The following is a 288,358-nucleotide window of genomic DNA, read 5'->3' on the forward strand; positions in this document are numbered from 1 at the left end:
CTGGAGTAAAAGGCACAAACCTTAGACTCTGATGCCAGTGAGACTGAAAATTTTAAACTTTGGAGAATAATGGAGGTTATTTGTTTTACCAGGACTAGCACAGTAGGTCTGGCAGGATTTGTGGAAAATTCAAGGCGGTGCCTGTGGAGTGTTCACTTTTGAGTAGGACTGTGGTGGTCACCCCCAAGAAGTCACACCAGCATCGGTGCCACCGTCCTGGGCCCTGGAGCACAGTCAGGACGGAGATGCAGGCTCCCCCTTGCCGTGTCAGGGTTCCTACCAATGAGTCACACTGTTCTCAGTTTCTTAGGTTGTACAGAGTTTAAACAAATTTTCTATTTGGTCACTTTAATTATTGTCCTTAGCACCTTAATTGTGTCTTCCCACAAAACGTAAATTGGTGTAAAAGCATTTTGTTTCCTTAAACACACACACTTCGCTTTGTGCAGGGTTTTCCCATCCCCCATTTCCTGCAGGTTCAGTTGGCTGGTTCTCTGAGGCTCGGTGACAGCGCTGGGCAGCCCAACGAGAGCGGTTCTCTGACAGGGACTGATGAGGCCCAGAGCAGCGGGATGTGCAAAGACTAACAATATTCTTTTCTTTTTTGGTGTTCAAAAAGCATCAGCTTACACTGTGAATGAATACACATTGGAAGGTTATCGAAGGAAGTGAGCACAGCTTTGCCCACCATGTAAGTTCATAGGCTTCCTAGAGGAAGGCAGGCTGAAGGGTGTTCTGGGACGCTGGGACTTGCATCTTAAGAGTCAGGCCATTCTCTGTCCTGCTGCCTCTCATAGAACCGAGAGGAGGAACTAGGGCGAGCCAAGGTGAGACTTTCACAGGCTTCCCTGCCCTCTTCTGCCTTGTCCTCAGCACTATCTTGTCAAAAAAGGCAAGTTAGGAGATGGATAAATGAATAAACAGAACACAGCGGAATATTACTCAACTGTGAAAAAGAATAAAATTGTGACACACATTAAAAATGGATGGACCTTTTTTTTTTAAAAAAAAAAAAAGGATGGACCCTAAAACATTATGCTAAGTGAAATAAACCAGACACAAAAGGACAAATATGATATGGTTCCATTTACATGAAATAACCTGGAAGAGGCAAATACATAGACATGGAAAGTAGGCTAGAGGTGACCAGAGTTTAGGGGAAGGAGAGAATAAAGAATTATTGTTTAATGGGTACAGAGGTTCTCTTTGGAGTGTGAAAAAATTTTGGTGATGGTTGCACAATTTTGTGAAAGTAATTAATGTCCCTGAACCTTGCACATAAAAATGGTTAACACAGCAAACGTTAAGTTATATGTATTTTAATATATATACACACAAAGGCAAGTTAAGGAGACCATCATTTCTGGAAAGATGTAGTAGGTATGTTTTTCTCTGTTTCTCTAAGTACAGCTATATGTGGTTATATAAGCTGTAAGGACAGGATATATAAAACATAAGCCTATGAAAGGTAGAAAGAAACAGGCAATTCACCAGGAGCCTTAGCTCCAAGGACTGACACAACTGCGAGTTCTGTGGATTTTCTTTTTGCCTCATGTGTCCCAGACTGAGTGTGGGAGAAGTCAGAAGCCTGCAGTTGCTGGCAAAAAAAAAAAAAAAAAAAAAAAATCCCTAGAAAAGTCAGCTTGTCCTTGAAGATGCTAGTGCCAAATTTCATGTGGAAGGGGGTGGGGCTGGAGCTGACAAAGGGCGACTCTGTCCCTGGGCTGAGAGAAGAGCCCCTGGTATTATTGTGGCTACAAAACCTGCTGAAAGTCTGTCAAAGGCAGAATCAACTCCCCTAAACTCCTCCCTCCTTGAGACAGTACGAAGCCTCTGCTTTAATCTGAATGTATTCAAAATGTTACCTCCTCACTCATTTCTAACTTTCCCAGAAAATTCTCAAAGACTGGTTTATTCTGTTATTATATTATTATTCTATTATATATATATTATTATTCTGTTATATATATAATTATATATATATATATTATTCTGTTATTATATATTCTGTTATTATATGTAGTGAGGGACTCCTTGATTATGGTAGCTCAATGCAATGCATTGAGACACCTGGCAACCCAAGTAATTATATCCAAAGTAAAAGGGGTTACTGTGGAGAATTTATACCCAGAACTAATAGTATGCCAGTACTTTCAGTTACTCAGTTGTGTCTGACTCTTTGCGACTCCATGAACTGTAACCCATCACGCTTCTCTGTCCATGGGACTCTCCAGGCAAGAATACTGGAGTGGGTTGCCATTTCCTTCCGCAGGGGATCTTCCTGACCCAGGGATCGAGCCTGTGTCTCTTGCATTGCAGGCAGATTCTTTACCACTGAGCCACTAGGGAAACCCTAGTATGCCTGTACTTTTATACAAAGCCTTAGGAATTCCTAAAATGTGAACTGTCATCCTTGATGAAGATTTACCAACTTTGGATCCTATGAGAAGAACAAAGTTCAACACAAATGAAGATTCCAGACACCTTCTCTTTGCTTCTTCAACGGTAGGGCACAGAGCGAGCTCAAGCTGAACCTCGTTTGTGTCCCTCCCTATCTTTGTTGTCCTGGACGGACCACTGAACTCTTCTCTGTGTGTTTCTTTTCTCATCTGTAAAATGGGAATGATATTAACAATAATGATTCTTCTAAAGAATGAAAGTCAAGTTAGTTGCTTATAGCTCCCATTATAAAAAACACTTGGAAAGCAGAATCCTCTTCATCTTAAGAATATTCCAGAAAAACCTGTTCAGCTATCTGTAGACACTAGAAGGACTTCACGGATGAAAGCAGTGTCCAGTACGAGCACCAGCAGTGGGTACTCTCTGAGCTACAGAGTACCCAGAAGTGCTTATGTTCGCATCCCTGAAGGCTAGGGATCCACACTGCCTAGTCTCACATACTACTTTTGACAGTTTACAAATGTAGCCACTCTCATCCCAGGCTGGAATATCCCAGTGGCAGAACCTCTTCATTAAAGGCTCTGAACATTGCATCATCCCTTATTTATATATATCTCTGGGAGGATATGAGGATTATCTTGGCTTCCTCAAATCTAATTAAGCCATGAAACCACCTTATAGAGTGGACTATTTATCCTTACCTTGCAAGTTATGACTGGTTCCAAATAGGAAAAGGAGTTCGTCAAGGCTGTATATTGTCACCCTGTTTATTTAACTTATATGCAGAGTACATCATGAGAAACGCTAGACTGGAAGAAACACAAGCTGGAATCAAGATTACTGGGAGAAATATCAATAACCTCAGATATGCAGATGACACCACCCTTATGGCAGAAAGTGAAGAGGAACTCAAAAGCCTCTTGATGAAAGTGAAAGTGGAGAGTGAAAAAGTTGGCTTAAAGCTCAACATTCAGATAACGAAGATCATGGCATCCGGTCCCATCACTTCATGGGAAATAGATGGGGAAACAGTGGAAACAGTGTCAGACTTTATTTTTCTGGGCTCCAAAATCACTACAGATGGTGACTGCAGCCATGACATTAAAAGAGGCTTACTCCTTGGAAGGAAAGTTATGACCAACCTAGATAGCATATTCAAAAGCAGAGACAGTACTTTGCGAACAAAGGTCCGTCTAGTCAAGGCTATGGTTTTTCCTGTGGTCATGTATGGATGTGAGAGTTGGACTGTGAAGAAGGCTGAGCGCTGAAGAATTGATGCTTTTGAACTGTGGTGTTGGAGAAGACTCTTGAGAGTCCCTTGGACTGCAAGGAGATTCAACCAGTCCATTCTGAAGGAGATCAGCCCTGGGATTTCTTTGGAAGGAATGATGCTACAGCTGAAACTCCAGTACTTTGGCCACCTCATGCTAAGAGTTGACTCATTGGAAAAGACTCTGATGCTGGGAGGGATTGGAGGCAGGAGGAGAAGGGGAAGACAGAGGATGAGATGGCTGGATGGCATCACTGACTCAATGGACGTGAGTCTCAGTGAACTCTGGGAGTTGGTGATGGACAGGGAAGCCTGGCGTGCTGTGATTCATGGGGTCGCAAGGAGTCGGACACGACTCAGCAACTGATCTGATCTGATCTGCAAGTTATGAAACCTTAGGGGTTAAGTGATTATTTTCAGCTTACCAATTTAAACATGGGCAAACACAAACAAAATTCAACACTCATTCCACATTTTATTCACCATGTTCTACTCTCCTGGAACCAACAAAGAGGAATTTAGCTCTCCTGTTCTTTATACTTGCTTTTTCCCCCTTTTTCCCTCCAATCGTTATCTGAGGTACTTAATTACCTACATCATAAGGTGGTAGAATTCAGAGTGAGCTCAGAGGTAAAGAATCCACCTGCCATGCAGGAGATGCAGGTTCGATCCCTGGGTCAGAAAGATCCCCTGGAGGAGGGAATGGCAACCCACTCCAGTATTCTTGCCTGGGAAATCCCACGGGCAGAGGAGACTGGTGGGCTATAGTCCATAGGGTTGCAAAAGAGTCAGACATGACTTAGCAGCTAAACAACAACAAGAAAGATGTAGGCTAAAAGAGTACTTTTGGAGGGGTCTAGACCTTCAATTCGGAGAAGGCAATGGCACCCCACTCTAGTACTCTTGCCTGGATCAGATCAGATCAGATCAGTCGCTCAGTCGTGTCCGACTCTTTGCGACCCCATGAATCGCAGCACGCCAAGCCTTCCTGTCCATCACCAACTCCCAGAGTTCACTGAGACTCACGTCCAGTGGAGGAGCCTGGTGGGCTGCAGTCCATGGGGTCGCTAAGAGTTGGACACGACTGAGCGACTTCACTTTCACTTTTCACTTTCCCGCATTGGAGAAGGAAATGGCAACCCACTCCAGTGTTCTTGCCTGGAGAATCCCAGGGATGGGGAAGCCTGGTGGGGTGCCTTCTATGGGGTCACACAGAGTCGGACACGACTGAAGTGACTTAGCAGCAGCAGCAGCAGCAGACGTTCAATTAAGAAAGCCTTTAAATAAGGACAGATCACAGAATTTCCTTAATCTATACACGGTTTCAATTAGGTGGTGGTTAGTTAAAATACACTTATAGGAGAACCTAAGTCAAAAGTTAATGAACTTTGTCATTAAATTTGTCATTTATTTTGCCTGCTGTGAAAGGAGAACCATACAATTTCATTCTTGGGTATCTTCTCTTGGTTATTTACGTGAATTATTTATCTTATGTCTGGAAATTTAATACATGTCATAGAGCTGCAAATTACACAATCCATCTTGGGTTTTGTAGTTTGCTATCTAAATGGGTAATCAATCTCAGCTATTAGTTTTATTTATTGAACCCGGCTCAGGAAGTAGCAGCTTGACCCCATTTTACGCTGTGTTAAAAACACAGATATGGTCAGTCCAAGATGTTGGATGCGGTGAAGGTAAAAAGAAAACCAATGTAAGTGAAAGATCAATTAATAAATGCTGTGCCAATCCTATATGTCAGGATTGTGGGTGGAGAGTAATGTATTGCCCCTAACAAGGCAGAAATCAGAACACTCTGGCCAGTAGGTAAAAACACTGAATATGGCTTCAAGAGTCATTCTGAATCAGTGAAACAAACTTTGGAAATTTTAAGAAATGAGCTCTATAGATGCACAAAACCAATCAGCTTCCTCTTATCTGATAATTTAAAAAATAATAATAATGTTGGTTTCTATCCCAGGAGCCTTAAACAAAGTGCAATGGAGTTGTGCAGTTAGCTTAGTAAGTCCAGTGACTGCCCAGGAAAGGATAATGAAATCCTTTCTGAGTTGGTTTTTGTAGGACTGTCTTTCATTTGAAGGGGAAAATGCAGAATAACGGAAGGGAAAACATAGACCCTGTGACGGTCATCTGAGCTCAGAGAGGAAGCGGAAGGAGGATGGGTCACAAAAATAAAAAAGAAACAATTCAGAAGTCTCTGGGCACACTCAGGTATTCACATCCCCCTCCCCCACATGATGACATGCTTTTCACTCAACTCTTTAAAACAGCCTGCAATTTTAAGTTTCCAAATTGCTACACAGTTAACTTTTATTAAATAGAACTTTAAATATTAAATAGAACTATTAAATAGAACTGTAGAATCTATTAAATAGATTAATCTATTATTATTATCAATCTATTATTAATCTATTAAGTAGAACTGTAGAATCCAATGAACTTGGGCAGTAGGTAGTATGGCAGACAGAAAGAATGATGTGATGTAGTCACCACGTTAGCTTTAAAGCTATTTTTTAAAAATAATTTATTTATTTTTCTAATTTTTGGCGGTGCTGGGTCCTTGTTGCTGCATGCAGGCTTTGCCTGGCTGCGGGGAGCGTGGGCTGCTCTCTGGCTGCGGTACACAGCACAGGCTCCCACTGCAGTGGTTTCTCTTGCAGAGTGCGGGCTTCGTAGTTGCGTTGTACGGGTTAGTGACCTTGTGGCTTGTGAGACCATCTCAGATCAGGGATCGAACCTGTGTCTCCTGCACTGGCAGGCAGGTTCTTTACCACTGAGGCACCAGGGAAGCTCCCTTTAAAGTTATTTTTATCTCAGTGTTCACAAATGTCTTTTCTCAGGTGGAAGGACTTTGTATACCCTGCTTCACTCTGCCGAGAATATTCTCTTTTCTCCTCCTCCCTGTACTCTTCCTATTAAACTCCTACTCAACCTTCAAATTTCAGTGTAAAACCCCTTTCCAGAGAAACTGTAATTCTGCAGAGTAACTCAGATTCCTTTGTCTCATAAACATATCACAAGGCCTTCTTTCACAGCAGTAATTTCATGGAAATTATTTTATTGCTCTCTCTCTCCTCTAAGGGAAAGTAAGTTCCGTGAGGCCAGGGGTCATGCTTGCTATTTCCCATGGCTTTGCCACTAGCTTTTAGCACGGTGCTTAGAACATAGCAAGAACTTGATTAATGATTTGAATAAATGACTGAAAAGCAAGAGCAATTGTGCTTTTGGATTTGGTGAGAAGAGGAACCCAAAGCACAGCTTCTATGCCTTTCAAAACCATTATGGGTTTTGAAGTCCTTACGACCAATACAAAGAGACAAGTTCTCCATAGCCCTCTAGCTCCAGGACGACGGCAAACTTCACAATTAAAGTGTCTGGCTAATCTGGACATAACTATGAAAGATGTTTGGATGGTTGATTCATTATTGTGTGAGAAATACCTAACTGGCTTTAAAACGAGCAATGGCTATATATTTGTCATTTGTTTGGAAGAAGGGAAGAAGAGAAATTGATATGGACCTACTGAACATCTCGGCTACTCATTATCACATCATCCCTGCTTTTCCCATTATTGTAACATCTTCAGGTCTTCCATGACATATTCTATTCTCTAGTGAGACAGGAGAGATCAGCAAGCCCACCATCTTACGGAGATTAGAAAACAGGACTTCCTATTGTTCCATGACCCCAAACCCCCTTGTGACCTTTAGTTCTGCTTTCCTTTGTCAGGGAAGGTATCACCTTTGGGTTTCCTCTTTAAAACTGCAGAGGAAATTCAAGATTTAGTTCCTTTTCAGCTGGCTGCCTGGCTTCATGACAAATCTCAGCTATTGTTTTAAAGATCAATACAAAGTTGAGTAGTAAAAGTTGAGACTTGAGTGAGAAGCTCTTTGTGAAATTTCATTTCATCTTGTCTTCAGTTAATTCAATACATGTTTGCTGCAAAGCTATGATACAGAAGACACTGTGATATGTGTTAGCTGATTAAAAAAGATTCACAGTCCAATGGGAGAAGCAAAATTGAGCTAGCTGTATAAGGCAGACAGTGATAAGTATAATAAGAGTACAAGGAAAGTTCTATGGGAACATAGGGGAGGGTGAGATTAATTCCAGTTTAGGGATTTGGGGAAGGCTTTGTGAAGAAATTTGCACCTTGAAGATGGATTTTTAATAATGAGACAATTTCAGTGAGCTTAAAGAGAAAAAGAGGCTCTTTTAGGCAGAAAAAAAAGGGGAATCTAGACAGGAAGGTGGGAGAGCACTGGAAATGTTTTGGAAATCTTTGATAATACTGGAGCTGGAGTTCTCAATGTTTAGAAGTAATATAAGGGGTAAGATGATAAATGTAGATTGAATCTGTAGAGTAGGCTTTAAATGTTGAGCAAGACAGTTAGAACTTTATGGATAGTGTCTGTTCAGGTAAGATTACCTTTTCAGAGTTTCCAGAAGTTTTAGTTTAGAATGATTTCAGATAGCTGGAATTCTATTCTGATGAGATAGTGAGAGATAAGCCAGGGGTGGGGAAATCAGCCCAATTTCTTAGGTCTTACATTTAGTCTCTAGGGGTTTCTGACTCTAACATAACTGAGATGGGTACATGGGCTTTGTTGGTTGGAAGAGGGTGTGGATAAACAATACTCAGGTTGCATCAAAATGTATTATCTACAAAAGAGGCTGGTTGCCTGGTGTCCTGGTTGAGAGTGACTTTGGATCCTCCAGCCCCAAGAGAGCCAATGGAGAGGAACAATGCCTTTTTCCTCTGCCTTGCAAGTCTGCGTGACCTCTTTTTCAGGACTCAAAGCATGACTCAGGGTCACCCATGGATTTTGAAGTTCATTTCAGCTTTGCAGATTTCGTTGTTGTCATTTCCTCCCAGAGGAAATGTGACATATCACATTTCACATATCAATATGTGATTTCACATATCACTGTCACATATCAATAGGATATGTGACAGTCTTTGTCCCCTCCCTGCCCTGAGTGTCCTTTATATATTTAATATTACTGTAAAGTTGAGAAAAGCTGACTCTTAGGCTGCGATCCAGCTTTCACCTCAGACCGGAAATGAGCACACAATATTTTGAAGTTCTTTTTGGTGATTTCATGGTTCAACAATAAGAGAAATAAAAATAAAGTCTTGATATATTTCTTGTATGGGATCATTTAAAAAAATCTGACAGGACCAAAGTAGAGTTGGAAGATCACCTGGACCACTATTGTAGCATCCCAGAGGGAGTGATCAGGGAATGAACTCAGGAGAAATGGAGAAGAGAGGGATGGACATGAGATTTGTCAGAGGGGCAGAATATGCAGAGGTTCTTGTTGACCGGGCTTCCTAAATGGCTCAGTGGGTAAAGAATCTGCCACAATGCAGGAGACCCAGCAGATGAGGATTTGATCCCTGGGTCAGGAAGATCCTCTGAGAAGGAAATGGCAACCCACTCCAGTGTTCTTGCCTGGGAAATTCCGTGGACAGAGGAGCCTGGTGAGCTACAATCCAGGGTGCAAAGAGTCAGACATGACTAAGCAACTAGGCATGCATGCATTGTTGATTGGATGTAAGAGCTGAGATAGCAGGCAGATTTGCAATATTACCCCGGTTTCTGGCTTCAATGCCTGAGCAGAAAGAGGAAAGTGCCACTCAAAAGAATGGGGAATCTGTGACAACCTAGAGGGGTAGGATGGGGTGGGAGGGAGATTCAAGAGGGAGAGGACGTATGTATACCTATAGCTGATTCATGTTGATGTATGGCAGAAACCAATGCAATATTGTAAAGCAATTATCCTTCAGTTTAAAGTAAAAAAAAATTAAAATGCTAAAAAACAAAAAGAATGGGGAATGTGAAAGAAAACAGACTTTTATGAGGCCAGTCATGAGCTCATTTGGATAGGCTGAGGTTGAAGTATCATGAAATTTTTAGGTGCATACACAAGCACTGGGAGGAAAGCACATGGGATTCGAGCTTAGAAGATGTATCTGGCCTAGATTTGACGGTCATTAGTATATTACAGGAGAAGGCAATGGCGACCCACTCCAGTACTCTTGCCTGGAAAATCCCATGGACGGAGGAGCCTGGTGGGCTGCAGTTCATGGGGTCGATAAGAGTCAGATACGACTGAGCGACTTCACTTTCACTTTTCACTTTCATGCATTGGAGAAGGAAATGGCAACCCACTCCAGTGTTCTTGCCTGGAGAATCCCAGGGATGGGGAAGCCTTGGTGGGCTACCATCTATGGGGTCACACAGAGTCAGACACGACTAAAGCGACTTAGCAGCAGCAGCAGCAGCATATTACAGTTTATAACAAGGAACTGAATGGATTTACCAAAGGTCAGCATATAGAGTATGAAAACAAGAAAGCCAAGGACAGAAGCTTCAAGACCATGGAATGAAAGACCATGAGCATTCCCACTTAGGAATGTTTAAAATGTTCAAAGGGATACAAGAAAGAGTAGAGTTCCCACTTCAAGAACTGGATATTTTGTGGGGAGAAAGAGCATCCAGATTTGAAAAAAGGAGCATGCAGACATTTTAAGCAGTGAAAGACAATGCTGTTAAAAGTCAACAGGTTAAACAACTGAGTAGATGCAGATGAAGAGAAAATTGATGAATTGTTAAATATTCCTGAAGAAACCACACAGAATGCAGAACAGAGAAACAGATAGGAAATGTGGAGGATGAAATGAAGAGACACGGAAGATGAAATGAGAAGCTTCAGTTTAAAGCTAGTAGAAATTCCAGAAGGAGGAATATAAGAGCATGGTGGAAAAGCAATATTAAAAAGAATTTTTAAAGACATTTTAAAGTTCAAAAAGAACCCAAAGTTTGAAAGGACACGCAGAAATTCAACTAAGACAAATGGAACAAATCTGCATCTAGAAACATTATATTAAAAGTACAGGACATCAAAGGTAAACAGGAAAATATATAAAGCCACAAGAGGTAAGACAGACTACGCATAGAGGAGCAATTCAAAGGGATAGTTGTAGAATCTTTGTTATCATACAGAAGAGAAGACAATGGGATATTTTCAAAATGTTTGGGGCAATTACATTGTATATTCACTTAAATGTCATTCGGGAAAAGGCAAATAGTTTTATGCATTTCTAAGGAAGATAACCACCTACCAACTCTTCCAACAGAAACTTCTAAGGGATTCACTTTAACTGAAAAGAACTGAGCACAGAAGGAAGAAGCAGGGACACACACATGTAGAAACTTAGCCTAGGTCTGAGTTGGCACTGCACGCCGATGGGGAAAGTGCACTTGACTCAATAAACGGGGCTAGGGCCTTCCATTCTCCTCAAGGGAAAACATATGAAACTGGGTCTCTGTATACAAAAATCAATTCTCACCAGAGGAATTTGAAAGGCAAAATTATTATAGAAGAAAATACACAAAAATATCTTTATGACCTCAGGGTAAGGACAAATGATTAAACCACTAAGAAAAGGCCTTAATAAATTTGACTGTGTTAAAAATTTAAAAAACCTCCCACTCAATAAGATGGGTATGTAGAACAATTTTCAGAAAATTAAAGTGGCAAGAAACTTACAAGAAAGAGACTTCACCGTACTGCCAGTACCAATCAGAGAAATGCAAATTAAATCACAAAGGGATGGCAGACTGGCAGAAAAATGTAAATTGACATTACCAAAAGTTACGAGGATGTGACAAATAGAAATGAAGACAACTAATGTCCATTTGCAGCAGTAAATGAATAGAGCTGGTATTTACTAAATCAAGGGGGCTTCCCAGGTGGTGCTAGTGGTAAAGAACATGCCTGCCAATGCAGGAGATGTGAGAGACTCAAGTTTGATCCCTGGGTTGGGAAGAGTCCCTGGAGTAGGAAATGGCAACCCACTCCAGTATTCTTGCCTGGAGAATCCATGGACAGAGGAACCTGGCAGGCTACAGTCCATGAAGCCACAGAGTCGGACACAACTGGGTGTGCACACATACACACTAAATCAGAACATAAACTGTGGTGTATTTATACAGTGGAAACATCATATAGCAGTGAAAATGAGTGAACATAAACTATGTGTGTGCATCGTTAATTCTCACACATAATGCTGAATGAATAAAGCCAGTTGCATAATACATACTCTATCACACTATTTACATTAAAAGACGCTTACTCCTTGGAAGGAAAGTTATGACCAACCTAGATAGCATATTCAAAAGCAGAGACATTACCAACAAAGTTCTGTCTAGTCAAGGCTATGTTTTTTCCAGTGGTCATGTATGGATGTGAGAGTTGGACTGTGAAGAAGGCTGAGCGCTGAAGAATTGATGCTTTTGAACTGTGGTGTTGGAGAAGACTCTTGAGAGTCCCTTGGACTGCAAGGAGATCCAACCAGTCCATCCTAAAGGAGATCAGTCCTGGGTGTTGGAAGGACTGATGCTGAAGCTGAAACTCCAATACTTTGGCCACCTCATGTGAAGAGTTGACTCATTGGGAAAGACCCTGATGCTGGGAGGTATTGGGGACAGGAGGAGAAGGGGACGACAGAGGATGAGATGGCTGGATGGCATCACTGACTCGATGGACATGAGTTTGATTGAACTCCAGGAGTTGGTGATGGACAGGTAGGCCTGGTGTGCTGTGATTCATGGGGTCGCAAAGAGTCGGACTGAACTGAAAAAACTCAAAAAATATTCCATATGGTTTAAGGATAACATACATGATAAAATTGTGGAGAATGGCATAGTTCACGTTCAGGAGGGAGACTTACGTGATGTAGCAGCATTCACCTGTGTTGTCAATAAGGTAGGTATTGGGTTGGCCAAAAAGTTTGTTTGGATTTTGCCTTTGTGTCTTGCAGAAAATCCAAATAAATTTTTTGGCCAACTCAGTTGGACATGACTGAGTGACTTCATTTTCACTTTTCACTTTCATGCATTGGAGAAGGAAATGGCAAACCACTCCAGTGTTCTTGCCTGGAGAATCCCAGGGACAGGGAAACCTGGTGGGCTGCCGTCTATGGGGTCATACAGAGTCGGACACAACTGAATCGACTTAGCAGCAGCAGCAGCAGCAGCAGCACCTGGTCATCGGTTGTTTTGTTCCATATGCCTTTTTATGGCCTAAATTTTGCATAATGCTTTTCTACAATGAAAAGAGTAAATCAGATATGAGGAACTGGAGATTACAAGTGAAGGGTATTCTTTTCCACTTTTTTTTTTTAACTGGAAGGGAAGAATGTTTTCTTCTTTTTTTTGAATAATTTTAAAATTGTTTGTTTAACTTTTGGCTGTGCTGGGTCTTTGTTGCTGCCTGGGCTTTTCTCTAGCTGCAGAGAGCAGGTGCTGCTGTAGTTGTGCGGTGCAGGCTTCTCATTGTGGTGGCTTCTCTTGTTGGGGAGCACAGACTCTAGGGGACACGGGCTTTCGGTAGTCACAGCATGTGAGCTCAGAAGTGGCGGCTTCCAGGCTTTAGGGCTCAGGCTCAGTAGTTGCTGCACTTGGGCTTAGTTGCTCCTCAGCCCGTGGAATCCTCCCGAATCAGGGATCAAATCTGTGTCTCCTGCATTAGCAGACAGATTCTTTACAACTGAGCCACCAGGGAACCCGCCTGTTTTCTGCTTATACCAAGTGATTTGGAGGCATTCAAAAATACATGTGATTTTCTAGATAAACTGACATGGGGGACTGTAGAATTCTGGGCTCAAACTCTATATATTCAACTCTGTGAAGTACTTTCTAGTATTTGGACAGCACCGGGTATATGGTCTGAATCCTACACAATTTGGAATTGTATTGAGTTCAATCATTAAGAAGCAAAAAGCTCAAAATGATTTTTGCTTTATATTCTTCCTTATTCTCCAACTAATATAGCTTTTTGAGAAGAACTGATGGTATACATATAGAAAAATGCTCAAAATTGAAAATACTGAATCCCTGAAAATATTTCTAAAGATCATTCTTCCAAAGAAGCTGGAATGTGATGATATGAAGGACTCTTAAAACTTGTGCTCCAAGTGTAGATTGTGGTCAAATTTCTTTTCTTACTGTTACAATTCCAGACACGAAACTAGGCATCTCTGTATGTTTTATTTCATTTATTTATCATAAAATTTTCAAAAATGAAAGAACTCACCAACAGCGTCCATATCTCTTTAGTGAGATGGGATAGATATTTTTAAATGTGTAAATGTGTGTAATAAAAAATTATATGCTTTCACAGTCTCCCCTTGAGAACTAAATCAGACATTTTCTGAGTAGGGTACAGCATGTTCTGTACTAAAGGAAAACCCCTGCTTGGAACAAAAGTGTTACTGACTAGCTCTGCCTGCCAGAGACCTTTATTTCACAGGAAATGTGAATATGAAAGTATTTTACTAGTAATTAGCTTTTTAAAATAGCAGCGACTTCATTTTCTTCATTTATGCCTGGAAGCTAGACATGGAATTTGTGGGGGGTTTTGTGGTTTGCATGAAATGGTTAGAAACATGCTGCGTTCTAGCTGAGAAATATGAGGATTTACCAAACTTGGTCTCCACCTGAGACCGCACCAAGAACAGTCTTGAGGAGACAGTAAACCTCGAAGATGAGTAACCGGTGTTTTCAGCAGGTGCTGCCCCAGTCTGGGCCACCAGCCCCATCCTCTTCCACATCCATCCTTGTATCCAGGGGAACAGCTAAAGGACTTAGTAATTACAATAGCATTCACTGACTCTTCAGGCTTATTGTCCATGGAAGGAATGATGCTAAAGCTGAAACTCCAGTACTTTGGCTACCTCATGCGAAGAGTTGACTCATTGGAAAAGACGCTGATGCTGGGAGGGATTGGGGGCAGGAGGAGAAGGGGACGACAGAGGATGAGATGGCTGGATGGCATCACTGACTCGATGGACGTGAGTCTCAGTGAACTCCGGGAGTTGGTGATGGACAGGGAGGCCTGGCGTGCTGCGATTCATGGGGTCATGAGGAGTCGGACACGACTGAGCGACTGATCTGATCTGATCTGATCTGATAGATGGTAAAACTGAGGCACAGAGAGGTTAAGGGTCTTAACTAAGGTCACAGTTAATATGTGGCCAGAGTCAAGCTTTAAACCCAGGCAATCTGATTTCAAAGCTACTCATTTAACCGCCATGCTACATCTCATACCATACTTGAAGACATTAAACTTCAACACTAGTGGGATTAATTAATATCTCATACCAGGAAAATTCTGTCAGTTTCTATTATCATTCCTGGTAGCTGTTATCACTGGTAAGTTGGGGCTTAGACCTTTGTGGTCAGGCCTTTACCAACTGCTAGGAATACCAAATAATTTTTAAAATGATGATGATACCAGTTTAAATTTTCAACACTTTATGAGAGTCTGTCTTGTTCTATTTTAAATTTTTTACTGACGTGATAGGTGTGAAATGATATCTTGTGTTTTTAGATTGCATTTCTCCAAATTATTGATGCAGTGGAAATTTTTTCACATGTATTTGGGCCATTTATATTTCTTCTTCTGTTCATGTCTGTTCATGTCTTTTGCTCATTTTTGTAGTGAGTTGTCTTTGTTTCATATTGAATTATAGGAATCCTTTACATATTCTTGCTATTAATTTTGTCTCTTATAATATGTATATTGGATAACTTACTTGTATATTTCTTATTGATCCACTTGATAAATAGAAGTTCTTAATTTTAAAGAGTTAAATTTATTGATCTTTTTCCTTTATGATTTTGAGCTTTAAAATATTTAAGGCTGCTAAGTCGCTTCAGTCGTGTCCGACTCTGTGCGACCCCAGAGACAGCAGCCCACCAGGCTCCCCCGTCCCTGGGATTCTCCAGGCAAGAACACTGGAGTGGGTTGCCATTTCCTTCTCCAATGCAGGAAAGTGAAAATGAAAGTGAAGTCGCTCAGTCGTGCCTGACCCTCAGCGACCCCACGGACTGCAGCCTTGCAGGCTCCTCCACGGGATTTTCCAGACAAGAATACTGGAGTGGGGTGCCATTGCCTTCTGCCTTCTCCGAAAATATTTAATATATCTAGTAAATATATTCTTATGCATTGTCTTCTTAAAAATTTATAGATTTCCCCTTTACATTAAGTCTTGAATTGGGATTAGTAACTTTCATGTATGGTGGGAGGTAGGGATCCAATTAAAAAAAAATTTCAATCCATCGGATAACCAGGTGTTCAAGAACCATTTATTGCATAGTTTCCCTTCTCACATTGATTTTCCAAGTCCTCTGTCGTTGTCATCAGTCAGACCTTCTTCTGCGTGTGGACTGTTGCTGGGCTTTCTGTTGTGTTCCATTGGTCTGCCTTGTTTGACACTTCATCAGTTCCTATCTTAGTTGCTGCAGTTTTATAACTAGTTCTGATGTGGATTCTAAAAGTCCTTTCTCGTATTTCCTTATTCTCCTTTGGGAATGTTTTGCCGTTTTAATCCTTTGCTTTTCAATATACATTTTAAAATCAGTCTGTCAGTTACCATAAACAATGTTAGTATTTTGATTGGATGGTTTTACAGTTGTAGATTACTATAGGAAGAAGTGACAACTTATTTGTGTACATGAAATATCCCTGTTTATTAAAGTCTTTCAAAAAAAGTTGAAAATTTTTCTCAGAAAGTCTTTATCCATCTTTTATAACTGGCATCTTGATTAAAAATGTATGTTTGAATTGCTGTTCTGCACAGTAATACAATTTTTATTTATTGTGCAGCAGAGACCACTTTTGTTATCATTAAAGGTGTTTCCCTTTCTCCCTAGACCCACATCTTCTTGGCCTCCCTTCCATGTAGGTGTGACCATGTGACTGATCTCTGAAAGATGGAATGGAGGTAACCATGCTGTATGGCACATTGAGGTCTGGCCCATAGAAACTTCCTCTGTGGCCCCCTATCCCTTCCTTCTAAGGTGCTGGATGTGGATGCCAGAAAAACTTGGGAAACCACATGTTGAATAGGGTGGCATCTCTACTGGCTGGGTCCCCAGGTGACTAGGTAGCATGGAGCCCCATCTCTCACCTGCTCCAGTTAAATTAGCTTTACATGATGAGACACAGTTTTTATTTTATTAAGCCACTGAGTTGTATCTCAGTTGTATTACAATGAATATGATTATCTTGATGAATGCATGGTAATTCTAATTCCAGCAAGTTGATAAGTACATCTATTAATCTAAATATTTATCTGTTGATTCTTTAGTGTTTTCCACATAAAAATTGGGGCTTCCCTGGTGGCTCAGTGGTAAAAAAAAATCTGCCTGCCGATGCAGGAGATATAGGTTCAATCCCTGGGTAGGGAAGATCTCCTGGAGAAAGGAATGGCAACCCACTCCAGCATTCTTGCCTGGAAAATTCCATGGACATAGGACCTGGTGGGGTACAGTCCATGGGGTTTCAAAGAATCAGACATGACTTAGCACCTGGGCATGCACACACGCATGCATGCTAAAATTAACATCATTTGTTAATTAAAATTATATAATGAATAATGAGCTTTGCTTGATTTCTTTCCTGTTTTTTTAACAGGTTTTCTTCTTTTTTGTATTATAGTACTAAGATCTGTACAATTCTGAATCAAAGTAGAAAAGGTTTGCAAGTTGCCTTGCTCCTGATATTCAGGGGTGTTTTTTTAATATTTTGCCATTAATTGCATGCTTGGTATAATTTTGTATGTATATCCTTTTTCAGGATATGGAAATTCCCTATTATTACTAATGTGTCAAGAGATTTTTTAAAAATCATAAATGGAAGTTATTTAATGATATATTTATGTCTTTGGGAAAATGTGTTTCTTCATTAGCCTGATAATGTGCAAATACATCTGTTTTGTGAGTGATATTCACCATAATTTTAGCTGAGGCTCAAAATGAATAAATCAACTTTAAGAAGTAGATTCTCAATATTGTCTATTTAGTTTCTATTTTGAGGAAAATTTCTCTTACATTCATTATTCTCTTCTTTATACTTTCTTGGGACTTAGTCTGCTTTTTAAAACTAACTTCTTAATGCAGATGTTAATTTATTAGTTTTGAGCCTTTCTTTCCTAATATAAATATTTAAGCTGTACATTTTAATTCATCATTTTATTTGCATCTTTAAAATTTGTATATATTTCATTATTGTTCAGTTCAATATTTTAAATTTCCATTGTTCTTTCATTCAGAGCACTTCTTTAAAATTACTAAACAAGTAGAGTTTCCAGTTACTTTATATTAATTTCTAACAACTGAATTTTTTAAACCAGGAAAGTGTGATTGGATATGCATTATTTGTGATTTATTATTGAGGTGATGGAATTCCAGTTGAGCTATTTCAAATCCTGAAAGATGATACTGTGAAAGTGCTGCACTCAATATGCCAGCAAATTTGGAAAACTCAGCAATGGCCACAGGACTGGAAAAGGTCAGTTTTCATTCCAATCCCAAAGAAAGGCAATGCCAAAGAATGCTCAAGCAGCAGCAGCAGCAGCAGCAACCAAGTCGCTTCAGTTGTGTCCGACTCTGTGCGACCCCGAAGACGGCAGCCCACCAGGCTCCCCCGTCTCTGGGATTCTCCAGGCAAGAACACTGGAGTGGGTTGCCATTTCCTTCTCCAATGCATGAAGGTGAAAAGTGAAAGTGAAGTCGCTCAGTTATGTCCGACTCTTCGAGACCCCATGGACTGCAGCCCACCAGGCTGTCCATCCATGGGATTTTGCAGTCAAGAGTACTGGAGTGGGGTGCCATCGCCTTCTCCAAACTACTGCACAATTGCACTCATCTCACATGCTAGTAAAGTAATGCTCAAAATTCTGCAAGCCAGGCTTCAGCAATACATGAACTGTGAACTTCCAGATGTTCAACCTGGCTTTAGAAAAGGCAGAGGAACCAGAGATCAAGTTGCCAACATCCGCTGGATCATCGAAAAAGCAAGAGAGTTCTAGAAAAACATCTATTTCTGCTTTATTGACTATGCCAAAGCCGTTGACTGTGTGGATCACAATAAACTGTGGAAAATTCTGAAAGAGATGGGAATACCAGACCACCTGACCTGCCTCTTGAGAAACCTATATGCAGGTCAGGAAGCAACAGTTAGAACTGGACATGGAACAACAGACTGGTTCCAAACAGGAAAAGGAGTACGTTAAGGCTGTATATTGTCACCCTACTTATTTAATTTCTATGCAGAGTACATCATGAGACACGCTGGGCTGGAAGAAGCACAAGCTGGAATCAAGATTGTCGGGAGAAATATCAATAACTTCAGATATGCAGATGAGACCACCCTTATGGCAGAAAGTGAAGAGGAACTAAAAAGCCTCTTGACAAAAGTGAAAGAGGAGAGTGAAAAAGTTGGTTTAAAGCTCAACATTCAGAAAACCAAGATTGTGGCATCTGGTTGGTCCCATCACTTCATGGCAAAAAGTGGGGAAACAGTGTCAGACTTTATTTTTTTGGGTTCCAAAATCACTGCAGATGGTGATTGCAGCCATGAAATTAAAAGACGCTTACTCCTTGGAAGGAAAGTTATGACCAACCTAGATCGCATATTCAAAAGCAGAGACATTACTTTGCCAACAAAGGTCCTTCTAGTCAAGGCTATGGTTTTTCCAGTGGTCATGTATGGATGTGAGAGTTGCACTGTGAAGAAAGCTGAGTGCAGAAGAATTGATGCTTTTGAACTGTGGTGTTGGAGAAGACTCTTGAGAGTCCCTTGGACTGCAAGGCAATCCAACCAGTCCATCCTAAAGGAGATCAGTCCTGGGTGTTCATTGGAAGGACTGATGCTAAGGCTGAAACTCCAATACTTTGGCCGCCTCATGTGAAGAGTTGACTCATTGAAAAAGACCCTGATGCTGGGAGGGATTGGGGGCAGGAGGAGAAGGGGATGACAGAGGATGAGATAGCTGGATGGCATCACTGCCTCGATGGACATAAGTTTGAGTGAACTCTGGGAGTTGGTGACGGACAGGGAGGCCTGGTGTGCTGCAATTCATGGGGTCGCAGAGTCGGATAGGCCTGAGTGACTGAACTGAACTGAACTGAACTGAACTGATTGAGGTTTGCATTAATGGCCTGGCACAGAGTGAATTTTAAAAAATGTTTCCTATGTGCAAGAAAGTAATGCATATTCATTTTTTTTGAGTTCAATGCTTAGTAGGTCAAGCATATTGATATGATCTTTAAATATTTCAATTGTTTCCTCATGTACTTGATCTTACTTGGTCAGTCAATCACTACGCAGATGTATAAATTTTCTATGATGAGGATCTCTGGGAGTTCTATTAATTTTTCTTATATTCAATTTTTGTTTGATGTTTTGCATTTATGTTTAATGCGTATACCCATATAGAATTGATTTTCTTTATGATCTGATCATTTGATGTAGCCTTTTAAATTCTCTAGTATTGGCTCTTGGCTTTGAAGTTTACTTTGTCTGGTATTAATGTGGTTATACCTGGTTTCTTTTGGTTAGTTTTTTCTAGTTTCTCCTCTTTCATACTCTGACTTTCCAACTTTCTGTGTACTTATATTTTAGAAATGCTTGTTGTAAACATCACATACCCAGGGTTCTTTAAAAAAAAATCCAACCTGGCAGATACAGCAGAAGGTTCAGTCTATTTATATTTATTACCAACAATGATATTTGCATTTGTTTTACTATCTGATTTTGTGATTTCTATATACTTTCTTCTTTTCCAGCTTCTTTTGATTTCCCTTCCCCCACCTTCTTTTGGATTGGTGGTTGTTTTTTTCTGTTTCCTCCATTTGATAGTTGTACTCATTGTGGTTACCCTTACTGCTTTACCAGGAACAGTGTCTTTGAAACTGTGAGTTGTGAAAATAATTTCATGATTATTAACTTAAAAAAAAGTATATAGAATAGGATGGTAAATGGAGTGGTAAATGTATAATTAGGGAAAATATTGTTTTCATGACCATGATTTTATAGATATATGTATATTTCAGATGTATGTGTATTTCAGGTATATCTGAAATATACATATATATACACACACACATGCATATATAGCTTGGAACATGGCTTGTTATTATTATTGCCTCCATTAGCCCCACTGGTCCGCTGGTTTTATTTTCAATCATTCTAACATAGCCAAATAGCAATACCCTGTAGAGCCATTTTGGAGGCTGAAGCAAAATGAAAAATGTGTACTTTTCAGAATTTGTCCTCATATATAAAATATATACACCTTTCACAGTATTTTCTTCTGTTGTGGACTAAGTGAAAAAAGTTAATGAAAGATCAACAGTTGAAACACCAGAATATATAGAAAGCCCACGTGGCCCAGTCTGACGTCAGGCTGGTGTCTCACCCAGAGGCCACGTGCAAGCCGATGGGAAAGGTCAGCTTCCTTTGCAAAGAGTGGCAGGTCAAGCAAACAAGGACACGCAGCCTTGTTCACAATCTTGATACTTTGTTATCGTGGACTTTTCCCCCATTAGTTTTGATTTTTAAAATGTTACACTAACAGTATTCGTTATATGGATTACAGATGTTTTTTATCAGTCATCCTAGGTGGGCAAGCAAACAGGATTCAGCCCTGCTGACCATGTAGGCCTTGGGGCCCCTGCTGCAGGCCCATACTTCCTGGGATGGGTCCAGTCTAGCTTTTGATCTCCCGTGCGGCTTAGAGCTGGGCACGTGCCACCAGGCAAAGAATGGATTTGGTGCTTGCTCACATTAAAATATTCCCATTAAAAAAAAAAAAAAAACTCTGAGCATTTTTTACTTTCTTGATAGCTCCTCAGTGCATATGAAAAGAAGTTTTTAATATTTTATCCAGCTGTCTGTTTTTCCCCAGAGCCTCATTCTTTGTGTTTATTCTATTTATTGCCCCCAGAGATGGAAGTCTGGGAGGTTCTTTACCACAAGATGTAAAAAATATGACTTATCTGCTGAGTTCAGCCAGTGTCTGATGACTAGCCACTGCTTTACCTAATTCCACTGAGAGGCAACCAGTTCAGCAGTTCAGTCATTCAGTCATGTCTGACTCTTTGCCACCCCATGGACTGCAGTGCGCCAGGCTTCCCTGTCCATTACCAACTCCAGGAGCTTGTTCAAACTCTTGTGCATCGAGTCGGTGATGCCATCCAACCACCTCATCCTCTGTCATCCCCTTCTCTTCCTGCCTTCAATTTTTCCCAGCATCAGGGTCTTTTCCAATGAGTCAGTTCTTCACATCAGGTATTGGAGTTTCAGCTTCAGCATCAGTTCTTCCAATGAATATTCAGGACTGATTTCCTTTAGGATGGACTGGTCTGATCTCCGTGCAGTTCAAGGGACTCTCAAGAGTCCTTTCCAACACCACAGTTCAAAAGCATCAGTTCTTCATCTCTCAGCAACCCCGATTAACCTTTCCAGGAGCAGGGCTGACAGATGGTCCTCCTGGAAAAATGATTCATACAGAGTAATTCCTTTTAAATGGCAAACTTTTCAAAGTTTGATTTATTTTTTCAAAGATAGTTAATGCTTTTATGTTCTAGGCACAGTTTTTTTTTTTTAATTTTATTTTATTTTTAAACTTTACAATATTGTATTAGTTTTGCCAAATATCGAAATGAATCCACCACAGGTATACCTGTGTTCCCCATCCTGAACCCTCCTCCCTCCTCCCTCCCTATACCCTCCCTCTGGGTCGTCCCAGTGCACCAGGCCCAAGCATCCAGTATCGTGCATCGAACCTGGACTGGCAACTCGTTTCATACATGATATTATACATGTTTCAATGCCATTCTCCCAAATCTCCCCACCCTCTCCCTCTCCCACAGAGTCCATAAGACTGTTCTATACATCAGTGTCTCTTTTGTTGTCTCGTACACAGGGTTATTGTTACCATCTTTCTAAATTCCATATATATGCGTTAGTATACTGTATTGGTGTTTTTCTTTCTGGCTTACTTCACTCTGTATAATAGGTTCCAGTTTCATCCATCTCATTAGAACTGATTCAAATGTATTCTTTTTAATGGCTGAGTAATACTCCATTATGTATATGTACCACAGCTTTCTTATTCATTCATCTGCTGATGGGCATCTAGGTTGCTTCCATGTCCTGGCTATTATAAACAGTGCTGCGATGAACATTGGGGTACACGTGTCCCCTTCCCTTCTGGTTTCCTCAGTGTGTATGCCCAGCAGTGGGATTGCTGGGTCATAAGGCAGTTCTATTTCCAGTTTTTTAAGGAATCTCCACACTGTTCTCCATAGTGGCTGTACTAGTTTGCATTCCCACCAACAGTGTAAGAGAGTTCCCTTTTCTCCACAGCCTCTCCAGCATTTATTGCTTGTAGACTTTTGAATCGCACAGTTCTAAGAGTTTGGTGTATGTTAACTAATTCTCACAACTACCTTATGTGGTAAACACTATTATTAACCAGCTCTTTTTCACAGAGAAGGAAGACAGAACTAGAGGTTCACTCTCCTGCCTGTGATCACACAGAGAGTGATGAGTCAGGATTTGAACTGGGCTTCCCAGGTGGCGCAGTGGTAAAGAATCCACCTGCCAATGCAGGAGATACAAGAGATGAGGTTCAATCCCTGGGTCGGGAAGATCCCCTGGAGTAGGCAAGAGTGACTCACTCCAGTATTCTTGCCTGGGAAATTCCGTGGACAGAGGAGCCTGACGGGCTACAGTCCACAGGGTCACAAAGAGTGGGATACAACTGAGCACACACAGGCAATGCAATGTCAGCTTGGCTACTAGTGTTGCACTCTTAACTGCTATGCTGTAGGGCCTTCACACGTCACAGGGCATGATGTGGTTAGCCCAAACCAAGGAGCAAAGGGCTCCCAGACCCATTTTCCTGGCTCCTGCAGTGGCGCATGTGGGTAGAATATACGAAAATGAGTCCCAGTGTCCACCGCTAGTCATCAACTCATGCACTAAATATGTCCATTGATTTCTGCAAAGATTTCCACCAGAGCAAAACCACCAAATATGTGGCTTTTATTCAAAACATATTGATGACTCTTGGAGTTGAGATCATCTCAACATTGATTATGTGTGTGTGTTTCTTAATTACTCCCTGCTGTCTTAATGGGCACCTTGGTCAATAGTGCAGATCAATTGTATTAATTCCCGAGTGTGACCCCCTTCAACTTGTAAATGTCATGATTGATGGAGAGGAATCACTTTGGTTATTTTGAAATGACCCTGACAGGTGGTGCGGGTCACTTTCTGGAGTTTTATACTCTTGTGCTTTATAGCCAAATCTGGCTCCAGAATTGTATTTACTGAATGCACACTGAATATGCTTTGTTTCAACCTAATATAAAGGTCTTTGGCTTCCATAAGAACCACTTTTTTTTTTTTTTTTCCTGGCTTCTTTTCAAAGAAATACTGACAAAGAGCTCAGGAATACAAAAGACCAAGAGTAAAAATTTAGATCAAGTGAAACATGAGTTTCTCTGGTGCCTTAAAAAATAAAAGCTATGTTTCCTCTGAAAGTATGTGAAAATTTGCCATTTTGGGAATCCACAATAAAAAATACTTCAATGTTGACTTTTTTTCTTCTTTTTCCTAGATGATTAATTCAGTACTCTCTCAGGCAAGACACTTTCGTAGGCAAATAATTTTCTTTATCTAAAAGAATCAAATTATGACACAGAATACAGTTCTTGCTTAAAAGGAACTCCAACACTTGAATAATGGAATTAGTAAACGATAGAGGTGCCTTTCTGTCAGAGTCTGGATTTTCTGAGAAGCAGAAGGAGGTGGGGATTCCTACCCATGTGGAAGGGAAGGGGGCACTACTGGGTGAGGGGAGAGGTTGGGCTGTGACACGGTCTCAACAGAGGCCTCAGCCCCCACCCCGGGGGGCTTTGGATCCGGTTGCAGTATTTGCCTTGAGTTGGGCAAAGCTGGGGGCCTTTACACTCCTGTCTCAATCCACTGGTCAAGGGCCCTGCTCAGGAGGGGGCGAAACTTCAGACAAAGCAGTTCTCTTTAGTCAGTGCAATTCCAGAAGAAGGCTGACAGCTGTGGCCTGAAAATAGGGTCTTTGCCAGTGGCATCAAGTCAAGATGTGGTCACCGGGGTGGTGCCCTAATCCAAGATGATTGGTGACTTTATAAGAGGAAAACATGAAGACAGACACCCAAGGCAAAGGCCCTGGGATGATGGAGACAGCAACTGGAGTTATGTAGCTGTGAGCCAAGGGACACCAAGGAGTGAGGGCCACCACTGGAAGCTGGGGGCTTCCCTGCTGGCTCAGTGGTAAAGAATCTGCTTGCAGTGCAGGAGATGCTGTTTCGATCCCTGGGTTGGGAAGATCCCTAGGAGGAGGGCATGGCAACCCACTCCAGTATTCTTGCCTGGAGAACCCCATAGACAGAGGAGCCTGACGGGCTACAGTCCATAGTGTCGCAAAGAGTTGGACACGACTGAACTCTCATGTATGTTGCACCGAAAGCTGGGAGAGGCAGGGATCGAATCTCTCCAGAGCCGCAAAGGGATCTCAGCCCTGCCAACTCCGTGATTTCAGACTTCAGCCTGGAGAACTGGAGAGAATTCATCTCTGCTATTGTAAGTCAGTCTCTGTGGAGGGCTTTCTTAAAGCAGACTTAGGAAAACTATAGTACTCTCTAGCCTTTCTCCATTTTTCACAGGTTGATTTTTCCTCTTTTGTTCCACAGAAAGCTTCTTGAGGGTAGAAACTGCCTTCCTCCTGTTCATGTTCCTTGAACAGCTTAGCAGGACTTAGTCGGGGCATGGTGAGCATTCACTGAACTGAAATAATTGTAGGCTTCCCCAGAGATAGTGCAGCTCATTATTAGTTATTATAAACCCCCTATAATTTGCCTGTCAGCTTTTGACATTAATTGTCATCGAGGACATAGAAGAGGTGCCTCTTAGTTGCCGAGAGGTGTTCGGATAAAACGAGGAAATAAATACTGATAGGGAAACCCGGGAGCTTACTTTAATATTATTTTAAGAACGGTTACTAACATTCACTGAGATCTTGCCGTGTGTCAGACTCTGTTCTCCATGGTCAGTGCACATCCTTTCATTGAGTTGTCATAATGCCTGGTTGAGGGAGATCCTGTTAGACCCAGATTACTGATGAAAAACATTAACGCTTAGAAGCTGTAAAATGCAGAATTGAGAGTCAAACTTGGGCAGTTTAACACTGTAAAATTTGCTCTCAACCACTAGACTACTGGGAAATGCAGACACTAATCACTCCTTTCTGCAGAACTGAAAAATCCTCAACCTTGTGTTTATGGATGTGAAAGTGTTAGTCACTCAGTCCTGTCTGAGACCCCATGGATTGTAGCCCAAGCTCCTCTGTCCATGGGATTCTCCAGGCAAGAATACTGGAGTGGGTTGCCATTCCTTTCCCCACAGGATCTTCTCGACTCAGGAATTGAACCCAGGCGTCCTGCCCTGCAAGCAGATTCTTTACTGTCTGAGCCACCAGGGAAGTGTTTATGGATAATAATGTGTTTAGGTTGCTCTCCATAGAAATGTGTTGTGAGACTATTGAATATATACTTCTTCTGTGGTATGCTTGTTACCTCCAAATATAGCCCATCAATTTACTCAATGTATTTAGCTCAGTTAGTAAAGAATCGCCTGCAATACAGGAGACCCCAGTTCAATCCCTGGGTTGGGAAGATCTACTGGAGAAGGGATAGGCTACGCACTCCAGTATTCTGGCCTGGAGAATTCCATGGATTGTATAGTCTATGGGGTCAAAAAGCATCTACAGCTGAGCAATTTTCACTACATTACCATTTAGAGAATATGACCCAGGTTCCCAACCTGCCATGCTACTTGGAGTATGCTTTTCTTCCTTCCTCTGTAAAGCCACAGGTTTTATATTTAAGTGAGTGAGTTTCCACCTGTGTGTGCACTGCAGCGCTTCTTAGAGGTAGAGCCCGGCAATGAGGACACTTCATTGCTATTCTGCTTTTTTCTTTCTTTTCAAAGAAAGTTGCTCCCAGTGGCTCAGATGCTAAAGAATCTGCCTGCAATGTAGGAGACCCGGGTTTGGATCCCTGGTTCTGGAAGATCCCCTGGAGAAAGGGAATAGCTAGCCACTTCAGTCTTCTTGCTTGGAGAATTCTATGGACAGAGTCCATGGGGTCGCATAGAGTTGGACATGACTGAGCGACTAACATTTTCACTTTTTTCTTTAGCAAAAGAAAAATTAGATTTCCCTAATTCAGATCATTTATGTTTTCCCATGAGGGTTGATAAGCAAGCATCTCCCTTTGTTTATTAATCCAAACTCCTGAAAAAAATCCATCAGAGCAAAGACATCAGAGAAAGGAGCGACTCTGTGGACACAATTGGATTTTAGGGACATGTGATCCATATGTGGTTTTTATCCAGAAAGTCATGCTACATCTTTTTAGGGACTGCTTCATCAGGAATTAATGGGACATTAATGGGACATACCCTTATTGGGAAAAATCGAGGAAAATTCAATGGCTTTCAATATTTTTATTTCAATTTCATATTGAAGTTTGATTTAAAAAACTGGGTAACACTGGAGAGATGGGGCAATGTCACATTCCCTTCAGTGGCTTCTGGTCCTAATAAAGAATTAAGCTCTGTCCTAAACTTAGAATAGCACTGTGCAGCTCAGAGCTACAGAATATTTCATAAATAGTATTGTCGTGATAGGGAAGAAAACCTGTTTATAAATCCTATTAAAGGATTCTTATGATGGCTTCACCTTGAACCTGGATGAATGCTTTACTCTGAGTTCTTTTCTGAATTTTGGGCCTGAACATTTGCCACAAATAAAGTTCATGTCGACATGACTGTAGAGTTAGGGCAAGCCAGGGCTTGAAAGTTCTGCTGCTCTGTGTGATCTCAAGAGTCACTTAATTTTTATGTCTCGATTTCTCATGTACATTACAGATGTAATAGTTCCTTCATAATGCTAAGGATTATGTCAAGTATATTTGAACACAACAAAGTTACTTTCTGATTATACCCGATTTCATGAGAATAACTATATGGTTTTCACCAAATTTGGAGGTCTGAAATGGTTTTATTAAAATATATGCCAAGTAACACATAAGACATAAGGGCTTCCCAGGTGATGCTAGTGGTAAAGAATCCGCCTGCAATGCAGGAGCCGCAAGAGACACAGGTTTGATCCCTGGTTTGGGAAGATCCCTTGGAGGAGGAAATGGCAACCCAGTCCAGTATTCTTGCCTGGGAAATCTCGTGGACAGAGGAGCCTGGTGGGCTAGAGTCCATGGGGTCGCAAAGAGTCAGACGTGACTGAGCGTCTGAGCACACATCATGGTCAACTAGCATATAAGACACTTACACCGAGCACTTAAAACTACCCCAGATGGGTGAGCCATCGTTTTTTTCAAAATAGCGGAAGCAGTGGGAGATAGTGAGGTCACATGACTGCTGGTCATGCAATTTAAATCACCTGGACAGAGGTTTACAACTAAGCTGCGGATCTAGTCATCCTGAGGGCAGACACGGAAAGGGAGTGTTGTCTAGAGTCAGGTTACTTGTCACAGCAGAACCTCTATGTGTATTGAAAAGAATCTCTGCAGTCGTTAGAAACTTAGTGATTCTCCTCAATGACCAGGGTGGGTCTCTATACGTTTAATAGAAATCTATGTGGACTTTTTTCCAAAGCCCTTGACGCATAAGCTAGTCCCTGGGGAATATTCTCAGTTCCACCCCTTCCCCACCCTGCCAACCTATCTCCCACCAAAAGCATGGAGGGAAGTTATTACTGCGTCCATTCATACTGCGTATGAATCATTCTGATTCACAATAACTCAGTCATTTCAACGGCGATAACCCAGTCCAACAGCAATGGCAGTCTAATATTTCTGAGACTCTATTTGGGTGGAGGGGAGAAGAACTCATTCTTTAAGTGAGCCAGAATTTCCTTCTCACGGATTTCAGAATGTTGAACTGTATCTTGGTTTGCCTGACTGCCCCTAAAAGCTTTAAAGTGTTGCAAAAGATCTGTGACTAATAATAAACAAGAGTATATTTGTGAGTGTGAAACATTTCTTAGTTGGGGGCTGCCCCAAATTAAGATACCTTCCTATTGCCAGATAATTATAGAATAATTTTATATTTTAACATTTTCTATGCTGAAGAGAGAAATTAGTTTCATCCTCTCAGGTTTAAATTTCTCTTTTTTGATGTAGTACCAGAGAAAGTCAGTCTACTCATGAAAATTATACTTCATCAACCAGGTGTGAACAATTTTGAGTAGTTTGTCTTACATTTTTCACTTAAAATAACTTGTTCTTGATGTCTGGCACCTCGAACTTACTATTAACAGAGAATGTTTTCTTGTCAGGAGGGATTGATATGATAGCAGCTTTTTTAAGGTTTTTTTTTTTGATGTGGGCCATTTTTAAAGTTTTCACTGAATTTGCTACAATATTGCTTCTGTTTTATGTTTTGATTTTTTGGCCATGCTGCTGCTGCTGCTGCTAAGTCGCTTCAGTCGTGTCCGACTGTGAGACCCCACAGACGGCAGCCCACCAGCTTCCCCGTCCCTGGGATTCTCCAGGCAAGAACACTGGAGTGGGTTGCCATTTCCTTCTCCAGTGCATGAAAATGAAAAGTGAAAGTGAAGTCGCACAGTCATGTCTGACTCTTAGCGACCCCATGGACTGCAGCCCACCAGGCTCCTCTGTCCATGGGATTTTCCAGGCAAGAGTACTGGAGTAGGGTGCCATTGCCTTCTCCGTTTTGGCCATGAGGCATGTGAAATCTTACCTCCCTGACCAGGGATCGAACCTGTGCTCCCTGCATTGGAAGGCAAAGTCTCAGCCACTGGACTGACGGGGAAGTCCCTAACTTTTAAGTCATTGCTCATCCAAACATAGAGCTGGTTTTTCAAATATCTGCAAAAGTATGCAAGTATTTTTACCCTTGGAATTCCTGATGACACTGTTTAAAAATACAAGTGCCTTTATTTGTAATATGCCTGGTCTGTTGAATGTTTGTGTTTTCTACTCATAAGGGGTCTCATAACCACTCAGAAGGCCTGAAGCTTTAAACCTGCCCTGAAGAAAGTCTTGTCTCCCCATTCCTGCCTTGGCTTATTGAGGGAGTGACTTCTGCCAACCCCTGCATGACAAGGACCCCTCCCACCTTCCTTAAGAAGTATCATGGGCCTCAAAGGACAAAGGAGGAGACTGAGAAGGCGCCCAGCACCTCTCGGGAGGCGTGGCTTTGCTGAACACCTGTCCACAGGTGTGCTGCTCAGCTCTAGTGCTCTCCTTGGCCTACCTGGGGCCAGGACAGCCCCGCAGACCAGGACTCATCATTCTGCCCCTCTCTGCAGCCTAAGGTCTAAGACACGTCGCTCACCTGGGCTCTCACCTGAAGCCTGTCTCATGGATTAATGGGCACTTTCTTGTCTGTTAATTAACTGATGTTTTGTTCCCCATTTGGTTACTGATGTTCACATCTCTTCATATTCAGGCAGAATTCTAAAGTAGAGGGCAGAGTGGTGGGATTTATTTTTATTTCTAATTTCAAAGACTACTAGAACTACTTCCCAAATGATCCTTGCAAGTTGTGTTTCCTACTATTAAAAAGCCAGAAAAAAAAAAAAAAACCCAAAACCCAAATCAAAAGCCTGCTCTTCTTTGAAGTTACCAAACATTATCTGTGCGAATGTGAAAACCATTTTGTTTGGCTAATTATCAATCTGTCTCAACAACAAAAAAATGGAGGAAGACCAGAAATCCTTTTAAATGCTTCTTTTATTTCATTGGTTGTATATTGGGTGAGTGAACTGAATATTACAACCAAAACATAGAATTGATACAAATTAGACTCCTGTTTACACTGTAAGGTAATGAATGAGGGAATTCTTTAAGTGTTACGGAGAGGTTTAGTAGAAATGTTACCAGTGATATGGCTCAAAGAATATTTAGGTGAAGTGCTGTTACATCCTGAAAACAAAGAGTGAAATGTGGTTCCCATACAAGTGACGAGTTCATCTCTTAACTACAGTATTTGTTGAGTTGCTATCTTCATGTCTTGGTATTGGTGATTTTGTTTTTGTAATTAAACAAAGCATTTAAGATTTATTCATCATAGTCAGACTTCTGAATATAAACAAACTTTTGGCAAATAATATTTATACAGAAAAATAGTTTTAGATCCTCTCAAATCCCAGAATTATTCTATAAAATTACATTATAAATAAATAAAAAGCAAAATCTGTTGTACATATATTTGTACATCTATGCATTTGCCTCGCCTCCTCCTTATTGTAAATGGCATATTTATGACTCTTTGCATATTATAATCACAATTCTGGAAAAGTGGATATCATAGTAAAAATACAGTCTTCTATATTTGCTTAGGGATATAGGTGATATTTTTGATGTTCCATTGTTAAAGGGCTGGAAATAGATGTGTGCTAATAATTTTGAAAATCAAAACCATGAAACAAAAGAAAAAAAAGAAAGACAATGTAACAACAATTAGTCTACTACAAAAATATTTCGGTGATTCCCATAATTTATGTTTTAGTAATGTATACTACGTTTTCAATGAGTTTAAGTGAATTAACAAAGAAAAAAAGAAAAAAGAAAATAAGTTTGAATGTTTTAGGCAAGTTGTAGCATAACTACATTGTTATAGTTGAGAAAATTACAAATATCACTAATACATAAAGATGAAACTACCAAAGAAATACAAGTTAGATACAATACTTTTCCACAAGTTAAAACAAATGCAACAATACAAGCACTATGTAAGATTACACTTAGAATGTAATTTTTTTTGATAGGGTTATCAAATCTACGATATAAGATAAATAGTCATTAGACTCTGATCAATATTAATTAAAATGGCAGATTTCTTTTTTTCTCAAACAAAAATGATATGGTTGGTGCATCTAGTTTTCAGAACAGGCGGTGATGCCAAAATTTAAAATATTTTACATTCAATCTCAAAAGTCAAAATACTTCAATCACTAATATGTTCACAAAGAAAATGGATGTTTTAAACAGTTACACGTAATAGTCATTTATAACAGCTGTTTTGTTTTTTAAACAATAATTTAAAAACTATGTAGGTACTGTATAGGCTATGTGCAACATATAAAATGTGAAATATGAAATATTTGGTACGATAGTGCTTAAAATAAACTTTAAAACAAACTTTCTGAACAAAATTTAATTGTATCGCTATTACCTTGAAGATCAACCAAGTATTTAAAAAAGTAAACAACATTAAAATATGTTTCATCCATATATAGTATATATATGTATGTGTATATATAATATGTATGTACTTGTATTAAAGTTTTTTATACTTTTGAGACATAAAATATGCTTTAAGGTGAAAGAATTAAAAGAACTTATTTTTTTTTCCATGCTGTAGTCAGTTACAACCCTTTAATCCAACTTTTGAAATGCAAAACAGTAATGGATTTTTTAAAAAGTGAAACTATCTACTTGCTGTTTACGTAGTAATTTAGATTAAAGTCACAGTCAAATTTTCAGTGACTAAACTCAAACTTACTTAAATTAGAATATTATACAGATCTCCCCACCTACAGCTTCCTTGTTTGTCTAGGTTTTTAGTTTAGAAGAGTTATTCGGTAACAGGCAACCGGACGGTGAGTTGCAAAGACTGATCCCTTCGGTTAGACTGTTGGCATGGGCCTCTCATGCTTGTCAAGCTGGATGAAGTCTGGCAAAATCTAGGCACTTCTACAAAGTCTCTCTTATAAAACAACTTTAAAAATATACTTGTAAAATAATACCTTCAAGACTTTGTTTGGTTAGGTATGAAACTCACACCGTACAAAGTTTCTTTTTCAATCTATTAATGTTATTCTAGAATCACATGATTCAATGCGGCGTCTCCAGGCAAACCAAATACCACGCTTCGATGTGTCCCCAGAACTTGTGCTTGAATTTCCATTCAAATTTTAGACCTGCAGGACAGGTCACGGTTTTACTTCACTTCTCATCTCTGCTGCAGCATTCGTGTTGTCAAGAAGTGAAACACAGCTCTGATCCAGTGGGTAAAATGAAATGACAGTAATTGAAGTTAGAATTGAACCTGCCCCTGGAATAGGTTTTTTTTCTTTCTTTCTTTTTCTTTTTTTTTTTTAACTAATGCTAATTGTTTATTGCTAACTTTGAAATATTCTGAGTCGAAATGAATAAATTGGTTGGACTTTCTGCATCAGCTATAGTTATGGAGAGAAGACAATATTCCTAGGACAGAAACTATGTTTAGAAACCCTTTAAAAGTAAACTTTATCCTTTATGTCCTTTAACATCACAGCTGGTCTCAGGTAGTTAACTATCTTAGGTTGGAATATACTAAGCATACCATATTTAATACTCATATATGATATAGCAGCACTAGCTTCTTAGAGTTGTGGTCTGTCCAGAAGAACTAAATCTTTATTTAGCATGCAGTTTGTGGCAATTCTATTGAGGAGGGAACAGGATAGTATGTACAGTAACAATGTTTAGTTATTCTCAATGCAGATTCTTGGCATTCCATTCCGTTCCTGCTGATTATTTCAGAATTATCTGTTAAAGAAAAAGACAAATGTGATTCAGACCTCCTCCTTGAGAGAAGAGAGCTAGTTTAAGTCTTACTCATTGAAAACAGACATTTAAAAATAGGAATTTTCTGCCATTTCTCATAATTCTGATGCAATTATAATTTTGCATAATCCCCACCCTTCATGCTGAAAATATTTAGACTTAAGCACTGATACTGTGCAGCCACTGTCAAGAAAGGTGATTCAAATGCACAGCATTTTCTGTAAAACTGACTGCATACATGTTGGCATGCAGTGTGTTTAGATCCTAATTTCCTTTTTTAGTTTTGTCTTTGTATCTCCTAATTATATATTCAATTATCATTCAATTAATATTCGTTAATGTGATCAGGAAGTCTAATCAATGAATTAGTTTGTACACAAAATGTTATCTGTAAAGATTAAGTATAAATATTTAAAAATGTGTAATAAATTAAGTAATATCTATTAACTTGCATTTATCACTCAAACATATATTCCCATTAAAAGTAATTTTATTCCCAAGATACAATCACAACAAGTTTCAAGTTCAGGAGCTGTTTAAATGCCCCATATTAAAGAAACAAGAGATAACATTCAAATAAAGCAATTAGAACAGTCAATAATTCCTAAAGCACAGATGCAAACCATGGTTCTTGGAGTTTGATCTAAGTCCATTTCTAACTCTATAACTTCGCAAAGGACAGGGAGCTTGTCCTGTGTGACCCACTCAACTAAGTGTCAAGCTTAAAAGCCAGGCTTTTGACACATTTTAATAAAAATATTTATTTTTTTGTACAATGCTTTGACCAAACTTTGTGCAATTGATAAACAAAATGTTTATTTATTAAAAAGCCAAGAGTCTCTGTTTATGACCTAACCAGTAAAAATTCTTCATGGTCAAGGTCAGTCACTGTTCCTACACACTGGATCCAATCCCCAATAAAAGCCTTATTTCTATACTTTCTTACCCCATTATGTTAGAATTTATAACACGGATTTTTTCACTTTAAGTGGGTATTTCTGCAGTTAATATAAACAGTTTTAGTGCATACATTTAAATAATTTCTCCCATGAAATAAGTATCAGATTTATTTTATGAGACTATAAGATATGTATAGAACTGATAAAAATAGAGGAAGAATTTGTGTATGTTAAATACTTATACTAAATGAAAACTTAAAACTTTGGATAAGACCATTTTTTTGTTTTTCAAAAAGTTCTAGGAATTTAAAATTGTGAAAAAATATCTCACGTACTCATACATGAATAAAAATAATATGATTTATATGTAAATATTATCATAATATCTTTGAATAGTCATTGCCTATAGCCAATATTCAAATTCTTCAGATGGTTATAACTTCATTTTTAGATTTAGATATTTGAGTATTAGATAGGAATTAGTCTATTTTATCCCTTAGCTTCCATCCTGTCTGTAAGGTTTCCAAATAAGAACGTGCCCTAGGACATGAGATCATGTCCTGTTTTTTTCTCTTTCATTTTACTTTAGCAAAGTCTCTCTAAAATATTCATGGAAAACAAATGTTCAGTTTCTTACATTAAAATAGAATAATATATGTTTTAGAATGTATTCACATCCTTGCTTATTAACTGAAATGAAAATGCCATATAGAATGGAAATTCCTAACCACCTGGAAAGAAAAAGTATCTAACAGAGAGCCCAGGAATGGGCAAATCTATAATTATAGAAGATGTGTCAAACCACCCAGGTCTAACTGAACCAGAAGGCAACCTTGAAACTGGGCTCACCCAGACTGCTGTTCCCCTCTGCCCCAGCCTATACACGATCCATTATGTGGATAAAGACACATAAATTAAGTGTCTTTATCAGGCACTACTGACCTCTAAGCTGTGCTTCCTGGCATCTTGGCCAGAAAACTCTGACCATAGCCTGGTCTAAGTCTTGGGCTAGTTTGAGGACCGTATGTGTGGTATTAAAAAATGAATTATGCCCCTAGCAGCTGTGAGTTTCAAGAAGCTTAAGAGATTTGATCTTGGAAGGAAGGAAAGCTTTGAGTGTTTCATTTTTTTGGTGGTAGCCTTTTTCTAAAAAAATACCATTGGATTATTAAATTTCTTTTCTGAGAAATATAGCTTGGTACAGTTGGGGTGAAATACATTCAGGAATCCAGATGAGGGCCAGTTGCCAGCTGAGAGCCTCTTATGAACTCCTGAATGTCTGATCACTGCTTCTGATATTAGAAGGCGCATGACATTAGAGGTCTCAGGACCCACAGGGAGGGGAGGACAGTCTCCACCAGGAAGAGACCTCTGGTGGGAAGCGGAGGGCCAAGTAGGAAGGGTGTGGAGGAGCTGTTTTGAGGGCAAGAGGCCTCTTCTGTCTAGTTTTTCATATGGCTTTTCCTTAGATTGTATTTAAAATTCACACCAAAAAACCCGTTAATTTAAAAATAGGATCAATAGGGAATTTTGTGTGTTTTTTCTGCTGTCTCTCCTTGGAGCGTCTTCACACCAATTCTATACGAACATATAAACTATGTTCGATACATGAAAACTTGAGCCTCCATTGTCATTTCAATAGCCAAGAGGACTGAAAGCTTCTGGAGGTGCCTGAGTATTTCAATATATCTAGGTACAAAGCATATATTCCTAAAAGAGCAGGCCTTTATGTGGTCCTGGGAACATTGGTTCTGAATCCCATATTGACAAGCCCTAATCCTAATCCATTAAAAAAAAAAAAAAGGTTAATTAAACCACAGTTCTTGAAAGTGACCTGCACAGACCGGCTGTCAGTGGCGTCCTTCCTGCCCTGCACTTGTCAAACCCGAGGCTGATACCCAAAGTTCCTTCCTCAACCTCCAGGCACCAAGGCTCAGACTTTTTTTGGAAAAGGCAGTCGCAAACTCCCCTGGGGTCTGCCAACATTTGTGTAAGTCAGAGAAATAGCTACCATGCTGGGTCTCCTAAAAGTCCCCTCCCTGAAGCATCCTTGTTGTCTTGGTTTTCATTTTAACAGGTACTCCCCTGATTTTCCAGGAGGTCCTGAGAAACTCCTATCAGAGTCTGAAGAGTTAGGTCACTGTTCGGCAGACACAGGAGAGGCAGCATGAGCGTGTTAGCTGGCTTGGTGATGCACCACCTTCTTGTGCAAACCAGCACGAGCTTAGACATGTTAGCTCACCCTGCTCCCTGGCATGGGAGTCCCCTCCAGGGTAGAGTGACAGTCTGCAGTGGGACCAGGAGAAGCAGTAATTCCAAGGAGCAGGTCTTATCCCTGATGGTGCCAGAGGAGATGCTCAGAACCCGCTGGGAGTTTGGGAACCAGGGAGAGGTGAGACCAAGGGGTGGGGTCTGGAGTGGACAGAGCCTGGAATGCTGGATGGGAGGCAGGAGTGACTAGTCTACAGGAACCAGATGCATAGAAGTTGCTGATGGACTTGTGAGCTGCTGGACGTCCCTAACCCCACCAGGTCTTCCTCGTCTGGGTGGTCAACCACATCCTACCCTAGGCCTCCTCTGGACAGATGCTGCAAACATGTCTGCTTATGTAATTGGAGCCCCTACCCTATCAGAGTCCCACTGCTCCAGCTTCCAAGGATCCCTGGCAAGCTACATGATAGGAAAAAGGAATCAAATCAGATGGTAAAAGCGTCTGCCTACAATGCGGGAGACCTGGGTTCGATCCCTGGGTCGGGAAGATCCCTGGAGAAAGAAATAACAACCTTCTTGGTACTTGCCTTTCCAGGTACTATTTCCAAGTACTCTTGCCTGGAGAATCCCATGGACGGAGGAGCCTGATAGGCTACAGTCCATGGGGTCGCAAAGAGTCGGACAAGACTGAGCGACTTCACTTCATATTGAACAAATCTCTCCATCTCTCTGACAGACTAGACCCTCAAATAAGTATTATTTTCTATAACAGAATCATGATGAAGAAGGGGATTAGATTATTAAAATAAGATTTTAGCTAATCTTTCATGGTCAAAGTCTTGAACTGAAAGTATTATTTTCAATTTCTTTTTTCCACTAAAAGGAGGACACACAAGAATGAGAATAGCTGATGTTCACAAAATCAGTGATTCTATTTTTTAATACAAAGACACATGATCTCAAATCATGACTGCATTCCTAAATCTTCAGTGGAACCCCTAGTTGTAACAAGACTGTCTGCAAGGCAAAGCTATCAGTTGGCTGCAGCAATGAGCATCTCCTCTGGTCAGATTTAAGAACATCATGATTTGGCTTAATCCACATCCTTAAATTATTCCTATATGAGCCCAGTACACAATTAGTCTCATTTTTATTTATTGAGGACAAAATATGAATGGATCCAAAGAACATCAGATGGGTTGTTTTCCCACCAAATGTGTTATGAGGAGCCATTTAATAACTCTGCATCCCCAGTGAAGTGCCTACCATTGACTTGTAGTGTAATGGCTCCTCCGTCCATTGGATTCTCCAAGCAAGAATACTGGAGTGGGTTGCCATTCCCTTCTCCAGGAGATTCTCCGGACCCAGGGATTGAACCCAGGCCTCCTGCACTGCAGGTGGGTTCTTTACCATCTGAGCCATCTGGGAAGCCCCAGTGTAACGGCAATCAAGCTCATTGCAAAGAGGACTGGGTTGGGCACTGCCTGAAGACTCAGCCTACGGGGGCCAGGCAGGAAGTGTGCATAAGTGGGCAGGTCAGGTGGGAAGTGTAGCAGATGGAAGGGCGCCTGCCTAGAAGGAATGGAGCGGCAGCTACTCAGCTCCAGCCAACTGTCACTTGCAGAAACCTGAACTCTAGATGGCCTGACCTTTCCATTTGCCAGAAGCAGCTAGAAATTCAGCCACTGGTCCACACTAGAAAACAACTCTGTGTGGGTTAGCTGTATCTTTGGGCTGAATTCAGCTATGAGCTGCCAGTCTGTGTTTTCCTTGAGCCTTCCTTACTTTCTTTTAATAATTTTTGGCCCCACGGGGTCTTCGTTGCTGCATGTGGGCTTTCTCTAGCTTGGGTGAGTGGGGGCTACTTTCTGATTGTGGTACTTGGGCTTCTTATCGCAGCAGCTTCTCTTGTTGAGGAGCACAGGCTCTAGGGCAGGAGGGCTTAGTTGCCCCGAGGCATGTGGGATCCTCCCGGACCAGGGATCGAACCTGTGTCCCCTGCATCGGAAGGCAGATTCCCAACCACTGGGCCACGAGGAAAGCCTGAGCCTTCCTTTTTCGCAAGAGATATCTGCTAATCCTGGATTGCTAGCTTCCTGAGCTGGACAGCAGCCAAGGCTGCAGGCAACATGCAGGGAGGTGGCAGTGGTGATGGTCAGCGGGATCCAGACAGCAGGTCTGACAGGGAGTTAATCTTGCAACTTTCAGACAGTTTTCTTTCACCCAAAGGAGCTGGGTAATTGACCAACTGGCACCCTCTACCTAAGAAGAAATGACTGCCTCTCCCTTGACTGATTCACCAGACATCAAGTATACACGTTGCCTCTTCTTTCCCAAGATGATGCTGGATTCAGACTGAGTCCCTCTTGGGCCCCTACCTTTGGTGTGCGCTTGAAAAAGAGCTGACCAGAGTGAGAAATGCACTCAGTGGAAAGCAAAACAGTCTGTGCAGAGGCTGAAACACTGACCCTGAATGCAGGGCCAGCACGATTGCAACAGCTGAACCAACTAGCACTTACGCAAGAGGGTTCAACATATACTCTCCTCAGTGCTTCCGAGGCGTCCAGTATTAATACATTCTGAGTTTTCTACCTTGTGGTTGATCTCCAGGAAATGTACATATAAATAATTTTGGAAATGTACATATAAATAATTTTGGAAACTGTAGGCTTCCAGAAGACTTCTAGACGTGTTCACACTTCTTATGTAAATGAGTTCATGGCAGACATTCAGAGATGTCAGATGAGTTATCCTTTAAAATGTTAGCTCAATATTAAGTTCAGTAATAACTTACTGAGCTCTTACTGCTTGGCTTAAATGATAGGAATAAACATTTCAGTGAAAAGACCAACTGTTTCAAGGGACCCAAACCATGAGAAACAATTAGAAAAGAGGACTAATGAATGTTTTAATTAAACATTCAATATGATCTTTGTAATGTTGAGTCTGGAGAGGCAGATAACATATACCTTATCGAATATTTGTGTGGCCTTACTGAAATCTAAAGGGATCCCAATGGATCTGGATACCACAAGCATAAGAGCTCAAGTGGACACTCCTAACCAGGGGTGTTGCACAAACTAGGTCCACAATCAGGTTTCATAAGGTCAGGGTCAGGGGCTCATTCCTCTCCAGATTCCTAGTGGGGCTGGCTGCAAAGCATGTACTTCTTAACTCCCAGTTGCATAGATGGCTGAACAAATAAGAATTTACCGAGGACATAATGCCACAATGTTGGCATCGACGGAAGACCAACAGACCCCTCACTAGTGATAGGTAACAATGGATGTAGGAAAAGAACCCCTTGGACAATCTATACCTCTTACTCTTTCAGAGAAGCTAAGAATTTAAGAATGTCCAAGAAAAGGAAACATCCATCCCCATCCACTCAAGCTGTGTTCTCTCTAGATAAAAGGACAGATATTCCAAGCTGGGGCAGAATCACTCAGAGGACGGAAATACAGCAGCTAAACAAAAATGCCTCCTGAGGACAAAATTCTAGACCTGGGAGAGTTCTTAGAAGTCTTTTCCAGGCATGGCATTGTTTAGTGGCTAAGTTGTGTCTGACTCTTTAGTGACCCCATGGACGGCAGCCCACCAGCCTCCTCTGTCCATTGAATTTCCTGGCAAGAATACTGGAGTGGGCTGCCATGTCCTTCTCCAGGCGATCTTCCTGACCCAAGGACTGAACCCACGTCTCTGGCCTTGGCAGCCAGATTCTTTACCATTGAGCCACCAGGGAAGCCCTTTCCCATGGTTACAAGGCCCTGCTTTCCTCAGAAAGTAATTAAAGAAAGGGATGTTTCACTGTCTCCTTAAACAAAACTTATTATTAAGCTAAAGACAGAAAACTGAATGGAATTTCCTAAAAATCTTGCCAAGCTAAGGAGGCCTGCCTGTTGTTCACCATCCAGTATCTTTGTCTTTATTCTCGGTTTTGCTGTTCGGTCACTCCTGCTCCTCCTTGCTGCTCTGCCCGGGCCTCCCCCACCGCAGGCCCTGCACTGTCTAATATGCTCTCCAGCTTCCCCCTAGCCCTCCACACGTCTTCTTCATGGCATTCTCCACTGCCTGAAATTTCCCTGGTTTTGTCTGAGAGGTGAAACTTTTGTGTTTTGGTTGAAGCAAACTGTACAAAAGCAGACAGACATCTGTACATTTTTGGTGGCCAAAGAACTCTGTATCTAATCGTAGAGTGGGTTATGATGGATGACCGAACTATGAATTACTGAAGCCAAAAGCAAATGCCTTTGGTCTCTTGATGGGCCTATGTCATCAGAGTAATTCTCATGATACATGTTCGTGAATGAACACTTTCAAGAATGCTGACCTATTTCATGACTATTTGTAAACTTTAAGTGTATACAATGTTCAAAGAGAATGAGTGGTATATGAAAAGACACTTTGAAAACCTGACAAGTTCATTATTTGAGGGGAATGTTGTCCTGGGTTGGTGGGGGACAGTGTTTCCTGCGATACTGTCTTCCAAATAGATCTTTATTTATACAGAAAAGGCATAGACTGGGCTTGTGGGAGAAAACTCTCAAACATGACAACCAGTTTCACTCTTGAGACGAGCAACCTGAGGTTGGTTGAAAGCCCCACAATATTTAGCAGAACTTAAAGAACAGTTTAGTCAGGATTCTTGCTTTGTCCTCTGTCATTAATATAAAGTTTACATCACAAACTCTAATTCCTCTCTTTTCAACGACGTATCATTTTGTTGATGACTCACGACTGTCTGGTATTTTCTACTCTATGATATTTGAACAAAAAGATTTTTCAGCTATACTTTCTAACAATCATTTAAAATATTACTATTTGAGTTTCTCCATAAAAGGTAGTAACACTGGCCTTATGAAGACGACTGACCAGGGTCCACACTGACAACTGGTATTATCTAGATACAGTACATATATGGAAATTCTTGACTTGAGTAAGATTCTACTCCTTGCATGAGTCCATGTTGCCTGGAAAAACCCAGGCTCTTGTAATTCAGTGATGACTGAAATACAGGATCCCCTCCTCCACCCCAGACCCAGCTGAGGGAATTCTGAGGACCACTTCTGTCGCTTTCATGGGGGGATGGGAATCTACACCTCAGATCATCTGGAAATCCATATGTTACCCAAAGGTGACTTTTTTCTCCAGAGTGATATATAGGAGTAAGAAGGGGAAAGCGCCCGAGAGGAGGCTTTTTACTCCATGCGCTTCCCCTGATGCTACAGAAGTGCTGAAAAGAAGATCACATCCAAGAATGGTCTGTGCTCGTTCAGGAAGAGAGGGGCTGTAAGACCGTGTCTGCCAGAGAAGGTCAAAATAAAACAAAATGCTAGACTGGAAGGGCCACACGAAAGCCAGGAAAAAAGTAATCATCAAACCAAATATAGCACCCAGGTCAAATAAAGAGGGTGCTCTGAATGCTTCTGGGGCCTCCCAGGACCAGGTTCCAGCTTTCATCTTCCTATTGGTCTCCTGGAAATCTTGGCTCCATGTGGTATATCCCATTCCTACTCCAGACGCCTTCCCCAGTGAACATTCCAATCACCCAACAGTTGAACCATGGATTATGGTTCTCCTATCCTCAGCTGGTGAAGGTGAAGGATTTTACTATCACACACTGTCTGGAAGTTTTGGCTAAGCATATGCTTTTGGCATCTTTCCTGAATCCTGAAGACGTGGAAACATCCATAACATGGTATTTGGCCTCTTCCATGCTGTTAGCACAGTATTATCCTTGAGAAATGTCATGAGTGAGATAAACTACTGTCAGCCAGCCTGGAGACTTAACCATCGAGTCCTTCCCTGTCTCTACAGGAAAATTACTTGAGTTCCAAACCAGGTGGCAAAAGAAATTCTGAACAAACATTTTAAAGATTAAGGGCTGTCTGCATATTAAGGAAGGCTAAATTCCTCTACTATATCAAGAAATAATATATAGTAGTTATGTTGCACTTTTAAAAAATATTCTAAAATATTATAGAAAATATTATGAGATAAATTTACTATAAAATATTTATGATATAAAATATTTTTCTAAGAATATTATATTTAGAATATGTGCTTTGAGATGTGGAGGAAACAAGGCTATCTGAGATTAGTCAGGCTGCCCACATCTGAGGCTATTTCAGTGAAGGTGACCTCTGGACATGAAGGTAGAATCCAAGAAAACTTTTTTTATATCTTTAAAAACCAGTTTATGCAGCAACTGAAAAGAAATTTCAAAAGCATTCATTTAAACCTGTTCTTTTCAATATGGGGTTTTGCTCCCAGTAATACACCAAAGAATCGGGCCAAGAAAAATCACAAACAAGATCCCATTGGATTCAACATCGAATCCCCAGTCCTGCTCAATGCCCTGCTTTTGTATCCACTACATTATGTTGGACTTAGAATCCTGGGCACATTTTGGCCGAAGTATTCATCTTAAGAGTGTAGCAGAATGTATAATTCAGCCTGCTAAGAACTGGCTTTTAAGACATGAAAGGCAGAAAAAGAAACCAAACGCTGGGATTCAGTAAAAAAGAAGGCTGAGACGAATGTTAGGTCCAGGACACAGTCTGTCTTCGTCTACTGTAATCATCTCACACATTTCTTGAACTGGTCGGATGACACCGCCATCCAACAAAATTTCCAGAAAAATCAGCCTCGTTTCGCTTTCTTCCTTTTTAGTTCTTGGCCTGTGTGTTTGAGTATGTGTGTCAGAGAGAGAGAGAGAGAGAGAGAGAGAGAGGAACAAAACCACCCAATGGGTGTAAAACAATGATGCAAAGGAAAAGTCAAAGAGGGTCCAGGAGTGGAAATTGAGGAGGCTTGTTTGTGCCATCAACCAGCTCTGTGGCCCTTCTGGGCCTGTTTCTCACTCTGCTTATACCACAGTGGCACCTCTGAAGCGTGGTGTGAGGTTAACCAGGTGGCCATCTGTCCTCTCTAATAACTCCTCAGATAGTGTCCCAAATATCCTCGTATAAACGATGGCAAAATGGAAGCCAAAGAAAGAAAAGGTAGCAAGCCAGCAAGTTACATTCGCTCTCATTTTTTTACTACTAACCATCTTCCCTCAAAGCTCAGTGGTTAGGCCCATCCTTTCAGCATCTCTACTTTTGGGGATGATTCTTATGATATGATAATTACTTCGATCGTCACTGTGTACTTAACAGTGCTAAAAGCCATGAGAACAGAGACTTGTTTATTGCTATGTTCCCAGAGTTCTGAATTTCACACGACACAGACTGGGCTCTTTATAAACATCTGTTGAGGAAAACATGAGGATGCGTGGCACTGAGTTAACAGTGGGCTCTGTTACAGCCTCAGAGCAGACCCAGCTTCTAACATGGGTGGTTCACTGAGGAAGAGCCGAGTGCATTTGCACTCAGTTACCTGTTTCATGGAAACAGAACTCTTACAGGAAAACTCAGCAACGAGAACGAAGTTTTCATATGCAAAGAGTAAGGATTTAATAAAACAAAAACCTAAGTATAATTAGGTATCTCTCTTTCCAATCCTAATTCTTTCTTCTTTGGAGAAATGTCTATTCAGATCCTTTGTCCAATTAAAAATACTATGGTAAAACAGGCAGAGTGTAAAATGTGCCGTTTTAACCATTTTAAAGTATATAGTTCAGTGGCATTAAGTACACTCACACTATTGAGCATCTCACCACCATCTATCTCCAGAACTTCCCATCACTCCAAACTGAAACTCGGTACCCATCAAACACTAACTCCCCGTTCCCCTTTCTTGCCAATACTTAACCCCTTCTTCCTTCCTTCCCTCCCACCTTTCTTTTTATTCTCCCCATTTTGGGTTTCAAAAATGAAATTTGAATCATCATAAATTCCTTGGCTCACTTTGAAATTTAGCTCTATGACTTTTACCTACAACTAAATTAACCTCTGGGCTTCCTTGGTGGCTCAGTGGTAAAGCATCTGCCTGCCAATGCAGGTTCGACCCCTGAGTCAGGAACACTCCCTGGAGGAAACGACAACCCACCCCAGTATTCCCGCGTGGGAAATCCCATGACAGAGCGGCCTGGCGGGCTACAGTCCATGGGGTTGGGAAGAGTCGGACACGGCTTAGTGACTAAACAACAAACAACAACAAATTAACCTCGAGTCACTCCTTCAATAGTTGCCCCTCCAGGCTGCCCAAAACCCATTCTTAGGTTTTTTTAATCTGAGATTTATGCGAAGGTAAGGCTTCGTGGAAACAGTGGAGAAAAGAAGTATCTCTCTTTTAAAATTATTGCTGTTTAAAAAAAAGATGTTTGTTTAATCTGAGATTTATGCGAAGGTAAGGCTTCGTGGAAACAGTGGAGAAAAGCAGTATCTCTCTTTTAAAATTATTGCTGTTTAAAAAAAAGAGAGAGAAAGCCTTGGATGAAAGGACTCCTCCTGGTTGACTCTTTTTACAGAAGTTTCTTGCCAGTTCACCACATTGAGAACAGTGAGTTGTCTTCATTCATCTGCTTGCTAAGTTGTGTTTACTGGACTGAAATTTGAATTTCCTTGTCGATCTCATCAACTCACATTTTCAAACCATATCTTGAACTGAGATTTAAAAGGCTTGCTTCTACGGGAACTTTCCTCTTAAACGGTTAAAACTTTGTAAACCGATAGTTAAACTAAGCATAGATAGTGCATGCTCGGTTGTGCCTGGCTGTTTGCGACACTATGGACTGTAGCCCGTCAGGCTCCTCTGTCCACGGGATTTCCCAGGCAAGAATACTGGAGTGGGCTGCCATTTCCTCCTCCAGGGGATCTTCCTGACTCAGGGATTGAACCCGCGTCTCCTGCATTGGCAGGTGGATTCTTTAGTTAGCAGTTTTTAAGGAAACCATGTAAAGAACTTCATCCCAATTCTACATCGACCATAAGCTCTCATCTAAAGCAAATAAAATGCAGACACAAGAGAACAGGATATGGAGGTTGGCTAACCTGAGTTCTCAAATTGTTCAGCCATTTTCAACCTGCTTGAATGTTAAGCAAATTATTCTTTTAAGTTTTCTCCCCTCTGAGAAACGGATAAGACACTTCACAGAGCTCTATTGAGTATTAAAGTAAATAATGTATATAAAGTGTCTGATTCGTAACACTGGTTGTTGATACACCTTGGCTTTCTTCCGTTGTCTATTTAAGATTCATAATCCTAAATAAAATTTGGTTTCAGCTTCTATTTAAATAGGCCTTCAAATAATAATTTTGTGCATTTAAACATTACATGGTCTGTATGACACTCCATACGTGTTGATAATAAACTTGATTTTGATGAGATTAAGGTTTTCTAAATGTCAAATACACTTCCCTTATTGTGTATGTATATCTCGACTTGTCACTGACAACTAAATAGAGGCTGAATTTCTTTGTTGTTCATGGAAGTCTTGACTGTCATTCATATTAATCATTTTTCAAACTAAAATATTTTATTATAAAAGCATCAATATCCAGTGCATACAATGATCAGTGTCTACTGCAACAGAAAGTTACATCCCATGACAGGCACTCTTTAAACTCTCTAAATTTAAATCCAGTTCAAACCCCGTTCCTGGACCTGACAGGTGTATGACCATGGGTAAGTGCTTCCACATATTTTATTCTCAGCACGCCTCATCTCTGTAATGGGAATCAAGCGTTGTCCCTAACAGAAATCGCTGTGAGCCTCGTGTAATTAACAAGTGCTTGGTGGTAGCCAGCACATAATGCTCTGTTATCATTTGGTAATATTTGACCTATTGTAGTTTCTTAATAATAAATAATGCAGCCACTCAGTCGCGTCTGACTCTTTGTGACCCCGTGGACTGTCACAGCCCGCCAGGCCCCTCTGTCCATGGGATTCTCCAGGCAAGAAGACTGGAGTGGATTGCCACTTTCTTCTCCAGGGGATCTTCCCGACCCAGGGATCGGGCCCAGGGATTGAGCCCAGGTCTCCGGCATTGCAGGCAGACTCTTTACCCTCTGAGCCATCAGGTCGTTTCTTAGGCTAAGCCAAAAAGCCTGAATATAACCCTTTAGACAAGGTAGAGCATGTACTTACATTTCTTAGATTACTGTGCTCAGAACAGACTACTCTTTATGGACAATTCTCCACACCCAGTCTTGTCTAATAAACATCATTCTTCAACTTTTAAACCTTCACCTGTTCTGATACAGGTCCCCATACATAGTAGTAAAAATAAGAGAACTCAGATTATGAACTTGTGTGAAATAAAAAAAGAAAGCAATTCTTAAACACAGTTTTCCAAGGCAAAGGAGTACAATGGAGTATTCTTCTCATTCTTCACAAACTACTTGGACTACCCTATTTTAACTTCTTTCCTTGTTCAAGAACAACCTTCACATTACAGGGGTCAGAGAAGAGCAAAGAAAAGAAAAGAAGATGAACAATTGGAACTGACTCAAGCAATTCCTTTCCTCTCGAATCTTCATAATTAAAGTGGTTCTCTGGTCCTTTCAAATATTTTGGGATAACAATGACAAATACTGAAAGAACGACTAATGGAAAAGTTATGAAATTACTACTGGAGATGATATTTGGAGAAATAGAAGGAATCGACTTTAATGTTTTTAATTCCTCCAAAACCTTTCTAAATTTTAAGGAGGAAGCAAATCTATTGATTGTTCAAAAAAAGGTACAGGTAGCATATTTATGCTGGATTGTGGTTTGAGGGACAGAGAGAGGACTAAGTCCGGGGTTCTCAGTTTGCAATCCCTTATGTAACCTTGAATGAGTCACTTCACCATTCCGGGTCCTTTTCCTCATTTTAAAATGGAAGCTTAGGAGCTTACGGAAGGTTGTATATCTGGTTTTGCCACTTAAGAGATGATCCTGAATACGCTTTTCAGCTTCTCAAAACTGCAGTTTCTTTATCTATATACTGGGGATAAGAATACTCCCTTCCAGAGCCATTTGGGGGTTTTAATGAGAATACTTCATACAAAAGCTTAGCACAATGGAGATGCCTGGGTCATCTCTGCGCTGTCTGCATGCTCTGTAGTACTTGGGGGCCCTTTTGTGTGTGCTTAGTCCCTCAGTTGTGTCCAATCCTTTGCGACCCCATGGACTAGAGCCTGCTAGGCCCCTCTGTGCGAGGAATTTTTCAGGCAAGAACACCAGAGTGAGTTGCCATTTCCTTCTCCAGGGATCTTCCTGACGCAGGTATCGAACTCGTCTCCTGTGTCTACTGCATTGCAGGCAGATTCTTTTTACCCACTGAGCCATCAGGGAAACCCACTGGGGGCCCTTTAATGATCATTTAAAGCACGTTCTCAGGAAGACAGTGTGGTGAATGGGAAAAAATACTACCCTAAGCAGGACAGGGACAATCGAGTTCCAGTCATGGTTCTCTTATTATTTATGGGACTTGGATAAGCCACCTTGCTGAACTGGGGACTTGCTCCAAATTACAATGTAACTTGCACCATCATTCCCTTTTTCTGTTATTGTAGAAGGATGGCCTGGTTGTGGTCAGTTTGCTCACAGGACTTAAAGCCTTTCGTAGCTTCGATGAAGTTGATGCAGATCTTAGGTCAGATCTGCAATGCCTGAGGTGACAGTGACTTTGGGAAAATGGGTGACATTTTACAATGTTCAGCTTAATGATGCTGCTTCCAGAAATGTATTGCATCAAATAGTGAAGAGCCTCTGTGCTTGATTACAGGAAGCTCATTGACACAAACTCTGAGCAAGGGGAGGGTGATGATAATAATATAACTTCATCACCTAGAGTTAAAACAGACCAAAAGTTCCAGCATGTTATACACAACGCTGAGGCATGATGGAGACTAAATGTTAGATGAGCTATAGTTTCTCATAAACCAATGTCAGAAAATACCAGTTAGCACATTTGTTCTTTATGGTACAAATCAACCCTGGAGGAGGGCATGGCAACCCACTCCAGTATTCTTGCCTGGAGAATCCCACGGACAGAGGAGCCTGGCGGGCTACAGTCCCTGGGGTCGCAAAGAGTTGGGCACAACTGTGCAACCAACACTTCTACACTAATACAAATAAAAGTGAGCAAGTGTCAACAGGAACCACTCTTTTTATGTAAGTCTTGGGGAGAGATGCCTTTTAGAAGGCTGATGTGGCAGGGACCAGAAAGCTGGTGAATCCACAGATACTCAGAAGCTGGAAAGAGCCACTGGCAGAAGAAAGGATCGAAATGTCTCCCTGAATTTTCCTGACTTTCTTAGTTACGGCCTGTCCTCCTTCCTGGGCTTCCCAGTGGTGTAGTGGTAAAGAATCCACCTGTGATGCAGGAGAGCAGGAGACCTGGGCTCGATCCCTGGGTCGGGAAGATCCCAGGAGGAGGGCATGGCAACCCACTCCAGTCTTCTTGCCTGGAGAATCCCCTGGACAGAGGAGCCTGGTGGGCTCCAGTCCGCAGGGTTGCGAAGAGTGGGACACAGCTGGGCACTGAGCGCATGTACTCCTTCGTATCCACAGGCTCTGTGCCCACAGATTCAACCAACCACAAGTAGAAAATATTTGGAAAAAAAATCAGAAAGTTCCAAAAGGCAAAACTTGAATTTGTTGTGCACTGGCATCTACTTACATAGCATTTATGATGCATTAGGTAATGCATAGATGATTTAATGTCTAAGACAGGATGTGCATAGGTTATGTGCAAATGCACCATTTTATGAGACTTGGGCAGCCGTGGATTTTGGTATCATTTGGGGTCCTGGAACCAATGCCCCGCAGATACAGAGGGATGACTGTATTCAGCCTCCCCCACACATGAGAAAAGGATCTTTCTCTCCATCCCAGTTCATCACTTTATCAATGAAGCAGCTTTCTCACCAGTTAACCTGTACTCAGTTTACCCCAGCTCACACCTTCCCACTCACGTCCAGTAGATGGGGGTTTGCAAAGCCCCCCTTTAGCGTCTTGCTGCTCTGCTCTCGGCCTGCCATTCAAGGCCCTCAGTCCCCTAACCCCTCCTCATTGCTCCACAGGATTTTCCAGTCCTGCCCATGTGTTACTGCTCCACCCCCTCATTCACTGCATGCAGTGCATGAGCCATCCCATCCCCCGCTTTAGACCTGACACAGTAAGAACTGCTCTGTCTGCATCTATCGTGGGGTAAAGACTGAGACTGCTTCTGAAACTCCAGGCTTGGGGAAGAAAACAGCATGAGGGGAAGCACTGACCTCGGGGTTAGAGAGTCTTGAGGGCAAAGGGAGGCCCTTCTGATTATAGAGTCACAGCAAAATCTGAGCCTTGATGTCTTCCCATGCTAAAGAGGAAGAACAGAACCCATCTGATAGGGCTAACTATAAGGACACACGCAAAGCATGATGCCGGTGCGTTTATAACGCTAGCCCTCCTTGCCCCTCCCCCACTCCCTGCTCTCCCCCTTACGTTTCACTCTGGCAGGGACAGCTCACCTGCTCCTTATCTAATTCTGACACATCCTTCAAGACCCCCTCCCCACTTTAGGAGTAAAGTTCTGCCATGCAGCTTATTGTTTTCAATCTGAGGACTTGATGATCTCCCTCTATGACACTGTCTGACTGCTTCGCATCTGACTGGGCAGTAAACTCCTAGGTGCCATCAGCACTGTGCCACACTGTGTCTCCAGCGTGTTCAGCAGACTCAGACAGGTTTGACCTTGGGAGCCACTGCCTCCAGCGATGTGCCCAGAGGGAACGTAGGAGGGTCTAAGAGGCCGCACCTAATGCCAGTTTGTCCCTGACTCATGGAGGCGAGATACCCAGGAAGGGTAGTGGCACTCAGGCTGGCTCTGTATCGGGAGACTGAAAGCATCTCTCCTCTCCATCCACCAACACAGCAAGGCTGACGACTTCCCCAGACATGCAGGTAGAAGTGTGGGCAGGCAGGCAGCAGCGGCAGAACTTGGGAAGAGAAATACCTATAAATCAAAAACTGACTCTGTCCATAGCAACCTGTATTACAGATGAGACCCCATTCATCTTTCAACCCTTGGCAATGGATCCAAATTCCTGCACTGCACCTCCCCTCTCTTTCCTTACACAGCTACAGCTGGAAGGAAACACACCTCTAGGATGAACTGTATATTTATCTCAAAAGAGAAAACCTACAGTTAGAAAAATGAGCATACTTTTAGGATGGTCAACAAAAGCCGAAGTACTACTGGGAATATGACTTTTCAATCTGAAAAGATTCCCCCCCACCCAATTCCATCAAAATGCAAAAGAGGATGGGATTTGAGGTAGAATAAAAGCAGGACGATCCACCATGCAGCCAAGTTCCACATAAGAACCCTTGACATTTTTCTCTTCAGCTGCACGAAATTGGAACTGATATGATGTCTTTAGGTGCTATATACAAAAGAATCCTGCCCAAGTTTCTCACCATGAGGTGTAAATTATTCATGAAAAATGAAAATGTACTAGATCACAACACTTATATAACTTAGCCTTTCCTTGGAGAATCTGCAAATACATATATTAATTAAATCTCATGGTAGTTTTGCAAATCGGCTGCTTCTGAGGCAGGAAAATAAAAGGTCTTTTTTCCTTCTTCTTCTTATTTTCTGACTTCTTACACAGAATCTGCCTCTATATGGCTCTCATAGACCCAGTTCCTCCTAAGACATACGGAGCAGCCCTCCCACCTCTCCTTCCCTGCACCTCAAGCATTTTTTTTTTTTTTTTTGACCAGACTGGCTGCCATCTCTGGGGTGGCACAAAGTCGGACACGACTGACGTGACTTAGCTGCAGCAGCAAGTTTGGAGAGCTTTCCAGGTGGTGTTAGTGTAAAGAATCTGCCTGCCAATGCAGGGTTCGATCCCTGGGTCGGAAAGTTCCCCTGGAGAAGGGAATGGCAACCTACTCCAGAATTCTTGCCTGGAGAATCCCATGACAGAGGAGCCTGATGGGCTACAGTCCATGGGGTGGCAATGAGTCTGTCACAACTGGGCAACTTGGCACGCACACACAGCAAGTCTGGATTCCAGTGCACCAGCCACACTGCAGCATAGAATTCAGACTCTAATGATCAAGCAGCTTTAACTAGTGGCGTTAAATGAACGCAAAAATGCCATTCTTATTGTTTTGCTCTTTGACTTTAAAAGATATACAGCAATCAGTCTCCCTCTCTCTCCTCCTCTCTCCCCCTACCCTGTTGTCTACACACGCACACACGCACACACAAGCGCACACATACACACACACACGCAGTCACTCCCTCTCTCTGCAAAGTATCTGATATGGCAATTCTCCTTCGTTTGAGGCATCCCAATCCATTACTGAAACTGAGCCCTCCTCCATAGTTAGAACATCAGCACAAAGTTAGAGAAGCTGCGACACACACCTTTAGCGGCACCGTGATGCTGAGAAGGGTGTCGCGGCCCCAGCATTAATTCCCAAGGGCTGGATCTAGATAGTTGCTGTCCAGGCCTTTTGGGGGCGCAACATACTCGGGGCCCAGGGGCTTTCTGTCGTCTGTTCCTGGGACCCAGCAAACTGTGAGAAAGGAGTGAGTCACAGTTGGATCATCCGGACAGGGAGGCTAGTGACTCTGCTGTGGTTCAGGGGAAGGAGCTGATGGGGGTCTGCTTCACCCACACTGGGGCCTTGCAGAACCCAGATTTTCCTTGCGAAAAAAACACAGGCTCCAAATAGGTCAAGTGGGGAACAGTGGGGAATGTTTGATGCCTCCTACATTTGTCTGAATATAGTCCTAACAGATGGCTTTGAATAATAGATGTTTTATAAAACTTTCTGAGACGAGAGATTTAAGTAAAACATGACCTGACCTTTCTAGATTTCTTAGTTAGGATAGGGTGATTTACTATAACTCTGTATATAGATATTCAAGACTCTGTACACAAATAGCTTTGAAGTTGTGTTCACATTTATATGTGAGAAGTAAGTAAACTCTGATGCTCTTAAACTTTTCTCATCTCTCTTTAGTACTTTGTAACAAGCCTGATAAAGCATAATATATGTATCTGGTTGCATGTAATTATTTTGTCTGGTAAGATATGATTGAAATTGATGATTATATATACTAAACATTACCAGACATGTTTGCAAAATGGGGATTTTCTGACATATGAGATATCCTAACAAATGAAGGGCTAGGAATATATGTATTATTTTATTATTTTTAATTGGAGTATAATTGCTTTACAATATTATACTAGTTTCTGCTGTAGGAATGCATAATATGTTATTAACTAATTTTCAACAAACTCTTCCTAAGGCCAGTTTCCAGCTGAATGGATTTAATCTTTGGAGGAGAATTCAAAAGATGTGACGAGACCTCAAGGTCCTAATTTTAAATGCCAACCAGCACTTTTTGGAGATTTGATTAGTATTATTAACATCTTGCCAGAAATATAATTTGATTTCACCAGCTTTAAAAGCAGTGCATGGGGTGCTCCATTAAAATATTCCTAATATCCAATATGTAAGAATTTGTCTTCCTAGCATGGACCCATGACCAAGAATGAATTAGATGTATCATTTCGCTACATGTCTGTACAGCTCTAACTGTGGACATACAGACAACACGTATTCACTCCAGATCTGAAGGGACACTTTCTTTTGAATAAAGACCCGGGAGGGCTCACTCAGGTCAGGGTTGGGGAGCCACAGGTTAGGAGCCAGCACCCTGGAGGCATTTGACCAGGGAGTCCACCCAACTGGTATCCCTTAATTCAGGTCCTACAGAAGATCAACTTCCTGCAGGCAACCTTTCATGTTGGCCCCAATCTCTTTTTCTGCTGTGTGACATTTACTTGACCAGGTTTTGCCATAGCATGAGATCGTTCTTACATTTCTCTTTGGGCAACTCTTTGTGACCCTGTGGACTGTAGCCCACCAGGCTCCCCTGTCCATGGGATTCTCCAGGCAAGAATACCGGAGTGGGTTGCCATTTCCCTCTCCAGAGGATCTTCCCAACCCAAGGATCGAACCCGCATCTCCTGCAAGTCTCCTGCATTGCAAGCAGATTCTTTACTACTGAGTCACTGGGTTTCCATGTAACAGGCAGAAGCAGGACAAAGTCAGTCCCTTGCCAGCTGCCACTGTCCCAACTGAAGGCTCTCCCTGGGCTCCACAGACTCTCCTGCCTCGAATCCATCTGCTTGCTCTTCTTAGAGTTGCGTCCTCTCACTTTTCTGCTTAAAAACTTTCAATGGCCAAGTAAAGGCCGAGCCCTTAACCCTGGCGTTTAAAGTCTTGCAGACTCCACGTCAAAGTCTTGCACACTCCACAACACTCCTCTGCTGTCACTGCTCCCAGACACCAGTGCTCTAACCAACTGGATTGTTAGTTTTTCTCAACTAAGCTTTATACTTCCCCATCTTTGCACATCTGTGCTGTCATTCCGTCTGTCTAATGATGACGCTTTAAGGGACGTGCCGATCAAGTCCTTGTGGAATTCAGAGGGTAGGAAAAGAAATTCTAGCTGCAGGGGTTCAGGGAAAGACTCCGAATATAATTGGGCCTTCAAGGATGTCATTAGGTAAGCTGAATAATCTCTGTATATAAATGAAGAAACTAAGATTTAAAATATATTCACTTGGAAATTATTTTCTCCTCCTTTGAAACAGAATGTATTTTTGAAGCAGAAAAATACTACCAATAAAGCAATAACAGCATGATGTTGTTGTTCAGCCACTCAGTCGTGTCTGACTCTTTGCAACCTGGTGGACTGCAGCATGCCAGGCTCCTCTGTCCTCCACTCTCTGCCAGAGTTTGCTCAAACTCACGTTCATTGAGTCGGTGATGCTATCTCACCATCTCATCCTCTGCCGCTCCCTTCTACTTTTGCCTTCAGTCTTTGGCAGCATCAAGGTCTTTTGTTATGACACAGTAGAATACCACAATAATTCCAGTTGGAGGGATATCAGTCTCTACTCTCATTTTATTAATAAAATGTCTTATAATATGAAAAAAATGAGATAATCCACCTACTATGCTGTGAACCTCACCTCTTTTATTGGACACTCTGAGATTAAATTGACGTCAAGATAGGCATCTAGAGATTTATACATTCTGACCTTCTGTTAGTGGACTGAAACTGAATGGCTTATATAGTACCTGCATTTTCATTTCTGATTTCCCTTGTCATCATACTACTTACAAGATGAACGGCAGAGGCTGGGGTTAAAGTCCAGGGCCGTGATTCACATAAAAGCAGCCCCCGAATCTGCTTCACTAGGACTAATGACTAATTTCTTTCCACTTCTCATTTTAGTTCTCATCTTACTTGCATAGAAATTACTCATAATTTTCAGTCTACTCACTGGGTATAATACTACATAGTCTATTAATAAATAGTTCTATATCATAATTAATATACATCAACTTGTATATAGTTTCTAAACATGACTTGGCTATTACATAATTAGCTTGAAGCTCTGCTCAGATTCAGGCCATCTCCCCAGCTTGGAATTCACCTCAGTTCGAGCTGCATTAGCAGAACTCCTTCATTTTTCCCTAAAGCAACAGAGCTTGCTGTTATTGAGTTTCACTTTAGAGATAGTTTTATCTGTGGAATAAGTGACTTTCATTCATTTGTAATTATAGAGAGAGGCAGTACAGCAAGGTGGTTAAGAGCATATTCTAGCAAGACAATTTATTAGATGTTTAACTTTGACTAAGGTAGTTAACCTTGGTTTCAGGTCCACCATCTATAAAATGAGGACAACAATAATCGTTAACACTATAGTAAGACTGTGTGTATCCTATACATATGTATTCTTTCTCATATGATATCAAATATATGATATAATATTAAATGTATTATATGAGAGAGAAATCATTTAGAATAGTATCTTATACATCTACATAATTTATAAATAATATTATTTGTATAACTTGTATATTAAGGCCCAAAGAACTTAACTGAAACAGAAGATAGCTATTGGTAGGTTTGCTTATTGTACTTTTGTTCTTATATCTACTCCCAGAGCTAAATAACCAAAACATTATTCTCTATTTCCCCAAAGTATTTCGGTTTTCTTGTCATTTAATTTGAAACTGCAAGTCTAAGTTCAGTTAAAACTTTCACTGCTGGCATCTTGATTCAGCCCTGAGGGTAGAGTTTATAAATCTGTTGGTTCATCTTGACTCACCATGGGGTGGATATAAAGGAAGCCTGGGCTGGAGGAGCCGTCACGGGGTGTTCTGGTCTCTCTTCTTCTTCTATGAATGACTTGTATCTAATTACAAATACCTATGAGAGTTGAACTATTTGAACTGACAGTTGGTCCAATGAATTAAAATACTGTGAAACCCCTACCGCATGTTTACATTGCTCAGTTGTGTCTGAGTCTTTGCAACCCCCTGGACTGCAGCCCACCAGGGTTCTCTGTCCATGGGATTCTCCAGGCAAGAATACTGGAGGGGGTTGCCATTTCCTTCTCCAGGGGATCTTTCCAACCCAAGGATGGAACCTGGGTCTCCTGCATTGCAGGCAGATTCTTTACTGTCTGAGCCACCAGGGAAGCCCACATGTTTTGTGTTAAGAACAGATGGCTCAGTGAAGAGAAGGAAGGGATGTCTATCATGCACTGAACTCTGAAATCAACAGCACCCCTTTCTTCTCTGTGTGTTTAGGGCTTTCCCAGTGGCTCAGATGGTAAAGAATCTGCCTGCAATGCAGAGACCCAGGTTCGATCTCTGGGTCAGGGAAGATCCCCTGCAGAAGTGAATGGTTACCTCTATCATCTCATGCTTTGGGCCTAGCATGGCAGCTAAGGAACCACAGGCTTGTTGACTCTCAAGAGCTGGAAGGGAACTTAGCGGCCATCCAGTTCTCATCTTATTTTCACAAGCAAGCAAACAAGATTCATTTTGCTTAAACAACACATAATTCACATCCATATGATTCAATGTAAGTTTAATGTGTGAAATCTTAATAAGATGAAAACTTGCCATTTCATTGTCATTAGAAATCTCTCTGAATTCTGAATTCCTGGGCACTAAAAGAATTTTCACATTCTTTTGTAGTGGCTCCGCTCCTTGAAACATGTTGAAAATACATTAAGAGTATCATATCTGAGAATGTATGCTTACTATTAGTTCTTTTTCTGTTATGTTCTTGTGAAAGAAGAATTTCATCAAGAGCCACTAAAGGATTTCTCTTTGCCATCACTGAAGTCCGGCAACGATTTTATCTGATAAACTGCAAAGCACAGAATCTAGGATTCTTGAAGCTACTGTCAGGTGTGTAATTTTAGTTTTTTGGACTTAACTGAAGTTAACTTATTAGTTCCTTTACCAGTCACACCGTGCTGAAAAGTGATATATTTTAGTTTATGAATAGCTTAGGCCTCTTCCCTACACAAATACATGAGCTTACACATAGGCATGTGATCTCTCAGTATTTTTCTACCAAATGGGGCCAAAAAAATCACTAGGTTGCAAAAATATTTATGATACAGGATCAAGAATTTATCATAATAAAGGGACATAACCTAAAACTCCAAAGTATTTATCTTGACTTCCTTTTTATTCCCAAGAAAGAGCTCTCTGTATTAAAAGTGCTTAACTTGCCATAAAATATAATGTTAAATTCCACTGTAACCAAAACTATATTCCACTTGAAACTTGTTTTCTTATGAACGGACCTTACAGCAAAACTTCTGTCAAAAATCACAAAAACATAGCTCAAGAAGGCTAGACTTAGACATAAAAGAAACATTTCCAGTTCCCCTACTATGAAGGACCAAGTAAAAAGAGGAGCGTTGAATCTAACAATGGAAGGACGCACACTGTCTCTCCCTTCTCCTAGCCTATCGTTTGAAAAAAAAAAAAACTCTCCAGCTAAGAACTGATGTGATGTTCTTTGTTACATCTGTTTGGAGGCCGAGTTGGCTCTCCTGAGAGGGAAGCTGGCTTGTTGAGGTGGTGAGTGATGAGCTGAGGCGCCGTCACTAGCTGGCATTGCTTGAGTGCCCACCTGGCCTCTGTTCCCTCCCGCCTTTGTTCCTTTCTGCTCTATCACCGTTCAGAAGACACGGGGGGAGCTCACAGACTTTGCCTTCGTTTCTTCATTCAAGGGCACTCACACCTGTTTTTTCAGTGATGAGACCTACAGCTCTGGCAACGCTTATTAACTTAAACAAGGAAGGAAGTGTAAATCGGCCCTTCCCGCCTGCAGAATAGAGTTTGAAATCTGCCATTTATACCCAGACATTTCCCCCAATTTCTTCCATTCCCTGGGACCTTCCCCTGTCCCTTCCTCCTATAATTCTTGTCATCTTTTATCAGTACAGTCGATTTTGTTAAAGAACAAAACAAAACAAAAAAAAACAAAACGCTACACTAAGAACAAAACCAAAATGGCGCTTCTGTGAAGGGAGCACATGCGCAATCAAGTGTTGACTTTTTTTTTTTTTTTCCGGGCAAGCGAGAGCCGACGCTCATACTCCTCTCCTGGGACCCTGAGCGCACACATTTGCAAGTTGGTTGGCTGGGGTTAGGGTTACAGTCAGCCCGTGGCGACAGGAAACAGCCAACTGGCCCTCACTGAGAAACAGTCCATCCATGGTCTTATTGGCACATGCATTAAACCAAAAGAATTAAACACCCCTTTATCGGTTATATCCAGCCTTTGTGAACTCGGTGGGCCGGTACTCTGCTTCCAGTACCGTCTGGCTCTCACTTGGGAACCAAGTGAGTTTGAGGAGCACACAAGACCAAGGTGAAATGTTAACCAGAATCATTCAGACCTCAGATTTGACACTAAGGGAAAAAGGGAGGCTTTCCTCAGAGGAGAATGTTTCTTTTCCCCTACAACGGATAACAGGGTCTGAATGAACTGAATCCAAATACAGCCAGTTTTGAAGCACCCCCGGGCATGCTTTTCTCTTTTTTTTTTTTTTTTCCTGTGACAATTCACAAACCACTGGATACATAATGCTGTACTAAAAGGAATGTAAGCCTGTCAGGTTAATTACACAATATTAGGTACGAAAACAAACAGTGCAACACAAAACATAGCTACATCATTATTTGCAGTAAATGTTAACTCTAAATAAGTGCAACCTGTCCATAAATGCTTGCTATAAACTAATCAAAAAAATAAAATTTGATGGATAAACATGAAAAAAAAATTCTCACCGAGAATTTTTTTTTTAAATATCAGCACTCATTTAGAGTTTGGGATTTGTGAAAGAAAGCTTTAAAAGGAGCAAACCTGATTGGCTGTGGCTGTTGCTGCGAAGGGGACACTTGTTGCAGGAGTTGTTGCTGCAGAGACAGTGGCTGACGTAGCGCTGTGCATCATGGGTACTTTCAGGAGGGGAACCATGGGAGCAATGAACAGGAGGGTGTAGCATTATGGTAATAGAAGTGGTATTTTGGCATGGTGAATATCAGAGCAGCAAGCCATCATGGGTTAAACCAGCAGATGGCATGCAATCACAATGCAAAGCAAGGAAGCATGGGAGAGAAATAAAAAAGGGAAAATAGCTTATTACAAGTACAATTAAAGGAAGTTTTAAAACATAATCAGTGATTCCCAGAAAGGCCAAAGCAGATTACTTTGGTTGATGTATTTATAAACATTTTTACTTCTAGCAATAGATCATTCCCAATTCAGTGCCTGTGGTGCCTATAATAAAGGGTGCTTCTAAAAATGCAAAATGTAATATCCAAATGAAGTAAGAATATATGATATTCATTTTTTAATCATCATTCTAAAACATCAGAACCTCAATATGTAGGCCTAATTTGGCAAGTCAGAATTTTCTTGGAATGAATTGCAGTTAAATTGAAATTTGGGGGTCAATTTGGGGCTGCCTGTTTGAACTGGAATTACTGGGGTTGTGGTTTATTTGGGTCCATAAACAGTGAAGCAAAAATTATGGCCTTGATGTAATTTCTAACACACTGTGAAACAGATATATATTTCACACTGTGAAATAGACAGGCAGATTTTACCAATGGGGTTTATTTTTCTTTACTGTAAATGGAACTCATCCACATGTCCTTAAGACAGATTTTTGTACCAAGGCTTTGGGAAGTGTGGGGATAACTTATGTATGTATTATTAAAAGTTAACATCTATGGGAATAGTAAGGTACAAATACTCATTACAAATAAATCAACACAAAATCAAAAAGTATAGTAAAGCAAGGCAGTTGTGACATTTGTTTTCAAAATACATCCATGTATAATCTTTTAAAATAAGTACTTCTGGGAAACTCTGATAACTCTAACACACAGCAAAGAGGAGATAAAGGCACACCACATGAAACTTTAAAACATTGATGAAATTAGCCTGCCTCTCTGATAAAGTAAGCTTTTTCTCCCCCTTACACTAAACCGTATAAACTCTAAATAGAAACAAAATACAGATCATTAAAAAGCAGACTCGCACTTGTGGTCTCATGTCTTGTAGTGGTTGTTCTAGTCACATTAAAACGGTCTTTTTCTTAAGTACATGAGTACATTTTAAAACCTCAACGTTAACTCTAAAGCCAAATAAGCCTTCAGATCTACCAGTTCCTACAGCATTATCTACCATCTCTGAAATAAATCTCAGTCAAGTGAAGGTACTGTACATACTATAAAAGACAAATAAAAAAGGTTGGAACCTACCAATACTGGTAGCGGGTGTCATGCACAAAACTGACCCTGCGTGTCATGCAATGGTAGGTGGAAAAAAGTGAATAAAGGGAAAGAAACAGGTTAGCGGTTTAGAGTTAACATTCAAAGTGAGATTGAAGCACAACCAGAAATAAGTAGGGTTAGTTAACACAGTCTTTAGAGTCATTCACATTTTCAGTGTGGACACAGATATATCTGACTTATTTGAAGCCAATATTCTTCGCTGCCTTTCATACTATGGATTCATCTCCATCAACATGACTCAAATAAGAATGACATGTGATCATGCGGCGGTCTCCTTTCTCTAAGACCTCACAGTATCTTAACAGACATTCTCCAGTTCCTCCTCCAAGGCAGGAAGTGGGTATTTTACAGATGAAAAATCTGAGGCATAGTAACTACTCCAAGGTCATGCATCGTGGGAGTCAAGGGTAAGGCTAGAAATAGAAATCTATTCCTAAAATCCAGGTCAGGTTTGGTATTCACTAGATCACGCTGACCTTATTGCATCAAGAGTTTGCTTATGTGATTGTAGAATGTTTTGTGTCGATGACAATATGAAAATAAAAACAGTAATTAAGATTCTGTACCCTCCAAATCAAAGGGTTGCGGGTCGGGTGAATTTTAGATTGCTGCTTGAAAGCCCTCAATGTAGGAAGAGGTTCCCCTGACAGGCTGACCAGGATATGTGTGATCTATTTTCTGTTATGAGATTCATTATGATAAAGAAGCGGTGACTTCCCGTAAAACTAAGCACTGCTTAGGCAGAGGCTCTGCAAAACTGCAGAACTGGGGCTGGGACAGGACTGGGGTTGGGGGGTTGTTATGGTTGCTACTAGGTGACCCCTGAGGGGTACCTTTGGCGAAACTCCTAGGAAACCTCAAGTAGGTGTCTCGGTGGGTAGAAGGGAGCGAGGAGGGGGCTAGATCTCAGTCCTTCCCTGGGAATAGCTGTCTTATCTGTGGATGGTCTTATTAATATACTTGAATCAGAAAACTGACCATGAATATAAAGCATGTTGTGGAATACCAAAAAAAAAAAAGAAAGGTATTAAAAGGAATTATCTACTTCTGGTTCAGCTCCTTGAAAATCAAGGTAATGGAAGGATTTAGATAACTGAAGATTGGGTGTCATGTGGCTGCCAGAGAAGCAGTTTTTAATCAAAGTAGGTATATCCACTTAGGGTTCTACAACTGCCTTCTGAGACACTAGATAAAGACTCTGAGATGTGTAGGTCTTTATTCTCTCTGCTGAACTGATCACACCTGAGGGAGACTTTTGGCTTGATCTGTATTTTGATCAGATCAGATCAGATCAGTCACTCAGTCATATTTTGATCAGGCCAATATTAATAACTAGTCAGAAAAAGAGGCTATTTAACTGGGCTCCTCCTGGATTCTTCAGCAAACATGTGCTAATATATCCAGCTGGAAACACATACAAGCACCTCCAAATCCTGTTCATGACACCGTACCTTTCTAACCTTCTTCACAATGAAACTTCTGGAAAGTTACCTACACATACACTTTCACTTCCTTGACCCCATCTGTTCTTCAGTCCTCTCCAATCTGACTTTCATTTTCACCTCTCCACTCAAACTGCGAAGTCATTTCTGCAGTCAGTTGGAGCACTTCCATCTTCATCTAACTTCCTGAGTCATGGTAACATTTAGCACTTGGCTTCTCTGTAATAAACCACTCTTTTCTCTTTCTCTTGGATTTTCTGATAACAGAGACTCACACACAAACACATACACTCTATATCTCTATACACTAGAGTTTTTCGGGCTCAGACTGATTCCTTTTCAGCTACTCTACACTTTTCTTCTAGTATACCATTCATTCCACGGTATCATTCAATGTAGGATTTAAATATAATCTACAAGCTCAAGGTTTCCAAACTTATGTATCCCTCCCAGATTGCTCCCCTGAGCTCTAGGTCATTCCATCTAACTGCTTATCCAGACTTTTTACTTGGGAGACCTCACAAGCATCTCAAATTTAATACATCCAGGCATTTCCCACAGCACCCATTTCTGCACCTCCAGACACGCTAGATGGGACACATCACCGTCCATGTAGCAGCTGTAGCCTAAACTGAAAGCTCTTCTGGGTATCACTTTCCCTTGTGAAATTCCCTGGTCCAACTCACCAATCAGACACAGCAATTCTGCTTCTAAAATGCACCTTCTGTTTGTCTCTTGGTCTATCTCCACTGCCACTTCTCACCATGACACATGGGCTCGGATATGCAGTAACATCCTAACTGGGCCTCCTGCCTCCATTCTCATCCCCATTTAGTCCAGGCTCCATTCTGCTGGTGGAGTAAACCTTCCCCATAGAGGTCTGTTCACTTCTCTGCTGCAAATGATTCACTGCCTTCTCACTGCTTTTAGGATAAAGGTTCCCATGGTCTAGTCTCTGTCTGTTTGCCCAGCTCATCTTATACCCCTTTCCCCCTGGCACCAAGCTCCAGACAGATTAGCCTCTCATTTCTCTGAACCAAATTCATCACGTTTGGCCTGCCTTTGGGCTTCTCCCAAGCCCTCTGCCTAAAAATCATCTTTATCCCATTTTCAAGTCTTAAAGTATATGTTGCCTCTTCCAAAAGCTGTTCACTTGTTTTTTTACCTATCTTCACATGCCACTGAAATCAGTTTCCATTTTAAACCTTATTCAACTCTTTACTTTCTCATTCATTATACTCATAAAAATTTTGATTATACATTTATATGGCTGCTCATTGAAACCCACCCCTCCTCTTCTGCTGTAAACTCTGGAGGGCAGGGTTCATGTCTGTCTACATCTATGGGGTACACAGTAGGCAGTCAGTTAATTGAGTGAATGTTCTCATCTGCCAGTGAGAGTGTGTTGGGAGCAACTTGTTCCTAAAATTCATTAAAGTACCCAGTTTGTGAATGATTTCAAAGTCAACTAAGTCAACTATGGCTGGAGTCAAAGTTACTCCTTTAGAAATTTCACGTTATTCTTTTACATTCCAACATGGATGGGCTTTCCTGGAACACACACAAATGTCACGGGATTGCAAACCATCAACAGCGGCTCCTGCAGCCATACTGGGCTAGGGGGTGCCTATCCTTTGGCCTCAGTTCAGGACGTGGCTGAAACACTCAACCAAATTAATGTGATGAGCATCTCTATGGGGCCAAAAGTGATACAAACATTGTGAAAGTCGCTCAGTCGTGTCCAACTCTTTGCGACCCCATGGACTACACAGTCCATGGAATTCTCCAGGCCAGAATACTGGAGTGGGTAGCTGTTCCCTTCTCCAGGGGACCTTCCCAACCCAGGGATTGAACCCAGGTCTCCCACAATGCAGGTGGATTCTTTACCAGCTGAGCCACCAGGTAAGCCTGATATGAGTATTTGAAACACATGATTTTTGCAGTGTGTGGCTATCTTACTCAATGTCAGATTCTTCTCCTGATTTCTTTCTAAGCCCCATCTCTGCCTTTTCACCCCACTGTCACCCTCCCCCCACCAACACAGCCTCTCCAGTATGTCACACTAGAGATACAACGGACAATTTGTTATTCCTCAAACACACTCTTCCCAATCCATGCTCTTCCCCCTGCCTGGGATGCTCTTCCCCCACTGGTAGAATTTTCCTCTCCAAGTCCTAAGGGCATTTCTCCTCCTTTGCAAAGTCTTTCTTTCCAAAGTTAGTCTTTCTTGCTGCATGTCGTTTGTCACCACCACCTACTGTAGATCTGATGGCCAAATACACTGTCTCTTTCTTCTTCACTCTCCAATTCCCTACGGTGCTCTGCATGAGATTTGACTTTTGCCTTGTTCTGAACTCCTTTGGGTACTCCTACTCCTTTGGAACCCAGAACAGACCATGTGTTCAAGAACAGCTTGCTGAATTAAACAGGATAAATACATTCTGCTGTGGTTATATACATAGCGTTTCCACTAAACACTGACCAGTCTTTCATCAAGATATGTGAGAAGCTTATGTAAGAGCATGGTTTCTGATCATCAGGGAAGGTCTGCGCTAGCACCTCCCTGTTCTACTTACTCTCTATTTCCAACTTAATGAACTAAGTCAATGAGAGAGTCAGTGGGTCATCTCTGTTCCGACTGGTAGAAGCATTTCACTAAGGCATTAATTCTATCAACAAAGACTTTTCAAACGTCTTCTGCTTCACCTGTACAAATATTTCAAGTCTACAATCTCTGAGTAGGATTATCGGGACACGTCCATGAATCATATATTCCACTTTGCAGCATAAGCACAGCCTCAGTTTTCCCATCTGCAAAATGCAAATAATTATGCCTTCCACTGGCAGAACTATCCTGAAGAGTAATGTGATAAGAACACTTACAGGAACTCAGAATAAACCTGTCAGAGAAATGTCAAGAATTATTATGCTGCTATTTTTGTGTGTGGTTTTTGTCACTTTCTTAACAGAGCAAAGGAAAAGTATAACCACTAGGTTAAAATAATTCCTATCAAAAAAGGAAAAATCCCACTCACTGCCAATGTGCTAGGGCATCAACCAGGGTGATAATTATATTACCATGGGTTTGGGGAAGAATCCCATATTTTGCATAATATTTTATATTAGTATCTCTCCAGCCTGGAGGCAGAGTTCCTAAAATTCAAAGTCGCATTGTATCAATGGGAGAATTTTAGCAGTATATTAAAAACTTCATTGCGAATGACCTTTCTTTGTGTAACTTCCAGGAGAACATAAACACTTTTTGTTTCATCCTTATAATAATTGTTAATGTATTAATAGAAAAATCAGTTAATTTAAAAGTAATGAGCCCTTCATTTACCAATTTAAAAAAAATTTTTTGAGCATCATCAAAAAAAGTTTTGAGCATCATCATTTAATTTGCAGGATTTAAAACAACAATGATTAACAAAGACTGATTATCATCATTATCATCTTAAATTAGGCTAAAAATGTGGCCTATGAGAAAGAAAGCTGAAATAAAAACTACAGGAAAATAAACACTGAATTTTCTGTTATGGAATTAACTAAGGGATGGACTATGCTGTGTGTGTGTGTGTGTGTGTGTGTGTTTGCAAGTGCACTCAGTCACATCTGACTCTTTGAGACCCCATGGACTATAGCCCGCCAGGCTCCTCTGTCCATGGAATTTTCCATGCAAGAATATCGGAGTGGGTTGCCATTTCCTCCTCCAGAGGATCTTCCCGACCCAGAGCTCGAACCCGAGTTTCCTGCCTCTCTTGCATTGGGAGGCGTATTCTTTACCACTGAGCCATCTGGGAAGCCCAGGACTTATGCTAAAATCCTTTTAATAAAATTATTCTTTCATCATTTAAAAGAAACATGTGAAAACTTCACAGAAGTTGAAATACATTTCAGAGCATGGGATCCACATGTCTGTTCACTATATTTATATCATGTTACAGATGTAAATACTTCTAAAGCACAGAATTAAGTGGACTAGGACCCACTGTTCGGCTCCCAAAGCTCACTCAACAGAGGGTTGCTGGACACATTTGAACAGTTCTTAAAGAGTCCAGCAGAGGGCGGAAGTGCACAACCACAGCACCCAGCATAGCCTTTGGGCCCTCTACACGTGTCTTACCAACTCTAATCAGGTCATGGCAAAACAGGGATGTTATTTGTTCCTGCTTTGGCAGTCTTTAAGTGGTTTCCAGGTGAAATATTTTTAAATGAGAATTCTTCCAGTGATTTGACAAAAAGAGGAAGAGTTAAGTACGGGTTAGAGGCCTTCAGTCTTTTGCATGGCTTAGCTCCAGGCTTTCAGAGGCATTCCCAGGAAATGGTGGTGGCATTACCACCCAGTCTTCAGAAACAGACTTGCCTTTTTCTGTTTTCCCCTCAGTACATTCTTCCATATTTTTTTCTCCCTTAAAACATCTAGTGATGAGGTCTATAAAATAAGACACTTGGAGAAACCACACAGAACCTCAAGAAAAGTTTACCTTCTAGTAATTATTTTATAAACATGTGACATCAAGTGGATTACAAGTACTATTACTGCTGTGCTACAACTGCAACCAATTAAGGCTGTACTCGGACAAGAGTGAAGCCCTGATAATTACTGATTTAGAGACTCACTCTATAGGTCTGTGAGTCTATTTATGTTAAGAGAACTAAACTAAGAAAACTGTTCGCTAAGAACCACTTTACTCACACAGTTGATATTTTTACTACAATCTAAATATTCTTAATAATAATTCATTTCAAAGTATAGATTTTATATGAAGAATAGGATAGAAATATTTATTCAACTCCCTCCTATGTTAATTCCAGATATGCTACAGTATTTAAGAAAATGGGTAAGAAACCTGAAAAGTCCGCCCAAGTGGATTGGGATCAGAATGCTTCTTTAGGATAAAATTGTTATTCATCTATATTGACCTTTAAGTCACTATTACAGGATGAAAATTTTGACTTCAAACTAAGAATTCAATGGACAGTCTTCTCACTAAAGCTTAAATCACTCCTGGTTCTTTTTAAAAAAATTTTTTTGGATCCTCTAGCAAAGTTTAATTTGCAAATATTATCCCTGCGTTTAGTTCAGATTAAAAGGTCAAAACCCCAGCCATTTATGGTGAATCTTTGTGTTTGTACGTGTATATAGGTCTGTGGTCAGGCAAATGGGTAAAAACATGGAGGAGGGTTGGCATGTATTGTATTTTTGCTTCTTCACTTTTATCTGATGTTTTACATCAGACTCCAAAAGAGGACTCTGGCCTCCACATATGGAGGCCGGCTGGTGTCATGTCATGTAAATCAAACTGGTCTCAGGGTAACTGGGTTCTAGGTCTTTTTCTCATTAGTCCTGCCACCTTGGGAAGTCACTTCACATTTGGGGGGCCTCAGCTTTCTCATCTGTAAAACAATCAACTGGATGCGGAGATCACTAAGACTCCTTTAACCTTCAAGATTCTATGATTAATAGAATTCATTTCTTAGTAGAACGACAGAGTTAAGCACCTTAGCACCTACTATTATCAGGCATTGGCTTAGAAATTGAGGATAAGAGGTTTCTATATTTGTGAACTTGGTGGAAATTGAGAAGGATGGCAAAAGAGAGAGAATGGATGTAAAAATATGAGTAGAGGATTGCTTTAATTTGAATAGCCTCATTTTGTTTTTTTGTTTTTGTTTTTTTAGTGCTCTGAATAGGAATAGAAAAAAAAAGGTTAGTATTTACTGGAATTGCTATTTTTAGGTCATTCAGGGTTAATGACAAGTTTCAAATGTCACACATAAGAGGTCTTCTTTACATAAACAATTTTACACAGTTTGTGTAAATACGAGAAACCCAAAGCCCTAACTGCTATTTGCTTCTCATAGGTTCAGTCGGTCACTTAACTCTACAGAATATTTGGCTTTAGAATCCTAACCGTCTTTAGCTATCTTCCCAAGCAAGGTAAATTATCTAGATAGCTAGGACAATGACAAGTTTCAGGCTGTATTTATCGTACCTTTGAAAAAGCAAACTAGATGCCACCAAACAGCTTAAAGGAATGAGAAAGAAAGCACATGACCGGAGGGCACACGGACACAGGACTTGGAGCTGTCAGGGCACGCACCTGTCGGAATGAACGCGGTGTGCTGCTGCAGCTGTGCACTGGTGAGAGCCTGCTGGTACTGCAAGACGCTGGGGTTAAACACGGTGCTCGCACCGTTGCTTTTTTCAAGTGCTTGTCTCTTTGGTAAAGGATGAAGAGCACCAGGAGGGAAGGCCTAGAAGTGAAGAATCGGATAAGACATGTATAACTCAAAGTAAACACACCTTCAGTGTCCACAGAGATCATCAATCGCAACAGACTTTTAAAAAATGACAGCTAAGGAGATGCCTCTGCCATGCACCTTAATTTAAACAGCGGCAATGTCGAATGAGTGAGAACTTGTTATTGCGAGCGAAAGCATGACTTCGGTAACCCCAAAACGGTAGCATCTTAACTAAGGAAAAGAAAAACTATCAAGCAACAACAGCGAAAAATGACTTCAGCTTTTAAAATGAGTTAAACTATTCTAAGGGGGGGAGGGGGAGGAAGCATTTGTGTTATGAATATTAATACCTATTCTTTTCTTTAACTAAAAATGGCAATTTCTTGAATTTAAAGGTTAATTAGGATTATCATGAGCATTTTTTACGAGCCAAGTAATTTAAATTTGCTTCACTCTTTTGGAAAAGGTATTAAAATTTGTTAGGATTAATTTATTCCACATATTACATATGAAAATGAGATGGCTAAACACCTTATTGAATTTTTCTCATTAAACATAATGATTGTTTGCAACCGATATTTTACAAGTAATACAAATCTCGATGGTTCTCTGAAAAGCTACATGCAAAGCGAAAGGTGAAAGGTCAAAGTACCAGGTCTACAGATGCTTCGAGAGGTCGCTTCATTGCTTTGGCAGTCGACTGAGTCTTTTAATAACAGGCAGCGAGCACATGATGGCAGTGGGCCAATGGGATTCAAGCGAATTAACATACAGGTAAACAGCAAGCAGAGGTGCATCATGGGAACGGCATTGCATTGTGGATAGGTGAGAAGGAAAAAAATATTCTGAATGCAATATACAACGTACAAAACACTAGGCATGCACAACAACAAAAATGTTCTCTAAAGAAATGAATATTACACCTTAAATTAGTATTGAAGCAAAAATGCATCTACTATACCTTAGTTAAAAGCATATAAGAGAGTAAAATATAGATGTTTGAAATTCAGGAAAGTTAATTAAAACAGCAGCTTGCATACACACCATAAGCATTTTTATATTGCTTCAGAAAAAAATGCAAAACTTTCAAGGGCCACAGGATTGAAGAACTTCTGATAAGTTAGTTTTCAAATATAAAATAATGAATGCACTATGTATAAGATCCAAGTTGAAAAAAAAATACGTCTTTAACTTTCATAAACGTAAGTTTTAATGACGATCTAGCCTAACAAAATGAAGTGGCAAACTGAGACAAACAATTCAGGCAAAAAAATATTCAAACACAAGATTATCTAGGCAAAACGGTTTGGGTTTGGATCTTAATTTTTTGTCTGAATTATGTGGATAATTGTCTCAATTTTTCTCTTCACTCTGCTAGTGTGGATCTGGCAATATGCAGTAAGCTTCCAAACTTAACAAGTTTTGAATTTGAAGAGTAGGTTTCTCAAATTTCCATTTCATTCCACCGTATGGTTTCTAATGACTAACTTATCTTCCATTCTGTTTTCCACCACATTTGAAATTTCTTTTCAATTTATGGCAAACAACTTACCGGGATTACACTGAGAAAATACCCTTTAAAGGGTATTGGGTGTCCTTGGGTATCAAAATAATTTTATCTAATAATTCTATTCGTACTTTTAACTACAATCAGTGACCAACCCACTTAATGAGAGGTGGAACTCGTGGCTAGAACAGTACAATAGCTAAAAATAGCAAAAACAGCTAAAAAATAGCAATGAACTGCTTGGAATGTAAGAAGTAAGATCATATCTTTAACTTATAACCATCCTTTGGGCAGATAGTTTCATTTAAACAGCTGAAATAATAATAAATAGTGATTGATTTAGACCACGATGAGAAAATCTTCCTGTTCCTTGATAACTGTTGTAAGAAATCTAAAAATTTTATGATGGAATTCTATGAAAATAAAGTCAAAGGAATAGCTCCAATGCAAAAAAAAAAAAAAAAAAGAAAAGAAATACCCCTTTTCTATGTTTAGCACAATAGGTAAATCCCCAAGGCTTGTGTAACAAATACAAAACGTTTTATTCTAAAGCTCTGAGTTACAAGTATGGCATTTGGAAGAAAATGGGATAGTATTTAACCCTTAAAATAGGAACAATGAATGACATTTTCCTTGGCCAATAAAGAGCTGTTCTTCATCATTTTATGTTTCAGGATTAAAAGTATGAAAGTGACAGGGGATAAAGGGCTAATGGTGAGTTGGTGGCGGGGGACTAGAAATAACGTGGAAAGGACTGTAGGGAGAGAAGAGGTTTAGAATGGCCAATGGAAAAGATGTTTTGGAAGGCAGTCTGGATAGAGGCCATCACAGAGAAAATCACTGTTCTACAGGCAGAACTGTGAACATCTGAAAAAACCAACAAGATTCAGAACAAGAAAGCTTTGCATATTCTTTCCTCCAATGTCAGTCTGCCATGATGTAATTTTCATGATACCACTTTTATTTTTTTATTCCAATATATTTTTACATTGCTAGATAATAAAGTTTTTTTTTTTGCTTACAGTAGCCTATACTAACTACATAAGGCTCCATAGCCTGTTCTCATAGAGTGCACTAACATTAACTGGATCAAACAAAGGGAACGCGTCAGTCACTCAGTCGTGTTCGACTCTGCGACCCCACGGACTGTAGCCCACCAGGCTCCTCTGTCCATGGGGTTCTCCAGGCAAGAATATTGGAGTGGGTTGCCATTCCCTTCTCCAGGGGGGTCTTCCCAATTCAGGGATCAAACCTGGGTCTCCCACATTGCAGGCAGATTCTTTACTGTCTGAGCCACAGGAAAGCTTATTAACTGGATGGTTAAACTCAAAATCATTTTGGCCTGGACTTTCTGGATTCCATTCTTCCCTTCACTTTTTCAGTCCTTGGGAGATAAAGAACACACCTACTCTTGGGTTGATCTTTTCTGATATGCTAACTAGGAGAGTGATTATGTCTCTAAAGCCTGGTGCTCGTGAACAAAATTTTGAACAAAAGATCATTTAACGAAGTCTCCGAGTAGAAAAAGAGATATTAAGTATTTCTCCCTAGGATAATCACCTGAAAGGCTAATGTTCTCTTTTTTCCAATCCAAATTATATAATCCAAATTATAATAAACTAGGAATTTAAAGAAGCTGAGAGCTCTAAAGTGAGCTGGACACGGAGAGCATCTCTCTTTCTACCACTCACTTGGGTTTCTTTACTAGATGCAAATATCTTGTCTTTTCAAGGAAACACACAGCTCCTGGAGTGGACATATAAATATCTTGCATGTCTCATGCTCTGAGGGATATGTGTGGAATGTATTTTAAAAACTGTATGGGTGAATAATCACGTTATAATGTGCCTTTGTAGTACACAGATGTTCTGTTTTAGAGGATATTATGTGACTGCAGCCATATGTTTACCTATATTGAAAAATCTTCAGGCTTAGAGCAGACCTCAGAGATCCCCAAGGCCAGTGAACCTTGGGAGCATCCTTAGGCACCTACGCAGAGAACCAGATTCTCTTTAATTGAGCCCCTACTATGTGCCAGATACTGAGCATCCATTCTAGCTGGCTTCACCACCATTTCTGATCCTCTGTCCCCTCTCCGAGCCTTCTCTATAGCGTGTGTGCATGTAGCCAGGCATTTCATCTTCTGGATCAAGGAGCAAGCCAATTTCAAGGCAAGCGAACCAACTGCCCGGCCTTAGAGGTAAAGACCAAATCTGAGGAGTCAAGAATCGTGGACGACAGTAACCAGAGCCGCCACTTCAATGCAGAAGAAAGGGATATGGACAAGTAGGATGGAATTCAAAGTTCCTGAACATGTTTTCGTGACTAGCTGATGGCAGCTGGTCTTGTTTCCTTTTACAAAATAAGTATCTTCTGGTGCAGCCCCATTTTGGTGTGTGTGTGTGTGTCTGTGTGTGAAGAAAGACTGTTGTCTTGAAGACCAGATATCCTTTGTGTTAAAATTACCAAAGAGAAGCTCTGACTTATTTTCACATTTGAAAAATTCTGGTGAGAATGATGCCCATGTTTTAAGAGGTACTGTTCAAATATAAGGCTCTAAAGGAAAGAGATGCCTCTCTTTCTGGACTCAAAGCTTTGAATTCATTTTCAGGGTCCAATTAATCAAAAAAGCAGAAATTCCTGGACAACAGTAAAAACTACACTACAGAAATTCTTGGAGCTCAGGCATGGAACCCAGGTGAATGGAATACTAATATCTTCTGGCTGCAATCATCACACCCATTCATTCTCTTAAATAAAATAATCATTTTTCCTTCATGGTGCTGAGTAATCTTGTTACTAGAATAAGAAGACTTTGACTTCATCCAACTGTAACTGGTTTCAAATGAGCCTCTCACTTTCAAAATACACTGCAGATTCAGTAACTTTCATGTCATTGTCAGAAAGAACCTGATGCGTTTGTTCTGAAACTACATTCCTTCGGGTTGTCTTTGTTGATGCTGCAAGCCCACCTGAAGTATCAGAACTCCAAGCCCAGCACAGTGTAACAATCGAGGCAACTACAGCAACTAAACATACTGACATCCACTCTAACAGCCTTTGTGCATTCTGATGAGAAGGGTGTGCAACTGCACGGAAAAGGGCACGTAGATCGGCAATTTAAAGAAATCAGGTGGTGTGTATAAATGTAATGGCATTTCTTCTCTTATCTCCATCAACCCAGGTCATCTACCATTGACTTATTCCAGGTACACTGCTCCTTCAATGATTGAAGAACATATTGATTATGTAGATGTTAGGACTGCCAGTTCTCTCCTTCAATGATTCAAGAACATGTTGATTATGCAGATGTTAGGACTGCAGGTAGTGTGTGTTGTGTTAGTCGCTCACTTGTATCTGACTCTTTGCAACCCCACAGACTGTAGCCAGCCAGGCTCCTGTGTCCACGGAATTCTTCAGGCAAGAATACTGGGATGGCTTACCATTCCCTTCCTTCTCCAGGGGATCTTCGCCACCCAGGGATCGAACCCAGGTCTCCTGCTTGCAGGCAGATTCTTTACCCTCTGAGCCACCAGGGAAACCCACTTCCAGGTAACAGGCAGATAAATCAAGGCTCAGATAACTCAGATAAATTCAGAGCTCAGCGCTAAAGGTTAGTACCCGTGGTTTGTTGTATTTAACAGGTATCTAAGGAATAAGGACTGATTTTTTCATAGTTCCAGAAGCTGGACCCCATGATGCATTTCTATCACGTCATGGAGGACAGTTATCCCTGTCATTTACTGAACTCCAAGCTCCCCGAGGGCAAGGAAAACTGCCTAATTTATTTATTCCATCCACCAAGTGCCCGATGAGCGCCAGGTCTCATGGATTATCCAGTGTCTATCACACATTAAAACACACCGAACGTCAAGCCAGAGATCTCACACCACAACAGATTAATTCTACAACCCTGTGCGGGTGGTGCTCAAACTTTGCGGCACAACGGACTCCCCGGGAGCTGGAAAAGAAAAGACGCATGCCCGGGCCACACCCAAACCAATTAAATAAGAAAGGGGGAAGTGGCTGTCCTCAAAAACTTTCACGTGCCCTCAGGTAATCCCAGACTACAGAAGCCTGGCTAGTGCAGTCCACGGAGTTGCAAAGAGTCGGACTTGATTTAGCGACCGAACAACAACAACGTGTTCTAGGCAGGTGCTTCTCAAACGTATATAATCCACCTGGGGATGTTTGGAAATTTAAATCCTGATCCCAAAGGTCTGGGGCGGGGGCCTGAGTCGAGCTTTAACAGGCTCCCAGAGGTGCTGGGGAGGCCTGTGTCTGTAACTCAGGGGACTTGGGGCTAGCTTCCAGGCTATTATTTTTTTTTTTTTTCAAAGCACCATCCATACAGCTCCATCTTCATCTGTTTCATGACTTGATGTTCTGCATAAATTTTCTTTTAGGGAGAGAGCGAGTTTGCAGCATGGCCTTTGTAATAAGTAACAAGAAGTGGGGAGCAAAAAAATGGGGGCAGTGGCTCCCGGCCCGGGGCCATCCTCCGCCCGGTTCTTCTCTCTCCCCGGCTCCGGGCCGCCTCCCTGGTCCTTCTAGCCCGGTCCCGCCCGCGTCCGCGCTCCGAGAGGCGCGCTGGGCTTGGGGAGGGGCCCTTGCACCCACCCCCGGCTTCCCTGCGCCCGCCTGAGGGATTTACTTATTGTGCTGCGAAGGGAAGGAGGGAGGAACGGAACAAAACGAAAACGAAACGGGCGGGGCGGGGAAACCACAACAGGACGGAGGCAGCGGAGCAGCGGGAGCGCCAGCCGGCCCCGCTCCCGGCGGCGAGGCGCGCGTGCGCGTGCCCGCGCGGAAGGCGCGGCTCCGGGCGCGCGGGCTTCGGGGAAGGTGCGCGGCGCGCGCGCCCCACTTACCATGACTGTGGCCGCGGCCGCGGCTGCCTGGGCGGCCACCGCGGCCTGGTTGGCTTGGTGCTGCGCAGCTTTGATTTTGGCCTGCAAGTGTGCAGGAGGGTGAAAATATTTGCATTTCTCCCTCATGCAACGCCCCTTTATGTAATCCATACAAACGGTTACGCTGTTGTCGTTTGTGTCGACCATGGTGCTGTCGGCGGGGTGTGCAAAGCGGCAGTCGGTCTCTCCCCGGGCACAGTTTCCTCGCTGGAACTCCCTGCAGACCTAGGACACGGGGGGAGAAGAGCATGTGATGCAGTTTAAAAAAAAAAAAAAGAAGAAGAAGAAGAAGAAGAAGATGCTTTCCCGTTCTTTGAATGCTGGCTTTTGTGCCATTTACAATCAACATTCGATTATCCAGAACCCAAGTCACTGGAATCCCGGGCAAACTATGATCACTTGAATTTTGCTTCGCCCTGTTTGCTGAGGTGAGAATCTGTATTGAGCAAGGAAGTAAAAATCTACACTTTAGCTAAGATAACAGAAAAATCAACAAGGCTCCCATTGTTCTTGGGTTTTATTTATATTTATTTACTTTTATAGAGAAGGGAAGGAAGGAAATAAAATATATATATACTAATTCAGAGATTATATACACACACATATATATATGTATAAAATCTGGTCTTCTGTATATAACTACATCTCCTACCATGACAACTCTGGGAAGTTGTGGGGTTTTTTGCATGCAGGGATTATTTCACCAAGGATCCAGCCACAACATCATAGCTGCACAATTCCAAAAAGAATTAAGGAGAAGTGACAAACTTGTTTCTCCTCCCTGAGGACGGGAAGTGGGGGGCAGGGTGAATGTGAATACTCCCGTTTTCCCCTATATCTCTCCTGCTGTACAAGATAAGGTGGGCTTCTAATCATGGATTAGAAGAACTATGATACCCAAGACACCAAAACTTTCATTTCAGTCACAATATTATTATTTTTGACAATAAAGAAAAGATAAAAAGGAGAGAAATATGGGAAGAGATAAAGCAGGGCCTGGGAGAAGGAAATAGGATAGATTTTGAAGTGTTGATGTTTCTTTTTCTTATTCTTCAGTCCTTAATTATCCTGAAATCTCTAGTAACTAAAATGCTCCATCCTCTGAGAATTCCCATGGATCAAGAGTTAACGGTATAAAGAAAATTTTCCTTGGAATTTAAAGAGTATTCTTAATCTTGCCCTAAATATCAATAACATGAAATAACACAAATAAGAAACAAGTTATAAATATCTGTATCAGAGAAAAATTATTAGTGAAATGGTAATTTCTTCTCAGGCTCTACATCCAGTGTTGATGTGCTTAAGTGGTGGTTCACATCTTGATCACTAGTGACTTATAGGAAGGGTCACTGAAATGACACTGGAAGCCTTGTGAGAGTCAAAGATACTTGGGAAATACAGTTTCACTGATCAGTGGCCAGGCAAGTTTGAAGGCCAAGCAGATAAATCACAAAATTATTAATTGTTTCCTTCTACTTTGGATATTATCCAACATTCCATCTTTAGCTCATAAAATGTACAAAAGAAAAATTACTAAGCCGTTCCCACAGACTGTGAGTAAGCCTCCCCTTGTAAGTGGAATGACTCGTGGCTGAGACTGCATTGGGTGTAGAGCATTTACCTAGGGGCTCTGTGTGCAACCGACTTCATTCCTGCTTTGAAATAAATTGCAAGCTGCTTTGCTAAAGTCCTCGTGAATCACTTTTATATATGTCTTTGTCTGCCAATCCTGTTGGGAAGGACAACTTGTTCCCAACTCGACTGATTTAATTTGTTTTCTAAACCACACAGTCACGTACTGAACACGAAAGCTTCACAGGTCCACCAGGTGGCGCCCCAAACACTTTTCCAGTCCCGTGAAAGGTCTGTTCAATAATCACAGGGGTAGGCTGGATCAAAACAGTAGCGATGGGAGTTTATAGTCTTTTCATTTGGGGATCCATATACTTCAGAAGGAAGCTGGTATTAGGCAACATTTTATCACTTTCAAGATTTATAGAGTAAATATTTAAACAAATGCACATTGAAAAAATCATTCTCGAATGATCCCAAGATAAAGCACAGTATATATCGTAATCTTACATATGTATCACCTAACTATAATTGGTGATCAAATTTAAGGAGCCCTTTGAAAAATCTATCAGATTCTTTATACTCCATATAAAATGCTCTATTAAATATCAGAGGATGGAGTAGTTAAGATAAATGGATGCCCTGATTAAAAAGAAATTAAACCCAGTAAAGTTAAACCCAGGTGAGCTGGTTTGACTCCTGATTTAAGAATTACATTTTACAAATATATGAATTTGTTTTCTTGACTTTTCTAGAAGACTTGAATGTCAGTTAAAGAAAATATCTCAAATCAATAATTAGACTCTCCCAGGCTCTAGTTCCCCGTGTTTACCTACATACAACCGGGGCTGGAGCGTGCTGGAGCAGCCATACTAGCTCTTAAAGTACTGAAACATGATCACACCAGTTGGTCTGTAGTCATTGTCCTACTTCCTCCCACCTCTGACCTGAGTGTCCCCTTCATCCTGGCTGCTGGCTTCCTAAACTGTTCATTCACAGACCTTTCCAAGATCCAGCAAAGGTTCATGCCTGACACAGCTGGAACCCTTGGGAGCCACTTCCATGACCCACATAGTGATTGGTTGTTGCATATTTTGCCTCTGAATACACATTCCACATGATCGATTTTTATTTGTATTGAACTTATTCTTTTCCCACAGACTAATTTCCTTTATACTTGGCCTTCAATTCAAACAGGAGAATTATGAAATACGCGACTTTTAGGTGAATCTGTGTGCGTGGCTGTTTTGCAAGACTGAATTGGTATCTCACAAGCATTCACTTCCATAGAAGTACACTGCTACCCCCAAAGGCATCTCAAAACACAAACATAATTGAAGTACCTCCAGTTTGTCCGTCCTGAGAAGTTTCTGAGTTGCAGTTGAGCCCGGGACAGTGACAGGTGGACTTCCGGGAACAATAACAGGTGTGGTGGGTAGAATTTCCGTTGGGACTAACCCAACTCCAGGGGTTACAGGTGCTAAGTAAGGAGCAAAGCTAATCGCCGTATTTGTCCCTATTGCGGGACCTACAGGAAAAGTGGGCTGTTAAAGGAAGATAACACAGGACAAAGACTTCTTTAGAATAAAACTTTAAAAAATCACCAGCAACATTTACTCACTGCATATAAGACTCTCTGTGTTAGTTGCAAAAATCAGTGCTGAACTGTGAAAATTCTTTAAGCCTCTCTGTTTGTGCTTAATAAAAATGAAATCCATATAGACCCTCTCTTTTCCAAACCAATGTAAACACAAAGGAGAATGTCATAGAAACCTAACTACAGGAACTGGCTTAAACTTTTATCCCCATGAAAGTGTTCTCAAGAAAATGGTTATTCCATTCCAGCGGCTCATCATTCCACACTAGTGAGTGTTACAACATGAAGACGGTAAAATTTATGGAACACTGACTCATGATCTTTGATGTGTTCTACATGTCTCTCAAAGGGAGAAGAGAAAACAAACACCATGTATATAGACTGATTTTCAGACTGATGCAGTTTGTACACTCTCAAGAACTGGGGATTATTTGGTATTTTATTTTGCTCAGACTTACCAGTATGCCTCCATATTCCATCACTAGCATGTAAAATCCCCAAATTGATAGGCAGTTTTCAGATAGACCTGCTATTTCTTGCTCTAGCTCAACTATGTCTAGATCCGGTCTTCTTTTCCTGAGAGGTTGAATGGGAAAGCTTGAACTTTTCTGTTGGCCATTAAAAGTTGCTTTGGTTTCCTAGGTCACAAAGTCGACGTGGCAGTGATAAAGGCACAGAGTACTCTGTTAAAACCTCTTTATCACCGTCCTCTTTGTCCAGGGATAAGACAAAATATACTAGAGGATTGACGGGATGATGGTTTTCAAAAGCGTCACCTGAAAGGATGCCTTTCAGAAAGGAAATAATGTACGTTTAAGAGAAGAACAAACTTGGCTTCACTTTAAAGGAGCTGATGTTAAAAATTCAAGATGCTAGATAAAGATTTTTCTTAGAATAAATTTTGCACTGATTTGGGACCGTATCGTTTTGTTGGTTTGTTTTTTGTTACTGGATGACTTTTAACCCATTCATTTTTAGGACCAGTTTTCAGATTTTTGCAATTACACATTAACGCAGTTTTCTAATATTGAACAACGCCGTTGGCCATGTCATGCTGCTTCTCTATTTGTACATTGTGGGTAACATTCGTGTTGTCTATTTATAGCTCTGAGTTGCGGAACATATGGGGAAAATAATAATCTGTGTGAATTAAACAGGTTTTTGTTGACAGCAGTAACAGAAAAATATCTCTTACAAATGATCGTGTTAGAAAACAGTGAATTATTGATAGTTTGTGCGGGGAGCTCTTAGAGAGGCTGAAAGTCTTTACTGAAGTGGCTGGGGGTGGGGAGGGATGGAAGAGGTGATTCTAATGGCCTGCGAGAGCTGCTGCCAGCATTCCCGAGAGGGGCTCTTAGATCTTTATGGCTCGACATAAAATTCACTTTGGGAGAAAGTTGCAACATGAGGTCTCAACATGGGAAATTGATGGCAGCTAGGATTTTTTTCCTCCTTGACTTTCTACAAAATTTTATATGTGTATGTTTTCCATTTTCAACCCATTTGAGTCATAATTATAGAACGTTGTGGTTTTCAGTAACTGTAGCTTTTATAATTCAGTACCATTGAAAAGAAGCCAAGTGATTTAAATGGTATAAGGACGATATAATGTTAAGACTTAAGAGAATCAATTCTGAAAGGTCATAAATCACACAAAAAAGACCAGTGATTCAAAGAACCAGCTAGATCAGAAATGCCTGGGGGGAATTTCATAGATAGAGATATCATAAATTCTGACTTAACAGATCTGGGTTGAGGGGGGCCTTGAAATTTGCATTAAAATTTTTACTACATGATTTGATGTGCGGCCCAGTTTGAGGACCACGGTCATAATTGAGTGAAAATAAATATTAAGAAAACCTAGTACTAGTTGTGTAATTAACTCCAAGACTAATGATCAAAATAAACATTAAGAAAAAAGAGTCCTCCCCCATATCTCCATTTTTGACTTTCTATTGAATCAAATTCCCAATATCCCTCCCTTGTAGATCATTTGAAGCCCGGATCAGCATGGTGACAGAAAATCACGTTGTATCTTGACTGTCCAGGTGCTGTCAGAACCTCAAAATTCATTTCCCCAAACCTTTTGGATATCAACAAATGTCTTGCAGTTAGCTAAATTTTGCTTTCTCAAATATGTTACTTGTTCATCTAATTTAATGATCAAAAAGGAATGTTGCAGTTTGTTCTACTGATGCAGAGCTGTAATAAAGTTCACGGAGAGTATTATTTAAAAGTAAAAACACAAATATGAGACAAAGGGAGACATGAATTCAAAATCCTGAGGTTGGCCAGTTATTCATTTTTACCCTGGGCAGGAAATTTTTACCCTGAGCTTTTCTGTAGAAGGGAAGTAAAACTACTTAGCTGAAAGAGTTGGGCTGAGCAAGATGTTATTTCTTTCTTACTTCCCATAGTTGGATTTCAAAAATAGCAGCTATTATTAGTACCGTAAAAGTTAGTATTAATAAAGTCCCTCCCCCCAAAAATTATCCATTGATTCTATAACAGGAATGTAATTAGCATAGCAATATAACAATTGAGGTATAAAAATCTTATTAAGTGAAGGCAAATATAGTCTCTATTTTGAATATAGACTGGAAAAGTATATGTTTTCTTTCATGTGAAAGTTAAAAGTTCATAGACTTTATGAAGATAGATTCAATTAAATATTTTCTCCTTTTTCTTATCAAGAGTGTTTTTCGTTGAAGTTGAAAAGTTAAAAAAAATAGAGTGATTTTCAGAGATGGGCATTATATTATTATTGTTGTTGTTATTATTAGTGACAGTAATACCTTACATCTGTGAAAGGTTGGGCTGTTCTCAAAAGCGTTCTCACACACACTGTCTGCTTTAATCTCCTCAACACCTGCGAGAAGCGAGCCTGGCAGTGAGAACTGCACAGTCTTACAGGTGAAAGCAATTTAGACCAGAGGCTGCATGGATTACCCAAGGCCAGTGCTGCCAAGGTGGAGTCAAGGCAGAACACTGCTGACTCCTGGCTCGCAGTCTGGGGCTGTTCTGACTCCTCTGCCCTTACTAGATTTTGTTGGTAATTTCATAAAACAGAAGAGGAGAAAAAAATAAAATAACCCACCACGAGTTGCCCTTACAGACGTAAGTGTACAGAGTGAGCCTTGGTGGGGAGCCACATCCCACGGTCAGCCCAGGGCCTCCCGCAGACAGGAGGTTAGGGGTGCTCGGAACAGCTGCCTGCCTGGGAAAGTGGGTCTCAGATCCTGGATTTGAGCGAAAGTCTCAAGGTAGAGTGGACGCTGATGTCTGGATTTGGGTCTGAGTCGGTGGCTAGAAGAAAGGCAGCATCTCCAGGGGATTCTGCTCCTGTGAGCCCACCCGCCGGGGCCGGGAGGGCTGGCCCCGTGGTTCCTGGAGGGGCCCGTTGCCAGGTGGTCTGAGATCCATTTGGTCCTTGTCATTTCCCAGCACCAACTGCAGCGAGGCCAGAGGACAAGAGATGCAGAAAGTCTTCCAGAAGAAAATCACATCCGAAATGCTGGTCTTGCCATCTTCCCTCTGGACTTCACCCCAAGAGTCTGTGTTTCTCTCCTTGGCTTCTCACTCTCCACTCTTCTTTCTCTGTAACTTACAGCAGTAGATGCAGTCTCAAAGATCACACACACACACACACACACACACACACACACACGCACTTTGATATTTTGTAGTGGCCTGAAAGGATCAGGGCTGGGGAGGACTGACTAAGTGGCCTGACATATCTTATGGCTCTAAAATGTGGTCGATTGCCTTTATAAGACAAGAACGTGAGAGCTCATGCATTTAGAAAGCTTTGACTTCAAAGGATAGGTATTTGGTACTTAAACTGAAAGTCCTAAAACATGGCATCTCTTGAGCCTTCTCCCTTTATTGCCAGGAGCATCTCTGGAGGGCAGAATGCTCAGTGCAAGATCTTGCCACTAAGGACTGGATCGCACAGGCTCTTAATCTCTGTTGTACTAAAGGCCACCCACCTGCCACTTTATTGTGAGTGTACGTGTGATGTTTGTGTGGGAGTCGAGGGCTGGGGCCGTACAGTTGGAAGGAAAGGAGAGAAGAACTGCTGTCATACCCCACTGGGAACTGGAGAAGGAAAAACTCCTCGGAGGAAAGGTGAATGAGACTGCAGACATAAATGAATTTGAGACAGAAGAGTTATAAGAGGAAAGAATCGTTGGCATTTTCATTTATTCAATAAATATTCATTGCTGGTACAGACATGGTGCCAGAACACTGTGTCTCCGTTTATTGAACTTAAACCCTAATGGGGAAGAACAAAGAAATAAAATCACAACTCATTTGTGATTTTACGGATAAGCAGAAATGAAGAGGCCTCACTTCTGAGATGGAGAGAAGATAGAGGCTAGAGATAGAGATTGGCGGTGGGTTGCAGCTGATAGAGTTGGAGTCCTTATGAATAAGATGAAGTTAAAATATGAAGATCAGTAGGAAGCTTCCAGCAAAACTAAAGGCCTTTAAGCAAACGGGAGCTTTGTGTGTTCACAAGCTCTGTGTGTTCACAGAGCTGAAAGTTTGGTTTGGTCTCAGTGGACACAGGAAGAGTGGCCTCTGATGAGGTGAGCTGGGTAGGGACTTGACCACAGATGACACTCTAAATAAAATCAAGGTTACACGTTTAGACTGTCTCCAGTGAAATGGGAAAGCATTGAAGGGTTTTAACATTTATGTGTTTAAAAGATTCCTCTGGTTGCTGTGCCCATTGGAATAAAGCAAGAGTTGTGGCTCAGTGGTAAAAAATCCACCTGCAATGCAGGAGACAGGGTTTCGATCCATGGGTTGGAAAGATCCCCTGAAGAAGGAACCTACTCCAATATCCTGGCCTGGGAAATCCCATGGACAGAGGAGCCAGGTGGGCTATAGTCCATGGGGTCACAGAGAGTTGGACATGACTGAGCAACTAAGCAAATACCACAAGGAGGGTAAAACCTATAAAGTATTTTGAAAGAAAGGTTGATGGTAGCTAAGATGAGGGTGCTGGGAGAAGAAGTAGGTGGACTTGAGGGCATATGGCAGGACTTGCTGATGAACTGGATGTGAGAGAACCTGTTTGGTTTCAGTTTGAAACTGCTGGCTACCTTACTGAGACGAGAAGGTAGTAGAATGAAAAAATTGGTCTTAAGCATGTCAAGTTCCTGTGAAAAATCTGAAGGGGAGTCCAGTAGGAGGTTGGGTACCCAAACCCGGGGCTCAGAGGAGACATCTGGATTGGGAACATGCCTTTGGTAGTTCTCAGCCTGTAGATGACCCAGAGCCACAGGAATTGATGAGACCACGAAGGAGCAGGTGATAGAGGCAGCCAGCACTGGGAACATAACATCAGTGTATAGCAGCCTCAATACAGAGTAGAGGAAAGTGAAAGTCGCTCAGTTGTGTCCCACTCTGCAACCCCATGGGGATAGTCCATGGAATTCTCCAGGCCAGAATACTGGAGTGGGTAGCCTTTTCCATCTTCAGGGGATCTTCCCAACCCAAGGATAGAACTCTGGTCTCCTTGAACTTGGCAGGCAGATTCTTTTTTTTTTTTTTTGGCAGGCAGATTCTTTACCAGCTGAGCTGCAAGAGAAGCCCAAGAATACTGGAATGGGTAGCCTATCCCTTCTCCAGCAGATCTTCCCAACCCCAGAAATCAAACCGGGGTCTCCTGCATTGCAGGTGGATTCTTTATCAACTGAGCTACCAGGGAAGCCTGAATAGAATAGAGGAAAAGAATGGGCAAAGAAGACAGTGGAGGAAGGCGTGATCAGAGAGGAAGGGGTGCGTCCCAGAGAGGAAGGGGTGCTCTGCAAGGGAGATGGGCCACGTGCTACTAAGGAGAGATTGACTGCCTGCTACCAAGAGGTCGAAAGAACAATGCAAGAGTCAGTGACTACCTGTTTAGCAATATGGAGGTCACTGGTGAGGGATTTCAGCAGATGAGAGATTTCAGGGCAGATGGAAGATAAAGGGTGTGAAAAAACCATCCGGAGCTCTTTAGAGAAGCTTACCCTAGAAGGAAACCTAAAAATAGAGTGGAACTTGTGACTCTGTTTAGCAATTTCTTTGTCTTGAGCAATTTCTGCATGTATTAGTTTCCCGAGGCTGGTCTAACAGATTCCCACCTCCTGGTGGCTTACACAACACGCATTTCTTCTTTCAGAGTTCCAGAGGCCGTAAGTCTGAAACCAGTTGCACTGGGACAAAATCAAGGTTCTGACAAGACTGTGTTCCCTCTGGAGGCTCCAGAGAAGAAGAATCGGGCCCTTGACTCTTCCGTCTCCTGGTGGCTGCTGGCGTTCCTTGGTTTGCGGCCCCATCACTCCCGTCTCGGCCTCCATGAGCACATTGCCTTCCTCCTCTTCTGTATGTGTGTTAACTCTCCCTCTGCCTCTCTTATAAGGATGCCTGTGATTGCATTTAATCCTGGAGAATGTCCCCATCTCAAGACACCCAACTCAATCACATCAGCAATAGACCCTATTTCCTTGGAAGGTTCTAGGACCTATATTCTTCTGTCACTAATTCATTCCTGTGACTCTGAAATTACTTGTTTGTAGAGTCAATGACTTTTAAGTTTATTACATTTTTGCATCCCAATTTTTCTTGTGATTTAAAAACCTCTCTTAAAACATTTAAATGTAATACTTCTTTCTCATAGAGCAATCGTGATTTTTGTCCTCTAATTAATATATGAGACAGTACGGAAACATAACTTTCAAAGAAAATTCAATTAACAGTTTAGAACATGAATGGAATTTCTTATTAACAGGTCATTATTGAGTACCAGGGTCAATCCTTACAGATTCTAAATAAATAAGAAGTACATGATTAAAATCAGTTGAGATATAATGCACTGCGACTATGTTGACCTAGGTGGTTCTCAATTTATTCCCATAGACATTATTTAATATGTATAACTAAATTATTTTAGCATTTAGGTAATTTAATAAAATAATTTATATGTGTGTATCAACAAAGAAACCATAAAATATACTTGTGAGTGGTTTTAAATAGATCCACTTAAATGCCTACGTGTGTGCTTAGTTGCTTGGTCGTGTCTGACTCTTTGCAACCCCTTGGACTGTAGCCTGCCAGGCTCCTCTGTCCATGGGATTTCTCCAGGCGAGATTACAGGAGTGGGTTTCCATTTTCTTCTCCACGGGATCTTCCCGACCCAGGGATCGAACCTGCGTCTCCTGCATTGGCAGAGAGATTCTTTACTGCTGGGCAAACCAGGGAAGCCCTAAGATGTACTTATTTGGGACTTCCTCCAAGCAGCCTTTCCTGCCTCATCTGAAATCCAGTTCCCTGGGCCTGAACCTTGCTTTGCCTTTCCCCTGAGTCTGTCTACACCTACAAGACTGTAGCTTATTTATCTGAGGGTCCTCCACACCGGCACCTGCACTTTTTCACTCTGGGCAGAGCTGGTTCCTGGCCACTTGGTGCCACTCACTACTGTTGGGTAGAAACCTGGAGACGAGCAGAACTGCCAACCATCTACCCAGATCCTCTCCCCTCTTCCTGGACCGCCCCCACCTCCCCATCTCATCTCACAGACACACAATGAGAAAATACAACTCCCTGGTAGCTATCCTTTTTTCATTTAGCAGCTTTCAATAACAATAGAATTTTCATACAATAAAGACTGATTTTTAAACAATCGTCTTTTGTGTATGTACTTTTTTTTTTTAAAAGAGCAAATTTCACTCACTGCTTTTTTTTTTTAAATTAGCTTGTTTTTGACAAATAATTTATAAATGTGAACAAACTTCACTAAAGGCAAAAAAAAAAAAAAAAAAATACACTCCTTTCCCTCAGGACCTCATTCCTAAAGCAATTTCCAGACCTTTAAGGAAATACTTTCAAACACTGAAGTTAGGGAGAAATATTACACAATACATATTCATAGACTGAACTCCCTTGGCATTTAATCTTGCGGTCCTCACCACGGATGCCACACCCTCTGCTGGCCTCTGAGACAGGAGATGCGGGTGGCTGAGGCACCCTGGTTCAGGCTTCCTTCAGGTCCGGGGGGTGGTGGTGGGGAGTGGAGGAGACAGCAGAAAGCGCCCTGGTCAAGATGTCTGAGGTCTAGGCCCAGCTCTACAACCGATTAACTGCAGGACATTGGGTAAATCCATTAACTTCTCTGGTTTCATTTTTTCCCTTCCTTAAAATGATACCATTGAAACGAAATAATCTGTTGCATTGCTAAACATGTTTTAGGCATCAAAATCTTCTCTTTACATAGATCATCGATTCACATGCTCAATGGAGAACTATTTCCCTTCTAAGATAGCTCAAATATGGAGGTGACTGGTGAGAAAGAGCTGGAGTGACACAGATTTTCCGGGTATCGATTAGAAATTGCCTTTGCCTACAGTTTCCTCATGCATTTTTTTTCCCATTTGGATAATCTAAAGACCCTCTTTTCAGCATCTATTTAGCTTCAAAGCTTTTTGCTTTAATTGTAGTGAAAGAGACAAAGTAGAGAGAGGCCATTTTAGGTCAACGGTTGGTACATTGCCGGTACGGACACTTTCATCAGCAAGCCCGTCCTCGTTAGCTTCAGTGTACTCACCACGGGATGGAGTGGGGTTCCTGGAAACATAAATTGCATCTGCTGGGCAAGCATGGCTGCTGCAGTTTTTTGCTGGATCAAATTGTTCCTCCCATTAATTTCTAGTTGAGTTTTTAAGTGTGTGGGAGGGTGAAGATACTTGCAGTTCTCTCTTGAACAACGGCCCTGGGGGAGAAAAAAAAGAGTTTTAGTTTTAGCACAGTTAGAAGTAGCTTTCAACTCTTTGTCAACCGTTTCACAATCACTTCATCCACGCGAAGGTGTGTATCTGTGTGTGTGCGAGCACAGATGTGTTAGAATATACATCAGAGTTGGAACACACAAGAAGCGGATTGGGCATTAGCTGATCATCAACCTTGCTCAAACCTGTTGAACAGAGAAGCTTCCTGAGATGTTACTGTTGTTCTGAATGGATTTTAACTCTGACAAAAGACCCTAAGGAAACGTGACTGCAGAGTCAAGTCGACCCTTCCAGGCAGTGTGGAGGGTGATCAGAGGAGCATATTTATTCTGCCTTATCAAAAGGAAGCTTTGAACTTGGTAGATGTGCATGCTGGAACGATGACAATATGTGAATAATTATGTACCACATTTATGCTGTGGGGATAGTAATCAGCACTATCTGATTTCTTGAAATGTGTGCTCCAGGTTGGCTGAAGACATCCCTGATTTGAGTGATGGAAGGAGTATTAGTCTAGGAGTGGGCATTTCTTAGTAACTGATGCACAGGTGAACTCAGATGATCACCTGCAACAGATCAGCTTGCTACATGAACGCGGCCACCCATGTCCCTGCCCAGCTCCCATGACAGTTATGTAACATTTAATGTCAGGTTTTGATGTCATGAAGTGTGTACAACGAAAGTAACGCTGGGACGTTCAAGTTGGCACAGTGAAAAATAAAATTAATTAGGTGACAGGTGTGCCTAAAGTCGGTCTTTGAAGAGTGACTGCAAATGGTAATTAATGTTTATACTGAATTCCCACCTTTTCCAAACTACCGATTGAAAGAATCATCTTGATGTGTGAATGATGCAATTTCTGGAGAAAGAATAATGAACTGTGCTAACCAGCACGAGAATTGTCATTCCCTGAAGAATTAGTCTATTTGCAACCAAGAAAAGAGAATATGAGCTTGTTTACCAGATATAAAAGTAATTTTAAAAAGCGAGCTGGGTGGATCTGGAGACACAAATTTGTTTATAGTCATCCTAATTCTAAACATCTGGAGTTCTCACTCTGCCTCCCGCTTGTTTTAGCTGTGCGTTTGGCAGCACGGGCTCCTTCCCAAGTGTGAATCTCCCAGCGCTGCAGTGCAGAAGGGCAGACAGAGATCCTGGTCTAGTCCTGGTGGTCTGAGCTCATCAGTCTGTGCTGTCCTGAGGCCCTAGTGTTTGCAACATGAGAAACTGTGCCACCCTCTGCAGGGAGGACACTGAGGCAGGTACAGGGACCCCAGAAGGAATGGGTCACATTACTGCTAAAGTAATTCTACACCCATGGGCAAGGTCGGCGTGTCTCTAGGCTCAAGTTCATACTGTGGATGCTCCATCCAGGTTCCTAATGTATGCAATAGACACTTTTTGTTTGTTTGTTTTGGCTGTGCTGGGTCTTCTGCATGGGCTTAACTTTGCAGCTCATAGGCTTAGTTACCCTGGGGCATGGGGGATCTTAGTTACCAGACTAGGGATTGAACCCATGGTCCCTGCATTGGAAGGTAGATTCTTATCCACCGGACCACCAGGGAAGTTCCTGAAATAGACAACCTGGTCCAGTATTGGAAGGTCTAATGCAAAAATACAGGCAAACTGGACCCGCAATTGAAAATAATCCGAATCAAAGCAGTCTTGGCATCTCTCCATCTACTTCTCTCCACAGAATTTAAAGATGAAGATTTAATCGTAACTCTGCTTTACTCATTGTTTTATGATATCCTGGGGTCCCTCCGGCCCTGCCAATTTGCCTCAGGCATCTCTTATTTTACTTCTTTTTCTGTCCTCCCTTGACAATGGCCTTAGTCTCGGGGTTTGCTACAATCAAATCTCCAAGAACACATTCAGATTAGGCCAGCTCCTTCAACAGAGGTGTGTGGCCAGCCTTTGGATTGGCTGCCTTATGTCAGGCATCCAAATACATTCACTTCATCTATGGTGGGAGGTGGTCATGGGATACAGGATGTAGCCACTGCCCGTTAGTAGGGGTGTCGGAGGACTAAACAGAGTGGTGTTTCTTGTATAGAGGGTAAGTTGCGCCCAGACAACCTCAATTCAAACTCTCTTTAAACACAGTCAGTTCACTAGGGAGATGACACCCAGAAAGGCTCAGGTATACAAGATGTACGTATGGGCTTACATGCACAAACATACATTGGGCCTCATGAGGGGATTTGCGAAAGCAGAGTTCCATAGAACAGAGTCAGAATTTGTGATACAGTCTGATGTCTACCAGTTTGGCTACTATATTTTGCTCGTTCATATAATGGTCGATTTGATCACTAGTCTTCTAATGTAAGGGGCTTCCCCGATGGTTTAGTGGTAAAGAATCCACCTTCAATGCAGAAGACATGTGCAGGAGACGCGGGTTTGATTCCTGGGTTGGAGAGATCCCCTGGAGAAGGAAATGGCAACCCACTCCAGTACTCTTGCCTGGGAAATTCCACGGAGAGAGGAGCCTGGCAGGCTATAGTCCACGGGTTCACAAAGAGTTGGCCAAGATTTAGCGACTAAACGACCACATCACTCCTAATGTAATGCTTTGTAGCTGCAGGCAAAAATTTTGATTAGCCCGGAAAAACACGATTTTCTTGTAAATGCTCTTATCTCTTGATACAACTGGGACTCTTAAGGGAACTGTACAAACTATTTCCAGGGAATGGAACATGATTTACAACACTGAATTAGTAATTTATTGATGGAACCTTCTTTTCCATGAGAATTAATACAATTTCCTACCGTTCTTACTTATATGCTTGGAGTGAGGAATATTATCGATTACCCAAGTGCCAGACAGTTTATACAGGGTCATCTCATTTTCTCCTTATAACAGCTGTAATGATCACTGTTACGAAACACTTAATGGGCTCAGAAAGATCAAGAAACTTTCCAAAGGTTGTATAATTGGTGGGTGGTAGGGCCGGATTCTGTAGAAGGAAATGGCAACCCACTCCAGTGTTCTTGCCTGGAGAATTCCAGGGACGGGGGAGTCTGGTGGGCTGTCCTCTATGGGGTCGCACAGAGTTGGACACGACTGAAGCGACTTAGCAGCAGCAGCAGGGCCGGATTCTAAAGCAACATTTACCTGGCTCAGTTACATCACAATGTCAACCTATTTATTAGCAATAGGTAACATCCAGGGAGGGTAAAGATCTAGCATTATCCTTTGCAGAATGATAGGCTACTTAACACGATTTAAAATAGAGTAGAATATATATGAAGATTTGGGAGTGGAAAAAGCTCATTTGCCTGGCTCTGTCTATTGGAAGGGGGCAAGAGAAGTGGTTAAGCCCCCAGGCTCTGAAGGCAAAAACCTGGGCACATAAGTTGGCTCTGCTTTTTGCTACCTTTGTAACTTTGAGCAAGTTACTTGAACTTCTTGTGTATCATGTTTTCACCTGTACAATGAAAATAATTACTGTATTTTCCTCTAAGGGCTGGTGTAGGATTAGATGAGTTATTAATAATACAGATAAAAGGTACAGAGAAGTACTTGTCAGGTAGTAAGCACTGAGGAAGTGTTGTCAGTATTACCAAAGAAAGAAAAAATACTTGTCTATCATTCTCTTTATAGCCCCTGGTGGCTCAGATGGTAAAGAATCTGCCTGCAATGCGAGAGACCCGGGTTTGATCCCTGGGTCGGGAAGATCTCCTGGAGAAAGGAATGGCAACCCACTCCAATATTCTTGCCTGGAGAATTCCATGGACAGAGAGCCTGCAGACTAAAGTCCATACGGTCGCAAAGAGTCAGACACAACTGAGTGACTAAAACCTTTTCACTTCTTTACAGTAAGTGCAAAACTACAGATTTAGTTACATTTTGATTGGCTTTTTGGTTCTTCTATAGAGTAACTTTTCATTTGAAAGCATGATAAAGGTTACTTAATTATACTTATTTAAGTATCTTACATTTAAGGTTATTTTCAATTCTATAGGATATTTCTGCAAGAGCCCATATTTGAAAAGAGGGCCCTGAATCAGTTCGATCTAATATTAATATCAATATTTTGAAGGGTATCATAGCATGGATGTCTGAGGCATACAAATTCAACATCAGGAAAACTCCAGGCAGCAGAATTTTAGGAAGGGATCCTACAGGACTCTGTAAGTCCTAAAGGAAAAGCTACTGTCAAAATATAACAAGCTATTTGACACCGTAAACAACTTGTAAGAAGTTTTAGTTAAGGAGTAAGATTTGTCAGGACATGCATCATCACACAAAAACTGCTGATTATCAAAGCAAGTTGTCATAGCCGATTGGGAGAGGGGGCAGTGAGCAGAAATGTAAAGCATCTTTGTATATCACTGCGAAACAAAACAAAACTGTCAAAAATAGTGTCTCTCAATTTTGGTCCAAGAAATAAAGATGAAAAATGTCTTGGCAAAGTCTTCCTGTGACTGCCAGGATTGTTTCTTGTTTTATTTTAACTCTTCCTCTTCTGGTTAAAGACTGTTTGCGGAGAGATAAGAGAGGTAGGGCCCAGTCCCTGGAGAAGAGGACTGGCACAGCTTCTTCTGTGGGACGGAGTAGGGGGGCGCCATCCCAGATTCCTTGTGAAGAACCTTCTAGAAATGGAAAACAGGAGCCCTGGAGGAGTCCAGGCCGATGGTCCCACGTCTGGGTCTAATGTGGAGATGGTAGCCCAGAGGACTCCACTCGCTCCAGGGGGGGACCCACCAACTACAGAAGCGACAGGTGTTCTGGAATCACATTCACTTTGTTTGTGGTATATATATTTCCAGGTTAGGGTCTCATTCCTTCCTTCATTCCACAAATATTTATTGCTCTATGTCAGGTGCTGAGTGAAGGGCTTGCGAACTAAAAGATGAGAAAACATAGGCTCTGCTGCCTCCCTTCCGGAAGCCTGCAATCTAGTGTTGAAGACAGATACTAGCTAAACAGCGACACAGACAAATGTTTAATTACAAATCATGGAGCGGGTTCTGGAGAAGGCTGAGAGAAGGAGGAGGGAGAGCGTTAGAATGGAGACGGGTGGCAAGCGAGGGCTCTGAAGAAGTGACGTATTTAAACGGAGACCTGAAGGATGAGAAGGAGCTTGGCAAGGGAGTGGGGGCTGAAGTGTGTGTGCATGTGCGTGCGTGTGTGTGTGTGTGTGTGTGTGCATGTGTGTGTGGAGGGGGAGAATCCAACATGAGAGAAAGAGGAAGAGGATGTGCTAGGGGGCTGAACCATCTGGGACCTTCATGAAGTTTCTCAAGGCTGGATCACAGAACTTGGTGTGGGCTGCAGTGGAGAGGATGTTAAGAGAGAAAACAGGAAGAAGTTGACTAGAACCAGATAACAACGAACTTTGGGTGTCAAGTTAAGGGCTATGACCTTGATTGCACTGAAAGTTTTGAAACAGGAGAAAAGCCACATCAGATTTAAGTTTTATGCTATGTATAAAATCCTGGACTTCCCTGGTGGCTCGGCAGTAAAGAATTTGCCTGCCAATCAAGGCAGGAGATGCAGGTTTGATCCCTGGATCGGGAAGATCCCCTAGAGAAGGAAATGGCAACCTGCTCCAGTATTCTTGCCTGGTAAATCCCATGGACAGAGGAGCCTGGAGGGATATGGGGTCACAAAAGAGTCAGATACGACTTAGCGACTGAACAACAACAGCAACAATAAAATCTTATCCCGATTATTAGATTTTTATATCTAATATAATGGTTTATATCGTTTGGAATCCATTTATTTAAAAACAATAACAGAATTGGGATATAGTTTACATAGGATTTTTGTACATTTCATTCCACCTCCAAAAATACTCTCTACTCCAGGAAAATTCAGTTTAGGGAGAATGGCTAGAAGCAAGTAAGAATTTCAAGCTGAATTAAGTTTATTAAAATAAGCAACCATGAAAGATTCTAATACAGAATACCCATGTTGATTCTCAACAGGACGAGAGGAAAAATGTTAAATAACTATAACATGTACTTGGCAGAACAACAGATGTGAGCTCTCAGAATTACATGGTCATTATATGACACGATGTGGGAGAGAATAAATGCGGCTTTGGCTGAGAAAAGATTTCAGAATCAGGTTGGTGCGAGAAAGAAAAAGCATAATTGGAAAAGGAGGTTTTCTAATTGCTTATTTAAAAACAAGTAAGTTTCAGAATCTTTTCCTCATATGCTCTTAATTGAAAAAGTCAGTTAAAATATGGAAGCAAAAAAGAAAACAGATTAATTAGGAGACTGTTACAGGGATTAACAGTAGGAGTTGTGCCCATAGGGATTACTAACAGAAAACTATATCCCATTAGTTTTCCATGGGAAAAGCAATGGATTTTATATGATCTACAGTTCACACTGACAATAGACCCCTGCGGTATCACTCAGGATAATTTGAAATTGTTTCTTAGTGTGAGCCATGCTGTTGATCAGCAGACTCTAAAAAGGCCCCTTTGGGAGATAATTCCAATTGAGGGCCAGGGTCACAGCCTGATCCACTGAATTTCACCTTTTCCAGTTGGGTCTTGGCTGCTCATTGCTTTCAGCACGTGATGGCGTTTTCAAGGGAGCCGGCCAGGCTGTGGAAGGGAGAATCCGACGCTAAGATTGGGGGCTTCCCTGGTGGCTCAGACAGTAGAGCGTCTGCCTGCAGTGCAGGAGACCCGGGTTCAATCCCTGGGTTGGGAAGAAGCCCTAGAGAAGCAAATGGCAACCCATTTCAGTATTCTTGCCTGGAAAATTCCAAGGACGGAGGAGCCTGGTAGGCTACAGTCCATGGGGTTGCAAAGAGTCAAACATGACTGAGCCACTTCACTTCACGTCACTTCAAGATTAGGGGCAGACAGTGCGCACTCCCAAGTGGCCTGTGGGGACATTCAGAGTCCAGGGGCCTGCTTGGGATCCTGTGGAAGTCAGGGAAGAACCTCTCAGATTCCCTCACCTTCCACATGACGGAAACCAATTTAGCAAAATCCTGAGGCGGTGGCAGATCCTCTTGTCCTGGAGCCATGTTTCTGAAGCCGGCTCTGTCCTGGACTCGTTCCTGGAGAGGCAGTTTGCACTAGGGGTAAAGGGAACAGTCCCTGGACCTGAACTTTTTGTGTGCTCAGTCGCTCAGCCATGTCCAACTCTTTGCCACCCCACGGACTGTAGCCCACCAGGCTCCTCTGTCCGTGGGATTCTCCAGGCAAGAATACTGGAGTGGGTTGCCATGCCCTCCTCCAGGAGATCTTCCCAACCCAGGGATCGAACTTGGATCTCCTGCAGTGGCAGGCAAGTTCTTTACCACTTAGCCACCTGCGAAATATTGGACCTGGACTATGTGGGCTCAAAATCCAGCTCTGCTGTTCTTTCCATGGGACCTTGTGGTCTCCAGTTGCCACATCTGTAAAATGGGGATAACAAGAGTTCCCACTTCCTAGACTTGGGGAAGGATTAACATTTAATGCATATACAGTGTACATGCCAGGACAGTTCCTGGCACATAGTAAGCCCTCTGTAAGTTTTTATTATTATTATCCTTCTCATCATTATTACTAACACCTTCTCTGCAGAGCAGATAAAATACTTGGTATTAAAAAACCACCTTTCTGATACTAGTTCAGTCTCTCTATCATGGTGCTTCGCTCCGGCCTCTCTACCAAGCTCTTTAACGCTTTTATTATTCTTGTTCTCACAATCAGTGCCAACTCTTCTTCTCTCTCTTTCTTTCTTTCTTTAGAAGAACCTCAGATCTGATTTTCTTTAATATCTTTCCTGCTGAAACTTGACAGGGCTGATTAACATGGCATGACTAATCTAGTTTAAAGCAGCTATGCATCATAGTGGGAAAATCCCCAGTTCTGGTTGTGGCTTCTTCCCAAGATGGTTAAACTGAATTTTACACATAATATATAATAGTCTGTGCCTCAGTTTTCTCATCTGTCAAATGGAGGCGTGATCATGTTTCCATATCTGAACCCCTTTGAGTGTTTGTGAGAGCTTGAGAAACAGCTGCAGTTGCTCTACAAAAAACCATAATTTGCTACATGTTGTCAATTCTATATCTATTTCCCTGTGGAATGTTCCTAATCTGGTAAAAGGAGAAGGCCACATAAAGAAGTTATAGTAAAAAGGGACACCAGAGACTTACGTTGGCAACAGTCCCAATAAGTTCTGAGAATTGTGAGAAGTCCATATGACAGCCCAGGCATGGAGCACATCAGCAGAAACGGCAAACTGAGTCAAAATCAATTGGAGGATTGATTAAGTACCTACAGTGTACACAGCTTGAAACTAGAAAATTCAATCAAAGGGGCCACTGCTTAGGTCCCTGTGATGTAAGCTGCTTAGCTGTGCTCAGTTGTGTTTGACTCTTTGTGACCCCCGTGGGCTGTAGCCCACCAGGCTCCTCTGTTCATGGGATTCCCAGGCAAGAATGCTGGAGTGGGTTGCCATTTCCTTCTCCAGGGGATCTTCTCGACCCAGGGATTGAACCCACGTCTCCTGTATTGGCAAGCAAATTGTTTACTGGTGAATCACCTGGGAAACCCAAGTTGCTTAGCAGATATTTTCTCAGTGACTAAACTGGCTAGGTGTATCAGATGCTCACTGACTCAGTTTCCCAGTTTCCAAATCTCTCAAAAGTTTTTGGAAAAAAACAAAGGCCTTGGTTCAAGCAGATTTCTATGGGTTCATCATTTTTCTGGGTCTAAGTCAGGAGCAAAGGTTGAGTTTAACATTTGGCCTGAACCTTCTCTTCCTTCTCCAGCACATTTCCAGAAAGATATGGGCAAGACAAAGCGTAGGGGAATAAAATGGTTATTTACATCGGGGCTTAATTTCTAACATTAACTACGAGACTGAAATAGCTCTGCTCTAAGGCAAGTGACAGATTAGGCTTTCAGGCTTCTTTTGAATTTAAATAAACTAATTGAACTACATGAGCTCCTTGTATCATTAGCTCCAACTACATAATACACCAAATAAAATACAAGCCACATAAGGGCATCAGAATTAGAGGAAATTATAGATTCAGGGAATGACTACAAGCAAATGATAACCAGAAGTCTCATCAAAATGAACAATTGCCCATCTCATCAATATTATGGTTGAATTTATAATAAGAACTTTCTGCTTATTAGAAATTTAGTCCAATTTATATTATAATTCATCTTTTATAGTCTATGTATGCTATACTCTTTTGGCAAATAACATAAAATATTATACTGATTGAAAGCGAAAGTCACTCCATCGTGTCCAACTTTTTGCAACCCCATGGACTTAGTCCATGGAATTCTCCAGGCCAGAATACTGGAGTGGGTAGCCTTTCCCTTCTCCAGGGGATCTTCCCAACCCAGGGATCGAACCCAGGTCTCTGACATTGCAGGTGGATTCTTTACCAACTGAGCTATCAGGGAGGCCCCATTATTAAAGACAGATAAAAAGGGAATGTTTACAAACTTTTCTAGGGTGTGTTTTTCTCTTTTGCTTCCAAGGGATGGAGGAAACGTAGGATGTTATAAAAGAAGACTGGAGAGGCAGCCAGATGCATAAACTAAGGAAAACTAGGCATGCTGACAGGCAGTTAGCAATACCTTCGATTTTACCCACACCAATCACTGCACAACTGTGAGTCTGTGTGCTGTTTTCTTGAATGCTAAGTCACTTCAGTCATGTCCAACTCTTTGTGATCCTATGGACAGTAGCCCACCAGGCTCCTCTGTCCATGGATTCTCCAGGCAAGAATACTGGAGTGGGTTGCCATTTCCTTGTCCAGGGGAATCTTTCCGACCCAGGGATTGAAACTGCATCGCCTGCATTCTTTACCAGATTCTCTACCGCTGAGCAGTGAATTTAGGAGAGGATAAGGAAAAACATGAATCAGGTTGTGCAGATGCATGGCACAGGTCACAATGGGAGCTGTGGTTTAGTTTGCATTTCTCCCCAGAAAACCATATGAGAAGACACAGTACATCATTCCTCTGCCTCCCCCGGACTATGGAGCGGAGGTCGAGTGCTCTTCCCCAACGCTGGTGCTTTCTCCTCCTTACAGGGAGCTGCAAATGCTTGGAGTCGGCCCTCTCTCGGTCTGCATTTAGGGCAGCCAGTACTCCGGGAGCAGATCTGTGATTCCTTATAGTCATGCCAAGGTGACTGCCCCGTTCCTTCAAGCACTGCTGTGTGGTTAAGACCTAGTCTGTGGGGACCTCCTGGTGGTCCAGGAGCCAAGACTCCACGCTCCCCACGCAGGGGCCTGGGTTCTATGCCTGGTCAGGGAACTAGATCCCACATGCCGCAACAAGACCCAGCACAGCCAAATAGATTAAATAAATAATTCAAAAAAAAAAAGACCTAATTTGTGACCATTTTAAATAGATGAAACATAAAAATTCATTAAGTGGGGAGGAGAGGCAAAGAGGGTGAATTGTTTGTAGTTTTCCATTTCAAAGCATGTTTCAATCTTTTTCTAAAAATGAATTTGGCTGCCTGAGAAATTTAATTAATCAATTAATTTATTAACGTTAAGCCTCAAGATAACTTTTTATATATATGCTTTAAAATGTACTGAGCGTGTCTCCTTCCCTTGATTCTCCAATTATGTGAAGAAGCCTTTTTCACTGGTTTTCTCCTAGATTTCTATCCTTTTCTCTGCCCTTGAGCCTGGGCAGTTTAAATTTTCATACTCCTGTGTTTTAGAATTGGAAAGAGCTGTTCGTCGATTTGATGCTGGGGCCAAGCTCTGTCTTGACTGGTAAGGATTCTCTGTCTTGTTAACTTTAAGTAGTAACTGAAAATGTGCCAGGTAAGAGAAATTAGTGAGACCAAAAACAGTCCCTCCATTTTTCCAGTTATGTAAGGAAACTAATTTCCAGGCATCAGATGCTTCATTCGAAAACTATTTAGCTAGAAGATCGATGTCTTCTGAGTCACAGAGGAACATTAGTCAGCGTGGATGGTGATGATGTATGGACATAATACAGAACTAGTCTAGTTACTGTTTGACTTCATAGCGTCTAGTTTTCTGACATCATATTCATCCATGCGTGCATGGCCATGGCCATGGGAGAAACAGAGGCTCCATGAAATTGTTAATGTCACAACATTAGGATGTTTCCTGTGGGAGAGAGCAGGCCTTCCTCATCCATGTCTTTTTTATTTTTGTGGACCATTTGTAAAGTCTTCATTGAATTTGTTACAATATTGCTTCTCTTTCTTGTTTTGCTTTTTTGGCCACAAGGCATATGGAATCTTAATCAAACCAGGGATTGAACTGCACCCGCTGCACTGGAAGGCCAAGTCGTAACCACTGGCCTCCAGGGACCCTCCAGGGAAGTCCCCTGGTCTACGACTTATACCTCTCCATACAGGGACCCTCGCATGGTAGGCACTCAGTGCATCCTGTCAAATGACTTCTCCTGTCTTTGAGCCAGCAAATCTTCTTGAGCCCCATCACCTGCCGAGCCCTGTAAATATTAAATGGGCAGCTGGAACACAGAGTGAGCAATGCCATGATGGTGGGGGCGGGGGGTGGGATTCAAGGTGCTGTAAACACACTGTGGGAAACTCTGCCTAGTTCAGGGGCTGGGATGACCCTTGAGGAAGGGACAGATCATGTTGAGACTAAGATCTTTATCGGATTATCTAGTTGGATATATGTAGAGGGAGGTGGGGGAGGGGATTAAGGGTTGGCAATTTGGAAAGTGAAAACAAGCCAGACTAACTCACAGGGACTTCTCTGGAGTTCAGTTGGTAAAGAGTCTGCCTGCAATGCAGGAGACCCAGGTTCAATCCCTGGGTTGGGAAGATCCCCTGGAGAAGGAAATGGCAAGCCACTCCAGTATTTTTGCCTGGAGAATCCCATGGACAGAGGAGCCTGGAAGGCTACAACCATGGGGGTCACAAGAGTCAGACATGACTTAGCGACTAAACCACCACCATCAGACTAACTCACCACCGCTCTGTGGGGGTCAAATTCCTGAAGCCTGATAAAGGCTTTCACACAGCACCCAAAACAAAGGACACGCTTAGGAAACACAGGCTATGATTTTTCATTATCGTCAGTTGAAAAGTATTATCAGAAACTGGTCATTTTCCAAGTAAGTGAAATCTAGCCAAAGACGCAAACTTTATTATACACCTTCTGCTACTGTAGATTCTCTCTCAGTCTGAATGGAAACCACGCGAGGGAATCTCCTGGAATTTGGACAAGGTAGACACTCAGACCTAAAGGTTGGCATTTGGTGGTATACCTCTGTCTCTCTGCAGAAAGAGCCACAGTCCCAAGCCTGTCAAGTGTCAGGTGTCTTCCCACTTCTCTGGTCATTCTAGTCCCTTCCTCCAGATCCTACCAGCTCCCTCCTGAATCTCAGGAATCAAAGAGTTGAATCTGACACAGCAGGGTGGGGGCCTCCCTGACCCAGCTCTGGGGCATTCTGATTGGTCACTGTCCTGGGAGGTGTTTAAGTTAAAATACTTTGCATGTCACGCCTGATTATAAATATATTTGTGACAAGCCAGAGTAATGGACTGTTGGTGTCAAGCTGGGAAGGCTTCCAGGAGGAGGTGGGAGAAGGGAGAGTTAAGGTATGGATGGAGCATTGGGAAGGAGTGGGCAGGAAAGGGAGGATAAGGGGGAAAACAACCAGGAAAACAGGGCCAATCAGGTGAAGAAGCACTGGAAGGACAGGGAAGGGTAGAGTGTCCTTTTCAGGGTACATTCATTTTTAGTAACACAGAGAAGCACAGTCCTCTTCAGGCTGGTGTGGATTACCTGCTGCCTGGGGACTGACCTGCAAACTGAGCGGCCGCAGGAGGAAACTGCACTTCATTCAGGAAACATGGGATGGGGGTGGGGGGTGGGCCTGGCCACTTAGGGGAGGGTCAGCTGAGACACATGACAGAGTGGAGGTGAGGGTCTCCTGAAGGCAGGAGCTGAGGGTCTCCTTTCCTTCCTTCATTCAGCAAGCGCTGCGGTTGCCTCTGCTCACGGCCAGAAACGGGGATGGAACTGCACACAGGGTACTGAGATGCGATCCTACCCTCCATAAAAATAGCTAAGACTTATATAATAGTGCACGTATCATGTACCAGCAGTTTCTGAGTGCTTTGTAAATCACACTCGAACCTGCAATACAAGTGCTTAGCAGAGGGACTGTTAATAGTCTCACTTTATGGGAGAAAAGGGAGGCCCAGAGAGGGGGAAACCGCATCCCAGAGTCTTGCAAGGAGTCAGTGGCAGAGCTGGGCACCTGACCCAGGCCACACTGCAATCTGTGCTGTTGCCCCTCTGAAGAGCCATTTTTAAGAAACTCGAAATCCAGCACAACATTCCTATTACACCTTAAAAAGCATTCTTCACGCACAATAGCTTATTACAGCTTCACAACATTCTCGTAATATATTATTCCAATTTAAAGGGACGGAAAATGAGGCTCCCAGAGATTTGAAGACATTTTCCAAGGCCATGTTGTTAAAGTCAACCAGGCTAAATTCTAGGCCCCCGTTACTGAAACATGTGCCCCTTCCTGTCCATGGGGGAAGCTACGGGGTAACAAGGAAAAGATTCATTCAGAACAGTGTGGGCACCTTGTATGATAAAAGACATTAGGGAGATGACACTGGACGACTGGTAGAGGTTGAATTGGGTCTTCCTGGAGGGAGAGGTTGATGTCTTAAGTCCCAGTTCCTTGGAATGTGACCTTATTTGGAGATAGTCTTTACAGAGGTGATTAGATAAAGATGAGGTCATCAAGGTGGGCTTTAATCCAACATGACTGGTGTCCTTATAAAAAGGGGAAATTCAGACACAGGGACAGACAGTGTAAAGAGACACAGGGAAAAGATGGCCATCTCTAACCCAAGGAACATTAGAGGCTGTCAGAAGCTGGAAGAGAGGCCTCAAACAGCTCCTTCCCTTGACCTTTAAAGGAAGCATGGCCCTGCTGACACCTCCTTTCAGACTTCCAGCTTCCCAAACTGTGACAGAATAAATTCCTATTGTTCTGAGTCACCTGGCTTGTGGTGATTGTTACTGTAGCCCTTGAAGCAAATACGGTCACCTATAAGAAATGCCAGATGATGGGTTTTTTTTTTTTTTTTTTCCATGAGATTGGAGGCTATACAAGGAAAACACAGTGCTATCTTCTGACACAAGGATTTGGTCTATGAACGGGCATTCTGATTTTTTTCATGAACTGTGGTAACCAGATCCCCTTGTCTGACCAAAAACAAACCACGACAACTCCCAAATCCTGAACAAGTACAATAATTTTCTGCATATGAAACTCGTTGGCTTAAATGCTGTCAGATTTTTCACATGGAAGATTTAAGAGGAGAGATTTATTTTAGTAAAAGACAAAATGTTTCACTGAAGAACTTATTAGTCATGCATAAAGGCCTACTGAGTCTCTGAAGATCCATTTTCAAAGAGAAATGTTGGGATCGTTTTTATATCCTGATTACAGAGAAAGACTTGATAAAAATTGTCCTTGATATTAAAACTGCACGAAGGTGGCAGATGGAGGAGGGGAGGATCGCACAGTCAAGCAGGAGGGAAGTCAAAGAAAATGTGTAAATTTGGCCAGCATTTTGAAGTTGCTTTTGAAAAGGTTGATATGTGTTCCTGCGAAGCAGGGCCACCTCCACAGGCACTTGGACGCACCAGGCGATTTTGGAAGAGGACGGGGTGCAGGGACGAGTCTGCCCAGCTCTGCCCCACCGGGGGACAGCTGCTGCCCACCTACAGACCCACCTACAGAGCCAACAACCTGGACTTGCCCTCACTGTCATGCACCCTCATTGGACAATCAGCCCATTTTCCCCAGATGTCCTACTGCTGAATATTTCCGCAGGATGTACCTAGGAGGGCAGACTGCACCCCGGGGCTCACGGTCAGCGTCTCTTTGGTCCAGCGGACAGAACTAACCCCAGACTCTGGAGCCCCTCTGGTCAGATCATCCAGCCAAACACTGAAATATGACATTGCTCCCTCTCCTCCTTAAGACTGTGGAAGGAGTGCTGTCCCTCAGCAGACCCCAGTGCTCCCTGTTGTGGATTCTTGAGCAGGTTGGACACTTTGCTGTTGTTCAGTCACTTAGTTGTGTCCAGCTCTTTGCCGCCCTGTGGACTGCAGCATGCCAGGCTTCCTTCTGCTTCACTATCTCTGGAGTTTGCTCAAACTCATGTCCATTAAGTCAGTGATGCCATCCAACCATCTCATCCTCTGTCTCCCCCTTCTCCTCCTACCCTCAGTCATTCCCAGCATTAGAGTCTTTTCCAGTGAGTCAGCTCTCTGCATTAGGTGGCCAAAGCTTCAGCATCAGCTCTTCGAATGAATATTCAGGGCTGATTTCCTTTAGGATTGACTGGTTTGATCCCTTACTGTCCAATGGACTCTTAAAAGTCTTCTCCAGCACCACATTCAAAAGTATCAATTCTTCAGCACTCAGCCTTCTTAATGAATGGTCCAACTCTCACATCCATACATGACTATTGGTTGGACACTTAAGCTCTTCATAGTCCAGCAATTGCTGGTCAGGTTTATTTGTAAACTGAATCCATCCATTATTAGAGTCCAGTACTATTATTATTTTTTAAGAGAACTATATATAGGGTAGCAATACTTGGTAACATTTATTGAGTACAATACTGATATTATTATTATTATTGACTACTTATTATTAAATTCATGCTAGTACTGTGCTAAGTGCTACACCAGCACTGTCTCAGCAAACCTATCAGAAAGGGAGGCACTATTAACATCTCCTTGTGATGCATGGGACAACCTAGAGCTGGTAGCTTAACTGTCTGGTTCCAGGTCATAAAAGGAGCAAGAGGAAGAAACAGGATTTAAACAGGGTGATGCCTGAGCCACTGCTCTTAATCACTGTGCTTCTTTCACGTGTTCATCTCCTTACACAAGTGATATCTACTGAATGTTCACAATGCACCAAGTATGGTGCTAAGTGTTTCTCAGGAACATCCTGTTAGTGTTTATTGTAAGTCGCTGGGGGTAAATCTTATTTTTAATCCCCATTTTTCAGATGTGGAAACCAAGGCTCAGAAAGGTTACCTTTCCAAGGCCACACAGCGAGTAAGGGGAAGATCCAAAGTTTGAACCTACCCAAACCTGGCTCTGCCAAAACTCCCTACGCTCTGAGAATATAAATGATTAATTCCTATGCTATGCATGGTACTGTACTAGGCCCAAGTGGATACAAAAGATGAAAAATAAATTGCTTCTAACTTTAAGAAACTCTAGACACATGAAGAGAAGAAAGGGAAGAAACTGTAGTAATGAGTAATATTTGATTGTAATAGTAGCTGAAAGGACCCATGTAGTGTTTCATAAATCATGCATTCTTACAAATCCAATTAAGGTGATTGAATACATTTAAAAAATATAGTTGAATTTTAATACATTAATAATTGAAGGGAACGACCCGAGTCAGCTGCTGCCAGCACATCTCCAGGTCTTAGGGCAGAAGGAGGCAGCACTAACAGCCTCAGGGACCCCCATGTTTGGGGAACGCACAAGCCCGCAAAATCTGCAGGTGAGGCACCTGGATGTCCAGGAGATACATGGGTGGGTTATGCATATATCAATCTATGTGCGCGTGGTGCTAAGTCACTTCAGTTGTGTCCGACTCTTTGTAACCCCTTGGACTGTAGCCTGCCAGTCTCCTCTATCCATGGGATTCTCCAGGCAAGAATACTGGAGTCTGTTACCATGCCCTCTTCCATGCGATCTTTGTGACCCAGGGATCAAACTCACATCTCTTAGGTTTCCTGCTTTGGCAGGCGGGATTCTTTACCACTAGAGCCACAGAGGAAGCCCATATCAATCTATAGGTTAGACTAATGTGTATATCACGTTCCTAGACAGAATTCACTACCATTTTCAGACATTCATTCACTCACTGTGTATTTCATGACCATCTCCTCTGTTCTCAGGCTTCCCTTGTGGCTCATCGGGCAAAGAATCCGCCTGCAATGTGGGAGACCTGGGTTCAACCCCCGGGTTGGGAAGATCCACTGAAGAAGGGAATGGCTGCCCATTCCGGTATTCTGGCCTGGAGAATTCCATGGTCTGTACTGTCCATGGGGTCGCAAAGAGTTGGGCACAACTGAGCTCCAGTACTCTTGCCTGGAAAATCCCATGGATGGAGGAGCCTGGTGGGCTGCAGTCCATGGGGTCGCTAAGAGTCCGGCATGACTGAGCGACTTCACTTTCACTTTTCACTTTCATGCATTGGAGAAGGAAATGGCAACCCACTCCAGTGTTCTTGCCTGGAGAATCCCAGGGATGGGAGAGCCTGGTGGGCTGCCATCTATGGGGTCGCACAGAGTCGGACACGACTGAAGTGACTTAGCAGCAGCAGCAGAGCAACTTTCACTTTCCTCTGTTCTCAGCACTGGACAGAGAATAAGGAAAAAAAACAGGCAAAAGTTCCTACCCTTATGGAGCTTACATTTAATGGTGGGGAGACAGGCACTAAAGAAGACAGAGAAGTAAAACATCGGGCTGGCCAAAAACTTAACCCAAAAGAACTTTTTGGCCAATACTGTACATAGTGAGCATCAGAGCTATGGAGAAAAACCAGTCTAAGGGAGCCAGGAAGTGCGTGGCTGGGGAACTCGGCAGTTTTTGTTAAGAGGGATGGGAGGAGGTCTCAGAGAACAGAGGCCAGCTGAGACCTGACAGAGGCAGGGGAACAAGCCTGGTGGACTCTGGGAAGAGGAGACAGGAAACAGGAAGTGCAGCAGCCCACAGGCGGAAGTGCACCTAGAGTGTTCTAGAACGGCAACCGAGGCAGCGTGGCTGGAGCAGAGCGCACCACTGAAGAGCCGTCACTGAGACGGGAGAGGTGGGGAGGGCGAGGCAACCAGAGCCGGGTGACCAGGCTCCTCAGCAGGACTTTGGCTCTTACTCTGATTGAGGTGCAAAATCAATGGAGGGTTAATGCACTGGACGATATTACCCAAAGGTTTTCCATGTTCTTCACATATTTTTCAAATGTATTAGCAACTTTAATAAATTATGAGAAAGTGCATTATGTCAGACTTCCAATCGCTAAATACTGCTGATCTCATACAGAGCTCCATTTAGCACTGCCCTTGTGACCAGGGAGCAGGCCAGAGGCTGGGAGAAGGAGGAAGGCTAAAGTACGCAGGGCTGAGGGGGTGTGTGTGGGGGCGGGGTGGAGACCCTCTCTCCAGCATGCCAGGCCCTGGACCTCTCCCACTCTGTTCCTCCAAAGGAGACGGGTGGCAATCTCCCCACCCTCCCTCTCAGTCTTAAAATCCAGACAGCTGGGAGGGATCAGGCTGTTTCCTGCCTCTTGGAGCTGTGCTGAGGGGATAAAACCATCCACCAGCAACCTCAGATGCACCTCAAAGAACAGCAAAGGGAGAAAGGTCTTTAGGACAGAGCCTGGCAAACTCCTGGTCAGACTTACACCATTTTACACCTGACAATATAAAGGAATCCTTGCCTTATTCCCCAGTTTCACCCTCCTGCTCAGCTGTTGTTGTTGTCCAGTCTCTCAGTCGCGTCCGACTCTTTGGAACCCCAGGGACTGCTGCACTCCAGGTTTCCCTGTCCTTCACTACCTCCCGGAGTTTGTTCAAACTCAAGTCCATTGAGTTTGATGATGCCGTCCAACCTTCTCATCCTCTGTCGCCCCCTTCTCCTCCTGCCCTCAATCCTTCCGAGCATCAGGGTCTTTTCTAATGAGTCGGCTCTTTGCATCAGGTGGCCAAAGTATTGTAGCGGCTGCTCAATCAGACTTTTAAAATTTTTACTTTGAGGAGTATCTCACAAAGAGGACACTGGCCGAGATTCTCCTGCTCTGCTTTCTGTGAAGGTGCCGGACCTAATAACCTGTGGTGTGAGGGCAGGAGTGCACCTAGATGAATGGAAAAGAAGGAAAGCAGGGAAAATCGGCCTCAGGGTAATCAAATTGACAGCTCAGTTTCTATTTTGGGGATTTAAAGTGAACACACTGGACCTTCCTTTACCCTAGCAAATGTCAGGATGCTAAGAGCCACAGGAGCTTTAGAACTTCGAGCCCGAGGTATGGGAGAATTTACTACTTTTTGGCACATATACAGGCAATTCCTTCTAAGCATTTTCTGGATTGAACTTTACTCTGAAATTATCTGTGCTTCTCTCTAGAGAGCATGGGTGCTCCCCTGGGGAGTGGGAAGAGTTTGGGCCAGGGGGACATGGAAGCATGTGTTACCAAACACTGCCTGTAGAACATGTGAACAGTGGCTTGTAAATATAGTATTACAGTCTTCAAGGTTATACAATGCTGTTGTTAGCAATGAAATACAGATGGAAACATACAATAGTTCATTGAATTCATAGTTAACTTTTGTAAGGTGTGTTCTCCCTCAACAGATAATAGAAACATGAGCCCAGAAGCTCAGATAAAAATTTTCAGTGTTAACAAAGGAATTTTAATTCTTCAAAAACCTGTAAGGAGTAAATGATAAGTAATAAATGAATGTAAATTGTGGGCTACTGACATTTTAGTTCTTAACTCAGTGGTGTTAGAGTGAACAAGACCAATGCAAACAAGCCTCCGTGGGCCTTTTGAATCTCTAAGCTTTGTTACTACAGACTCATTTCTTGGAGGTATTTCCTGTTTTTTCTGGCCTAGGCCTTTTACAATGAGAATAACCTTAAAATCATTTAAACTTCAGTGTGAAATGATCTGCTTGAGTAAAAGAAAACAGCAGACAGAAACTAGTGAAGAAAACATGAAATTAGGAAAAGAACCTAAGAAAGAGACTTCAAGTGTGGGAGGAGTGTTGCAAGTAGAAGAGAAACTTACTTATCATGAGAGGGTGTTGGACTTTATCAAATGCTTTTTTGCGTCAGCTGAAGTGATGCATTTTTTCCCTCTTCATTCTATTAATGCGATTTATTACATTTGATTGGTTTTTGTTTCTTCTATGTTTAGAAGTGCTTTGAAAAGGCTGGACTGTCGGGTGACATATGCACCTATATTTTCTTCTGTGAATCAATTTTTCAGGTTATTGCCCGCGATGACTCATTTCTAGATTGTTTACACATGCCATAGGATTTTGAAAATGTAAAACTTCTCAGGGTTTCAATTCAACACTAAGAGCTAGTTCTTGATCATAATTAGCTGTTTTCATTCGAATCGGTACCAGGTAGAAGCTCCTTTCTTTATTTTGAGGAAATAATAACAAGATCAAGACTAGCACAGGGAAGAATGATTTGTAGTGAATAAGGGGGCAGGTTATGCAAAATAAGGAATATTGGTGCCTGGGAGCTCACTGGAAGGGACTTCACCAAGGTGTGGGGGCCTAAGAAGGTGCTACAGGTGGAGGATTGTTGGATTTTAATCCGTCACTAGCTCCCTACTTGGAGAAGGAAATGGCAACCCATTCCAGTGTTCTTGCCTGGAGAATCCCAGGGACAGGGCAGCCTGGTGGGCTGCCGTCTATGGGACTGCACAGAGTCGGACACGACTGAAGCGACTTAGCAGCAGCAGCAGCTCCCTACTAGCATCTCAGCACGTGCTTAATTCCGCCAGCTTTCCAGTAACCTCAGAAGCCAACAGCGAGAGCTTCTGTGTGACCTGTAACATCCACACCTGTTAAAAAAAGAATCATTTCTAAAAAAAAAACAAAAGATATTTCAAGAAATCGATTAGCATTTTCCCAATCGATTGCTTTTCCCAAGCAATACAATTTCAGTTGGCTATTTTTGCATTTCTGAAAACGTTGCCTTTCTTTTGAACGAAAAAACTAAAATCCCTTATAGGACATCTAGAAAGCAAAGCTTAAGTACGTGAGGTGACTTGTTCTTCTAAATTCAGTTGTAAACATTATTTAAAATTTGGGCAATGGTGGTGGGAAATCACTGTTAAGAGCACCACTCTATCATAATTGTTCCTGTTTGAGGACTGCTTTTTGATGTTTTCCATATTGGAATATAACTATAATCTTGGTGAACAAATCATTTCATCTCCTGATTATTCTCACTGAGCCTGTCATCAGCATGTCTGTTCCTTTCTGCTGCTGGGGAGTCTTGTTTTCGTTGCCTGCATTATAATACCCTGAAAAGAGGTACGATTAATTTAACTATTTCTCTCATTTTGATTCCTTACAGTCTTGCACTTTCATAAATAATTTTGTGACAAGCATTTTCACACAGTCATCCTCTTTGCCCTGTTTTTATTTCTTCAGGTTAAGTGAAATTATTGGATTAAAGAGTATGGATTTTTGCAAGGCTTAATGCATCTTGAATCAGCAGTATTTAAAAGTGTAATCATAGCTGAGCACTCAGCATCATCTAGTTCTTTTCCTCAAGAACTAATCACATTACACTGATTTTTATCAGACAATGAGCAGATGTTTTTTCTTGTTGCCTCAACTGCCAGGAAACTTGGAGCTTAAGTCCAAATCCAGTAATGAGTTCATCTCAGGTGACCCGTGATCGTTTCCTCTGAATTGATATTCTACTCTGCTGTCCCTTTTAAAAACAATTCTGAAAGTTTCCTCCGGTTCCTTTTAGAAACAGGTTGGTTATAAAGCTCACTCACATATACACACAAACGTGTCTTTATTGTATCTGAACATAAAACTTTGTGTAATTAGCATCATAAAACACAAATTCTTGGGATCTGGAATCCTTGAGCTGATCTAGTGCGATCCCCTCCTTTTACAGTAGAGACCCTGGGCTAGAGAGAGAACACGACTGGTCTGGGATCACAGAGGTCACTGGTGCTGAAGCCAGGACTAGTTGGAACCCGGGCCTTCTCCTGCCCAATCGGAACCCTCAACAAAGCGCGAGGAGCTGCCTACTGGCCGTAGCTTACACCTTGATACTCCTGCCAGGGCCTCAGTCAAGAGCATCTCTCTCCACGGCATTTTCCATTGCTCTCTCTTCCTTCTGCCACCATTTCCCATGCCACCAGCCCCTGTGAGGCACATGTATTTCATTCCAAGAGTCCATATTCTACCCACTCCAGCCCATTGCACCCACCGACACCATGCTAGTTTGCCGAAAGTGAAAGTCACTCAGTCCTGTCCGACTCTTCACGACCCCATGGATTACAGGGTCCACGGAATTCTCCAGGCCAGAATACTGGAGTGGGTAGCCTTTCCCTTCTCCAGGGGATCTTCCCAACCCAAGTCTCCCCCATTGCAGGCAGATTCTTTGCCAGCTGAGCCACAGGGAAAGCCCAAGAATACTGGAGTGGGTAGCCTATCCCTTCTCCAGCAGATCTTCCTGACCCAGGAATCAAACCAGGGTCTCCTGCACTGCAGGTGGATTCTTTTACCAACTGAGTTATGAGGGAAACCCAGTTTGCTGGGGGCTGCGTTAACAAAGTTCTGGTGGGGAAGCTCACACCAAAGACATTGATTGTCTCAGTTCCAGAGGCTAGAAGTCCGAAGCCAAGGTGTCAGCAGGGCCATGCTCCTCCAAAAGGTTCAAGGGGAGGTTCCAGGCTTCCCTCCTTGGTTTGGCATCTTCTCCCTGTGTCTCTTGCACTCTTTCCTGTAGGTACATTTCTGTGTCCAAATTTCCCCTTTTAATAAGAACATTAGTTGCGTTGGATTACAGCCCCACCCTAATGACCTAATGAAGGAGAAGAGGGTGACAGAGGATGAGATGGTTGGACGGTTTCACTGATTCAATGGACATGAACTTGGGCAAACTTTGGGAGATGGTAAGGGACAGGGAGGCCTGGCGTGCTGAAGTCCAAAGAATCAGACACGACTTGGCAACTAAACCACAATGACCTTGCTTTCACCAGGTCACAGCTATAAGGACCCTCTCTCTAAACATGGCCACATTCAGAGACGAGGGACTGGACATCAGCACAGGACTTGGCAGGGGTGGGAGGTGGGATGGGGGAGGGGCTGTGGAGGAAGGATGCAATTCAACCTGGAACATTCGAAAAGGTCATCTTTCGAAGTTTTCATCTCTGTGCTCAAAATCCTTCGTGGTCCTGACTCACCAAATTAATTCTGAATTCCTCACTCTGGCATTCCACCTCTCCTTGGACCCCATTTGGACACATCATTGTTATTTCATCTCCTGACATGGCCCATGTTCCTCTACGCTGCAGTTCAACTAGCAGGACCCTCAGATTCCAAATACTCCACTCTCTCCTCTCACTAAACTCATGCTCCCGCAGCTATTTCTGCCTCAAAAGCCCTCTTCCCCCACCTCCCAGGCCCATCTCAGGTGCCCTTTTCTCCACTGAGCCTACTTATTTTTGTTGCTCAGTCGCTAAGTCGTGTCCCACTCTACAACCTCATGGACTGCAGCACACCAGGCTCCTCTGTCCTCCACTATCTCCCAGTTTGCTCAGATTCATGTCCACCGAGTCAGTGATGCTCTCTAACCATCTCATCCTCTGCTGCCCCTTTCTCCTTTTGCCTTCAATCTTTCCCAGCATCAGGGTCTTTTCCAATGAACCCCCCTCAGACATGTCTTCTCCTTCCACAGGGATTCATTTCATCTATCTTTCTGGCAGTTAAGGCTTAAGATCCCTGTATTACAGTCACTTGTGTGTTCCCTCCCGCGAACCCACATCCCTCTTAATGGCAGGAATTATCCATCCTTGCATTCCTCCCAGTGTCTTTTCTTTCTCGACTTCCCCCAAAGTGGTTGCTGGTCGCTTTCATGAACACATGGATGATAACAGAGATATGTACTATGCTACAGAGACCAATAGTAACATGTCAAGGTCATCGAAGACACTCCTCTGTAGCAGCATGCAGACTAAAGCACGACGTATGCTAACAGCGGGATAAATAAAGGTTGGATGTAAAATCTAAGACTGCTAGTATGTGGGCATAGCCACTGTTGAATGGGAGATTATTTTTACTAGGAAATTCCCATTCCTCCTCATCATTTTGCCCTCCCACCAGAAAATTCCATGAAGTTCATTTCTAAAGAAAAGTAAATATCCAGATGGCCAGAGCAATGACCTTTCTCTAACAGAGGGGATGGATTTGTTATCTGGCCAAATGTTTGAAATTCCTCTACCAGCATGCATAATTGTAGAGGGATGTGTTAATTACCCTACGTGACAGCTGGAGGGGCTTCCTAGAAAACTCTGAGAGGAGTACTGGTGTGGGGTCATTGTCAGCGTCGGCACCGTGGTGATCCAAAGGTAAGACCTGAGCAACAGTTTCTGAATGGACAGGTCCATGGGCTAGATTCTCTGTGAAGTGCGGGCCTGCAGGCTGTTGGGGCAGCTGGCCAGGGCCCATCAGGCAACAAAAGCACCAGGGTAGCTCTTCCAATGACATCTGAATGAGTGGCACGGGCAAAAATCCCAGAGATGTGATCCCTACTATTATAATAGCTTTATGGCTCAAAATGGGCCATTATCAAAGAGAAAGACGAATCCAGAAAGTAAAGATGAGATTTTTCTCTCCCCCCCCCACAGCTGTGATTCAGCAGCAGCCACATCATTGCCTGTTATTTAAGGGAACGGAGCGCACAGCTCTTGACTCAGCACTGTGGACATTTTTGAAGAGGAAGCAGAAAATATGATCCTTGCCCTAAAGGAGTCACTGCCTTGGCACTGTGTGGAAAATAATTTAATTCCCCAAAGTCCTTTACAGATCCAAGATGTGGTGAGTCTGTGATCCAGAAAGAGAGCTATTTTATCTTTAAACAGCAAAAATCCATGAATATTCTTTTGTCTAAAGGCAATTCATATTCCCTAATATAATTTGCCGTATTTCTTTTGAATCAAATTTTTTCAGTTTCTGAACCACAAATCTGCACAAAAGAGCTTTAGAATTTATTTTCCCCTTTCCTACTGCCAGCGAAGTTTTCTTTTTTTTTTTTTTTCCTTTTACCTGGAGTCATGTGAAATATGGAATTACTTGAGTTCTCCTGAAATCCTATATAACAGCATGTCTGCTTCCAAAGTAACCACTTTGTTGTTCATTCATACATTCCTGGAAAAACTATCTGATTGTGGTTTAGTCTAGGGAAAACACACTCAAATGTTTTTTTTCCTTAAAACGTGTAGAAGAAAAATATACATCTTTTTAGAGCAACTGGAATCAATTTAAGGTTTTGGCACACTCCATGGAAAAATCAATGGAAGTTAAAAGTTGACAGGCAAAGTTCGCCTCTACAAGTGTCACTAAACTTGTGTCCACTAAGAAAAATAAAAGAAGGATCTCTGACAACCAACTAGGATGGTAGGTCGAATAATCACCCAATATAGTTTTATAGAAGATAATTCACACGAGATGCTGGGAGGTGAGACCATAATATTTAGGCTTCCTTTCTATCCCTCAAAAGTTTTTCAAGTTAACTAGGGAGAAAAAAGGAGCATGCATGGCAAAATAAATGAATAAGATGTAATGCTGAGAACAAGAATCAAGCATCTAAAAGGACTAGGCGTGCTGGAGGACCTCATGAACGCTGAGGAGCTAACCAAGGTTGAGCCTCCCTACAAATTCCAGACATCCTGTTGAGAATCCATCCAAATATGCTTCCCACCTTGCCGAGAACTCAAAGTCCTTGATCCTTGTTCTTGTTGCTTGGCAACCGACATCAGACTCCACTGAGCCCCAGGAGACCAATGTCCAAAGGCTCTCTACTTCCCATGTAGGTTTTTTTTTTTTTTTTTTCCTTTTCAATGTGGAAAATGAGCTACTAAGTAGGACATTTATTTTTCCCCCTTCCTTTCTGGTGCTGGGAATCCCTTCAGGTTTTTCTAGAAGCATTTGCTGTTCTGTTCCTTGTTCAGAGGGAACAAGTTAAAATAAGGATCATCAAGGACTGAGTTTCCCATTTATGTCCCAAGGTATTCACACTGGTGGCTTAGGGCCAGTCTCTCAATAGTGTCAACAAATCATCACAGTGTAACATAATATGTGTCGTTTAAGTTACAGAGGTGACAGGCAGAGATCATCATCAGTATGATCTCAGATGGGAATTAGAGAGTCCACAAATATAGGCCTTAGGGAAATGGAAGAAGGAAGTGGCATGGGGAGAGAAAGTAGAGTGTGTGGCAATTCATGTCCTAAGGAGAGGTCCGGTAAAATCAAAAGTTGAAAAGTGGGACTTCCTTGCTGGCCCAGTGGGCTAAGACTCTGAGTTCCTAATGCAGGGTGCCTGGGTTGGATCCCTGGTCGGGGAACTAGATCCCACACGCCGCAACTAAGAGTTTGCATGCCACAAAGACGATTGAAGATCCTGTGTACCACAACTAAGAGCCGGCACAGCTAGAATGAATAAATACATAAAAATGCTGAATTAAAAAAAATTTTAAAAAGAGTTGCAAAAGTGATCACTGTATATGGCAATTCCATAGTTACTGGTGATCAATAACCAACTTTGGTGGAGCTTTGGGAACAAAAATCAGACTGCAATGCGGTGAACAAGGGTTGGGAAGTAGTGAGAAGTCAGGTTGGACGATTCTTTCATCTGAACCATCCTAGTAGATTCTTAGGTCAGAGGTGTTGGGGAAAGAGGAGATAAATGATGCTTAATGTCATGGAAAAGCTCTCTTTCCCCACCTTCCTCTGTGTACGGTGACAAAAGGGACCACGTGCAGACTTAGCAGTGGAAGCTGCCCAGGCAGGGCACTGGCGATGCCCCCCATGCTCGGGGCAGAGAATGTCCCGCTGGCATCCTGTTTTGGTTTTGGTTTGTTTTCCCTTAACCAGTGTATGTGTGTGTGTCAGTGCATCTGTTCTATTCCTTTTCTGTCCCTTCTCCTCCTTCCATCTTGCTCAGTTCTTCTTAGAAAGGTTAATTACTTTGGGGTAACTTCCTGTCAAATGTCTTGAACTTTTCCTGAGACATCCACCATACGAATCTGACAAAAATATATAGAAAGCCTGAAAATACATGATTTGGGATTTCTGAGGTACTGATTTAGGCTTTTAAGAGGTTATGGTTCATGAGTCACTAACATATCTGACTCTTTGCAAACACATGGACTGCAGCCCACCAGGCTCCTTTGTTCATGGGATTCTCTAGACAAGAATACGGGAGTGGGTTGCCATCTCTTCCTCCAGGGTGGTCTCCTGCGTTGGCAGAATTCTGTACCGCTGAATTCTCAGGTTAACGTAAAATTACATCCATCTAATATCAATTGAGCCCTGGGGACTGATCAGTTTTCTGATTTGCTCACATTGCCTGATACCTGGTTAAGTCTCTGAGTTCACTCTTACTTCCAAGTAGTAGATTGTAATTAGTTAAGAAGTTCTCCTATTACAGTAATTTTGTAATTATGCACAGGGACAGTAGAAACAAAATTTGGGAATAATAGTAATTCATCTAAAAACCCTATTTTAACCATTTAACTCAATTCAAGAATTTAAACAAAACTACTGATAAGAAGTCAAGGAAGGAAACTAACTAGAATTTTACCTTTTAAAAATGTCTGTGAAGGTGATAATGATCAGTTCCTTGCTTAAGGGTAGGCTTGCAATTAAAGAAGGAAGAACATGGGCAGAAAGCCCAACAGGCCACAGAACAGTAACTTTCAACCCCTCCTTTTTAAGCAGCAGATTTCCAATGAAGTCTTATGTAGAAAACCAATATATAAATCAGACAGAAGGCAGAAAAATCAAACAGAGCTTCTCTAAACTATCACAGCTGGAATCCCTCTCACTTTTCCTCTCCTTGGGGATTGTCCTGGAGGTAACAATATAGGAGTCATTATTTTAATTCTATATGGTAACACATCATATTTGTAACCATTTAATAGTTTAAAAGGCACTGCCACTTTTATCATAGCACTTGATTTTTATGAAAATTTCATGAGCTGCATAGACTAGACACTGGCATTATTATTGCTATATTGCAAATAACTTGCTTAAGGTCATCGAGCTTCTCAGTGGAGTTCTGGGATCCAAAACCAGGTCTTCAGAGCTCTTCTACTTTGTTGGTTTGTTTTGGCTGGGCTGGGTCTTTGCTGTGGCTCACGGGCTTAGCTGTCCCACAGTATGTAGGATCCTAGTTCCTGGACCAGGGATTGAACCAGCGTGCCCTGCATTGGCAGGTGGATCCTTAACCAATGGACCGCCATGGAAGTCCCAGAGGTCTACTTTGATACACTGTGAAATCCTTCACTTGTCAGCTCATGACACTCCTGCTCCAGGTCAGAGTATATTTGAGAATTTGGATAACATAAAGGACAATGACAAATATTATTAAACTCAAAATTAAAGAGTATGGTGCTTTCCTTGTGGTGCAGTGGTTAAGACTCCCTGCTTCCTCTGCAGGGGTCTCAGGTTCGATCCCTCATCTGCGAAGTTCTGAATGCCACAAGATGTGGCCAAAAGAAAAAAAAAGTTTAAGATTGAAGAGTATTTAAGGCAGAAACTGGAAGCCACAGAACAAGAAAAAAACTGAAAAGTAAGTACATCTGTTTTTATATGTTTGTTAGTCACTCAGTCGTGAACGACTCTTTGCGACCCCCATGGACTGTAGCATGCCAGGCTCCTCTGCCATGGGATTTTCCAGGCAAGAATACTGGAATGGGTTGCCATTTCCTTCTCCAGGGATCTTCCCAACCCAGGGATCGAACCTGGGTTTCCTGCATTGCAGGCAGAATCTTTACCATCTGAGCCACCAGGGGAAGCCCATATATTATATATGTTTATATGTTTGGACCTATATAAAATGGTATGTAAATTTTTTAATATAAATTTAAAATCACAGTTGGTACAGGCAATGAGCAAATAAAACACCTCCCTATTTAGCAGCACTAGGTCAACCCCCAGGTAGATTAGCCGAATAAAATACGTGACAAACCTTTCCTCCCTGAGTAACAGAGCAGCGTTTTCTAAATACAACTTTCCAACAGAACTAATCAGAGAACTTTTTCACTTTAAAAAAAATTTTAATTTATTATTTTATTTTGGCCTCACAGTGCAGCATGTGGGATCTTAGTTCCCTGAGCAGGGATCGAACTTGTGACCCCGGCAGCAGAAGCACGAAGTCTTAACCACTGGACTGTCTAGGAAGTCCCAGAGAACTTTCCAGAAATGCAAATTCCTGCCCTCTCAATTGAAAATATGGGTTTCCCAAGTGGTGCTAGTGGTAAAGAACCAGGCTGCCAGTGCAAGAGATGCATTCGATCCCTGAATCGGGAAGATCCCCTGGAGGAGGGCAAGGCAAGCCACGCCAGTATTCTTGCCTGGAGAATCCCATGGACAGAGGAGCCTGGCGGGCTACAGTCCATAGGGTTGCACAGAGTCTGAAGTGACTTAGCACGGCAATTGAAAATGTAATAGGTCTGGATTGGAGCCATTCTTCAGATGTGGGGCTAGGTTTTTAAAACACAGATAAAATCATACAGTGGATTCAGCTTCCTCAGTTGATTTCAGAGAATGGGCTAGAAGTTTTGGGAGAGGGCTTTTCAGGTCACAACAGTATCATTTATTCAATTATAGCATTAAATTCTATCCCAGTGACCTGAAAGAATCGGTGCATATCCAATTATGTCTAATTTATACCCTGGGACGTGCTGGTTCTGGCTCGATGTAAAATCCTGGTAAAATCGCAATTTAACAAGCTTGACAGGACATCAAAATTGCTATGTCGTTTCCAAACCTCATCAAGTGGGAGCCTAGCCGTTCCTATAATGGTCCGAGGGAGTATACACTATTATTACTTTTCTATCTGTTTATGTAAGGCAAGTGTTCAGCCAATACTTTATCAGAAAACAAGAACTGGTTAGATGGAGCCACTGTGCACACAGGGCGCTTTGCCACCCAAAGTAGTGGTGCCCAGGAGAGTAAACACCTCATCGTCCTTTGCGGTTACAGGATCTGATGGAATTTAATATATTCCTAATAAATCTGATGTGATTCAAAATCTCCTGGCAGCAGCCTGGGCAGGTTAGAGTGGACTGACAGTTGGCTGGCTGTGGTGCCCTTGGCCTGGAACTTTCTCTGCATGTCCTCCAGGCTGAGTCTCTGACCACAGCACCATCTTATTTTCCTTCTTGTGCCAGCTGTCCCTTTTCCACCTCTTTTGGTGGTGCCTAGGGTCTCTCCTGGGCTTCCCTGGTGGCTCAGACAGTAAGGAATCCACCTGCAATGCTGGAGACTTGGGTTCGATCCCAGGTTTGGGAAGATCCTCTGGAGAAGGATGTGGCAACCCACTCCAGTATTCTTGCCTGGAGAATCCCAAGCACAGGGGAGCCTGGTGGGCTACAGTCCCTGGGGTTGGACACAACTGAGGGACTAACACTCACTTTCGGGGTCTCTCCTGGCCCCTCCTCTTCTCACTCTGCTTCCAGCTTGAGGAGCTGGCATCAGCCACGTGACTTCTGCCACTTAACTGGCTTCACCAGCTCCAGTCTCCAGATGCTCAAGACAATGCTAACCAGGTAGACTCCTGCCACCTCACCCCCAGCAAACCTGGTCACCCTGCGCCCTCTTGCATGATCTTTTTCCCAACAATTCCCTGTTTCTGGGAGTTGTATGGCCCTTTTTCCCCAAGCCCAGGCCTCCAGCTTGAAAGCACATTTGAGACAGTGCAATGAGTTGCAGGACTGTGATCCCAAAGGTCCTGTTTCAAATCCCTCCTCTGCCACTCAGGGGGCTGTTATCGCAAACCTCTGAACCTGTCTCCTCAGCCACAAGAGGGATGAAACAAGATCTCCTACACAGCGATTACAGAGCTGGCTGACCTAACCACCCACATGTGCTGGGCATGCAGGACGCTCAATCAGGGTCCCCTCTCCCTGATCTCCTTCACAGAGCGATTTCGGAGCTGGCGGACCTAACCACCCACATGTGCTGGGCACGCAGGATGCTCACTCAGGGTCCCCTCTTCCCAGCCCTGGTTCCCTGTTCACTCTCAGCCTGCTGGCCTGTCCTGTGATGCCCTCCAGCTTCCTTTCCAGTCTATCCCTCAAGCCAACAGAGTCCCAACCCTCCTGAGAAATTAAGGACTCACGCCAGCCTCCTGGGAGCACCCCTGTCTTCGCTCTGGTGACATTTCTGCACCTGTTGTATTTGGACTAAAGTTCTAAGCATCAGTCGGCTCTGCCATGTACCAGCCACGGGAAAAACGAAACTCTCGAAGCTTCGGTTGCCACACCCACGAAATGAGCAAAAATCAATTGGGTTGGTAGCGAGGATTAAGTGAAATAGCGCTTTTAAAGAGCTTGGCAAGCTGCTGGACATCCAGAAATCCTCTGTACTCATAGGAAGCTCAGCTCTGTACTCTATGATGACCTAGAGGGGTGGGATGGGGAGGGTGGGAGGGAGGCTCAAGAGGGAGGGGAACTATGTATACTTAAAGCTAATTCACACTGTTGTACAGTAGAAACTGTACACAACATTGGAAAGCAGTTATTGTCCAATTTATAAAAATACAGTCTCTTTTTCACTTGAAATTAGTCTTACATGCTATCACCTGATTACACATCTCAAACTTCAACTTTATCCTATCCTCTCATCTTCAGCTTAAGGAATTCCAAAGCTTTTCCCACCCAATCTCAACCCACAACCAAAATGCTCCGTTTAACATTTAGAAAAGAGTATGCACTGCTCCTAAAATGTCGACGTTCACTCCTGCCATTATTACGTTGCCAACAAAGGTCCATGTGGTCAAAGCTGTGGTTTTTCCAGTGGTCATGTATGGATGTGACAGTTGGACTATAAGGAAAGCTGAGCGCCAAAGAATTGATGCTTTTGAACTGTGGTGTTGGAGTAGAGTTTTGAGAATCCCTTGGACTGCAAGGAGATCCAACCAGTTCATCCTAAAGGAGATCAGTCCTGAATATTCATTGGAAGGACTGATGCTGAAGCTGAAGCTTGAATATTCTGGCCACCTGACGTGAAGAACTGACTCATCTGAAAAGACCCTGTTGCTGGGAAAGATTGAAGGCAGGAGGAGAAGGGGATGACAGAGGATGAGATGGCTGGAAGGCATCACCAACTCAATGGACATGAGGTTAAGTAAACTTTGGGAATTGGTGATGGACAGGGAGGCCTGGTGTGCTGCAGTTCATGGGGTCACAAAGAGTCAGACACGACTGAGCAACTGAACTGAACTGAACTGAACTGATGCACTGCTCTGTTGGGCATTCATACCCTCCAGAGTACAGGACCCCTGCCTTATCCAGTCGATAGAGGTTCTTTTCCTCCCATTTGACTGACGAGAATAAAGAGGTACTCCTGGAGGCAAGCTCTTTAAACAATCTTTAGGAGTTGTCCATGGCTACCCACTCCAGTATTCCGGCCTGAAGAATCCCATAGACAGAGTTGGACACAACTGAGTCACACACACACACACACACACACACACACACGACTTGGGTCAGAGGATGAAAGATGGGGGAAAGGCCCAGAGAGGGAACTTTTGCTTAGGCTTTCCAGCTGAGAGGGCCTTCGGGAGGAAGGAGCCGGTGGAGACAGCTGTGGTACCCGGGAGAGACAGGTTGAGGATGGGCTGAGGAACGGTGGCAGGGATCTGGCAGCATCTCAAGGGCAAGGCCTCTGAGAAAACACAGCACTGTCGTCACCCCCCGAGGAGTTGGGGAAGGTCCAACAGAAGAAATCGGAGAGAAGCTGGTGCAGCTTAGCGCCCTTGAGCCCTCGAAGAGACAGGAAGACCCCGCCCAGCCTCACTTCTAGGGACACAAGTGACCTGGAGCAACACAGGGCTCATCACTGTTTGCAGTTGATGAACTCACACAGGCTGGGGGTGTTTTCTGCCAAATTGGCCAGTGATGCTGGGCCGACTTTTAGAGCTTCCTTCCCCGGGGCTGGGGGTGGGGGTGGGGGACAGAACTCGAGGTCAAGTGAAATGAGATGCAGTGCTTCCTACAAGTAACTCGATCTCGATCTTCCCGCACCCGACGGAGCGCTCAGACACCAGGGTGACTTCAACCCCAAAGCATCTGAGCTGACATCATGCCCCTCAGCCTGTGCCCCTCCTGTACTTCCACAGACCATGCTCAGACCCATTCCAGGCCATCGTCTCTGCTTTTCATCCTGAGGGCTTCCCTTGTGGCTCAGATGGTAAAGAATCTGCCTGCAAATGCAGAAGACAGGGTTCGATCCCTGGGTCAGGGAGATCCCCTGGAGAAGGACACGCAACTCACTCCAGTATTCTTGCCTGAGAAATCCCATGGACAGAGGAGCCTGGTGGGCTACAGTCCAAGGGGTGGCAAAGAGTCGGACACATTTGAGTGACTAACACACACTTTCCTCCTGAAATGCCTGAAATGCTCACACAGTGAGGTAATTAGAAACCATAGAAAAACCTAGATCTATCCAGAAAATAGAGGTGTCTAGACCCAAATCCCACCTCCTGCACTTACTAGCTCCAGGATCCTGAATCATTAATATAAGCTCTCTTTGGAGAAGGGCGTGGCAACCCACTTGAGTATCATTGCCTGGAGAATCCCATGGACAGAGGAGCCTGGTGGGCTACAGTTCATAGGGTCACAAAGAGTCAGACATGACTTAGTGACTGAACAACAACAACAACTCTTCGCTTCAGTTTTCTTATCTGTAGAGTGTCTACCTTAATGATACATCATTAAGGTAGGATAAATGCAATAATGAATGCAAAATGCCTACACTGCATACAGCATGTTGTAGGTGTCAATAAACTTTCATTTTATCCACCCAATACATGTGAATGTTTTAATGTCTAGACAAACATCACATGTGCCTGGGGCCTGATTCCAGGCTCATCTCATTGAACAATCTTCACTTAAACTTCCTTTCCCAGTCATCATTCTTAAGTCCTTCTTACTTTAATGGCTGCACTGCTAACTCAGGCATATCAACTGCCACTGTTACTCATCTGCCCAGACACTGATGTCTTGTTGAGTCAGTTAGACAGACTTTCCTGAAGGGGAGGGCCAGTGTCACTGAAAATTCTGTCTCACCACTCAAACTTTCTACTGAATTGTTAAAAATGCTCAATATATCTGTGAGAGTTACAGAGTAAAGGAGAAAATCCCAGTGCAAGGATGAAGGTCAGTGGTGACTTGTCTTTTTAATAAATGATAATCCAGTAGGATACTTTGTCAACAAAGGTCCGTCTAGTCAAGGCTATGGTTTTTCCAGTGGTCATGTATGGATGTAACAGTTGGACTATAAAGAAAGCTGAGTGCAGAAGAATTGGAGACATATGAAACCAGGCAGATGGGGGTGGGGGAGAGTGAGGAAACAGCTGGTTTCATTGAGTTAGAGAAGGAAGATTCAGAGCTGGTGTGTCCTGCCTTCTCACCCACCACCACCAGCTCCATTCTCCTGGTGAAGTCTGATCTCTCCCAACCTCCAGTCTGAGTTGGCTAGCCCACAGTATGCTTCCAGAGCACATGCCTAGAACTTATTATGAGCATCTTCGCCTCTGGATCCTCTATGCCAAAGAGCAGACTTTCACAAATATATCTGATGAATGCATTAAGGCAGAGACAGAGAAAGAGAGTGTAGAAAATTCCACAGGGCAAAAGTCAACAAGAAGGCAGGCACAGGTACAAAACAAATCTTCAGAAGAAGTGAGAAGCAACTTTGACCTTCAAATAGTAGCACTCACTGAACAGTGCTAGATAGACAGGAAGGCCACATAGAAGTTCAAAGAAAGCAGGTCTTCAGAAAAAGAGATCTCTCCCATCATATTAGATGAAACAGGACTCTTGCCTTCCGAGGTCCACTTACTTGTCTCTTCATCTAGTTCACGTTTATTTCAACAGACCTACTGTTTAAATGACAATGAGATAAGTTCAGACCACGTCTTATCTAAAAGCCTGTTTTGGCTTCACGAAGTCAGACTTGATGTTTCGGGCAAAAGACCTGGGGAAATCTTCTGTAGGTCTGGTCTTCCTCATTTTCCAATATATATATATGGAAATATTCAAACAGACCATCTCAACTAATAATAGTATTTTTCCACTTTCCAGCACCTTTTGCAACTACCTCCAAATTTAAATGATAAAGGAAAACTGATGGCATCATTTTTACTATCTTATTAAACCACGCTTCTATTAATGATGATTCACTGAAGTGTCAAGAATAGATACACTGAAAACTTCTGTAGCATATTAATGTGTTTTTAAGCGTCATACCACACTTAGCTCCTGATATAATTTTGAATTTCCTCTGGGGGAAAAAACAGTTCTTTTGGATTCTTTTTATAAAAAGCACCTTGAAAAAAAGCTTTCAGATACTCAAAGACATGAATCTTGTTCTTCTCCCTTGTGTATATCTGATTTAAAGGTTAATAAGTAATTAGGAAGCACAGTCATCCAAAAATTGCCAATTAATATGCCATCATTTTCATTAAAAATGCTATTAATTATATTGTTGTAAAAATGTCCTGGACTGGCTAATAAAAAGTTACCTAAAGCAATTCTGAATCTTTCAGGGAGAAAGTGAAATTAATCCATATCAATCACTTTTTAAAATTATGATTTGGGCTTGAGAGATCAAACAAAGGAGGGAAAATGAGTGTTTCAGTTATTTAGTATGGATAGAATCTGACAGGCTTCCATGGTTTATTTTGCACCGAGTCATTATTGCTCAGAAAACCTAATAAGATATCTTGGCAGATGTTTAATGCACAAGTTTGACAAGTAACAGTTCTTATATTCTTATAATGTAAAGCAGCCGTTTATAAACGAGATCAAACTTCTAAACTATCCAGATATATTTTGTTGGTTTCCTAGGAGACTGGATGGATGGAAAGCTATGATTAAATAATTAAATCATGTTATATATCAATATTTAAAATTTGTTCTATACCTTAAATGGTGGCATTAGGCACTTATGAAAAATCCACTGAATTCCAAAGATGAAGAGTTCATGATTAAACTTCTACCATCACACTAGAAACACTACTAGCTTTGACTTTATGTAACAGTTTTACAGATACCTAAATTATTCTGTTCTCACCACTGTGTCCTGTCAACTCCTATCTGAATGCAACATCTATTTCTATTGTGTACATTCTGGTTAAGTTGGGGAGTTGGCTCATGTTTGATAAAAATCAGAACAGAGCAGGTTGCAGTTCTATACCATTTTGATACACAACAAACTGTAATGGGAATACTTATCATCAATGGGATGAACCAAGTGTGGTGTTAGGAACTATACAATCAGTTCAGACACACAAACTATTGATTTTCCACTGCATCATAGATGTTTACTGGTTGTTAGGCAACCAAATAATCTAACACTGGCACTGGGGGAAATTTCTCTTGCTGAGCTTGGCCATTTTAATAATTAGTTCAACATGGGACTCTCTCAGAGTATCTCTGGCATAGAAAGAACTTTTTAAAGGACACAATACAAAACCCATGTGTTTCCCTGGTGGCTCAGTGGCAAAGAATCCACCTGCCAATGCAGGAGACGTGAGTTTGATCCCTGGGTTGGGAAGATCCCCTGCAAAAGGAAATGGCAACCCACTCCAGTATTCTTGTCTGGGAATCCCACAAACAGAGGGGCCTGGTGGGTTACAGTCCTTGTGGTTGCAAAGAGTCAGACATGGCAGAGCGATTAAATACGAACAACAATGCAAATCCCAGGCTTGCATTATTTGAGAAGTTCCGGAGCTGGGAACTTTATCCTACCAGGCGTGTTTATTAATTTTTTCCTCATATTGAACACAGACCTTCTTTCTACAGACCTCACAGATTGGTTCCACTCCTTACATCCTCACACACTGGTTCCACTCCTTACATAGAGCAAGTATACTTCCTCTTCAACATGCTAACTCTGCTATTTGGAGAAGGCTAGCATGTCTTTGAATCTTTCTTCTGCAGAGTTACTATATCCAATTCATTCCCTTATCCATCCCCATTATTTCACATCCTGGCTGCTCTCACCTCTCAATGGCACCATAATGTGTTAAACTGGGACTAACTAGGATTGGCTGCTGTTGTTTCATAGTTTACAGTTATGACTAATGATTTACAGGCCATTGTGTTGCTGAACACAGCAATTAAAATTGGCACAGGAATAAGAGTATTCATCAAGGGTATGAAAAAGTGCCTGTTTTGTTTTTTTTTTTTTAATCCTCACTTGGAAAATGCTACCAGTGAGAAATCATGGCATTTATACCTTATCGGAAACTTGCAAGACTAATGGGAACTTTAAGACCTTCAGGGATGCTTAACAGATTTATGCAGCAGAAGAACAAACAGTTTCAGAGTGTCAGATGAGCTCATTTAAAGTAATATTTTCTAAATTCAGCCATGCATATGAATCACTGGAAAGCTTCCAAAAATAGATTCTTGGGATCCATACCCAGACCTACTGAACAGGTGCCTCTGAAAGTTCCCAAGGGAAAAGCAGTTGGGAGCCATGATTTGGGGTACACACATGAGGATCAGCCGTCCCTTTGAGCTAATTCTACCTAGCCTATAAAGAGCTCTTCCTTATTTCTTATCCTGGCTGCTCTCCCCTCTCAATGGTACCATCATGTTTTAAACAGGGACTAACTAGGATTGGCTGTTGACACATTTTGGCCGCCAGAAATGAAAGTGTTAGTCGCTCAATTGGGTCTGACTCTTTGCGACCCCATGGCCTGTAGCATGCCAGGCTCCTCTGTCCATGGAAATCTTCAGAATACTGGAGTGGGTAGCCGTTCTCCTCTCCAGGGGATCTTCCTGACCCAGGGATCAAACATAGGTCGATTCTTTTCCATCTGAGCCACCAGGGAAGCCTATTACTGCCAATGACTCTCTCTCTTTTTCAAAGAAGCCTCTTTCTCTAATGTGTGTGTGAAGTCGCTTAGTTGTGTCCGACTCTTTGCCACCCGGTAGACTGTAGCCCGCAAGGCTCCTCTGCCCATGGGATTCTCCAGGCAAGAATACTGGAGTGGGTTGCCATTTCCTTCTCCAGGGGATCTTCCCAACCCAGGGATCGAACCTGGGTCTCCTGCATTGCAGGCAGAAGCTTTATCCTCTGAGCCACCAGGGAAGCCCTCTTCCTCTAATAATCAGTACCAAATAGTTGGATATTTAATTGTTATTTCTACACACCTTTTTGTCTCAGGTATTTTATAAAATCTCTCAAGGCAAGAATTCCCAAGGAATATGGCACAATATTAAACAGGGTCATGGATTGATTGATGAGGGGTTTTGGAGGTAGCTGAAGCAGTTAGAGACAAAAAGGAGATAGACATTGTATGAGTCTAGGTGGGAAGGTTTAAGATTAGGGAGATTAAAGTCTTTTTCTTTTGAAAGAAGCTTCCTTCACACTGTGCTATGGCCGGCTACCAGGTGTAAATAATAGAGTTCACGGATCATGCTGGATTTCTCCACTTTCATCAAACCTGATCCTTAGAGATGTTAGATGGTAATCCACAAGATGACGTTATAGAAATATGGCCAGGAGGTATATTATTTCCTGTGTTTCCAGCCCATCTGAAACATCAGACATAAATTAGTTCTATCTCTTTTGGTACAATGCTGTGCTTTGACAAAGTCCAAAGTGAGAACATTATAGGTCCTGATAAGGATTTCAGAATAAGGATGAAGGGGTTCCTTAGACAGCTACATAGGCTTTCAAAATTTTATTTTAAAATTACTTTTAAATACATTTTTTGGCCATATGCCACAGCATGTGGCTTAGTTCCCTGACCTGGGATTGAACCCATGTCCCCTGTAATGGTACTGCAGAGTCTTAACCACTGAACCACCAAGGAAGTTCCTAGGCTGCTTTTTTAATATTAAAGACATGTAAGATTTCAAAATTTATTCAAATTAAAAATCAAATTGAAGAAATGATGCTCACATGAGATGAGATATAATAAAAATAAAAGTAAGAGTGACAAGTTATACTTGGAAAGTATGAAAGAAAAAAGCAAGATTTGAACACGAAATAAATTTGACAGACGGTCAACTGCATATTGATACAAGTAGAAACATAAAAAAGCCATGAGTCATGAAACACCAGGCACAAAATAACACAGCGTCAGTCCACGAAAAGCAGAAGTTTCTAGAAATATAAGAAATCGCATGAGTCATATTAAAATTTCAAAACTGCATAACTCTTTGGTAGGTCCCAGAGACAAAAATCAGCAATTAAGGACATAATTTATTTAATGTTTCTAGAAATATCTATGCCTTGATATAACTTTGCACCTAAGAACAGGAAATGCAGCTTATAAAACACTGATCATGATCTGGACAATAAGATATTTCAGCACATTTTAAAAGTAAAATTGCACAACTCCGTTTCTTAATAATGAAACATTATAAGAAATTCATATTGGAACTTTAAAGTTTAATTAAAGAAAAAACTAGAAGGAAAAAATAGAACATTTATAAATAAACCTATTTAAATTATTTAATAATAAAACATTAAGATTTATAACAGTAACATGAATTAATGATTAAGTTGAAAATGAGTAAAATTAATAATTATCTGAGAAAAATACAAATTAATTAATGAGAAGAAAACCTATAAATAAATAAAGAAAATGAACCACTTATTTAAAACTTTTACTTCAATTAGAGATTTCAGAAATTTGAGAGACATAAGGCACTCTGAAAAAGGAAATTTGGATCTTGGGAACAGTTTCTGCAATGTACTTAAAGAACTGGGCTTAAACCCCACAGTCCTGAATATTCATTGGAAGGACTGATGCTGAAGCTGAAGCTCCAATACTTTGGCCACCTGATGCGAAGAACTGACTCATTGGAAAAGACCCTGATGCTGGGAAAGATAGAAGGCGGGAGGAGAAGGGGATGACAGAGGATGAGACAGAGGATGAGGTTGGATGGCATCACAGACTCTATGGACATGAGTTTAAGTAAGCTCCAGGAGCTGGTGATGGACAGGGAGGCCTGGTGTGCTGCAGTCCATGGGGTCACAAAGAGACACAACTGAGCGACTGAACTGAACGGAGAGAAAAATCTAGGTTTTTAGGTTTACGATTGAAATTGGAAATAAAAACTAATCCTGAAAGAAAAACAAAAAAGATGCAATAGAACTTTCTGTGTAAAACAGCTAAGGAAAAGTTCATGAGACTGAAGCCAATCTCAAGACTTGACCCTAAGAAAACCAAAAGTAATAGGAACTTCAATTATACAAGACACATTTAGAAGGGTTTTTGAGATAAGCAGTCTGATTCTGCAAAGCAGTACATTTGCTCAGATAAGAAACCAACTTCTCCCTGGAGCTCTGGATCCCACCCAGCTCCTGAGTGACCACACAGAGAGAAAACATTAAGAATGAAACGGCCAACAGGGTGGACAGGACCAGGAGAAATGCACTCTCAAGAGAAAAGGCTAACGTCCCATTCCAAATCTCCAGGTCCAGGAACCATCAAGGCAGGAACTAATGAAGCAAGGATGCATATTAATTGACCCTTTCAGTAGGCTGTCCTGGGGCTTCCCTGGGCTTTCCTTGTAGCTCAGTCTGTAAAGAATCTGCCTGCAATGCAGGAGACCTGGGTTTGATTCCTGGGTCAGGAAGATGCCTTGGAGAAGGAAATGGCAACCCACTCCAGTATTCTCCCTGGTGGCTCAGTGGTAAAGAATCCGCCTCCCAGTGCGGGAGACACAGGTTCGATCCCTGGTCCGGGAAGATCCCACATACCTTGGAGCAACTGAGCTCGTGTGCCATTTCTACTGAACATGTGGCCTACAACAAGATAAGCCACTGCTATGAGAAGCCTGCACACCACAACTAGAGAGAAGCCCATGCAGCAGTGAAGACCCGGCACAGCCCCAAATAAACAAACAATTGTTCAAGACTAAACTGTCAAGATGCAACTTTCCCAGTAATACCTACCTCCAAAACACACTTTCAATCTATACACTCTTCTCGGTCTCCACTGCTCCCACCCACCCCTGGTGGCACTGGCGGCAATCTCTAGACAGTATGAAGATGCAAAACTTCTCTCTCGGAATTCCCGGCCCAGCCCCTGCCAGCAACTCCTTCTCCAGGCAGCAGGCCTTCTGCGAGGCAAGACATCCTCTTGCTCAAGTCTTAGCTGCTGCTGCTAAGTCACTTCAGTCGTGTCTGACTCTGTGCGACCCCATAGACAGCAGCCCACCAGGCTCTCCCGTCCCTGGGATTCTCCAGGCAAGAACACTGGAGTGGGTTGCCATTTCCTTCTCCAATGCATGAAAGTGAAAAGTGAAAGGGAAGTCGCTCAGTTGTGTCTGACTCTTAGCGACCCCATGGACTGCAGCCCACCAGACTTCTCCATTCATGGGATTTTCCAGGCACTGCACATCAAATCCAGTCCTACACAGTGGCTCTCCTATTCCTTGTCTCAGGCACCCTGGCCTCTGGTTTCCAGAAGCCAGCCAAGTGCTTTTCTCTCCAGGCTTTAGGACTGCTCTTTTTCTCTGTGCTGGGGAAGCTCTTCTCACGGCTGCCTCCTTCTCACCTTTCAGGTCTCTGCTCAGAAAGCCCCTCCTGGGAAAAACATCCCAGGCCATCTTTTCTATTTAAATTCTTCTTCAGACACAGGACTTCCCTGGTGGCTCAGATGGTAAAGTGTCTGCCTACAATGTGGGAGACCTGGGTTCAATCCCTGGGTTGGGAAGATCTCCTGGAGAAAGAAATGGCAACCCACTCCAGTGTTCTTGCCCAGAAAATCCCATGGACGGAGAAACCTGGGAGGCTACAGTCCATGGGGTCGCAAAGCGTCGGACACGACTGAGCAACTTCACTTTCTTTCAGACACATTGCTTTCTATCCTCATTCCTTGTATTTTCTTTTTAGCACTTCACACAACTTGAAAATAGCTAATATAATATTTTTTGCGGGGAGAGGAGGTATTTCTACCCCCATCTGGTCACTCACATTAGACTGAAAACCCCATGGGGTCAAGACAGCTGTCTGCTTTTATACAGTGCTGTATGCCAATGCCTGGCCCAATGCCTGCAATCTCTGGGCATTCAGCTTTTCATGAATGAATAACAGTCCTGATAAACTGTGAAGATCTGATGAGTTTGTTTACTTTCCACTGGCTATTGTTTCTTCCACTTGACTGTAAGTTCCACTAGAACAAGGTTCCTGTGTCTTTTTTTGTTACCAAACATAGTGTCTGGTGCTTAGGAGTGGCTCAGTGACCATTTGTAGAAGAAATAAATGAATAAAGATATTGAGGTTCTTTAGGATGTGAAATTTCCTTCCCCTCACCTCTATACACGACTCAGAATGTTTGGATCTACTAGAATCCTTCATTTAGAATTCGGCTATCCAAAATTTTCCAGTATCACTGTTTCCATTAACAACCCAGCGCCCAACGGGAATGGAAGAGAAGCAACGTGAATTAAATTACTCAAATGAAGCTGCTGCTGATTAATTTTAGATCCTGAGCATCTGGGTCAGTGCTTAGTTTCATAGCAGGTGTGGAAATGATATCTTCAGTGTCATTATTAATGATTTTACTAAGGGCTGAGAGCTCTTGAAAATTCTTCCAAATGAGATTTGAGATGTGGACCAGATTGGCATTTTTAAGAAGCCTATATCAACTGTTTTCTATTTTTCAGCAAATAAGTTTTCATATTAAGACTGATTACTGATGGACCTTAGTGTCCATATCACGTTCAATCAAAAATGATAAGCACTGACTTTCAAAAAAATACGAAATGCTCCAGGACGATAACAGCAATCTAAATGAAATACATAAACACGCCTGAAGTGGACTGACTCCAGTCGTTTTGTTTTGCTTTAACCAGGTTAAAGCCCTGAGTCATTTTCTCTTCCTCTTTCTCCTGGCAGTATCTCATCTTCTTACAGGGCTTAATATTCATTATGGGTATATGACCTCAGTCTCAAGAAGACGGTCTCATCAGTCAAATCCCCAGGATGCTGGTCAGTTAGGAAGGATGGCTGGGCAAGGTTGATCACAAATAAACATGTCAGCATCCACTCACTCCCTGAATCCCAAGGGCGGGTGCTCAGGAGAATCTGTCCTCTATCAATTTTATCCTCCTTGGTCATAGCAGTGCCACGAAAGAGTAATAGATGCTAGACTGTAATCTTTGAGCCAGAGGAAATTGAACCAAACCAAGTGGAAAGAATATGCTATTTAGTATTAGCAGATAAGTTCATGGGGGAAATTGTAAAACAGGTGAAGTTCATTATTGGTGAAGCTCCCCCAGAGTAACCCTGGTCTCCCCAGCCCCCTGGGGTGAGCCCACCCCCCCCCCCACCCCCTCGCTGTGGATTAGACCTTGACATTGAACGCCAGCTGTTTTTGGCTTCCTGGGGACTTGGTCTTGTACAATAAAGCAAATATGTCCTAGGTCTCAAAGTCTCTGGGTCAGGCTCTTTTCCTCCCCCAGAATGAAAATGAGCTTATCTGATAGATCAAGCTGGCTTCATTTGCTAACAGAACAGTTCCAGGAAGTTCCAGGGTCCTCTCAGGGAACGTGGACTCAACGGAAACTTTCTAATGACAAAGCCTTTCCTGTGTGTGACTCAAAGGAGTGAGTCTGATGGTGGGAATTTCAGACCAAATAATATAGATTTTTATGAATTTTGTTGGGCAGTAATATGTCATAAGAAGAGAGGGAAACTGACATACAGCTGCCCAGTTTTTTTGTTTTTGTTTTTTTGCTGAGTAAGGCCATTAAGGAAAAAAGGACAACAAAACGCATCTATTGACAATCATTTTAGAAAAGAAAGGGATACTATGATAATCAGAAAAAAAAAGAAGCAATCAGAATAAAAAGCAACCTTTAGTATTTATACAGTTTCAGTATGTTAGATGAATAAATTCTAGAGATCTGCATGACAACATTGTACCTGTAGACAGCAATACTGCACTGTGCATTTTAAAATGTGGTCATGGACTTCCCTGGTGGACCAGTGGTTAAGACACCATGCCCCTAATGCAGGGGTTGAAAGTTCAATCCCTAGTCAGGGAAGTAAAATCCCACAAGTCACATGGCACAGTCCCCCCAAAAATGTGTTAAGAGGGTAGATCTCCTGTTGTGTTCCCATCACAATAAAAACAAAACAAAACAATACACAAATGTATTTCAATGTCCTGATTTTATAGCAAACTAGGGAAAATGTTGTCCAGTACCAGCATCATTCTACAGTCAGGCTTTGGGGAACTGATGAGTTAGCTGCCCACAGGGGCCAAACAGGCCATCCGGGAGTTTAAATAGCTCTTAACAGACACTTGTGGGCACGTCTCCATGTGACCTGCCTAACAAGGCAGTCAAAATCACGCACAGGTCCAGAAACACCTTTTGGGTTGTAAATCAAAGAACTTGTTTGTACAAAACCTTTAACCATGAAGGGTTTTCTGTCTGTAGATTAATGGAAAAAAATGAGCAATAGGTAGCCAAAAGAGTTATCAGAATTTTGTGGGAAAAACAGTGGGAAAAAAGTGTTTTAAAGTATTTTTAAGTGGTATTTTAAAGACTTAAGGATATATTTGTTGATAAATATAGTTACTTAGTTACTAAATCATGTTCGACTCTTTTGGGATCCCATGGACTATAGCCCACCAGGCTCCTCTGTCCATGGGATTTCCCAGGCAAGAATACTGGAATGGGTTGCCATTTCCTTCTCCAGGGATCTTTCCGACCCAGGGATCAAACCTACACCTCCTGCATTGGCAGGTGGGTTCTTTATCACTGAGCCACCAGGGAAGCCCAAGGATGCACTTAATTCTTTTGTAAATATGAATGAGCACCCAGAAGCTGCCAGGTACAGTGAGAGAGCAATCGAGACCCCAGCCTTCCAGCATTACCTTCCAGCAGTGGAGATGGTAAGAAAGAGATACATAGGCAGATAACATCCCTTAAGGACAAGTTCTGAGGTTGCTTTTGTGGAGGGATGTGTGCTATTTAAGCAAAGTCCAGACCAAAGTGAAGAACTGAGGCTTGTAGTTACCTGGGGGGAGAGCATTCCAGGTGGAGGGTACAGCCAGTGCAAACGGGGGAAAGTGGGGCCAGGAATGCAGCTGGGGGCCAGACCACATGGGGCTTTAGGGAAAGCCCTTGGGTTTCATCAATGAAATGAACAGCTACTGAAAAGTTTTAAGCTAGAGAGTGACATGACTGTGGAGTCACGAGAGTAAGGAATGGCAAAAGTGAAAGCTATGGTTGACTGTTGTTAACAATCCATTTGAAACACGATGGTAGTTTGGGCCAAGGCAGTCATCATAGAAGTGCTGAAAAGTGCTCAGATCTAGGATGTCTTCTGAAGGCAGAGAGAATAGGACTTGCTGATAGAAAAGAAAGATTGGACATGGTGGTAATGGTAACCGAAGATTCCAGCCAGTTTTAAGATGCTTAATTTGATCAACTGAATAAACGGTACCATCTACTGAGAACAGGTACCATGGGAACAGCAGATTGAAGGGGGGGCCTCAAGTTCTTCTTCAGTTCAGTCGCTCAGTTGTGTCCGACTCTTTGCGACCCCATGAATCACAGCACGCCAGGCCTCCCTGTCCATCACCAACTCCCGGAGTACACTCAAACTCACGTCCGTCGAGTCCATGATGCCATCCAGCCATCTCATCCTCTGTCGTCCCCTTCTCCTCCTGCCCTCAATCCCTCCCAGCATCAGAGTCTTTTCCAATGAGTTCTTATTAGTAGATATATTAAACTTGAGAAGTCACTTGAATATCCAGGTAGAGATGGCAGGTTGGCAGTTGGATGTGTGAGCCTAGACAGAGGAGAAATCAAGGCTAGAGATAGAAGTTCAAAATTTTCAGCATATAGGAAATGTTTATAGCCTTTGGGTAGGATGAGGTCATTGAGGGAAGTCCAGTTTAGGGGTGGATGGACAGAAAGCCCAAACTCCCTTAGGTAAGAATGTGTTCAGTAAGTCATCAGAAGATTAAGGTGCCCACCATGGATGTGAGCAAACATCGAAAAGACACTTGAGGGCAAAGCCTGGAGAGAAGCCAGCACTTAGAGGTCCGGAGGAGGAGGGTGATTCAGGAAGAGAGACAGAGGAGGAGTGGCCAGTGAGGTAAGGGGAAAACCAGAGAGTGAATCACCAAAGCGGTGTGAAAACAGTCTTTCAAGGATGACGAAGAACAGTTTGTAAATTCACTCTGCCCTCAATTAGCTCTATCGATGGAAGAATCTGTATATGCTATTCTATTCCCAGTGTTTAGCAGCGCCTGTCAAAGGATCAATACTTATTTGTTTCAGAGGCTAAATGTAGCAGACTTTAGGTTGAATCCCTCCAGTAGAGGTGTTCTATTTGAACTTCGGGATTTAAAGATATTTTAATTGGCTGTCAAGATTTAGAAATTGGGAAACTTTACATCAAAACTTGTATCCCTGGTTCCTTTTTGTTTTTTAAATCCCCAGGATGCTCAAAAGGCAGGCAACAGCTGTCTGTGGCTGGGTGGCTGCTGGCATCTCTAGAGGGGTTATGTGCTCTTTGGCTAATTTCCTGCTGTCTCCAGGGAGCCCTAGGTCTCCCAAGCAGTGAGTGCTGAGTCACTCATTCATATTACTTGCTGATTCCTACAGATCTTGAGTTTGTACCTTTGGTTTACTTAGAGGGAATGAATGAACGAATGAATTAGTGAATGTTTACTGACGCATCACCTGAAACCCAGGGAGGTGAATGATGTAAGCTTACATGCAGCAATGTCGTAATTCAGAACCAGTGCAGATTCTTAGACCAGGGCTTTTACCCGAGCTCTTTGCTTCCTAGTTTGTCACTGTATTAAAACACCCTAAAATAAAGACAGGGGTTTGAATGGAAGAAGGGTACTGACAAAATACTGTTTCCATCTTCAGAAAAACAGAATATGAAACATTATTTATTATGATAAATGTAGAGAAATGGTTTCCCAAGAACTCCCACACGGTCTAACAGAAGTTAGCATCACTGCCCAAGGCAAAGTGAGTAAATAAACAAATGTAATTATTAAGCAATATAATTAAGGTTACAATTGGTATTTTATTTCATTAGTTTTATTTTTGGAGCAGTTTCGCCACTTTTCTCTGTGAATTATTTTTATCTATTCTTTCGTGCTTAAACACAGATCATTATAATCACAGAATGACTGTCTATCATCAGGCCTTCTCTTACTCAATATCAAAAACTGGAGTTTTTTTAAGCCTCCTCTCTTTTGCTAGCTCCGATGATGGCTAGTGGCCATCCAGGGCAGTGTGTGCAGATGGATTCTGAAACCCAGTTTGGACTCATTGAATTAGACCACAGTGCTTGATTTCTGATGTTTAGATGTTACTGTTATGCACTGCCTCATGTTGTCCCCCTCTACCCCTCACCAAAAGATATACTGAAATCTTAAATCCCTGTCCCTCAGACTGTGACTCGATTTGAAAACAGAGTCACTTCAGAAGTAATTAGATAAGATGAGGTCATACTGGAGGAGGGGAGTGGCCCTACCTTAATATAACTCATGTCCTTGTAAGAAGGGGAAATTTGGACACAGACTCAGAGGGAAGATGATGCAAAGAGAGACAGACAGGAAGACAGACATCTGCAGAGGAGGGCAGAGATCAGAATTACACAGTCATAGGGAATGTGTTACGAGAAACCAGAAGAGGCAAGGAAAGCTGCTCTTGTAGGAGATTCAGAAAGAACATGGTCCACAGACACTTTGATCAAACTTCCAGCCCCTAGAACTAGGAGATGATGCATTTCTGTGGTTTTAAGCCACCCAGTTGGTGGTATTTCATAATCACAGCCCCAGGAAACTAACACAGAGGTGATCTTGTCTGACTCGTCACTGTAAACTGTGTTAGGTAGCAGCCGTGTCCCAGGAAAGTGGCATCAGCCATAAAATAAATGCCGCAGGTGTGCTGCCCCTAAGTAAGACTTTTAGGCAGATGCTGCAGAGCTTCAGAATCTCATTCCCTTGCTCACTGAAGGCATCAAAGCTGATTCCGTCTGCTCTTAGACAGGAAGTAATGGTCCTCCTCTTGTCCTGAAAAACTAAAAGTATATCCACCCTGAGCAGAGAATATCTTGAGTATTAGGAAGAATTCGGCGCTTATCTTGGCTCTAGGAAAATCTGGGAAACAATCAGAAAGCATCTTTAATGGTCCTCTGGTCTTCTTGTGCCCACTTTAATGTGTCAGACTTCTCTGTGAATGAGAGACTTCCTTAACTCACAGTCCATAGATAGTTTTTAGAGGTAAACATGAAACCTTTGCAATCCTGAGATTGTTTGCCAGTAGTCTCAGGGTATGACCACTTTTCTGAGTAAAGATTCCACAGTCTTGATTACTTAGGAAAGATGCATACTTCCCACTATCAGGACAAGGAGGGGGGGAAAAAAACACTAAGTGTGCTTAGCACGATGGTGAGGATCAAACTAAGATTTTGCACCTGGGGAACAGGCATGGGGATGGAGTGGGTGAAGGCTCAGGGTGGGGTCAGGATGAAGGGTGTGGGTTTAGATATCCTGAACTGCAGCAGACAATGAACCATTCACATGAGGTGTTCAGTAGGAATTCGGAGCCTCGAAGTTGGCCAGGGAAGAGCACACACCCAGAACTGGGACTGATCAGCACAGAGGCAGGAACTGAATATTTGAGGGCAGATCCCCCTTCAGAGGGTTTCCCCAGTAGCTCAGATGATAATCTGCCTGCAATGCAGGAGACCCGGGTTCGATCCGTGGGTAGGTAAGGGCTCCTGGAGAAGGGCATGGCAACCCACACCAGAATCCTTGACTGGAGAATTCCACAGACAGAAGAGCCTGGTGGGCTACAGTCAATAGGGCCGCAAAGAGTCGGACACATCTGAGCGACTAACACTGTCATTTCCACTTCCCCTTTCAGAATGGATCACTGGACCTGACCTAGGGAGGACCAACACTGGGTCTTTTGGAGAGCATCTACCTTAGGGAGCAAGGGGAGGACGAGGTGGGATTAGAGGCAGAACAGACAGGCAGGTCAGAGCAGTGAAAGAACTAGGAGTATACTGTGGGGGGGAGAGCAGGAGAGAATTCCAAGGAGAGGCTGACCAGGCCGGCAAAAGGAAATATTTAGAGAAAAGGGTGAATGCTCATCCAGAGATCAATGCTGGATCCAAAATGCACTGATGATCATCAATAAATCCCCTTTGAAAAATTATGAGGACTCTTTGTTGGCTTATGCATTCTTTGAGTGGTCATGATTGCATTTCCGCTATGACGCCACCTTAGGTGCTGGGGCGCAGAGATGAGACACAGTCTTGCCTTTAAAAGGAAGCTTACCTGCTTGTCCTGGGACACGTACTCAGAGGGGTATACTATATATGGAGGTCTGAATGGTGTCAAGTGAGGGCACAAAGGGGAAGTGGTTGATTTATAGGAGAGAGTGGAAGTCATGGTCGGGAAACGGATCTCTAATAAGAGAGAAGTCTAATCAGGGGATCCAAGAATTCTTAAAGTGCAAAGCTGTCCTGCCTTCTCACATCATATATCTGAAACCATGCACTTCAGAATCACGGGGGCACACACACACTCCAACACCTTGAATCCAAACCATTTTTGTTACTGAGACCTAGTAAGTGATGATATAATATTTGTGTGCAGATGCAAAAACAAATACAACATGTGCCTTGCATTCTCTTGCAGTTTCTCGCTTTTAAAAAATATTTAATATTCAAGGACATAAATAGGCTCATTCCTGGGGCTTCTATTTTGGAATGTTTTTTTACACTTCAATATGCTAAACTTGTTAAACATAAATATTACTAAGCTATTAGGAGTGTTAGAATTAATTACATCGATGATTATTCTGTAAGGGGAATTAGGAAGAGGGAAGAGATGACACTAGTTCTGGAGTCACACCTGGAATCAGATCCTTGCTCCACCATTTATAAGGTATAGGAGAGCAACTTGTATTTTTGAATCTGTATCCACATTTGTAATGGTTAACTGAGTAATATTTACCTTACAGAGTTGTTAGAAAGAATAGATAATTGCATGAAAAATGCCTGGCTGACAGGCTCTACAGGACTACAGTGATTTCCATTGATAATGAAATAATTACCTGAGATTATACTTCTAAATCAGGCCAAAATGAGGCATATAATTTAGAAAACACTCAAGCAATTTCTGCAAAGAATTAGCCCCTATTAAGAGTCCAGTTGTAAAGGAAATCTTACTGAATCATAAAGGAAATCAGTCCTGAATATTCATTGGAAGGACTGATGCTGAAACTGAAGCTCCAATACTTTGGCCACCTGATGCGAAGAGCTGACTCACTGGAAAAGAGCCTGATGCTGGGAAAGACTGTAGGCAGGAGGAGAAGGGTATGACAGATGATGAGATGGTTGGATGGCATCACCGACTCAATGGACATGAATTTGAGCAAGCTCTGGGAGTTGGTGATGGACAGGGAAGTCTGGCGTGCTGCAGTCCATGGGGTCGCAAAGAGTCAGACACGACTGAGCAACTGAACTGAAGAGCCCAACAGCAATTCAAAAATGTGAAGTTAAGGTTGAGGCCAGTGACATATTGTGATACCTTTGGGGAATATTTTTAAAAAATTGTCCAAAATGGCCACATATCTAACCACTTCTAATTTTTAAATTTTTCATCCATAAATCCGAAGACTACAATTTTACTTGTCATCAGCCAACTTATAGCCAGCGTCTCACAGAATGGGAGAGTAAAAACAAGTAGTTTTTACATCACATGCAGTTTCAGAGAAAGTGTTGTGTTGTACTTCCGGAGTCAGCCTGTGTCTTCAGTTCTTGCACAGAGCTCCCTGAGTCGGAAATTGATTGGGATATGAAGAACAGGGCCACAGCACGCGGCTGCACAGGCTGTGCACTGCACAACTCCAGAGGGTGCCCATCTCACTATGATGAGAAACGGACCCCTATTGTTCAGTGCGCCCCTATGCGACCATATGCAACAGCCCTATCTGAGAGGCTTGAGTATTTTCCTGATGAACGTGCTCTACCATTAGTGAGCATTTACAGTGTATGAAGCGGCTTCCCTTGTGGCTCAGCTGGTAAAGAATCCGCCTGCAATGTGGGAGACCTGGGTTCAATCGCTGGGTTGGGAAGATCCCCTGGAGAAGGGAAAGGCTACCCACTCCAGTATTCTGGTCTGGAGAATTCCATGGACTATACAGAATCAGACATGACTGAGCGACTTTCACTTCACTTTCACAGGGTATGAGACACTGTTCTAGGCTCCAGGGATACAAGGGTGTTCTGGAATGTTCTGGCCTTCTGTAAAAGATTTAAGCAGTTCCACTGTTCATAATAACATTGTAACTTTAAAAAATCATAAATGCTTGCATGTCCAGTGGTTTCACATAAAATGCAGCGTGGTAACTGTGAATAAATTACAAATGTCACTGTGAGAACTCTGTACATTTTACAAACTCTGTTATAATAGCTTCTATATACATACACCTCTCTTAACAAAGACCTCAGCAAATCTCTTTTCCAAACACCCACAAATTTGTTTAGTATGTATTTACGGAAGTTTGGTCACATATACGAATTTAACTCATAACAAAAACAAAAGCGGAGTATCTGAGGCTCACAAATTAACTTGTACCTATATAAGCCAACACAGATTTGTTTTTCCTATTTTTATGAATAAAAGTACCCTACAGTGTTTGCAGAAGATATCTTGCAATCAATAACAACAACAAAAATGATGTCTGCCTCAAACTTGATTTTTTTTAACCTCATGACTAATTTGCATCACTGAGGTATTATTACAATAGATTAAGAGTTTGGACACATTAAGAATTGGATGCTTTAAGAGTTGGTCACGTTTTGCTTGTAAAGCCAGTCATTAAACTCAAGGTGCATACTACATGATACTTTACTAGGAAGGGAAAGACACTACTATCACTGAGTCTGGCTCGTGCTGGGCGACAGGTATGTTTTAGGCCAGTTGGTCTTTGAAGTAGCCTTATGAAGTAGGAATTATCGTAGCAATTTAAAATAGGATGACACTGAAGTCAAGGAGGTAAAATAACTTGTCTCAAATGATATAGTTAGCCCATGTCCCCGCCAGGGTTTCTTCAAGTCCCAGCCTGTCCTGACTTCAAAACCCTTGCCCTTCTTTCTACCCTAGGCTGGTTCTACTGCTGCAGAGCTACCTTTTTTTAATACATGAAATAAAATTAAATTAGCTCCATTATGATCACCATTATCATCTGTCATTTTAGCCTGTATTTTTGAGTGTCTCTTTTATTTACCAGTTCCTGCTGTAAGGACTCGTACTCCTTACAGCCGCAAAGAGGTGAACAGGCCAGCGTGGTGCTGGGCACTGTAAATTTTAGCCTATGTCCCTGGTGAATTTTCTCATTTTACTGATGAGACAACAAAGCTAAGAAGTGATAAATGACCCACGGAAGGCTGGGAAGTCATTGGGCAGGTAGGCTCGGGTCTGTCTTACTCCTGGGCCTGTGGGCTTTTTCCATATTGTTTACAGTTTGACAATGTCACAAACCTATGATATTGCACTCAAATTAAATAACCTAGAAATTTACTATTCTGAAAGGAAACTAATAACTTGAGGCAATATACAACTCTGCTTCCACACTTGGAAACGGTTTTACTAGACACTTCTGAAAATGATCTTCAAGGTCTCTTTCTAAAGAGTACTCAACGTTCTCACAGCTTGGTTTACATTTTATTCTAAACATAACTGTTCTCGATTCTTTCTCATGGGTGGGAATTCTCAAACAATTGTGATCTTGGTGAATCTCCAGTACAATATTGACATATAAGAATCTGGGAGTTGTGCTGTTGACAGTCAAAAAATACTGAGCCTTAATAGGTTGGGCATACTTCCCTAACTAGTTAAAAGAATTAAAAGTTTTAAGAAATTACTAAAACCTCAGTTTAATAGTAAATATCCAACCAAAAAAGGGTTGGCTTGATAAAACAAAGGGCTTGGGGATGACCTGGAAAATGAATTCCTCATTTCTGACCTGATTCCATATCTTAAAGTTCTTACATTCTAGTTTTTAATCTACACTGTTTTTTACAGTGAAGGCTGTCATTTGTGATAATCACAGAAGTGAATACACACTTTACTTACTTTTTTGACTACAAGCAAAATACATACTAATATAAAAATGTGCTCATGCTGTTACAGTCTATATGAATTGTGATTTATCACCCATCTAGTCAATTCTATGTAGACAAAATGAGTTATAATTTTAAAGTCTAAACTAATAAGCTTTGAGAGATAAAAAAGGGAGAAAAGAGGGGTAGTTATTGATGTAAACTATGTATGTAATTTTTTCAAATTTAATCTTTATTCTATTGAGCTATAAATATGTTCTGCTTTTAGTATAGACAAATTTTCCCATTAAAATATGATTTGAAGTCTTATATTTCAATTTTCATCTGTAAGTCAAATAATACATAGTTTTTTGGTTTTTTTTACTTAAAGAAGAAATTTTCTCAAGAAACATACCCAGTGCCTTCAATACCCCAAAATAGGCTAAGGTCACTATCGTAAACTCACAGCACTATGATTTCCCAAATTGTATATTAAGAGCATGGATCAATTTTTTGTTGTTTGGTAAGCTTATTTATATGAAGTTTTTCAGAGATGTAAAATTGAAGCTCTATTTTCTTTTTTTAGCTATGTGTCTTACATGTATCATTGAAAACAATATTGCAATTATGTTAGGACTATCCTAGACAGTCAGGGATTGATAGGATCCATAATTTTAGGGAATAAATCCACCTCAAAGAATTATGGGTTAAGTCACCCCCATTTTCTTCAATGAGATCTTTCACGATAATTCTCCCATTTCTTCAAGTCTAATCTCCACCCAACTTGGTATACAACTCAGGTGCCACAGCCTCCAAAAACCCTTCTGAAACAATCAGCTGGAAGCCAGCGCTCCCTTCTATGAATCTGCTTTCTATCACAGAAGTCTGCTTTCTATCCTTCTCTTAGGGCACGTGCCCCTTTCTGTCTTGGTCTTCCCTAGTGGCTCAGATGTTAAAGAATCTGCCTGCAATGCGGGAGACCCGAGTTTGATCCCTGGGTTGGGCAGCTCCCCTGGAGGAGGGCATGGCAACCCACTCCAGTATTCTTGCCTGGAGAATCCCCATGGACAAAGGAGCCTGGAGGGCTACAGTCCATGGGGTCGCAAAGAGTTGGACACAACTGAGCGACAAAACACACACCCTTTCTGTCTTGAATTATAGCCATTTGCTGTATTTTCCCTACCAGACAGTGGGCTCATCAAGGATACCAACTTGAAGCACATTCATTTCTTCTCTGATGTGCTATATGTTAACTTACACATGGTAGGTTCTCAGGGAGCGCTGAGTGTGTATTTAATAACTCCTGTTAGCCATGGCAAATTTCCAAAGAGAGCGAAAAACCTCTTAAGAAGTATTTTAGGAAGCCCTTGGTCAAGAAAGCAAGCCACAAGAGGAGAAATTCTTCAAGAGGTGAATCAGAGTAACTGGCACGTAAAAGTGACACATTCAATTTCTTCACCTTTATATAACCTCCAGAAGACCAAACGTTAATAAAATATTTATCTTCAGTTGTCACAAGCCAGACTTTGATTTAAAACTCTTGAGTACATGAATGTCATGCCAGACCAAAAATACACCATCATGTATTTTTAATTTAAACATGGATCTGTAAAAAATTTATATGTGCCTGACATGAAAAAAATCTGAGTGCAAATCTCCCAATAATCACCACAAATAAGAAAAACAGGATTGAAAATCGATCGTTAGAAGTACAATGAAAAGCATTCCGTTTGACAGTCCAATGTGGCATTGATGTGACTACCTAAAAATGCATTCTCTTACCTTTAGGGAATCAAAGCAGGCAATTACTCTTCCATTTTCAACCTGGCAGCTTTTGGGGGGGTGGGCGAATTTGCATTCCTCATCAGAGCGGGAGCAGGTTCCTCTCTGGAACTGTCTGCAAACCTCTAATGTCAGCCATTTTGTGTCTCTGACGGGGGCAACATTCAAAGCCATGATGAGAAAACAACTGGGATCCTGTTCCTCCCTGCTAAATGGTGAAATCAATCCAAGTTCCAATGATTCCAAAACTATTGTTGTGAAAAATCCCACATGTAAGTCTGAAGGTAAGTGATAAATTGCTTAATGAAGTCCAATCCAGGATACAGAGCGCGGAGAAAATTTATCGGCAGGCAGTCACTCATCAATCAATATGCCCCACTCGAAGACTGCGGGCCGCAATAAAAGCATGCTCAGTGTCATCTCTGACTGCAAACGTCCGAGTCTCCTGATCGTTTCGCAGACACAACTGTTTTTAATAAAGTGACCTCAATATCATGGCACTCCTTGGGAGAATATTTAGTCCTGACACTCACAGCTATTGACGAAGCTGGAAAATAAGCCACTGAGATGTTCAGATCTTAGGAGGATTTCTTTCTCCTTCCACCTTTTAAAATTCTGAAATCAAGCAATTGGCAAAGTCAGACAGTTGAGGTATCTTCATCCACTCGTAAGGTCAGGGTAATGTATATTTGACAGAAAAACAAGATCTGAACAAAAAGCTCCTGGAGTGTGGTTTCCAGCAAAAGTGACTTCACACAGGCACTTTTAAATCTTGAAGCTGCAAAACATAAATAAGTGGTGAATCAACTATCCTATACTATAAAACATTTCTCAATTAAAAAATAAAATCAACTTACACCCCAACTCAATGGACTCAACACTTGAACAAACTATTTAGCTCTTATCTCGAATTTGCAAAAGTGCAGTTTAGAGCTTTGAGCTTTGAATATAGTAAGAGAAGTTATGCATTAAAAGAAAGAGAAGAATACGAAACTGCAACTGTATTGCAGAAATGATCCAGGCAGCAGTCCAAAAGTTAGGGATGACTCAAACAGATGAGTGTGGCAGACACAATAATTAGGCATTCTGAGACAATTCAATCTAATGTGCTTAATCGCCAAAACAGTGTATTAGAACCGTGGCTTCCAATTAATTTCACATTTAGGCCATTGATTTTATTGTTGAAAATGCTATAAACAATTATTTGGGATGTGTCTCTTCTATTTAATAAGGATATATTGTCATTCAGGATGAAATGTGCACTCCTCACCCTATACGTCCTTTCTAGTTCACAGAGGTTTGAGCTTAGAGAGGGATAGGTAGACCCCTCCTGATATTATTCTCAGATCTCTCATACTTTCTCTCTACTTTTAATAGTTGGTTGATGGTAATGTTGCTTTCTTTCCCATTTGTAGTTTTCATTTCCGCTTCCCTAGCACCTTAGATCAGGGCTATTAGGTCCTCAAAAAGTATTTATCGAGCAATTTAGCTGATGGCAGACTCACTCACTAAGTGAATGAACGCAAGTTCATTTTACTTTAGTGCAGTTTAGTTTTTAACAGAGTCACAACTTAAAAATGTTTGGTTCTGCAGAATCCTGGAGTTGAGATCTACAACAAAAATATGACTGATCAATTCAGATTTCTAAAATCAGCCCATTTAGTTTCTTTTAATATCTCAAGGATTATGAAATTATAAAAACATTAAAAAATTTAACATTGAGTGCAGCATGAATGAAAGACTAAATAACAGAAGTTGGTCATTTTCATATATTGAGTATGCCACAGGCTACCTTAGTTGTTTCCTTAGCCTTGATGTCCTTTTAAAAAATTTATAACTGAAAACTTAATGGAGGCTGGAAGTAGGTTATTTAAAATCATCACGTACCAAATAAGTTCAGAGAGCAATAATCCTTGAGTGGTTCACAAGTGTTCACTGAAAAAGTAGGTCTGACCGCCAGTTAGGTTTAGTTAACTCCAGGTAAACCAAGCTGAACAAGGCTTACCTGCAATAGGGCTTTTTTCAGCCTTGAATGCGTCTCTGATGGGGGGAGGGCCTGCAATGGCATCTGCCAAGCTTATCTAATTGTGGATCGTTTATTAATATTTAGTGGGACATCTCCTGGGACGGGAAGAATGCTTCTTCATCACAACCCTTCTCTTCCTTGTCAGTAGAAGTGTTTGAATGAGCTGTAACTGTATGTGCACTGAAGGACATCGGCAACCGGGGAAGCTGTGACACATTCCTAACTTCCAACTGTGAAATATTTGAGGGGCCTGACAGGCTCCTGCTTGTCTGTTTGGCAGCACTGTGTTCCCAGAAGCTAACATTCAACCATCTTAACTTCAAGAGTTTAAGAAGAGGAATTTAATAACCAAGCTGACTCTAGGTCAGGTTTCACCGACCAGCCTGGACCTGCACTCTTAACTCAACCCCCACCTCTAACCCACATGAGAACAAAGGATGAGTGAGGAAACATTTCTGCCGGTGTGTTCAGTGGAGATGAGGCTCCAATAATGTTGGAGACACAGTGAGAGGCTGGACACGTGGAGTTTATACTTGCAAAATTTTACAGCGTCCCTGAGTCCTAAGGACCTGGGTTTACTGGGGGTCATAGAACAACAAAGATGCAGGAGATGGGTTCTCATCCTCAAAGCCGTACAGTCTTGGCCAACCCTTCACATGTAGGAAAAGAAATCAGCAAATATGGATTCAAGCACCAATGAATTATTACTCAAGTATTCCTGAAAACCACACCGGAACAACGCTCTTAATCCAGTCCAGTGAATGGGGTATGCTTTTGCTCATACTTTTAGATACGAAGACAGTTCCCTGCTCCCACCCCCCCACCCCGGGAGAACCAGAGTGCCATTTCTACTTCTGTGAAAATCCAATCGGAATTTAGATCATCAGACTCTATCAAGATGAACTTGCTTTTAAAAGCAGAGGAGCCAAGTTTCTGACAGCCAGTCCAGTGTAAGTCAAAGATGTTCCAGAAAGTGCATCAGATTGCAGCTAAATATACTGCTATCCTAACTGTTGGTGAATCTGCTCTTTCTCCCAGCTTGTTCTGTTTCAATCCTAAGAGTTCCAGAACTACTATTATCAAAGATACCGCCTCCCTCAGGCCATCACAACCTCCCTCTTCAAGAATGGATACAACTAGCAGCTCTGGACGGAGAAGGCAATGGCACCCCACTCCAGTACTCTTGCCTGGAAAATCCCATGAATGGAGGAGCCTGGTGGGCTGCAGTCCATGGGGTTGCTTAGAGTCAGACACGACTAAGTGACTTCACTTTCACTTTTTACTTTCATGCATTGGAGAAGGAAATGGCAACCCACTCCAGTGTTCTTCCCTGGAGAATCCCAGGGATGGGGAAGCTTGGTGGGCTGCCGTCTGTGGGGTCACACAGAGTCGGACACGACTGAATCGACTTAGCAGCAGCAGCTCTGGGAATAAGGAACTGAGAGCAGATTTAAATCAGGTCAGGGGAGCCCACCAAAGGAGATGGGCAATGATGGGTGAGGATGAATAACATGGTAACCAAGGGACAAGACTAAACTATACTAACACACAGCAAATTACATACCAAGCCTACCAGACTGGAGGCTCCAGCGAGGCAGGGTTACTTGTTAGGGCTTTGCTCTTCAATACCCGAAGCCACTGGCTACAGATGGCTACGGAACACTTGAGATGTGGCTAGAGCCACTGAGGAACTAAATTTAAATTCTTTATTTCTTCTTAATGTAAATTTAACTTAAAAACTGATCCTCAGTATACTTATTGGAAAACTTTTCAGTATGCTCGGATCAACTATGAATCTACTTTTCAGTTGTAAATTTCACGGAATCTAAATACAGGTCAAGTATTAATCTTTCCAACAAAAATCCAGCATCCTAATTGAGATGTGCTCTAAGTATAAAATTGCCCATGGGATTTCCCAGGCAAGAATACTGGAATGGGTTGCCATTTCTTCCTCCAGGGGATTTTCCCCACCCAGGGACTGAATCTGGAGCTCCTACATTGCAGGCAGATTCTTTACTGCTGAGCCACCTAGAAAGCCCAGGTATAAAATACACACCAATTTCAAGTATGGTGTGTATTTTTAGTATGAGAAAAAAAGAACATGAAAAATCTCAATATTGTTTCATATTTACTACATGGTGAATTGATAATATTATTAACAAATTGGATTAAATATTATTATTAAAATTAAACTCACTAGCCTCCTTTGGAGAAGGCAATGGCAACCCACTCCAGTACTCTTGCCTGGAAAATCCCATGGACAGAGGAGCCTGGTAGGCTGCAGTCCATGGGGTCGAGAAGAGTCGGACACGACTGAGCTACTTCGCTTTCACTTTTCACTTTCATGCATTGGAAAAGGAAATGGCAACCCACTCCAGTATTCTTGCCTGGAGAATCCCAGGGACAGCGGAGCCTGGTGGGCTGCCGTCTGTGGGGTCGCACAGAGTTGGACACGACTGAAGCGATGTAGTAGTAGTAGTAGCTTCCTTTTAACTCCTCTCCAAAAAAATTCAGAATTATATATGTAGTTTGCATTATTGTTCAACTGATGCCGTAAGGGCTTTTGCATTTCTTCTATTAGCCACAGAACTTTCTGGAATGGTGAAAAGAACCCTGGCCTAAGAGCCAGCTTCTAGTCCTTATATTGCCAAGGCTCCTTCATCTGACCTTGGGTAGGTCAATTTTCTCTGTGACCCAGTTTCTTCCTCTGTAAAATGTTGGTAGTTTCTACTTACTTTATATGGTTGCTGTCATGAAGGACTGATTACAAAAGAAACATAGAGACACTCTGTGAACAGTAAAGTGCTGACCCAGTGCAAGGTGATGAAAGGAGAAGCTGCTCTATCAATATTTATTGAAGAAATGCACTCCCAAGCTTCCTCTCTGCAGTGGTTCTCTATCAATGACCTGAGTCTTGCCGGCGGTGGATCTGCTCCAGGTGTAGCTTCTGAGAGCAAGACGGTGCCGTGGAGATCACAGAACTGCCTGCAGGGGGCGCTCGTCCGGGGCCGCGTATCCAGAGCGCCCCTCGTTTCTCAGGTCGCCTTCAGTCTGCAGCCGGAGGGAACCCCCAGAGACGGTTCCCCCAAGCACAGATCCCACGGTGTCACTACAAAGGCCTGGGCCTACTGTCTTCCTCCAGCTGCTGCTAACCCAGAACTGAATGAGACACTTTCACGGCCCAGCAGTCACCCTGGGTGCTGCAGTGACAGGGAACCTAGGTGGCTTGAGGGCTTGGTGAGAGTACAGCTCTGGACTGAGCTCCCAACGCCCTGGATGAGGGGGAAATTGGGGGGAGGGGGTGGCATCTTCCAGTTCATCTGCCTAGAGGGGCCCCTGTTAAAATGTGTCTGTGTGGAAAAGACGCGCATGGGTGCTCAGTCACTTCAGTCCTGTCTCTCTGTGACCCCATGGACTGTAGCCCTCCAGGCTCCACTGTCCATGGGATTCTCCAGGCAAGAATATGGAGTGGGTTGCCATGCCCTTCTCCAGGGGATCTTCCTGACCCAGGGATCAAACCCAGGTCTCCTGCATTAACATCTGAGACAACAGACCACTATTTTCAAATCCCCAGAGTTCAGTTCAGTGCCTGATATATAGAACACGCTCAACGAATCTTTGTCAAATAAAGTCCTGGTCTTCCTCCTGGTCCATTTGCACTTTAATATGGACCAAAGTTGGGCTCTCCTGGTGGCTAACAGTAAGGAATCTGCCCTCAATGCAGGAGACCTGGGTTTGATCCCTGGGTCTGGAAGACCACCTGGAGAAGGGCATGGCAACCCACTCCAGGATTCTTGCCTGGAGAATTCCATGGACTGAGAAGCCTGGTGGGCTATAGTCCATGCGGTCACAAAGAGTCGGACACCACTGAGTGACTAACACATGGACCAAAGTCTAACCTAAAGGAATAAGGCTCTGAATAGAGAATGCCAGTATTATTCTGTAGGAAAATTCTAGCAAGTCCCACGGGCTTACCCTGCTGCTGCCAAGTAAGATGAGGGTGAAGGTGAAAAGATGCCCCAGGGATAAATTATTTGAGCTTCAAAACCCTGAATCCTCAGCCCAGCGGTTTTCAAAGTGTAGTACATGGGCCAGCAGTCCCAGCAGCCTCTGGGAACTTGCTAGAAATGCAGATCCTTGGGTCTCAGCCCAGAGGTCCTGAATCAGAAGTCCTGGGTGTGGGGCCCAGTAATCTGTGTTTTAACCAGCCTTCCAGGACTAACTCTGAGGCACTCTCAAGTTGGAGCACCACTGGGGCAAGCATTTCTTGCCATCCTCCTGGGTGCCTGGCATCCTCTGGGCTCTGAGGGAACCCGGATGTCTGCCCTGAGTTGATGGCCAGGTCCTGGGGTCACTGATTCCAACACCAACAATTGCAGGAGGGCTGGCTGAGGGCTTCTCCCAGCGGCTGTGTTTCTGATCAGTCAAACAAAAAACTAGATGACACAGAAAACACCTGGGAGATCTGCCCCAGATAAGATGTGCTTCTAAGAGAATTTGAAAAATAGACTGTCTCATAGCTTGCGGGTTTTGTTCAGGATGAAGCAGGCCTTTGGTGGGGATAAACCGAGCTTTGTTTCCAGGACCCTTGTCTGAGAGAGGGCCATCTTAGGGCGCCAGCGGTCCTTGGCGACCAACAGCTGGGTCCCAAGTCCATAAGGCCAGAGCTCTTTACAGAGGAGCCACCTTCTCTAGACAGCACCAGATGTGACGAACATGGAGCATCACTGCTCGACTCATCTTCAAAGAAAGGCAAGACTGAAGTTCAAGGATACCGAAAGGAGGTTCTGTAGTATTTCCTGAAATGCCAGTGGACTCGCTGTGCAATGGCACCGAAGAATCCCAAGCTTTTTTTAGGGTCTTCACTTACATGACACTTCATTTTTCAAAACATATTGAAAACTCCTGTAGGTGTTAGATTTTTCAGAAAGCTGTGACTTTTGACTGTAGGCAAGAATTCGCTGCTCACGTTGGCTTGTTATAGCCGCTCTGTGATGTCATGATGTTAAGGGGAGAGTTTAGGTTCTTTCCTCCCTGACCCTGGTGAACTCCCCACAGGCCACATCCCTCAGACAAGCCCAGTCTGAGAACCCCAGATGTCCTTGGCTCACCCACACTTTGTAGCCAGTTTGTACGTTTCTGAAGGGAAACATATTCATCATGTCCGATCTTGAGCCTGAGACTGATCAAAACGTAAGACCGCCTTAAGGAAAATAGTTGTGTGGCATACAACCCCTCCAGCCGGCTCTTGGTCATCTAAGGTATTTCAGCTGTCTGCCAGACAACGGCCTCCCAGGGAGCTGATTAAAGGATCCTTGCAAAACAAACCGATTTCTGAGTCAGACAGTCAAGGACTCATTATCCATTAAGTAATTTATGGGATGCCTTTAATTTCATTTTGCATAAATCTAATTACAATAAAGAAACCATGTCTCCCAGAGTTTTCTAAATTTTAATGTGGAGAAAATCTTGAGGATTTCCTATTTTTAATCTTTAAATTCTTAAAATACATCATTTAAAAGAATGATTTTTTTTTTTCCTTCCTGTGAGTGGCTTAAAATCTGAACATCCCCACCTCTATTTCTGGAGCTTAATTTAAAATAGCTCTCCACGTGTGCGCTCCCTTGGTCCTTGACTCGGCGCATCCTGAGTGGGAGATGAAGATGCCTGGGCTGGAGAGGGACCCAGGGCAGCACCATCCGAGGCACTGGGCTAAGAGCCACTTGACCTCCAGGAGTGGTGTAATCCCGCCCTAATCACAGCCCCTGAGAAGAGGTCCCTTCCCACAGGAACCACAGAGGACCAGTAAAAATACAGAAACCACTGTGGTCCCAACTGCCAAAGCCATAGAGAACCTCACTGACTTTTCCAAGAAAGACAGTGAAGGCAGCAGCCAAAGTGATTGTCCCTAAAAAGATTTTTGTTTCCAGACACCTTTAAGATTTTTAAAAAATATATTGGAAATGTAAATGAAATCGTGCTTTGAAACTCTGGCACGGATTATGGGTAAGAACCAGTCAAATCCTAAGGGGAAGCAACTCTGACTATTCCCTGGAGGGACTGATGCTGAAGCTGAAGCTCTAATATTTTGGCCACCTGCTGTGAAGAGCGGACTCACTGGAAAAGACCCTGACACTGGGAAAGATTGAAGGCAGGAGGAGAAGGGGACGACAGAGGATGAGATGGTTGTAGAGCATCACTGACTCAGTGGACATAAAGCTGAGCAAACTCCAGGAGACAGTGAAGGACAGGGCAGCCTGGCGTGCTGCAATCCATGAAGTCACAGTCGGGGACGACTTAATGACTGAACACACACGTGGGTAAGAATGAAATTTTCTACCCTGGATTCCAGTCAGTTGCTCCTCTGCTTCTCTGAATAGCTGTGAAATGTCACCTAAGCTCTCTGAGCTTTGGTTTCCTTGTTTGGAATCATGAGGATTGAAAACACTGGCCAAAAATGTTCATTTGAGTTTTTCCATTAACATCAAATGAACTCTTTGGCCAACCAATACGTAAGCCATAAATGGATGTACTGTAACCAAAATATAATTAGCAGTATATATGTGGCTTCCCAGGTGCTCAGCAGTAAACCATAAATGGATGTACTGCAACCAAAGTATAATTACTAGTATATTTTGACGACTCTCTGTTTGGTGTCTAACTCTTATCAGTGCTAGATAAGATATCAACTTGCCTTACATCTGTGTTCCTACATACACACACACTGGTGGAAATGACTCCTATTCACTGTTACACATTTTTGCAAAGCAAATGAACTGTAGCTTAAAGAAAGTAGAGCCTCTTTCCATGAAGGTGGTACAAAGTATGAAGTCCTTCAGAGAATGTTAGACAACCCTTTGATGGATGGTCTTCAAAAACTACCTCCAAACCCTCGTTGATTCTAAGGAGGGAAAGAACCCGGGCTACCAGTGATGTCTTCATTTCATATGATACTTGTTCTTTTGAACATACTTTCAAATCCACTTCTATAGGGGAAATTAAACACTGGGGCACTCAAGGTCACGGAGTAAGTCAGATAAGCCAACGTTTCATGATAACAGAAATAAAAGGAGAAATTCCCCCAGGAAAAGGTTTCCTCTTGGACCTGGTATCTTACAGTACAAGTGAAAACTTCATAAAATCCAGAGCTCCTTTTCCTGCACAAACATTTCCAGCCCATTTTCATTGTCATTTCCAGGAATGGACAGAGAGAAAAAATCCCCTCTTCAGTTAGAAGATGAGAGATTTCTAAATATACTCCTGAAACTACAGCTAGATGGAACAGATTCAACACATACTTGTATTCAAATTACGTTTTTTTTGCTATGCCTGTGTGTTCTATCTAAACATTTATAATTCAGTTAGGAGCTACTCTTATTAGAATAAAAGCAATTGTATTAGATACCAGTTAAGACTGACAGCACTTACCGGTTTCCTGGAAGTCCAGGACCCAGTGGGTGCAGTCAGTTTAATTATCAAGCCATCTAGGCCTGAAAGCCAGGGAACCCTTTGTCAGAACTTCCATTTCCTGCCTCTGGTGGCCAGGACTGCTTTTCGCTTGACCCTTTTCCTTTTCTCTCCCTTTCTGTAATCACCAGCCGAATGCCTCGTTCATATGCCTGTACATGTACAAAGGCCAATTACCCCTTTGAACAAAATTTTTGTAACATAACTTTTATTACCAACAGATGAAAATCATACATAATCTAGCCAACATACACACATTTAAGAAAAATCAATATATTGTCATAACTGAAATACAACTAAATATCAAAGGAAGTAGAGAAGATTCTTGAAAGTCCCTTGGACTGCAAGATCAAACCAGTCAATCCTAAAGGAAATCAACTGAACATTCATTGGGAAGACTGTTGCTGAAGCTGAAGCTCCAGTATTTTGGCCACCTGATTCGAGGAACTAACTCATTGGAAAAGACTCTGATGCTGGGAAAGACTGAAGGCAAAAGGAGAAGGGGGCCACGGAGGGTGAGATGGTTAGATAGCATTGCTGACTCAATGGACACGAATTTGAGCAGACTCCAGGAGACAATGGAGGACAGAGGAGCCTGGCATGCCGCAACCCAGAGTCTCAAAGAGTTGGACACGACTTAGCGACCGAACAACAACAAAGCTATTTATAAAATAAATGTGTGTTTTAGAATGTCCAAGCTTAGGCAAAAGTATATCAGAAGACAGAATGAAGTGCTGGATATCCACAACTTATCTTGTGTGATGGGCACACAAATGCAAACTGACGTAGGTGTGACAGGTGATGTGGCCAAACAATTCCTGTTAAAGCTCCTAACAAGTTAAAGAACAATCTTGCCTCAATTTACATAGTTGCATTCTCGAAAAATTCAGTTCTATCGGCTGTCCAAAAAATACAAAATCAATTAGAAAAAAACACTCGTGCAAATACGTGAAACAGAGTTTTAAGATCTTGACCCAGATTACACAGAATAGCATTTTTACTTATGTGAATGTCCAGCTGTACACTCAGCACTCACTACACACAGACTAGTTTTTCACTCCCAGAGAGTCATATCCATTGCAAGATGTCAAAATCCATTACTTCCACCCATTACATTCCAGAGATGTTGCTTGGTCATTAGGACGATGAGGGGAAAATGCTCCTTTAAATTTCCAAGGTTCTCTACAGGGGGCAGTGCTGTGTCCACTGTTGACAGTGCTGAGTAAGTCTGAGTAAGTAGACTCTGTTATAAAGTATCAGGATCATTAGTAAGGTAGATATTGGGGAGCGCTTGAGATCTAGACAAGTCCCCAGCTGGAGGATCACTTAGGATGCATTAGAATTAGAAGAGCTCACAGGTGGTGAAGTTGGTTGGTGATTCTGGCAAGGGTCCAGGAGAAAAGGACCACTTCAGGCCCAAACTTATACCAATGGGAAAGAATCTGCCTGCTGATACAGGAGACGCAGGAAAATCCCTGGGTCAGGAAGATGCCCTGCAGGAGGCAATGCCTACCCACTGCAGTATTCTTACCTGGAGAATTCCATGGACAGAGGAGCCTGCGGGATTAGGACTGAGCAATGCAGTGAAGGGAACTGTCAAAGAGGACTTCAAAATGCGATCCTGTGTGAGCGGGAGGACAGTGATGCTCTGCCCAGGAGGAAGGAAGTTGGAGAGAGGAGGCAAATTGGAAACTGGGGCATAGAGGTCGTGGTCATGGGTATATAGTTGGAATTACTATTCATAGAAATGATAGCTACCACCACAGAACAGCTAAAATGAGAGAGAAAAGAGAAATACTTATAATAATATTTACATCTGTGTGTATAATCTAGGAGGGGCTTCCCAGGTGGCGCTAGTGGTAAAGAACCCACCTGCCAATGCAGGAAATGTAAGAGACACAGGTTCAATCCCTGGGTCAGGAAGATCCCCTGGAGAAGGAAATGGCAACCCACTCCAGTGTTCTTGCCTGGAGAACCCCATGGACAGAGGAGCCTGGCGGGCTGCAGTCCATTAGGTCGCAAAGAGTCGGACATGACTGAACCGACTTAGCACACGCATATACGTAGGAGAGAAAAAAGAAAGATTTGGACAGGGTCAAAGACACTTTGTTCAGTTATTTAGAGATGACAGAAAGAAGAGGAGCAGGTGGAACCAGAGGAAAAGAGTAATATGAGACAAAGGGTTTTCTGAAGAGTGTTACATCCAGGTGATGGGAGAGACATGCAGAGTTTCAGGGTGGACTGAGCAGTCAAAAATGATCAGTGCCCCGAGATCAAGGGTACGTGGACAACTGGTGGTGGCAGATGTCACCACTGCCTCTGCAGATGGCAGTTTAGCACAGGGGGAGGAGTGTGCTGGGGAACAAGGTGCTCAGTGTCTGGGGCTCCCCAGAATACCTGGGGCTGCAAGAATATCATGGAGCAGCCAGGAGAATTCTGAACTCTGGTGCTCAGCAGGCAGATGGCCCTTGATCACCGGTGGGCTTCTAGGGAAGCGACCTTTGTGAATCTGAGATCTGCTCTCAGCATCGTAAAGCCACCCTCTGTGGAGCCCCAGGAGCGAGGCAAGAACCTGCTTCTCCATCACTCTCCCCCATTTCCTTAGTCTTCTGAGTGGAAGGAGAAGAAACGCACGGGAGCATGGGAAAATGGCAGGATGGGGTTTGGGCTAGAAGAGGCACCCAAAGGAGGAGGAGCGACTTGGGCACTGGCCAGGGTGGGGTGGAAGGCTCTGAGACTGGGGCAAATAGAAGAGGGGAGCAAGGGCAGCAGACTGGTCTCCGGCTGGAAGGCAGGCAGATGGAGTAGAGTAGTTCTTACTCTGGCCTTTATATCTCAGTCCGGGAAGAGATATGGTACAGGCTGAGACCAGCTGAGGTGGGGCTTGAGATGTCCCCCAAGGGTAGAGAGATAAAGCCACAGGTGTCAAACAGCCCAGGAAGCACCACTTCAGTGCAACAGCGTGAACTTGTTCTGAAATACACGATTTCTCCACCTGCCCTCAGCAACCTGAGAGCAGGAGCTGCCAAGTTCCTGATGTGATAATGCATCAGTCCTACCCCCTCACTCCAGCTCACCCTGCTTTATTCCCTTCCAAAGTCCTGTTCCTTGTCTGACACTCAACATATTTACTTACCTATCTGCTCAAGCTCTCCCTCAAGCACAATGTGATGTCTCTGAGGGCAGGGTCTGTCTGTATCCCTGCCATCTAGGGCAACATCAAAACTTCAGGACAGGGCAAGTACACAATAAATATTTGCTGAATAAGTGAAAGGCTGAATAGACAAATAAGTAAAAAGAACATACTATGCAGCTCACAGTTTGTATCGCCTGTATGGTTTGCTTTGTTCCCTCTTCATGATGTGATTTGAAACATCCCTCAGCCACTGTTGTTCTTGCTGTTAGTTCTCTGGGACTCTGATTTCTTAGCTTTAAAAACGAGAGGGTGCAACAATTTCTAAGGCCACTTCTGCCCTTAATGTTCTGTGATTGCACGGTCATTGGCAAGGCTGATTTAAGGAGAAATGTATTTTTAGGACCTCTTCTGGAAATCTTATCAGCCCGGCTGGGTTTGGCCTAGATTTGTTACCAGGCCATTTGAGCCCAGGGATCTAACAGGAGCAAGGGCGTGTGTGTGTTGGTGGGGCTGGGGAGGGGAGAAGAGAGGGAAAGGGGAGGGGTCTTTGGGGAGCTCTTGTGTTCCTGCACCAGAGTTCAGATTCAAGGAGGCTCTGTGCAGGCTCTGTACTCAGCACCCAGGAAGGAGCAGGTATTAAACACTGCAGTCCCAGGTGGCAGAAAGCACACAGATCTAGGTCTCAGGACCCCAGGGGTTTAGTTCTTCTTCTTCATGCTCTCTCTCCCACCAGAACAGCACGTAGAGCGCTACCATGCACCAGGAACTCAGCAACACTCCCAGTCCTGTCTTCATGCTGTGCTGGTGGGAGCTGCTCTGCTCTCAGACCTCAAGGAGGGGTCTGGAACTTTCTGAATGGAAGCACTACTGGTTCCTGAAGGTTCTCAGCAAAATAAATAAATAAAGATTGCTAAAATGGAAGTGAATTTATTGCTTGGTAAGACTGGGCTCCAAGAGACCCTGGTATTTCCAGCAAGTGAAGGCCCAGTTTTTGAGCCACATGGTGCTTCCCAGATGGTGCTTGTGGTAAAGAACTTGCCTAAAAATGAAGGAGAGGCATAAGGGACACAGGTTCGATCCTTGGGTAGGGAAGACCCCCTGGAGGAGGGCATGGCTACCCACTCCAGTATTCTTGCCTGGAGAATCCCATGGACAGAGGAGCCTAGCAGGTTACAGTCCATGGAGTCGCAAAGAGTTGGACACGACTGATGCAACTTAGCACGCACGCAGAGACCATCAACACAGGATACCCTGGGGTTAAACGTATCTCTGAAGGCAAACTAGAGACAGTAGATTTTCCTCTGCCCTGGTCCCCTTAAGTAACGGCCATTGCTAGGTACCCATTCTTCTTGATTTTTGCAAGCCGGTGTTGAATCCATCCCAGGGAGGTTCTGCTGGGAAGATCCTTCCAGCCCACCAACTTCTTTTCACTTCCAATCACATCCCACTAACTTCAGGGAATACAATCACAGAACCAGACACGGGGGTGTCTGGATTGGATGTTCCCAGGGTTCAGAAGGCCCCAGAAGGATGCAGAATGCTACTTATTTTTTGAGCCTTGTGGGAAAGATACCAGCAGCGTCAGGCATGCAGGTGATAGTACCTCATTACTATCTAACCCCCAAAACTTTTCCCTACAGAGCACCATTCAACTTCAGCTGAAAAACCGAACCCAGGAATTCAGGATCAGGGAGAGACCAATCTATTCAAATAAGATTTTAATTTTGTTGTCATTTCACTCACCCTAGAAGTTAAAAAAAAGAAAATCAATTTCCTGCCACACTTTTTAAAGTCGCCATTGACAAGGCATGACTCAAGTCCCAAGTACAAAGCAGGCGACAAAAGACGGTGGGAGTCAACAGTTCCCCTTATCTCTCAGGAAATTGAGCTTACTGCTGGAATCGAAATGGACAACAAATACTTTACTGTGCTTACAACTTGGGGTTCTAAGTAATTTAAAAAAAAAAAAAAAAAAAAGGATAAATCTGGCAACCAAAGGGATATTCTATAAAAACGTCCAGCATGCTGAGGCTGGGCATTATCAGGGGTGACAACTGCTAATTGCTGGAGGGAGGTGGCATCGGCTCACGACTTGTGAAACCCCTCCTTCCTCCTTTTGCTTCGCTCTGCCCAGACAGGGCACTCCTTGGAGGCTAATCACCACCGTGGCGCTGCTTCCCTGCTGCCGCCAGTTGTCATTATTTCTAAGCAACGTCACCCTGTGCTATGTCACCATGGCAACACCGGGCCACCACTCGGAGGAGTGCCACAGGGAAACGGGGAGAGGAAAAAACGGGTCACGTGCCGAACCGCTCCCAGTCACGGGCAACTTCTGGGGTGGCAAACGTGCTTCTTCCCATTTTATGGAAGGGGAGACTGAGGAATGGACAAAGGCTCTCCTGCCTTCCGGGGAATGGAGGAGCAAACCGCCAAACCTTAGGACCACACCGTGTCCAGCTCTGTGCTCCCTCGTTGACATGGCGGTCGCTCAGTCATTCGACAAACAAGCAAGCAGACACCAGACAGGGTGGGTGCTTTGGTATTTTGTAGGTAAACCAAGAACTCCTTAGGCATCTGTTTCAAAGTATGAACACTAAACACTGGTCTCTTAACTACATGTTTTGCACATTATTTTCCAGACATACAATTTTTATTTAAATGTCTAAGTAGTTTTGCTTTCCCAGGTCTACCCAACCTGTGGACGTCCCTCAGCTCCTCAGTTGTTCTCTGCCCATGGCATTTCTTTCCAAAACAGATCCGTTTTCCTTTAGGTGTTTTTTTAAGAGATGTACTGCTGAGTCGGAAAATTAATAGCCTGGTATAACCTGTGATACCACCCTCATGACAAGCTCTCGAGTTACCTGTTCATTATTTTTCAAAATGATTTTATCACCCGCGTTCCCACGTGCACGCTTCAACTGCTCTTCTAACGCTGGTTATTCCTGAAACCAGTCTGACCTCCTTCTCAAACAGAACCAATGGCTTTGAATCAAACCAAACGTGACAAGATAAAATAAGAGAGAGAAAAAAAGGTGGAGTCTGAATAACACCTTCTCTGATACGCAGATCATCCTATGCCTACCCACTTAACAGTCTTTGCCTATTCCAGTACCCAAATCTTTTTTTTTTTTTTGGTCATTAACACTATGTATAAAAAAGCAACTTGACCACAAAGTAAAGCTTTTACAATTAAAATATTATTTTCCTAATGCAGTCTCTAACAGAGATGAAATTGGAAATAATTTTTATGATGACAATAAAACTTTATGTGTAGAAGTAAATGGGTAAATGGGGTTTTGCTTATTGCAATGGGTCTTCCTGGCAGCAGTCAGAATGTCTTTCTCAGGATTGAACATCAGTGTGCGTCTAAGGGAGACACGGATGGTTTACCCAAATCCACAATACTGAGAGTCAAAGACATCGCAGCTTACACAACCACGTGCCCTTGGGCCAGCCTTTAAAATGCAGACTTCCTTTGCCCCATTCCTTTGTTGCCAAGACTCTACTGATCAGCTGTCCATGAAAGCATTTGGAAGACTTAAAGCAGGGCACCAGTGTGAGGATTTCATTCCCAGGGTCCTTCCTGAGCAATGGTGGGAAGATGGCCACTGATGCTGGAAACTTCAATGAAGACCAGTGGCAATCCTGCAGCCCTGGCCAGAGACAACCCTGTCTGCACCGATTTTTCCAGGAAGAATGACTCAGCAGCAGCAAACATCTATTAAGCCTGGCTCCACGCTCTTCCCTGGGCCTGGCACTATAACTCCTCGTCAGCTCTGCTAACAGCTATTCCCAGGTCACATCTAGCTTCCCAAATGGTAGTTCCGATATGTCCAAAGAAAGCTGATAAAAAAGATCCCTGTCCCCAGGCCAGCAGTTTTAAGGGTTCCCTCTGGCTTGTCTTGCTGCTGCTGCTGTTGCTAAGTTGATCCAGTTCTGTCCGACTCTTTGCAACCCCATGGACTGCATATAGCCCATCAGGCTCCTCAGTCCATGGAATTCTCGAGGCAAGAATACTGGAGTGGGTTGCCATGCCCTGCTCCAAGGGATCTTCCCGACCCAGGAATCGAACCTGCATCTCCTGCGGCTCCTGCATTGGCAGGTGGCTTCTTTACCACCAGTACCACCTGGGAAGCCCGCTTACCTAAGTGGATGCTTTAGGTTACCCAATGGTGACCTTCAGAAAGAGAAGCACTCTGCTTACCACACGTCAGAAAGAAGATGGAGTGTTTGAATGCACAAGTCCCTGGGTAGACTATGGACCAACTATGGATAATTAGCTCAGCTCTTCTCATTACCCACCCAAAACACAGCTAGTTCATCATATTCCAGGCAGTTTCTAGAAGGAAGGGGCAACCAGCATCTCTTTTTCCAAAGTGGAAAAGTATAAAGAGTCTCTGAAATGTACTTGCCTGCCCTTTGGGAGTAGCCTAATTGCCTAATTGTCAGAAAATGGGTAGGGCTGGGAGTCAGAAGAGCTTTTGCACAGTGACATGTGAGCCAGGAGATTTGGGGGTGAGTTTACTCAGTCATAAAAAAACGACCAAGCAGTGGTTTTCAAACTGTGAGCAGCTACGAGGCCAAAGGTAAACATGCAGTGTAGTTTACGGAAACATTGATTTTACTTTAAAAGTTTTGGGGTAAAAAGGGTGAGTCATTTAAAGTTATTTTTTAATATTAGAACATATATATATATATATATAGGCTTCCCTGGTGGCTCAGATGGTAAAGAATCTTGCCTGCAATGCAGGAGACTCAGGTTCAATCCCCCTGGAGAAGGAGGGGCTATCAACTATGTCCCCCCATTCAACCCATATCAATTATGGCTATCAACTCCAGTACTCTTGCCTGGAAAATCTGATAGAGGAGCCTGGTGGGCTACAGGCAGTGGGGTTGCAAAGAGTTGACACGACTGAGCAACTAACATACATACACAGAGAAGACAAGATTTAGAAGACTTCAAATAAATAAGGAGACCTGTTCCGTCAGTCCTTCTAAGCCTCAGGAGACCAACTCCTCTCTCCTCTGCTATCATGATGCCTCAATGGAAAAACTTGAGAAATACTGAAGGACAGGGTCTCCTGGGCTGCTACTTCTACTTTTAACATCTAGGGATTGTGTTTCTTGCCTAGTAGTGAGAGGAATCTTTAGGGACCTGTGATCCAGTGGGGTTTAGTTTGTTAACTGCAGCAGGAACACAAAGTTCATTGCAGCGAAAGATTTCATCTGAATCACTAACCCTCCTCAAAGAAAATAAAGCTTTTCCAGGCCATTCACTTGCCTAAAATGATCATGGGGGTGTACTCTGGACTTGGTGTTACCTTTGGGGCTGGGCAATCTAATGTACCAATTCATCTCCTATAAAATCAGAGCTGGTCAAAAGCACTTGGACTGTTCATGTCGCTGAGAAGTGGTGTCCATTGCGTTTCAGCTGTAATTTGTTCACTTGGACAAGAGATAATCTTGCTTTAAGAAATCCATCAAATTAACTATTTTTCTTAGGAATTTACAATATGACTAAGGATAATATGGTAACGAAAAAGCAGATTTGGAATTGCAGATCATTTTATATCCCCACACATATAAGAATTAAACATGACAGAATGGGGGACTAGGTTTAAGGTCAAAAGAAGTCAAAATTAAGTTTAAATCAAACGTTTAGACTGAAAAAGTATTGAGGCATATGTTTTTCAGAGGCTATTACAGAGATAAGTTAGAGTAAGTTAATAATGTTAGTTTTTATCTTAAACTTTTATAACCAAAATTTTCATCAGCTACTTACTCCTGATATTTGCTAAATGCCTCCCTTCCAAACATAATGTAACAAAATCCTTCATCATGCTTCAAAAATTGGAATTTTTTTTCATATTTCTATGATGTGTGAATTGTGATTTTTCAAAGGGAAATCACAAATGTTAACAAATTTGGAAATGATTCAGTGTTACAATATTTTAATCTAGATATCTAAATGCTTCTTACTCAGCAACATTTATCAACCAAACTTCTATATGCTTGAAAAAACTGTATTGGAAAAACCCCTAAGGAAAAAAATCTAGTGCATTTTCTAGAATGTAAACTTTAAAAAAAAAACACTATCTGATAATTTCTGTAATAAGTATAAAAAGAAGTATGATGTAACTGTAAAAAGAAAATTTTTGTGCATCATTATTCCTTAAAGGGAGGATTAGCTTAAGGATTTTTTCTAATAGAGTGAAAACTAGTAAACTTGGAATACATTTCATTTCCTTGGTAACAAATGAACGAGACACACAAGTGACGGTAGATTTTACTCATGTGTCAGAGGTTTTACCTCATAAGGAAATTCTTAGAATATAATGTGAGCTTAATATCTACATATGTTTCTGCTTGATATCATTTAATCAAGTCATGAACGTTTGAGGGTACACTACTATGAACAAACTATATATCCCGAATAAGTCTAAGCTGAGATTCCCTATGGTTGGGATGAGTAGTTTTCATTTCGTTATTTTAATTACAAGATGCAATAAATATCTGTTGAGTAGATAAAATGGATAGATGGATAAATGAGACAAAACCAAAAAAAAAGATTCTCTTGATTTTAAATGTATATATGTTATATTTTCTATAAAGGAAACTTTTGTGCAGTCTAAATGTACTAGCCTGAACTGTGTTTTTAATACATCAAAACTAACATTTATGAGATGTGTAAGGGTCTGAACTTTCAGTTAGCAAGATGAAATATCTACTGCTGGTTGCATTATTAGTTGAAAATTCTCTGGGGAAGCCTGCATTCATAGCAGGATATAAAATAGAGAGAAACATCTGTCACTAACTATTTGCTTTTGAGAAGTTTCAGAAGATCAGCTGTTCAAAATTTTCAAACAGTCAGGAAACACAACAGCCAATACCTTAATATATAACAGGAATATATGGCATAACTATTGGAAAAGAAGAGAAAATGTTATCATTATCTTCAGATGATATGATTATATACCTAGAAAATCCAAGAGAATTAAATTTAATTCTCACTAGGAAAAAGTGAGTTCTGTTGAGCTGCCAGAAATGAGATAACTAAATAGAGTTAAATGGAACCAATAGTCTTCTTGTTCTCCAGCATAGCAATAATCACGTAGAATACAAAAAAGAAAAATATACCATTTATAATAGCTACATAAAACAAATGGGAATAATGCCAACTGAAAGTGTTTTAGACAGATATAAAAATTAACAAACTATCTGGAGATATAAAGTAATAAGTGAATAAAACTGAGAGATTTTTAGATTAGTGCGTTCTTATCATTTAAGAATATTAGATCTTACAAAATTATAGATTCAACATGATTTTAATAAAATATTAAAAGGACTTTTTTGTTGCTGGAAGAGGTTATTATGATTATGGGAAAGAACTTAAAAATGATTTTGAAATTTATCTGAAGAAGACATAGATGAGGACAGAGAGAAATTTCTGAAAAAGAATCACAGTATATGGAATCGGCACTAGTAGATGGATACATATGCTATTAATCTAAAACAATCAAAACAGGTTGTTACTAACGAAGGAACAGATAGCTAAATCAATGAAACTGACTGTAAGTATCTCGAGAGAGACCCCAGTTCACCAAGAACTCAGGATCCAAAATAAGTACTGCATATGGGAAAAGATGCCTTATTCATATTGAAAAAGGTTTAGAAAAACTGAAAAGAAAAAATTATTTTGTAAACTCATACCGTTCCTCAAAATAAATTCTATGTTGATTTGATTAAAAAAGATAATCCACAAAATGGCAAAAGAAAACATAGGTGAATTATTCAGCAACAACAGGCAGGCATGTCTTTTGAAGAATTAAAAAAACAATGCATACAAAGAAAACAAAAAAGAACAACAAAAAGCCGATCTTTTATGGTTTCAATCGGTGGTGACGCGAAGCTTCTGGTTCAGTGTCAGCTTGAGTGCAAGTAGCTATCTAACTTCCCCCACAAAATCCCCAGTAAAATAACTAACAGTTGATCTAAGAAATGGGGAAAAAGAAAACTTTCAGCAGGGTTAGAAACAAGGAAAGTATATCAGACACATGTTTTGAAGTCTGTGCTACTACTATACTGAAAACCCCCAGCTTTTGCCCAGGAGTTATATTAAACCAGAAAACAACAGGTCACTGATCAGACTCCCTTGTGCCATAGAAACAGCAATAGCAGTGAGGCTTGGCCAGGTTGGATACGTCGCATACAGGCTGAGTACACGGAAAAGCTGGGTAGACAGAAGTAACCTTCATAACAAGAAATTGAGCAGAGGCGACACATCCCTACCAGGCAGCTCCTGACCAGAACCCCCTCCACCCTGTACTGAAGCTGTACCACCATGGAACTCCATCAAATTGACATCAAGGAATCTTTTACTTCATGTTTGAGGTGAGACGTTATCGACAGTCAGGTGGCAAGTGACGAGCCATAAACACAGATTTCTCTGCCCTGGTTGAATAAAAAGAAACAAGCCTGAGCAGACTTCCTTCAAGATGAATAAATGAATTAAAAAAAAAAAAAAGGCAAAAAACTAGACTTGTAAGGAAGATCCAATATGAGACCAATGGAAAGATTTTGCAAACTAAAACGAAGATCAAGATGGAATGCTCAAGGTTTATCATAAAAAAGTGGGAAATATTAAGATACCATCTTGCTTTGTGTTTTCAGTAAAGTTGAGTAAAATTCATGCTTTCTTCATGGACACATGAACTAAAAAAGGAAAGATGAGAAAAAAAGACAACAGACTGAACTTAAAAGGGACTGAGAGCTATCCAGAAATAAAAATAGTAGTTGGTTGACGTAAGAAAGGAATCTGAGTAAACCAACATTTCAATAGCAGATTAAAAAAAAACAACAACTTAATTTTATGCACTGAAGAGCACCGTCAGTGTACAAAATGGAATCAGTGAGGTGGAGAATACACCGGACATATTCATGCAACACATTCAAAGAGGACAAAGAGGAAAATGATCAGAAAGCTAGTGACAGCTATGGAGGTGAGAAAACAAAGATCCAACCTAAGAACTATTAATGCCTTAGAGAGAGAGAGTGAGTGAGAAGGAAACGAAATAGGAGCAATACTTAAAAGGTACAGGTAACAAAGTCTTGGGAGGTTCCGAAAGGAACTGAGAAAGAAGATCCAAAGAGAATTTGGTGCTCGAGGCAAATTAATAAAAAGCCTGTGAACATCCTAGCAATTATGGAGATAAAGGGAGATTTCTAAAATTATTAGCCTTTCTGCCCTCCCCCCCCAAAGAGTTAGCTACAAATGAACTCATTGGCTTCTGACTTCTCTTGGGCAGTACAAAACACTAATCAAAGTCAATAGAAACATCTCTACTGAATTTTGAGTGAAAAATGTATTACTCCAAATAAATACACTCAATCATATTCTATTTCCTGCCAGAAAGTGAAAAATATTCTCAAATATGTACTGGATCAAAAACTACAGCAGTTCCCAGGAATACCACTAGAGACAGATTCTGAAGGAAAAAAATTAGGCATCGGGATTAAATATTTATGTATTAGGATGTTAATCACAGCATGATTTATGAGAACAAACAATTAGTTTGCTTAAACAACGTAAATGTTAAGTGACAGGAAATGCTAAATAAATGATGGTATCTTCATATCATCGGACATTAATCAGCTCTTAATAACCACGTTTTCTAACCATGTAGAATATCAGATCCAAACACTTCTTCTGTGATATAAATATTTTATATTTTTTCTTTAGGAAGCAAATGTTCTATTACCAGAAAACAAAACAAAAAATATTTTAAGACAAAAATTCTAAAAATGCCCCCTGGGCTTTTATGCTTGCAAACATGTAACTTCCTGAACAATAGGTCAAATGTTACGAAAATCTAGGGACAATCATGTATAAGCTGCAAGTACACTTCCCAGCCTGAATAGCCTCAAATGCAAGAAAGTAGCAAGATAGAGAAATTACATTCTTTTGCTAAGTCTGGACATACTTTCATGATTGTGAACTTTGCCCAGTTAGATGAGATAATAAGCATATCATATGTCATAGACTGTTGTCCAAGTTGATCAGTAGAAATTATAATAATCAGTGTTACTGAAAAATAAGTCACAAGCTAAAGTACAGTTTAGTATTTCAACAACCTGATGTTAATTTGAATAATTCAAACTCACAGTGAGTGGGTAGTGGTAGAGGGGCTGGCCAACTTTTAAGAAAAGAGATTAAAGGAAAGAATGAACAGAGTGACAATGGCTTGCAAATTGCAGCTTTCCAATAATAGTAAAATTTGCATAGCACTTTTCATAGAACTTGGGAATAAAAATGTTACATTATAACTGCTGGTTATTATTTCTAATAATAAGACATAACGAATGGAAGCACCAAATGAGACAGTTTAAGCATGACATTCAGGCTATGGCTCCACTGTCTCATCACCTCCTTTGATTCAATAAGATTTTAGATAAAAAGAGAGGGGTTTCTTAAGGGAAAAAAGGCCTCTGAATTTTACTTTTCTTAATAGCAGTAGGGAACTTGTTTTTGGGTTTCAAATGGCTAAAGATGTTGGCTACAGTTTGGTCTCTTTAGGGACTTGGAGCATGTATTTTAGAAGGATTGCTGGCTAAGGTTTGGAATGAAGCGTAAGTCTGCGGTATCAGGGCCCCATAATCACTGTTTCATGCTTTAATCAACTAAGCTATTCAATCAAGTACAAGAGCATCAAACATGACTATGAAGTATTATGAAGAGTAAGTTGTTATGCAAAGAATAAAGAATTACACGTTAAATCCAGGAGTAATAAATATGGGAAGAAACGTTTGCCAAGAAAAACTGTTTCCAGTGCAACATAAAAACATGAAACCTAGAATGAGACTGTCTGATGATAGAATATTTTCGGTTGAGAAAGTGTGAAGAAGGATTTGCTATATATGTTTTGATTGAAACTAAATGTGTTCTAGGTATGGGTCCACCTAGGTTTGGGGGTTAAAAGTTACAAGCAAAGCAATCAGTCAGCAGATCCAAAATATTAAACTGCTTACAAACTATTTAAAACAAAAATAATGCCACTAAATAAAAACGTGACTAAAATATAGGGAGGCATTGTTAATTGCTTTTTAAAGCTATCTGACTTTATGAATGAACCTAAAGAAACATCTCGAGTTCTAAACATTTTTCATATAAGCAACACCACTGCCTCAAAATCCATGATACTTTATATTTGAATTCACAGATGCGTATCCCAAAATGTATCATTAACGTCAACTGATCAACAAGAGAAACAGATACGAGAGAAACGATGCCTTCCTTAAGAGCTCTGAGAAGAACCATAGTCACGTTCTTCTAGAATGAAAAGCGAGAGGTTTTCTGTCCTAGACCTTAGAATGAATCTTTTTCTGGTCCCTCTTTCAAAAGACAATCCAATCAAAAGACAATTTGGAATTTTAAAAATCAGGGCAGCAAACTATTTTAAAGGAAAAACAAACAGCGTGTTCTCTGAGGGCTTCTGTATTAACATATAGCCAGGATTCAGGTTCCTGTTCCTCCTAATATTGCTGAATATAAAAAACAGAATAAAGCAGACGGCAGTTTTTAATGGATCATCTTTTTAAAAAAGACATGGTGGGCAATCTTAAAGCTCTCTTCATGTCTTAGTGAAAAGCCTCAATATAATTATTCTCATTAATATCATCAGCTGTCCTTTACACAGAATTTTATCTGGTGAATAAAGTGCTTCCAGCATGCACTATCTCATTAAATTTCAGAGGTGGACAACAGGTACTCAAAGGGTTGGTTTGGAGACTGTCAGCCTGCACAAAAGGAAGATTTCCAATTACAACTTTCATTATTTAGGCTACTCAACACTGTCTTCCCCAGATTATCAAATATCAGTCTCATTGTGACCCCATAAGTATTCGGATTCACGACTGCCCCCGTGCTATTTACAGAACAGCAATAAGTATATTAAGAAAATCTACTGGCTTTGCGATAAAGCTGACTGTAACCAGCTCATAAAGCTGGTATCTGTGTCCTTCAGCAGGAAGGAAAAAATCCCGTCTGGGGGAGAGCCTGTCCTGTGGTGTGGTTCAGTACAATAGCTCTCTTTTTCTTTACAGGGTCAAAAATTCAGCAAAAGAAATTAATAAAAAGCCTTCTCAGATTAAAAAAAAAAAAAAAATTCCCTCTCTACCGCCAACCCCACTGCCCCCTCCCACCAGAAGACAGAGACAGAGAATTTTAGAAACAGGAGTTTATTCACAGTGCTTAACTCAAAGCAGACTTCCCCTGGATTAGAAGTGCAATTTACATACTGTATAAAATGTCAGGATGATATTCTGGTTCCTTATACACACTGCTGATTTTATTGTATACTTTACAGTCTTTTCCTCCCATAAAAATTTCCCCTTTCGAGGTTTAGATCATTTTCTAACGTAAAGAGTAGGCATTCACATTTTTCTTTTTGAAATAATGAGGCAAAGTGGTTCGCCATAAACATTTGAAGTTCAACAGGCATTGGCCCATGAATATATATGTATATATATGATTATGTGTATGTGTAGGCAGATAAAGAGAAATAATAGTAACCAACATTGATTGAGGGCTCTCAAAATGCTAAAGCTCTAAAATTCTTATTAGTCAATGCCTGAAATATCACTGCCAAAGTCCTGTTTGAAAGTTGGGATGTTGGGATGAGTGGTTATGTTTAAACTTTGAACTCCAAACAGAAATTTCAGCCAGTTTTAGAGGCTGGTTGCAATTTAAGCTCCATATTGAACTAACAGTCTAAATGCTCTAAACCTCACTTTTTTTTTAATTTGTAAAATGAGGCAGTATTATATGTCTCTCTCAGGGCACATTAAATTAGAAAAAAAAATTAATGTTTTGAAAGTAATTGTCAAAGTGCCTAGAACATAGCAAGAGCTTTAAAAGAGTTAGTTCCCTTCTTCTGCTCTATTCATTATCTGTTATTTAACCTAGAAATCAAAGAAAATTGTGCTGCTCTGTGGACCTGGCCCTGAATTCCTGATTTGTTTTAGTGGAGGGACATAAGCACTTGTTCACTTTCTTTCAAAAACAGCGAGAGAAATGACTACAAATTAAACTAGAGCAAAACATCAGAATCCCATCTCAAACGGCTCTTTCCTGTGTTAACAGCCTCCAACCCCACCACCCTGGCTCACCTAATATCACTTTCAGGAGAAAGGAGAGAAAAGGAGAGTTGTAAAATCATTTTGTTTCCTCAAGCTTAGAAAAAACAGAAGTGCATTTTCTATAGCTACCTTTAGTCAAGGCAACTTAATTTTTCCCTTAGGGTTTGAGTGAGTTAGGATGGGTCCATGGATACCAGCCTTGTACAAAGAACTTTCAAGTGCTGGATTTTGGAGACACCCAGAAATTTAGTGTTACCTGCGGCATGCAAGTTACGATCTCCTTGCGGTCTACTCCGGAGAGGACTTTTGTGAGGATTCCAACATCGCAACACCTTGGAAGGGCCTATGCCAGACTACCAAATGGATGTCACTCAGGCCTCCCCTCCCCACCTTCCTCGTCCATGGCAGGCATGACCAATTGATCCCAGTGCTTTTCCCATGAGTCTACACTTGGCAGTTTAAAATTTCTCAAAGCAAGTTTCCAGGCAGGCAGCCACCACCTACAGATCAGAGTTCCCTTGAGCCGAAGCCACCCCCAGACTAGGCTAAAGGTTACCTTTGAACTACTTGTGAAAAACAAGGGTAGAGGGTGCGTGCTTGCTGAATAAATGAACCGTCTTCATGTAATTCTAATGGGAATATTTACCCTACTTGTGAGCACAAATGTCTCAGACATTTCATTACCATTCATTTATTCATTTAGATATAAATACCCGGAATACTACTTATAAATCACTCTTATCTCTTCATTAATAAGCGCTTCTTAAGAGTCATTATGAGATAAAATAGTCTTGGCCGGTTCACATTGCTGTATGTCGTTATAATTAAGAAAAGTGTACATCTTTATGAATAGTCTATAATTCGGGCTCTTCAGTAATTAGATTGAAATGAAGTTTTATTATGTTTCAATTTCATTTTCTATAGTAGTGGATAAATGGAAGTCTACCTGGGGTGCCTGTCACCCAGATAAGCTTCTGTTTTTATGGGCAGTGCAAAGATGTACCGAGAGCTGATTCCTTCAAAACAAGCACTGCAAAACAAATGCCTGATTCTCTGGCCAGTGTGCATTAGTGGCAAAACAAACAGGCCATTATATCTGTGGCAAAGAATGAGATTGCAAAGTCAGTGAGGAACAAGGCACATTATCAGCTGGTCTACATGGTAAAACAAAGGCACAAAAGCGCTGTTAATACACGAAAAAGCCAAAGTTTCACGGTTCTCAGTGAACTTCAATGGCTGGTGGGATCAACCTGAATTTAAGTTGACTTGTCTCTGTTTAGTTTCCATATTTTCCTTACCAGACGGCATGTCTCCCTTTCTGATCAGGATCTACTCAGCAGTATTCCTGGGTACTGGCCTCTTTTTCTCTCTGTCTCTCTCAATTTGTTGCTCTTAAAATGATAGCCTGTGTTTATTCAGGATTTAAAAAAAAAATCAACCTGTTTGAAACACGAGTGAACTTAAATTTGCTGCATCTATTTTCACGAGTGCGGTTTTTCTTGGGGCATGTGGTAATATTTTAAAGAAAGCAAACGCAACTAAAGGATGGCTTTGGAATTTTACAAGCATTTCTAGGACCTAACCCTGTAACGCTAAGGCCTTTCAACTATGAGGAATTTTGAAACCGCCTTTATCCAATGTCATGTGAGACGAACGGTGTTTTTGGATTCTGTCACTTTTGACCAGCTGGGAGGGCAGCAGACAGTCCACACCACGGTGGAGCAGAAGGGTGCAGTTTCTTTTCTTTCATTTTTGACGGTGTGTGGGGAACAAGTAGGCATCTGTAGAGAAGCTTCACTTTGACTCTTTCCCCTGCTGCTTCTGACGAATGATAACAAAATAAGATCTAGGCTGCAGGACAAAAATTTCCCTAAATATTTAGCCCTATCCATGCTGAATAAAATAGCCTTATTTCGGTGCATCCGTATTATACTATTTGCTGGCAAAATAACTCTTTAATTCATGTGTTTTTCCCTTGAAAGGTAGGAGGAAAGAGGCAAAATGAAACAAAAACCTAACTGCCTATTAGTTTTAGTTTATAGATGAGTCTTGATAAGCCTCAGAAGCCACTAATTAGAAGGAGCTCACTAATGAGGAGATGGTGACAGCCTTCTCCCCCTTCTTCGCTGGCTGTCATTGGGTGCTCCCTACAAGGTCCCCATTCAAATGTATCTTCTTGGAAAGCCCTTCCCGGCCCTGTTCCCCCACCCCCACTGCCCCAGAAAGGCACTCTTCCTGCCACTGTGCTCCACCTACTTGAGTCGTCATGTCCTCAGTGCTGACCTTGCTGATGTTGAGTCTGGTTAGAACATGAGCCAACTGAGCCCGGGCTAACACCTCTTTCTAGCTCAGCACCCAGAACCGCATCTGGGTACTTACCTGGGGTCTGCTGACTGATGGACTGACCAAAGAAATAAAGGACCCAAGGGATAAAGAGCAATTGCTAAGGAAATTTAAGGGCCTTAATTTTCCGTTCTCCACAGTGAACTGGAAATCCATCTGCCTAAGGCGCAGTGAACCTGATGTGTTCAAGGAGCACTGGCCTGGATCCACTTTCTCTCCAACATCCACTGCCCGCACCTGCTTCCTGGCTGTGGCTGCAGACAGTCACGTGGTGGGCAGATGGAGGAGAGGACGCCTGAGCTCGTGCTAAAGCTATGGGGGTCGAGGCGGAGGCCAATGGCGACCCCTCCATAGGAGCGCATCCTCTCAGCCAGGGGGAGGGGGACTGGCCGTGCACTGGGCCTGGAGCCCTGCTGAAGTCTTCTGTCATTTCTCCTTCCACCAGCACCCCTTTCAGAGGATGACTGTGTAATACATGCCACTTACAGTAGCATCTCACAGACTCAAGATTGACTGTACTCAAACTGTCAATCAAATAACACAAAGGTGAAAAGTACAAAAGTCCTGCTCATTCCATGCCTTTTTAACAACTCTTAGGTGCCCCACTTTACCCCTACTTCAGGGTCTCCAGGGACCAGGGAAATTCCTATTTCTTATTGTTTACTGGAATGAAGAAGTCCTTGAGTACTGGGAATGTCATATATACATCTATGTTCCCCATGGGGCCCAGGACAAGCACCAGGCAAGACCAAGCTGTATCCTGCGAAATCAAAAGCTCATGGTCAGGACTGTAGTTTAGATGGACGAGAGCAGGCTGCAAGACTGCTGATGCTACTATTGTCTGTAACAGAGGGGCCTGAACTGATCATGGGACCTCATCCCGGTTGGTCTGATCCACCCCAGGGAGCCAACAAAGGCCTTGTGGAGAGGAAGTGGCCCTGCAAGGCACAGGCTATGTCTCAGACAGCTGATGGACCCCGAAGAATGAATGAGCTTTACCCCTGTGTCTGCTCCCTAGTTTTTCTTATCTCCAAACACCCAAGAGCATCAAGAGAGGCATAAGAAAATACCGTCTAGGTTTCCAAGGATACGTTTTGTAATCCCATTTTTCACTGCGGCCAGCCCTGGGTTGAGAAAGACACCTTCTTCGGGTTGTGGGAACACACGTCTTTCCTCGCAGCTTCAGGAGGCATCGGAAGTGTCCTGAATCAGGCAATTTCCTTTCTGTGGAGCCCCATGTGTGCACACAATGAGAGCTCATTTCCTCCTATTGGCTTTTGTTTGAACCGTTTCCTTTGATATGGGACGTCTTCCGCTCTCCTTCGAAGTTATCTAAATCCAGGCATCCTTCTCAACCCGGGGCCCCTCCAATTGGAGTCAGGCCCAGTCGGTCTAACTCTGATGGCTTTTCCCTCTCTCCTGCCACAGATTAAGCAGTAAGTGCCTGGGCCCCTTAATCCAAACAGAGTTACAGTCAGATTCTCCATTGTGTGCACGCGTGTGTGTTCAAGATGTGTATGCATGTGCGTGTCTTAACACCTCAGTGCGACTGCCGGCTATCAATCATCTTTGTTTTTCTTGCTTTCTGAAGCATCTGCGGACAGGCACACAGTTGGCTTTTAATCAGTATGTTCTAAGTAGAGAGAATGAGCCTCTTGAAAATGATTCACAATGAATTGGAAGATCTGTAGATATCCTGAGCTGAAACGGAGACCTTCTATCCCAGAGTATCATAAATTTCTTTCTGCATTCCACCCCCACTTTTTAAATTTTTCACTTTTCTATTATTGCTCCCTGTGTATAGATCAAATGGACTCAGCTCCACACTTCTTTCCTCCTGTCTGTGTGTGACCCAGATCTCATGACCTGGAGCACCAGTAAGCACCTAACTTGTGAAAATACTTCTGCTGTTGATGGCTTCTCAGTGGGAAAAAAACGGACATGTGACATTGAGCCTTCCAACACAGGCAACTGGGTCACTACCTCCAGGAAGGAAGGAGCGTGTGGTTGCAGGAAACACCTTGGAGAAATCTTTGCTTATTTATTCTCTAAGCAACAAAGGACCATCCTTTCCTCGGGGACCAGAGGACCAGAATGGACTGGCAGCTGTTGGGAGTATATCAGGGTCTCAGAGGAAATTCATTTGCTCATTCATTCATTCATTCCAAAAGTGTAAGTTCAGGAGTTTGGTCCCCATGTGAGCCAGTTACCTGCTGTCTGAATGACCTAACAGCAGCCTGAGTGGGGACAGAATCACCTTTATCTTTGTTGAAACATCTCAAGGCACAGGTGATCAGGGAGCTGGGCTAAGAGCTCCACTTTCATACACACACGGTATGAAAGTTCTCGAAAGTGGCCCAGTCCTCCTGTTTTCAAAGCAAAAACATTCCTTTAGTCCACAGTAACATGCTCTAGTGTCTTACCATCCCTATCAAATATAAGTCTTCCCCAAAAGTCTGGTATAGTATTATTCTGTAGAATATAAAGCCTTCTTGCATTTTGCTGAGAAAACAGTGAACTCTTGGTGAGTGATACCAAGACATGGAGAAACTGCAGAAAGAGTCATGGGGAAGCCCTCCTCTTTCTAGAATTGTGTAGCGGGTCTGTAGCATTCAGTAGGGATTAGTCCCCACCAGCTTCACGTTCACCCAGAGAAATATACTGGGTGAATATTCTGCAATTGAATGTTTATTCTGTACAGTAGAGAACAAACCCAGTTCTCTATGTGTGTAATCTATAACGCTACCCATCACCTTGAGAAGTGGAAATGACTACCCTCATTTCAAAGATGAGAAAACATATTCAAACACATTTTTTAATTTGCCTGAAGTTGTCCATTTAGTCTGTGGTCTAGCCAGAATATGAACACAGGGCTCGAATTCTCTCTTAACCTCTGGGCCAGGAGGTCTCTTTCTCATTTGTGTACAAATCACTCTGTGGTCTTGCAATAAATGCTGATTCCTGGGTCCCAACTCAGATGTCCCAAGTTGGAATCTGAGAGGCTGAGGCCTAGGAATCTGTCATCTGTTCTTTTAACAAGCTTCCCAAGAGTCTGTGCAGCCAGTGAAACCAACATTTGGAGTAACCGGTGAGGGATTTTGAGATGCGCTTGGAAAGAACAACCTCTTTCTTCATGGACAAAATTGGGTGGAGCAGTCCATGTGGTTACAGAAATATGACCTTGTTCCAATGGCTACAAGAGCTCATTCTGGCCTGGACTGTGGGCATGTTTATCTTTGACTTAGTTTTCAAGTGGCCCTCAAGGGCGAATAAATAGGCCAATCCATTTTGTGAGATGTGCTGTACATTCTGTGCAGCTGAATGTAATCAGAAGGCTCTGTCCTACAGCAATTAAGCAACTGAGACTTATTTTAAAAGTTAGGGCACTCCAGATAACTCCCTCGTTGATGCATCTCACCCTTGGTCTCTCTCTGTTGCCTTCATCAGCGACACCTCTTCTCTGATGTTTAAATGAAAAAAAAAAAAAAAAAAAGAGCTCTGTCTGAAGGGGTCAAGGTTTAGCTGGCCCCTCTTCAGTACTAAAAGACAATTTCATACAAATGTGCACAATCTCTGGTTGGTGGGGGGAGAGATGAATTCTCTCTGTGTCTGTGATAGAAACTTCTGAGTATATTTGGGTGGATGATGGGCTATGCGTTTCTGTAAGTACAACTCGTGGTTAATAATCATCTCTAGAAAGGCCTGTCTCAGTTATAAAATATTTCACTGAATCGTGTCCCACAAACATTTATTGAACACCTACTTCTTACCAGACAGGGGTTTTAACTGCATGGAGGTTGCTCAAATAAGGAGGCTTTAAAAATACTCCACATGTGAACATCTCTACTGACAGACTGTGATCTTGAAAAAGAGTTCTAGGCCCATGAATTATCTATTTGCTGAACCCAGTGAGATAAAGGGAACAGCTAAGAAGAACAAGTAAATAACAAAGGAACAACAAATAACATCGGCAGGGCACTTTAGAAAGCAGTGGCGGCCACTGTATTTTAGTTAAGCCTTCAATGATGCAAGGCTCATCTTTAATTAATAATTGGGGATCGATGCAGTGTGTTGGCATCACCCCATGATGGCTGCCTTGAATAGAGTAAGATTCATTTCAAGGCAAAGGTCTCTCAGAGTCTCCCTGGAGAAGCATTTAAACCTCAGCTTATACCTACCTTCCTTCAAACATATCTGATGATTTCCCCCTTTCCTGTTATAGCAGGATCAGACCTGTTTCTACACATTTTCAAACACGATTACTCCCTGGTGGTCTCAGCCTGTCTATCCACTGCAGCCTCCTCAGGCTTCAAGGCACAGCAGGTACCATCTGCCCTCCCAGCCCACCTTCCGGCAAACAGACACCCTCTTATCTTAACCCTGTCTCCCCTCTGCGTACCTCATCTCTCCTTTGGTTGCTCTAAATTCTCCACACCCCCTCCCTGGATGTTTTAACTTTCTGCTCTTCTGGTTCTTTGCTGATCAGCTGCCCGGTCACCACGCTCCAAAAATGCCTCTTGTGGCATTTGCCTCAGTTTTCAGCTTTCCTGAACTTTGTTTAGGATCTGGCATTATCTTCCATTATCATCTCAGGAAACAGTGATACACATTCATACTGTTATCATTGTGTTGAGTTAGTCGCTCAGTCATGTCTGACTTTGCGACCCCGTGGACTGTAGCCCTCCAGACTCCTCTGTCCATGGGATTCTCCAGGCAACAATACTGGAGTGGGTAGCCATTCCCCTTTCCAGGGGATCTTCCCGACCCAGGGATCAAACCAGGGTCTCCCGCACAACAGGCAGATTCTTTACCATCTGAGCCACCAGGGAAGCCTTGCTATCACTGCTATCACTGATCAGCGTTATTTCTAGGGCAGAGTGAACATCCCAATCTCTTCTCACAGACCTAAAGGCAACTGGAGATGTCCAGAAGCCAACACACCTGTCCCAAGGAGCACCTGTCCTCTGAAATGCTCTTCACGTTGGATTTCTTTGCCTGCGGGAGTGTGTCTAGGAAATCCCCTCAACTGTAAGCATTCCCCAAGCCTGTACTGTCAGCCACGTTCTAGATCACACTTGCTTCCTTAGGGATCTCAACTCCTTTTATGAGCTCAGGTACAACTCCTCTGCGGATGAGCCCCAAATGCACACTGAGCTCTGTACTCCACGACCTACGCTTCCACGAGGACACTTCAGTTTCACTTCAATCTTCCGATGACCCAGAACAATCTCCTTCCCTCCCCACTCCTTCTGTGAGGTTCTCATTGACAGCATGAAGGTTCCTGTGACCTCAGTTCATGGACTCCCTGTTTCTCCCTCTGCTTCCGCAAGTCCTGCCCACCATCTTAGGACGCTGCCCCTGTATCAGGGCATTGTCTCCCACCAAGTCTCACTGCCACCATTCCAGCTCGTGCCTCCACAACTCTTGGGTGCCCACAGTGCTAGCTCTAAGCTGTGCTCACAGAATTATCCCCCTCAAGCAGGGCCTCACCCCATCACTCACCTGCTCACAAACAGTTAATGGCTCTCTGCCACACTCTGAATAAAGCTCAGAATCCACAGCGTGGCATTCAGGGTCCTTCAAACATTTTAGCTGTGCCCCCATGAGTACTTCCTGGACTCTGCCCCCTGCTCCGTGGACACCAGCCTGGGTGCTCCCCGAATGCATGCACCACGGTCTGGCCCTTCCTTCATACGCCCATTAGAGGCTGTCTCCTCCAGGAAGCCTTCCCTGACTCACTTGGACAACAGCTAATCTCCTGGAAAAGCACCTTATACCTCCTATGTGGCACAGATTACCTTGATAGTGACGATTTATTTCTGTATCTTATCTGTTATTCTAGAGCATAAATTCCACGAGAGAAAAGGAAATGAGGAACACTGAAGATCTTGACCTTGCACACAGAATCTTTTTCTCTGCAAATTTTTCTGTCGCCAAGAAAACTTCACTCAGTAAAACACGTTTGCCCTGGCCCAACAGATGTCTCCCCCTGACACTGGGGCTTTCACGGTGTGTAGGGTACTTTTGGTTACCTTGTTTTGCCAGGTCGTCACAAAAGCCCCAAGATGTGGCCTGGTGATCTTGATTTATGCCAACCAGGAGACCAAAGGTCCAAGTGACCTGGTAACTCCTGTTCATCTGAACTAAGTAAGGGAACCCAGGATTCTGACTCATGTTAACAATCCGCAAGCTCTGGATCCTGGCTACCCTCAGCCACCCTTATTTATCTTTTGAGATCTGCACTCCCTCGAAAGGGCAAAGGGCACTGTCATCTGTGGTCTCCAGGGTGTCCCTTTCTTCCACTAGGTCTTGGCTAACAAATAAGATTTTTTAAAAAGTCCTTGAAGCAAAACTTTCATGTGTTTGTAAAAAAAGTAAAAACAGGGAGAGAAAAGTAGCTGTTATGTGCGCCATGACAAAGTGGTCTTTTGATTACGATTTCCATCATGATTATCATCGTTATTATTCACCAAGGATTTCAAGTTTGCATGTGAAGGATTAACTTCCACTGCCTAAGGAGTAAGACATTATATGGCTTCATGGTTCTTGTTATTAGTGGAGATGGAGCCCCATCTCGGAAGTTCAGAAATTTAGAAGCGAAACAGGTAAGGTGGGGAGTGTGTGTTAGTTGCTCAGTCATGTCTGACTCTTTGTGACCTATGGACTGTAGCCTGCCAGGTTCCTCTGTCCATGGGATTCTCCAAGCAAGAATACTGCAGTGGGTTGCCATTCCCTTCTCCAGGGGATCTTCCCGACCCACGGATCAAACCAGATCTCCTGCATTGCAGGCAGATTCTTTACCATCTGAGCCACCAGGGAAGCCCAAGGTGGGGAGATATGACTGGAAATAAAAGAAGGAAATAGGGGGACCTTCTGACTAGTTCTCCCTTTAGAACAGTGCCAGGCAACCAGCTACATTTAAAACTTTCTTCCTAAAGGCAGGAAAGACCAAAAGACCGCACCCCTTATCCTAAGTGTCCAGCTTGCTGGATTTCCATCAGCTGAGCACACTGGCTAATGCACACCCAGACTGAGCAATAACTCCTAGCAGGACCCTGGATACTCCTCTGGCTTCCCTTCCCATCATACCTTGCTTTCCACAAAGGGTGAGCCTTCTCCCTCGCTAGTCACGTCTAACTAGCTGGCTACAGCCGAAGTCAACCCTTCGACTGTTCTGGCCAGGACAGCGTGTGTTTTTTGAGAAACCTTTTAATGGGGACTTCCCTGGCGATTCAGTGGCTAAGACTCCGCTCTCCCAATGCAGGGGGACCAGGTCCGTTCCCTGGTCAGGGAATTAGATCCCACATGCCCCAACTAAAAAGGTCTCACATGCTGCAATGAAGATTAAAGAACCCACGTGTTGCAACTAAGACCTGGTGCAGCCAAATAAATATAAATACTTTTAAAAAAAGAGAGAGACCTTTTCTGGCAGCAATTGCCATTTCAAAGCAGAAAAAAAAAAAAAGTGTGTGTGAGGGAGTAATTTTGTGTGTAGGAGAAAAGTGTTTCTAATTTTCAATCCTGAAAATGTGAGGGGAAGAAGGAAGATGTGAAGGAGGGAATAAGTCGGTAGATACAGCCTCTCTGCTTTCCCCATTAGAGGCTGGACGCCTTCCAGCGACGTGCCATTTTGAGAAAGGAAGCACACAGCATCGCCCGTCCCTACCTGCTGGGGCAGGTCGGCTCCCCCTTCCCAAGCCTTTGGATTCATGGCTAGGTCTCCGATCATTATTTCCTCGCACAATATTCACAGGAAGCCTGATACTGTATTGAACATATGGTTTTCATTTTTTTTTTTCCCCCAGTTTTGAAGCAGAGAACAAGATGGAGAGTGTCACAAACCTAACTCAAGGATTTGCTGGTTCTGCCAAACTGTGTAAGGGGAAACTAATTCCAGGCTAATGCCCGTCCTGTGCTGGAAGATTCGGGAGGCCTGGGAGGACCCACTGACCGAGAACTGCTGACCTGATAAAGTACGTGGGCCATGTCAGAGCTTCTCAGTGACTTTCTGTGCTAAAGGAAAGGATCAGAACTTCAAACAAAGATCCGCAGCCGCAAAACAATTAACTCAAGACCCAACATGTATCTGGCTAAGGGGATGGATATTAACTTGAGGATCCACGATATGTGAATCGCAACCTTCCCCAGTCTCACATCTTGCGTGGTTGGCCCGTCGGTGTTGCCAAAAATCACCCCTCCCTTCAAAATGAATTTCTCTGATCAATTATTTAGTGTGGTCTGGGTTATACAACATCAGCTTCACCCTGAGGGGGAACAAATTTCATGCTCCCTCGTGGCCAGCTGGAAAATTTGCAGTTTCAATTAAAAAGGCAAATTTTCAGTGTGGCAAAGACGGTTGGCTGAGTTTAAAGGACATTAATGAAACTAGTAGTTAAAAAAAAAAAAAGCAACGTTGCGATGGAGCAGGAACCCAGGGACCTTCAGGTTAAATATCAACCTGGGAATTTTCCTAAGAAAAACTGGCAGGCTTATCTCCCCTCAAGTTTTAAAGTCTTAGAACAGGCCCTCTCTGGGCTTTCTCTAGATGAAGCCTGGTCAGTTCATCGGGAAAATGGTTTACCAATCTCCCCCCTTCTCTTTATTTGCTTAGGGCGGCCCTGAGTAGGCCTGGGCAGAACGGAGGGAGAAAATCTTTCCCGGTTTCTCCTGTTCTAGGAAGGAGGGCGGGTTAGTACAGCCTGCTGTCGACGGGAGCTGGGATTAATTAGTTCCTTCGGTGACCTTGGCATCTACTGAAGGCTGAGTGTGTGTCTAAGCCGCTAAGGACTGTGCTGAGAGCTGCAGAGGAACTTGGGAGGGCTCGGAGCTACTGCTAAAATGATCACCTTTCTGTTGTGCCAAAGACGAACACAGCAAAACACAATCCCAAAGCAGGTACTTTACCTCTGAAAAGTGCCTCAGTGTGGTTGTCAAACTGTATATCCGTCATTCTATCATCTAGCAATCAATCTAGACCTATCTATCTATCTATATACCCTAATCTATAGCTATTTGTATATACATGTATCTATATTTTTATCTACCTATCTCTTCTGTGTATATAAATATTAATCTATATCTATAACCATCCATCTATATATATATATATCCCTAAATCTATATCTATCTGTATCTGTATTAATCTATATCCAGATCAATGTGTATGTGTGTGTGTGTGTGTGCGCGCGCTTAGTCGCTCAGTCATGTCCTACTCTTTGCGACCCCATGGACTGTGGCCCGCCAGACTCCTTTGTTCATGGGATTCTCCAGGCAAGAAAACTGGAGTGGGTTGTCATTTTCTTCTCCAGGGGATCTTCCCGACCCAGTGATTGAACCTCGGTCTCCAGCACTGCAGGCAGATTCTTTACCATCTGAGCCATCAGGGAAGCCCCATCTAGATTAATAGATGTGATGTATTATATAGATCATATGAGTGTATTATCTATATATTAATCTAAATATATCATCTATCTCTTATCTATATCTATTTATCAATCATTCTATGGGTAGTTTTGCAGGTCAATGCCCAGGAACTTGCCTGCTATTTCAGGAGGTGCCTAAAGCCTCCCGTTGGAACGGAAGTCAATTTTCAATCATTCCAAGCCACTGGGGAAGCTGTCTGTCCCTCCCCCATATAGCCCCTACCCATCAGTTTTTCTCCACTACACTCAGGCCTGAACAGAGCCTGAGGGAACATGGAAAACCCCACCCCTTCCTCTCCTACAGCTGGTTCAAGGTTCAAGTATAACAGCGATAAGGGTCACCAATGCGACAAAGCTGCCAGGAACACTGCGAGTCTTAGGTTGCATAAATAGAAGTATCATTTCCTGAAAATAATCGGCAGTGCTAACTGCTCCTATCGGAGGAAGCTTGCTTGTTGTCTTTAAGTACATGAAGGGGCTCGCCTGCTGACGGGGTATTTGACTCTCTGGGGGTATCCCAAAGGCCTGAACATGGCCTGAGCAGTGGAGGGCTTGAGGAGTCACATCGCATTTCAGCACAGGGAAGGTATTTTATAATGAAATGTGGTCTGCACGCATCATGGGGTCGTGATTGTCGAGACGGACGAGCAGCAGTCGGGCAGCACTGTGGTGGAGGGTAGACAGAAATCCCACCAACTCCTTCCCACGGGGCACCCCCACTGCTTTTCATCTGACGTTTGTGGTTCTGTCAGTTGGGAGGCTCTTAGAATCAGGGGCGGTCTGCAAAGATGCTCCACCGACTCTCACCTGTCTCCCTTTGGCTCCCCCTTCCGATACCTGAGCACCCAGAGGAACAAAGACGGAAGCAGCAGGTCACAGAAAGCAAAGAGTTAAAAAAGGGCAAAGCTCTGTGTGGGTCCCACAGCCCCAGAGGCCGCCAGTCCCTTTGATCCTGCCTCTTAATTGCAGCTTAGTTGCAACAGGGGACTTTGAAGAAAAGAAACAAGGAAACTCTGGAGATAGGATTTGTTTTGTTTCCTGAGGGGATGGTCTTTGTGGTGGCTGCCAGGAAGCTGATACTGCAGGGTTCAAATGATGGGCTTCCTGAGGTGGTAAATAAACCATCCTTTTCCCCAGGTGAGAGCCAGGTGTGACCAGAACCCCAGAGACTTGGGGCCTCCGTGTGCCATTTAGTGGGGATGCCAGGTACAACCTTGGCAGGGAGAAGAGGCCACGGGTTGGCTCAGGAGCCCACAGAGCAAGAGAGGAGAGCCTGCCACGTGAGGATGGTCAGGAGACGAGCCAGAGAGGAGGACCACGCGTCCTTGCTGCAGAACGGGTGACCCGTGTGAGTGGAACAGCCCTGCCTGGGAACGGGGACATTGATGGAAAGGCAAAGGGTCTTCCAGGTCCTCACAGCATCACTGATTCAAGGGAAATGAACTTGGGTGAACTCCGGGGGATGGTGAGGAACGTCCATGGGGTCGCAAAGAGCCGGACACGACTTGGCGACTGAACAACAAGTGCAGATGGTAAAGCCGCAACAACACAAAGCATCTCACTTCTGTACAGACCTCGCCACTGCATGTGATCGAGACAGCGTCTACAGGGCACCTCGGCCGAGGCCTTTCCTTACGCTTCTTCCACCGCACATGCGCACACAGACACGGCGGAAACTCGGGGTGAGGAAGAGGGCCACTCTTCACAGCGCGTCACGGAGACGATGCTCCAGCGTCCTGGGTGGTTTCCCAGGTCCTTCGTGAGGAGGAATTCGCGGCTAACGCTGAACTCATGCCCGAGCAGCCTGCCAGGACTTGCTTGTTTGCGTGTTAACTTAACCGTTCAGTGAATTCTGCTAACGGTTCATGCAAAAGTGAGAGAAATTTTTCTAAAGCAAATCCCTTTTTTGTTGCTACCCCCCGAGGAAGCACCGTCGGAAAAGGTCTGGGTGTTTGGAGAAGCGCCAACTGGACTGTCGGCCTTGCTCTGTCGCTTGTTCCTGTGTGACCTTGGCAAAGAACTCAGCCTCCTGGGACTTCATTCTCTTCATAAAAAGGTTTAACTGACTTGATACACATAAAGCTCTCAGCAGAGGGCTTGGCATATAGTAGGCACTCAATAAACTCAATAAAGACGTGGTGCCTTTTGGCCCTAAAAGGTTATTGGGTAAATTAAAAATGCATAAAAGTACTGGCCATCTGTGTGTGGACTAAATGGGCAGTTGGGCAGGGCAGACTTCCTCTAAATCAGGTTAGCGGGACTCCTGGCCCAGGAAAGAGGAGGCCCCAGGCTGAACAAACAGAAAAATGAAGCCCTCAAGGGCAGGAAAGAAAGGCGGACATGAAACAAGGCCTCAGACTGTCCACGGTCAGGCCTGGATGTTCACTGAAGCCACCACCTAAGACAGCTGCCATCTCACTTAATGTCTTTACTCATCGCACACAACTTCAGAACTAGCATTTTTTAAATGTGATGTTAATTGCACATAACACTTCCTCTATACTCTTTCTGTTCTTTGGAGGAAGAACCAGCATTATCTTAACGGAAATGCTGAGTTGCTCAGGGGTCCCCAGACTGATCCACTAAGGCTGTCGGACCTACAGGCTCCAGCTCTGACCACCGTCAAGAGGAAAAAGTCTATGGCTGATTTTGAACACGGATATTTGGTAGGAAAAAAAAATCTCTGGAGCAGACGTGTAAACAGACACACCAGCCTTCCCTGGAGGCGGTGAGTAAATCTCCTAGGGAACTGGTGAGAGTCTGTGTCCACAAAGAAGAGACAGCCATCGCGGGCACGGGGGCCATCCACAGACATCGGCTGCTGTGACCACAGGATGCTAGAAATCCCGAAAGGCCACCTTCACAGCCTGGACCACAGCAGCATCGTGGCCAGCCTCGTGGGAAAGACTCAACCTTGGCTCCAGTCTGAGCCCGGGCAGTCTGGAAAGGCCTCCTGTGTGGAGAAGGCAGGTCTTGGCCCTCAGCCCTGCAGAGGCTCCATGAAAACCATCTCAGACCCAGAAATCTGCCACCGTCGACGTTTATGCCAGCAAAGTGCTCTAGAGCCTTTGGGACGAGTAATGAGGGTCATCTTCCTCACCTGGGAGTTTGTTAGGCATGCAGAATCTCGATCCCCGCCCCGGATTGACTGGATCAGACACTGCTGTTTCACTTAGATCCCCAAGGAAATGCTGTGTACATGAAGGTCTGAGGAGTGTTGCTCTGGCTTCCTCACCGTAGGCACGTGGGTACCGTCTCATTTTCTTTAACATAGTCCTTATGGCTGATTCAACTGAGACCTTGGAGCCAGGAATGAATGGACCCTGGGTCTTCGACAACAGGGAGCCTAGTGTCCAGTGGTATCTCCAATCACTCTGGAATTACTGTCCTAACCAATTAGACCCTCAAAATGTATATTTTGAGATATAGATGCATACATGTTGATAACTGTCGGTTTTAAATGCTTTCTTTTGATTATTAGTGAAGACCCACGCTTTAAATACTCAAGTATTTGTGCGTGTGTATGTTGTTTTTGTTGCTCAGTTGCTAACTGAGCTAAAGAGTATATGCCTCTTTGCAACCCCATGGACTGCAGCATGCTAGGCTTCCCTGTCCTTCACTCTCTCCCTGAGTTTGCGCAAATTCATGTCCATTGAGTTGCTGATGCTATCTAACTATCTCAGCCCAATGTGAAGAGCTGAGTCATTGGAAAAGACCCTGATGCTGGGAAAGATTGAAGGCAAGGGTGAGAAGAGGGTGGCAGAGGATGATATATATAAGATATAAATGATATATATGCAATATGATATACATGAGATATAAGATATATGAGATATGATATATGTACATGTGTGTGTGTGTGTGTGTGTGTGTAACAGGAGATTCTCTTTATCCATCTGGTGTTCTATCGCTCTCACCACAGCAGTGAACTGATATTTGCCTCCAGGAGGAACATGGCCTGAGCACTCAAGTCAGAGAGGGTAACTATGGCAGGATAATGTGACGGGAGCCATGGAGGCTATGCTTAACAGTCTTGGTGACTCATTTTTCATAGACAGTCTTGCTCCTTTGTGGGTACTTGTTTTCATGGTTCTTTGCTACCTCTTATTCTCTTCTGGGCCCTGGCAGTCTCCCCAAGGCTCATCCTTGGTCATCAGCCTGCCTCCACTGATGCTCCCTTCTTCTTGGACCTGGTGAGCACTCCTGGCCCCCACAGTGGCTTCCATACAGGTGTGTCTTAGTTTACATTTGCAGCCTGGTGCCTGAGCTTTTCTCCATTTTATGTTGTCAGATGTCTATGGATGACCCACTTGGGTGACCCATCATTAGCTAAGACACCATGATCAGGACTCAAAACTCATCCTCTCTCCCTCTCCTGACCCCATTCCCACTGACTGGCCCCCTTTCCCATCTATCCCCATTTTCTGTTAGGATCCCACAGATATTTCTCCTGCCAGAAACTCCAATGTTGTTTTGGCTCTTCTAAGCTGTCACCAGTCTCTGCTATTTTTCCTTCAAGACACCTTTTAGATTTGCCCTTTCCCCTCCATTCTCCCACTGCCATTCTAATCCAACTCCTTTACCACATGATGTCTGAAATATTGCAGAAGTTTTCTGGCCAGTGGCATCACTTGTTATAAATTTTCTAACCTCTGACCTGATTTTACAAGCTCAGTGCAATCCTTATAAAGCATTAGATGTGATGTTAACAAAAATGAAACTCCTCCACATGGCTCTTTGAAAAGTGAAAGTAAAAATGTTAGTCACTCAGCTGTGTCCAACTCTTTGGGACCCCATGGACTGTAGCCCACCAGGTTCCTGTGTCCATGGAATTCTCCAGGCAAGAATACTAGAGTGGGTTGCCATTCCCTTTCCAGGTCTCCTGCACTGCAGGTAAATTCTTTACCGTCTGAGTCACCACAGGGCTCTTTAGTTCTTCCATATTCTGATTTTCCCTGACTCCATCTAAACTAATTTCTGGGTGGGAGGAATTGTGAGATTGGGATTGACATATATATATACTATTGATACTACGTATAAAGTAGACAACTAGTAATTAGCCTCCAATTAAAATAAATAAATTTATATTAAAAAAAAAGTAGACAACTAATGAGAACCTACTGTATAGCACAGGGAACTCTATTCAATGCTCTGTGTTGATCTAAATGGGAAGGAAATCTAAAAAAGAGTGCACATATGTTTCAGTTGTTCAGTTCAGTTCAGTCGCTCAGTCGTGTCCGACTCTTTGTGACCCCATGAATTGCAGCATGCCAGGCCTCCCTGTCCATCACCAACTCCCGGAGTTCACTCAAACTCACGTCCATCAAGTTGGTGATGCCATCCGGCCATCTCATCCTCTGTCGTCCCCTTCTCCTCCTGCCCCCAATCCCTCCCAGCATCAGAGTCTTTTCCAATGAGTCAACTCTTCACATGAGGTGGCCAAAGTACTGGAGTTTCAGCTTTAGCATCAGTCCTTCCAAAGAACACACAGGACTGATCCCCTTTAGAATGGACTGGTTGGATCTCCTTGCATATATGTATAGATATAGCTGGTCCACTTTGCTGCACAGCAGAAACACAACACTGTAAAGCAACTACACTCCAATAAAAATTAGTCAAAAAATAAACCTATTTCCCCTACTCCCCGATATTTAATACCTGTTCTTCAAAGTTCAGTTCTATACTGGCCCTCACACCAAGCTGTTCCTCCTTGAGATAATCTTCCTTCCTCTAATTCTGACTACTGCCCACTCCAGACTTTTTGGATCACATCCCGCTGGTGGCACTAGAAGTAAAGAACCCACGTGCCAATGCAGGAGACATGAGATGTGGGTTCAATCTTTGGGTTGGGAAGATCCCCTGGAGGAAGGCATGGAAACCCATTCCAGTATTCTTGCCTGGAGAATTCCATGGACAGAGGAGCCTGGTGGGCTACAGTCCATGGGGGTCACAGAGTCGGACATGACTGAAACGACTTAGCACCCAAGCATGCCACCCATCAGAAAAATACTTCTGTGCAGGAACAACCATTATAAGGTTATCTACTTATTTAAAAATGTTATACTTGCATAATAATATTAATGTTACATACATTATGAAACATACATGGAAATTAACATTTTAAAAGGATGAGCTAAATAATATATAAGATGCTAAGTTCAACTGCTTCCTTTTCTCACCTAGTGAATGATCTGACCCTAGGCTTGGGGAGTAGACATCCCATTTTGGAAATACTGATCTAGACAAAGTACATCTATTCAGAGCCAGAGGACGTATCTCTTCTCCTTGAAGTCTCATCTACTTCTCCAGCCCAAAAGCAGTTCTACATTCCTGAACTCCCAGAAAATTTAAAATTATAAGTAGTAAATCATTGGGAGAAGGCAATGGCACCCCACTCCAGTACTCTTGCCTGGAAAATCCCATGGACAGAGGAGCCTGGTAGGCTGCAGTCCATGGGGTCGCTAATAGTCGGACATGACTGAGCGACTTCACTTTCACTTTTCACTTTCATGCATTGGAGAAGGAAATGGCAACCCACTCCAGTGTTCTTGCCTGGAGAATGCCAGGGATGGGGGAGCCTGGTGGGCTGCCATCTATGGGGTCGCACAGAGTCGGACATGACTGAAGCGACGCAGCAGCAGCAGCAGCAGTAAATCATTGATATAATATATACTTCACCAATACTTTTTAGTTGATTAATTGGAGCTTGCATCTGAGATGCCAAAAATTTATAGATTTTTGCAAACAATTCCATATCTTAATTAAAAACATACTATCTTCCCCAAAATTGCTTGGGTTGGGCTCTAGTCCACATCATTACATCCACTGCAAGAAAAATCCAAGTCAGACTGCAGTGTAATTTCATTTAAAGACTATTTTATCTCATTAAATATCATTTGCACAGATCCCCATAGTTTTGAGGATCAACTTTTCCATTTTTTGGTTAGTGAGATTTTTTAACACATGGCTTAACCTCAATTAACTGAAAACTCAAATTCGGTTTTTAATTTATAAGATGGGGACAAAAGGGGACAAAAGGCCATTAAAAGATATGACAAGCATAAAAACAGAAATGATATATGATGTAAGATACTGCTAGTGTTACCATACCCAGTATTTAGGTATCGTAAACTATGTAAAGTATATCTGAGATTTCTAAAATAATAAACCTTCTTTCACCTTGAGCTTTCATTTCTTTCTGCAAATTATTTTTATCTTCTCAATCTTAACTGCTCAGATGGAAAACATAGTGCTGTCTCTCTATAGGACTCGGAGGTATGATCAGGTCTGAGTTTAAATCTTGGCTCCACCAAATACTAGCTGTGGGATCACTGGTGTGTTACAGAACCTTTCGGAACTTCTACTGGTCAGCGTTAACTTCGCAGTTCGTGCGTGCGTGCCAAATCACTTCAGCTGTGTCTGACTCTGTGACACCATGGACTGTAGCCTGCCAGGCTCCTCTGTCCATGGGGATTCTCCAGGCAAGAATACTGGGTGGGTTGCCATTTCCTGCTCCAGGGAATCTTCCCGGCCCAGGGATCAAATACACATCTCTTACATCTCCTGCATTGGCAGATGGGTTCTTACTGGGTGCCATGTGGGAAGCCCTAACTTTGTGGGGATAACATTAATCCGTGGGCTTCCTTTAAGGTTCAAAATACCCAAGATATGTGTGTAAAACAGCTTATAACACTTGCCACTAAAATATTAATTTCTGCCCCCACCCCTTTAACAGGCTTAAGAGAACTCAATGAGATGCTCTCATAAGAAAATGGAATACTCTGAATTTTGGTTTCATTGCTGACTTTGGTTCTTCCCTGACGTGTAAGCCATTTACAACGATTTTGTGAATTTTATGTTCTAGAACACCTTCCTGCCAGTCATAGCCAGGCTCGCGCTGCTACTGTGTGGCTGGGTTGGGGCGTGCAGCCAGGGTAGGGTTTTGTTCCCTAATGCCTTCTGAGCAGTCAGAGCTGGGAAAACGAAGCCAACCATCCGCCCCTCCTGTTCCGTGGCCACACGTGGCTGCCTACTGTACTAGTTATAAACGCCCTTGTCTGTGAAAGCATCTGAGGACAGGAGAAAGAGACGTGCACACGTGTTCCAGGGGCACTTGTAAGTTTTTCCTGTTCTTCAAAATTCAAATCAATTAATCACTGAAAAAAAAAATCAGTGAATAAAAGTTTTAAAAATCTGGTTTATAACTCATCTCCGCCAGAAGCTTTACCTAGCATGTCCCCACAGGAGTGCTCTAATTTTAGGCTCCCAGTTTCTAAACCTAGATATGAACTGTCAATTGAGATAAAGTCTGTGAAAGACCTTTGTAGAAGGTACGGAAGTGTACATAGGCTAACCATTCTTCTGAAGGTATCTGTGCTGATCTACGTGGCTCAGTGCTAAAGAATCCAATGCAGGAGAGGCAGAAGATGCAGGTTTGATCCCTGGGTCGGGAAGATTCCCCTCAGAAGGAAATGGCAACCCATTTCAATCCTCTTGCCTGGGAAATCCCATGGACAGAGGAGCCTGGTGGGCTACAGTCCATGGGGTTGCAGAGTCGGACACGACTGAGCGACTGAGAACTATTTTTATCTTATTTGTAAATGTCTTGTTTCCCAGTGAGGATGGGCTGCACGCTGCTCAGGCCCGGGGACCTGCACCCTCTTTGGTGTCTCCTGATTCTTCCTGCTGTCCTCTGAGGTGGCTGAGTTGGTAAAAATCCACCTGCAATGCAGGAGACCCTGGTTCGATTCCTGGGGTTGAGAAGATCCGCTGGAGAAGGGATAGGCTACCCACTCCAGTGTTCTTGGACCTTCCTTATGGCTCAGCTGGTAAAGAATCCGCTGCAATGCGGGAGACCTGGGTCTGATCCCTGGGCTGGGAAGATTCCCTGGAGAAGAGAAAAGCTACCCACTTCAGTATTCTGGTATGGAGAATTCCATGGGGTCGCAGAGAGTCGGACATCACTGAGCAACTTCCACTTTCACTTTGACTGCCCTAAAGTTTTTCGGTGGCATCCAGCTTGCCTCGATGTTGCTAGACCTTAGAACCTGCCTATGTGCCTGCCAGGACCCATTGCTAAAAAGAATTCTTGAGGCTCACTTACACTCTCTTCTTCTAGCTCTTCCCAAACTGGGTTCCTTCCCTCACAGCTTGTCAGTGCCCAGAGAATTTACATTAATTTTGATGTTAGGGTGAAAAACAAAACCAAACCAAAATTTTGTGTTTAAAAAGGAAATTGATTTCTTTTTTAAGTACCTGTGCTTTTTTTTAAAAAGAACAGGGTGAGGGGTATGGAATTTTAACTCTCCAGGGTCAGGAATCAGGTTTCCCGGCTGGTATGGGAACAGTGAGAGCTCAGCCACCCTGAGGCTCAGAAGTGTGGGAGAGGGGCTAGGATTTCCTCTGGTTGATTGACGGTTGAGGCTTTCAGATGACGAGCCCATGTTCCCCAGTCGTTTGGAGGCTGACTCTCAGCTTGCTGAGACTTGGGCGATTGCTCTCAGTGGCCTAGTATTTTGGATTTGGATGGCAGCATTCCTGTATGCCTGTTCCTCATCTTACATTATTATGTGTTATTTAAACAATATTATGCTGAGAAATACAGCAGAAGTGAAGAAATTACAGATAGATATTTAAAACTCAAAATTCCTTCTCTTAATCCTCCCCCAAACACCAAAACTGTCTCAAAACCTACAATTAACATCTGATGGTTAACAATGTGAAATTAACATCACCCAATAAAGTTATTATTAAAGTCTTTGAAACTTACAATTTTGCATCGCTTCTTTCTGTTCTGTATTTTGCACCTACTCGGAGGCAGGTATTAGGTAATTGACTTGTTCTAAGCAAACAGCAAAAGCCAGAGGAGCCAAGAGGTGTTTAATAAACACTTGTTGACTGATTGATGGAACACACCGACCCAGGATCTCGGAGACAATGCATTCTTTGTCTGTGCACTAAGGTAACATCGGTGGGTCCGTTTTTATTATCAAGCATTTCTGCCACATTGAAGGGAGCAAGCCAGCCAAAAACTTAACCATCAGCAACGTGGCTCCTGCTTGCAGAAGAAATTCTCTGGTTTCTTTCACACCTGTGTTCACTCTCAGCAACAGAGCCGGGCCCAGCTTTGGCTCAACAATGCTGAGCTATGGAGGCACATGCCTGACGCAGACCAGCCGTGACACCACCCTGGGCTTCTCACCATGAATATCATCGCAGCCATAAGTAACCGTTTGCGCATATTTAAAAAAATCCAACAAAAAACAAACAAAAGAAACAACTACACTGAGTAACAATACTGGAGGAAAAAAAACAGTACTGCAACTAATTTACAAAGCCCCACTAAGTCTTACCTGCCTCCTTCTTCTGCAAGAAAGCAGAGCATGAAGTACCAAGTTTTCTGTTCCACACGTGCACATCTATGCCCACCTGGTTCATTTCAGAAAGGATGCCAGGGCACGTGACATCTTTACGTCTCTTCACAGCCACTTCTCTTTCTTTGCTGGGCCTTCAGGTTGGGCTCAGGCAGGTTTTACAAGAGGTCAGTGTCCGGGCCCCTGTGCTGCTCTGCCCCAAGCTCTGCACTCATCTGGCCTGATGTTGGACATCCAGCTTTCTGGGGACTTTGCTACAGGCTGACATTGGTGCCTCCCACCTTTCCACAACAGCCCTCACCCACCCAACCCCGCCCACCTGCTCCCCAAAGAAGGCAGCTCTCTCTGCCTGATATGACAACCGCAATGGCTTGTGACCCACCAGCTCTTCTGCGCTGTACCTGGAGCTTCTCAAGACCCCAAACTCTTGTTTTTACAACCAACATACCCTGCAGGCTTCCCACCTCTTCAGTAATCAGCATCCTTTACCACTTTCCATGGGAGCCACCTCCTTCTATGTCGAGGATATGTTTTGTCATTTTGGAAAATGTAAACAAACCAGTATTAGTCTAGTTGACATACAATACCCATCTTTTCTTGTTATCAGCAGGAAGAAAGGAAGAGAACACACACAAGCATGAGCCTCATCCGTCCCCCATAAGGAATTCTCTTCAACCCAATACCTAAAACCTCTTCTCCCAGTTCTTGCTTGGAATCGTGAGTACCTGATCTCGAGTCTCTATGGCACGCCCCGAGCGCGACTGGCTGGTAGCCATGTGATATTGATTTGTTTTTACCATAGCAACAGCAAATTAAAACAACTCGCAGGCAGAAGGCAGGCTGTTAACCAGGGACGCTACACAACCAGTAGATTTCACAAGCGTATTTTTCTCCCCTCCTCTCATTTTCTCACTTCCACACATTTCATACCCAAGTCAGAGCATAAAGAGCACTAAATGCTTTGGGTACTACAAGGCCTGTGTCTGAAAGGATCTGGTTTGCATAGCTTCTAGTAATATTGCACAAGATCAAAGGAGAACACGCACACAAGTGATCTCTGATTTTCTTGGAAATTGTATGTCGTGGTCTGAGGATGAATATCCCTAGAAAATTTACGTGAACATGAAGTAGAGTGAAGGGTTCTGTATCCATGACTATGTATCTTAACACTGTAAGGTATTTTCCACAGTTTCATTCATAGGGTGGTTTTATCCCTTTTAACTGGCTCACTGTGTCAAGAGACAAACAACTTTTTTTTTTTTGGATGCAAGGTCAAGGTCTCTCAAAATGCTAGAAGCATAAAGGAAAGTGTAGCAAGTATTAATCAATTCTATTAAGGGAGAGAAAAAACTGAGATGGGTGCTTGTTAGAGGCTACACAACCCAAGCAGTCCAAAGAGGGTGCAAACTAGGGCTGGGAACTCCCCAGAACTCCAGGCTGTTCTGATGGAAATTCCTTCCCCGAAAGGCTCCCTATTAAAAACTAACCATCCCTGGATCGCTGTGACCACGGCTGCCACTTGTGACACGGGGCGAAGAGCCTGCCGTGCCGGACTGCCCTTCCCTAGGTCCATCGACACTAGGGCACGGTGATCTTTCTACCAGAGGAGCTGTTCCCACCATCACTGCCAGCCGTGAACTTGGTGGCATAGCCTGGGTGCTAAAGAGTGGCCCCGGGGGAAGCTGGCAACGGGGCCCCTGGGTGGTGATGTCCGCCCAGGTGCCAAGAGACAGACTGCGCTGAGGGGACCGAGGCCTGAAGCAGAGCCAGTCCACTCCCCGCCACAGCCGGAGCCCTGCAGACAAACGACCTGCCTGACGAGAGGAGGCAGGTAGGAGAAGATGCCCTATTTCTGCTGGAGAATCGGTTCGGGTTTTAGAAAGGACGGGAAAATGAAGACATAACTCAAGACCTGCCAAGGAAGAGTCCGAACGTTCCTAGCCAGGACATAAAGAAATATTCCTCTCCACGAGCTTGAATAAAAGAACACACAGCAGAAAATAGTTGGGAGATGACGTCAGAAGTTCTGGGCGAGTGTCCTGCACTTCTCCTTGAAAGTAAAAACAGTGGGTCTAGAAGAATCTACGTGGCATTGCCCTTATTTAAATGAGGACTTCCACTGCTCCTTACAAAACAGACAAGCTGGCTGAAGAAACTTCATCTTATTTAGAGGCTCTAAGAACCTCTTTATTATTATTTTTACTTTATTATCCTCACAATGCACATATTACTCAATCAACAAATATCTTTCCACTTAACCTTTGTCTTTTTCAAAAGCCAGCGGTGTTTCTTGAAGAACATTCACCATGGTAGTGGTTAGGCTAGTCAATTTTTTTTTTCTTCGCTTCAGTGCTTGCTAACTATTCTAAAAATGTTACACATTTATTGTAAACATATGCTTCCGAGGCCTAACAAAAAAGCACAGTTTCCTCATGCCTGGCAGAAATTTAAAACGGAAAAGGGCAGAAAGAATTCTTTAACAAATATATCCTTTCCTTCTCTTGGGCCAAGTGTGTTAAAAATAAATCTTCTCCATCATTTCTCACTGCTGCTTCTCGGCAAGAAAGTTGATATGGTTCGGCACAGTGAAAACACAGCTTTAAAAAGCTAGCCTGCCCTCATTAAATTATTCTGCTGGCTGTGTGTTCTCATTAAAAATGCATAAAGATCAGATAATTGCAGTAAGCATTATTAACCCAGCTTTACTTTTGAATATAATGGTTCCACTTTTAAGCTGGAAACAAAGGCTCAGACATGCCAGAAAAAGAAATGTAAACATTGAACTACAGTATCGAAAACTTGTCAGAAAGCTACCTCTAGCTGGCTTGTTAAAATGTGCTTTTGAAACTCAATTAAAAGCCATGGCATTGGAGAGCTAGGTAGGTCCCTAATATCCCATAAGTCGATGTATTTTTTCTTTAAAAAACATTTCATCGATAATTATTTACCAGGAAGTTCCCCCCCACCCCCCACCCCTTAATCACGAGTCTGTTTTCAAATCTTACGATCAACGTAAACTTTATTTATTCGGGAGCTAACTATGGCAGTCTGAAAAATTTTTTTTCTAGAACCAGAAGAAGGCCCCCCAAGAATTCAAATGGTTTCTGTTGAGTAATCAATGGTCCTATTCTTTGAAATAAAAACTCGTTTTATGCTTCACCCCAAACAGGCGGCAGAGATTCACGCTTGGCCATTTTTTTTTTTTTTTTTCAAATCAAAACGTTACGTAAAACTCCAGGGTCCCCCCCTGCAAGTATTTCATTTGAATTAGTGGAACCCGGTTTCCCTGGCTTCCTGAAGCAACACACACGGAATGCAGCATACTGCAGCAAACTCTTCAAACATTCAGGGGGAAAAAAAAGGAGAGGCGGGGGGACGATTTCCCTACCTTGTTTAGCTCTGTCTCTCCTTCTCCGTTACAGTAACCCCAGGAACATCTGGTAGAATCAAGCGGCCGCGGTTTCTTCGCTGCATCCTGAGGAAGAAATTTCCATGTAAATAGTTCTCATTCCCTGCTTATTGTACTCTGGGAGCCGTCTGCCGTATCTGGAAAATTTTGCCTTCAGATGATGAAGCAAAGACAGTCTAAACTCTGTTGCTGTAAGCTGCAGCCCTTCCTTCCGACAAATCCCTCCCCGCCGCGGGCAGCCAATCGCCAGCCAGCTCGTCAGCGCTGCTCGTCTGAACCGGGCCCTCATAGGGTGACTGACGCAGCAACACAGCACTTGCGGTGTGTGAAAACAGTGCATCCATACTGATGAAAGAGGAATTTCCCTCTCGCAAGAAAGCAGTCAGAGCCCCCAGACAAAGTGGCACATCATTGGCAGAGCGGAGAGAGGGGGTAGCTCCCCGAGAACACCCTTGAAGCCTAGCCAGCCCAGAGCCCGCGGTGGCACCGTCAATACTTTGGAAAACACAAAACTCGGGCAGATTCAGGAGACCTCCAGGTTGTCCATGAAACTGAAGTCGTTATCCCATTGGACAAAGCATCTATCTATCTATCTATCTGTCTAAATATCTATCTATCTATCTGTCTAAATATCTATCTGTATTTTTAAAGGCAAACAATTCCGTGTCTGCCATGGAAATGAATACACCTTGCAAAACATTTGCATCTGATTTTCACTAGTGAGGAGGAACGTGTTAACCCAAGTGCATAGTCAAAGTCAAAACAGGCTTGTGTCTTGCACACAGGTTTCCTGTATGACAGCTGTTACGGCAGTGGTTAATTACTGGAGCCCATATACCTTTTCTCTAAGTTTTCACACTCCTGGGGACCCTCAATGAAGGAATTCTGAACAATAGAATTGGTATCTCTGCTTCACCCTTGGCAGGCCCCCCCCGAGAGGATTAGTTGTGCCGTCACCTGACGCTAAGGTTCCTCACGCACCACTTGATAAATACGGTGCATTGGTTCATATTGTCATCAATGAAGCAACCATTAACCAGAGGATGTTTACTGAGGAACACACTTGTCACGTGATCCTGGGGCACCATCAGGTGCGACCCCACAAAGGATAATGTGGAGGTGCTGAAGTTCCCTGAGATAAAGCAAAAAAGGAACAGAAAGGTTAGTAAAGTTTATTTATTTATCTTCCCCAGTCAGTGTTACTCTGTTTATATATATATATATATATATATATATATATATGGTGTTTAGAAAACAAAAAAGCATACATTTTCCTTCCACTAAACACAACATTTTGAATTTTGGGGGAAAACCTGTGTTATGATTACAAAGCTAGGCCAAGGCAGGAACAAAGCCCCATTCGTCTGAAAGGTTGAATCCTTGGCATTATTGTTTATAAGTGATTGTTCGCTGCATCTGTAATGAAGTGACAGTTGGAGTGGAATGTAATGGTTTCTTTTGATTTCACCAATTTCATTTAAAAATCACAATATTTCATAATGGCTTGTAGGTTGTTTCTTTTAATAGAATACCATACTTTATTCCCCTCGAATCTTATACTTATCGTTTCATCCCAGTGTAAATCCATCATATACATAACTTGGCTATCATCTACTATAATTTTTCTAGAAATTTAAATGATCTCTGTGGTTGAACAGGTATACCACTATTTTAAAATATCCTTAGTATCATGCTGCATGTAAATGGAATATCACAGGTTTATGGATATCCCCCTCCTGACCCCCCTCGGATTATGACTTTAAAACTATCTTTCCCTTGATTCCAATCCAGAAAGTTTAGTCTTCTTTGACTCACTCTTCTATTTTCATTCCGTGAAACTAAATCTGGTTGATTTTTTTGCTTCTAGCTAGTTCACAGCTCTGTCCTATTACCCAGCTAATACAAATGCTAATAAGCTGGCTTCTGAGATTCAAGCCTGCCCATGTTCACACTCCCCAGTTGCCAGACAGGTTTTCCAAAGTCATGTGGTGTCATGTTCCTTTCATAGTCAAGTCTTCTCTCTATAAAATCCAAATGACTGACTTTCAAGGTCCTTCATAATCTGGGCCCTCCCTTTCTACCCAACTTTTTCTGAGCTGTTTTTCTAAGTACTTTCTGGTGGAGTCATGCCTGAGTCTCCATGGCTCCTAGAACCCATCTACAAACCTGACTCCCCAGAGCTTCACTCAACAAAATCTCCCCCAGCCTTTAGACCTCTGCGTGCATCCTCTTTCTTCTCTGATGGTTTCCCTGCTCACATTGTCTTCTCTGATGTTCTCCTGTAAAAGCAATCTGTGCTGTTGCTATTACCAGACCATTAAACCCTTAGTGATGAGCTGACCTTTCCATCTCAGAAGGCTTGGCTTGATAGTATATTAATTGTTACTGTAGGTAAAGTGTCTATACCGTAGCTGGCACATGATAAACACTAACTGATAGCTCTTCTTATCTTAATTTCTATATTGTTCATTGCATGTAGCAAGATGCCATGGACAAACTTGCTGACTTCATGATTCGTATCTCAAGAATTGATATCATTTCCATCCAATTGCACCAGCCAAGAATATGGCAGTCATTCTTGACCCTCCTCTCCCCAACCACTATATGAAATCTATCATCAAAGCTTGTCAAGTTTCAGTCAATCAGATCAGCCGCTCAGTCATGTCCGACTCTTTGCGACCCCGTGGACTGCAGTACTCCAGGCTTCCCTGTACATCAACTCCAGGAACTTGCTCAAACTCATGTCCATTGAATTGGTGATACCATCCAACCATCTTGTCCTCTGTTGTCCCCTTCTCCTTGTGCCTTCAATCTTTCCCAGCATCAGGGTCTTTGCCAATGAGTCAGTTCTTCACACCAGGTGGCCAAAATATTGGAGCTTCAGCTTAATTGTCAAGTTTAGCACCTAAATATTTTGAAATGTTTCACTCTGCTCCATCTCCACCAGTGCAACTTTGTCCCAACTCTCAATGTTCTTCATCATGACTAGTGAAATAGCTTCTTAGAGGGTATCCTGCATATATTCTTAATCCCTTCAATCCCTCTTCTTCACAATCAGCTAGAATAAGAATTTAAAAATAGAATTCTAATTATTCCGTATTCGTTTGCTTAAAAAACTTTACTACACACTGAACTGTGTCCCCACCCCCGAAATTCATATGTTGAAGCCCTAAGCCCCAGTGTGATGGCATTTGCTGATGAAACCTTTGGGTGGTAATTTGGTCATGGGGCTTCCTTGGTGGCTCAGACGGTAAAGAATTTGCCTGCAATGCAGGAGACCCAGGCTCAATCCCTGGGTCTGGAAGATCCCCTGGAGAAGGGAATGGCAAACCACTCTAGTATTCTTGCCTGTAGAATTCCATGGACAGAGGAGTGTGGCTGGCTGCAGTCCATGGGATCTCAAAGAATCGGACACAACTGAGCAACTAACACTTTCTTTTGCTTAGGTCATGAGGGTGGGGCCCACATGATGGGATTAGTGTCCTCATAAGAAAAGCCATCATGGAGAAAGATCTTTCTGCTCTCTTTCTGTCTCTCTTTCAGCCAACTGAGGACACAACAAGAAAGCTGTCAGAAAGAGAGCTCTCACCAGAACCCAAACATGCTGGCACGCTGATTTCAGATTTCCAGCCTTTGGTACAGTGAAAAAATTAATTTATGTTGTTTAAGCTACCAGTCTGCATAGTATTTGATTATGGCTGCTTGGACTGACTAATCTAACCTTTGAACCCTTTGGAGTTGCTCTTAGGAAGAGATGACAATTCTCAAAATGGCCCACAAGGTCTTGAGCTATCCAGCTCTTGCCTACCTCTCCAGCCTAACCAGAGGCCATTTCTTCAGGGAACCCTTCCCCAAACCCCCAAGATGAGCTCAGGTCCACCTGTTGTTTTCTCTAGCTCTAGAGCAGTGCTTTTCAAATTTAATACGCATGTAAATTCCCCCCAGGGATCTTGTTAACATGCATATCCTAGTTCAGTAGTTTTTAGGTAGATACTAAGCATTGTTAACAAGCTCCCAGGTGATGCTGCTGCTGCTGCTGCTGGTCCATGGACTATTCTTTGAGTAGCAAGACTTTATAGATCTTGTTCACCTTATAGCACTTTTTACAGGATGCAGTGATCCATTTCTTTGGTTAATTGCTTAAGATCTATCTTCTCAACCAGCTTGTCAGTGTCAGAGTCATCACTGCCTCTCCAGCATCTAAGCTAGAATGTGCCTGGCACAGAAGAGGAGAGTATCAGTAAGAACTGTGTGTGGCATGAATGAACTGATCAATACAATGTACTGCAGATCCAAGCTGGACTTCTGTTTTTGTTTTTTTTCCTTTTTCTCCTCCTCCTCTGCTTTGTGCCTGATTTAAATCCCCATCACTTTTTGTCTGTTCTTCACCTCTCTGCCTCCAGTCTAGCCCCTCACTTCTCACTCTATTCACAACACCACAACCAAACTCATCTTTTAAAAACACAAATTGAATAATGACATTACTGCACAGTCTGTCAATGACTCCCTGTTACCATCAGATTAAATCTTTTGACTAAGACTTGAGTAGATTCTCTCAACACTCCTCCCAAACTCACTTCCCTCCTATTCACATCTAACAAATTTTAATTTTATTTCCTAGACTGTGTTACGCCCCCTCCCCCTTTTTATGGCCTTGCCCCACGTCATTCAGGATCTTAATACCCAGACCAGGGATCAAACCTGCATGTCCTGAAGTGAAAGTATGGACTCTTAAGCACTGGACCCCCAGGGAAGTCCCTGCCCTCACTAATTTAGAGCCTGGATTTCTTCTGCATGAAACATATTTTATTCCTTTTGCTTTCATCAAATGTATTTCCATCCAACTTAATAAGTACATTAAATGTTGCTGGATGGAAACACATCATCCATCACCTCATGGATGTACTCATCACCTCTCCCAGGAAGCCTTTCCTGACCCCTGAAACATCCCTGACAATTTGACATTTTATTCTTCATAGCAATTATCACATCAATTAGCAATTAAATATGTCTTACTTGTTTATATACCTCACTAGTCTCTATGACAGAGAAGGCAATGCAACCCATTCCAGTACTCTTGCCTGGAAACTCCCATGGATGGAGGAGCCTGGTAGGCTAAAGTCCTTGGGGTTGCTAAGAGTCGGACACGACTGAGGAACTTCACTTTCACTTTTCACTTTCAAGCATTGGAGAAGGAAATGGCAACCCACTCCAGTGTTCTTGCCTGGAGAATCCCAGGGACGGGGGAGCCTGGCTGGCTGCCGTCTCTGGGGTTGCACAGAGTCGGACACGACTGAAGCGACTTAGCAGCAGCAGCAGCAGCAGTCTCTATGAGAGCCGTGACCATGTCTTTCTTACTCATTAGTTTATCCCAGTATCTAGAATATGTAGCAATATAATAGACATTTATTAATAGTTATCAAGTGGCTGAGGGCTTCCTAGGTGGCACTAGTGGTAAAGGACACCCCTGCCAGTGCAGGAGACATAAGAGATGCAGGTTCAATCCCTGAGTCACGAAGATCCCCTGGAGAAGGGCATAGCAACCCACTCCAGCATTCTTGCCTGGAGAATCCCATGGACAGAGGAGCCTGAGGGGTGTTTAATGGTTAAACGGATAAGCTTAAACATGTGCTCAGTTGCTAAGTCGTGTCTGACGCTCTGCGACTCCCTGAACTGTAGCCCTCCAGTCTCCTCTACTGGAGTTGGTTGCCATTTCCTCCTCCAGGGACTTTTCCTGATCCAGGGGTCAAACCTGCATCTGCTGACTCTCCTGCACTGGTGTATTCTTTACCACTCAGCCACCTGGGAAGCCCAAGCTTGAAAATAGCACTAGTAATAAAGTGTCAAAGGCAAATTCAGGGTTCAAGCAAAAAAAAAAAATGATAATGATAGAGACAATGGATTTTATCAATATATTAAAAAATATTTCTCTAGACAAGGGAAAGTTGAAATATTATAAAAGCAAAAAAAGCCATGTAGTTATGATCATCTTCTTTGTTGATACACCAGAGTTAGCAAGCTTAAAAGCAAGAGGAAAATTAATCTTTGATGATGTGCAAAGTGGAGGTGATTTCCATAGAAACAAAGCCTTCCTTCGAGTGGAAATGGATAGGTGTCCTAGAACAGGTGCAAGTGTTGAGTTTCCGGAAGAGATGGCTAGAAAGGAGAAGTTTGTTTACAGCAAGAGAGAAATGAGACAGGACGACAACTTGCAGATGGGCCAGGTCCATGACAATTCAACCTCAGGGCACATTCCACTCTCAGGATAATATTTCTACTCTATACTTCCCTACTTAGTCCTTTAGTAGATACGGTTTTTATTTTCCTTTGGTAGGCTACCCACTCCAGAAGCCCATGAATGGGCTTCTCTGGTGGCTCAGATGGTTAAGTTCTTCTGCAACGCAGGAGACCTGGGTTCAACCCCTGGATTGGGAAGATCCCCTGGAGGAAGGTATGGGAACCCACTCCAGTATTCTTGCCTGGAGAATTCCACGGACAGAGCAGCCCAGCGGGCTACAGTCCGGTAACAAAGAGTTGGACACAATAGAGCAACTAAGCACATTTTTACGTATAAATCCTATTGGAAGTTGTTTGAGGACACAGACCATGCATTTAAGTCCTGTTGTATCCTCTATACCGCCTAGCATGAAGTAGTGCTGAATTAATTTTGGTTGATGGATTTTTATTTATGAATCTGGAGAAAAGTTGCAGAATTAGAAGAAATGAATAGGTTTTTTTTAAAAAAACATGCAGGTTGTTGAAAATGCAGCAAGAAATAGAAACTTTGTTTTACAATTGTTAGAAAAAAATTATAGTGTTTTCAATTAAATTTATTACAAAAAATTCAACTGGTTCCTACATTTTCTCTGTAGGTCCAGGGGCAGTAGACTCTGGGAAAAATTAAAACTAACGCTTCTGGGTTAAAAAACATAAATTGCCTAAGGCAGGTAAATGAAATACTGTCTGAGAAATCCTTTGCATAGAACATTGCACATAAATGCTTCATATGTGTTAACTACAACTCTTATTACTACTGCTGTTATTATCATTATTTTTAATTTCTAGTATTCTAGCAAGATTTCGTTGAGGAGTCCATGTGGTTATGGACTAGAGACTTCTAACCTTTCTTGGTCTGTGGCAGTATTTTTTTCACTGTGCCCCTGGGCCAAAGAAACGTCTGATTGTTCTATTTATTAACTAGGTCCTAACAACTTAGTGTTTAGGTTTTCACAAGTTTGTAGCTGACTGAAAAGTTACTAAAAAAGTTTGAAAGAAAAAACAATATTTTTATTTCATTCTTGAATAACCCTAATTATTTATTAATGAAATGTGAGTGCCTACTGGGCACTGCCTACAGTTCTCAAAGCTTGCAATAAGATTGAAAGCTGGTTTCCTGCTCCATATTGACTTCTGTGCGGCACTTGCTTTTCTTCTTAGCAACTGCTAAAAGTCTAACTTTGCAAAGATGTATAATATCATTGAAAGGAATGGAGTGTGAGTCTAATATTGGAATTGAATTACCTTGAATTAATAGTTTGCACAGTGTCTGACAAATGTTGAATATGTCTGTGTTTCCCCTGGAAATATGAAATATCTCACGGAAGCCCCTGTGTTCACTGCAATCTCCCAGGGTGACTCATCGTTCAATTTGGGAGCCATGGCACTAAAGCAAGAGTTGAGATAGGTTAGCCAACATCACCTGTCCCCATGGTTTTTTTTTTTCCCTTCTGGTGTGTCAGCTGTATCAGGCTTGTCCTGAGGTTCAAGGACATTTATAGTTGCAGAGACAAGGTCAGGACATGTCCATCCCCGAAACTGAGGGCTTTAAAAACAAACTTCTAAGAAGTGGGTGAACTTTATGGTCCTCAGAATTTCAGCTGCTTGTGGGTCAAAGGGAGAAAAATGCGTTGGATCAAAGAGGACGTTGATGTTCACAGGAAGAACTTGATAGTGACCAGTTACTTTTCAAAATGATGAATTCTGAAAACAAATGCAAAGAGGAAGAAACAATGAGTCTTTTTCCTATAATCTGTCTTCGATAAGACCACACACGTCTTTTGCAGCTCATCCCCATGGTTCTTCTAGGCCGGCTGTGAGATCCCCATGCTTCCCTTCCATTTCCTGTTGTGTCCACCATAACTTGACCCTTCACTTATAAGAGAGGGTGAGTATTCTTAGACCTTGTCTCTACCTTCTTGTAGCCAAGTGGTATGCCTGACAGAAGAATCCTGCGGACCTGAAATTCCAGAGGAGGCTGGCAGGCTCCCCTGATGGGTTACCTGAAAGAATTTCCCATCCATTACTCCTGCCCATCTTCTGAGTGAGGAATCAAGCTGGACTGGGGTTTAATAAGAACTGGATGGAAGGACATCTACGTACTTGGTTCTACTTCCTTTTCTTTTCCATGGCACCTGCCACCTTTCACCGTAATATATAATCTGCTTGATATTTATTGTTTATTGTCCATTTCCTCCACTAGGATGTAAGCACCCACAGGCAGGGAGCTTTTCCAGTTTTGTTCATCAGTATAGTCCAAGTGCCTATCACAGTACTTGACATGGGACTGATGATAAATATCCATTAGATAAATGAATAAAATATGAGAGGCCTGAAATGTGAGTAGGAAATTGTGCTTGAGACACAACCAGCAAAGTTGGAGTGGCACTTCCTGGGGGCCTTCCAAGGGTCATTAGTGAAAACCAGGGTTGAGTCAAGACCCATGACTGAGGGTGAAACTTTGTACCACCCAACAGTGTCATGTCCGACTCTTTGAGACCCCATAGGCTATAGCCTGCCAGGCTCCTCTGTCCATGGGATTTCTCAGGAGAATACTGGAGTGGGTTGCCAGTCCCTCCTCCTGGGGATCTTCCTGACTCAGGAATCGAACCTGCATCTCCTGCACTGGCAGTCGGATTCTCTATGGACTGAGTCACCAGGGAATCCCCAACATCTTTTAACTGATGCCAGATCTTCCTTCTCTATGGAGGTCCTCAACTTTGTTAAAACTTGTGACCAACTTGAGACCAACATGTCCCCAGGGCTAACTTGCTGCTCATTACTTGGGACCACTTTACCTGAATGTGCCCGTGGCTCTAGGACATCTTAGACCATGCATTCACAGCTGTCCCTCTTGTTCAAACCTTGGAGACCATTTGCCCAGGTTTTTCTGGCCAGCAGATGGTCCTTGGTGGTTCTATAGGAACCTGTGTGCAAAAATATCCTTCCAAATCATAACTGTATCTAAATTCTATGTTTCGGTGAAAACACCAGGTTCTGGAAAATGAGTTATTCATCTCTTCCTTCATCAAATACCACTCATGACAAGTGCTCCTCAGGAGTTCCCATAGTCTTGGGGGTTTCAGAGAGGGTCCAAGCTGCATGAGAAGTCACTTAATCGTGTTTGACTCTGAGCCATGCTATGGACTGCAGCCTGCCAGGCTCCTCTGTCCATGGGATTCCCCAGGCAAGAATACTGGAGTGGGTTGCCATGCTCTCTACCAGGGGATCTTCCTGACCCAGGGATTGAACCCACATTTCTTATGTCTCTCTGCATTGGACCACTAGCACCACTTAGGCAGCCCTCCAAGGGGGTGGAGACAATTTATTAAATATTTACATAGTAATTACTATGTGTTGTGTACAGCACTATGAAATACATGCCATTACCATCCCAGCCTTATTTTACAGAGGAGAAAAGTCACCTGCGCAGTAAAGGACCTTTCTGGGACCACATGGCTACTCACTGGTGGAGCCCATCTACCCCAAGCAGGCTGGCTTCAGAGTCCATTTTCTTTGCCCTAGTGCATGCTGGCTCTAAGTGTAACAGAGAAAAAAATCACACAGTAAATTAGAAGGTGTCAAGTGTTTTAAAAAAAAAAAGAAGGAAAAGTAGGACGCAGTACGGGGGACCAGGCAACCTTACAATGAGTTGGCAGGACAGGTCTCCTTGACACCGTGTCCTTTGAGCTGACATTTGCAGAGGTGAGGGGTGTGTCATGGGCTGTTGGAGGAGCCTGTTCCAAGCCGAAGATGCAAACTCCAGAGAGAATTCTGGAAGGCCTTCCCGTGGGAGGGACTTCTGTGCTCTGGCCTCCAGTTTGTCAGTGAATCCCACCCCTTGTTTCTTCATAGTTTTTCTCAGCTCTGTCCCGTTCTCTCCGTTGCTGTTTCTGTTGTTGAGTCGCTCAGTTGTGTCCAAGTCTTTGTGACCCCGTGGACTGTAGCCCACCAGGCTCCTCTGTCCATGGGATTTTTTAGGCAAGAATACTGGAGTGGGTTGCCTCCTCCATGGGATCTTCCCAACCAGGGATCGTAGTACCGCCTGTTCTCTCCTTACTAATGGCATAATCCATTATTCCATTAAGTTCAGTCCACTGGCTTCTGTCTCTCTGACTTCCAACCCAGGACTCCCCCTCACTGCCTTCCCTCTGTTAACCATCAGAAGGGGAACAGATCTTTCTTTTGGCTTCTAAATGTCTCCCTGTTTCCCTTTTCACTAAATTTAGGCTGATTCATCAAATCATCATCTCATGCAGATAATCCATTGAGATCTCACTGTATATTCTCGATCATTAAAATTTCAAACTTGTATAAAGTGTCCTGAATTTTCTTCGAAGGCCATGTGGCATGTTTTGTAATAAAAATTTTATCTTTGTTCAAAAAATAATTTGTCCAAAGAGAAAGCATCTGGCTTTATCTGCTACAGGAAAGGGATCATGCCATGGAGAGATTTTTTTTTTCTTTTCTTTTTACCAGAAATGGGCAATTATTTAGCCTTCCATCTGAATCAGAGAGAAAAACAGGTTCACCTTAGCAACAGGATTCTGATGCCGATGTCATCACCTCGCATCATTCTGGTCTCATGTCACTGTGTTCTGTCTCTAAAATCTTAAACCTTTAAATCCCAACACTTTATAGATCTCTGTATTGAAGAGGCTTGACGAGAAAGGAAGAAATCACCATAGTTAAATATTCACTGAGTCATAATCCTGAACTCTCTTAAGCCGGTCTCTTTTCTACAGCCAAACAAAATGAGAACAGTTCCTTTTCGACTCACTCCAATTTTTGCCACGGCTTTGCCTGCCTCCTATATCTCTCCACCTGAGCTGAAGCCCACGCGTTCCCTCTCTGTGCCCCCAGCCCATCGGATGGCCAGCCTATCCAACAAGCCCGATCACTTACAAATGTAATTATTTTATTTTGCAAAGCAGCCCAGTCCTGAGGCGATTATCGTGAGATTACAATCGTGGAGCCTAGGGCTGAAAGATATCTTACTCTGCATCTAGATCCTAGCCCCTTATTTGAAGGCGAGGAAACAGAAACACAATGCGTGGCTTTTATTAAAGCAGAAGAAATTTTAACCCTCTAGAAGTTTGTACTGCCTCAAAATTTCAGAGAGGATTATCACAGGGGTCAGACTATACACTGGGTATAGTATAGTCTATCAATGGACATGGGTTTGGGTGGACTCTGGCAGTTGGTGACGGACAGGGAGGCCTGGCGTGCTGCGGTTCATAGGGTCACAAAGAGTTGGACACGACTGAGCGACTGAACTGAACTGAATACTATAGACTACTTGGACCCGAATTTCCTGCATCCCTCCCCAGGCCCTTCCCCAAGATCTTCTCGATACACAAAAATTCCAGACACCTAACTGGCTGAATTACAACAGCCAGAAATCCTTCTTGTACCAGAAACTGGTCTGAAACTCCTCCACTTAGAAGTTTAAATACTCACTGTGGTCTCAAAATAAATAACTTTTCAAAATTCACGGTTGTGTGGGATGGTTTAAGTTATATTTATTTATAGTAATAAACATTTGTATATATGGACAGGAGAAATTTGCTATCAATGAACAGAAAACTATCCACATACATATGACACTTTGGCTAACCTAGGTTCTCAGCTTTCAAAACCGCAAGCTCTGCTATAAACACAAAGACTTCCTTCATAAGCTCTCATCACACATTAACTGTCATGTTCCAAAAGTAATTTCAAAAGTTCTCCATTTGCTGGATTCCTGACTAAGAAGCACAGATGATATTTTTAATCTATTTTAATCTTAAAGTTATTTTTAACATAATTAAGCACTTATAACTTTGCTTTATATATACTTGGAGTTACATAACATTGCTGAGCTAATAATTTGCACCACACTTTAAAAAACTCTGCATTCTCAAGATTTCATGTTTAAGTATAATGAAGAAATTGCCTTTTGGTTGGAAATCAACATTTCCCTTTGAAAGAATTTCTTAATATTGAAAACAGCAAAACAAAAAATTTCCGACCTTCTAGAAATGTAAGCTTCACCAAATGGGCAATTAGAATGTGTTTTTCATACTGAATCAACTAATAAGTACTCGTTGCCCTAATTAAACTAACTGACACCCCAATATGAATTTTATCATTGTTCTCAGGAGGAAAAATGGGCTAATTTATCTTTATGTCTTCAATAGTGGAAAGATTATTATTAAGCACTTGTATACTCTCTTTTGAAAAGTGCTTTACAATAACATCACTTCATACTTGTACTCAATCTGGGAGGCCACTTTCTGTACGTTCATTTTACAAGTAGAGAAACTGAGGCACCAGAGGATGAAGGCTTCACCCTGAGTCTCTAAAGAAACTAGGTGGCTGGTGAAACCAGATTTTGTGTAAAATTTAGGCCCTTCAGTGGCACAAATACTCTAGACATAGTCTAATCCTGAAACTTGAGCAAAGATTCAGACTCAATTGCCATGTTTTAGCAGAGAGGTGGCAAGTGAAATTTTGGTGAGTTCTCTTGTTCATGAAGAGGAAAATAAAGGGGAAAAGGATTGTTTTGGAAACATGGAAATACAGAGAACTTCCTGAATGTTCTAAAGAAAACACAGAGGTTTAATTTTAAAATGCATAATTAAATTACTTAAATCATTTCTTTATGGTATTCTGAATTCATATCTTACATGTTTTTAGCTGCTTGGGTGGCCTGTTTGATTTTACTGCCCCCCGACTTTAAAAACTCTGCTTAGTGGACAAACCAGATACAGCTTGACAAATCAAACAAGTATTTTGTAAGTGCACATTTTCAGTTAGTTTACTTAGTCCCTGAGGTAAATGTCCAGGGCCACTGTATATAACCAGAGAGGTTATGCATGGCAAATTTTCAGGGTGTTATTCAGGTGACTGCATTCTGCAGTCACCATTCATAAAACACATGCTCCTCTGGAGTTAGGCAGTACGCAACCTGCTCAACTGTACATGTCTGTCCAGTTAACGTCTTTAGATTAAGATTGGAGTGGTAGATGCCAGTGGGGCTGGTCACAGATTTGGCACTTTTAGATAATCTTTGTGTTTCTCCTCTGACTTTTTTCTAGTCTTCTGTAAATGCTTTCAGTATTTTTTCATATCTTTCTCAAACCTCTGACCCATATACATCTACAACTGAGACTTCTCTCCACTGCTCCTAATAGCCTAAGGACTAGGAACTAGGGTTTCTGTATCCCAGGAGACTGATAAAATAAATCCATGAATCAGCTTTTAGTTCTAGAGTTCTAGGAACAGTCTAGTTCTGTTGTACAATCTGGGCCAGGCTGCAGCTTCCTCAAAACGTTCGAGTTCCGGCTTTACAAAGGAATCACTGGTATGGAGCTGGTCTCACTACTTCACTCCCTAAGTCACAGAAAACAATCCCAAGCATTGAGTTCTACATTTATTCGTTGGTGCCATCAGAGCCCAAAACTTTCCCCAATTTTTTTCCTGCTAAGTACTGGTCTTGCGTGATGATCTGGAGAAATTTAAAAAATGATCTTTAGATTTGTTTAAATTTTTAGATTTGTTTGGGAAACACTGCATGCTGTGTTGTCCACTTGGAAACTCACACAGTGTGTTAGCATATTAAAGGCTCTGAGAAGTCCTGCAAGAAATAAATTTGTTAGTTTTGTTTATGTCTGAGCTTATTTATTTTTCATAGCTCCTATCGATGTCAAGAATGAACTTTGGGAAACATTAGTCTACAGAATAACATGCTCTACAAACAGTGCTTCTCTATATGATTTAAAACTTTCTCACCCTTACTAGTTAGCTGGTTTTTAGCATCCATGATAGTGCGCACAGCACAACCTTGACCATTTACAGGTTCTCCCAAGCACCTCATGGGTTTTCACTGTAGAATGAGTTGAGCATCACAACCCTACATACAACAAAGAGAAGGAGGAACCTGGGGGTCCTAGGGACACAGAGCTGAATAGAGAGAAAGCAACCACAGATAGGTGACCAAGGGAACTCAGGGAAGGTAGCCCTGTTAGCTGGTCCTGTTTTATTAAATCCGTCTTGGGTGGTGAGTTGCTCAGTCGCGTCTGATTCTTTGAGACCCTTTGGACTGTAGCCCACCAGGCTCCTCTATCCATGGGATTTTTCAGGCAAGAATACTGGAGTGGGTTGCCATTTCCTCCTCCAGGGGATCTTCCCAACCCAGGGATCAAACCTGTGTCTCCTGTGACTCCCATATTGCAGGCGGATTCATGACCCACCGAGACATCCAGGAACCCAAATCCATCTTACATTTGGGGAAATCGAGGCTTGGAGAAATGAAATGTTTGCTTTAGCTGACACATTTCATTCAGTGAACAGCTTTAACCTGAACCCACATGGCTGACTTCATATTCCCTGCTCTTGCACGTCGTTACGTTTGGCATAATCTTCCACTCTCGCTAATATCGCCACTACGGAAGAGGCATCACGATACAGTGAGTGCAGGCTCCAGCCAGCCCTCAAGTCCAGCTCCCTGCTGCCCACTGATGAGCAGGTGACTTTGCCTGGGGTCCTGTCTGCCTCCGATTCCTCATCTCTTCAACAGGGAATAGTAATCCACACAGGCCGGTTGATAGGATGAAGGGACTTGGTGTTCAGAAAATACTTTCAATGCTTCTCATTACTATTCAAGTAAATGATAGTTGCTACCCGTTGTTTTTATTACTATTCTTCATAGCTTAATTCTCACGTTTTACAGGTTTCACAGCCAAGGCTATGTCAGGAACTGTCAAGAACTACTGGGATCAAATGTAAAATTGAGTCCTTCTCTCTTTCCTCTCTCCTAAAGCTGAAGGGATACTATGGGACCTTAATATATGAAAAATCACATACTTGGCAAGTAGACTGTATGATACCCACCCATTGTGTGGTGAAGAGTGAGAGGACTGAGCGTGGAACTAGAAAATAGAAAACATCCAAGTGGCTTGTGCTCTGAGGCTCAGAATCGTGTGACTCACAATTCAGACATGAGGGTGAGTTTTGCTGGGTCAAACGCTTTCTTGCTGACTCATGGCTGTGGATGTAGCTGAGCGAGACAAGGGGGTGCTGAGAGCTTAATCGAGTCTCTGACTACTCATTGGCTTTTGTATTGATTGATCTAATAGCTTTGATCTATAATCTCGAAAATAACTCATGGTTTTTATTTTTTTCCATAATGGTGGGAATACTTGCCTGAGGGGACTGAGCATTTTATATGATTTAAAAACAAAGGAAAATACATGTGAACTATTTCCAGTATTCCCAATATTTCTCCCTTTGTGTTGTCTTTTGTCTTAACAGGGTTGATTACATTCTGGATTAAAATTTAACATTGGCAGGGCATTTAATACATCAGTATATTTTGATGACACCCTACTGCAGCAGAGAGATGAATTTCACATTCTATTCGGGTCAGCTATGTAAATCAGCCACATTAATGAGCTTTATTAAATCATCTTAGTAAAAGCTCCACTGTCTTAACTGTTTACCTAAATCTGTGTCCAACAAAAAACAGCTGTCACCTTCTGACAAATCTTATTCTGAGAGAGAGTTTTCTTCTTATGAGGGGGAAATTGATATCAATTGTAATCCATCCTAAATGTCCTATGTAGAATCTTTTAAGAGGATGCTCTGTTATAAAATGCAAGACTCGTAGATTCCAACTTACTGTTAAGGAAGAACATTGATGAAGGGAAGAGTTCAAGGGGAACGCTGTGCTTCTGACATTTCACTTTATATGCCGAGCATTACTTTACAGAAATCATTGAACGGCTGTAAGACAATTTTGTGAACTTGGGGTGTCAACATCTAACAAGTGTGAGGGACAGGTGGAAGTGGGTTGAACTGCAAACCCCTTCCTACTCTTGTAGAAAAAAATATTTCCTAAATAAATTGATACATAATTTTAAAACTGCTAAATAATTTTTTAAATGTTGAACATTCTTAAGAAAGTATAGCTTTCTTTTCTTCCTTTAACAGTACATTCAAATAGTTAACGCAAATAAATGCTTTTATAATAAATAAACTCTATGTGTTCAAAGAAACAAAGCTAAGAATTCCTCTTGTCAGTAATACTTTGTTAGCAGTTTGAGTTGCCTCTATATACTTAGATTAACAAAATTGTCTTCTTCTTTTGAAAAAAAATTTTTTTTTCGCCATGTCCCTTGGCTTGTGGGACTTTAGTTCCCCTACCAGGGATTGAAACTGCACCCTTGGCAGTGAATGAGTGGAGTCCTACTCACCGGACTGCTAGGGAATTCTCCAGATTGTCTTCTTTTGAATGTATTTTGTATAGCCTTTTTTTCTTTTAGATTTTTTTTTTCTTGGATGTGGATAATTTTTAAAGTCTTTATTGAATTTGCTACATTATTTTTTTTTTTTTTTATTTTGGTTTTATAGCCACAAGGCATGTGGAGGCTTAGCTCCCCGACCACGGGTTTAACTAGCACCCCCTGCATTGGAAGGCGAAGTCTTAACCACTGGACCACCTGGGAAGTTCCTGAATATATTTTAAAAAATATTCTAAGTGGATATTTTATTATTCCAGATAAGTCTTTTTCTAAGACACTTACTAACCGGTCAAGGCATTAAATCCAAGCATGGATCTTAAAACTCTCTCTGGTTAAGCTCTGGAACCTTGTAACACTCTGCAGCCCCCACCCCACATGTGGAAAACTAGGATTTACTGAATTGAGAAGATGAGCTCATGTTCCGGGCTGTAGGAGATGGTGACACAGTGACGTGGCAGTTCTCTTAGGAAGGGGACACACATCCCTGCTCTGACTGTCGGGTAAATCAGATCCTCAGGCTGAGACTCGGGAGACCGACCCTAGGTAGGCAGAAGAGGGAAATGAACTTTGCCAGTTAAAAATGAATGAGCGACACATCTGGTGATGACAAGCTTTACAGTTCTTTCAGGACTTCTTTCCCTGGTTCATTTATTCATTATCATTCATTCAATTAAACAGTGTTTACTTAGGGATTTCCCTGGTGGCCCACTGGTTAAGATCCCATGCTCGCACTGTAAGGGGCCCGGGTTCAATCCCTGGTCAGGGAACTAGATCCCACGTGCCACAACTAAGGGTGCAACACAGCCACAAAGATCCCTTGTGCTGCACCTAAGACCTGGCAGAGTCAAATAAAAAAACAAAAACAATGTTTATTTAACACTAACTTTGGGCCAGGTAACCTGCCTGCCAATGCAAAAGACATGAGAGACACAGGTTTGATCCCTGGGTCCAGAAGATCCCTCAGAGAAGGAAATGGCAACCCACTCCAGGATTCTTGCCTGGAGAATCCCCGTGGACAGAGGAGCCTGGTGGGCTACAGTCTCTAGAGCCGCAAAGAGTCAGACATGACTGAAGCGACTTAGCACACAGGCATGTGTTGGCTAGTGCTCTAGGCATTGGCAATCCATAAAAGATGAAAACGATCACAAATACAGGCCTTCATGGGCTGGGGAGAGCATCATCATTTTCTAAGTAAGTAAGTAAATTACATAATGTGTTAAAAGATGATAAATGCTGGGTAGAATAGTAAAATAGAGAAAAGAGATAATGAATACAGATTCAGGTGGTGGTTTATTGTATTAATTGGTTGTCAGGTGAGGCCACCCCAAGAAGGTTGTTATCTGATCAGACATTAAGGAATCAAGCCATAGCAATACCTAAGACATCAGCTTTTGAGGTGGAGGAAAAACGAGGACAAAGAGCTTGAAGTAGGGGGATCTTATCTGGAGCACACTGGGGTGGTGATGAAAGAGGTCGAGGAGAGGTTGGACCAGTTACAATGAGTGGATGAGGGTGACAGCCAGACGTGCCCTGGACAGACGCTCTGGATATAGACTCATATGATAGTCTATAGACTTTGGCTTGTATGATAGAATTATTGAACTTTTTGCACTTAACAATGTATATATGAATTGATAAGGACCTCTACGTTAGCAATATAAAACACCAGTTTTTTGTTTCTACATCCATTCACTTAGCAGTGTTTAAAATGGGTATTGGCTAAATACTGCTGACTACCCACCCCCTCATGTTCAGAAGAGCCTGGCGGGCTATGGTCCATGGGGTCGCACAGAGTCGAACACGACTTAGGGACAGAACAACAACCACCTCCCCACCCGCTTACCAAAGTCTTCTGCAAAGCAATGGGCCTCTTGACCTTTTTATTGAATGTGGTCTATGTTACGAATGAATTGTTATTCCATGAAAAAAGACAAGAAAAACTGTTGGTGGAAGAACTAAGGAATAAAGACAAACACAGAAGGAGAAGAGAAGCCAAAGGGAGTCAACACCAAACAATTCCTTTGGCAGTGAACGAATGAATGAAATCTGATGGCTGTGACAGACCACACATCCAGTCCCAGGCCAAAGCCACCTGTGGTGCCCACTTCTCAGCTGAGTGTAAGACATAAGACTGCTCTGATTTTGGTAAAGATTCATATTTATAATCAAGAGCATTTCTTTTCTTTTCCTTTCTGCACTCAGCAATCGAGCTTTACGACTTCTTTGCTGCATGTCTTATAAAAACTTCAGTGAGTACTCCTTCTATCTCAAAACCTAGGATCATAGTATTCACATATTTTATTCATTTTGTATTTCTTTTTTAACTGTTACAGTAGATGTAAAGGAACAGAAAGCCCTGAGATAAGGCAGCTTTTCAAATAATGACAATCACGGCAATAATATATGAGGTAAAATTTGACTGATTACAAATGTGCTGGGGTTGTTTTAAGGATTCTGCATGTATTATCTCATTTAATTTTTATAGCCCTATGAGGAAGCTACTTTACATGCATTCTATAACTGGAGAGGCAGTAAGTGGCAATCTGGAACTGAAAACTTCCTCATTTTGATTCCAGAACCTATGGTCATCATCTCAATGCTCTAGTGACAGGATTTTTTTTTCTATGTTAACTTTTTGTTACGGAAAAATTCAAACATGAACAGAAGTAGAAGGGATAGCATAAAGAGCTCTTATGCATGCATCACCCAGTTTTGATAATTATCAATAAGGCTGGTCTTGTTTCATCTATTTTCCCCCCAATACTGATTAATTTTGAATCAAATCCAAGACATCCAGATCATTTCATCTATAAACATCTCAGTATATATTTCTAAAACATAACTTTTAAAAACAATAACCACAATACCATTATCACATCTTAAAAGTATTACTAATAATTCACTAGAAATGACAAATATCCAGTCTCAAGCTAGAGTTTAACTACAAAGGCCATAATTTTTTAGGTAGGACATGATTTGGTACAGATGAAGAAATCAATCTACCAACTCCTAATTGTATCACTTGTATTCCAGCATTGACCCTTAAATTGTGTTTGATCAAATGAGACTATTTTACATGCAAGTTGCTGAGGCCATGTATTTCTCCAAATGGCATAGTAGAAAGCAATAGGATTTAGGAAATCTAGTTTTCAAGTTTTGGCTCTTATGTTTGAGTTTACTGCTTGTATTCTTGGGCTTTAGTTTCCTATACATAAAACAAGGAACTTGGACTATCAGTGGTTTATCATTCAGAATTCCCAAATTCTAGAACTTTCTGAAGGTTATTTTACACACACACACACACACACACACACACACACACACATATATCCCAAAGGGGTTTTATTTCGTAAATAAGATTCCCTTAGTGGACTGTCTTTCTAAACTTGAAAAGTGGAATCATTGGTGTTAAAAAGGAACAAGATGTAAATGATTTCCAATAGCCTCTTCCTCTAACACTCAGTGTATTTATCTATCTAGCCATTCACCAGTCCATTTATCCATCCACCAGTACACATGCCTACCTGTATATCTAGGAAGACATACGTCTAAAAGTAGTTTTTTACTAATACGTGAAATGAAGCTATTATTTTTCACAGAATCCAAAACACAGTCAAGCAAGTGAACTATAACATTATAAGTATGCTTGCTTTGTTATGTAATACGGAGAAAAAAGGGAAAAATTGCAACCTCAGATGAGAATCAGACAGGAGGGCTTATGTGTTTCTAAAGAGAAGACGGTCTTTGAAGTTTCACTTTTCTTCTTATGGGCAGATGACTCTGACCCTCACTTCCCCCTGCCCTCCTCCCCAGCCTTGTTTTACCAAGAAGAAAGTGATAGATCATTAAAATCTCATCACTTAAGGGCTTCAAGGAAGAAGTGGCTTGCAAAGAACTTTCCCCCCGCCCCCCCTTTCCTAGGTTATTAGCTTAATGAGCAAGAGAGAGGAAATAATCTCAGAAAGAAGAGAGTCTGAGGTCAAAAGTGAGGAGAGAGGGTAGGATGGATGAAGAATAATGAACCTCCATAAACAAATTTAGAGTTTAAAGGAAAAAAGGAAGGGCATCCAGTACTGCAGGACCTTGGGCAGAAGTTGGGTAGCCGAGGTTCTCAAAAGAACCATTTAGCACCCCCTTCCTAATGCATCGGGAACTTGTCTCCAGAACAGAGGGCAGAGCAAAGCGCCTGCTTAGTGTGCAGTGATTCAATATGTCTACTTAAAAGTGTTTTAGTTGCTCAGTAGTGGCCGACTCTTTGGGACCCCATGGACTGTAGCCCACCAGGCTCCTCCGTCCAGGGAATTCTCCAGTCAAGAATAATGGAGTGGGTTGCCATTAGTTTAAAATCCTACACAACTGCTTCATTCATCTTTAAGTGTTATCTGTAGGTGCTAGGATATTAAATAAGACACTCAAATATAAGTCATATTTGAGGGATTAAGTTACTTGCACATTTTCCAGAGATGTGATCAAAATTTATTTAAAACTGTTTACAGTCAAAATCATAAAAAGTGTAATTCAAGAGGATTTTTTTTGGCTGTCCAATGTCTATTAATGTTCTACACAGAAAGATAACGTGTAAAATGCAAATATTATGAGTAGAAATTCTTAACAACCGTGGTGCATTGACTTGGTTCAGCCAAATCTGTGTTTCTCCGGATTCCTTTCCTTGTACGGTTCTGGGTTAGCGCTGGTCACAAGAGACATTTGCTGGGAGGAGAGGAAGGGCAGTCGCAGCCATATTTGGGGCGCTTGGAAGGTCAGAGCTAGGCTCCAGGGCCCACAGCCCACGTGTGTGCACATCACCCTGACCCCGTAGCGGGTGGGGCTGGTGTGACGCAGCATCCTACCTCACCCCACCTCCACCTCTCGCGAGATTGCTCCTTTGGCTTTTCCGAGGTTCAGAGCAGGTGTGTGCATCTCTGTGAGGAGTCCCCAGCTTCTCCCCACCTCGGCGGCGTCGGGGCTGCCAGTGGGGAGACACAGGTGTGGGCCCTATTTGATCTTGAAGGCTACGGTTGATTTTGTCAGGCTCCAGTTCATAACTGTCGGCTCCCCGCTCTCAACCACACCCAGCTTGCTTCCTCACTTGTCGACCTTGCTGACCCAACGGCTCCATCTCTTGATCCTAAGATGGGGTGCACAACCAACAAGAGACTGCACCACCAGCTCCCACAGGTGCAGACAGGTCTAACCCCTGTAGCAAAGCCCATAAATAGCAGTTCTGCTTCTTGATCAAATCTTGACTGGTACACTCACTCTATGAGGTACGAAAACCATTCAAAGACTGAAATTCTTTCTGTGCTTACTAGAAAAAGTATCCTCCAGAATGCCTATCAGTTCAGTTCAGTTCAGTCGCTCAGTCGTGTCCGATTCTTTCCAGCCCCACTGATTGCTACATGCCAGGCCTCCCTGTCCATCACCAACTCCGGGAGTTTACCCAAACTCATGTCTATTGAGTTGGTGGTGCCATCCAACCATCTCATCCTCTGTTGTCCCCTTCTCCTCCTGCCCTCAATCTTTCCCAGCATCAGGGTCTTTTCAATGAGTCAGTTCTTCCTATCAGGTGGCCAAAGTATTGGAGTTTCGGCTTCAGCATCAGTCCTTTCAATGAATATTCAGGACTGATTTCCTTTAGGATGGCTGGTTTGATCTCCTTGCAGTCTAAGGGACTCTCAAGAGTCTTCTCCAACACCACAGTTCAAAAGCATCAATTCTTCCATGCTCAGCTTTCTTTATAGTCCAACTCTCACATCCATACATGACTACTGGGAAAACCATAGCCTTGACTAGATGGACCTTTGCTGGCAAAGTAATGTCTCTGCTTTTTAATATGCTGTCTAGTTTGGTCATAACTTGTCTTCCAAGGAGTAAGCGTCTTTTAATTTCATGGCTGCAGTCACCATTTGCAGTGATTTTGGAGCCCCAAAAAATAAAGTCTGCTGCTGTTTCCAGAATGCATATAAAGTCTCCTGAACTGGCCAATTCATTTATAAGCAATGAATATTGCTTATAAAATTGTAACTGGTATTTCTTGATTCATCAGACTATCTATTAATTAATATTCTGTGCATTAAGACTAAAAGGTCAAAACTGAAATAATTGTAATTAATTGCTGCAAAGGAGGAGGGCAAGGGAGTTTCCTGGGATGGGACTAACCACATGGGAAATTCCTCAGATATAGATAGAAAGTGGGGGTTTCCTTTTGTTTGTTTGTTTTTAACATATTTATTTTATCTTTTGGCCGTGGTGAGTCTTCATGATGCAGGTGGGCTTACCCCTATCAGTTGTAGCCAGTCTTCCACTTAAAGGAGGTACCAGGTGGAATTCACTTTCCGGCAAAAGTGGTGATTGGATGCTATGGGCTTCCCAGGACAGCGAGGGGAGAGTTTCTGGTTTCTGTTGCCCAGTTCTGAGGTGAGAATTGTGATGTCTGCTCCCCATAGCAACAGTAGGGGCTTGGTGGTATGATTTGTGCTCCGTTCCTGTTAAATAGTCTCCAAGCCTGATTCTTTGTATATTCTGAAGACTTTATGAGCTAGGTAGGCAGGATTAAACACTTAATCCAATTAGACTAGATTCTCTTACTTGTGATTAAGAATCCTGGCTGATGTAGACACATAACAGGAACACATCAGAATGCTTTTCATTTCTAAGCAGTTGCAAGATCTGAGTCCTTTTGTATCTATCTGCAAAATGCCTTTAGAGTTTGTCTTCTTCTTTCTCTCCCAATGTAACTGCCCAGAGAGGCTCTGATAATAGCTTAATAGGGTGTCTCCTATATATCAGAACAGTCTAAGCATTTTTTATGTTTTAATTCATTGAAGCTTCATGTCGACTCTGAAATAGGCACCACTTCTGCCTCCATGAAGCAGACAAAGAGACTGAGGTCTCCAAGAGACTAACTTAATAAAATGTTGTAGAGTCGGGGCTGGGAGCCAGGTTTATCTCATTCTAAATTCCATGCTACAGTAAAAACTTGCGCATGAATGTCTCAGTCCTTCCTTTACACTTGACTAGAATGGGTTTATTAGATCATTTCATCCCATCTGCACTCCATGCAGTGTCTTCAATGACTCGTTGGTGCCTTTGAATAAAGTTCACACATATGACTGCCGTCTAAGATCCTCAACAGTCTGGCTACAACCATCTCGTCTTCATCTTTATCTCATGTTGCCCGTGTATGGGCCTCATGTACAGAAAGAGGAGACTTTCTGCTCTTCGCCAGCTACATCTTGGCTTTTCTGGCCGCTTATAACTGTTTTCCCACATCTCTAGACCGAGAATGGGCTGTGTGTGCTTAGGTGTGTCTCCTACTCTTTGGGACCCCATGGACTGTAGCCCACCAGACTCCTCTGTCCATGGAATTTTCCAGGCAAGATTACTGGAGTGGGTTACCATTTCCTCCTCCAGGGGATCTTCCTGATCCAGGGATCAACCCCCGTCTCCTACATTGGCAAGAAGATTCTTTACTGCTGAGCCATCAGGGAAACTCCATATCTAGAATGCCTCCTCCAATTTTTGCTTCTCTAAGAGTGATCATGTGTTGAGATATGCTTTTTGTGTCTGCCAAATGTGACCTGTATTAACCCCATTAATCTTCACATTAACTCTAGGAAACAAGCCTTATTACTCATTTCCAGTTAAGAAAATGGAGGGTGAGTAGGGTGTGAGTGGCACGGTTAGAGTCTGAACCCAGGTGTATCTGGTAGGAAGCAGGAGCTTTTAACCAAGGTGCCATCAGCTTTCAGTCCTACCTGAATGAGGATCAGAGGTTCCTCAGGCAGGAGCCTTCCTTGGTCTTCCCATCAGAACTCATCTCTCATCTCTACACGCAGAGCACTTGTCTGATGAATCTTGGATAGCAGTTATATCAAGGCATTCTACTTTCAACAATGGCCATCCATACCCGTGCTTATTCATTCAGTCAACATGAGGCAGGAGATGGATGGGCTGCAGGCTAGACATTGACAACTGGCCCCCTGTTCACACCTGCTGGGGTGAGAAAAAGAGGGGCTTCAGGCCGGATACTCACTCCCAGGCTTGTGTTTACATTTCCTGAGGCAAGAGACAAATGGGCTCCAGGCTACATATTTATGACCATTATCCTGTCTACATTTTGAGATCTGCACTTCAATATAAGAAACAACAACAGAAACAGGGTAGATAACTAGACATTGGGTACTTTATGGTGGGATCAGTGAAGGGCTAAACCCTGCAAAAGATCAAGAGGTCATACATTTCCCATCCTTGGGGCATAAGCAAAAGGCTTCATGGGGTCAAAAAGGCAGTGGGGAAGGGGGCAGACCATAGTAAGTCTTGCTATTTTCCTCTCATATGCCTTCGCGATGAAATTTGTCTTGACTGAGGGTTATATGCACACCCAGGTGTGGGTCCTGAGACAAACTGACCAGGGGGGTCAAAAGAAGATGATTGGCCAAGAAGAAGACAAAGACCCCGAAACTACCCCTTATAGAGTATTCAAGCTTCCCAGAGGCACAACTCTAGCAGCTCTCTGGCTGAGTTTGCCCCATGCATCTTTCTGCATGTACTTTGCTCTCCTAATACTTTACTTTCCTGTATAGCTTCTATCTTCTTGTCTGATTCCTCCTTACAAGACAGGCAAAGACTAGGAATTTACAGTCTAGTCACTGGCCCCTGTGGTTAAGGTTCCTGGATTCCATCAAAGTGACCAGGGTTCAATTGCCAGTCAGGGAACTAAGTTCTTGCTTCCAGCCGCTGCTTGCCACAAGCTGCTACTCACTGGTGCATTCATCCAAAATCAAACACATATCTCTTAAGTACCTATTTGGGGCTAGGCATTGATCTTCATGCTACGATACAGCATAATAGGTAAACTCCTTGCCCCTGTGGAGCTTATATACTAATGGGGAGATATCAAATTGAAGAGTGTATATGTTATAAATGAACTGTCACCCTGCTTACTTCACTTTTATTCAGAGTATATCATGTGAAATGCTGGGCTGAACAAAGCACAAGGTGGAATCAAGATTGCTGGGAGAAATATAAATCATCTCAGATATGCAGATGATACCACCCTTATGGCAGAAAGCGAAGAGGAACTGAAGAGCCTCTTGATAAAAGTGAAAGAGGAGAGTGAAAAAGCTGGCTAAAAAATCAACATTCAGAAAACAAAGATCATGGCATCTGGTCCCATAGCTTCATGGCAAATAAGATGGGGAAACAATGGAAATAGTGACAGACTTTATCTTCTTGGGCTCCAAAATCACTGCAGATGGTGACTGCAGCCTTGAAATTAAAATATATGCTTTAAAAAGAGCATAACTTTAAGAAAAGCTATGACCAACCTAGGCAGCATATTAAAAAGCAGAGACATTACTTTGCTGACAAAGGTCCATCTAGTCAAAGCTATGGTTTTCCCAGTAGTTACATATGGATGTGAGAGTTGGACTATAAAGAAAGCTGAGTGCCAAAGAATTGATGCTTTTGAACTGTGGTGTTGAAGAAGACTCTTGAAAGTCCCTTGGACTGCAAGGAGATCAAACCAGTCAGTCCTCAAGGAAATCAGTCCTGAATATTCATTGGAAGGACTGATGTTGAAGCTGAACCTCCAATACTTTGGCCACCTGATTCCAAGAGCTGACTCATTTGAAAAGACCCTGATGTTGAGAAAGGTTGAAAGCAGAAGGAGAAGGGGACGACAGAGGATGAGATGGTTGGATGGTATCACTGACTCGATGGACATGAGTTTGAGCAAGCTCTGGGAGATGGTGAAGGACAGGGAAGTCTGGCATGCTGCATTCCACGGGGTCACAAAGAGTCAGACATGACTGAGCAACTGAACAATAACAATATTATATGTAAGGAGGTGATTGTCGCTATAGAGAAAAATAAGATCAATAGGAATTGTCAAGCATAGAGGGCTGTTCTTTTCAATAAGACGGGAAAGGAAGGGTTTTCTGACCAAGTGCTGCTTGAAGAAGTGAAGTGAAAGTTGTTAAGTCATGTCCAACTCTTTGCGGGCTCATGGGCTGTAGCCCGCCAGTTTCCTCTGTTCATGGAATTCTCCAGGCAAGAATCCTGGAGTGGGTTGCCATTTCCTTCTCCAGGTGCTGCTTGAGTAGAGACATAAAGAAGTCAGGAAGCCAGCTTCTGGGGTCCTGGAGGACAAGCATTCTAGGAAGGGAGACCAGCAGGGACAAAGGCCTGAAAGGAAGGAAGCCTGGTACGTTGTTTCAGGAACAGCAGGGAGACTGGTAGCACAAACATGCATGCATGAAGGGGACAGTGGAAGCGGACAGACCGGAGAGGTAGCAAGGGCAAATCATGTTGGATCTGCAAGCAATTTGTAGGGTCTTTTGCTTTTACTCTGAGTTCCATGGGAAGTGCTGCAGGGTGTTGAGTGGAAGAGTGACTCTTGCATTCAGGGTAGACGGTGGGGGCCAGTGGTAGGAGTAGAGAGGCCCGTTAGGAAGCTTTGGCTGGTTACAGTAGGCAAAGACAGCAACTGCGGTACCACGGCTACCAACCGGTACCACTGCTACCAAGCAGTGGTAGCTTGGATCAGGGTGGAGGATCTGTGTATGTTTTGAAGGATCTATGTATGCTTGAGGGTCTTTCTGAAGGATTGTTCTGGAATGTGATAGAAAAATAGAAGCCCATGATGGCTCCAGGGATTTAGGCCCCAGAACCTAGAAGGATGGAGTTGCTATTTACTAAGGAAGAGAAGACCACAGGAGAAGCAGGTGAGCAAAGGGAATTGAAGGTGTTGGTTAGAGACAGGCTCAAGAGGAGGTACTTGTTAGACATTTGAGAGAAGGCAGATGAACATGGGTTTGAAGTTCAGTGGAGAGGACTGGACAGGAAATCCAATCTTGGGGGTCTTGTTTGTACTAAAATCTTCCTGACAGCAGGCTCTCTGTTTGTTTAAAATTTGTGTTCAGGATTGAAGTAGGGGTTCAAATCATAACCACAGTGGGAAAAAAAAAACAAAACACAGATAAAGAAGAAGAATTAAGGATAAAAAATCAGGCAGTGAAAGTGAAAGTGCTGTTATGTCTGACTCTTTGTGACCCCGTGGCCTACACTCTATGGAATCCTGGAGTGGGTAGCCTTTCCCTTCTCCAGGAGATCTTCCCAACCCAGGAATTGAACCCAGCTCTATCTCATTGCAGGTTCCCCACCTCCTCGGGAAAAAAAAAAAAAAAAATCAGGCAAAAGACCCATTAATAGTTTTCTCTAGAGGAGCATTACATTACTAAAATCAAAATTAGGGGAATTATGAATACTTCAAATAAAGTAGTAGTTCATTTGTAGATCAAAGAACACAAACATCATTCATGTGATTTTTATCAAGAGAGTTGAGTATGAGAAAGAAGAGAAAATGAGCACTACGGGCTGGAAAAAACTAACTACACACACATACAAATGCCCGAACAAATGAAAAACTATCTGTAGGACAAATGAAAAGAAAACCAATTGTAGCAATAAACTTTCAAGGGATTAGCAATACTATTTCAGGAAATGAATAAACATAAAGCTGAGCTTGACACACTAATGAAATAAAGGTGGAAACTCAATAACTTGGGCTTCCCTGATGGCTCAGCTGGTAAAGAGTCCGCCCACAATACAGGAGACCTGGGTTCAATCCCTGGGTTGGGAAGATCCCCTGGAGAAGGGAAAGGCTTCCCACTCCAGGATTCAGGCCTGGAGACTTCCATGGACTGTGTAGTCCATGGGGTCGCAGAGAGTCGGACATGACTGAGCGGCTTTCACTTCTTTCACTCAATAACTTAGGAATACCAGAAATCATTGTTGTAACCAGGGATGGGAAATAGATAATTTCACTTATTATAACATGAATCTATTGCAGAGAAGTGAATTCATTCATCAGTTTGTTCTGATTTAGTAAAAGTGTAGGGTATAAGGCAGAAGGATTGTGCAAGCAAGGAACAGTCATTTTAAAAATAAAAGTAGACATGTGCTATCAAGACAATTTATCTACAGGAGAAATAAAGTATATATTTGTTACTAAAATAGGAAAAAACCTCTCGCCGAGCTTACAGATAGGAGAGTTAATATGGGAGGTACCTGACCTCCCCTGTTGAGTAGCAGGCTGGATAATCAATGTCTTTTGAGGTTCTGTGACTCTGCTTTTTAATTTGCAGTATCACTGAAAGCAATTTCCTGGCATTCCACAATCTAGCTCCAGGGGCAAAGTAATTGGTGACCCTTGGTCTATGTAAACACTCTGAATAACAAAGATCACAAAAGGGACATTAGAGAGACATTCAATTTAAATTGCATGTTTCTAGGCTGCTGGTTCTCAAAGACAGAGCTTCAGAACCATATGGGGCAAAGAACATCTTGGAAATGGGAAAGGTTCAGAAGGAAGTATGTAAGGGGGATTATGGTAATTAGACTTGTGGGATTTAGCTGGTTATTCAGCCTTTGCTCCCCCTAGCCCTTACTCTTCAGTGATCTGGAGTTGATCCTCTGTGGACTGAATCGCTTGGACTCCCAGGAGGAGGTATTTTCCTGTCTTGTTTGAGTTGCATTTCTGGAAGTGATGCCTACCTTCCACAGCACCGGCTGCTGTCCTGGGCCCCTCCTCTGTGGCCCCAGCTTTCCTGGCCTTTCCCCTTCAGCCCTGAAGGTGATAGTGGCTCCCTCTGTTGATAACCCCCAGAGGCTCAATTTCTCTTATAGATTGCTTTTACCCTGCCTTTCTTTACCTTTGTGGACAGTCCTTTCTTTAAAATCTTCTGAACCATTTAAATTGGATTCTGTTCCCTTGAATGACACAGGAGTGTTCGTGGCAACAAAGTAATTGAAGGGTAGGGACTACATAGTCTTACAATCCCTAACACACCCTCTATGACACTTCAAATGCAGTGCAGTCTTAGTGTATCTGTTCAAAAGTTGTTGATGAATTATAGGCTCTGTGCAGAGCTGTTTGCATCCTATGGCAATTGGATTCACCTCCCCCTTAAGAAGGTCGTTTCTCAGTCTTTGAGGTTTCCAGTCATGTTCAGAGAGGATGCTGGAGGAACAGAGCTTCAACCTTGCAAGGCACAAAAAGGGTGTTTGTATTTGTTATTGTTTAATGGGACTGGTAGAGAATACAGTGAGGGAAAGATTAAGGTCAAAATTATTTGAAAACTGATGTTCTCTAGTCTGCAACAAATGAAACCACTCGTACATATTTGTCTTGCTGGGACTATGGAAGTCCTTGGAGATGATCCTCCACTTAACTTTGACTGATGCTGTCGAGTGTAATGAATGTATAAAGTAACATTTGCTGTACCGTTAGAAAAAAAAAAAAACACACCGCAGATATAAGCCACTCTCGAGTAAAATGGGTCGTTACCAAGCTACATGTTGACTGGCAAGATTGAAAATGTCCAGGATTACCAAGAATTGACCATTAGTGAAAACGTACCAAAAAGCTTTTAAAGTCACTTATCACATCTAATTATCTGATACCAGGTATAATTATGCTATTATATATAATTTTAGTACCATGGCCCATATGGTGTTAATTCACTCTACGTGCCATATTGAATTTCTAGTTTAAAATGATCAAATTCAGTAAGATGTATAAATGAGTACTCTAATGCAGCTATTTTAAGAACCTTCTGAGAGGGCTATTCATTCATTTATTTGACTTTTTTTTTTTTTTTCCTGAGCACCCATTGTGTGCTATGTAAGGTGCTAGGTTCCGGCAACGCAGTGACAAATACTCTGTCCCTGAGGCACAGACAGTCCAAAGGAGAGCAGGGTTGGGAAGAGACAAATGATTCCTAATAGGGAGCCGTGCATAGTGGAGGGAGTGAGCTGGCATCTCTGGGATGGGCTGGGGGATAGCTGATATCATAGCGGAGATCGTTTCTAAGTTCTCTAGCTGCTCTGTGGCATGTGCGGTCCTCCTGGACCAGGGATTGAACCCAGGTCTCCTGCATTGGCAGGCGGACTTTCCACCCCTGAGCTACTGAGGAAGCCCAGGAAAACAATTTTAATGGATAAAATAAGTACAAATTATTGTTAATGCTACAGAGGAAATAAGGTATGTGTTGAGATGTGTGGGCCAGGAGAATGGACTTCGTGTGGGATGTTCCGAGAAGACCTCTCTAAGGAGTTGTTTTGGAAGGAAAGACATGAAAGCTAAGAAAGAAGCAGTCATACACAGAGCTGGGTGAATGTTCTAGGTGGAAGAATATTCCAGAAAGATATTTAGGTGATATTATGCCCTGAGGTAGGTGAACAACTAGACCTCCTCCAGAAATGAAAAGACCAGTGAGACTGGAGCATAGCAAGAGAGGAGGGTGAGCCAAGATGGTGCTGGAGGGGTTAGCAGGAGCCAGATCACAGGAGACCAGGAAGGCCAGGGCAAAAGGGTCGGAGGTTCATGGGAGATGCTCTAGGAAGGTGTTTAAAGGCCCTGAGCGGTGAGGATGACCTGACGTAGCCCTGGCTGCTAGGTAGAGACTGGGTTGCAGATAGATCAGATTGAAAGCAGGAAGACCAAGCATGTGGTGTCTGTCCAGGAAGGAAGTCATGGTGGCTGGGACTGAGAAGACGTGACAAGAAGTAGGTACATTTTGGAGGCAGCTCTGCTCTGCCTTCCGACAACATTGCTGTGCAATGAGGTGACCAGCATTTAATCACTGATGTCTGCTAGCTTTATGACCTGGACAACCAGGTCCGTGATGAAGCCTTTTACTAAAATGTAGAAACACCGGGTGGAGTGGAACAGGACATAAGACATTTACACTTTAGAAATACAGTCTTTATTGCCATTTGGTGGATTTACTAAGCTTTGCGGGGGGTGTGTGAGATGTGGGGAATTTTAGGGAGACTTCTAGAAGTCTAAAAGATTCTACGTTCTGAGGTTAAGAAGGTTCCAATAACACGCTGGGAAAAAGAACTACAATAGGCATGGAGGCAGCTGAGAGACGAGGAGAGCCAGGTAAAGCGATGGAAGGTGGTGCAGTGCAGAGAAGGATTTGGGACACTGAGAAGGTATGATGATAGCTCATGGAATGAAGAAACAGGTGAGCCTGATAGAATGGCCAGCAAGGAGGTAGAGAGACCCAAGGAGCAGGGAGTGGACGAGTGCCAGGGCTGGCCAGGAGCCCTCGACACAACCTTCTGAGCGGGACCTACAGATTTAGCAATCATCTCACCAGGGACACTGGCGAGAGTAGCTGAAGAGGGATGGGTGGAGGCAAAAACGAACAGTTGGTGAGGAAATGACAGAGTCGAGTTGAATCCTTCAAGCAGTCTCGTTTGAAAGCAAGGTTGGCTTGGAGTGCTAAAACATGGAGCAAATTGCAGCGTGAATGCACATGCTGAAAGGAATGGGTCAGTGGTCAGGGAGCACATGAAAAGAAGAAGGATTGATTGGCAGAGAAAGGCCGAGAAGACAAAGAACTTCTTAATATAGCAACATCCCTCATGGGTAGCACCTACCCAGTAATTTATAGTCACTTTACCTTGATTTTCACATTTAATCCCCACAAGAACCCAAGAGGTAGAAACTATAATTATCTACATTTTACTGATAAAATAGTTGAAATTCAAATATTTTGCCCAGGGTTTCTGAAGCTAAAAATCAGTAACACCAAGATGCGGGTTTCGTTCAGCCACAGGAGCTGCCTCTTAAAACCCTGAGCTGTGCTTTATTCCCACTCTGTCAGCTCTAAGCCCAGTGGAAACCAGCAAGTCTGTGTGTTCCCATTAGCTCCACATCCATTAAACACACCTTTCAGGGTTCAGCCTTTCCACTCTTCCACGTATTGCCCACCACCATCCTAGGCACCCTCGGGGTGTAAACCAAAGCGGGGAGAACCAAATCCGGGTGTTTGGGCAACTCTTTCTCCAGGGCTGACTTGTCTAGGGAAGAAAGTATCTATATTAAGAGAACTCATTCATTTTCTTGACAATGATGCTGCTGCCTTTTTTTCCCTTCCTGGGCTTCGCTTCCCTTTCAACCTCTTCCTGACGATCTACATCCAGTTCAGCTCTCCACACCAGGTCTCTGCCTGCAATCTTCTCTCAAAGCAGGTCCTTTCCTCTATGTAACTGTCCAGCTAAAAAGCATGCCAGGGTTCTTCAGGCTTAGATGAAAAAGAGGCCGAAGAGTCATCACATCAAAATATCCACCAAGTCCCTCTCAATTAAGCTGTATGGGGACCAAAGCCCAGAACAGGTCTAGGGTTTATTTTTCATCTGCTGGCTTCATCCTTGGTTTGTTTCAAGCTTCATGTGGAACTGCTAATTGATACTGGGCATCTGTACACCCTTTGACTTTACCTCCTTTTAATCTCAACGTATTCCCTTATTACTAGCCCAGATGAAGCGTGAAATCTTACACTATTCTCTAGTACAGTGTTTTCCAAAGTGTGACTCACAGATTGTTGGGGCTGCCATGTGTGTGTGTGTTCAGTTGCTCAGTTGTGTCCCAGTCTTTGAGACCCTATGAACTGTAGCCCACCAGGCTCCTCTGTCCACGGAATTTTCCAGGCAAGAATACTGGATGGGTTGCCATGCCCTCCTCCAGGGGATCTTCCCGACCCAGAGACTGAACCCACAACTCCTGTGTCCTCTGCCTTGGCAGGTGGATTCTTTACCACTGGTGACCCTGGGAAGCCCCCAAATAGCAGTGTGTGGTTTGTGCCAAGTCTCTCCATTCGTATCTGACTCTTTGCAATCCCATGTCCTGTCCATGGGATTCTTCAGGCAAGAATGAATGGATAGGGTTGCCATTTCCTCTTTCAGGGGCTCTTCCCCACCCAGGGATTGAACTTGTGTCTCTTACATCTGCCTTGGCAGTCAGGTTCTTTATCACTAGCATCACCTGGGGCTGCCATAAATCAACCCAATCAAAATCTCTGTAGGTGGAGCAATTCTAACTTCTGGGTAATTCCACCCTCTGGTGTATGAAGACTTCCTGGCCCCTTCTCAAGATCCTGGGTTTCCTGACTGGCAAGCCATGGATAGCAAATAGGGCAGTTCGTCTGCCCAGGTACCGATGAGCCCGTCCGGATTCAACTATCTTGGGGCACCCTTGTCTACGCTGCTGGGTTCAGTTCCACGTGCTTTCCAACTTGTCTAGCCTTTGGAGTATTAATTATTTTCCTAGGCTCTGGTAATAGCCCAGCTTTCAATTCCAAGTTATTTAGCTTCATTTATGCCTCTGATTGTTTGCACTTCACATCTGCCCCAAGGAGCGAGTCTGATCTTATTTTCTCTAGTAACCGTTCAGGTCTGTGGCAGGGTCATACCCATATCAGAAGCAAAAATTACACTGGAAAAATACCGATGGCATCAGATCAAAGCTAAATAATAGCTGGTGCATTATTGTGAAAGCACGAACAATGATTTTTTTTTTTCCTGAATAAATGTCCTTTAATATCAGGTCTACCTCAATTACTGAAGATGTTAATTTCTCATATTGCTTTCTTTCACTGGAGGATTTGAATGTTAAGCTTGAAAAGGCCAACCAAGCTGCCATAGTAACAAGGCTAACCAGGGGCCAGATGATTTCTGGTTTTTAGATCTTACAGACTGCCAGTCTTACATGTCTACAGCAGGGAATAAAAATTAGGAAATGCACTGGAGTGTAAACACCTAAATTATGACATATAAACACCTAAATTATGAATGTTCTATATATAGGAATGCACTGTGCCGAGTCCCAAAGCGTGGGTGAAACGCTTTCTCTTTTCCTTTGAGAGGCGCGGTAGACGCACGGAGGAAGGTGCCTCCTCCTCTGTGCCAGGTGTCCAGCACAGCTGTGGAGGGAGTCCCCTGCCCCAGGGACTCTTCTCATTGTCAGGGGAGTGTCTTTCCCGACTATTCTGAAAGTGGGAATGTGTACTCACAGTTCCTATTCATGAGTAAAATTTCCCCTAAGAATGGTAAATGGATTAAAATCATGCCCGTCCACACAATTCCTTTTAATCCAAAACAGCAAAATTATTTCTCTTAAATTTTGCCCATACTGTGATTAAACAGTCGTCGGTGGGACTTGCCTGGCTGCCTGGTGGTTAAGACTCTGCCTTCCAGTGCAGAGGGCATGGTTCAAAACTGGGCTGGGAAACTACAGACCCTTGGTTGGGAACTACAACTTCAGTCCCTCGTGCTGCAAGGTACAGCCAAATTTTTTAAAATAGTAATAAAATAAGCAACATTAAGGGCTTCCCTTGTGGCTCAACTGGTAAAGAATATACCTCCAATGTGGTCCCTGGGTTGGGAAGATCTCCTGGAGGAGGGAAAGGCTAACCCATTCCAGTATTCTGGCCTGGAGAATTCCACGGACTGTATAGACCATGGGGTCACAAAGAGTTGGACACGACAGGGTGACTTTCACTTTCTTTCAAGCAACATTAAAAAATTGGCTGAACTGACACATATAACATGTTTTTCTGTATGATTTGAATTATAAATTTCAATCAGTATAAACTTATATGTGAACTTCTGGAACAAATCCTTATATAAATTGAAAATTTCTCCTACAGAGGGTTCAGGTGACAACGCTTCTATCAGAGATAGTCACTCCATTGTTTCATACACAGTAGCGTGACTTGGTTGTAGGCATTTTGATTCTCAAGTAACAAACACATTTTCAATTTCATTTGACTTATTTTCGATGAAAGTGCCCATCTTTCATTCATTAAAATATTAATACTCAGAATCAAAGCAACAGAAGATATTTTAATCAACAGATAAGTTAATAAAAGATGAAACCAGTGTGCAATTTTTGAATAAGTAACCAGTTTGCAGAGGAATGATAGAAGCCGGTGTATTCTCTGGACATCGTAAATTCAGATTCAGGCCTCAGACTCTGTCACTGGGTGTCTGAAGACCAACAGTCAGTGTGGATAATAAGGACTCAGCATGGTGGTAGTCACCCCCTGTAGGAGTTAGCCCTTCATAACTCACAACATTCTGTCATACGCATCATCTCCTCGGACATGCAAAAGGCAGGGGTTTCCTTCCCAGTGATAAGAATATCAGTCCCAGAGAAAGCAAATGACTTGCGCAAGTCCTTAGATATACGTGGACAAACTCAAAGCTCTTCTGCCTCTAAGCCCATCATTCTACTATTTTGCATTTTTGTGTTAGGGGAAATATCTGACACAAAATACACATGACTTTTCAAGACTTACTGTGAGCATTTATGGGAAACAAACTTTACCTCTCTATTTTCATTATCTTCATGTAAAAAAAAATCACATTCTATCTTCTTTCCTCTGTTATTATAGAGAACAAATGAAATGATGTGAAACAATGAAAAAACTGTGAAGTGTTGATTGCTCGGTTATGTTCAACTCTTTGTAACCCCATGGATTAGCCCGCCAATCTCCTCTGTCCATGGAGTTCTCTAGGCAAGACTACTGAAGTGGGTAGCTGGTCCCCTCTCCAGGGGACCTTCCTGACCCAGGGATTGAACCTGGGTCTCCTTCATCGCAGGTGAGTGCTTTACCTCTGAGCCACTAGGGAAGCCCCCCAAAACTGTGAAGCACAGTCCAAAGGAGAGTGAGGCTAACTCTACTAGTCTTCATAAAATGTTTTTATTTCACTACTGATGATTGTTTTTTTTTTCTTTTTAAAAATTTATTTACACAGGACAAGAGAACTGGAAAATGTATTCAGAACAGTGTCAGCATCAGCGAGGCCACGGGTCGGTTTCAGGAAGGGCTGATCTTTAGCTCCTGTCACCTACTGTGGCCAGTTGGATTTGCTCTCTGTCCTGCTAACAGAGCACATGGACACCAAGCAAGGGATCTGCTGCGGCAGGTGGCCAGAGCCCCAGGCCGTCCTCTAGACTGCTGACATGTGTGGTTTGAACTCCTTTGCCCAAACACAGACTAAATGATAAAATACATATCAGTGTGGGCTACCTGGTATTTTTCTCTGTCATCTTTGTAATCAAGCATGATTGAAGAAGCACGAAGTAGCAGGTGGCCCACACAGCGTCACCAGCTGCACATGCTGGGCCTGTGCTTTCAAAGGTAAACATCAATATCCATTTACTGAAAATTGGCTGAAAGTCCTTACCTGTCCCTTTAAGTCGTGATCATCTTAATTTCATTTGTGTGGACTGTGGGTTGCGTATATGTGCTGTAGGTGACCCAGGGAGACTCAAATACATATATAGCATGCTTGTGTGCATCCATGCATGTGTATATATACACACATGCATACAGGCACACAGAGACATAGATACACACTTGTCCTACACATGTATATACATATAAATATATGTGACGTATATACATATAAATAAATGTGTGTGCATATGTATATAGGAGTGTCCTAGGTCCCTCAGGTGGTAAAGAGTCTGCCTGAAATGCAGGAGACCTGGGTTGGGAAGATCCCCGGGGAAGGGAATGGCAACCCACTCCAGTATTCTTGCCTGGAGACTTCCATGCACAGAGGAGCCTGATGGGCTACAGTCCACGGGGCCACAAGAGTCAGACACAACTGAGTGACTAATACACACACATGGATACACATTTATGCTGATACATGTATGAACAACAACAAGAAAAGATATATATGTACATGTGTTTACACACCCATATATATGTGTGTGTCTTTCCCCGCAGAAATAAAGAACTCTTTTGGTTCTTCTCCTACCAAAATATTCAATTTCATCTTAACAAAGCCAAATATGCACTGATCCACCTTGAACTAACTTCTTCCCTTTCTCTCTGAAATCGGCATTTCTTGAGTTCCACCATATACTCAGTATCTATAAAACAAAGATGGCAGACATGATCCCCTCCTACAACAGTGAGCGACCCAGGCAACTGAACTGCCTCCTGGAATTCGGTGGATGGGATTCTGACGGGGTGAATACAAGCATGTGGAGCACACTGCCTACCTTGGAGTGACAGGTTTTGACTTCCTAGGTCAAGGGTTGCAGCACCTGTTTAAAGGATACGATTTAATAGCAGGTGGAGTTAGGAGAGTCCCAGAGGGAGAGATGAACTTGTGTGGGTATGGAAGCCCAGGATGGCATGGCTCTTTCAGGAATTTCGGGTTATTTTGGCTGAGAGTGAAGAAGTCAGTGAGGCCTGGTTTGGGGGAAGTAGATTGTGGCTGGGACAGTGAGAGATGACCAGAAGACACTGACAGAAATGAAGGAATGGAGACCACTGGGTGATGAGGAGATTAGAATTTGAGCTCAAAGAAGCCCTGGTCCATGATTTTGTGAAAAATAAGGCTTTAATGGTGTGCATTATTTTTGCCTCACTCATCTGTGTTCTGGGGAAATTATACACACATCAGTTGCATACAAATGCCTGGTTCCTCAGTCAGTTGATTCAGAAAGCCATAAGATAAAGTGGATCCGGTCGAGGAGAAAACATTGTACATTTCAGTATGTGTGTAGCAGATGTGGATATTGTGATCTAAACAGAAATACAGGAGGAGAGGCACGTGTGTGTCCCCCAGTAAAGCTCACCACTCTGAGATGATGGACATGATTATGGCCCCAGGAGCGATGAGATTTCCTGATCTTAGTGTGTGATGATAGTCGTTTCGAGGCATCCTTATGTCCACTGTCAGGTTGGTATTTGGGGAAGCATCCTGTGAGGAGTCTTGCACATGAATTTCTAGCTCCACCACGCAGGGAAGGGAGCCAGGATCTGGCGAGGTGATGGAATTACCCTGTCTCTTTGATGATGGCTGCAGCAGAGCCATTTGTCAGTCCAAGTGCCTCCTAAGGATCCCCTTACCTTTTGTAGTTTCATTTTAAGGACAATTACTCTGTGGCTTGAATTTAGGAGAAATATTCCCCCTGCAACCTAAAGCACCTTGTTCTGAGCATGAATCTGTCAGTGGTGGTGATGAGAAACGAAATTGTTCCCCAGCAGATTTTTATAGTAAATCAAGGGCTATATCAATTCTCCATGGGCGAGGGGCTAATATCTTAGTCCTCATGAGCATTTAAGGAAAGATATTATGTTGGTTTTTTTTTTTTTTTTTTTTTAAAGCTGCATACTGCATGGTGTGAGGGTTCCTAATGCCAGAAGGAAGCAGATAGGCTTGACTTTCTAATTACATTAGGGAGCCTTATGCATGGCTCTGGGCTCTGGTTCCTTCTGTTTACTGCCACACCAGAAATAGGAGTGTGCTTCTCCTATTTTTGAAACTTTTAGCTTCTCAATTTCATTTTTCCCCCTCTGGCGCAGACAAAAGTCTTTGAGTTACTTGCTACTTAGACAAAAATCCTGAAAGAATGTGAACCGAATGTAAACAGTAACTAAATCTCAGGGGTGGATTTAAGACGGCATTTATCTTATGTATCTTCATTTATAGTTACCTTCACTTCTTGGCAATGAGAATATATATTTTTATAAACAGAAAAGCAGTAAGGCTGGATCCCATTTGGAAACACAAAAATTGCAAACCTTCTAAACTCCAAAAAGCACATGGCTTGTACATCTCCATATCACTTACACTTTCTAAGCAGTCACCTGTTAGTAAAAATTAGGATCTTAAAGAATCTCATTCCCAGTAGGACAAAATGCTCAGGACAAGGAATCAATTGGCGATAGACTCATGCTTCTCATTGAAGGTGTAAGTAAGACAGTGGACTTCAGTGGGTCCCTACAAAATGAACTCACCAAGTGATCACTGGGAGCCCATGAGATTCAATTTCAGTACATCGTATCTTAGGCCAGAAATGCTTTCTGAGCACTGGTGGTGACTGGTGCGGGCTGCTACCCCTTCCCACGTATCAAAATACCAATGCTTGTGTCATGATGTACAATGATCATTTTTTAAAAATGTTTATTTATTTATTTGGCTGCTCTGAGTCTTAGCTGTGGCATCTTTAGCTATGGCATGTGAGCTCTTAGTGTGGCATGTGGGTTCTGGTTCCCTGACCAGGAATTGAACCCTGACCCCCCTGCGCTGGGAGCACAGAGTCTTAAACACTACTATCAGGGTAAACTGGTAAACTGAAAACAGGAATAATCTCTTTCTATAATAAAAGCCTAATTTGCTGTGACCTCCAGAAGAATTTGGAAGTACCCACAGTTGGAGAGGAAAGAGTCTATTGTTAGACTGGTACAGGCCTGGTACAGTTTTCTAGTTAGTAAGGGGAACATACATTGCATAGGGGGAGATAGTCACTTTGTCCCGTTTCATTCATTTGCAAACCAATTTTAATACTATATATATATATATATATATATATATTAATAAGCATTTTTGTGTTAATGGCTGCTGATGCTGCTGCTAAGTCACTTCAGTTGTGTCCGACTCTGTGCCACCCCATAGACGGCAGCCCACCAGGCTCCCCCATCCCTGGGATTCCCCAGGCAAGAACACTGGACTGGGTTGCCATTTCCTTCTCCAGTGCATGAAAGTGAAAAGTGAAAGAGTGATAGCTAAATTATAATAAAATAATTAAGTCTACTATATTATGGTCCTTGATGAATGGTAAGCTATAAGTGTTCCAAAATACACAAATGAGCAGTTCTCCATGTGGAGCATCGGGTAGCATATAAGATGGAGGGACCCACAATGACTTTGAGGTTTAAGAATGAGATTACTGCATGCATGCTAAGTCACTCAGTCATGTCCGACTCTTTGTGACCCTCATGGATTGTAGCCCATCAGGCTCCTCTGTCCATGGGATTCTCTAGGCAAGAATGCTGGTGTGGGTTGCCATGCCCTCCTCCTTCTTTTGAGAAGATTGGATGTTGCCAATAACCAGGACTGGGAATGCAAAAGAAAGAATAGGACTTGGGGAAATTTTAAGTTCACTTTTTGACATGTTGAGTTTAAATATCTATGAGTACCTCCTGGTAGATGTAAGCTACCAGTTAGTTACCGAACATGGGAGTCTAGAGCTCAGGAAAGTTCTGGGATAATGATAAATTGTCCATGTCTTTTGGATCTGAAAACCTTATCTAATCTCCCTTTTTGGACAAGTGTTGATGTCAGAGTGCTGTTTCCAGCCTAGTACTCGAGGTACCGAGGTCAGACATTGAAGAGATGAAAGTTGAATTATCAAGAGAGGGCATCCAGGTAGATGTCAGTCCAGCTCACTAATCCGAAGTGAGTAGAGAGGCATGGGGTAAAAGTAGCAAAATCAGGAGAAGCAGTGAACTTGCAGGTGGGAGCTAGACTTTAGAAGGAGACCCCAAGTCACTGAAAAAAGCCGTAGTGTTTGTATGGAGCTCCTGGAGTTCTGGCCTTGAGTATGGGAGAAGATTGTATTAGTTTCCTACGGCTGCTGTAGCAAATTACCCCAAACTTAGTGGCTTAAAACAACACAAATTTATTATCTTACAATTCTGGAGATTCGAAGTCCAAAATTGGCTTTGCACACTAAAATCAAGGCATTGGCAGATCTCCGTCCCTTCTGGAGCCTCCAGGGGAAAAATCTCTCTCCTTGCTTTTCCTAGCTTCTAGAAGCTGCCCATACGCTTGGCTCATGGCCCGTTCCATCTTTAAAGTATGTTACCCCATCCTCAGCTTTCATGATTAAAAAGCATGAAAAATATGCAAGAACACAAAAATAATTGAGATAATGTACTTGCAGTGTGAAAATAGTCCAAAAGGAAATATGTCAAATGAATAGTTGTTTCATTAGAAATATGGGAATACTAATCATACTTTGGCCCTTTTCTCTAATTCTCAAACATTCTGTAATGTAAAAAAAAAAAAAATTAAAACTGCTTTTATTTATTTTTTAAATTAATTAATTAATTAATTTTACTTTACAATATTGTATTGGTTTTGCCATACATTGACTTGACCCAAAAAGTGACATACTAAAGAATTCTTAAGGGTCTGGGAGAGATGAAAGAAGGGACTTCCCTCGTGGTCCGATGGTTAAGAATCTGTCCTGCAATTCAGGGGCCACGGGTTTGATCCTTGTTTGGGGAACTAAGATCCCATATGCCGTGGAGCAGCTAAGCCCAGGTGCTGCAGCTGTTGAGTCTGCAAGCCACAACTAGAGAGTCCTTGCACTGCAAAGAAAGATCCTCATGGCAACATGCAACAAAGATTCCGAGTGGTGAATCCAAGTCGTGAGGCAGCCAAATTAAAAAAAAAAAAAAAAAAAGTGAAGAAGAAGTAATAAAATTGGGGAGTCAGATGGCCGCTGGTGGTGGGTGAAGGGGGAGCCGTTTCGGGGTGAGGTGGGGACATAGGCAAGATAGTGAGGGATTATGTTGGAGACCATCAGGGCAGATCACTAGTTAGGAAGGGAAAAATGAAAGCAAAACTTTCTGGAAGCCAGGGACCAGTAAAGCAAGCGAGGCGGTTGTAGCTGTGGTCATCGTTTTTAAGAGAAGAGAGGGGATTCTCCATTCTGAACAAAGCATCAGGCAGAGCTGGGTGACAAGAGCTAGGCTATTTTGAATGTCCTCTTTAGATTTTCCTTGATGATATCATGTGTCTTGCAGGAAAGAGAAAGCAGTGCCTGGTAGTGTTACGACCGTGAGAATATGCTATGACTGTGAGACTAGTCTTCTCTCTCCCTAACTGTGGGAAAGCCATTTCCATTTGTTGAGCCTCAGTTTCCTCATTTTTCACAAGCATGGTTTGGATCAGATGGTCTCTAATGATCATTTAAGCTGTAACACTTTATATTCATCTCCGAAATCTCTAGCTCCATTGAAAAAGCCTTTATTTCTCTCTCTCTCATGAGAATGATTAGACAGAGCACCACGGTAAAGAAAAGAGACTGAGGGTTTGGTTTCATATCCAATTGTCTGATTCCTATGGAGCCCAAACAGTTAGTTCTCTCACCTAGAAGCACTTCTATGGGAGCAATTCAACAACTGGAAAAAAATGGTGATGCCAGAAGAAGTAGGACAATAAACTCTCCCTTTAACCAACATAAGGCACCATCCACCTTGGCGGGGATAAGAAATTACCATTAAGATTCCAATACTTTTTCCTTTCACACCGTTGAAAAATACCATTAGAAGGAAAATTAAAGAAGGAAAGGAAGGTATGCACTGAAGGATGCACATTTACCTTCCAGTTAGATCAGGCCGAGGGGCTTTCTGAGAGGTTCCCAACTGCGGGCGTGAAATCGTCAAACAGTAGGTGTTTACTGCTGTGTGTTTAGGAGAAGTACAAATGGGTATCTGGGCAGAGAGGGCATCCCATTGGGCATTTGGCAGAGACGGATGGCAGATTGAGGAGGGCTCAGAAAAAGGCGGAGGGAGAGACCAGCAGGGTGATGAGGACACGTTTGAAAAAATGCATCTCCCAAATAGAAAAATTTTAGTCTCGGGCAGTAAACAATGGGAAGGAATTTTACGAGTGCCCTGGAAACAAGGAATCTTCTTCAGTTCTGTGTAACTAAGAATAGAGGTAACTGGAGTTTGAGAACATAGTTGCTGAATTTTGAGTAATTACTCTGAGAGATGTTAGTAGAACTTGCTGCAATTTCTGTTAAATATAATAATGGAAGGGATCATTGGGACTAACAGAGACACACAGAGAGACTGCTGGTACTGAACTATCAAAGCAGAAGAGAAAACTGAACTGGAGACACATCCTTCAGCCACATGTGATGAAACTTTCTTCCGTTTCTTGTTGAAGAGAGTAGAGTTAAGAGAGACCTACCCTGTAACATTTGATTTTGATGAATCTGCATTCGTGCTTGGTAATTGTATGTACTTCCATTTTGCAGTAGTGAAAAATCAGCCGTTTTTACTGACGCTGTAAACTTCTTGAACTTAATTATTCTCCAAATATGGAAATTGACACACTACACTTGGTGGAACTTGCAAGGGATCTTTTTACTTTTCTTTTGTTTTTGGCTGTTAGCAGTGGAGAAGGAAACGGCAACCCACTCCAGTGTTCTTGCCTGGAGAATCCCAGGGTGGGGGAGCCTGGTGGGCTGCCGTCTATGGGGTCACACAGAGTCGGACACGACTGAAGTGACTTAGCAACAGCAACAGCAATGCGCATAAGAGACACAGGTTCGATCCCTGGATCAGGAAGATCCCCTGGAGAAGGAAATGGCAACCCACTCCAGTATTCTTGCCTGGAAAATTCCATGGACAGAGGAGCCTGGCAGGCTGAAGTCCATGGGGTCACAAAGAGTCAGACACAAATGAGCAAACATGCACACACCTGTGCCAGCACGCATTCCTTGTCACGAGATCAACCCAGTTTCCTTGCCAAGATGAAATACACAATGGAAGGGAGTAATTCTCCAGAGTGAATTCAACATACTTTTGGAATTCTGATTAACCTGGATTAACTGAGTGATGCCTCTCCTCCTCTTGCTCCATTGGTTTCCGTCATTCTCATCAGTGGTCTTCCACCTATCAGCAAAATGGCCTGTATGTCACAAGGCAGACTCTAATCTGATAGTGGGAGCAAGGAGAGGAAAGAGAAGGAGCTCAGATAACACATTTAATACATGCGTAACATCACAAAGAAGGAACACTGAGGAACAGTTGCAATTCTTGTTTCCATAACTCGACTTTGGGTCGTAGCTGAGTTTTCGAGACATCCTTCTTCCCTCTACTTCAATTTCTGTTTGACTAGAGTCCCCTGCTATGCATATGCTTCTGAGTCCTAGATGGACCTCTCTGTTTAGGTAGCATGAGTCATCCAATGGACATGATCTTACAAGACAGCATGAGTTCCCTTCATACCTCTTCTTTCCGTCTTTGAGTGGCAGCGCCTTATTGTTATTTGAGAGTGAGGATCAAACAAGCCAAACTGAATGCTAATCCTTCTTTTGCTTGCTTGTCCAGTGGTATGGTGAAAAACCAGGTTACAAGGAAGTTGCTACTCCTTTGCAACCATCTTGTGTCCCCTGATGGAACTAGAACTCCCTTGGATACTAAAATCTCTCAGACTAGCACATCTGAGTTACAGGGGCAGGAAACAAAACTTTCCTGAGTATCTCATTGGATCCAGCCATGAGAGAGGTCACCTTCATGGGGGCTGTGTCCTCTGTTTACTGAGGACATGGCAAAGTCTATACTTGTTCCAAAGCAACAATTTCTTTAGTAGCAAAATTACCTAGGGCTTCCCTGGTAGTGCCGTGGTTAAGGACCTGTCTTGTGTTGCAAGGAACACCAGTTGGATCTCTGGCCTGGGAAGATCCTACATGCCACGGGGCAACTAAGCCCACTCTCCACAACTACTGAACCCGTGCTTACCGAGCCCACGTGCCTAGAGTCTGTGCTCCCCGACTAGAGACGTCAATGCAATGAGAAGCCTGTGAACTGCAACTAGAGGGGAGCCCCTGTTTGCTGCAGGCAGAGAAAGCCCATGTGTAGCAATGAAGACCTGGTACAGTCAATAAATAAACCTTAAAAAAAGTACCTAAAACTTTTTGGGTGAAAACAACCTGGATTTCAGGAGTACTGTAAATTCTATTCTTTTTCTTATTTCATCCATTATACTTCCCTATCTATGAGTTTGATTCTATCAGATTAGAGGAAAACAGCATCTCATTTAAAATACCTCACTCGTTGTTTGCATCATCTACTCAGTAAACATGTACAGAGCTGTGTCCCTACACTTAAAGTAGACATCCTAATCCCGGAAACTGTGAACACATTAGTGTACCTTGTATGAGAAATAGGATTTTATGGATATGATTAAATTAAGAATCTTGTGATGGGGACTTTTTCCTGGATTATCTGGATGGGCTCAAGGCACCCACTAGGATCCTTATAAGTGGGAGGCCAGAGGGTGAGACTCATAGGAGAAACGACAATAGGAGCAGAGGTCAGAGAGAGAAAGAGAGTGTGGTGGAAAGAGAGAGAAACAGATGCAGAAATCAGACCAGAGCAGAGACACAGAGATGTGGAGATGGTCCACTGCTGGCTTTCAAGATTGAGGAAGGAGCTACAAACCAAGGAATGCAGAATGTAGGTAGCGTCTTGAAGCTGGAAAGACAAAAGAACATTTCTCCCTATGAGTTGACAACTTGCTTTGAGCCAACACCTTGATTTGTCCAAGCAAAGCCTATGTTGGGCCTCTGACCTTCATTTTGTATTTCTGACCTCTAGAACTGTAAAATAATAGACATATTGTTTTAAGCTACTAATAGTTTGGACAACTTGTTATAGCAACGATAGGAAACTGACATACCTCTAACCACATCATTTGTAACTACCAACTCAGATAATTCTTCTATCCTCCAGAACTATCTAGCTAGCTAACCTAATAATCTTCGCTTAGCTGTCTCAAACACAACTCAAGCTCAAAAACTCAGGATCTTCTCACAAAAACTTGATTCTCCTCCAGTTTCCTTATTATCTTTGATTGCTACCATCAATGACTCAACTGTTCAAGTAGAATTTTTGATACTTTTCCCTCATCACCCGTAACCAAATATGATGGAGTCTTGTTGATTTTACCACCTAACCTGTTTCAGTTCCATCTCTCCATCTCCACCATCACTTTATTCTGACTACCATTGTCTTTTTGCACCATTCTTAACTGGGGTGCTCTCATCCACATCTTATGCATTCTCTGTACTTGATCCAAACTCATTTTTTATGGAAATCTGATCACAATTATTCTATGCTGCAAAGAATTCAATGTTTTTCCACTAGCCTTGAAAAAGACAAAAGTTCTCACGCTGAATAAAAGGCGGTGTGTTACATGGCCCCGGCATCTTTCTCCAGCTGCATCTTCAGCCACTGTTTCCTTGGCTCTGTCTTCTCTAGGCACTCTAGACTTCTGTTTTTCTCTCTCTGAAATACCATGTTCCTTTCTAACTTAGGCTGTCATGCATAGTGTTTGCCTGGACAAGTAGAAACTGGATTCTCTGGTCCAGGCAGCAGTCTCAGAAGATGGGGTTGGGCAGAGGGTGAGCAAAAGGCCCAGAGATTCAGGGCATAGTTCAAGGGAACCTGGTAACCATATGTCTGAAGGAGCCAGCAGATCTGGAAACAAGGAGAAGACATTCCGTTGAAGGGTCAGTCCAGAGAGAAACCTAGAAACTGGCCTGGAAGCGGAGTCTACAGGTATTGAGAGGAGTTTTCCGAGCACATTGGCATGCCAAATAGAAAAAGCAGACGCTCTGGAGGGATGAGAAGATAAGGAGTGACCAGAGGGGCACAAAGAGCAAGAGAAACTGTGGTATGTAAGACAGAAAGAGGTCAGCTAACATCGTCAAACAAGGAAACCGAATTCATGGGGTTGAACAAGAGGCCAGTAAGAAAGGGAGGGGAATAATTAAGTGGCTGGTGAGAAATGCATACGGTGAGGAAAATCACCACTAAAGAAGCTGGCCTGTGAAGAAAAAGAAATGGAGCAGAAAGTTGACAAAAACGTGTCAAGGGAGGTTTATGGTGTTCTTTGTTTTAAGATGGGAGGGGCTGGTATACGCCTAAATGTCTGTGAATTACTCATTGCTTTTACTTATTGTGTAAGTGATTAGATCTAAATTCTATATACAATTATACATATATATATATATTCAAAGCAATACATGTTCAAAGTTTTAAAAAGTCAAATGGCTCAAAAGCTAATAAAAATACCTATATTTCCCCTGTCTCAACCTTCCATCTCCAAGACTTACTTCCTAGAAACAGGCTTAATGCTTTTAGCTGTTTATGTTGATATGTGCCATTGTGTTTCTGGTTAATGTTCGTTTTGGACATTCCTATTGACTCCCTACCATGAAAGATGAGGTAGGTACCCATATCGTATTTCCTTTCCCAATTTCCCCAAAATGGTTATATAACAATTTTTATTACATAAAAATATTTATTTTTATCTAAATAAATATTCAGGGTTTACTGTATAATTATTACTCATGTTGAGCTACAAAGTGCACTATTTTTGCTTTTTCTATCTTGCACAGTTTCTTTGTCATTAAATTTCTCTGTGCTCTCATTAATTCTTCCCCAGCCTCTCCAAGAGAATTCTGTATTCCTGTTAGTATACTCAAACACGTAAATAAATCAGGTCCATTTTCATAGCTGTTAATGTTATTGAGGCCTCTCTTACTGTCGACATCTATTCTTCTGCCTCAGTCCGCCCTAGCTGCTCTCTCTTTATGCCTAAGGGCTGTCATCCTGGCATTTTCTTTGCGAAAATCCCATGGATTAGCTCCCACAGCCTCTTTCTCTGTCAGAGTCCTTGTTTCCTAGATTCTATGTCTTTGGCTTTCTTGGTTTACTCTATCATTCTGGCAGCGCAAATACTCCAGGATCTTCCTAAGAGCCAATGCACAGGAGGTAAATTTTTGAGATTTCAAGTGTCTGGAAATGGGAGTAATCTATGCTCATACTTAATAATTCGTCTTGGAGAATTCTAGGTGCAAAATCATTTTCCACCAGAATTTGAAGATACTGTTCCATTTTCTTCTAGTTCTTACTATTGTAAATGGGAATGTCTGATGCCATTCCAATTCTTGATCCTTAATGGAGGACACATTTTGTCTTTATGGAAGTTTTTGAGATTTTCTTCTTAACCTTAGTAAATAAGTTGAATGATAATGTGTCTTGTTTATGTTTCCAGTCATTGTATTCTTGTAGGAATTTTGTACAAGCACAGTTTTTTACTTGTAGAAAAATATTTCTGTTTCTTGATAACTTTCTTCTCTTCTTTCTGCCTCCTGTTCCTGAAACATTGAACCTCATGAATGGACCCCCTATTTTCCTATTTTTTCTTTTCTATTTGCCTTTTGTTTTTCACCTTTTTGTGTTACTTTATCTTAAACTTATCCTCCAAGCTTCTATAGAGTTACTGATTTGTATTTTAGAATATAGTGTTTTAGAAATAATGACTTCTAAATTTGAAAAGTTTCTAGTTATTCTTCAGATCTTCCATTTTGATGGTATCCTGTTGTTTTTTCATGGCTGCAATAGCTTCTCTAATTTCTTTTGTAAGGATACTATATGTTTTTATTCTTTTACTCCCTGCTTCATATCCATCTCCCAAAGTTTGTTTTTCCTTTATTGTTCGTTTTGTATCTGCCTCTCAAGTTAGTCAGTTTCCTCTGGAGATTTGACTCTTGTTTATTTTCAATATTTATTAATTGCTGTTGTTCTGTTGCTCAGTCGTATCCGACCCTTTGCGACCCCACGGACTGCAGCACACCAGGCTTCCCTGTGCCTCACCATCTCCTGGAGCTTGCCCAAACTCATGTCCCAGCATCAGTCCTTCCAATGAATATTCAGGACTGATTTCCTTTAGAATTGACTGGTGTGATCCCCTTGCAGTCCAAGGGACTCTCAGGAGTCTTCTCCAACACCACAGTTCAACACCACAGTTCAAAAGCATCAATTCTTTGATGCTCTCCAAAAGAATTGTTCACTCCTGTTAGTATATTAAACTTATTAATTGCTGATTATTATTTATAGGCTCATATTCTTATTCAGGTATAAAAACTTAAATACCTCAAAAGAGCTGGATCTCCTGTAGTGGAAAGCTGGATCTACAGATCTCCTGTAGATCTCCTAGCTACTTCTGTAGTGGTAAATGTAGTTCATTACAGAATAATCCCGTATAAGATATAACCAAAAACATACAGCAATATATATAAAACATCTGATGAGAAGTATCACAAGGCTACTAAGTCATCTAGGACTTGAGGGACCAAGATCTGTGAAAGAAGGGGAATATTTTGAGGTGGGTCTTGCATTCTTTGGGACTTTTCCCCTCAGAACATTTGCAAATCCTTATGCAGCACAAGCTGATCTTCCTAAAAATGCTGTTTACTTTCTTTCCAGTGCATTCCTGATGGCCTCGGTGACTATTGTATCCCCTGGGCCCTCGTGAGGAGACTAATCCCCAAGAGGGAGTTGGGGCCTCTTGTAGTCTATCTGCTCCAGCAGGCCTATCTTTCTCCACCTTTTATGCCTTCCTCCACCACCTGCCAACCTCTGCCACCCTTTTCTCCTTTTGCTTTTAATCTTTCTCAAAATCAGGGTCTTTTCCAATGAATCCTGCTGAGGATGAGATGGTGGGATAGCATCACTAATTCATGGACTTGATATACTCAATCTTTTCTCTCAACTCACAGATCCCTGGCAACCAGCCTGGGGTCTTTAGAAAGGAGACTATAACATTTGATGATCATATTATGGACAGCACTGGATGTGAACCTGGGCAAACTCCGGGAGATAGTGAAGCACAGGGAGGCCTGGCAGGTTGCAATCCATAGGGTTGCAAAGATTTGGACACAACTTAGCAACTGAATAATAACAACAACCATCTGCCAGAGAAATCCAGGCATTTCAGTTTTTCTCCGTGCAGGGCAAGCATGTACAGGCTTTGTCTAATAGTGAGTCTGCTTCAAGCCACAGAATCCTAGACAGAGTATTTAATTCCATTTTCTGAGAAAGAGCCCCCAAATCAGTGTATTCTCACCTACCCAACTTTATATTCTGGCACCCTTGATCAGTCGCTCTCAAATCTAATCCCAGGGGTGCCCTGCTAGATCCTCCTAGTCTGTGCCAGCTAATTCTTCCAGCTTCTGTAGTGACTAATCTCTTTCCTCCCTTATCAACCCCAGTACATTCCCAGCAAGGTTACACTGGGCTTTAGCATCTAGTCATTCTTTGATGGCCACAGGTGTTTTCTCAACAGAAAAATGGTATAGTCTCCTTTCTAACGCCCCAAGTCTGGTTGCCAATGATCTGTGAGTTGAGGAGAGAAAGGACTGAGAATATCATGATCAGTTTCTGGACTTGCACTGAATCCTCTTGTTTTCAAGGTGAGTGAGTCATCACCTCTTTCCCCTGGTTGCTGTGTTTCTGAGCCTGGAGAGTCTCTGCTTCAAAAGATGTTCCAAAAAACAATCCTTCTAATACTGAGCAAGAGAAGGGTGATTAATCGGTTGCAAAGTGGATAGTGAGATTTAGGAGTCTGCATCTTATATAACCAATCCTGCTTTCAACCATACCTTCATCAACCTGCCTTTTGAGGTATGGTGCCTCACGCCTCCAGTCTCTTAAGTGTGTGCTGGGGTTTATGGCACACATCAACCTGCTTCTCTTGAGCATTTCTCTACGTACATGGAGACAGCTTTCAGCCATTTTTCCTTTGCCAAGTCAACGGGCAATTCATACACCCTCTTTCCAGCTTCAAAACTTGGTTGATGTTTTATCATCACCCGTTGTAGATTTCTGTCCTGTTTCTCTTTGTCCCAGTGGATCTGCCCCATTTGTGTTCCTTTATTCTTATGGATTCAGGGACGGAAGTAGAGGCAAAGAAAATAGGAAACCTACTTTCTTTACCTAGAAGCTCTGAGATCGGAGGATGTGTACATTCTGTTGGGACTTCTCAGTCGAGAATTCAGGAGGGGAGAGGGATAATCAATGATCTGAGGGCCTCCAGAGGAAGGGAAAGATGGGATCTGGAGACGAATACATTTAATCCTGAGAGGGACCAACTCTTTCATGTGGTCAGAAGAAAATCCGAAAGGACTGGGTGCAGACAGGGGTAGCTCTGTGGTTGTAGATTGAGATTTGAGGCTGTTTCCCCTGAATGCCCTCCAGTCTGTTTCCTCTTAGAAACCTACATCTCTCATGTCCCCTGCCTACCTGCCAGTATCACTCCAGGAGCAGCTTAGATTAGTCACATCTCCACTCTATCTAAGAGAAATCTCTCTTTCCTATGTGTTTTATACATAATGTGTGTGTATGTTCAGTCGCTTCAGTCAAGTCTGATTCTTTGTGACGCTATGGACTGTAGCTGGCCAGGCTCCTCTGTTGATGGAATTCTCTAGGCAAGAATTCTGGAGTAGATTGCCATTTCCTTCTCCCAGCCTAGGGGTTGAAACTGTGTCTCCTGTGTCTCCTGCACTGGCAGGCAGATTCTTTACCCACTGAGCCACTTGGGAAGCCCCTTTAGATATAATCAGATCAGGGAAAAACAAACAAAAATTTAAAGGCACTGCGTGGAAAGCCCAGGTGTACAAAAGCATGCAGCATTTGGCCCTTGCCTTTAGAGAATTTAGAACTGGTGAGAGGGACTTCTCTCGTGGTCCCAGGGTTGAGACTTTGCTTTCCAATGCAGGGGATGAAGGTTCGATCCCTGGTTGGGGAACTAAGATCCACGTGACTTGTGGGCAAAAAATAAAAAAAATAAAACAGAAACAATATTGTACCACATTCAACAAAGACTTTAGAAACTGTCCACATCAAAAAAAAAATCTTAAAAAAAAATAAAACTAGTGAGGTAGATGATATAGAAAGGTTGTTTTCACGTAATGTGGCGAATTTTCATGGCATGGGGATATAGGAATGCTATGGAAACACAGAGAGGGACCTCCGAGTCAACGTGGGGACCAGGCAAGATCCCCAGAGGAAATGAGGCCTCAGCTAAGCCTTGGATGATACTAAGTCAGCCAGACAAAGCGGAGAGGGGCAGACATTCCAGAAACAGGGGTTAGAACGCCAGTGTGCAGTGGTGAGGAATATTTATCTGGCTGCATGGCGGAAACTATGACCAAAGTGGTAAGTGGGAGGTTGAGGGATGCCAGAAAGTGCAAGGGCCAGACCATGGGGTCCTCTGGTACCGATTCAAGGAATTAAAGAAATGTGCCATGGTCTGACTTGGATATTGATACAGTTTGATTGGAGAAGGAATTGGCAACTCACTCCAGTGTTCTTGCCTGGAGAATTCCATGGACAGAGGAGCCGCGAGGGCTACAGTCCATGCGATTGCAGAGTCGGACACGACTGAGCGACTAAGCAACAACAACAACAACACTTTGATTAGGCTGTAAGGACTAAGGAGAACTCAAGGCAGGCTGGCAATTGGCAATGAGAGCCTGAACCAGGTGGGTGAGAGCAGGAATTGAGGAGAATAAGGGCAGCAATCGCAGCCAAAAGACCAGACTGGAATCGCTGCTCTGCCAATGACTTCTGCATTATGTCATTCAGCCTCATTCCTATGGACCAGAACCATACTCTCTGCCCTGTGATTAATTCTGGGCTCTAGAGAGGTTGAGTCGGTGAAGAGCCTGTCATGCTCCCTGGCACATAAGCTGCGGTTTCACCCCCTTTCTTCATTCCATGTTTTTAAGTAACCTCCAGTATTCCCTTGCTTTGGGGAGCTATTTGAGGCCAATTGGCATGACAAGTAAACATGCTCTGGGGACCCTCATGCTTTAAACTAGCGTGCACCACGGTCCATGCATCCTCTGTGATAACACTTTTATAGACTGGTGGGGGCACACGCACGCACACACACACACACCCCACATCCCTCTCCTCCTTCCTTTTTCTACCATATTCAGCATCTCAGGAAAGCTATGACAAATCTAGACAGTGTATTAGAAAGCAGAGATACCAATTTGCCTACAAAGGTAAGGATAGTTGAAGTTCTGTTTTTTTCAGAAACCATGTATGGATGTAGATGCATGTGTGTGCACACTCAGTTGTGTCTGACTCTTTGCAACCCCATGGACTGTAGCCTGCCAGATTCCTCTGTCCATGGGATTTCCCAGGGAAGAATATTGGAGTGGGTTGCCATTTCCTACTCTAGGGGATCTTCCTGAAACAGGGATAAAACCTATGTCTCTTGTGTCTCCTGCATTGGCAGGCAGATTCTTTACCACTGGTGTCACTGAGAGTTGGACCATAAAGAAGACTGAGCACTTAAGAATTGAAGGCTGAGTGCTTAAGAATTGATTCTTTCAAATTGTGGTGGTGGAGAAGACTCTTGAGAGTCCCTTGGACTGCACGGAGATCAAGCCAATCAGTCCTAAAGGAAATTAACCCTGAATATTCATTGGAAGGTAGAGAAGGGAATGGCAACCCACTTCAGTATTATTGCCAAGAAGATCCCATGGACAGAGGAGCCTGGCAGGCTACAGTCCAGGGGGTCACAAAGAGTCGGACACAACTGAGTGAGTAACACACACACACGTTCATTGAAAGGACTGATGCTGAAGCTCCAATACTTTGACTACCTGATGTGAAGAGTCGACTCATTGGAAAAGACCCCAGTGCTAGGAAAGATTGAAGGCAAAAGGAGAAGAGGGTGGCAGAGGATAAGATGGTTAGATAGCATCACTGCCTCAGTGGACATGAATTTGAGCAAACTCCAGGAGACCATGAAGGACAGGGGAGCTTGACGTGCTGCAGTTCATGGGATCACAAGGAGTCAGACATGACTTGGTGACTGAGCAGCAACTACAGCACCATCTCCCATGGCTCCTATTCTCCATTTGCTGGGCCAAGAATCCCTAAGAATTTTGGGAATTTTCAGAAAATTCGAGATGTATTAAAGATTCTGTGAAATGTATTTGAGCACCTAGCCTATGACATCCAACAAGAAAACACCTTGCCTCTGGGGAGTTTTGGAAGCACTGAGACAGTTGGAAGGCTTCTAGTCACACACTGACCTTCTGAATCATTTGTAGACAACATGTTCCAGGGCTCTAAATTGATGGCAGTGAGGTAACTAACAGGTGTCAGATGTGTTGTTTTATTTTGCCAATGGAATAGCGTGGCAATTTCATTTTTCATTCTGCTGGTATGTATGGCTCTAGGAAAAATTGACAACAAATTCTCCTTTAACCACACTGTCTTTGTATATGTCAGGCTCCCTGATACCTAAGGAGCCTGAGCTCCTAAGCCACGTCTACTGGAAAATTCACCATCTCTTCCAGATTTGCTGCAGATTCCGGAATCCATCTTCCCACCGTGGGACAGGACTTGTCACAAATAGCTTGGATTTATGGATGCGCTTCTGCTGCAGAAATCGTTTCACCTTTTGAGGTAACCTTTACAGAATCATAAAATCAATCAGTTTTATTTGACATCCAAATCAGAGCTCTGCCCCAAATAAATTGCTCGCACTTTATGCAGAGAACAAAACAGAGACTAGGAGTGAGCCCAGGGCCAAGCGGAAGAGAGCACTGGAGTAACAGCAGGAGGATTTAGGGTTCACAGTTGGATAAGTGTCAGGCAGTGGCCTAAGCACCCTGGTCTAAATCTGTGATGCTGGGTTCCACCTGAATATGCTCTCCTCCTTCATCCTGGAAAGGACTAATGAGAATGAATTGCACACAGGTTGTTCCTTTTTTCCTATCCTGTTTGGCTTGGTGTCCAAGAAATCCGTGTAGATTTGTCTGGTGGGAAATCAGGGGATGGGGAGGGGGTGGTGCTGGAGGGGCAGGGAGGCAATTCTAGATGTATTCTCTGTTGGCAGAAGGGCTGTATTGGGCATGGTAAATTTTAAAGCTGTAAATGATTCATATGGTGAAGAAAGGGTTTTAAGTGTACAAATTGTGTGTGGGTGGAGGGTACAGTAGGTACACATGAATACATTTACATGGCATGAGAGAAATTTTTTACTCTTCTAGTGATTTTGCTAAATTCTCTCCAAAGGCATTTGTTAAGCTGAGAAGCTAATATCATGCAGTAGTTATCAGCAAAGCCTCTGCTACTAGCCTGTCGTATTTCAAATTCTGACTCTCTAAAGTTGCAAGCTGGGTGCAAGGATCTTTGGGCAAGATCCTTAAACACCGTAGGCTTTGGTTTCCCCAGCCTTATTCATGACTATTCAATGAGAAAATATATAAGCAATAATAGTGCCTGGCTCCTGATGAGTGCTGAGTGCTATGGATTTATTATTATTATAATTAGGTAGGAATGGTTGGCCACTTAAAAAATCTTAGAATTGGAGGGAAGAGGCAGTCCTGTAATGCTTCAGATCAGGCAAACCCACATTTGGGTTTCAGCATTTCCACTGTCCAGCGTTGGGCAAGTTCGTTACTCACTCCAGTGATACTTATGTCCTATTACTGTTGCTGGGAGTTTTGAATGAGTGACTTCACTTTCACTTTTCACTTTCATGCATTGGAGAAGGAAATGGCAACCCACTCCAGTGTTCTTGCCTGGAGAATCCCAGGGACAGGGGAGCCTGGTGGGTTGCTGTCTATGGGGTCGCACAGAGTCGGACACGACTGAAGTGACTTAGCAGCAGCAGCAGCAGCACATGTATGGCACCTAGCATATTGACCAGTTCATAGTTGATGCTCAGTACACCAGAGTGACAATTGTTAGTATCATTCATGCATACACACATTTTAAATATCATCACAAAGCCGCATGCAACTTTTAACCATCTCCTAGTACATAGAATGCAATGGCACTCCACTCCAGTACTCTTGCCTGGAAAATCCCATGGATGGAGGAGCCTGGTAGGCTGCAGTCTGTGGGGTCGCTAAGAGTTGGACATGATTGAGCAACTTCACTTTCACTTTTTACTTTCATGCATTGGAGAAGGAATGGCAACCCACTCTAGTGTTCTTGCCTGGAGAATCCCAGGGGCAGGAGAGCCTGTTGGGTTGACGTCTATGGGGTCACACAGAGTCGGACACGACTGAAGTGACTTAGCAGCAGCAGCAGCAGTACATAGAATTTAGGTTGATCTTAGTGAATAAGGGCTTCCCTGGTGGCTCAGCTCATAAAGAATCTGCCTGCAATACGAGAGACCTTGGTTCAATCCCTGGGTTGGAAAGATCCCGTGGGGAAGGGAACAGTTACCCACTCCAGTATTCTGGCCTGGAGAATTCCATGGACTGTATATAGTCCATGGAGTCACAAAGAGTTGGACACGACTGAGTGACTTTCACTTTTTTTCACTTTAAGTGAGTGAGGAAATTGACATCCTAGTCACAGAAAATATCCCAAATGAAAGGGGGCAGGCTAACCCTATGATGCCTAGTGTCAGAATGATTAGAATAACCACTGCTGAAATTAGGAGAACTTCAGCCTGGGAGTTATAATGATTTCGGTGGTTGATGTTAGGATGTGGTTGCAACATAAGTAAAGAACAATCAGATACCTCTTATATTAGCGATCAGACTTCTTTTCCAAAATGTGTAAATTGAAGTCATTTCATTGGGATTAAAGTTGTGGAACTGAGTGCACCGTGTGAGCTCCATGCTGAAGGGCCGCGTCAACCAGGCAGCACTGTAGAGAAGCAAGCATCCAGAACACCACAAAGTCCGCATCTAATTCCATCTCTCTGCTCCGCTAAGTCACTTCAGTCGTGTCTGACTCTGTGCGACCCCATAGACGGCAGCCCACCAGGCTCCACCGTCCCTGGGATTCTCCAGGCAAGAACACTGGAGTGGGTTGCCATTTCCTTCTCCAATGCATGAGAGTGAAAAGTGAAAGTGAAGTCGCTCAGTCGTGTCCGACTCTTAGCGACCCCATGGACTGCAGCCCACCAGGCTCCTCTCATAGGATTTTCCAGGCAAGAGTACTGGAATGGGGTGCCATTGCCTTCTCCATTAATTCCATAGGGAGCACCTTTTAAGCCTATCTGCCAAATGAGGTTTGGGAAGAGTAGCCCCAGTCATAAATGAGAGGGCAAACTGAAGGAGCAGTGTGAAAGGAAGATGGATAGTCCTGTTATTAGACTTTCTCACTTGACCTTTCCACATATTCTGCTATAAACTTCAGGAAAAATGGAGAACTTTAAGTACAAAGGACAATTACATGGTCATTTTGCATTCATGATTTCCTTTAGAGACTCGAGAAACTTGCAAAAAACAGTAAAACATTTGGCTTTGGCCAGCTTGAGTTTTCTCAGACTCAACTGTAGCAGAACAAAAGCAGAAAAATCTTGTTTTTGCAAAATTTCCAACCTAATGTATCTCATGTTGAGGACATTTGAGAAAGCACCCAAATATTAATAGGCAGACATGAAACCATCAGATACTGTGTGCGTGTATATTTGTTTTGTTGTTCAGTTGCTAAGTCATGACCCCTTGGACTGCAGCACGCGAGGCTTCCCTGTCCATCACCAACTCCTGAAGCTTACTCAAACTCATGTCCATTAAACCGGTGATGCCATCCAACCATCTCATCCTCTGTCATCCCCTACTCCTCCTGCCTTCAGTCTTTCCCAGCATCAAGGTTTTTTCAAATGAGTCAGTTCTTCACATCAGGTGGCCAAAGTATTGGAGTTTCAGCTTCAACATCAGTCCTTCCAATGAACACTCAGGGCTGATTTCCTTTAGGATGGACTGGTTGGATCTCCTTGCAGTCCAAGGGACTTTCAAGAGTCTTCTCCAACACCACAGTTCAAAAGCATCAATTCTTTGGTGCTCAGCTTTCTTTATAGTCCAACTCTCACATCCATACATGACTACTGGAGAAACCACAGCTTTGATTAGACAGACCTTTTTTGGCAAAGTAATGTCTATGCTTTTTAATATGCTGTTGGTCATAACTTTTCTTCCAAGGAGCAAGCGTCTTTTAATTTCATGGCTGCAGTCACCATCTGCAGTGATTTTAGAACCTCTCCCAAAGTAAAGTCTGACACTGTTTCCATTGTTTCCCCATCTATTTGCCATGAAATGATGGGACCAGATGCCATGATCTTAGTTTTCTGGATGTTGAGTTTTAAGCCAACTTTTTCACTCTCCTCTTTCACTTTGATCAAGAGGCTCTTTAGTTCTTCTTCTCTTTCTGCCCTAAGTGTGGTATCATCTGCGTATCTCAGGTTATTGGTATTTCTCCCAGCAGTCTTGATTCCAGCATCATAGTTGACCCTTGAACAGTGCAGGGGTTGGGTTGCTGACCCCCACCCAGCATAGCTGAAAGTCTGCATGTAACTTTACAGTTGGCTCTCCATAAACTTGTTTGCATATTTACTGCTTCAATCAATTGTGGATCATATATTACTCTAGTATTATTTATTGGAAAAAAATCTGCCTCTAAGTGGACCTGCAGAGTTCAAATCTGTGTTACTCAAGGGTCAGTTGTATTCTGTTTATGATCAACTGTTGGGAAACAGGAATGAAGGGAAATGAAACCACCTGAGATGATTACCCTCTCTATTTCATTGAACAAAATTGTTTCTAATACTGTAAGCTCCCTACATACAAACCTTCAAGTGGCAAACTTTCAAAGATGCGAACGTACCCCTGTTGTATTGTACTACTCTATTTTTCAAGGTACTGTATTATAAGATCAAAAATGGTTTCTTTATTTTTTGTTTGCTTTATGTATTACTTGTGTGGAAAGTATTGTAAACCTACTACAGGATGGTACTATATAGCCGATCGTGTTAGTTGGGTACCTAGGCTAACGCTGTTGGACTTATGCACAAACTGGACTTAAAAACATGCTCTTGGAGCGCAACTCATTTGTATATAGGAGACTAACCATAATGGGACTTCCCTGGTGGCTCAGATGGTAAAAGCATCTGCCTACAATGAGGGGGACCTGGGTTTGATCCCTGGGTTGGGAAGATCCCCTGGAGAAGAAAATGACAGGCCACTGCCGTATTGTTGCCTGGAAAATCCCATGGACAAGAGGAACCTAGCAGGCTGAAGTCCATGGGGTCGCAAAGAGTCGGACACGACTGAGTGACTTCACTTTCACTTTTCAACCTTAATAACTACAAGAACATGGTTGTCAAGTAAGAGTTACCTGAAATTATGGCATATTGAACAATCTGGGATATAGTTCTGACAAATCATCTTTTGCCAAAATAGACATTTACAGGGGTACTACATGGAGGGTTGTTTGGGAAGAATCCAGAAATAAGAGATCGTGTGGCTGAAGGAAGAGTCAATAAGCTTGGTCTTTTAACGACGCAGCTTGACATCCAAGCTCCTGCGCTTTCAGTGTTGGGTGATTTAGGACAAATCCTTTCACCTATCAGAGCTTCAATAACCCCCTTTGTGAGAATGGGAAAAGCTCCCCAAGAGGCTTCTGGGAAATCTAAAGAGACAATGCGAGAGAAAGCACTTGGCATATTGCTGAAGTGCCGTTGCAATGTTATTTAGCTTATTGTTTCCGTGAAGAGTGACCTGGGAGTCCTTGAGAAAACACTGTACCGAGTATTGTTCTACATGAATGCTAATGGAAAATGGGGCTCTGAGCTGCATGTGTTGACATGATATTTGTAGGCCTGCCCTGTGCGTGTGCGTGCTCAGTCATGTCAGCTCTTTTCGACCCCATGGACTCAGCCCACCAGGCTTCTCTGTGCGTGGGATTTTCCAGGCAAGAATACTGGAGTGGGTTGCCATTTCCTCCTCCAGGAGGTCCTCCTGACCTGGAAACTGAACCCACATCTCTTGCGTCTCCAGCACTGGCAGGAAGATTCTTTACCACCACATAGGAAGCAAGTCCCTTGTTAGCCTTATTCAGTCTATAAAATACTTGTGATGTGCCTACTGTGTGCCACTGTTTAAGCACTGGGAATGCATCAGAAAATAAAACACACAAAATTCTGGGCCCTTAGGGAGCTTACTTTCTAGTAGGGGAGGAGAAAAAGAAACAAAGTTAAAAATCATATAGAATATTAGAAAATGGAAAGTTCAACTAGTGTGGGGGAGTGGGGGAAGTAAGGTAGAAAATGGAGATGGAGATGGGGAATGCAATATTTATATAATACTTTCAGTCTCTTTCATTTACATAATATCTGTTTTTTTTCTTTATTGTTATTCTGCTGCTGCTAAGCTGCTAAGTCACTTCAGTCGTATCTGACTCTGTGCGACCCCATAGACGGCAGCCCACCAGACTCTCCTGTCCCTGGGATTCTCCAGCCAAGAACACTGGAGTGGGTTGCCATTTCCTTCTCCAATGCATTAAAGTAAAAAGTGAAAGTGAAGTCGCTCAGTCATGTCCGACCCTCAGCGACCCCATGGACTACAGCCTACCAGGCTCCTCCCTCCATGGGATTTTCCAGGCAAGAGCACTGGAGTGGGGTGCCATTCTAAGGAACCACAGGGAAATGAAAGTTAATTTGGGAATTATTTGTGTTTGATGAATTTTGGAGCTGTTCTTTTAAAATTTCTGGACCTTTTTTTTTTTTTAAAGCGTACACCATCAACAATTTTGGAGCTTGTTCCCCCCTGCCACAATGTATGCTACTGTGGCAAGAAATTAGTCAATTTAAAATTTGGTAAATACATAGGTTAAGGGACAAATAAAACAGACACTGTGGGGACGTGAGGCTTCCCTGGTAGCTCAGACAGTATGGAATCTGCCTACAATGCAGGAGGCTTGGGTTTGATTCCTGGCTTAGGACGATCCCCTGGAGAAGGAAATGGAAACCCACTCCAGTGTTCTTGCCTGGAGAACTCCAGGTACAGAGGAGCCTGGCAGGCTACAGTCCAAGGGGTCACAAAGGGCTCAACACGACTGAGCGACTAACACTTGGGGACATGATAGAAGCACTAATTCCTCAGACCTCATTTTCTATCTTCAAAATGGTCTCTACACATAGGAACATAAGGAACTTATGTAGAAGGAGAGGAAAGTGTTGCTCCCAAGGTCATGTCTATGATCCACATAGACTCCTACATATACCAGCTTTATGACTAAATATGAAATTCAACTACAATTGTCTAAATATGTTAAACAAACTAATTTATGAAAATACAAAATATAGTGAGTCTAACTGAAAACCATGAAATACAGACTGATTACAAAAAGAGTTCTTTCTCTAGGTTTTTTTTTGGTTTTGATTTGGTGTTTATATTTAATACTTTATTCCCTTTACTTTTTAGGTTTTCTATAAGAATTTCAACTTCCTGGTTTCCACTTCTGAGATCCACCTTTTAAGAAAGTAAATCATTAATTGATCTTCGGTGTTTGGACCATGCCCATGGCAGCATTGTGGAGCATGTAGGGGAACGCTACAATTTAGAGGCAATTCAGAAGCAATTCAATCAACTTATCTCTTTAAACACACTCCTACACCTCTGTGTACTCTCCTACACATGTTCTGTTTGATTTATTTTGTTATTTTGGTTATTAAGCTCAATTCTGGAGATTTCAAATTGAATGATTCTTTGCTATTTTATTCCATTAATTATTATTCTTAATATAGGAAGGTGAAAGTCTTAGTCACTCAGCCATGTCCGACTCTTTGTGACCCTATGGACTGTAGCCCGCCAGGCTCCTCTGTCCATGGGATTCTCCAGGCAAGAATACTGGAGTGGGTAGCCATTCCTTTTTCCAGGGGATCTTCCCGACCCAGGGATTGAACCCAGGTCTCCTACATTGCAGGCAGATTGTTTACCATCTGAGCCACCAGGGAAGCCCCCAGTAGGGAGGTAGTCACCTAATACTTTAATATTCATTTATTCATCAAGTCAACAAATATTATTGGGCATTTGCTCTGTGTTGGGTAGCATTCAAGGTATTTCTTTTATCTAAACTTTGTAATGAGAGCAGAGCCAGTCGGTAGATCTGGGTAGAGGAGGCCTCCAGGTTGTTGGGGTTCCCGCATCCTTGCATGTTGCAGAGTCAGAATTACCCAGAAGAGGAGAGAATTGAGGCGCATGATTGTCCTAAGTCTTATCTGCCTCTTGTTCACACCTGAAGCTAAGATAGAAATGAACAGCATTCACTAGTGTAAGAGCATGAACTTGTTAATAGATTGTCTAAAAGGATTTTTTGAGTTCCTATGATTCATGTGCTGCCTGATAGTTTATTTAATAGGGGGAGGAAGCATCCTAAACAATTCATCTCCTAAGTTAAAAAATCACCGTGTCTGCCCCTAATATTGTCTTTAACCGATGTGGAATACCAACTTCATATTCAAAAGACAGTCATGCAATGTTTTCCCCATCCCCTCTAGGTTCCTAACAAACTGTGACTTTGTGTTTTCATGGCAACTATCTGCTACCATTAGAAAGGGTTTCTAACGATTTGTCTTGAAATATTGGTAAGCAGTGGCCACAAAGGGGGAAAGCACATTTTTCCATCATGCAAGAACTATACCCCAAGTAATAAGCTACAGCTCCCAGGTTTGGGAACAGATTTCAAGGCTCTTGATATTCAAAGGTGGACTCCAAATGTCATGGACATTGTGAATTATAAGAAGAGAAAATAAAAAATTATTAAGGTTAATTTAATTTAGATTAAATGATTAATATTGAAACATTTATATTTATATGAATGTAATTTATTAAAAATGTATCTTTAAAAGCATATCCCTCTTTTCAATAAGCATGAATGTATCCCTAGAGGTTCAAGTTCAAGATTCTCATAAAAAAATCCCTTCTGGGAAAGACCTTCACCCCAACAACCTGAAGGTCTCTTTCTACTCAATCTACCTGTTGTCTCTGCTCTCATTACACAGTTTACATAAGGGAAATACCTTGAATGCTACGCAACACAGAGACAATGCCAAAAATATTTGTTGAGTCAATGAATCAATGAATATTAAAACATTATTCTTCACAGAGGTACTACCTCCCTCTGTGAAGAATAATAATTAGTGGAATAAAATGTCCTGGTGCTGGTGAGTTGCTGCTACTCAGATGTCTATCATGCACGTGTCCCTATCTATGAGCACTTGTCATCCTTTACTTCCCACGGTTTGTATCATCAAAGTTTCTCTTTAAATTTTCTAGAATAAATCTGTATCACAATGTCGAATATGCTTTTCAAGCTACTCACGCTCCAAACCCTCGAACTGATGTTTTGTTTCACTCTCCTTTCCTCCGAATAATGAATTCAGGACCAAAGGACTCACAAAAGACATTGGAAAAAATGATGTCAGGAAGATTTTTTTTTTTTTTGAGAAAAAATAGCTCATCTTGGGTCAGTGCTTTAGATAATAGAGTTTAACTGTGTCACAGATAGAGAAGAACATTAATGTAATAGCAAAGCCCCAATTAAATTAAGGTGACATTTCCCCTTTTAAGGGATTATTATAAGAATGTTCATTTCTCCTCATTCCCTTAGGCTGTATTTTTGCATAGCCCCTTAACGTTGTTTTGGAAATAGAGTTTATTTTCTTTGTCTAAGTCTGGGAACATAATGAGAATGACTCTCCCCCTGGGAGGCCCACACTAGACCTTTGTATATGGCCCAGGAGACAGTCACTGGTGGCGCTGGGCTCATCACGTCAGGTGAAAAATCAGAACTATGATTGCCTAGACTAAGAGGCATTCTTCCCCCTGGCATTACTCAGAAACAGGGAGAATCAATCACCTGTTTTCCAATTGTTAAAAATTGTCTAAACTTGGCTGCTCTAAAAGAGGAAGAACGGCTTCCCAGGTGGCTCAATAGTAAAACCACCTGCCTGCCAATGCAAGAGACTCAGGGGATGTGAGTTCAATCCCTGGATCTGGAAGAACCCCTGGATTGAAGTGGAGAAGGAAACGGCAACCCACTTCAGTATTCTTCCCTGGAAAATTCCATGGACAGAGGAGCCTGGTGGGCTATTGTCCATGGGGTTGCGAAGAGTCAGACACGAGTTAGTGACTGAGCATACATGCAAAAGCTAAAGAGTAGAAAAACCGATGCAATACGTTATTTTTTTATTGGCGTATACTTGATTTACAATGTTGTGTTAGTTTATGCCATACAATGAAGTGAACCAGCAATATGTATATATATATCCCCTCCCTCTTGGGCCTCCCTTCCCCCTCTCATCCCACCCGTCTAGATCACTGAAGCACTGTTTACAATAGCTAGAACATGGAAGCAACTTAAAAGTCCATCAACCAATGATTGGATAAAGAAGATGTGACACACACACACACACACACGTTTATACACACAATGGAATATTACTCAGCCATTAAAAGGAATGAAATTGGGTCATTTGTGGAGACATGGATGGACCCAGAGTGAAGTTAAGTTAGAAAGACAAAAGCAAATATTGTGTATTGGTGCATATATGTGGAATCTACTTCTGCTCAGTTGTACCTGACTCTTTGTGACCATATAGATTGTAGACTGCTGGGCTCCTCTGTCCATGGGATTTTTCTAGGCAAGAATACTGGAATGGGTTGCCATTTCTTCCTCCAGAGGATGTTTCTGACCCAGAAATTGAACCTGCATCTCTCATGTTGCAGGTAGATTCTTTACTACTGAGCCACCTGGGCAAGAAAAATGGTAGAGATACGCCTATTTACAGGGCAGGAAAAGAAATTCAGATGTAGAGAATGAACATGTGGGCAGAGTGGGTGAAGGAGAGAGCAGAACAAATTGGGAGATTAGGACTGACGGATACACACTGCCATGTGTAAAGTGGATGGCTAGAGACAAGCAGCTGTACAGCACAGAGAGCTCAGCTCAGCGCTCTGTGACAAAACACTTTAAAAGCCCCCGTTAGACTGTAACACAACAGGGATATTTACACGGTACCATTTTTACTCCTCTCTCTTTGCTATGGCTGCTGCCTCCCCAAAACTTGTAATTAAATATTTACTTTTTTTTCCCCTTTTGTGTGAACCTTTTCAATCACCTGCTCGTTCTGTATCTACTGAGTCCCTCTGTGTTCCAGGACCTGTGCTGGGAGATACACGGTAATATGGCAGATTCAGTTCAGTTCAGTTCAGTCCAGTCGCTCAGTCGTGTCTGACTCTTTGTGAGCCCATGAATTGCAGCACGCCAGGCCTCCCTGTCCATCACCAACTCCCGGAGTTCACCCAAACTCATGTCCATCCAGTCAGTGATGCCATCCAGCCATCTCATCCTCTGTCGTCCCCTTCTCCTCCTGCCCCCAATCCCTCCCAGCATCAGAGTCTTTTCCAATGAGTCAACTCTTCGCATGAGGTGGCCAAAGTATTGTAGTTTCAGCTTTAGCATCAGTCCTTCCAAGGAACACCCAGGACGGATTACCTTTAGAATGGACTGGTTGGATCTCCTTGCAGTCCAAGACTCTCAAGAGTCTTCTCCAACACCACATATGCCTGACTCTTAGCGACCCCACCAGGCTCCTCCGTCCATGGGATTTTCCAGGCAAGAGTACTAGAGTGGGGTGCCATTGCCTTCTCCGATATGGCAGGTTAGCAGCACTTAAAGGAATCATGAGTTAGGCATGAAAATCCTAACCACACTAATATGATTGGTGCCTTAGTGAAGTAGGTGCCCATTTAGGGAGCACCAGAAAGCTGTGCCTGGCATTTTGAGGATGATCTCTGTATGTTTCAAAAAAACAAACAAACAAACAAACAAAAAACTGTTATAAAATGTATTGCACACTATGTGGCTTAAAATAATTGAAATGTATCCTCCTACAGTCCTGGGGCTGGAAGCCTGAGATCAAGGTATCAGCAGGACCGCACTCTCTCTGAAGGCTCTGGAGGAAAATGCGTTCCATGCCTTTCTCTGGTGTTGCCAGCCGTCCTTGGCCTGCCTTGGCTATCTCTGTCTCCATGGTCACTGGGCCATCTTTCCTCTGTGTGTCTGTATCTTCACAAGGATTCTCTTTTCTCTGTGTCTATTTGTGTCTCTCTCTTCTTACAACAGAGCTTCCCAGGCAGCACTAGTGGTAAAGAACCCGCCTGCCCATGCAGGAGACGTAAGAGACGTGGGTTCCATCTCTGGGTTGGGAAGATCCCCTGGAGGAGGGCATGGCAACCGACTCCAGTATTCCTGCCTGGAGAATCCCATGGACAGAGGAGCCTGGCAGGCTACTATCCATAGGGTTGCAATGAGTCAGACACGACCGAAGCACTTAGCATGCACGCACTTCATAACATCATTTTTTTTTACTATAATTTCAGACTTACAGAAAAATAACAATATATCCCACATGCTCTTCACCTAGATTTCCCAAGTGGCACTATTTTATTACATTTTAAATTATTTTATGTGTATATACATATTTTTTGCCTATAAGATTTTTTTTTCTTTTGGAGTTTTTATTTTGTACTGGGGTATAGCTGATTAACAATGTTGTGATAGTTTCTGGTGAACTCTCTTCTTATATGGATGCTGGTCATAAAGTCCTGTCTGACTCTTTGCGACCCTGTGGACTATATCCCACCAGGCTCCTCTGTCCATGGGATTTCCCAGGCAAGAACACTGGACCGGGTTGCCATTTCCTTCTTCAGGGGACCTTCTCAACCTCAGGATCAAATCCACATCTCTTGTGTCTCCTGAATTGGCAGGTAGATTCTTTACCAACTGTGCCACCCGGGAAGCCCTGGATTAGGGCCTCACACTAGTCTCATAGGACCTTATCTTAACTAATTACGTCTGCAATGACCCTGTTTCCAAGAAGAGTCACATTCTCAAGTACTGAGGATCAGGGCTTCAATAGCTCCTTCCTTAAAGAAAGAGGATAAAAAGAGATCTCGGTCCTGATGGATGAGCAGGAGTTGCCAAGACAGAAGAAATGGTGTGTGTGTGTGCGGTAGTGCTAATAGGCATTTCAGGCAAAGGTAACACTATTAGCAAAATGTGGTTCAGTGTTGGCAATGGGGCCAGAGGGCCACCTTAAACCTGGGCAAGATAGCCCAGCACCGGGTCCCACCCTTCAGCATCCCTGCGTATATGAAACACTGCAACACAGGCACTTCCCACTCAGTCCAAAAGAAATTCTTTGCAAGTCATTGGCCAGCTGAGCAAATAGGAATGAACTTGGGGAACTAGGACCGGAAGACACCTGGGCCCCCCAGGCCAGAGGATGGGGGTGGTTGATGAGAGTGGGGAGTGCAGGCAGCGGGAGGAGACGACCCCGGCTTCTGCCCATGGGGACCAGAGAGAGGGAGTACTTTTGTCTTAAGCTGGCTACACTAATCACCCAGGCGGGTGTTTAGGCAAATTGGGCTCATCTTATAACTGCAACTGCCTTCTCCCTCCTGCTCAGATGGGAAAGTTTTCAGGGGTGCTCAGAACTGCCTAATTGGGATCACGAGTCAGAAGCATGAGGTGTGGAGAAGGAGTACCTGCTCAGCCTGGCACCCACAGAGTTGGGCAGGTCAACCCTTCTGGGATCTGGTGAGTCTGCTTTCCCCAAGGAGCCCTGGACCCAGACAGGCTTCCAGCCTGTCCCCCTGCAAGCAGCCATGTCCTGTGTTCCTCTCAAGCTTCCAAATGGTGAGGCTGCCATTTAGCCAGGGACTGCACTTTGTAATTTACAAATTTAAGTACCTGGTATCTGGACCTCTGTCCTCTTAAATCTGCCCGCAGAAGTTACAGCCTGGAGGTGGAAAGGGAGGGTGGGGCCGGCTCAGGAAAACTGTTGGCTGGCAAGCTTGCCCTGTTATGCAATGCTCTTTCGGCTTGATACCTTATTTCTCCTCCAATTTGTCAAGACAGAGCACATTTCTTGGCTGTAGTTGTTGTCATTGTGTGGTTGTTGGTGGTGGTAGTAGTCTACAAATCTGATTGTTCTGCAGCTGACAGTGGGCTCATCATGCTCAGGCTGGCAAAAGAAATGATCTTCTGTGATGTTACTTCCTCTTCCCCTGAACATCTGAATCCCCCTCCTAGGAAGCCTAAACTTCTCAAGACTTGTGGTCCTTCCCATCTTTCCTTAAATGCCCTGCCTCTCCTATCTTCTCATACAATCTAAAACTTCATAAAACCTAAAAACCTTGACTAGGTATGAAGAACAAACCTGTTTTCTGTTAGACCTTAAAGATAATCAGAAAAAAAAAAAAGTAACCGCACTGGTTTACACTCTTGAGAGATATGCAAAGATGAGTAAATTCCAAAGATGAGTCAATTCACTCCATCCCATCTGAGCCGGCAGGGAGAGGTGGGGTTGCAGCACAATCTCCTTTTCCTTCTTTGGTGACTGTCCTGACTTCCTCCTGACGATGGTGAAACAAGAGTGAGGAGCACCGCCAGATACCCATCCATAGTCGTGTTCTAGGACCTGCCCTTCATCGTCTCACAATTTCCTCAAGCCTCCTGCAGCAGGAACTGCTGTTGTAAGACAAAGAAACTTATGCATATGAATGCACACATGTATTTTAAAGAGTAACAGGTGTTCAATAGAAAATACATTCATCTCTCTACACAGGAGCATCCTCTATCTATGCAGGAATTCTTGTATACGAGCCACTGCTTCCATCTCAAACATATTCAAGGTTGGAGCCCAGTAAGCATTCTGCTTCTTGTTCTCCCACCACACTATTTATTCTTAGAGTTGGCTTGGTGGGGGTGGTTCCTGAGAGTGTGCAGTACATGCAAAGGGAGGAGGAATAGATCTCAATTGGGTGCACTCCCCAGACCCTGTGTCGCTGTGTTAAAATATAGAGCTTTTATCTTTTAAAAGGTCACTCTCAATATATTTAAAAAAATGGATCCTAGAGACTTCCCTGGTGGTCCAGTAGTTAAAACTTTACTTTTTTTATGTAGGGTGGTATGGGTTCGATCCCTGGTTGGTGAGCTAAGATTTCACATGCCTCCAAGCCACAAAACCAAAACATAACAAATTCAATAAAGACCTTTAAAAAATGGATCCTAAACAATGCAATGTGTCTCCAAGTTCCAAGTAATTTTCATAGCCTGGGGCAGCTAAAGACATGGCAAGCTCTTGTTCATCTACTGCTATTGAGTTCCCAGTTGTTCATTTACTGCTATTAAGTTCTAACAGGTATGTTTATATCCTGTCAATGTAATGACAGAATTCACAGCCATCTCAAATGTGCTATTCTATTATAAATGCATATTTTAGATATTTTCATGGTAATTCCTAAGCTTATTGGTTCATTCATAAAAAATATTATAGGTACAATGTTAATTATAATGAAAACTCATAATTAGTTATACAGGTTTTGCCTGAAATTTTTAGAATCTAGGATGTCATCAAACCAGTCAATCCTAAAGGACATTAACCCTGAATATTCATTGGAAGGACAGATGCTGAAGCTGAAACTCAAATACTTTGGCTACCTAATGTGAAGAGCTGACTCATTGGAAAAGACCCTGATGCTGGGAAAGATTGAAGGCAGGAGGAGAAGGGGGTGACAGAGGATGGTTGGGTGGCATCATTGACACAATGGACATGAGTTTGAGCAAACTCCAGGAGATAGTTAAGGACAGGGAAGACTGGCGTGCTGCAGTTCATGGAGTCGCAAAGACTCAGACTTGATTGAGCGATTGAACGACAACAACAAGGATGCTATTGAAACTAAGGTAAGAGGAAGTCTCTAGAGTATTTGAAAGTTCCAGCCTCCTCTGGGAATTTCCAGCCTTAAAGTCCATCAACTGGCACGGAACCCACCCAAAGACTACCTTCACCCTCTATGGTGAGATTCAACTTAGCTGCAAAAGGAGTCAAGAAGATGATTATAATAGACAAGCCATGAGAACAGAGCCAAATATGAAGTCTCTAGAGGTGTGTGGGCAAAAAAAGATTCTAGGTTCTTAAATAACAATACATATGAAGTCCAACTGGATTAATTTTCCTTTCAACACCCAATGCGATTGGAATTAGTCTGCCTTGGCTTCAGTGAAAATCAACATCCTAACCAGTGCTTCTCAAACTCTGTTGTATGTGTGAATCACCTGGGGATTTTGTTATAAAGTAGACAGAGGGATTGAGATCCCTTATTTCTAAAATCTTCCCGGTGATGTTGTCTACAGATTGCCCTTCACTCATTGAGGACTAACCAGCATTTTCCCACCAACCACAGAAAACCCCACCTTCAACCTCAGACATGACTTTGCATGGCATTCTCCATCTTCGTTGAAAAATTAAGTGCAAATTGCTTCTTTTCACTTTTGCCTCAATGATGGTGTCAGAAGCAATAAGGTTTTAAAGAAGTAAACAGTTATTGAGTGAAATGAAATAAGTCCCTCTTCGGCAAGCCGTGAAGCTGATCTTTGGCTGCATCCAAGCTATTAAGAGCAAGTCTGGAAAGCCCAGATTCCTGATTCTCATTCCAAGGTGTTTATCCTTGAGAATGAAAAGCCGATGCCAATAAATACGGTTAGCTCAGCTCTAATGAAGCAGAGGGGCAACCACCCAGGCTGGAGAGAGCATGAGCACTGCAGGCAGTGGGTGTTGGCCAACTGGGGTTGTGCAGCTTAACAGCACCCATCTGAGAGCAAGTGGAAAAGTACTTCCGCGCTCAGAGAATAAATGGGAGCTGAGAACAGGCTTAAATGGTTTATTATTGCCTCATAAATTACATTCCATAAATAAAATGGCCCAAACGCTGCCCCGAGTTACTCACCTACAAAGCCAAGAGAGCTTAGTGCAGGGATCCAAAAGAGAACTGATGGAGCCAGTAATTTTAATCTTCAAAAGATGCCTTTACAGTTGGCCGTAGACCTTTTAAGCATGTTTACGGGCTCACCCACCTAATTTTGTCTGTCTCTCTATGTGCGTTTAGGTGCCTCACAATCAAGCCACTGAAGTTAGTGCTGCTTCATTTTCCACACTGTTTCCAAACAGCAATTAAATGCAAACTAAATGCAGTTAGACAGAAACAAAAAAAATGACTGCTCTTTAAGACTTCTCGTAAGCAGAACTCATCCTGTTTCGGTGGACCTACATTTATTCTTACCTTGAAGCAATGATTCCTTTCAGTGAAAAACAATCTGAGATTTATTCAGGGTGTTCTTCCTGCCTATGGCAGCAAGGATGGAAGTATCTGAGCTTAGCAAGGTGAGATAAAGGCAATTTGGAATTTCCTTACGACTCACCTTAAATTACACAATTGGCTTGAGAGACAACTGCTAAATTCCAGAAGGTTCTTTCACTCCAGAGTTCTTGTTACAGAGATTTGTCCCCAAACAGCTATACTGTCTTTGAAACGTAAGAAAGTAACTTCCTTTCTAGCAAATATAAAGTCTTTGGATTTAGACAGGGTGAGAATGAGAGGAACAGAACTCGATTTTAGACAGAAAAGTTATTTAAAACCTGGATCTAAAAATACATATATTAACCATTGCTAAAGAGAACAACTTGGAATGAGAGCATGGAAAACGTGTCTCTGACTCAAATAAAAATAGCTAAAAAATATCCTGAAGTCCATGGGTGTAATTAGTCCCATGGTTCCCCAAAATCTAAGCCAAGGAAAGAAGGAACTCTGAAAATGAGCCCTTTAAAAGAGTATGGCCCCTGTGAGCCTAGGCTCATCTCAACTTTGTACTTAAGGAAGCTGAAAGGGCTGGAATATTCATGTCCTGACTGTAAGAGAAGCCACAGAATCAGACCTACCCAAAGGATTCCTTTTTTGGAATCAACACTATCTATTAACATTTACACAGTCTCTGATGTATGGTCTGTCTACTCTTAGAATCATCTTTGTAATAAGCCAAAGTGAATTTCAAATGAATCTGCTTATCCATTCATCTATCCATCCGCCATTTATTCATTCAAGAAGCATTAATGCAGTAACAATCATGTGACAAGTACTGTGCTAGGCATTAGGGATAAAAGCAGAACAAAACACACTTCTCTTCTCTTCTACACTGCCTTCTCTGCTACTTCCAGACAGATTTAATCACTCTCTCTTTTGCACTGCTGATGCTAATCCATATGCTTAAAAACGCAACTTGGTGAAAAGTAGGGTTAAAATCCTTTTGTGAAAACTAAAAACTTTATCCAAGATTCTTATGAGAAAGAGAAGGTTGGTCCATCTCTTGTCTATATATTTTTTTTTAAAGTACATATCTAGTTCCCTTTTATGACTATGGGTCTAGTAGGAAGAAATTCTACCTGTTCACTAATCAAGTTTCTCCAGCTTTGAGACATATTAGATACAAATATTGAATGAAAGAAAGAAGGAAAAAATGCTTTTGATTCCCAAGTACACTGTATAGTCTGGCACAGAGTATTTGTCCTCCAAAAATATTTAATGTGGGAAAGTGAATTTACAGAGTCAACATCTAGTGAAGGAGGCAGATACAGAAATTAATCATTAGAGTCTGGTTAGGTCTCTTCTCGGAGAAGGCAATGGCACCCCACTCCAGTACTCTTGCCTGGAAAATCCCATGGGCGGAGGAGCCTGGTAGGCTGCAGTCCATGGGGTCGCGAAAAGTCGGACACGACTGAGTGACTTCACTTTCACTTTTCACTTTCACTCATTGGAGAAGGAAATGGCAACCCACTCCAGTGTTCTTGCCTGGAGAATTCCAGGGACGGTGGAGCCTGGTGGGCTGCCGTCTATGGGGTCGCACAGAGTCAGACACGACTGAAGTGACTTAGCAGCAGCAGCAGCAGGTCTCTTCTACATAGAAGTATGTCAAAGGGTAGTCATAATGTATGGGAGAAATTTATGGGCACAATTTATTGAAAGCCAGCATATTGGCAAGTTTTTCAGGCACTAGGAAATCTTGTGGTAAGTGGCCATGGTCAAGTCATCGGCCACTTTGTTGTCAGCCCTTTGTGAATGGACATCAGACCTCTAGGATTGGGGGTAATATATCATGGTGTACCTCTGCTCGGAGTATACACTATCCTTTGTTCTGATCATTCAGAGAATATTCAGGTAGTCACAGATAGTTCTAGTCTTATTAAAGGTTTTATTTTCTCTAAATATAATCACTTTCTTTCTTGTCTTACATTTATTGTTGAATCCAAAATTATCTGTGTACACGGGATTAGAATTAAATTTTTTTCTACAAGGCTCATTTTAAAAACCCAGTAGCCTCTTTCACCTGCCTCTCAACTACTTTAACTTTAAACTACTTCTATTTGATTGTTTCTTTTGATTATACTTATATTTATCTAAATAATGTGCCCATACAGTTTCTGTCACTTTTTTAGTTCTCAGTAGATGACTAGAATTTTGATTTTATAGACCCTCACCTTCAGTGCGTATACACACAGACCCACCGTCCTGATATTCTTTTTTTTTTTCTATAAAGATTTTTTTGATGTGGATCATTTTTAAAGTCTTTATTGAATTTGTTACACCATTGCTTCTGTTTTTTGCTTTGGTTTTTTGGCCAAGAGGCATGTGGGATCTTAGCTTCCAGCCCAGGGATTGAACCTCCACCTGCTGCATTGGAAGGCAAAGTCTTCACTGCTGGACCACCGGCAAAGTCTCACCCAATATTTTTCTTATACAATTGTATTGCAACGTTGATTTGTATCTGTATATGGTCTTTTTTGTTGCTGTACGTTTGGAGAACACTATTCACAACTGTGTTGGGTAGTGAACTATTCCATTTCCTTTCCTTTACTCATTTTTGTGTCTGCTGAGATAGTAATTATTTTGACTGATTGTGGGGGCTTGCTTAATTTTTTAGGTACCTATTACTGATTAATCCTTAAACTCTTTAGCATAAATGTCAGTCTCCTTTTCAACACACGTTTGGTAAGTCACCGGTTCTTTTCTGAGACATCCTTCCAGAGCCTCTGTCTTCCTCCTCTTCTTCCTCCTCACTAACTCTGTCCTTCCTCCTCCAAAGTTAGTGAAGTGAAAGTGTTAGTTGCCCAGTCGAGTTTGACTCTTTGTGACCCGTGGACTGTAGCCCGCCAGGCTCCTCTGTCCATGGCTCCCTTTTCTTGTTTCATGAATGTTGTAATCCATCTCAATCTTTTTGAAGTGTTCTTCTTTCTACATTGTCTTCTTTTATTCCAAGTTTTTTTCTTTTTCTTTTTATCACTTCTGTCTTTCAAGTCAACATGTTTCCCAATGCAAAGGGTCATCTTTCACTAGCTGCTTACACATGAGTGGGTCTATAAAGTGCCTTTGGAAACTTTTGCAGAGGTAGCTTGCTATCAGATGAAATTCTTTATTGAGCAACCTGGTTGGTCATTTCCTGGGGGGCACTGATGGCTGTAAAGATTTTCAGGTCCATGTTACCTCTCACCAGCTAGTTAGATTCTCCAAGGGAAAAACTTCCAATATACTGTCCATAAGGCGTTATCCTGACTGCCTGAATACAGGCATCAAATAGTAACGGGGATGAAGGTAGAGCTTATTTCACAGTTTGATGTGTAAGATTCCACTTTTGAGCAACAGACACCACCATTGTAGCAGTTAGTTGGGCAAGCCCTGAAAGCATCACAGAAGTCCTTAATAAATACTGGTAGCTCCACCCTCACTGCAAGTGGTTCTGCCTCGTGCCAAAGATTCTGACCTCCATGTTATCACCTGGAGGGCATTCTCGGTGGTGCTGGAGCCGGCTTGGCCCAGTTCACAGAAAGCCGATCATAGGCATCTTTTCCTATTCCATAATCACAGATGTTATGTTGTTTGCTTGAAACTAGTTTGGGTGCTAGTATTTTCTACCTCTGAAGTTGGCGGTGATAACAAATCGTGTCTCTGCACCACCCCCGCCACCCCAACCCTGAGCTGATTGTTAACCAGAGCTCCATGGAGCAGGCTAAGCCTGCCCCTAGCTGTGTCTGATCTTTCCCTGTGCCAGAACTCCTCTGGTTTACCCCTCTAAAAATACACCTTTAGTCTCCTGCCAGGGCTGGGGGTAAGAAGCGTGAGTGGGAGAGAGAGCAGAAATCCAGTATCAATCTGGCTGTCAGATTTTCAAACCACCCCTGTTTTCCAGGCTTCCCTGGTGGCTCAGACAGTAAAGAATTTGCCTGCAGTGTAGGAGACCCAGGTTCGATCCCTGGGTCAGGAAGATCCCCTGGAGAAGGGAATGGAAATGCACTCCAATATTCTTGCCTGGAGAATCCCATGGACAGAGGAGCCTGGAAGGCTATATAGCCCATGGGGTTGTAAAACAGTGGAACATGACTGAGCGACTAACACTTTCTTTCACTTTCACACTTTCTCCTGTTTTCCACCCTCTCTTCACACGCACTTTGAAAAGGACAGGCACCCCCATGCATGGGTTTCAGAAGCACAGCCAGGTTACTTCTTGTCTTTACCTGCTGCTGGCTGAGGTTTCAGCTTTCTCAGAACTGCCAAGTCAGTGGCCATTCACCCATCTGTTTTCCAACGCTCAAAGTTAGGTTTCTGTTATTTTCCTCTTTGTTGAGGGTTTATGAAAGTAAAGTTGCTCAGTTGTGTCTGACTCTTTGCACCCCCACCAGGCTCCTCTGTCCATGGGATTTTCCAGGCAAGAGTACTGGAGTGGGTTTCCATTTCCTTCTCCGGGGGTATCTTCCCGACCCAGGAATCGAACCTCGGTATCCAGCATTGCAGACAGATGCTTTACCGTCTGAGCCATCTTTTTTTTTAAAAACCTTTTGTGGTCTGTTTAGTGGTTTGAGGGAGGGGTAAAATAAAGGCAAGCTCAATCCGCCTTTTTTTTTTTTTAATCCCAAAGTTGAGCTGAAACGTCTATGGTGTGTTAGGGGCAGGCTGAATGTCAGAGAGGCTCAGAAACACTCCTCCTACCTTGAGATCACCCAGAAGTACCTCTCAGGACCCTGGGCAACCCCAGTAGTACCAAGGCAGCCTTCCTTGGGCTCCAGGTAATAATATGCAGGTCAGAATCATTTGGGGCAGGGCAGAACCACATAAAGTGATGATGGAGTATTTGTTAAGTCCTTGCTTGATGCTCTTCAGGGCTTGGCCAACTGCTACAAACTTAGCAATTCTGACTTTCTGAAAACCTCCTCTTACTGGTCTTTGTAAAACACATACATATTTTCTCCTGGAAAAGTTTCCAAGTACCAGGGCAACCTGAAGAGATCCCGTGGATTTGAGCCATTACCTGTCGGCCTGTAAATTGGTTAGAATTTATTCGGCAATTGAGAAATAACTAATCTTGCCCCCATTCCATGCAGTCTGAAGGTTCACACCATTCATCTTGTTAAATTCAGGTTTTCAGCTCCGTGAGGTAAGGAGACATCTCAGCGTGAATAACTCTGGAGAACAAAAGGCGTTTCTGGGCAGATTACTGAACAAAAACGTGTGCCGGACAAGGATAAAGCCTTGCTGGCTGCCTTCCTTCTGTGCCTGGTGGACGGAACAGTGGTGCATGTAGGGTGGCTGATGACTGTGGATTGAAAAACTTTTCCACTTTTGGTTGCAAGATGGGCAACAATCTGGGAGACAAAAAAACCCACTCCTGTGACAGCAGGCAACCACCCAGCATGGAAATACAATTGAAAACATGCTCCAAAGCGCCTGGGGGACCTTGTGCCTGGTGATTGGTGTGGGACATGGTGGCTGCAGCCATGGCCAGTCATTTTCATGAACTTCCTGACTTCACATCTGAGAGAGCAACTTTCCTGCTGAGCCACGAGGGAAAAGGATCCAGGTATCTGTCTCCTTAAGATTTAGCTTTCAAATGTGGGAAGGCAGTTGATAAATGATTTTATTGGAACATGTGATGCCATGGAGGAGTAAAGGAGTCTATTATATAAGTCCACGCATTCGGAGTTTGAAATATGGGGGTCTTAACCTCTGTCCCACCAGTGTCTAGGCATTTGTTTTTGTGCAACTGTCTTTTGCTAAATGCCGTCTTCTGGAAAATGAAGTAATAATAAGTATCCGGGGAGGTTACTTGAAGGAGTAGGTGAAAAGCAGTAGCCCCCAGGCTGGCTCACAAGCTCCCTCAATGTTTGCTATTCTGGGTTGTTCTTATGGGTAGCGTGTCTACCCCCAACCTGTTGAGAGTTCTTCCTGGGCGGCTGCTTTTGAAGGTATGGATCAAGGAGCAGCATCTCGTCTCTTGGGAACTGCCAGGCTGCTCTCTGGAAAAGCGGAGAATGACTTAGTAAACCTGAGGAATGCGCAGGGCTGTGCTGTGCTTAGCCACTCAGTCGTGTCTGATTCTTTGTGACCCCATAGACTGTAGTTCGTCAAGTTTCTCTGTCCATGGGGATTCTCCAGGCAAGAATACTGGAGTGAGTTGCCATGCCCTCCTCTAGGGGATCTTCCCAACCCAGGGATCGAACCCAGGTCTCTCTCATCGCAGGTGGATTCTTTACTGTCTGAGCCATCAGAGAAGCCCAAGAATACTGGAGGAAGCCTATCCCTTCTCCAGAGGATCTTCCCAACCCAGGAATCGAACTGGGGTCTCCTGTATTGCAGATGGATTCTGTACTGGCTGAGCCACCAGGGAAGCTCCGAGGAAGATGCAGAGTTGACCTTAAATATTTACTGACTATTCAGATCATATCCCAAAGCAGATTTATCTCCAGGAACATTTCACTTAACTTAAGGCATTAAACATCCATCCAGAGCACGAACAGGTCCTCATTTAATCACTAGTGAGAAGGTACCACAGGAAGCTTAATATCACATTCTCCCCCTGCCTGCCAGGGCTGCGTCTTGACCTCATTACTTTCTCTGCCCCCAGTTTTACACTCACACAGTTCAAAGCCCAGGGTCTGCATCTCCAAGATAAACGGCCTCAGCAACGGTGTGTCTTGGCTTGAGCACAGACCTGTTCCTTCAAATCTACACACACAGCAAACAATCGTGTGGAAAGTTCCCAGGTTTAAAGCTGGGTTTGGGTCTTCGCTCTTCTCTAGGCATTTTTAATTTGTTTTGAATCACGAAGCTTCCTCTGTGTGTGTGTGTGTGTGTGTGTGTGTGTGTGTTAGACCACACCTGACTGCATATGTGTTTCTAAGAAGAATGAAACTAATCAGCACTTTTAATAATAGTGATTATCAGTACACAAAGTCACTTTGGATTTCATCACATCCTATGCAAGACCCCCATTAACTCTAAACATATCAGGTATATGGCATATACATTAGCAAAAAAATCTTGAAGTTTTCCATGGAGGATAGTAAATTATAAAGTAATCTTGATCTATATCTTTTATGATGCTGCCTCCTTGTAGGATGGGCTTCCCTTATAGTTCAGCTGGTAAAGAATCCGCCTGCAATGCAGGAGACCTGGGTTCAATCCCTGGGTTGGGAAGATCCCCTGGAGAAGGGAAATGCTACCCACTCTAGTATTCTGGCCTGGAGAATTTCATGGACTATACAGTCCATGGGGTGGCAAAGAGTCGGACATGACTGAGCAACTTTCACTTTCATTTTTCACTTTCCTTTTAGGATCATAGATTTTTCTTCTTCTTTTAAAATTGATTTAATTTTACAGCTATTTTATATTCACAGTAATATTGAACTGAAGATACAGAGATTATCTGTATAATAATCTGTAGATTAATATCTGTAGATCCCCTGCCGCTCACTTGCATATCCTTCCCCATTGTCAACATCCCCCACCAGAGTGGAGGTTTGTTACAATTGACGAACGGACGCTGACACCTCAAAATTAGCCGAAGTCTGTGGTTTACCTCAGGCTTCACTTTTGCTCTTTGTTCTACATTCTATAGGTTTTGACAAATATGTAATGGTTTGTGCCTGTGGTTTATTTTAATAGTTCTTTGGGCTTTACCAACTGAGAGAACAGGACCTGAATACCGAGATTTTCCTCCCCGCGTTCCACAAGCAGAATTGTCTCAGCTGTGAAACATTAGAAACTTTTCAAATGATACAGCAAGGCTCCAACAAAAAAATTTTTTTTCTTCACCAATTCTCCAATGAACATTGTCAGTGAATGAATATGTTTACAGGGACAGTCTGCATCGTTATTGTTTTCCTTGGAACTAAAGTTCAGCATCTCTGCTTCTCAATCATGCCGACTCCTATTCTTTCCAAGGTCAGGTTTGCACAGACAAGTTTAGACTGACCAGAGCCTTGACCCATGCCTGGCTTGCAGTCATATCTTCCTCTTTTCTAGTTCTCTCCTGTCGCGGCCCAGAGCCAGAGTGCCTTCAGGGCTCTGTTTGCCCTCCCCTCCCGCTCCCTGCACTAGGCATCTTCGTATCTCTGCCTCTTAATGCTGGAGTCTGCTCAGGCACCTCTACTGGTTCCCATGAGTCTACAGACCAAGTCCTCAAACCATGATTTCTTCTTGTTTCTCTTGAAAACCATGTCCTGGAGTCAGATGAAACCATCTTTGCCACCCTTCCCTGGGTACCCAAACGGATGTTGATTTCAGTGCTATTTCTTTTCTCTCTAGATATGAAGGGCAGAGAAAGCTCTAGTTTTCATTGGCTCCATTATATTTTTTACAGTACCAAACAGCTCCTAAACGCTAACCTATGTGAGAAATGGCCTATTTCATTTGCAAGCTATAGAATGGGGTACCTATGAACATTTCTTTAGTTAGTGGGGAAAAAAATCATTCTCGATTGTCCTTGTGGGACCATTCCCAGCCACCGGTGGGCTATTGCTTTACTCTCAGCCAGTTACAGCACTGAACAAGGAGGCATGATTATGGAAATAGAACAGCGGACAACCGCCAATGTGAACGTGCATTATATAAACACAGCTCCAATCACCTTCATACATTCTGAATTTAGAAATCTCACCAATCCACAGATGAAAAACACTCCTGCAAGGATCTCAGTCTGGAATAACATGAAGTGAATGGATAGTGCAGTCAGCATGAGAAGTACCACAAGGCATTTCTCACGCTTCATGCAACGTGCCTACTTTTCGAGCAACCCAAGGAGCCAAAGAGTCAACCATAGTAGCTCATTTAACTTTTCAGATTTCCAGATGCTGCTCTTCTCTCTGCCCCTGTTTGCACAACTGCCAGGACGTTCCCTTCCCCTATAATCTAGCGTCCAACACCCTCCTCCAGATGTTGCTGCCTTCTACCTCCTTTTTACCAAATTATCCAAACAAGTAGGGATCTACCGTGGTGCACAGAACAGCGAGAACCCCATGCCCCTCACAGTCCTGCAATAGACCCAAGGGTGGCCTTTCAACTGAGAGATGGCCATTGTGGGTTTCCTTGGCTTTCTTATCCAAACCGGAAGTGGCCTCTAAGGTTTCATTTTCATCTCCTGCACCTCATCCCCTCAGTCAATAACCCCTCTGAATGTTGGGTGACTGTTGGGCCATGGTCCCCTGGGAGCAAAATATGTCCTGGACATCCCTGGCAGTCATTCCTGGCTTTGGGTAGGAGGGAAGATTAGCCATGCATGCTAAAAAAAAATGCTAGAATGTGGCTTGGGATTCTGAACAGGGAAAAGGCTTTCTGTAAAGTCAGAGTTTCAGGCAATTTCCTGTTCCAGTCATCCCCACAGCATAAAGGGTGCTCCCTCCATAGAGTCCTCTCAGTAGGTCTTTCATCATCCACTGGCTGTTCTGAAGGCCCCCTGATTAAGTGAGATCTCTAGCCCACAACATTCTATTAATAAGTCATATTCTTAAACTGCAAACCTCCTTTCGTTCTGAATGAAAAGTTCATGTTATACATGATGCTGGGTGGAATACTGGGCAAAATGCTGTGATATTTTGGCCAGGATATATTTTTGAAAACTTTGTCTTTTAAAATGAGAATGCTTTCTTCAAATAAAATCTCATATGTAAGCCTGCTATACACATCAGATCAAAATGTACCTGCTCTGGTGGAAAACAAGCTATATCAATTGCTTGGCTGCTTTGCCTTGTTTCAGGTAGCAGCACCTGAGACAGCCATGCAGAGGTCTTAAAGCCCATCAGAGCATCTAAACAGCTCAGAACTAGGTGATTCATCAAGTTCTTTTTTTTGCAATAAACTACTATTTCCTAATAAAGCTGGACTGTCCAGTTTCAAACACCATCCAATGTCCATATGTTTTACAGGTTGAAGCGTAACCCAGGGGATATTAGCTAACAATCATTTTTGAAATAAAGCAAAATGCATAGTTAGTATCAAGGTCCATACACTTACTTTCGAATGGCAAGCATCACTCCAGGTATTCTGGGCCGCCACACCTTCACCTGGACCGCCACGCCTTCACCTGGACCGCCACACCTTCCCATACCTGCTTCTTTTCCCTTTGTCACTTTTATCCGTCTCTTTATTCTTGAAATCCTCAGGTCGTTCTTTTCTCTCTTGAACTTCCTTCCGTGACCTTCTTTTCTCCATGTCTTCCTTTCTCTCTCCTTTCCCCCTCCTTTTTTCTCCATCTCTAAATCTTTCACTTTTCTTCCGACTGGGTTTGTGTTTGGCGTTCTCTCACCTGTTTCTTCAGCATCAGTCAGGCTAGACCAAGTTACAGTGCAGTAACAAGCGTCCGCCAAAGCTCTGGTGCTCGGAGCAACAAAGCTCACGTCTTAGCATTCCACACGCTCATCACGGTTTGGCAGGGGGCGCTGCTCATTGTGCGGAAGCAGACATTGTCTCCAGAAGCTTCTACCTGGACATGAAATGTGTATCATACTTTTTTTCATAGCAGTTCTAAACACCTTCAAAGATATCACTGTGGTGGGAATTGTTTTCAAGGGGCTAGAGCCAAAGCCCTTGCATTCAGCACGTGAAGATTCTATATACAGTTGAGAAATCAGAGGTGAATATATTATTTCAATAAGACCAAGTGAAGTGAAGTGAAGTCACTCAGTCATGTCCGACTCTTTGTGATCCCGTGGACTGTAGCCTACCAGGCTTCTCCATCCATGGGATTCTCCAGGCAAGAATACTGGAGTGGGTTACCATTTCCTTCTCCAGGGGATCTTCCTGACCCAGGGATTGAACCTGGGTCTCCTGTATTGGAGGCAGACGCTTTAACCTCTGAGCCACCAGGGAAGTCCCAATAAGACAAGCCAAGTGTCATTCTTTGTGGGAAATCTAGTACTACTAATGAATAAATGAAAAAATGCACAATTATTAATACCTTCTCTTTATTAAACTTTTCTATCAAATCAACCACTTTCTACTGTTCTGTATACAATTACTAATAAATAGTGCAGTAATCAACTTGCCAACATCTGTTGCATCATAGAAAAAGCAAGGGAATTCCAGAAAAACATCTACTTCTGCTTCACTGGCTATGTTAAAGATTTTGACTGTGATTCATCACAACAAACTGTGGAAAATTCTTAAAGATTTGGGAATACCAGACTACCTAACCTGTCTCCTGAGAAACCTGTATGCAGGTCAAGAAGCAACAGTTAGAACCAGACATGGAACAATGGACTGGTTCCAAACTGGGAAAAAAGTACATCAAGGCTGTATATTGTCACCCTGCTTGTTTAACCTTTGGAGAAGGAAATGGCAACCCACTCCAGTGTTCTTGCCTGGAGAATCCCATGGACAGAGAAGCCTGGTAGGCTGCAGTCCATGGGGTCGCACAGAGTTGGACACGACTGAAGCGACTTGGCAGCAGCGGCAGCAGCTTGTTTAACCTATATGCAGAGTTAGTGATGAACAACAGCAGGTACAGTAATAATACCCATTGGTGGTGATAGTGATCTATTCAGTACATTGTGTCCGATTCTTTGTGACCTCATGGACTGTAGCCCACCAGGCTCCTTTGTCCATGGGATTTCCCAGGCAAGAATACGAGAATGAGTTGCCATCTCCTTCTTCAATAATCTGCATTAGTTCTCCTTAAATGAGAAGGATAACATTCCTCGGGCTTTTACATCTCTTGTTCTGTTCCTCCCCCAACCCCCCGTCAATGTTCCATGTACAGTTATTAATTTTCTTCTGTTTTTGTTCTGTAAGTTAACTTCTCTGGCTCTGATCCTTTGGTGGAAAATATTGGCCGTGCTTTATTTTAAGGAACCGGATATTCTGAGATAGAAGAGCCCAAGAGAAGAGGTGACCAAGCAGTACTGTTTCTGTTGGAGAGGTGGCTCCTTGGCCGCAGCTCCCCGGCCTCTGCACAAGTCTACCTTCCATCTGCTTTCAGAACAAACAAACAGCCCCAGGCGATGTAGTAGCTAAGGACTCCAGTTTGGCATAGGAGTGACTCATGTCATGGGCAAACGTGAGTCATTGTGTACTGCTCGGGAGTTTACCCTCTCAGCTTCACAGAATCATCACTTTCCAAGGGCCCCATTACCATCCCCACCAAAGCTTTGAGGACTTTGAGCTAAATTAAATGATCTGTAGACTATAAGCGAGGAGTGGTACAGTGTGTATCGATTGCGGTAGGCACAGAAGCTTCAAATGAATTGTAGGCATAATATATTTACATTTTAAGACAGGAGAAAAAATACAGAAGTATGTGTGTTACATTTAAATGAAGGATATTCAGCATAGAAAACAATTGAAAGAATTCTAACATGTAGGGCTTCCCTGGTTGCTCAGATGGTAAAGAATCTGCCTGTAATGCAGGAGATCTGGGTTCAATCCCTGGGTTGGGAAGATCCCCTGAAGAAGGGAAAGGCTACCCACTCCAGTATTCTTGCCTGGAGAGTTCCATGGATAGAGTAGCCTGGTGAGCTACAGTCCATGGGGTCACAAAGAGTCAGACATGACTGAGTGATTAATACTTACATGCTTACTTATGTATGTTTTAGTTGCTCAGCTGAGTCCAACTCTTTGCAACTCCATGGGCTGTAGCCTCTAGGCTCCTTTGTCCATGGGATTCTCCAGGCAAGGATTACTGGACTGGCTTGCCATTTCATTCTTCAGGGGCTCTTCCTGACCCAAGGATCAAACCTAGGTCTCCTGCACTGCAGACAGATTGGGTGGCTTCCCTGATAGCTCAGTTGGTAAAGAATTCACCTGCAATGCAGGAGACACCAGTTCGATTCCTGGGTCAGGAAGATCTACCAGAGAAGGGAACAGCTACCCTCTCCACTATTCCAGCCTGGAGAATTCCATGGTATGTATAGTCCATGGGGTCACAAATAATAGGACACAACTGAGCAACTTTCACTTCACTCTTAACCATCTGAGCCATCAGGGGAGCCCATGTCTCTAAATAAACACTAATTCCTCAAAGTTGACATAGTTGAGTTTGGGGGCATTTTCTACGTGTATGAAGATGGTTGAAGATTGATTTGCATTTCAGAAACATACATCATGTTACCAGACCCATTCTATTAAATGTCATCGTAGGAGAAGACTCAGGAAAGTAAGCAGTTATGAGACTGCAGCTAGAACTGGAATTGAAATGTCAGGTGTAGGACAGGTATAAAGGACAATTCTGATCATAACTTGGGTCAAAATGATTATGTTTGGGTTGTTTTTCTATAACAGTGCTTTTCAGAGAGCTCATGGTTTATTGGTTCATGCTAAATAAAGCAAGTTATTTTTCATAAGAGAAAAAAACCCTGAGGTTTTGTGATCTAAAAATGGTAAAGGATAGTCAATATATCAGAAGTAAACACATTTTCTTTATAAAAGATAATGCAAAAGCCTTTCCAGACATTCTTTTTTATAAGAATCTACCAAAGACAGAGAATGAGATGAGCACAGGGAGTGTTTCTCAGAAGTCAAACCAAAAAGAAAAATCTTAAGAGAGATAAACATTATGTCATGTTTCTGAAACTTCCTGATCATCCTTAAAGTCGACCATCTGTCCCCGATGACAGAACTCGCTGGATGAGACCTTGAGGAATGTAACTCTTTGTAAAATTTCTGAAACAATGAATTTGTTCCCCTGTATTCCAACTCTGTAGCAAATCTGTTACCCAGATGTAAATTTAGAAGCATCAGAGCTCTTGGCTCCCTGAAGGAAGAATTTCAATTTAGGAAAGGCATTACAGATTCTAACAAGAGAAGAATGCTCGAAACCTAAATTACCCCAAACAAACCAGGTTTGAACATAAAGGCAGTGGATGAAGAATTCAGCAGTCAGGGAAGGTGAGTGGCTCTTACCACTGGGACGAAATTACCATGAAGGCAGACAGAAATGAAACTCACCAACTGATGCTAAATAGACAGTGTGGTTTTGACAAGCAATTCACCTTTTGCAAGCCTTTTCCTAAGTGTCACTTAGTACATGAATAATCTCAAATTTGACATTCGCCAAAGGTGTACGGGTATGTGTTTGTGTGAATCTGTAGGTATATCACCAACTCTCATCAAAGAGGCAGATGGTACCAGTAAAAGAAAAAAAAAAGTTGTCAAACAGAAAACCGCAGTATAAATCATGATAAAATCCGTAAGCCGAGTAAAAAACAGGATGAGTTGTACAAAGTCAATGAGAAAAGCTTCAAAAAGGATGGGGGGAAATTGTGGAAGGCACTAGGAAGTGGTGCTGACTTGGATAAGGGCTAAACGGTAGAGTCCACGTAACTGGAAGAGGAGCAGGAGAATGGGTCCAGCTTCTATGTAAGAAAGTTGATGGATGTTAAGACCTCATGAGAAAACAGTAAGGAGAGGTAAGAAGCGCAGAGGAGGAGACGACAGCCGGTAGAATGGGAAACGGCATCTTCCCTCCGAGATTCGGGGGCTGCTACTCCTTGTCCTGAAGGAGCTGACCACTGGCATCATCTCAGATCTGCCCAGTGGAGGGCCATGCAGCCCACAGAGCCTTAGACAAGGTTCCCTCTGTGTGGTCCATAAGCTGGACCACAACACACAAGAAGGCTCTTCCTGCTCCACTCCGACAGCACCTAAGGGCACTTGAGTACGTGTGTGCATGGTACGTAGCTTCAGTCATGTCCTACTCCTTGTGACCCTATGGACCGTAACCCGCCAGGCTTCTCTGTCCATGATGCTTTTGAACTTAAAAAGGCTCACTGAAATGAATCTGACATATTCACAATATGCCTAATAGCCATTGTACATGTGGCAATTATCCCATAAATAGGTCTTATAAATCACTACATTGCTTTTACACTGCCAAACCAAGGTGGTAATTTTCCATTTCATTAGATGTATCATAGTCACGATAGTACAGTGAAGCCGTGCACCCATCACCAACAATAAACGATTATTAACATTCTGTGCTTCATGTTTTGATGTTGTATTTCAAGTAAATTTCAGACATCATAGCGTTTTCCTTCTGAGGACTTCAGCAGCATCCATCTCTAGAAACTAAAGACATTTTTCTATATAATCACCATCCCTTTGCTATACCTACCAGAATTACCAATAATTCCTGCATCTTTTGCAGTTCTTGTTCCTTATTCAAATCTCCCCTATTGTCTCCCAAATGTGTTTTTATGACTCATGTATTCAAAGCAGCCTTCAATCAAGGTCCACAAATTGTGTTTGGTTGTTCCATTTCTTTGTTCTTTTTGAATCTTGCAGAGCACCACCACACCTCCTCCCTGTACATTTTTATTTTCATGTTATCAACCAGCAGAGGTGACTGGCAGGGGTCCTGTGGAATGTCCCGCCTTCTGGATTTGTCTCATTACTTGCTCCTTGAGTCATTTACCTGGGTTTCTAGCCCCTGTGTTTCCTGTAAGCTGGGAGTTAGATAAAACCCAGTTCAAACATTTTGGGCAAAATGACTTCATTGATGTTGTTGTCTGCTTCAGAGCAAATTGCGGTGGGATCCACATGTCCCACCTTCTGTGATGTGAAGGTGAATCAGGTTAAGGTATTTTGAAAGTCCACTCCTCAACACCCAAACCAGCCGGAGGAACTGCCCATTGGCCGGCTTTTCTGTGCTTGTACCAGACCTAAGTCCAGGCTGAAATCTCCCTCAGCAAGTCCTTCCCAGGCCTCACTGTCCTTCACTTCCTCGAACCCGACACATTGGGCTAGACCCTCAGACTATTACTCTCTGTCTCCCATGCTCACCATGTGATTGGTAGGAATAAGTAAGAGATACAAGCATTCATAGATTTCCAGTGCCTCCGTCCACCATGACAGCTATCTGTTCAGTTCAGTCACTCAGTCGTGTCCAATTCTTTTCGACCCCATGGGCCATGAACTGCAGCACGCAGCTTCCCTGTCCATCACCAATACCTGGAGCTTCCTCAAACTCACATCCATCGAGTTGGTGATGCCATCCAACCGTCTCATCCTCTGTCGTCTCCTTCTCCTCCTGCCTTCAATCTTTCCCAGCATCGGGGTCTTTTCCAATGAGTCAGTTCTTTGCATCAGGTGGACAAAGTATTTGGGCTTCAGCCTCAGCATCAGTCCTTCCAATGTATATTCAGGGTTGATTTCCTTTAGGATTGACTGGTTATATGACAGCTGTAGTTAAGAGTAACCTAATGAATAACATCTAATCTTTGGTTGGATGGGAGGAAAGAGGACAGGAAACAGGCCAGAGAACACAAATAAATGAAAACTGTATGCAAAATGATGAAGAAACCAAATAAAAAGAAGAATTTGTTTCAATGCCATTCTCCCCAATCTTCCCACCCTCTCCCTCTCCCAGAGTCCATAAGACTGTTCTATACATCAGTGTCTCTTTTGCTGTCTCGTACACAGGGTTATTGTTACCATCTTTCTAAATTCCATATATATGCGTTAGTATACCGTATTGGTGTTTTTCTTTCTGGCTTACTTCACTCTGTATAATAGGCTCCAGTTTCATCCACCTCATTAGAATTGCATTGAAACATGTAAAATATCATGTATGAAACGAGATGCCAGTCCAGGTTCGATGCACGATACTGGATGCTTGGGGCTGGTGCACTGGGACGACCCAGAGGGATGGTATGGGGAGGGAGGAGGGAGGAGGGTTCAGGATGGGGAACACATGTATACCTGTGGCAGATTCATTTTGATATTTGGCAAAACTAATACAATTATGTAAAGTTTAAAAATAAAATAAAATTAATTAAAAAAAAAAGAGGAATTTGGGGAGACTTTTTCTTTAAACTCACGGAGTGACACAGCCTGGTACTTAAGCATATGGATGTATATCAGGAGACTGGCATTCACACTCTGGCTCTCTTACTGCCTGGCTCCATGCTCCTGGATACCTAATTTAGCTCCCTGGCCCCTGTTTCCTCATCAAGAACTACCAGTAATAACAGTACTTCACTGGTAGGGTTTCTGGGCCACTCAATACATAACAAGTGCTTAGCAGAGAACCGGCCACACAGAAAGAGGATATCAGTGTGTGTTTAGAGTGTGCCACTGTTACTAAACCCTGCAATGAGGTAAGGAACCATTTGTTTGTCCTTTGTTATTTTTTTAATTGCATTGCTTTTATAATTGAGTTTCTTTATTTATTTGGCTGCCTCGGGTCCTGCTTGTGGTACACAGGATCTCTGTTGCATCATGCGGGATCTTAAGTTGCCACACAAGGACTCCGCAGTCGTGGTGTGAGGGCTCAGTAGTTGCGGCTCTCAGGCTTAGTTGCTGCACGGCATTTGGGATCTTAGTTCCCCAACCAGGGACGGAACTTACGTCTCCTGCATGCAAGGCAGATTCTTAACCACTGGATCACAGGGGCATCCTGTCCTTTGTTTTTCCATTAAACTCTCATGGGAGAAGGTGAGGGAAAGCCACCGGAAACTACAGTTTTATGGGGGTTTCCCTGATGGCTCCGTGGGAAAGAATTCAACCTACCTGCCCTATGTGTTCTCTTTGCCAGCTGGGAAGATCTGGAAGAATGTCTCAAGATGCAGCTGTTTGCGGAGCTCCTGGAGATGTTCGTGTAGGATGATCACTAATGTTGCGGAGGAATCAATACCCAGTAAGTGTGGGTGGGCTTCCCTGGTGGCTCAGTGGTAAAGGATCCTCCTGCTGTTGCAGGAGACGTGGAGAAAGTACTCATTTCAGAGAGTGGGAAAGCCCTCTGCCTTGTGCCTGGTCCACTGAGCACCCCCGTGCTGGGGGCACTGATGCGTGCCTCAGGCATTTGGTGATGTTCTGTTTTCCTGCCCCTGTCTTGGCTGGTTCCTAGGTCAGTTCGTGTCATAAATGACCCATTAAACCACATCGCCCTTAAGTCTGCTGGATTCAGGTCGTGTCTGCTAAGGGGCCTGGAGGTGGAGAAGGAGACTCTGACCCCTTGAAACCCCTTCTACTCTGTGGCCATATGGTGGGGAAGAATAGGAGGAAATTCTGCACCAGAATTTCTGCACCCTGAAATTCTGCACCCCAGCCCTGTGGCATTGAAGGAAAGAGTTTCCATTTTAGCTGCTCTCTACTCCCATCCCTAACCCATCCTTGGGGCAGGTTGGGTTTGAGAGTTCCTGTTGTTGTTGTTGGGCTTTCCTCATTGCTCAGTTGGTAAAGAATCTGCCTGCAATGCAGAAGACCCCAGTTCAATTCTGGGGTCGGGAAGATCCCCTGGAGAAGGGATAGACCACCCACTCCAGTATTATTGGGCTTCCCTGGTGGCTCAGCTGGTAAAGAATCTGTGTCTGACTCTTTTGCAACCTCATGGACCATAGCCCACCAGGCTCCTCTGTCCATAGGATTTCCCAGGCAAGAATCCTGGGGTGGGTTGCCATTTCCTTCTCCTGGGTTTCTTCCCAGCCCAGGAATCAAACCCATGTCTCCTGCATATTGGCAGGTAGGTTGAATTCTTTCCCACGGAGCCATCAGGGAAACCCCCATAAAACTGTAGCTTCCGGTGGCTTTCCCTCACCTTCTCCCATGAGAGTTTAATGGAAAAACAAAGGACAGGATGCCCCTGTGATCCAGTGGTTAAGAATCTGTCTTGCATGCAGGAGATGTAAAAATTGACTGGAGTTCAATCCCTGGGTTGGGAGGATGCCTTACAGAAGGAAATGGCAACCCACTCCAGTCTTCTTGCCTGGAAAATCCCATGGACAGAGGAGCCTGGCGGGCTACAGTCCATGGGGTCACAAAAGAGTAAGACATGGCTTAGCAATAAACAATAACAAAAAGGTGTGAGCTGAGTGAACAAGTCCTTCCTCTGGGAGTTGATGCCTAAACTGAAGAGCACATGCCCCAACCCAAGGAGATCAGCATCTTGACAAGATGCCCCTGCACTTGTTAAAATCCCCAAGTTAAAAATGGGACTTGGGGAAACGATCTTCAAGCTGAACCATAAATGTTTATCTGGGTTGTTTGGCTTGCACCTGAGCTTGTAGAGGAATTCAGGCTTTCTCTGCTGCCTTTGGTGGGTGGCTCAATAAAATGGGAAACCTCACACATCAACTCCCATCAGGGTAAATTTGCAAGTGGGAGAATTCTTTGCTTTCTCCTTTGACGGAGTGCAGAGTGCCTCGAGTATTGAGTATTGAAATGAAATGCTGCATGATGAAATTCCCAAAGGCAGACGAGATTTCTTCTCTGAGAGATGTCCACTAAGCCAGTTGTTGCAGATGAGAAAGCCGGCAGCTTCCTCTCTCTCCTCCTCCGGAGATGGTGAACCCGTCCTCACCTTCCTCTCTGCACCTGCGGCAGAAGGGGAAGGACTCACCTGTCGTCTCAGTAACAGTTCATCACACCAGCGGCCTCAGGGGTCGTGAGGAGCGATGGACAACGTCCCACAGTTGAGACCCCTGTGCTGCTCTCCTTGGGAATGCAAGTGGGCATTCACCATGCACTGAAAGGGCTGTTCCCAGTGAAGTCATTGTCTGGGAACTCCAGTCAATTTTTAGAAAACAATTGCTATCTACTTTCTGGTGACTCAGTTGGTAAAGAATCCGCCTACAATGCGGGAGACCTGGGTTCCGTCCTTGGCTTGGGAAGATCTCCTGGAGAAGGGAATGGCTACCCACTCCAGTATTCCATGGAGAATTCCATGGACAGAGGAGCCTGGCGGGCTACAGTCCGTGAGGTCACAAAGAGTGATTGAGTGACTTTCCCTTTCACTCACTTTGCCTCTTTTCTCTAGAACATGGCCCAAAGACCTAAAAGAGACAAAGTGAGTGAAAGTGAAAGTCTTCAGGTCATTATCTAGAGACTCCTGGAAGCCTTAAGAGCCTTTATAGGGCAGATAGATGAGCATGCTCATTTGGCTTTCTGTCATCTCTCCATCACCTAAGCATAGTTATGGGGCTCATGGCAGGTGCTCAAATATTTCTTGTTGGATTAAACAGAAATGATCATTATGCAGTGTCCAAGGAGCGGTGGCTGCACGGGCGCAGGAGGGCCTAGAGGAGCTATCCCACGTTGAAGGTCAGGAAGGGCGGTGGTGAGGAGATACCCCTCATCCAAGGTAAGGAGCAGTGACTGCGCTTTGCTGGAGCAGCAGTGAAGAGATACCCCACGCCCAAGGTAAGAGAAACCCAAGTAGGACGGTAGGTGTTGGAAGAGGGCATCAGAGGGCAGACACACTGAAACCATACTCACAGAAAACCAGTCAATCTAATCACACTAGGACCACAGCCTTGTCTAACTCAGTGAAACTAAGCCATGCCCATGGGGCAACCCAAGAGGGCGGGTCATGGTGGAGAGATCTGACAGAATGTGGTCCACTGGAAAAGGGAATGGCAAACCACTTCAGTATTCTTGCCTTGAGAACCCCATGAACAGTATGAAAAGGCAAAATGATAAGATACTGAAAGAGGAACTCCCCAGGTCATTAGGTGCCCAATATGCTACTGGAGATCAGTGGAGAAATAACTCCAGAAAGAAGGAAGGGATGGAGCCAAAGCAAAAAGAATACCCAGCTGTGGATGTGACTGGTGATAGAAGCAAGGTCCGATGCTGTAAAGAGCAATATTGCATAGGAACCTGGAATGTCAGGTCCATGAATCAAGGCAAATTGAAAGTGGTCAAACAAGAGATGGCAAGAGTGAATGTCAACATTCTAGGAATCACTGAACTAAAATGGACTGGAATGGGTGAATTTAATTCAAATGACCATTATATCTACTACTGCGGGCAGGAATCCCTCAGAAGAAATGGAGTAGCCATCATGGTCAACAAAAGAGTCCGAAATGCAGTACTTGGATGCAATCTCAAAAATGACAGAATGATCTCTGTTCATTTCCAAGGCAAACCATTCAGTATCACAATAATCCAAGTCTATGCCCCAACCAGTAATGCTGAAGAAGCTGAAGTTGAATGGTTCTATGAAGACCTATAAGACCTTTTAGACCTAACACCCAAAAAAGTTGTCCTTTTCCTTAATAGGGACTGGAATGCAAAAGTAGGAAATCAAGAAACACCTGGAGTAACAGGCAAATTTGGCCTTGGAATATGGAATGAAGCAGGGCAAAGACTAATAGAGTTTTGCCAAGAAAATGCACTGGTCATAGCAAACACCCTCTTCCAACAACATAAGAGAAGACTCTACACATGGACATCACCAGATGGTCAACACCGAAATCAGATTGATTATATTCTTTGCAGCCAAAGATGGAGAAGCTCTATACAGTCAACAAAAACAAGACCAGGAGCTGACTGTGGCTCAGATCATGAGCTCCTTATTGCCAAATTCAGACTTAAATTGAAGAAAGTAGGGAAAACCACTAGACCATTCAGGTATGACCTAAATCAAATCCCTTATGATTATACAGTGGAAGTGAGAAATAGATTTAAGGGCCTAGATCTGATAGATAGAGTGCCTGATGAACTATGGAATGAGGTTTGTGACATTGTACAGGAGACAGGGATCAAGACCATCCCCATGGAAAAGAAATGCAAAAAAGCAAAATGGCTGTCTGGGGAGGCCTTACAAATAGCTGTGAAAAGAAGAGAAGTGAAAAGCAAAGGAGAAAAGGAAAGATATAAGCATCTGAATGCAGAGTTCCAAAGAATAGCAAGGAGAGATAAGAAAGCCTTCCTCAGCAATCAATGCAAAGAAATAGAGGAAAACATCAGAATGGGAAAAACTAGAGATCTCTTCAAGAAAATTAGAGATACCAAGGGAACATTTCATGCAAAGATGAGCTCGATAAAGGACAGAAATGGTATGGACCTAACAGAAGCAGAAGATATTAAGAAGAGGTGGCAAGAATACACAGAAGAACTGTACAAAAAAGATCTTCACGACCCAGATAATCATGATGGTGTGATCATTCACCTAGAGCCAGACATCCTGGAATGTGAAGTCAAGTGGGCCTTAGAAAGCATCACTACGAACAAAGCTAGTGGAGGTGATGGAATTCCAGTTGAGCTATTCCAAACCCTGAAAGAGGATGCTGTGAAAGTGCAGCACTCAATATGCCAGCAAATTTGGAAAACTCAGCAGTGACCACAGGACTGGAAAAGGTCAGTTTTCATTCCAATCCCAAAGAAAGGCAATGCCAAAGAATTCTCAAACTACTGCAGAATTGCACTCATCTCACATGCTAATAAAGTAATGCTCAAAATTCTCCAAGCCAGGCTTCAGCAATATGTGAACCATGAACTTCCTGATGTTCAAGCTGGTTTTAGAAAAGCAGAGGAACCAGAGATCAAATTGTCAACATACGCTGGATCATGGAAAAAGCAAGAGAGTTCCAGAAAAACATCTATTTCTGCTTTATTGACTATGCCAAAGCCTTTGACTGTGTGGATCACAATAAACTGTGGGAAATTCTGAAAGAGATGGGAATACCAGACCACCTGACCTGCCTCTTGAGAAATCTGTATGCAGGTCAGGAAGCAACAGTTAGAACTGGACATGAAACAACAGACTGGTTCCAAATAGAAAAAGGAGTATGTCAAGGCTGCATATTGTCACCCTGCTTATTTAACTTATATGCAGAGTCATGAGAAATGCTGGATTGGAAGAAACACAAGCTGGAATCAAGATTGCCAGGAGAAATATCAATAACCTCAGATATGCAGATGACACTACCCTTATGGCAGAAAGTGAAGAGGAACTAAAAAGCCTCTTGATGAAAGTGAAATTGGAGAGTGAAAAAGTTGGCTTAAAGCTCAACATTCAGAAAACTAAGATCATGGCATCCGGTCCCATCACTTCATGGGAAATAGATGGGAAACGGTGGAAACAGTGTCGGACCTTATTTTTTTGAGTTCCAAAATCACTACAGATGGTGACTGCAGCCATGAAATTAAAAGACGCTTACTCCTTGGAAGGAAAGTTATGACCAACCTAGATAGCATATTCAGAAGCAGAGACATTACTTTGCCCACAAAGGTCCGTCTAGTCAAGGCTATGGTTTTTCCTGTGGTCATGTATGCATGTGAGAGTTGGACTGTGAAGAAGGCTGAGTGCTGAAGAATTGATGCTTTTGAACTGTGGTGTTGGAGAAGACTCTTGAGAGTCCCTTGGACTGCAAGGAGATCCAACCAGTCCATTCTGAAGGAGATAGGCCCTGGGATTTCTTTGGAAGGAATGATGCTAAAGCTGAAACTCCAGTACTTTGGCCACCTCATGCGAAGAGTTGATGCATTGGAAAAGACTCTGATGCTGGGAGGGATTGGGCGCAAGAGGATAAGGGGATGACAGAGGATGAGATGGCTGGATGGCATCACTGACTCGATGGACGTGAGTCTGTGTGAACTCTGGGAGTTGGTGATGGATAGGGAGGCCTGGCGTGCTGCGATTCATGGGTTCGCAAAGAGTCGGACACGACTGAGCGACTGAACTGAACTGAACGATTTCATATGGCTCAGCGGTAAAGAAGCTGCCTGCCAATTTCAGGAGACTTTGGTTCGATCCCTGGGTTGGGAAGATCCCTTGGAGATGGAAATAACAACCCATTCCAGTATTCTTGCCTGGGAAATCCCATGGACAGAGGAGCCTGGCGGGCTACAGTCCATGGGGTCTCAAAGAGTCACACTCAACTTAGCGACTAAACAACAACAGCAAGATTCCATAGTACTTTGGGTTCCTTGTATACTTACTGTGCGTCAGCACATGTATGGACATTCATTTCTTCACACGTTATGTTACTGGCTTCTCTCAGTGACCACATGAGACAGTTATCATCCCCACTTAAACGTAAGAAAATGAGTATTGCAGAGGTTCCACCCAGGTGGAAAGGGGTGGGGTTAAGATTTAAATACGGACCCATCCAGCCCCATCGCTCACACTTTAAACACAACGGAAAGGAAAGGAAAGTAAAAGAGAGAAAGAAAGAAAAATTGGGAAAGTGTCGATTTCACCCTCAAGATACTTATACTCTCACTAGAGAGGCGAACTACATTTCAATGGAATAATCAAATAAGAACGCAACACAATAAGTTGCCTAAGACAGGTCCTTAGGTTCAGGCAGCAAACGCCAGGAGAGGTCAGAGTTGGTACAGATTGGTGCTTACGGGGTGGCAGGGGAGGTGGTGGGACTGGAGGTGGGGTTTGGAAGATGCCATGCTTTCGACAGTTGGTGGGATGAGGAGGGGACTTGGGTGGGATGAGAGCAGAACCAATGGTTGGAAGGGGACGGCAGCTGGTCTGGTTCATACCCTGGTATGACGTGCCCTGGGTGCTGAGTAGGAAATTCCAGTGGGCAGGGGAAGAGGTGGTGAGTGGAGGGGTTACAGACCTTGATAGATCTTAAAGGGAAAGATGAGGCATTCCTCAAGCAGGCAGAGCAAGTGAGTAGCCTGGTGGGAGCGGTATTTCAGGAAGACTGGTCTGGCAGGGGCGGGCAGATGTCACTGCAGGCAGGAGTCTGGAGATCAGGAAAGCACCTTCCAGGGTTTCTGTCCCCAGAAGCATTGAGGGAAGACACACCATCTTCCTTCTTTCAGCTGTACCCCATGGGGGTGGATGGCTCTGCAGAGAAGGCACAGGCATTTGGCGGGGCTGGGACCAGAGGTAGAGATGGGTAAATATTTGCTTTGTCTCAGCTGGAGAAGATGGATTTTTAATAAAGAGGCAGCGTGATTCATGTCACAGAGTGTACCAACAATTCAGGAAAAAGCCACTTCAGACAGTTGCAGGAATGGCAGGCGGTGCCTTTGGGTGCACTCTCAGGAATGGGGCCCCTTCTGTCTCTCTCTCACACACACAAACACACATGTACATGTATAGCACATACACACACACATGCACATACATACCTGTGTTGTTACTAGTTGTTTCAGTCATATCTGACTCTTTATGACCCCATGGACTGTAGCCCGCCAGGCTCCTCTGTCCATGGGATTCTCCAGGCAAGGATACTGGAGTGGGTTGCCATTTCCTTCTCCAGGGGATCCTCCCGACTCAGGGATTGAACCTGCATCTCCTGCATTGGCAGGTGGATGCTTTACCACTGAGCCACCAGTGAAGCCCACATACGTGTGTACACACACATACTGTCTTCTCCAAGAGCATCACCCTGATCTTTGGTGCAACAGTGGATCCGACAGAGTCTCTGGAGGACACCTGGGGTCTGGCTCCCACAGTCATGCTGGAGCCCTTGCAGGTCCAGTTCCCTTGAAATCAGTGCCATGCCTTGGGCTATGATTAGATGACCAACTGGACTGTGCTCTACCACACCCTTACTGTGACTCCTGTGACCCACACAGAGAGCAGAATTCCAAGATGACCCCACGAACTCCGACCCCTGGTGTCACACCCTGCATCATCCCTGCCTCTCAAGGTGTGAGTGGGACCCAGACTTGCTGGTAGCCAATGGAATAAGGCAAAGCAATGTGACATCACTCCTGACATTATCTGGAGAAGGAAATGGCAACCCACTTCTGTATTCTTGCCTGGAGAATCCCATGGACAGAGGAGCCTGGCGGGCGACAGTCCATGAGGTCTTGACAAGTCTATGAAGTCGGACATGACTCAGTGACTAAACCACCAGCCACCACCTGTCATTATGTCCCATAACTGTCCGTACACGGCTTGCTCGCAGATCAGCAGCGACTGTCTCTGGCTGGCTTTGTAGAGTGAGACGCTATGCTGTGAAGGCCTTGGGAGGGGGCCAGATGGTTATTAACCTTGAGTGGCCCCCAGATGATGGCCAGCGAGAAAAGGGGCACTTTAA

At 42.8% G+C, this 288,358-nt stretch overlaps 1 protein-coding gene and 1 non-coding gene across 6 annotated transcripts; both read right to left on the reverse strand.

Moving 5' to 3' along the window:
• Positions 1-30,348: 30,348 nt before the first annotated feature.
• MBNL2 (muscleblind like splicing regulator 2) lies at positions 30,349-192,082 on the reverse strand. Of its 5 annotated transcripts, none has more exons than XM_070380808.1 (9): positions 191,862-192,082; positions 140,573-141,350; positions 85,744-85,908; positions 76,897-77,097; positions 73,943-74,206; positions 68,217-68,270; positions 67,423-67,576; positions 58,438-58,532; positions 30,349-33,168 (listed from the first exon to the last, which is right to left on the reverse strand). In XM_070380808.1, the coding sequence occupies exons 2-9, from the start codon at positions 140,744-140,746 to the stop codon at positions 33,154-33,156; spliced, it is 1,122 nt and encodes a 373-aa protein (XP_070236909.1). In that variant the 5' UTR covers positions 140,747-141,350; positions 191,862-192,082; the 3' UTR covers positions 30,349-33,153. The 5 variants fall into 5 exon arrangements, with proteins under 5 accessions (XP_070236909.1, XP_070236908.1, XP_070236911.1 ...); XM_070380807.1 differs by lacking the exon at positions 58,438-58,532 and adding an exon at positions 150,027-150,217 and having other exon boundaries at positions 191,862-192,080; XM_070380810.1 differs by lacking the exon at positions 68,217-68,270 and having other exon boundaries at positions 191,862-192,080.
• Positions 123,749-123,820, reverse strand: TRNAC-GCA (transfer RNA cysteine (anticodon GCA)). Its single transcript has one exon. It is a non-coding gene; the product is annotated as a tRNA-Cys (tRNA).
• Positions 192,083-288,358: the final 96,276 nt, after the last annotated feature.

This window comes from Bos mutus, chromosome 12 (assembly GCF_027580195.1).
Source record: "Bos mutus isolate GX-2022 chromosome 12, NWIPB_WYAK_1.1, whole genome shotgun sequence".
Classification (NCBI taxonomy): Eukaryota; Metazoa; Chordata; class Mammalia; order Artiodactyla; family Bovidae; genus Bos; species Bos mutus.

Coding starts and splice junctions, on each gene's coding strand:
- MBNL2 (XM_070380806.1), bottom strand. CDS start 140,746: ATGGCTTTGAATGTTGCCCCCGTCAGAGACACAAAATGGCTGACATTA. Junction 85,909..140,572: donor CCTGCTTTGATTCCCTAAAG/GTAAGAGAATGC, acceptor TTTCTCCCCCAG/GGCCGTTGTTCAAGAGAGAA. Junction 67,577..68,216: donor TCGAAGCATCTGTAGACCTG/GTACTTTGACCT, acceptor CTTCACTTCTAG/GCCTTCCCTCCTGGTGCTCT.